Genomic DNA, 251841 nt, shown 5'->3' with positions numbered 1-251841 from the left:
TCTGGAGACTAGGCACCAGCGAGGTGATCTGATAGAGGTATATAAAGCCTTGAATGGTTTAAGCATGCTCAATGCTGATGGGATTCTTCCTCTAGCTCAGAAAAATCACCTGAGAGGGCATAAATTCAAATTGATGAAAGACAGATGTAGGATAGACGTGCGGAAATTTGCCTTTAGCCAGCGGGTGGTTGGCTGGTGGAACAGACTTCCATCCCTTGTGGTGGAGGTTGATAGCCTAAATAAGTTTAAGGCTCAGTTGGACAGGTATTTTGAACGAACAGAGGGGTGAAGTGGAAGTGGGTTTTTTTTTTTTTTTTTTTTGGCTGATGCTGCATAAGCTTGCTTTCTTGCATCAAATGCCTCTACTAATGCTAAAAAAAAAAAAAAAAAAGAATGCTAATGCTAAAAAGACACCGTCTGAGCTGCTCAGAAAACTTCATATCTAACTGCACAATTACCCGAAGCCGTTTTCATTCTCCACTGTCCTAAGTGTAGTATCACATTTTATATTTACTCTGGAGTTACTGCTGTCCATCTAGAGCACTTTACATTTCTCAATGTTAAACTTCAGTTGCCACCTTTCAGCCCATCTGCTCAAATCTTCTAGATCATGTTGCAGTAGCAAACTGTCATTAACAGCCCTGCCAACTTTCGTATTGTCTGCAAAGTTAAACATCAAGCCTGATATACCTTCATCAATATCATTAATAAATACAGAAAACAACAATGGATCCAACACTGAACCCTGGGGAACTCCATTAATAACATCAGTCCACGAAGAGCAGTGTCCATTGATTACCACTCTCTGTCTTCACCCACTCATCCATCCCTTTATCCATAGCAGCAATTTGCTTCCAATGCCACATGCTCCAATTTGTGCAGCAGTCTTCTATGTACAACAGTATTAAAAGCCTTTCTAAAATCCAAATTTATGACATCAAAATTATTTTTTGCATCCAGTTCCTTTGTGACCACGTCATAGTCTCCAATGAAATTGGTCAGACAAGACTTTCCGTTAACAAAACCATACTGTGTCCGAGCTATAACTGAAGTCTTGTCTAGATGATCCTGCAGTGCTTCTTACGGAGCAATATGGTCTTAGTTGCTAATGCTCCTAAAAACCAAATAACAAACAGTGCTTCTTTAACCAGTGCCTCCTTTAATTTTCCTGGAACCAGCAACTTGTGACTTTATTGAGCTGTTGATTTTTTTATGATTATTGATGACTTCTTGGTTTGTTTAATGTGAATTTGTTTCGGGGTTATTTCTGAATCGCTTTTCTGACACTTGCAGTACTTTCTGTTTTTGTATTTATTTTTTGAAGAGAAATTATGGATTTCGGTTAACGAAATGCAATTGTGATTCAGCTGTTATTATTTCTTATACTAGGATCTAAGCTGTGTCATCAACTTCCCTTGACAACAGAGTTAATTTCAGATAAATTTTGTATAATATTCTAATGTTTGTAGGTTTTTACCCCAGAAACTGTGGTTTTTCGTCCATCAGGCAAATCGACCAGAGAACACACGTAATTAATTTACAGGCACAAAACACATGGGTAGATGTAATAACTTACTGGGTGATCCTAATATAATGGTTTATAGTTTGGTTTATTCTAACTTTGTATTTAAACGAATTCTTATTTTTGTGTTAACTTATGGTTGTGTATGGTGATTTCATGTTGACAGCCATTGTGTGGTAATTTATAATGTTGCTTAGGTTTACGAATTTTAGTTTGCTTATTCACTCGTGAGTGGTATTTTTAGAGGGGGGAAATATATCTTTTTGCTGCATATCTTGTCATTGTTTTCCTTAATTAGTGTTTAAATTAGCTGAGTACTTTTGATTTGTACATTAATTACAATAGTTTTATTTCAATATGGATCTAAAATCTAGTAATATTAGTAAACCCTCTGCAGATTCAGAGGGAAAGGTAGAGTGAACCTCTCAGTAATGTGCCTTTATCTCAATCTAAATTAAGAAAGCTGCCTGAGGTGGTATGCTCGAGGGCCTGTTACAAGAGAGGCGACCAGGAGTGTTTCTGGTACGAATACAGTCACAACTGCTGTGAGATAATTTCCTTTGGATTCTTCTGTTGTTAATTTTAAATCAGATACTAACTGTAAAACAGGTAGTGATACTAATTCTAAGTCTGGTACTGATACAGGATTGCAATCGTTGTTAGTTGATAATGTACAGGATGTATCCTTAGTATATGAGACTGTTTCTCGTATGAGAAAGGACAGTAGGGGTTTTGTGTTCAGTGAAATCAATAAAGTGACTAAAGTTACGGGCAATTTAATAATGGAAAAATGGTCAAACCTTGAGATTGTTGCTACATTTCTATTAATTGAAAGTGAGAAGTTGAAAGCAATAAATACGTAAGTTAACAATAGAGGACAAATTACTGGACAGTGCGATGAAGTATTTCCTGGCTTTGTTACCTCTCAAGGTTCCCAATTCTCCGGCTCCTGATTTGGATGCCAAAAGATGAGAGAGTTAATGTTTCTGAGTTTCAAAGTGTTTCTGCCACAGTTGGGACACGGCCAGGTACAAGTCTGCAGGCAAAAATGAAAATGTTCTTATTTTTCGAGCTAATGACAATAGTGATTTAAAGACAAGTGAAGGTTGCTCTCGTGGGTAGCACAGCTGATAGGATCGGCGGAAAAGACTTGGATTCGAGTCCCATTGATGACGTGAGGAATTTTTATGGGCCTTTTTGACAACATGGCTTAATTAGTCTCAGGCAGAATGTTTTTTTCTGCCGGATACTCTGGTTCTAAGTCTATCACACAGAACATGCAATTTACAAACCATATACACGGAGTGATTAGGGGTGTATTCGGGCCAGAACGCGCTCGAACCGCGTTCCAGTACTTTTTCTAAAGGTCACGATAGAAAATCATTAAATTTATACACCTAATATTATGAAACAATGGCATGATCAAAGGGGAGGTAGAAATATTATTTTACCCATTGCTACTAAAATATATATTAATAGTAATCTTTAAAATTAATAGATTTCTTTAAAAATTTATTTAAAAACAAAAATATAAATTTTTTGAAACGAAACATGAACGTTTCATACTAAAGTACAATGTGTTAGATAAAGGGATCCAACGAATGAGATATACTGTGATGTGTGCGAACGCTGTATTTTGATTCTCCATGAGCTGAACTGGTTGTTCTATGAACCATGAGTCTGAAGTCTGATTCAGTTACTGTACAGTCGATGTGACGTTGTCAAAGTCTTCTGGAGAACGAGCGTTCCGGTACTATTTTTTTTTTAGCAATATACCTCTATGGCTTTAGTCACTAATGCTCCTAAAACTCTACCGCAACAACAAGTATAGAGTCATTATGGCAGCACAGTTGGTAGAATCGCCATTCCCACACCGGCTGGAAAACATCTGAGTCTGAGTCCAGTCGATGACGTGAAGAATTATTATGGGCCTCTTTCACAACGCAGCTAAGTTAGTCGGTCTCAGGGGAGGGTAGCATGGTTTTTTATCACAAAAAGTCCGGTCTTCGTCCAGAAAACAGAGAATCTACTACAGAACACGCATAATTTACAGAGAGTATATGCGGAGCAATATAGCCTTAGTGAATCGTCGGTAGCCAATTGGTCAAACCAAACTATTACATTAGGGTTACCAGGAAAGTTAATTCATAAAGCCATATGTATTTTATCTGTAAATTGTATGTGTTCTCTGATCGATTTGCCTGTTTTGCTGGATGAAAAACCCGTTCTGGGGTTAAAACCTTGTTATCTACGGCTGAGATTCACTAATTCAACCATGGAGTGAAAAACGCCCATTAAAGTTCCTCTCGTCATCGATGGGATTCAAACTCCGGTCTTTTCCACTCAGCGTGGAAAGGGCAGTGACGATATCACTGTGATACTCTCGCAGAAAACCAAGTAGTCAGGAGCGGGAGTGCTACAGCATGAAATAAGAAAACTGAAACTTCCCGTAGAAAAATCCATGCTACCCACTTATACAATAAATACCCAAAAAAGTTTCTCAGGAGAAACTTTTTTGGATATTTATTGTATCGAACCCCAAGCGGTGCCCCACTGGGAGAAAGAAGACTTAGCATTCTTCAACCCAAAGGATCAGTCAGACAGCTTAGTTGTATCTTTCATCTAGCCTAGGTATCATGACTACCTAACTGCCCACGTGCAGAATCGCAGTCGTCCCACGCCAAGTAAAAGAGCTGAGTTCGAGGCCGGTCGACGACGTGAGGAATTTTTATGGGCCTTTTTCACATGGCCAAGTTAGACGGCCAGAGACAGTATACGGAAAATCGACCATGGAACACACACAATTTATACAGTATATACAGAAAAAAATGGCCTTAGTCGCTGATGCTCCTAAAGCCTTACAACCTAATTCTGTTAACATGATCATCATATGAAAATGAAGCATCATGAGTAACTTTTGCTCAGCAACTGTCACTCAGTTATATAAATGGTCTTTTGCATTTGCATCGAATTTCACTATCTCGCTGTTGTTGTAGTGGGGTTTTAGGAGCATCAGCAACTAAGGCCACATTGCTCCGTGTATAAAGGCCACTGGTGTGGGGAGGATATCGATGCGTCTTAACCCTTCGAGCAGGGATATGCTTAACAAGAGACTTGCTTGAGAATTTCAATCGAGTTATCCCCAATTAAAAGTGCTAAATTTTATAAAATTGTTAAACATGGAACTTGTTTGAACAATTCGCCAAAAGTTTAACAAGTGGACCAATCATTCCATGCCAAATATATCAATGTGGAATGGGTACCCACATAACCGGTTTCTCACCTTATTTGGTGAATATTTCCAATCTGTTAAGCCTTGATTTTTTTCTCTAGGCCTGTCATAAAAAAATCCCATGTATATAGTAATCCTTTCCTTCACAATTGGTAATTACCTCAAAAGCTTCCATGCCTGTATGTTGTAAAATGTATTTATTTTTTTCCCTATATATCGGTGTAGATACACTATAGTTTACCCATAAATTTAAACTACATAATGTAGTATGAAATGCATTATTTTCTCATATTGTGGCTGCCTTCACAAGATATCAGGTATTGCACTATTCTCTAGTAGAGAAATCTACTGTTATTTATTTTCAATGGATACCACCACTCAGATGGCACCGTTTTAAAGCTGTTGGCCTATCATCGGCGCATGGGCAGATATTCTGGTAATGCAACATGCCATCACAGTTGCGAAGTGATTGATTCCACAATATGAGAGATGCCAAATGGTGTACAGATAATGTATTTAAAGATGAAATGCACAATTATTTATGGGTTTTTAAGTAATTAACTATATATCGGTGTAGATACACCATTGTGTATTTCAGCATCTCATATTGTGGACTCACTTCACAACTGGATGGCATTTTGCATTACCAGGTTACCTGCCCACCCACCGATGATAGGTCAACAGCTTTGAAATGGTGTCATCTGGGCAATGGTATCCACTGAGAATAAATAAGATTAAATAAATTAAAGCGTTACTTATTCAAAGTAGTGCAATACCTGGTATCCTGTGAAGGCAGTCACAATGAGATACAATTAAAACAATGCTTCATACTACACATGTAGTTCATATTTATGGATAAACTATGGTGTATCTACACCAATATTATAATTACTTAAAAACTCATATAATTATGCAATGTGCATTTTATTTTTCCCTATACAAACCTTCAAAATATACAGGATTTTTAGCTTATCTATATGCTCTCCATACCATAAAAACTCTGAATAGCATTGTCGTAAAGAGCTATTACTTAATATTTTTTGTATGACATGAAAGCCACGACTCAAAGGATGGTTGAGTGGGAAAAAACAGTGGTAATAATAGTGGCGTCCCCAGAATTCAGTGCTGGATCCATTGTTTTGTGCAATCATCAATGATATTGGTGAAGGTATATCAGGCTTAATGTCCAAGTTTGCAGATGATACAAAGGTTGGCAGGGTTGTTAATGACAGTAAAGACAGTATGCTACTGCAACTGGATCTAGATAAGTTGGACAAATGGGCTGAGAAGTGACAACTGAAATTTAACATTGACAAATGCAAAGTACTACATACGGGTAGCAGTAACCAAAGAGAAACGTACTAACTGTGTGGTACTACTCAGGGAAGTTCAGAGTGAAAAAGACCTGGGGTAATTGTGCAGTCAGATATGAAGCTCATTGACAGTGCAGGTCATGGAGTCTTGTCAATGATATATAGGAATTTTGCTACAAGGTTAGGGAGGTGATTATCCTGTTGTACAAGGCAATGGTCAGGCCACACTGAATACCGTGTGCAGGTCTGGAGGACTCATTTTAGGAAGAATGTAGAGTTGCTAGAATGAGTACAAAGAATGGCAAAATTGGTAAGGGGAACAAAGGGGGTGCTCTTACCAAGAAAGGCTTAAGTTCTGCAAATTGCAGTGCCTGGAGACTAGGCACACGCAAGGTATCTGATTGAGGTATATAAAGCCTTGAACGGGTTTAACAAGCTCAATGCTGATGTGATTCTTCCTCTTGCTTAGATTGAGGGAGCACAGATTCAAACTGAGGAAAGACAGTTGTAGAATAGATGTGCAGAAATTTGCCTTAAGCCAGTGGGTTGTTGATTGCTGGAACAGACTTCCATCTCTTGTTGTGGAAGTTGATAGCTTAATTAAATTTAAGGCTGAGCTGGGCAACAATTTGGAGTGAAATGGGTTTTTTTTGGCTGATGCTACATAAGCTTAGTTCTTGCATTGTATGCATTTGCTAATGCTACTTCTTTGTACAATTTCACTAACGATGCCTGTTTTTGTTCTTCCACAACTAATTTTACACACTTTTGTTTCACTATTAGGAAAAATTTCCAAACCTACCTATGTGATTAAAACCCAGATTATGTTATTATCAATGACAAACATTTTGCACCTGTGACAGTATCCTCATTATTGAAATGCTACACTTATTTTTTCATTTGTCTACACAGTGCACATTGTCCTTATCCTTGTTTGCAAACATCCCATTAGTTTTCACCACTTAAAATAATAAAAAAAAAAAAATCACATCTAAATCCAGTACACAAAGCAAACAAGCTACTTTTTCAGATTTTACATGGAAAATCTTGCACATCTTTTCTAAATTTAAATCTTATTTCTTGGCATCTTACTGGACACTTAATTACCTTCACACTATACATGCGATTTCAGCATTTCACTGTACATGTAACAGAGATACTCCCACATACTTTATGCAGCATAGATTAACACACCCGAAAGGCCAAAATGTTAATGAAAATAAGAAGTTTAAAAAAATTTCAAATCCAATATAGTGTTGCTATATATAAATTTTTTGTTTATTTACATTTGTATTAATTTGGACAACAAAGATACTTAGGGGACATGCAAATATTTCACTTTTCCAAAACTTGTTGCATGGTTGTATAGGGCACTGATATGAGAGACTGAGTTAACATCTACAGAAGAAAACATGTTATGTCCAATATGCATTTTATTCTGGATACCTATCCTTTTCAATTCTGAATGTTTAAGTTACTGTTTTCGAAGATTTCTGCACTGTAGTCCACATCTAGAAATGATTTGTAGAAGTGTTGTTCATCTCATAATGGAGATAATGTGTATTTTGATTAATTAATCATCAGCATTGATAATAAAATTAATTTACTGACAAAAGCACAATACACATATAGCAAATTGAATTAGACTATAAACACACAATACAAAATAAATGTACAGCGATCGTCTCATGCACTAGCTTCGACTTCTGGAGTACTTTCTGCAGCTGCTGTTTCTATGTCCTTTTCATTATCTTCAATCTTTGTCTTTTTCTTTTTAATTGATTCGTCTTTGGGAACCTCTTCTTCACCTGCTTTCCTCTTCTGTGGTTCAGTTTCTTCAGCTTCTCGGTTTTCCTCTAAAAGAAAATTTGAAAAAATATCCAGCACTATTCTTCAAACATATAATTCATTGCTACATTAAACATCTTAAAATAAAAATATATGTAATAAAGACTTGCCGAAGAATATACATCATGAAATTATGTTAATTGCAATTTATTATATTTTCTGTTATTAATTTATGCCACGTATCACTACTCGAGTAAGCAATGGTGTTGCCAAATGGTAAGCAAGCATAGCTCCTGGCAACCAGGAATAGACTTGCACACAGTCAGTAGTGGTTCCTGGACTCTGCTCTGCAGAATATGATTGCAGTGCAAGTGTATTGTGCATTTCAACAGCAATGTCAGTGAATAATCAACAAATCAGACACTTTATTTGGTTTGCCATTTAAAAAAAGTTGCCCACTCCTGGTCTAGAAGAAACAAATTTCAAACCTTTTCTTCAAGCTGCGAAGGCAACTACAAAAGTTTGTTGTTATGTTATTTTGGCTTTTAGGAACATTAGCAACTAAGGCCATATTGCTCTGGGATATGCGGTGGTCATTCCCTGACCTTTCCACATCCTCTGTATTTGGTGGTGACGGGCTCGAACCCCGGTCTAATCAAGAAGCGTGTGCTATGCACTGCTGCTCCTTCCCACCTGGCTACGGAGGCGGTTGCGAAAGTTTGTTTGTAGGTGTATTCAGTACAGTGGTGAATACCTGAAACAACTGCTTGTTGACTAGGAGACGTTCCCATGAAGCACATCCTTCAATCACAAGAAATAACCAAAAGTTGCCAGGGGCAAAGCCAGGTGAGTATGGAAGATGTGAGATAATCTCAATTTTGTTTTCTTAAAAAAAAAAAAAAAAAAAACGCACCATATCAACTAAATAGAGCGGAGCGAGCATCAATCAAAAAGAATCAAATGAGATTCAATCTGTGGACATGTCTTCTGAAACTCTGAACTTTTTCTTCAGAATCTCACATACAAGAGTTTTCTTCTGTCGATTTTGTGTTGGACACACAATCTGTAAGGATTATTTCATCAGTATCCCAGAAAACAACTATCATTTTCTTTACACTTACATTACAGCAATACAGAACTTTTTGGCAGCAGTGACTCGTCATGCTTCCATTGGGCAGACTCACCAGTTTGACCTTACACAGTGACTTTTGTTTATTTCCAACGAAGAATGCTCTTTGTAGCAGAACTTATCCTATCTGATATGCAGCTGCTTCAGCCATGGACTAAACATGAAACGTTCACAGCTTGGAAGAAAATGTGAAAAATTATGTTCCTTCTAGAAGTTTGTTGAAAAAAAATGCCATGTGTCATTTTCTGTGTATTTTATGAGAAATAAATTTGGAGACAAATGAAGACACCTAAGAGACATTAAAAACTGCTACCTCACTGGGAACATTTTATAACTGAAGTGAGAGCTGGCTTGTCAACCTTTACAAAAACTAGTTAAGTTTGATTATATTTCCATTTTTCTATGGGTGGAAGAAAGAAAAATGATGCTGCAGTATTTGCCAGAAATTTTGTATTGAATAAAAATCCAAAAAAAAAAGTAATGCAGTTTCTTGTTTACTTTTAATTTCAAGCAGGAAGTTATTTCAAAAACAAATTTAAAAAAAAAAAAGAAAAAAGTTGGATGTTTTGGGCTCCAATTTTTTTTTTTTTTTTTTTTTTTGCCTGTGAACCTAGCAAATATCTCAAGAACTTTCCTAACTTGTGTGCTCAATAACCCCACCCATCCCTTGTGGGAAAATTTTAAATTATCCAATAAATAATCAGGTTTAATTAGAAAATTTAATAAAACTGGCCACTTCTTCATTTTTGGTTAGTAAACTAAATCAGCTCAAACCCTACTCTATTAATGAGTTAAGACAGCTTTTGGAAAGGTGCCCTTCTATTAACATTTGATTTAAAACTGTTTACAAGTATTTTAAATAAAAGTATTACAAGTATTATAAAAAAAAAAAAAAAACCAACAAGACTGATTTAATAACCAAAAAGAAAATATACCCCTATTTTCCTTTGATTCTTCCTGATTACTTGATTCCTCATCTTCTGATGGATTTTCTTCAGTATTTAAGTTGTCCTCTTTTTCTTCCTTCTCTTCTTCATCCTCGTCATCTTCCTCTTCTTTTTCATCCTTTTCGTTAGATTCTTCTGAGTCGTTTTTTACTGTTTTTGCTTCTTCATCCTTCTTCTAATAAAGTTTAGAAAACCAATTTTTATATTAAAACAGTTAAAATTTAAAACTATTCAGCTTAAACTATCATTTTATTTTATTTAAGCTAAATAAAATTCTGAGTAAAAGCACAAAGCTTTTGCTCAGCATTTTACTTCGGTTTTTAACATTGAATTATTTAAATTCAATTATATAACTGCTCAGACTATAGACATGAGGGGAATAAATTTAGATTGAGGAAGGATGGCTGCAATATTTTTAAGTGCAGAAGTTTGCCTTCAGCCAGCAGGTAGAGTGTTGGAGCAAACTCCTATCTGGTGTTGTGGAAGTGGGTAGTTTGAATAAATTCAAAACTATTAGACAGGATGAACAGGTGATATGGGAATTTTTTTTTTTTTTCCCCTCTGATGCTGTATTAAGCTGGTTTTTTTGCATCATTTGCCACTGCTAATACTAACCTGAAATCACTGTTAGAATGAAAATGCAAATACTACTGTACACACAAATTAAGCAAATCCCAAAAACAAGAAATAATCTTTCCCTGAAGTAATAAAGGGAAGAATACAAATTTACATGTTTCCATCATGCAGATCTATTCCTAGAAACTTAGCAAGACTCATATCAGAAGTTAAAATACAAGTTTATTTATTACAACATACAGAAGTCTTGAAAAGGGCAGGAAGAAAATGTGGATTGTTGAGTTTAGTGAAGAGAAGGAAAACTGCCTACCTGGGACATCTTTAGAAATGAGAAATATAAATTGCTTCAAGTAATAATAGAGAGGAAAATAGAGGGAAAGAGAGGAGTGGGGAGGAGGAAACTTTCATGGCTGAAAAACATTTGCAACTGGAATGGAAGATCAGCTGAGGATCTTTTTCATCTTGCCCAAACAGAGCAGCGATTGCCAACCTCCGATAGGAGATGGCATCAAAAGAAGATTACTACATGTAAAGTTATATACAGTAATAAATATTAACATTTGTAATAGTTTATTTTATTTCTTGTAATTCGATGCTTTTAATCTAGTATTGTCTAACATTTGATTGTATTATTATATGAAAGTGGTGTGAACAGTAGTGTAATTTTATACCACAATAGCCTGAAAATGCACTAACATTTTGTGTATATCAACTGAAGTGCTCTGTTGAAGAGATATGTTTATGATATCAAGTGTCTTTATTGACACCGGTGTAGTGTTCTTGCAGAGAATGGAATGCATCACTGGTTTAATAATCACATGCCTCTGACTATTCCCCATATTTGCTATGAGATGAGAGATTAGTATGTATAAAACAGGAGACTGATTGCTCAGATTGGGGGGGGGGGGGTGAAGGAAAGTGCCATATGAAGGTGTGAGGGCTTTACAAACCCCGGTTTGTGCCTAGCTTTTCTGTAAAATTAAATTCAGTTTATTAGCCTTCGGTCATGAGTTCCTACAATGCAGAGAGGCAACAGCTCCAGACAAGCCAGTGGTTGCAGGTTTGTCCAAAAAGGTGTTCTGGACAAAGTGCCGGACCAGCGTGGCCACATAGAGAAGTACCATCTATACAATACAGAAAACAGTTATAGGGGCTTACAATAAAGCATAAAGACACACATTTAGAATAGAATATAATACAATATAATTAATAGGAAAGACAAAATTATTGACACCTGTAGTTTAAATTAAATACACATAACTGGCATGACTTGGCTATCACTAAATTCTCAAGATTAGCTAATGCATGAGAAACTAAAGTTCAATACATAAAGACGGAGGTACCTGATGAGGTATTGTTGTTTGTTGTTTGGTTTTTAGGAGCATTAGCAACTAAGGCCATATTGCTCCGGGGATATGCGGTAGTCATTCCCTAACCTCTCTGCATCCTCCATATTTGGTGGTCACGGGCTCGAACACCGGTCTAATCAAGAAGCGTGTGCTATGCACTGCTGCTCCTGCCCACCTGGCTATGGAGGCGCCCTTGATGAGGTATGTGCTCCCCTAGACATCTATACTGTAAACTCAGAAGAGAAAGGATGTAACGTTGTGGTTATATTTAGTTCGGTGGAGATTCATTAGTATGAGTTTAGTCGCTTGTGACAGGAGAGCTTTGTTATGGGCTATTAAGACTGGGTCTATATTCAAACCGTTGACAAAGAACAGAGTTTTGAATCGGAAATGCCTTTTAATTATATGGAGTAGAGTTAGTAAAGGGGCTAGTGTTGGTTTGGATCTTGCTGCTTTCCTGGGGATTCACCAAGCTATGAATTCCCAAATAGATTGCTTCAGAAAACCTGGATGTTGTTTGAACTCAAATGGCTCATTACACAACAAACAAACTGAGACATACAAACATAAGATTGAAATGAAAACTTCAGTGCAATTATTCAGAAACTTCAGTAACAATTTAGAAACTATATATATTGTTTTCCTGACAATTTAGCAAATTTTACTAACTAGACTTGTAAATATAATATGCTTGATAAACACATGGCACAGGTAAATAAAAAGAAAACGACTGGCAACTTTCCTACTATGCCACTCAGTAAAATGGGAATATGTACATTCAAGACAGCATCTGCATATTTCTCATACCCACCATGACAAATATGCAAACTCAGATAGAGAGAGAAATCATGCACTATCAGAAACTTAATTTTCAAAAAAAAAAAAAAAAAAAAGTGTTGATGATCAATAGTTGCCACAAGTGGCAACCTTAGCAACAACAAAACTGCTCATTCATAATGAATCTAAATATATTCTACTAAATGGCCACTTTGCAAATTTCCATCACCTTTCTTAATGTGTATATAGTACATTTATTAAATGGAAATAAAGCAATCCATTTTAAATGAATACGAAGTCCAAAACATTAAAATTTAAGAAAAATCCCAAGTACAAAAAGATGCCACGAGCATTGTAAGATGCAACAAGACCCATTTTTTCCGTGATTTATGAGACTCCAATTTCAAAGTTGTGAATAGATTTATTGGCCCTTTGAAATTAAACTTTCAAACAAGAATCAGAAATGCCTTGCAGCAAAGAATTGCTTTAACATTCTTAGAATCCCATCTAGCAGCTTGATAAAGAAAATAGATTTAAAAAAAAAATTTGATAACATGAGTGTTTAATATATTTTAAAATATTGGAACGTAACATACATTTTTCTGATACTACTGAAAGCTTGTCAATGCCAGCAAATCAACTGGATGAAGAAAGAAATTATAAAAATGGTATGAGATGCGCTGAATTTGTTTCACATATCGTTGAAATAAGGAAAGATCCAATTAGTGAGTTAAGATATTTTATATTAAGTTCAATATTTTATATTTAATGTTTGATAACTCAACACAAAGCAGTTAAACTGGTTCTTTAAGCAAAATACATTAAAGAACAACACAGAAGTGTCTTTGTTGTCCCTCTGTGCAAAATCTGCCAGTCCCAATGAAAACATTCACTGCTTTTTTACAATGTGCTAGTTCAGCTTCAATGTAGTACAAACAATATGTTGCTCACTCGTTGGCTAGCATATCTGCTCCAAAAATTACTGTTTTATGTTTATTGTACATAATGTGTTTGTGAATTTTTCTGCTCTTAAATAGCTTTCTGAACTGGGAAAATGGAAGTGACCATTAGTTTTGTGTTCTTATTTTGTTTCATCAAAAATTAATATCTGAAAAACACATTTAATAATTATTGCAATCCGTTAGTAAAAGAACAAGGATTGGTATACCCAGGGACAGTCCTAGGTGGTGCCAAACAGGTCCTGTGGTGCCCAGCTGCCAAATGAAATTTGGCACTTCCTTCATATGTGTACATATAAGTTTCAGGTTTTTAGGCACCCCCTTGAACATTGGTGCCTGGGTACAGTGCACCTCTTGCACCCTTGAGATGACTCACCCCTGGATATACTTCAAGCATAATTCAAAAAGCCAAAACCTTTCTCCAGAAATAAAAAACAAAAGTTTGGCACCTGTCAGGTGCTACACAATCTTATTTGTTATGCTCAGGAGCACAACCACTACCACTTTAAAGGAATAAACAGAATGACTGCCATCAAAAAGCTTATTCCCTTAACATACTTGCCATTTAAGAGAGAGTGCAATCAAAGTGCTGTAATTTTTAGAACATTGAGAAACAACATTCCGAAAATTTGTAAATACTTCAAAAATAAAACTTTGGAATTCATAACTAAAAGTAAACATTTAAATTTGGGCTGAGGTGTAAATCAGAACAAAACTCAAATTTTATCAAAAGTTTATTTCATGCACATCAACTAACCTGAACACAAGCAAAGAACAAATAAAACTAATTGAAGTCTAAAAAACAAAAACAAAGCATTGGTAAAAACAACTGAGTTCAATCAGTGGGCCAACGTTGCGCAGTTGTTAATTTTATATACCTTTACTTCCACAGCACTCATTTACCAGCTGCTTAAGAATGATCACTCATATGCATGATTTTTGAATGCTTATAGGTATAACAGCACCACTTACAGTGGTGTTAGAGATTTATATGTGCTAGATGCAGCAAATGTGTTAAAGGAGTAAGCAAAATGAGTGAGGGCTATATATTTGTGCACAGGTGAACCTACAAGGAGGTTCAAATATAAAGTTCTGGATGCACAAATTTCTGAAGTTCAATATGCTGTTGTTTCCCAAGGTGGTCAGACTTTAGTCTGACCAAGTTCAAGGCAGATGTGGATAATTACTTTGGATGAACTTTTTAGCAATAAGCAAATTATACTTTATTAAGGGCTTTTTTATTTTATTTTATTTTTATTAGCAGAGGCAGAATAAATCCACATACGTGAATCATTTGGCATGATTAATACTGACCTGTCTACCTTCTGTCAATCCATCTTAGGATGTTGCCATAATTTCAATATAGTCCTAACTTATGTGACTGTTCCTTTAAGTCAAATATTTTACTAAAATCATGTGTTCTGATAGAGAGCTATTAAGTGCTCAATAATTCCTATATTCTATTATATTATGAAACAACAGGAATTACCTTTATTTTAGATATAGGAAGCTTCTTTTCCAACCAACTCTCCTAGTCCAATGCACTAATAATTCTTTGGGAAAGCAATATCAATTTTACAAAACATGTGGGTCATCTTCCCCACTGTCAGAACCATAGTGTTCAGACCCCTCTGTCTCAACATTCAGTGCTGAAGACTTCTGTCTTCAAACACCATACCTCTGGCAGTAAGAAAACCATTATGTGGATTGACATAAAATTAAATTTTGAAGGTCTAAACCGCTTAATAAATATGGACCGATTATTTTCTTTGGTCCTGTAGCTTGACATTAGAGTTAAATTTAGGGGTCTAAAAAGTTTAATGGATATGGGGGGATTATTCTCTACATTCCTTAAGTCAGATTAGAACTTTTTGGGGAATCATTTTCACAGGAAAAGAGCAACTCACAATTAATCCGAAACTTTTGTATTATGTTGTAGTGTTTGTTCTTCACGCATGCATATAAGTGACCAATCGTCGGACAATAGGAATGGTCTACGGATATTGATTGAAGTTTCATGTAGTTTCATCTTTAAGGTTTCCGCAATAAGAAGTTTGTGGTAGTTGTGTTGAATATTTATAATTTTTGTTTCATTAAAGCCGAATGAATGTCGTTCATTTATTGCGTGGAACGAAAGTTCCGATGCATTTGAACGACCCGCCCACACAGAAGCTTTGTGTTGTTTTGCTCGAAGCTGTGCCACTCCCATGGTAGATCCTACACAAACAGCATCGCAATTTTTGCATGGGATGCTGTATACCAGGTCATGCTGTGATTGGAATGTGGTGTTTGAAGGTCGATTTCTGAAGAATGTGTATAATTTGTTCATGGGTTTTGCTATGATTTTCATGTCGGTTCCCTTGCATATTTGGTTAAGTTTATTGTACCAGTACTCAACATATGGAATGGTGATGAAATGTATTTTGGTCTTGTCGGATTTTTGTGCAATGTTTTTTGCGAGGTTGTTATTTATTTTTTCACGGGCTATTGTTTTAACTTTGTTTATATAGGTTAGCGGGTAACCCCTATTTGAGAATCTTCTAGTTAATTCATTTATTTCTGTTAGAGAAATCTGGGTGGAAGAATATTTAAAGGTGTTAAGAAATTGATTCAGCATGACCGATTTTTTGTATGGTTGGGGATGATAACTGTGGAAATGCAAAAGCCTCCCCTTATTAGTGGGTTTTCTATATTTGCTGAAATTTAGTTTTTGGTCTAATCTGTGTATGGTAAAATTAAGGAAATTTAAGGAGTGGGTTTCTGCTTCAATTTCTAATTCAAATTTTAATCTCTGATGGATGTTATTAAAAACCTGTAGAATATTGTTTATGGCCAAATGATCTGTGATAATTAGGATGTCATCCAGATATCTTCCGTATAGTTCAGCAATGAGTCCACTGATGTTTAGGCCCATTGGAAAGCCGAAAATCTGTCTGTATATTTTTTTCTTGAAAGAGAATGTAATTAGCATTTACTAATAGTTTTGTTAGTTCGAAGATTCTGTCTTTGGGGAGTCTGGTGTTATTAATTTTTATGTTATCATCATTTAAGTAGGCCCAAACTATGTCTAAGGCATAAGGTACATTTACGTTAGTGTATAGTGAAGTCACATCCAGTGAATATAACTTCATATCCTCCTTGATATGGAGATCTTTAAGGTTCATGAATAAAGCATCGTAGTTTTTTTATGTTATATGTTAGGAGTTCTTGAAGTGGTTTTAGAATTGGGTAGATGAACATGGCTAAGGAAGCAAAAGCTGAATTCTTATGACACGATTGGACGTATTGGGTATCCTCTTTTTGTGTAATTTTACTTGGCAAAATAAGGTTGGGATATTGTATGTGTAGGCTTTAATTTGTTTAAGTTGGGCCATAGTGATGTGGTCATCTTTCCTATAGGTGGTAAGCATTTTGTTATATTTGTTAACTAGGCTGTTGAACTCTGATTGGTGCAACCTCTTCGTATGTCGTTGTGTCTGAAATGATGGTGTATAATTTATTTATATAGTCTCCTTTATTGAGAAAAACTACTGTATCTCCTTTGTTGGTCTTTTGAATAATGATATCATGGTTTTGTCTAAATGTGTGTAAAGCTTTAGCTTCTTCTCTATGTCGTTTTGATATTGAGGGGATAGTTTGGTTTATGATTCGATTAGTCTGTTGGATTAATACATTTTCATTCATTCGGCTTTAATGAAACAAAAATTATAAATATTCAACACAACTACCACAAACTACTTATTGCGGAAACCTTAGAGATGAAACATGAAACTTCAATCAATATCCATAGACCATTCCTATTGTCCGACGATTAGTCACTTATATGCATGCGTGAAGACCAAACACTACAACATAAGACAAAAGTTTCAGATTAATTGCAAGTTGCTCTATTCCTGTGAACATGATGCCCCGAAAAATTCTAGTCCGACTTAAGGAATGTAGAGAATAATCCCCCCATATCCATTAAACTTTTTAGACCCCTAAATTTAACTCTAATGCCAAGCTACAGGACCGAAGAAAATAATCTGTCCATATTTATTAAGCGGTTTAGACCTTCAAAATTTAATTTTATGTCAATTAGCATATGCATCTGATGCAAGAAAGCATGCTTATGCAGCATCAGCCAAAAAAAAAAAAATAATAAATAAATAAATAAAAAATAACCACTTCCACTTCACCCCTCTGTTCGTTCGAAATACCTGTCCAGCTGAGCCTTAAACTTATTTAGGCTATCAACTTCCACGACAAGGGATGGAAGTCTGTTCCACCAACCAACCACCCGCTGGCTAAAGGCAAAGAATCCACGTAATGGTTTCCTTGCTGCCAGAGGTATGGTGTTTGAAGACAGAAGTCTTGAGTGCTCAATGTTGAGACCGAGGGGTCGGTTCTGACAGTGGGGAAGATGTCCCACATGTTTTGTAAAATTGATATCGCCTTCCCAAAGCATTATTAGCGCGTTGGACTAGGAGAGTTGGTTGGAAAAGAAGCTTCCTATATCTAAAATAAAGGTAATCCCTGTTGTTTCATAATAATAAAATCATGTGTATACACAAGGGTATTTCAATTAAAATGCACGGGATTTTGCCTAATCAACTACTTTTTTTCTCGATGGAAAAGTTGCTCCTCATCCACAGTTTAGCAGGTTCACTGCTTCCTCACCAGATATTTTTTGTCAAGCAACCCTAACAGTTTGACATGCCCATCCCAGCTGTCTATAAATATAATTACACCAAGGCCATGCATGTCATTTTGGAAAAAATTTTCACAATCACACCCCTATTTTATGAACTCAAAACAAAAATGTGAAAACACCAAACCACTTCTCCATAATAAAATATTTCATTCCCCCACAGCACAATACACAAGAATAAGTCATGATTATATCAGTGGTGAAAACAAAATATTTTACAAACATTTTGTTTAGAACTTCTGAACACTTAAGATTCCATAAGATAAAAATTACCTCTTTAGGCTCTTGCACATCTACACCTTCGGTTTCTTCTTTTGTCTGTTTCTTTAATTCTTCTACTGCTGCTTCGGTATGTTCAGAACTAGACATAATTTATAAAGTTAAGACAAGACAAATTTGTAATAAATGCATAAATATTCATAGCTGCAAGCTACAAGTTTTGTAACAATATTAATTCATTAGTATTATAGCCAATGCATCATACACTTTTCATAAACTCTCTTAAGAATTATCCTTTATATCAAATCATAAATTAAAGTAGCTACCAGTCCTCAAGGTTTTGGTTGAGACTGCAGATTTGTCATGCAACGTTTGGAGAACATTTTAGTTTATCCCATCAAGAGCTGAAACAATTTTGGCATTTCCCCTAACACAATATCTGAATAAAGGCAGTCCTGTTATGATATATTCCTTCATTGTTGGATAACAAAACTCATTTCACCCATAGGATAAAGGTTAGAAATTAATTTTAGGCTATTATCAGGTACCTATACCCAACCCAATTATGTGGATTATTTTCACCTAAATTATCCAGAAAGTTGTATTAAATGGATTATATCTTCAGCAAAGTACAATATCATATTTATCAATTCAAATCAGACCTTTAAAAAAAGGAAAATTAGTGTAAGTACAGTGCAACAGAAACTTCATTTAAAAAAATAAAATAAATAAAAAATACAGTACTGTATAAATAACATTCAAAAATGGTCATTCATTTTTCAAGCCTTGTTTTGCTTCTTCATGTGTTTCATCGGCCTAAAATTGAAGTAATTCAGACATGAGTGCAGACTTTCAGGATCTAGGTATAAGGCTTTTACTAGCAAATTACAGGACAACTTAAATTGTTCAAAAATGTTTCATCAGCTGTCCCTTCTGCCAACAGATTTTTCCGTAGCACCTGAAGCTAAATATGCCTCAAATGACTAAAGCTATGTTTGAGGTTATAATAATGCTTTTCCAAAGTTGCCACAGCCACTTCTAAACATTGGAAAGCCTCACTCAACTTTGACAGGAGAAATCTCACCTACAGTTTGGGAATACATAATCAGTTTTACACAATTCCAATTGTTTTTTTGGAACAACTTAGGTGGCATGATACATTGTCACTTCTCTCTCATTTGGAGATATGGGTTCAATTTACCTTGTTAACTGTAGGAAAGTCTTCTTCGCTGAAAAGGAGTGGTGGGACATCTGAGAGTTAATCTTGATTTTTCAGCCTTTAAAACATGCAAATCAGTCTGTAAACATGCTGCACAGATATGAGCAACAAGTTCATTTCTCATGCAGACTTTATTGGCAAGTTCTTTTGAACAAACTGCCAACAACTTACTGATATCTTCAGCTGTTGCTTTCAAGTTGAAATCCTTGCCCATCTCAACAGCACTCTTCAAATGGTAAGCACAAAGTCAGGACATCAACATGACCAGTTTCAAAATAAACACATGAAATGTTAAAAACTTTATGATGATGAAACATTAAGTTGTACTAGGTTGTATGAATGGTATAAGCAGTTCAAAGACACACAGAAGTTTCACAATGACACAAGAAGTGGTATCTGCCAACCTCTCGAAATGTGGTCAGTTGCAAAAGTTCGAGAAATTGTGGCAAGAGATTGTCGTTTCACCCTCAGAATGATGGCTGATGAATAAGAAGACAACAAAATTATGTATGAAGATTTAGGGAAAAGTAAAGTTTGCACAAAATTTGTACTGCACGGCCTCATGGACAAGCGGAAGCAGCGAAGAATGTCATCATGCAAAAACGTCACGTCACACCCAGACCTGTCAAGAAAAATCCTGATTTCCTCGACTGTATTGTCACTGGAGATGAGTGTTGTGTGTTTCAGCAACCCAGAGACAATGTGTCAAAACAGGCACTGCACTTCAAAATTATCATGAAGGCCCAAAATGCTTCATTTACAGAAGTCCAGGATCAAGACAATGCTGATCATCTTTTTCAACAAAGAGGGTTATTCACAGGGGAGATGTCAATGCTGCATTCTATATAAAGGTGCTTCTAAGACTACTGAAGAGCATTTCCCTGGGTGAGGCAGTAATTTCAGGCAAAAGGTGGCTGGTTCTTGTGTGTGTGAGATGGGGGTTTAATGGCACACGAGCTGCTGGGGCTATAGTGTGCCTATTCAACTGGTTCTTGTTGCAGGACAATACCCCCACCCATTCTGCACTTGTTTTGAAGATATTTCTGATGAAACATGGCATCATGCAGATCAACCATCCAGTCTACTCTCCTGATTAAGCACCAGCAGACTTCCACTTTTCCAAGGTGAAAACTAATCTCAAAGGAAAGAGATTTCAGGATGTAAAGAAAAACTTAACTGCCGAACTGAACATCTCTTTGCGATGCCTTTGCTAACTCTTTTAGAATAGTGTAATAAGTGCATTCAATCAGGTGGTGATTACTTTGAATAAAAATAAAACCATTTTTGAGCTCCTTCACTTTGTATTCTCTTTTTATTGCACTAATCTGGGAACTTTATTGCCACACACCATGTATTGTCTTATCACTACTATGGCCACATTAGTGTGAACCTTCAGTAACGCAACCAAGGTATAGCAAGTATGGTTTCTATTATAAGCATTTGGTGCCTATGGCAGGAACAATTCTGAGTTAATGATATTATTCAGAATAACTGAATTTATGATTTTAAAAATGATTATTTTTTATGACCTAAATCAATTATTATAAAAGTATGTAGCCAGTGAAGGAACATAATCACCCAACATTTATAAAAATTCCGGTTGAGAGTATGTCGCGAAGATTGAAGGCTGTCGTAAAAGCAAAAGGTTTTAGCACAAAATATTAAATGACAATAAAAACATCTGGATATTATTGGTAGGGTAGTGTATATTGTAAATATAAACTTACATGATGTAGCATGTAAATACAGTTTATACTGCATTGTGAGGAATCATGATAACTTATTAGATTTTTTTTTAAATTTTTACTTTCTACATAGTTATGTACATAATTATTTAATTCTGATGAGTCCCTGGCCTTTGGTCATGATGGGACAGTTGCTACTTTACTTATTTAGCTACATTGTATTCATCTAGTTGCAATAAAGATTTTTTTTTCTCTCTATATATACAGAGTTATTCAAAATGAAGTCTGGGGTTTCTTCCTATGTCTGCTCATGTGTGTACTGGAATTGTTTGAAACCCCGGACTTCATTTTAAATAACCCTGTATATATTCATAGCTAAATTAAATCAAATCTGTTTAGTTGCACTTGTTCTGGAACTTGGTGTAAAATTTATGAAAAATTTTAAGAGGATACAAGACAGAGTGGTTATCATTGGGCACTGCTCGTTGTAGACTAATGCTATTAGTGGAGTCCCCATGGTTGTGCTAGGCCCATTATTGCAGGGTGGTTAATGACAGTAATCAAGGTAAGCTACTACGACAAAGGGTAGAAAAATTAGGCAGATAGGCTGAGAAATGGCACTTGAATTTTAACATTAAGAGCTCATGGGGTTTTGCCAATGATTTACAGGAACTCTGCTAGCAGGAATAAGGAGGTGATTATCCCTTTGTACAAGGCCATGGTTAGGTTGCCATCTTGAGTACAGTATGCAGATTTGGAGGCCTCATTTTAGGAAGGACGTAGATCTGTTCGAATGAGTGCAGAGAAGGGAAACAAGATTAGTGAAGAGAACAAAAGGGCGCTCTTATGAAGAAAGAGCTTCAGTTCTGCAAATTCCAGTCTGAAGACTAGAAATCTACAAGGAGATCTGATTGAGGTGTTTAAGGCTTCAAACAGATTGAGTAATCTCAATGTTTATGGCATTCTTTTTTTTCTTCAAATAGGCCTCTGGGGTTGGGTATATTCATACTATGATTTTTTAGTGTTTCTCACCAACCATTGAAGGTTGGTGAGAAACACTAAAAAATCAATTTATGGCATTCTTCCTCTTGCTGAGACTACATACGAGGGTACATAAATTCAAATTCAGGAAGGATGGTTGCAGCATAGGTGTGCAGAAATTTACCTTCAGCCAGTGGGTGGTTGATTGTTGGAACAAACTTCCATCTGTTGCTGTGGAAGTGGATACTTTGAATAAATTTAAAGAACTGGACAAATTCTTGGAGGGGATGGAAGGGTGAGGTGGGTGGTTTCCTTTTTTTTGGCCAATGTTCTATAAGCTTGCATCATTTGTCACTACTAATACTATAAATGTTTGAGAACCCATGCACTATACTGTACAGTATTTCATTGATGTAGTGTCATTTTAACACACACTCTGGATAATCTATTTGAATTCCAATTAAGTTACTTTGGCATTGTAAAGTGCTTGACAACTAGATCTAGCACCTTATAAGCAAATCATATCACTAATTGTTTATTCTAATTATTAATAACTAATTATTAATTCTGTTTCTATTGCATACAGATTTGCATGTAGTAGAAACAGAAGCATCTTTGAGGCAGAGTGGAGAGATTTTGTTAGAAATGGGTCATTAATTATTCTAACTGTCCTTTTTTAATGGAGTCTAGAACATTTTGGGGGCACTGCCCCAATGTGGGAACAATAGTTAACACAGAGAGCAAAAGAGAAAACCCAGTTTTTTAGATGCAGAGGAAGAAACATTTGTGATGCACTTATGGCAAGAGAAATTAAAGTCAGGATAATCCCTAATAGAGATATGTTTGTTTGTTGTTTTGTTTTTAGGAGCATTAGCAACTAAGGCCATATTGCTCCGGGGATATGCGGTGGTCCTTCCCTGACCTTTCCACATCCTCTGTATTTGGTGGTCACGGGCTCGAACCCCGGCCTAATCAAGAAGCATGTGCAAGAGACATGTACACTGCTGCTCCTGCCCACCTGACTACGGAGGCACCTAGAGATATGTGATCTTGTCTAGAAATCTGAGTGTTGTTGAAGATAAGCATAGGAGCAGAAGAATCCTTTTTATGAGAGACAACTGAGTTTTAGAAGGACTGAAATCATCTAAGTTATTTTTGCCCTACTATAAGTGAAGTATCAACATTTAAGGAACCGGTAGTGGATATTTGAGAAGTTAAAGCCGTTTGAGCAGGGTAAGATTTCTCAAACTGGAAGGTGGAATACAATGTGATATCAGCAATAAAACTATGGATAGAATTTCTAATCAATGGAAGGTCATTAACATATAAGAAAAAAAGAGTGGGAGAAAGAACCGAACCTTGGGGAACACCAGCATTAGTGGAGAAGTTAAAGGGCCACCCAACATCACCCGTACTGAGTGGTGAGAGAGAAAACTGGATACCCAATTACAAGAAACAGCTGGAAATCCACAAAATGAAAACTTATTTAGAAGACCTTTAGGCCAAACACAACAAAAGCCTTTGAAACATCAAGAGCAACTGCTTGAGTTTCAGACTGCACCTGTCCAATTTTAACAAAAGCTAAAATTCTCTAGAATTTAAATCCAAATGATTATGAATTAAATTATATATAAACAGATGTAGAAGATAGTAACACAAAAAAAAAAAAAAAAAAAGTAACATTGAGTTCATGAATTTTTGTATGGTTTTCTTGAAAATTTTGATTTGATTTCACTCTAATATTGAGCAAGCAAAGTAAAATTAGAACAAATTAATATTCACAAATCATTTTATTTTCTCACTCCCCTGAGTTAGCCCCTAGCACAAAACTATTTAGTGACCCACACACTTTTAGCAACTTACTCTGGAAAAGCTTAAAGAAAGCAGCTCTTTTTAGCTGCTTTGTCAATTAGTTATGCAGTTTTGTTATTTTACTAGCCGTTTATAAACAGTACATACATTTTCTTTAATGATGAAGGACCCTGGACCAGAAACATCAATTTACAGTTTTGGCCTGTACTAAAATTTGCTTAGTTTTAGAACAGCCAAAACCCTTATTTTTCACATAGTATATCCTCCAAGAAAAATTGGAATATGAAAATATACTCAGATTTTTCACTTATCACACTCCATAATCATGGCGTAACGATCCCTTATCACACTCCATAAACATAGCAAGAAAAAGGTCATCCAGTTGACAATGAGAGAAGTAATGCCCAAGTTGGATAGACAATAAACAAGGAGAGATAAGATGAAGTTTCACAACTGGCTCACAGTAAGGCAAATTTAAAATTAGTAACATACATTGGTATTCAAAGAAAGTGCATACCAGATGGGTGAATTGGGAAGAGTTTTTTTTTTTTAGTTGATGCTGTATAAGCTTGCTTTCTTGCATCATATTCCTCAACTAATGCTAACCCGTTAAAATTGTAATTGTCGTCCGAATAACGCAAGCTCTGCAAGAGTTGCAGTCATTCCTTGACTGTGTCAGGATGGCGAGTTATGTGCAGTTGACGCCATGAAGAAAGAGTGTTATTGTTGCTTTACGTGAGGAAGGATGTTCTTCCCGTCATATTGCTTATAGTGTCTTGTAATCAGTCAACAGTGAGTAGATTTCTTTCCAAACTCAAGAATACAGTTTCTGCTGATAGGAAAAAAGGAACCAGACGCAAACGAGTCTCTACACCAAAATTGGGCAGTGTTTTGAAGTGCTTATGCCTTAAAAACCGCAAAGCTTCTTCGTCTGAGCTGAAAAGAGAAGGGAAGAACATACAGGAGTGGTAGCAAGTGCAGTAACAGTCAAAAGACTTTCTTCAAAAATGGACTTGTAGCCCATCCTCATGCAAAAAATGAAAAAGGCCTGATTAATTTGGTGTAAGGAGAATGTCAAATGGACCCCTGAGAGGTGGAAGTCAGTTATTTTCTCGAATTAGAGCTTTGACAGTAATGTGCTTACACTTGTTACAGGTGAAAAAAATGGTTGGAAGTACGGTCCACTACAACTCTTAGCTGGCCAGGAAACAACTCCGACCTGAATCCTATAGAGAACTGTTGGCATCATGTGGAATCTGCAGTTGCCAGAAAGAAACCAGACCCTTCGTGAACTTCAGGAAGCCATAATTCGTGTTTGGAACCACGAACTATCAGTTGATTATTTTCAGAAATTGATCTTGTCACTGCCTCGACGGTGTGCTGCTGTCATCAGGGCCAGAGGCAGTTCAACTAAATATTAGTTTGCATCTGGTGAACTTTTCATTTTGTTTTCCATTTAAAATAATAAACCAAAGCAAATTGAGGGTTTCTGATAACATTTCAGCCATAATTGTCATGTTTACCAAAACATGTTGTATAAATGTTGCAAATGCTCATTTTGGGATATTTTGAGAGCACCTGTCAAATATTACTCAGCTTTCTTAACTATTAATAAATATCTTTTGTTTATATTTCTATTTGTGATGCTAGGTTAATGTAAAAAACCATCGTGAAAAAGAGTTAGAAATTTGAAATTACTAGGTGATGCGCTTTCTTTGAACACCAGTGTACAATACCTGGTTCAATAAACCTGCCAATTTGAACTAGGTATTCTACATTACAATTAGTCATGAGCATAATTAATATAATAATTATTTCAATAATCAAAATAATTGATTACAAAAATCACTTCACCATGAAAACAAAAGGGGGAATGACATTGGAGGAATCTAAACTAAGTGCAAGTCCTGCACAGTTGTGTCACTTGGCCAACTGTGTGTATGCACATACCCATCCTACCCTGCATCAGTTCAATTTTTTGATTACAAATCCCTATTCAATTATGCCCATCACTGATTATAATAGCAACATACTATATCTTGCCAACACTGGCACATCTATTGCATTCAACAGGAACTATATGGAGAAATACTGTTAGTCACATCTAATACTGTCCTTTAAAAAATTCTACTTCTTGAGAAGCAAAACAGTAAGAATCACATTAATACTAACCATCAAAATTCACCAGAGAAAGATTGTATATACCTGCCACCAGAACCGGTATCACATACAGGATGATCCCAAAAGGTCTGGCCAAAGCTGGGAGTATATTCTATTCACCAAAATGATGAAAAAAACAAGAAAAAACTCAGCATTGTTATGGGCCTATATGAGAGCTTGAAGGACAGGGTGGATGCCCTCAAAGGATCTAAATTGAGGGGCCCATCAAGCTCTCGGCTGTCCATATCAACACCAGAGCTTGCACTTGGTCATCACGCAACACAGCGGCAACCCCCAAGGCAAAATGCGCTAGTCCCACAGGAACTAGTAGTTGTTGGTTACTCTATTGTCAGGGAAACGGGGAACATGCTTTGTAAAAAGGACAGGTGGAACAGGACCAGGGTATGTCTTCCAGGGGCAAAGGTTGATGACGTTGTAGAGCAGATATAATCTTTTAAGGGCACAAAAGGTGATACAGTTGTACACGTTGGCACTAATGATATTAAGAGTAGGAGACCAACAGAATTACTTAATAAGTACAAGTCACTGTTGAAAAAAAGCCGTGAATTAGGGTTGAATTTGAAAGTGTCTGCAATTCTGCCCAGACACGATAGGAGGGAGTATATGATGAAAGCCCTGTCAATCAATTCGGCCCTGAAAAGATTGTGCAAGGCTCAAGGGGTAGAATTTTTTTCAGCCTGGTCTGTACTTGCTAACAGAAGAGACTGCTTCTACAGGGATGGGATACTCTTAAATAGAAAGGGTGTAAGAATATTTGCTGATGCTATCGAGGCAGTGTTAGGTTGGTTGGAAAACTACTAGCTTGGGGGGATACAAGGACTAATAGATAAACAGTAGCCACTGGCAGAGGTGAAAGTGATTCTTGCACTGCTTCTATTGGAATGAGCAGCAGCCTGGAAAACAAGATGCAGGATATTTCAGAGACTGCTGGGAGTCACTGCGGTACAAGTAAACACATGGGTTGTGTTAGGATAGCTAAAAATGGGAACAGGTGCATGTATACTTGCGTTTACACCAATGCTAGGAGTTTGGTAAATAAATTTGATGAATTTGAGGTATTGCTCAAAACATCAAAGGCAGATGTTGGAATATCAGAGACGTGGTGTCACACAGATATGAGGAATGCAGAACTGGAATTTGGGGAGTACAATGTGTACAGAAAGGATAGACAGGGAGGAGGGGTTATGCTATTAGTTAAGAAACACATAAAATCCAAGGAAGTGAAGCCAGTCGACATCGCTGGACAGTGCAGTGTCGAGTCAGTTTGGTGTGACATAAGCATTGGGAGATCAAAATTGAGAGTAGGAGTGTGTTATACGCCTAATGACTCTGATGAGTATAATAAGGAACTGTACAGGGAAATAGAGTGGGCCAGTAAATCAGTCTTATAATGGGGGATTTTAATTTCCCAGATATTGACTGGAATTTGTGGGTTGGTCACTCACACAACAGCAAGGCTTTTGTGGATTTATTGGATGATTGTTTTCTACATCAGCATATTCAATAGGCAACTAGAGGGAGTAATACTCTTGATTTGATTATCAGTAGTGATTCTTCATGCATTAAGAATCTGCAGATAAAGGAACCACTAGCACAAAAGTCGTACCAAGACAGTAAAATGTTTGAAACTGCTGATATCTTAGATAAAATGGATGAGCACCTTAGTTAGAATGGGTTATGAACCACATAGAGGAGTATCTAGAACCAGCACAAGGTTAATGGCAAGTCAATGTTTTACAGACAACAATCAGACCCTTCACAAGCAAGATCTACATCCTTATCTAGCAAGGGCAGGTCCTCTCATAAAACCTCTAAGCTTGCCAGATTTAAATCCCATAGATTTTTATGCAGAATTACCTATGAGCTCTAATTCATTCAATTCCAGTTAACAAAGAAAATCTTTGTGAGCATATTGTTGCTGATTGTCCCGCGATTTGGAATTCTGCTGATTTTGTGAGTGTGGTACAATGTGAAAACGTGCCAATGACAGTATCACTTCTCATCGAGACCCTTTTGAACACCTGCTGTGACATGGATATCACTAAATGCCTTTTATAACTATATGACAGTGATTTTTGAGATCCAAGTTTAGCAGCATGTATTACTCAATGAAGCATTTTCTGACCATGTTCACATGAACTTTTTATCTCTAACTGCTCACTGTGAGTGACAGTAAATGGCTCTGTCTTCTAACTTCTCCACTAATGCAGGTGTTTCCCAATGTCCAGTTCTTTCTTCCACTCTTTTCCTCTTGTATATTAATGACCTCCTTCCACTGACTAGAAATGCTATTCATAGTTTTTCAGATGATAGCACATTACATTCCACCTTTCAATTTAGAAACCTTGTCCTGCTCAAACAGCTTAAACTTCTCGAATATTCACTTCCAATTCCTTAAATACTGATCTCTAGTTATTCTACAGTGGAGCAAAAATAACTTAATTGATTTCAATCCTTCTAAAGCTCAGTCCTTCCTTACATCTTGCAAAAAGGATTCTTCTGCTCCTATGCATCTTTGATGATAATCAGATTTCTAGACACTATTAGGGATTATCTTGACTTCTAATCTCTCTTGCCATAAGCACATCACAAATACCTCTTCCTCTGCATCTAAAATCTGAGTTTTCTCTTTTACTCTGTTTTTTCTTCCAAACAGCTGGGATATTGTTCCCACAGCAGGGCGGTGCCCCCAAAATCTGTCAGGCTTCCAGACTCCATTCAAAAGAGGGCAGTTAGGTTAATCAGTGATCCATCTCTAACAAAGTCTCTCCACTCTGTCTCAGACATTCTGTTGCATGCCTTTTTTATACATACTTCCACAGGCACTAATCATTTGAATTGGTTTTTATAATTCCTGCTCTCTCTCTCTTCCAAACTAATCTGGACATGTTCCGCAACCAGTCAGCATCCTTTTACTACTTCAAACTCGCAGAACCAACTTTTCTTCCTCCTCATTTATTCCTTCAACTTCTGTTTTCTTGAACAACCTCCCTCAATATATATTTCCTGACAATTACAATCTACAGAAAAGCAAGTCTAACATCAACAAGCATCTTCTTTCATCTTCTCAACCTTCAACCCATGCATGGTACTGAGTACTATAGTTTCTAATACCTCTTGTGCTTGCAATTTTCATTTAAAAAAATAAAATAAAAATTGCCCTTTGTAGGTGCACACAGTCACCAATTTAATTTTTACTTCACTCAAGAAACAGTTAAGTAGATGATTTTTACATGATACCAAGAAGAGTACACTACTATGAAAACCAAGAATAGTTTTTCAAGAACTTGGGGAAATAACTTTGGAACTTGGAGGTTAAACTAAAAACAGTATAGGAAGAAAGAGATTTGGGTTTACAATATGGCTGGACATGAAGTTCTCTGAGCAGTGCAGATGGGCCAGCAAGGACTCATGGTTTACCTTATCAGTGATTTATCAAATATTTGCTTGTAGAGAGGGCCATAATACTTCTGTACAAAAAAAGACCACACTTGAAAAACTGTGGCCAGGTATGGAGACAACATCTAAAAAATGTAAGCTTCTTTAAGGGGGGGCACAGGCAATGCATCTGGTGAGATCAGCAAAAGGGCACCACATGAGGAAAGACTAAATTATGTGGTCTGCAGAGCTTGGAAACTAGATCCCATTAGGAGAGATTTCGCAGGGTGTACAAGGTGCTGAAAGGTGAAAATAAAGTGAATGAGGGCATAATTTTCAATTATGATTCCAGAACTAGGGCCCATAAATTCAAGATATGCAGGGAGATGTTTAGACTGGATTGCAGGAAGTTCTTTTAGCTAGCAAGTTGTTAATTATTGGAATAAGTTGCTCCCATGGCGGTTGAAGCTGACAGCTTGGAGAGATTCAAAGCCCAGGTGAATAGATACTCACATGAGGAAGAAGTATATTTAAATAGGTGGCTTATTATTTTTTTTTGGCCAGTGCAGCAAAATTCAAGGGCTTCCTTTCAGCATATGACATATACTTAAGCATCATATACTTATACAGGTATCATCATAAGGAGGGGGGGCATGGCAACCAGACTTTTGAGGGTTTTTTTTAAGAATGCCTCCTACATTCCTTTTTCTTTAATTTCAAATTTTTGGTTAATATTTTTTGCATACAAAACCTAACTGTATGAATAGAAATTAATCATTCCATTAAAAAAAAAAAAAGATGCAAAGTAAACAAATAGTAATTATAACTACAAAAAGCAACTGGCACAAGAGATATAATCTCAGTAATGTAAGAGACATGAGTCAAGCACATTCAAACTTCTACTTAGTGGTTCATCTGATCCCACAAAGCAGAGCTGTGCCGAGGGTAAGGCGAACAAGGCTCTTGCCTCAGGTTAAACGCTGAAAGGGGCACCAAAAGAAAGGTTAAATAATTGCCAATGTTTTTGATTATTCCAATCTGTTTATCATCTTGAATTTGCAAAACAAAAATCTTTTGTCGTGCCACTGTACAAATACCAAGCTCTGCATGCCAGCACTATCTGGGTGCCACCATGGTTGTTGCCCCATTGGTTGTCATTTTTATAACTTCAATTTTAATTTTTTTTATTAAAACATATACCGGAAATGTATTTTTATTTTTTTTATTAAAACATATACCAGAAATGTAATTTAAATAAGCATATTTTTTTAATTCATTTTTTTTTAATATATTACGGAAGGGCAGTTTTTCATTCTTGCCTCGGGTACTAAAATGGCTCAGCACGGCCCTGCCACAAAGCACAAGAAGATACCACTTGTGGCCACGTACATATTTTTCACTGGGGGCCCCACTCTGGTATAACCTCACCTTTCTACCTTTAAGATTTTTTTACTCAAACTTTTATTCATTTTACTTTCGGGCTTAATGCTCCAAGGATCTAAATCATCTGAACATCCAAATGACTTGTAACAAAATCACAGGATCTTAAAAAAGATGTTGTGATTAGGACTGCTTTTAAGATGTAGGTCAAGTATCTCTCATATTATGGAGTTATACTTCATAACTGGGTTGCCAGTTATGAAGTATAACTGGCAACCCTGTTATGAAGGTGGGTGGGCAGGCACCCAGTTAACAGGGTGCCTGCCCACCCACTGATGAGTGCATCTCTCATATTGTGGAGTTATACTTCATAACTGGGTTGCCACTAATGCAACAAGAGGATACCTGCCCACCCACTGATGAGTAAGCCAACAAGCTTCGAAACAGTGCCATGTGGGTGGTGGTATCTGCCAAAAATAAGTAATAACCCCAGGGGCTCACATCTAGTGAGCATGCACTTGGCACATCCAGGTTCCTGAGCTGGATATCATCATTCTTCTCTTTCTTGGCGATTCCCTTCTACTTCTCTCTATTGGGTAATTCAGAAATTTTTTTTTTTTTTGCCTGGTGCAGCATAAGCTTCAGGCTTCCTTGCACCATACGGCTAATAATAATAACATTATCTTCTCCACTGGTGAAACGTTATTCATTCAAAAAAGTGCAATACCTCTGCCACTCGTTGTGAAGGTATTCACAATATGGTATAATTAAACAATGAATTCATACCACCTTGGTAGTAGACATGATGTCATGTATGTGCAGTAACCATGCATAAACCAACTACTTGAAAATCACAGCAGATAAAACGGGTGACAACGTAATGCCCAAGGTGTTAGGCAGAAGTTTATGTTGCTGCATATTCAAAAATCAAGGGGATGTACGAGTTTAGCAAATTAATTCAGTCATTAGGCCATATCGTTTTCTGGTATCGATGTTTTCGCGCATCTCCTCTCCCCTTTAAAATGCCAGTGCATGCCTATGTCACAAAGTCGACATAGGCATGCACTGGAGCGTTGGAACTTTATTCTATCGCCTTTAATCGGCCTTCTCTTACCTGAAAGCTGTGGTTGTGAGAAGAGCCAAGAAATAAGAAACGGCAAGCCACTTATTTCACAAGTGGTTACAAACATGCTGCAATCGCTTCTGTTGCTCACGAACAGTTACGACATGCTGCAGCCTGTCTTCGAAATGACACATTAGTAAAAATTTTAAAAAAATACTAAGATATACCTGTACGTCGATTTTTTTAAAACTAGCAGGGCACCGAGCAACATTCGGATTCCAACTTTCCTGTCCCGAAATTTATAATTACATGCGAACAAATCAACTTACAGTAAAAATAAACTGAAATTTATTCCTTTTACGAATTACATTTAATTAATAACGTTTCAGTCAACATTACCATCATTTCATTTTCCCCATGAGAGAAAAAGAATCCTTCAAGCTTTAATTAATTACTAAATATATTAAAGTAGCACCGCTTAATTAATTAAAAGGTGCTACTTTTTAAATTAATTAAGCGGTACTTTAATTTATTTAAAATTTTCTCTTGTCATATTTTATAACACGATTTTCAAATCTGCATGTACGTTCTTTTATATTCAGGTAATCAGATAACAAATGTTACACAATACTGGTCAACTAACAATAGCTAAAAACGAAAACATGCTTGTGGCAAATATTTAAATTTTCAAATATTGACGCTCCTTTTGTTTCAAAAAAAATCTTCCTTTCGTGAAGCGACCTCTTTCGGAAAAACAGCACACTCGACTGTTACAACAAAGCGCGGTACTGTAAGAATGAATTTATCAACTGAAAAACAAAACCAAATGAAGACAAAAGGTATATTATGCTCAAATAAAAAAGATGCTGTTTTAAAAGCAATACTGACCACAACCCTAGCAAAGTATTTTAGGAACTTTTTTTTTTTTGACACGTACCGTTTCCTATTACCTAACTAGAAGACTAAAATAGTAAAAAAAAATAAAATTTCTTATTTCCTTTAAAGTTTGTCCTCCACTTTGGATTTGGCGCATTTTTATCCATCACATCCATAATTTATTGACTCCAAACAAAAAAATATATATTAGGGGGGAAAAATCACTATTAGTTTTCAGCCAATTTGAAAATATACTTTATTTTCCCACACTTCGAAGTTGGGAAAATGAAAAGTACTAATTTATTTGGGATTTATTTCTAGGTAGCCAGTGGCTGGATAAACAAAGGAGAAAAAGCTTTCCGAATCTCTTTCTTCCCTCCAAACACAAAACATCACTGGCTTCGAGGGGATCTCTTGCAGGTGTTGTGCATTCACTCACGCGTTGAGCGAGTCAGAAGTTACCAAACAAGTTGGTTGAGAGTAAGCATCACAAAAACGTTTACAAATATCTACTTTGATTTGTTTGTTTTAATATACCGGTACATTATTTTTAAATAATAAAAACAAATGTCTTATTATAGTAACGGTTTTGCATGGTCTTTATCAAAACAATGCATTTTAGAAATAAGTGACTTGCTCAGTACAGTGTTCTGTGAACACGGCTTATTGAGGCCTACATAACTGAGGTCGTTTTAAAGAAAAGAAATATAGCGAAAATTTTTCCTTTGAAAATGTCAACTGACGGAAGGAAAAATGTCAATATTTGTTTACCAATTTGGAAATCAGAAAATGGTAGATTAGTATCACGGTTATCAAAAATTTTGTAAAGCCACACTACAATTTTTTTTACTATAAGGAGTAATGTCAACACAAACAAGCATATCTACACTTAATGGTCACATAAGGTCAACACGACTTCATTCAACCCCGGAGATTTTATCCCCAAGATTCATCCCCTCTCCTCCCCCTTTCTTTCAAACAAAAGTAAACAATGAGTCTACAAAACATGCTTGTTATGACGCGCACACACAATCAGAACTTACCTTGTTCTGGAGCGTGTGGCAGGCATCCTTAAATATAAAAAAAACTAAATTTTCGAAACTAAAAATAATCCTGTAATGTGTTTATCCAAGGGAGACTACTTGAACAGTATACACAAGAAACGCCAAATGGAGAACTCAAAAAGCGGGAAAGAAAATCAGCACAAAGCTTTTATATGAGATTGTCACGTGGTATGTACAAGCCAATGAAGACGTAGCGGAAGACAGATGGTTTGGATCCCTGTCCTCTATTCGCTTAACGAATCGCGCCAAGCAATGAATCAATGTAAAGAAATGACCTGAGCGTAATAAAGACGTGTTTTGACATCCAACCTTGGCTACATGCCATCGCCGGCGAAGTATTTCCGTTTTCGTTCATCGGTTAAGTAAATTCGTGCAAGCGCGTACACCGTTTATACAGCAACTGGTATAATTTTTGATACTAAACAAAAAAAGATAACGCTTCATTCAGGGGCGGATTAAGGTTGAAATAGGTCTCCGGCTATATTGAAATTTGAGGTCCCTTTAATATATATTACACACATACATATAAATGCAAATACTACATAGATTTTTTTTTTTTTTAATTTGTTTTTAGAGTTTTATTCATCCAGACACTGATAGGTATTTTTCCATCATCCGTAAAACCATTATTATTAGAAATTTTTATCACTATTTTAGAAAATATGTACACTGAAAATGGGGCCCCTCTACGTGTGAGGCCCCCAGATTGGCTGTAGTGTTAACGTGGCCCTGGCTTCATTTGAAGAGAACAGAAAACGAGATACACAATCCGGTACTACTGCCACAGTTATCATATAATTAAATATAAATCATATTACTTATAAGTAGGGTTAGAAAATAAATAAATGTACTATTACTTATTAGAAAAATTATAGATATACAGTTACGCGGTATACTGGGTTACATTTGCATTATTTAAAAAAAATAAAAAAAGAAATTATGCCTTCAAATTATGGGATTCGTTACTTGCCGTTTCTTCTTCGAACTACAGCGACATCCTTGTAGTTGTGTAAATAGAATTATTTCCAAATGTTTTCTGCATTTTCCGACTGTGTTTGCTCTGTCCTCTTAAATCCAGTTAGTCATAAATATGTCCCAAACTTTCCTTCAGCAACCTCCTCTCATGACAGGTAAGTAGTTGTTAAGGGATGAGAGTAACGTGCAAAAATTTGTACTCTCGTATTGTTTCTTCTGCAGCAGCATACACAAGAATAAATTATGTATGTGGTGGGGGAAAGGAAGGAAATTACGTGTAGACAGGTTTAGAAAGTTAAAGTTTAACTATTAATTATTAAAGATTTTTATTTAGAAGTTTGAACTGTAAATATTGAAGGCAGGTCTTGTATGCCTTTTTTACCCTCGCAAACCATGAACAGCAGTTTAGCGAATATTAGGCCCACAGAGTAAGATATCTTACTACTCTGTGAATAGGCCTATATATCGTTATTTGAATAATTATTACAAATTTCAATAATGTTAAAAGCATTATATAAATTACAATTATAATCCTACTCACATTTCTAGTATGCCCTTTTCTGTCCTCAAAATTTACCACCGCCTACTAATCACAATTTGTGTCTGTAAGTGTAAATCGACATCTACACTGAATTTGGGGGATGGGGGAGAGGAATCTGCTCAAATGTGTCTAAAAAGTACAGTATACAATTTTTAAATTTTTAGGAAGAGGCTATAAATTGAAATTGAGCTACAGCCAATTTGTCACGCAATGAGTTCCACGAAGGGAACAATACTTTCCCTATTCTGAGGAGGGCCGACCTTGATCACTAAAAAGTCTGCACGGATGGGTAAATCTGCGTTAAAATGGCTATGGTGGATGGATTTTTCTTATTCGATGGATAACGTAGCCAGAATTAACACAATACTTATAAATTTATAGAATAATTAACTAAATTACAAAATAGTAAAAAAAAAAAAACATAACCACTTAACTACCAGACCTTGTATTTCATCGCTCACTCTGCTATTTGTCATTGGCTGAGCTGCTTCGGGATGGAAAAGCTCCAAGAATCTGCAACTAAACCGGCAGGCGGGAGGAAATCCTACCTAATACTGCTCAGGAGCTGTGTTTTTAATACACGGGCCATCTCTAAATTATGAATCCATACACAATATATGTACTTTTAGGTAGGGAAACAGTATAGTTATAATTTTCTGAAAGGGAGGTGATACATGGTTAGTTGTTCTCAGGAGTTAAACGAAATAAATACAATTTTATACCACGTGAACGTGTTTTAAGGTATTTACTGAAATATTATCACATCAATCTGTACTTAATAATTTGGGCTACGTTTTAAGGTTCTGCTGAATCCTGTCTTCCGGCCTCAAAAAAAGATGAGCTGCTGGTACAGGACAAACTAAGCCCCCCCCCCCCTCCGAATTTTTAGAAAATTAGTTCGTCCTGTACCAACAGCCCTCTCTTTGGAGGCTTAAAGAGGGGGTTTAACCATGGTAAGTGGATAGTTGTTCTGCTTCTTAACGTCCATGAAAAATGAAATATGCAATACATTAGATAAAACAACACGATTGCTGTCCATTGTACGCTAGTTCACATAATCCTGTATTTGATGTGTCTAGTAAGGTTATGTTGATTTGCGGGATTGTACAGAGTGGGCTCGTTTACGAGGCGGGGTGCGCAAAGCGGACCAAAATGTAGAAGTGAGGAACAGGAAGAGCTACTGTACTGAAATTATTATTTCACCATAGAACTTAACAGTTATAATAAGGGCACTAACAAACAATGTTTGAAAAAGTGTATTTCACAATTCTAAAGCGATTAAACCATTATTAGGAGTCGTACCAAGGCTGATCCTGTGGAGAGTGTACCCGTGTCCCAGACTAAAAAGGATCTCAAGTCCAACTAGGGCGAAGAGTTAATCCAGGCAAGGATAACTTCTCCTTGTAACCTTTCTACCCCACACCCGAACCCCTGAAGTCTGAGACTAGACCTTAGTTTTTCACTTCCACAAATCACCTTGTTGCATACCTACAGTATTGTTCTCAGTGCTCACCTCGGTTTGTTTCCTTTCCCTTTCAAAGAAGTTTACGCCCTCGTGGGTAACACAATTGGCATAATCACCGTACCTTTCCAAGCCGGGTAGAAAAGACCTGAGTTCGAATCCCATTATGACGCTAGGAATTTTTATGGGCCTTTTTCACAATGTGGCTGAGTCAGTCGGTCTCAGACGAGGGTAGCATCGTTTTTATTCTAAAGCGGTTAAACCATTATTAGGAGTCGTACTGAGGCTAATCCTGGGGAGAGTGTACCCGTGTCCCGGAATCTCTGGTTTTCCGTCCAGCAAACAGCAAACCGACCACAAAACACACTCAAGTTACAGACATATTATAATGGCACAATCTGGCCCAAGTTGCTGATGCGCTTGAAACCTAACAACAAACAAACAAGTTTATACCAAACCTTCTACAGAATTCTTCAGCCATACCGAGTAATCCACCATAAAATTAAGTGTATAATTTTTATTTGGTGTCCGGAGATGGGAGCAATTTGGAGGCACTAGTTTGCCCGAATGCATAAAAAAAATAATAATAATATAAGCAAATTTTGGGTGCCCTATCGCACTAGGGTGACAGCCTCTACAGTCCCCCCTCTTAAATGGATCCTAGCTAAAATATTAAACATCTGCAACCAAAAATTAGTAGAAATTAATGCTATTGCAATTAACATGTATAAAACAAAAAACAGAGATACTGTATATGAATACTCTTATATCTTATATGCGCTCTCGTGGGTAGCACGGTTGGTGGATCGCTGCCCTCCCCACACCGGGTAGAAAAGACCTGAGTTCGAGTCCCGTCGCTTCCCATAAGAATTTTTATGAGTCTTTTTCACAATGTGATTGAGTTAACCGGTTTCAGACGAGGTTAACATGATTTTTTCTCCCGAAAACTCTGGTTTTTCGTCCAGCAAACAGAAAATTACTTTGTATTTTCAGTACGCCGACAGAGATTTCATTTCAGAGCTATAAAGGGTGTTTAACTGTACAGCTCCCAACATTTTGAAGTTAACAGTTATTTTATAACATGGCGAATTTATTTGGTGGTAATCGCATGGCTCATAAGCTTGGACCGGAATAGCAACCCACCTGTTGCTATTCCGGTTCAAGATAAATAACCAATTGACAAGCAGACTTTTCGTATATGCATGAAATTAATATTAAATTTAAATATACTTGGCGCAGGCCGTCATCCTTTCTTTTCCCAAAGTCTGTGAATTCTGATCCGCCCCTATTTCATAACTAAGAGTAACTTGTGAGCAAAGATGTAACAACCAATTTTGTAAATGCTCACGAGATTTTGAAACTGGTGCCCCTGCTTTTTAATAACCACACCATAAAGGCATTGCTTAAATTTTTTCGTACAATTAAGTTTTCATTTCGTTATTACAATGCACCGGTAGAGAAACCACCCTATCAAACCGGTAGAAAAGAGTTTTTTTGGTTTATAAAGACTAATAATTAAACCAAAAGTTGATAAATACCCTGCTGTCTCATCTATTTCTTTATGAGCTTTACTATAGGAGGTACAGAACGAAGTTACCATTACTAACCTTATACATTAAGACTACCATCAGCAATAAAATTTTATGTGATAACATAAATGGGAAAAAAAAACCCAAAAATGCGTTTTGCAGAACTGATTTGATAACCCTGAGTTACTCACCGATCTGAGAGTTATTTTTTAACAAAAATAAATATGTAATTTAGTTGGTTGAATAGAATCAAAAGCTAACTAATGTCATAGAAAACAGGGTAGACTTTAGCACTGACATTCCATCTTTGATAAACAGTTATAACAACTGATTTAAACAAGAGTAGGTGTGGCCACCTGACACCATAATGAATATTTTCAGCCTTTGCGAATAAGATTTGATTTGCAAGCTGAGACAAGAGAGAGCGGAATCAAAAAACAGATAAGAATTCTGAAAAGGAAACATGACAGTTTATAGAAAATTTGCTTTTATTTGAAAAGCAAAAAAAAAAAAAAAAGAGGCTACCACTATTTCGAATGGTATAGAGATTTTCAACATCCCCTCACTGGCAATAAATTGTAATCACTTTCCTAGTATTAGTACTGGAATGATGAAACGAAGTAAGCTTATATAGCATCAGCCAAAATAACGCTTCCCATATCAACTGTCCATCCACTCTAATAATTTTCCTAATTCCTCCTTAAATTTATTCAAAACTACCCATTCCTACAGCACCAGTGGAAGTGTGTTCTAACAATTAAGTACCTTTTGGCTGAAATCAAATTTCCTTGTATCTATCCTTCAATTCAAATGTATGCTCCCATAAGTGTAAGGTCCGAGTGAGAGAAAGGATGCCACCAACATTTATGCTTACAGAATCCAATCAAAGCCTTAAACACCCCCAATCATATCTCCTAGCAGGTACCCAGTTTCCAGATGCTGTAATTTGCGTAACCAATGTCTTTCTTGGGAAGAATACCCCTCCTTTTCTCATTGCTCTTCTGGTCGGACAGATGTATATCCTTTCTAAAATGAGGCTTCCCGACCGGTATGCAGTACTCAAGAAATCAAGATGCGGCCTAATCATTGCATTATACAGCGGAATAATTGCCTCCTACCCCCTGCTGCCAAAATTCCTGTATATCATTGGGTTTTTTCAATGCTCACAAAACTGACTGGACAATACCCTCAGGTATTTTTCATTCTTAATTGCCTTGAGCACCGCATAGTTATCTGGGATTACTGCTACCCACATGCAGTGCCTTGCATCTTCCAACTTTTAACTTAAAATTGCTATTTGTCAGTCCATTTGCTTAACTTTTCTATATCTTGTTGGGGTAGCATACCCTGAGTACTGTCATTAACCACCGTGCCAACCTTTGTATCATCTGCAAAGTTAGCCATTAAGCCTGGTATGCCTTCCTCAATATCATTAAAATTATTGAAAACAACAATGCGCCCAGCACTTAAACCTGAGAGACTCGACTAATAACATTAGTCCAAGAAGAGCATTGCCCATGGATAATCACTCTCTGCCTTCTACTATTCAATAATCCAGTTATCCATAGCAATAGCTTTCCTTAAGCTCCAATGCTCCAATTTGTACAACAGTCTTTCATGTGGAACGATATCAAAAGCTTTTCTGAAATCTAACGATGCCAAATTTATTTTTTTGCATCCAGTGCCTTTGTTACTTCATCATAGTATCCAATTCGATTTGCCAGAGAAGATCGCCCCTTAACAAATCTATTCTGCGATTATCATATAATTGCATTCCTGCCCGTGTTTTCCTCCGGTAAAACCCGAGTTACCGGAGGAAAACACCTTCGTCTGAGACCGACTAACTCAGCGACGTTGTGAAAAAGACCCAAAAAGAACTTAAACTTAGTTCTAAGTTTAAGACAAGCACACAATTCCTCGCATTATTCACGGGATTCGAACCCAGATCTTTTCCACTCGGTGTAGGAATGACGAGTGACAAATAGCAAACCCACTGTACTTTCAGGAAAGACGTATCCTTCATGAGCTCACTGGTAGATACAATTCCGGTCCTAAAATATCTACCAGAATATTTAAGAATAATAGGCTCGCGTAAAGCATAATGGCGAGAGTAGCATGGTTTTTCCTCCCAGAAACTCGGATTTTATGTCCATCAGACAGAAAATTGACCTCAGAACACACGCAATTTACAGCCAATACAGAGTAATATGGATGCACGAAGTGATATTGCCTTAGTTGCTGATGCTCCTAAAACCCTATTACAACAACCACCACTCTGTGGAATTAAAAACCATTATGCCATGATAAAAATAAAATTACTATTTTCTCTGTAATTACAGAACTCATTATCATTTGGATTATCAATCATTTGAAACCTTTTGTCTTTCTTGATAACGTGCATAACTGAAACAGAACTGCAAGGAAGAACAGTTCCGCTGGCCCAGTTTTCTCCGTATTCTGTTAGGTTGACGTTCCCTTTTCCAGGATTGAGATTAATTATTGTAAACACGTAATAGCAGTTGACCTACTCTCTAACTTGCATATCGGGATGGTTTTATATTTTTTTATGCTTTGATGGATTATGAACACTGAATCTTAAACAATAGATTCACTCACCGAAGCTTAAATACTGTACAGTAGTTGTAGTAGTAGGGGTTTAGGAGCATCGACGGCTAAGGCCATATTGATCCGTGTACATTGTCTGTAAATTGCGTATGTTCTGAGGTTGATTTTCTGTTTGCTGGACGAAATATCTGAATTTCCGGGGTTAAAAACCATGTTACCTTCAACCTGAGACCTACTAACTCAGCCACGTTGTGAAAAAGGCCCATAAAAATCCCTCCCGTCATCGACGGGATTCGAACTCGGGTCTTTTCCACCCGGTGTGGGGTGGAAAAGACCCGGGATTTTATTTATTCTCAAGATTTCCCTTGAGAATAAAATCCTTTATTCTCAAAGAAAATCTCGTCTTTTATCTAAACCTTGATTTTTCCAATAAGCGTGCAAAAACTGTTCAGGATAAGAATGCTGCATACTGCAATTCGCTTGCATCCGAATCTCCAGGTTCATTTTCTGCTTACGCCAAAGATCGTTACAATTGTAAATCACTTATTAATCCAGAAACAGGACGCTTTTTCCATTCCTACATTTACATTTACCATAATAATAAAAATGTACATATCAGAAAATATTAAACACACTGGATATTGGTATGGAAATTTATTTAATTCCTGGGATTCTGAAACTTGGCAACGAGTTACTTGGTATCACACTTCGTGGGTAAACCATTCAATAAATCATTTGGCTGCCATTACATGACCATCTTATAATGCTATTTTCTTTCTTCACAACGAGCTGCGTTTGTATTGTACTACTTCAATACAAAATTATCACTGATCAATCCGTCAGTTAACCTTTGATGATCTTTGTTACTGTGTTATCTTAAAGATTTTTAAGTTTTATGACATTTCTAATATTGCAGTATTTAACTAGTGATGTAAAGTTACTGTTTATTTCAATACGGAACGTTCTGCACCTTTACAACCAGTTGCCTCAATATTGCACTAGACAAAACATTTCTCTTTACATAGGGAAATGTTATTAAAGCGGGGCAAGAAATAATGGAGGGTTCCGAACCTCCTAATAGTCTGTTTGACCTCACCCCCACAGATATTCATAAAGTTTAACTCAGGTGAATTTGGGGGAATTGTAGGAGGAAAATGGTGAAATCGTCAAACTATTCAGCAAATCTTTCCAGCATGTATGGTCCAGTAGCATTTTCCTTTGGGAATTTACCATCACCGTCAGGGAAGAGCAGAACATGGACATGTGTACGTGTGGTTGGCAAATGATGATGTGATATGTGTTGTTGTTATTTGGTTTTTAGGAGCATTAGCAACTAAGGCCATATTGCTCCGGGGATATGCGGTGGTCATTCCCTGACCTTTCCGCATCCTCCGTATTTTGTGGTCACCGGCTCGAACTCCGGTCTAATCAAGAAGCGTGTGCTACGCACTGCTGCTCCTGCCCACCTGGCTACGGAGGCGCCATGTGATATGTGTCTCACGTTGGTACTACTCTGGTGTGATATGTGTCTCACTTTGGTATTATTATTTTTATTTTTGTATGGGCGGCTCCTAGAACACAAGTCCATCTCAGCCTCGTTGCTCTGTTCAGTTTTTACAGACACAGACAAGGTAAGGCCAGTGTGTGTCTGTAAAAAAAAAAAAAAATTCATTCCACATAGGAATATCCCATGCTGGATGAAGATAGATGAGAAGGAAGGCAAGAGAGAAAAAAGTTTAATAGTTTTTCATCCCCCACGGGAGAAAGTGATAGGAAAGAAAAACTCTGTTTGTAAGCATATGTGTGTGTTCTGGTCATCGCAAACTTCTGCAGTTGTCTGTAATTCTGTTTATCCACTATTGATTTTGTGCAGAATGGTTGTATTTCTTACATTGTCTGCTGTTCCTATCATCATCATCATCATCATCATCAGTCATTTTCAGTTCACTGCAGGATGAAGGCCTCTCCAGTAACTTTCCAGTTCCTTCTGTTTTGTGCAATGGCCATCCATTTACTACCCACAAACTCATGAATTTCATCTATCCATCTCCGCCGTTGTCTTCCAGGTTTTCTTCTAGCTCCTCTTGGGTACCATTCTGTTTTCTTAGTCCATCTGTCATCTTGTCTTTGTGCTATGTGTCCTGTCCAAGACCATTTTAGTTCTTTAGTTTTGATAAGAATGTCCTTTACTTGAGTTTGCTGCCTAATCCACGTGTTTCTCTTCTAATCTAACAGTCTGATTCCTAATATAATTCGTTCGTTTCTTCGCTGTGTAGTTCTCAGCTTCTCTTCCATTCTTTTGGTGAGTGCCCAAGTTTCACTTCCATAAGTCATGGTGGGGGGTATACATTGGTTTATTATTTTACGTTTCAGACAAACTGGGATATTGCTCGTCAGTATGTGACTATATTTTCTGAATGCTATCCATCCAAAATTTATTCTTCTCTTGACTTCCAGCCATTTATCATTATTACAGCTAATAACTTGTCCCAGATAAGTATATGACTCCACCTTTTCAATTACTGCTCCTTCAATCATTATGTCCCTTTCTGTGGTCTACTTGTTCATCATTACTTTTGTTTTAGCCATATTCATCTTTAGTCCAAAATCCTTACTAACTGTGCATAACTGATTAAGATTTTCCTCTAATTCTTTGGGATTGTGGCTTATGACCACAACGTAGCCTAGTGGTCAGGAGCGAGAGTGCATAGCACGTGTTCCTTGAGTGAACCGAGGTTCAAGCCCGTGACTACTAAATACGATAAATATTTGTATTGACGATTTATTGTAAACTCTACTGACTTGGTTGTCGTGCCGGAGTATAAACAGAAAATTTAATTTTTAATGTCAACTGCAAATCGTAAACGGTTTAGGTACTCTCCATTCACATTGACTCCTTTCTGCGACCAGTCTAATCTTCTGAAAGCTTCCGCATAGGTAAACAACTTCGTAGGCATTGTGTCTCCTTGTCGAACTCCTTTCTCAATTTTAAATTTGCTACTGTCTTTATCTAGTCTAGTCTATGTACGGTGGGGAAGTGTATTTCTCTCCAAGACCTACTATTGCGCAATTATCTGCAGCTGTTCCTGTAATTGCGCAATAGTAGGTCTTGGAGAGAAATACACTTCCCCACCTTACACCAATGATTTCTCCCTAGCTCGTCACTATAGCACTGCTGCCACTCAATGGCACATCATCATGATCTTCGGCTCTGTTGCAATGTAACTTATTTATATTTTTTATGAACCTTTCCTTTCGGGTTGTCCGGCGCAGGGGATGATGCACCACTGATATCAACTATACACGTACTTGTTCATGAAACTGTTGAGTTTGTTCACCCAGTCAACCATTTAATTTCATGGTGCAGTCCATTTGCTTCTATTAGAGGTAAATGATCGTATTTCAATGTCCATTTAGTCCTTTAAATATTCACAGGCTATGTAAACCCTAGTGCGCTACTTATGAAAAAAGGATGGTAAAATAAACTCTGGCATATTGGAAAAAAAAAAAAAACATTTTACAATTTGGAAATATTAAGAGAGCAGTCCGGCACTCCCATCAACTATCGCATTTGCATTTAAAAAATATATGCAAAAAAATTGTGTCGATATTCTTTTTACCAGAATGCTTGCAAGACTATCCTGTCCTTTAAGCTAATTTTGCGGCCAGAAGAATTTAAATTACATAGGTGATGCAATGGTCTTAAATTTCACAGCAGAACAAACTTGCCTTTACAACGATTTGTCATGATATAGAACTACTTTCAAACTTCGATTCAAAACTTTAAAGCAACTTTTTGCTTTGAAGTTTTGATTTGAATCGAAGATGTTTCTGATCGGATGTTGAAAGATTGGGTGGGGGGGGAGAAGCCGTCTTGCGGAAACCTTCCTCATACCTAATTCATTTGACAGAATGTTTTGCATCTTCGTATGCTGGTTTCACCATATTTAAATTCAGTCACCTAATATTTAACAGTTGCATGTGACGGGGCTCATTCTCCTAATGTCTTTACCATGTCTTCACGAATATAATAAAAAGATTTTATTACAGCTGGATGTCCATTCCCCCCCCCCCCCCCCAAATTTATACAGGCTGAAACTTCGATGATTTAAAAAACAAAAGTGCCTAAATAGCCCTTTTCACAATTTTGTTTTTTACTTTTCTTTCCAACGGTTGTACCACTAATCTAAGCAAACTTTTGTTTTTAAATTTTTCTTTCCCATATGTTTTGATTTTATTCGATATTAAAAACTTTTGCTTTTCATTTCAGAGGGGTATGTAAATTTTAAACTTCTAGTACATTTTTAACCCAGGGGCTCACATCTGGCGAGTATGGGCTTGGCACACCCAGGGTCTTGAGCTGGATATTATCATTCTTCTCTTTCTTGGTGATTCCTTTCTACTTCTGTCAGGGTAACCCGGGAATTTTTTTTTGGCTGGTGCAACATAAGCCTCAAGCTTCCTTGCACCATATAACTAATAATAATAATAATAACTTAAGTATTATAATATCCACATATCAAGTCGAAAATTTATGCTAAATTTCTAAAATTAAGAAATTACCTTCTAAATTTAAGAAATAAAAAACAGTTTAATATAAAAATAATTACATGACAGGAGCAACAATTTTTATTTTTTTTATTTACTAATTCATATGTGCAGAAGGCAGTGAATCACGTGAACAGCAGATTTAAACGATGCGATGACGTCATACTTAATATTATGAATACAGTAAACGCTGCAAAGCTTACTCTGGAATTTTTTACTTGTATTACATTTCTTTTGCTATAAAATGAAAATAAATCAATATAAATAAAAAATCAAATGTATAAGATTTTAAAAAAAATGGTAACTCATTAATTTCTAGGTTAAATTTTCTTTAAAAAGCTTTTAAACGAATCTCTTAGTATACTTGTATTTTATAAATTGACTGGCTCATCACGAAAGCTATGAAAGTGTCTTCTTTATTGCAATCTATGAGGTGTGCTTGCCTGACCTCCACTTGAGTGCGCGCACTCCCCGAACGCGATAACAAAGACGAAACAAAGTACTGCACCTGGACTATTTTGCATGGCTTCTCTCCAAGCGAGTTGTTTTGTTTCCGTAGTATTTATCTTTGGCTGGCAGGCCGTGGAATAATGAAATAGAAGGCTGGGAAATGCACTCGTTATGCCAATCCAAGAGTCGCAGTCACGTTCAGAGGGCCGCAATGGTTTTGAGCATAGTTAATCCATGTTGAAAACGGTTTTGAGCACGCTTGGCTTGCTTACATTTCGATAACCACAGATGGTGGCCCGGAAGTGACACAAATTTCAATGTTGACGGATTAGTATTAGCCAATACATTGCAACAAAACCACAGACTTTCTGCACCACGAAAAAAACATATATATAATAAAAAAATAATTAAAATAAATAATAAAAAATATATATATATAAAAATTAAAATAAAATAAAAACTTAGGAGGGAATTTGGAAATGTGAACGTGTTTTTGTAAGGGGCGGCTCCTCGTTGTCGGTTCAATTCCTCCAGGTATCTCTGTGAAGAACAATAACACTGCGAATGGCCAGATATGTAATTAGTGTAGGTTTGTGTGTGTTGTGTTGTTCTGGCCACTTGGCTATCCAGAAGCACTAGTCATCTGGAGAGATGATTCTGGGTACTCGTCCACATCGCAGGAAGGGGTCAGTTCCCATATAGTTCTGTCTGTCTTACTTCAGACTCTCTTCAACAACAGGAGGTAGTGCCAAACCAGTGGCGAAATTCTCCCCGGGGGGGCACTACAGGGGGAAAAACTCCCGTGGTGTGTGATTTAAAAAAACACAAAAAAAAAAAAGAGTAGCGAATCCAATCTGATCTCTAATCTTGACCAAGACAATAAATATAAATTTAATAAAGTCAAAACCATGACTTAATCAAGTTAACAAAGCCAATAAAATCAATATTTATATCATATTATACACTTTTATATACAATATATACAATTTTACAATTATATACACATTATATACAATTTTAACAACCGAACAATACCAAGTCAATAAAAGAACTTAGTCGTCAGTTGGAAGAAGAAAGACGTTGCAGTAGTTACATGTAAAGTCCCTTGTGCACTGGTGTGGTAAAGCCTTAGAGAACCCAGCTGATGTTGCGGAGGAACTGAACAGGTACTTTGCATACTGTCTTTACTGAAGAAAGATCCTTCATGCTGGGAAGAGACTGAGCCATATGAAATTAGTTGTCGTAATTACACATGATTTATCGAACATTATCCTGTAGAGATATGGAAGTCATAGTCCCACTGTATAAGGCAATTGTAAGACCACATTTTGAATACTGTGTTCAGGTATGGAGACCTCATTGAAAAAAAGATATTGAGCTTCTTGAAAGGTCCAAACACGGGCAACTGGCATGGTGAGATCGGCAAAAGTGCGACCATACGAGAAAAGACTCTGATTATGTGGGCTCCTTAGAGGTGACCTGATTGAAGTTTATAGGGCTCTGAGAGGGGTTAGTAAAATGAATGAAGGCGGAATTTTCACTGTTATGGAGAATTATAGAACTTAGGGGTATAAATTCCAATTACAGGGGAAGAGGTTTAGACTAGATTGCAGGAAGTTTTCTTTTAGCCAGCGATTCTGTTTCAGTTAACTGTTTTAACAGGTTGTTGAGGCTGAAAATTTGAATAAATTCAGAGGTCAACTGGATAGTGAGGGGGATTCAAATAATTTGTATTTTCTTATCTACTCGTTTTTTATTTATTTATTTCATTTTATTTTATTTTTTCTGCCACAGGCAGCATAAGCCTGTGGCTTCTTTGCACTACATGGCTATTACTATTAATAGAACAATTACGCAACCAAAAATAACTATTAATTAATTCTATTAGCTGTGCTCCCACGAGGGCAGGTAAGTCAGTAACTCAAAGAGAAACATTATGATAAATAAATAGCTTTGAAATATGCAAATGCAGTTGGTCGCAGACTATCGATAAAAATATTGTTAACAACCTTGTTGTCAAAGCAAATCACTGCTTGTCACTTTTATGAATTTTCCTGTAAAATATTAAGATGATACATTTATTAAAGTACTGAATAGTCTTGCGTTGGCATCACTTCCGTGGTTATTGGATGTAATCCAAGTGTGCTCAAAACCATTTTGCACAGAGACGAATTGCAAATCCTTGGCTCCAAATTCAGAGTTGTCCGTAGTCAGTTTTCATTATTTTTATGTCTTCATAAAGGTATAAAGTATTATTGATTCATAATAATTAGCTACATCGATAATTTCTCCAGTAAGATTCAGCGGATATATGTAAATAATATTCCATTACAAATAAAAATATATTCAACTGGAGTTTCTTTCCGGCAGCGATGTTCCTAAATTGAATAGCAAATCTCAGTCAAGGCAGTGCTACGATCAATCGTACTCTGTAATCAGAAGAAATTACGCCAACCACTATACGCTAATTATAGCTCTCCACCACCCCACTCTGAGCGATGACAAAGATCGGAAAGTAGACCGTTGGCGGGCATTCTTGCACTGTATTAATTCCAAGGTCAACCACACTACACGGAGCAAGCAAATTTCCAAGTTGATTACACTCACACGCGCACACGAAGTTGGTGAGGCATCCAACATTTAAAGACGTTACATCCTATACGTAACGAATTCGCAAGATGCCAAGTGGTGTTTGATTCGAATTCCATAACAAGTTAGGTAATGTACGCATTAAGTTACATTTCAGGCCCTGTATGATATTGCTAATGACATTTCGGACTGGTTCGATTATCCAATAATGTACCTCAAGGATTAAAAACTGCTTTACTGTACTCAAGAAGTGTTTACCAAAACCTCACTTGGTGTTCATATGAGTGATGGGTAAATCGTGAGGTTGCCAGATGTCCCTGTTTTCAGCCTCTTTTTGCGGCGTCTAGAAAGCCCTATCAAGATCATCGAACATCGCGGTTCAAGGGCTTAGCTATAATGGCATATGGGACGCAGAGTCTCTTGCTTTGGGAGCCCTTCCTTCGAGCTTGCGCCCCGGTTCCTGTGAGTCTTTGCTGCGCCGTTGCCCCCACTTTCTTGCACAAAACGATTGAAGTTAAAAATACGACGAATTTTGTGATGTTAAGTAAAAACTACTGAGAAACGTTGGAGACAAAAGAGTAATGAAGATTACCATATCCCCCAGAAATGTTCAGCGTATTATACTTTACTATACTGATATCGAAATAAGAATTTTGTTGTCTAGGTTTATCCGTCAAAAAAATATCTGGCAATCCAAAGTGAAGTGGTATTTTGTGTACTGGTTATACTATATAGGTGGGGTAGAGCGGGAGGGACAGAAACAGGAGAATAGGGTTTCCAAATTTAACTATCAACAGGAAATTAAGTGCAATGGTTCATAAGAATATTCGAAATAAGTCTCGAAATTTTGAAACTGATCGGAGCTGTTGTTCAAAATTTATCGAATTGTTTCTTTCGGGGAGGACATAGGGAGGGGGACTGTTGAATGGGAATTAAACATAAAACCTGTCGAAGGATCAACAAATCATACGCCGAAATTTTGGCGTCAATCCGATTTTTCCTTCTTGAGTAATGCCCAAAAAATATGGGAAATACGGAATCGTAATTGGACTTAAAAGCTTTACAGATACCACCGAACGTATGCTGAAAATTGTGTTCATCCGTTTTACTTTCTCGAGTAATGTCCAAACTCCAAAACTAATATCGATTTCTTTAAAGGGAGAAGAGACTGAAGGGTTGAAAGGTGGATCAGAATCGATTTTAAAACCTTCACAGGGGCTAATGGAGCATGCATTGAAAATCTGCTATCTGACTTTTCCTTACCGAATAATGCCCAGACATCTAAATCATACTGTCATTTATATATAATGAGATTACTCGAAGTTTTATTTAAAAAGGGGGAAGAATTCCGAATTTTAGTTGGTCTGATTTTAATAAAATTTGAAACATTTCGACAAATCTTTCTAAAAGATCCAACTATAAAATTTAATGAAAAACTGTTCACTAAGAGACGAGTTGTTTCAAGAGGCCGGACAGACCTGGAGAAGTCAGCAGGAGTTAAAAAATGTGAAAACGTACGTAAAAGAACTTAAAAAGCTACAAATCTGTGAATAAGTTGTAATATATACTAATAAGCACTAAGCTAATCATTATACTCAGCTATTGTGCAAATCAGAATTTGCAATGGAAAAGAACCTTTTTTTTTAGAAGTAAATTATCACTGGATTGTCAGGTGATATACTGATATGGGCCTGCCCTACCCTACCACAACGAAGTGGGGGAACCATTAACGTCCCACGAGAATGGCATCAAATTCTTTATTGATTTCGAAAATGTATCCTGAAGGAGTCCAGGGTCGAGGCAAATAAGACAAGTCCAGGGTCCACAATTTAGCAGAACCTGTGAAAACTCCTACCCCAGGTTCTATTTGCATTAAGTACATTATCTTTTGAAATTATGTGCATGAGTGGTTTGCCTTAGTCGGCGGTACATGCTAAAGTCATTATACCATTTTTTAAATTAAAATATAGTCTCAAGTGTTGAATTTTTTTCTTGAGTCTCGTTTGTGAGGGGGCCCCTAATTAAATATTCGAAGAGTTAAATAATTTGAACAAGAGCTAATATATATGAACAGATTACTATTTTCATAGACTAATTAACACAGTAATTTTGGTATTCAAATTGCATATATGATGGATTTTGATATTTGCATATAAAAACTGATTTTATCCCAGCAAACATGTACTCTCTACTTAAAATTCATGAGCTTGATCTTAAAAACCTAAATATGCATAGCATGTTTTGTAAATAAACATTTAAACAGAAAGAATAAATGAAACTCGTGAAGACCTCCTAACAGAGGAAATTAAGAAAAAGAAACAAAAAACCTGCGGAGTGAACAACGGAATATTCCATTAATTATATTGAATCTAGGACAAGGCTTATTTGTTTACAAAATTATAAATGCTTGTCTAAACGAATTCGTATTACACACACACACACAGAGACCAAGGGATGCACTCAGACTGCAATATTATTTTGTGATGCAGGTGCGTTCAGAGTTTACTCAGCCCTTGTGCGTTGGGGATCCAGGCACATCTTCCCCCCCCCCCCCCCCCCCTATTTGAATGGTCTTTTTTCCTGATAAAATATAATTAGGTCTAGTGAAGTGCTTTCTATAATAATCTTAAAGTTGAAGAGACGATTTCTCCATTAAAAATTCGCTGGTTTTTGATAATTGCAATGCAGTCTAATATTGGCATGGAATATTGGTTGCTAACGCTGCGTAATTCAGGCTAATCCCGATAAAAATTTTGAGGGCGGGAAGAATTACAATTTTAAAAAAAAATGTTTCAATTCGTCGAAGTTCAATTTTAATTAAAAATGTACGTAGTGATTTTTATACCATTTTAATTCATCTGAAGAATACAAAATGTTTAGAAACAGAAATTAACAATTAAACTATATTCATCAGTGTTGGGAAACTCATACCACAAAATGTTCAATGTGTCCTCCACTTTTATCAATAATATGTCCGGAGTATGAAGTTGCGGGTACCGTATGAATATGCGCTGGAAGGTACTCCTGAAATATAGCAGTTTTAAATGGTTTTGTAAAGATATTCAATGATGATTTTTCGTCTACCACGGATAAACTTACAAAGGATCTCTAGATCTGGACACGCCGCATCGAGTCGTTAGATTCATGTAATTTTTATTGTTGCTTCCACCTCTGACAAAGAGAGTCACTCTCGGCAGTTCTAGTTGTGGACAATGTCAGCGCAACACCCCCGCTGATTGTCTCCTGCTCCCTGCATGCTAGCCGCCCCAGGGCACACTTTCGAAGTGACCTTCTTACAGTTTACTCAGTTTAAGGTAAAAACGCTGAAGGTATTTTAATCTTTCACCGGCCTTGTTAAGCCCGTTTTGACATTGCATTTCAGTTTATTTCGGCATGGGTGAAAATTTGGTGTGCACCGGATGTCTCAAGCAAGCAGATTTCCTACTTGTATGCTCTTCCTGTAAACAGGTCTCTACAGTCCATATTCATATGTAAAAAAGGTTGCAAAGAAGATTAAACTTGTTTGGAAATGTGATGCCTGCAAAACGATTAATAATGACAGCGATAAAGTTGACAAAGCGCATCCCATCTTTTACAGAAAACATTCGGAACAGACTGATCCCATTGGTTGTGATAAGCTGAGAATCCATGTGAACCCAATTCAAGTCGTGGTTACGGAATTGGTATACGGACTAGATCATAAGATGCTCATATGCGTCTGAAAGAGAATGTATCGCAAAACTCGAACATCATAAAATGACAACGGAAAGTAATTCCACCGTCATGGATGCATTTGTCAACAGTTCCGAAATTGTGATGTCAAGGGTCAACTTCATTGAAAACGAGTTAAGGAACTCCAGGAGATCTCATCGGACATCATTTCGAAAATGGAATTCGGCTTCAGTATGATTATTATTATTATCTGCTTATTCACCTTAGGTTCACCCCTTAAACAGTCTGGGAAGGTGTATATATATAGCATACAATTTTATACAAATTTTCTGTATTGAAAATTATATTTAGCAGTAAAAAAAAAATAAAAAAATTAGCAGTAACGATTAACTTTAAATAAAATTGATATTAAATTAACATGGTAATTATATATACAGCTTGGCCTATATTTCATTTCATTTCTGTAATTTTCATTACAATTTGTTTAGTTTTTACAATATATTTCTACATTAAATTATTTACATTTCTGATATAAATAAAGCTCAGATTTTATAGTAGTTCTGGTGATTTGGTCCTGATTTCGTCCATAATTTGGCTTCTGTATGTTCTATTTTCTCCAAACTTATTTGGATATATGGAGAAGGTGGTGAAGTGTTGGATCATGTTACACGGGAGTCCAGCTTCATTCTAAATGGACGTTTCCCGCTCTGGTGGTTTCTATTGCTTGCTTTTGGGAGTGAGATAATATCCTCTATCGATGGGGCATCAATCTGACGGGTTAGCAGCTTAGAGAACGTGGACAGATTTTGAGAACAGTGAGTTTCCAGGGGGTCATGCCTAGATTGATTAGAAGATTAGATTTCGGGATGATGAATGGGTTCCTTCCCAGACGGTTCAGCCACCGCAGAATCCAGTATTCCATCGTCATGCATCTGTTACGCAGAGAGGCAGGTGCTGAGGACCAGATTTCAGATGCATATAAAGGTACAGGAGTGAGACACCTATCACTGTATTGAAAAATCAAATTGATGTTGTGGCAGCCTACGAGCTCCTGGCGGATAGCCCAGAATGCAGCACAGGTCTTCTTCGTTTTGAGGAAGTGATCTTTGAAATTTAAGTCTTCATCCCACATTAGGTCAAGGTCAATATGCGATGAAACTTTTGGAATTGTCTCGCCATTAACTATAACTCGGATGTCATTCCTGAACTTCCTCTTCATAATTATCATGTGGGCTGACTTCGCATTGTTTAGTTGGAGTCCAGCTAGCTGTAAATAATCTATTAATTGTTCAATTTGATTGGAGGTTTGATTATTAATTTCTTGAATCTGTTTGGGGTCTTTTGAAATTATAAAAAAATTTAAATCATCGGCAAGGGAGCAGAAATGTGGATGTGCTGTAAGGAATGGTTCAAGTAGAATTGCAAATAGAGTGTAAAGTATTTAGAGTCTATCGGCACCAGGGGTTTCCCCCATCTCTCAGTTGTATGCATTGTTTGTGAAACACAATACTCTGTAGAGGCGAGAGATTTAAAAAGCATATGGGTATTGTTCTGTAGCGTAATGTCGTGGTGCGTTGTATCTTCTGACCATTTAGCTATTGGGCCCCTAATGGGACCCACCGTCGCCCACACTTTGCCATGAGGAGGCAGGTCAGGTACCCAGTAAATTATGTTTCATAATCTGGCAGGCCCTGCCACATAGTTTCCGAAGATTTCAGTGACAAGGGCCTATTGTAAAAAAAAAAAAAGGAGGGGAGGGTAAGCGCTAGAGTTTGATTAGGCCGAAATGGTTTAAGAGTGAGGTTTGAATTTTAATGCTAGTAATTTGGCTGTGTTACTTTAGAAGGCGTTCGCTGTCGTTTTAGTTAGTGGGGGAGACAGACAGAAATATGGGGACTATAGAGAAGGCGACCCCAGACAGATCAGTGGGGACATTCCCCGCAGGGGCACACCCCACCAGAGGAAGAAGGGGGCGGCCGGGAGGAGATTTCATTCATTTTTTCATTTATTTACACACCCAAATATTATGTACAATTTCAAGAAACATAAACAATAATCTATATACAATTTTATGTACATTTTCATTCTCATATATATAATTACTCTAACATATATATATATATATATTTTGTTCACAATACAGTTGAGGAAACACAGTACAAAACACGTGTGTGTGTGTCCTGGTATCAAGGGTGGCCCCTAGGCATAGCCCATCTCCACCTAGTGGATCCGTATTGAATGTAGGACCTCTGCAAAGGAGCAGCCAACACCTGTGCAGCTGCTGTCTGGTGCCTGTCCCCAGGCGCGAGTAGCCAGGCCTGGTTTTTTTTTTTAAACCTTTTACATGCCAAAGTGCACGAAATCCCGCACCCACTGGAGGTAGTGCAATACCAGTGGGTGCCCGCTATCCCGCTCACAGGCTGCTCAGGCCTGGGAGCCCGCAAAAAAAAAAAAAAAAAAAAAAGGCTGGAGCTTCAAAAACCCATTGAAGTCACACAGCCAAGACAAACATTTTTAAAGAGACCTGCAGTTATCAGTAGCATTATGTATCAGTTATCCTATTAAGTTTAGCATTAACAAGGAAATAAACTGTTAACATTGATCACTATTTACATTACAGTGAGATTTACCAGTCTCTCTCTCTCTGATCAGTACTAGCAACAGAATTTGAAAATTATTTACGGTCGTTTTTACAGCAACATTAGTTGTTACTTACCAATAGTTACATGTATTTCTGTTTTATACAATTGTAAAGACTGTCCAGTAGTCTAACTGTTCGGGAAATATAGTCTAACTGTTCAGGAAATATATAATCTGATTTAATTTCTTCCCCGGTAGAATCTGAGCTTGTAGAGTATAGGGCAATAGAAGTTCCTCAAGGCGATTTCCATGTAGATAGTTCACATAGTACTCCTGAGCTTTAGGCAGGAGAGGAAGTTCCCAGCATGCATTAAAGCACTCGCAGTAACACTAGCGTTCTTGCAGAAGGTTTTTCTATACGTGTAGCTATAAATTTTCTATACGTTTAGCTATAAATTTTCTATACGTGTAGCTATAAATTTTCTATACGTGTAGCATTACATCAGTCAGAGAGCAGAAATTGGAGTTTTTTGTGTTCAATTGGCTTGATGGCATTTCAGATTATTGCAGGATTCATCCTATGGGGAGAAGATCTTATTTTATTTATTTATTTTTTCTTTTTAAATAAGATTTCATGAGAGAGAAGCGTGTTGGGGTGCGCAGAAGTATGGGTATTCTTAACTGTACGTTAAGCAATTATTTACAATTCTTCGAGGTTAGCTTCCTAATAATTTAGGCCCGTTTATACACAAAGCTTCTCAGTGAGCCGTCCAGCATCACTTAGAGGAGAAAGGGGTCTACCTGTTATTTCCTGTTGCGTTGATGGCTATCTTCCTATATGTTCTTCCCAAAAGTGAGTTAATCTGGATCATTATGACACCACAGTCGAGTTTCTAGCCGCAAGTCTTTTCTTGAAAACTGCCGCAGAGAACTGTTGAAATGTAGTGAAGACATCAGAATTTTCGATGAGCAAATGTACATTATTTTCTGAGAGATTATTTATTTTACTCAGCAGTACCTGTTTTTCATTCGAATAATCGTTACATTCAAAGAGAACGTGCTGCCATGTCTCAGATGCTCCGCAGTGACAGAAAGGATCAGGCTCAAGGCTCCTTTCGAAAAGTTTAGCCCTGAGCGATCCGTGGCCAGTCATTAAATATGATGTAGTCATGCTAGGCACAAACCATTTTGAGACTGTGGGTAATGATGCGAATTCAACATTTGAAATGTATCTTCGTGTAACTTCACCGTGTTCACTTTCAGCCCATCTTTGCTGCCAAACAGCAGTGAGTTCCTTCCAGAGTCTTCGTTTTTCCTCTTTTATTCTGTTCGTAGGGTCTGTTACAATGTTAAAAATATTTACAGAAATTCCTTTTTTGAGATTGTAGATCATACCCCTGTAGGAGATATAAAGGTCCAGAGGCAGGGTTCCTGCTAGAACTTGTAGGGCATTATTCGACACCGTCCGAGGAGCTTGTAGAAGTGTGAGCAACACCGAACGCTGTAATAAAAGAAGTTTAGTCCTGGTCTTAGTTTTTGAGACCCTCCAGAACCAAACACCTGCTGCGTACGCAGCAATTGGTAGGAAGATAGTCTTATAGTATAAAGACAACGTCTTTTTGCTGAGGCCCCATTCTTTTCTGGAAATCCTTGCAATTCCAGCCGTGAAGTTTTTAATTTTCTCAGAAATTTTGGATACGTGAGTATGAAAGTTTAGTTTGTCATCGATTGTAAGTCCCAAGTACTTGGTGCTGGATACGTAGGGGATTTGTGAGCCATTTAGGATAACTCTGGGAGGTCTGCCATAATTGAATTGCTTTCGAAAAACCATGAAATTAGTTTTTGTAGGGGAAATTTTGAGCTTGTTTAGATTGGCCCAGTTGGATAAATCATCCAATATTGTTTGGATCTTTTGTTCTAAGATTGTTCTCGACATTCCAGTAAAACGCCAACCGCCAAGTCGTCTGCATATGCAATTTTTTTGCAATCTCCATTTTTCTTTGTCAGCCATTGGTCTAATACTGCATTCCAGAGGAGAGGCCCCAGGACTGAACCCTGCGGGCACCCTCTGGAACCAGTTGTGCTGTAAGTCAGGTGTTGGGCACAAACCTTGATCTGTCTGTCTTGAAAGTATGATCTCATAATTTGGTAGATATGATTATCACACATGGCTGAACGTTGCGACCCGAGGGCGCTCTCCCACCAGAGGGAGTCGAATGCGCCCTCGAAGTCCACGAACACCACCAAGACATACTTGCTGTGAGAATCCTGGATGTATTTCAGAAGAGAAATTATAGCATCTTCGGTCGAGTGACCCTTTTTGAATCCGTGTTGATGATCTGAGCACAATTGCTGGTCCGATAACATGCTTGCAATTCTGGGAGAAATTAATCTCTCAAAAAGTTTCCCTAAGTTAGCCAGGAGGGATATTGGTCTGTACGCCCTTGGGTTTGTTTTGACTTTTCCAGGTTTATATAAAATTTTCAGTAGAGCTAGTTTCCTGGGTTTGGGAAAAAGTCCTTCGAGGAAGCATTTATTGTACATATTCAGTAGTATATTGGGAAACAGTTTAAAAAATTTCACAATTACCAAATTCTCTAGCAAGTCAATGCCAGGGCATTTTTTCTTATTGAGTTTAGCAGTAGCAGCTCCTAGTTCCACGAGAGTGAAAAGGCAAACATCGGTAGATCCCACATAATTCTGGTTTTTCCTCCTGATCTCTGCCTGTTCTGCAGTATCACAGTGAGGTAGATCCTTTGGAAACAAATTATCAACGATCGTTCCGACAGTAGAGTGCCAGTCTGTTGTTTCTAGGTTATTACTAATTACAGTCTGATAGATATCTCCACTTATCAGTTTATTCCTCATTATTTTATATATGATCCCCCAGGGGGTGGTATTCCCAACATCTTTGACCAAGTTTTGCCAGCAGGTCCTCTTACTTTCAGATATGGCTCGATGGAATAATTTTCTTTTCTCTCTATAACTGTTTTTCAGCCTTTCAACGTCCTGTGTTACTTTTGAAGGCGTTCGCTGTCGTTTTAGTTAGTGGGGGAGACAGACAGAAATATGGGGACTATAGAGAAGGCGACCCCAGACAGATCAGTGGGGACATTCCCCGCAGGGGCACACCCCACCAGAGGAAGAAGGGGGCGGCCGGGAGGAGACATGTGGACATGTGGACATGTGTTTTTGTAATGGGCGGCTCCTAGAACGTTAGTTCAACTCCGCCTCGTATCTCTGTGAAGAACAGTATCACTACAAATGGGCCAGATATGTGTGTGACGTCGGTTTGTGTGTATTATGTGTGTGTTCTGTTGTTCTGTTCTGGCCACTTGGCTACCCAGAAGCATCAGTCACCTGGACAGATGATTCTGGGTACTCGTCCACACCACGGGAAGGTGGGCCAGTCTCAGCTAACCACGTACTGTCTCAATATGAGACTCTGATCCACCTGATGTTGCCAAAAGGTGGGCCAGATTCCTCTAGGGGCCCACTCCAGAGGAGAGAAAAAAAAAAAAAAAAAAAAACATATATTTATTTAGATTTTCCCGTGGTGCAAAAGAAAAAAAAAAAAAATAATAAATAAAATAATAATAATAATAATAAAATAATAATATCACTGTAAAACGCAAAAAAAAAAAAAAAAAAAAAAAAAACCAACCATGTGACTGATTTAGAACGCGAAGAGAAGAAAAAAAAAAAAAAATAAAAAAATAAAAAATAAAAAAAAAATAAAAAATAAAAAAAAAATAAAATAAATAAATAAATAAATAAATAAAAAATAATAATGATAAAAGAAATAAAATAAATAAAATAATAATAATAATAATTAAAGAAATAAAATAAAAAAAAAAAAATAATAAAATAAATAAATAAATAAATAAATAAAAAATAATAATGATAAAAGAAATAAAATAAATAAAATAATAATAATAATAATTAAAGAAATAAAATAAATTAAAAAAAAAAAAAAAAAAAAAAACATATATATCTATAAAAAAAAAAAAAAAAAAAAGGGGGGGGGGAGAGAGAGAGAGATGTTTTCCTTCCTGAACACAGGCCGCAGAAACAAGCTCCACAGCCCATGCAGCAGGATGGGGGAAGGGGGGAAATACATGGTCGGTTTCAGTCCACTGCTGGGTCATCGATGTTTGCCACTGGTGGTCTGTTAATCCTTCTTCTGCGCCTAAAGACTTCAGCTGAGTAGGTTTGCAGTGCAGGGAGGTTGTTAGGGTTCTGTAGGAAGAGCTCTAGATGCTCGCCAGAGATCTGTGTACAGCTGACAAGGTTGTGTCTCAGATCAGCATACGCAATGCACTCGAATAGTACATGCCACCAGTTCTCTTTGGCTCCACAATGGCAGAGATCTGTTGGGTGGAGACCCAGATGGTGTAATTTTTCATTCATGGATCCGTGTCCGGTAATTAGGTATGATGTTTCTAGTGAAGGGGTGAACCAAGACTGTACAGATTTAGAAGCAGTGTAGGTTACATCAGGTAGGAATCTTTTTGTGACAATGCCCTTTGTTGAATTATGCCATCGAGTTTGCCAAATGTTGAAGAGCTCGCTGTAGCAACGTGTCATCTCAGCCTTGGGGTCAGCATCCAGATTAACCTCAATGTCAAGGATCCTTGTTGGGATATTTTTCGTAATTCGGAAGCACAACCCTCGGAAAGTGACATGTAGATCGAGCGGAAGTGCTCCCGCAATGACCTGAATGGCAGGAGTGGAGACCGTTCTACACACTCGGCAGATTGCCATTAACATTGACCTCTGGATGGTTCCAAGCTTGTCTCGCATCTTTACAAGAGTTACCCGATGGAACCAGGCTCCAGCTGCATAGGTCACAATTGGTAAAAATACTGCGTTGTAATACAACCGCAGAGACCTTTTGGAGAGTCCCCAATCATTCTTAGAGATGCGTATGATGGTTCCTGAGAATCTCTTAACTTTGTTTCTTAAATTAACAAGATGTGGAAGAAAGCTGAGTTTGTGGTCAATAATCACTCCAAGTACTTTGGTTTCGGTGACGATTGGCAGTTGAGCATTACATATCTTTACCTGCGGTGGGCGTCTGAGATCCAGTCTATTCTTGAATAGCATCATTTTAGTTTTTGTTGGGTTGATATGCAACTTATTAAGTGCGGCCCAAGTTGAGAGATCGTCGAGGACCTGGTTTGCATTTTCTTCAATGGCCTTCCGTGAATGCCCTGACACCACAACTGTGAGATCATCGGCAAAGGCCACAATTTTTGTATTCCTGAAGGTGCGGGAGAGCCAGTCTTGGAGGACTATGTTCCAAATGAGGGGTCCCAGGACTGACCCTTGGGGACAACCTCGATTTACTGATCTTGTGACTTGCTGGAATTTTGACTTGAGAATAACTGCTCGGTCGGAAAAATAGTTCTGGAAGAGGCTGTATAATTGCTGGGGGCAAGCGGCAGTTCGAAGGCGTGCCAAGGCACTATCCCACCAGACGGTATCGAAGGCTCCCTCGAAGTCTATGAAGATGGCCAATTCGAATTTTTCTTCAGAACTTTCAATATGTAAAACCAAATCGAACAGAGCTTCTTCACACGACCTTCCACGGGTGAAGCCATACTGGCATGGTGAGACCAAATCGTGCATTTGTAGCATGGAGACAACCCTGAGAGCCATGAGTCGCTCAAGGACCTTACCAAGGTTAGCCAGCAGGGCAATAGGCCGGAAGCTGCGGGGGTCTGTTGGTGGTTTGTGAGGCTTCTTGATGAGGCGAATGAGGGCAAACTTCCATTCTTTTGGGAAGCATCCTTCTTCCAAGCATTTATTGAAGAGAAGGAGTAGATGGTGCGGCCGCAGTGTGTGAAAGCGGATGATGAAGATGTATTCTATTAGGTCAAGGCCTGGACACTTTTTGGCATTAATGTTTTTAAGGACTGCTCCCAGTTCTTCTAGTGTGAATGGGTTGGCTTGCTCGTTTGCTATGTAATTGCTGTTGGCAGCTCTAATTGCTGAGTGTTCTGGATGATCCTCAGAGATGTCATCAGGTGGAAACAGTTTGTCTAGGATAAGGTTGGCAGAATCTTGCCAACACTTAGTTTCCTGAGCGTCTACTGAAACAGTGTTGAATATTTCTGGGGAGAAGGTTTTCTCTCTCAAAATCTTATATGCCAGGCCCCATGGATTTGTACGGTTGGTTTCTTTTACGAAATTTGCCCAAGTTTCTCTCTTTCTGGCTGCAATTGCCTTGGTATACTCATTCTTTTTGGCGATATAATCCCTATGAAGGCGTTCGACATCAGGAGCTGGCCAATCACGGTGTCGCTGGTAGTTCCTGCGCGCAGAGTGGACTGCCTTACGAAGGATGGTAAGTTCCCGGGTCCACCATGGGCAGATTGCTGGGCAGAACACCTTCTTCCTTGAGGACCTGTATGAGGCTCTGAGTATGGAGTGCTGGATAAAGGTGGTCAAGTCCTGTGCATTTAGCGAGTCCATCTGTGATGGGTCTGGATTTGGAAAGTCCAGTTCTATGGAGCTGTCATATGCTTCCCAATTGACGTTTCTCGAAGAGAATCTAATGAAGTCAGTTGGCCTTGCTCTGTTGTTGTTTCTCGGTGGAACCAAGTCAAGATGGAACAGTATGGCTCTATGGTCGCTAACAGTCAGATCCGGAGTTACCTTCCAGCAACTAACTGACTGACGTAGGTCTTTTGTAGAGAGGGTTAAATCAATATTAGATTCACCGGTGGAGCTAGAGTAAGTAGTGAACTGGCTAGGCTGGTTATGGATAGTAAGATTTTGGCTGAGGATGAAGTCCTCAAGAAGCTGGCCACGGCCATTGGCAACTGCACTGTGCCAGAAGGGGGATTTTGCGTTCAAGTCAGATGCAACCAGGAGTTGTTTGGAGCCAATAAAATTCAGGGCAAATTCCAAAAAGTTTAGTGCTTCATTGATGTTACTTGAGGGAGGGCTGTAGAGTGACATCAGGTAGAATGATTGATCTGTACATGTAATCTGGATACAGGTGGAGAACTGATTGCAGAGGCCCTGGACAACCAGGACATCGAGATCCCTATTTATAACTGCTATACATGTTTTTGGGTTCACTGAGACAGGTTGAATGACTCGCGTGTGTATGGAAAAGCCAGTAATTTTAGAGGTTGGATGGGGTTGTATTCTTGCAGCATACGGCTCTTGAATCAGAACAACATCAATTGAATGCTCCTCAGTGGCCTGGCGTATTTCATCCGCAACTGTGCGGGACCTTTGCCCATTTATTTGCATCATTCGCAAGTATTTAGTTTGAGATACAGGGGCTCCTCTTAGGCTCCCAGAAAGAGTGGGCAGGACTGGAGCAGGGACACAACTGGGATTTCTTGTTGGTTTAGGCATCAGCGGTCCTTAGTCTTACGAGTTCCAGAGCCCTTTGGTATTCTGGGCATAAAATATCCCGGAGGGAATGGTTATGTGCTCGCCTGTTCCTTTTACAATTCACACAAGAGGGCTCTTCGTCAATGTAGGGACATTCTGCTTGGATATGCCCACTCCTGGCACAATGCCCGCAGGATGGAGATTTGTGGGAGCAGCGTTGGGAGGTATGCCCATATCCCAGACATAGGAAACACCTTGTGACAATTGTAAACGGGCGAAATCGGTGTGCACTGCAACCAAGGAATAATCTATCTGTAGAGAGGACAGTTCTATAAATCCGTGGAGAGAAGCTGATTACTTTGTGTTCTGTAGAGTTGGATTTTGATTTTGTTGCAAACCTAAAACTGGTCTCAGCCTTAACTTCCTCCCAGGCGAATCCCCGGTCCTGTAGGTTTCTGTGGAACAGATCTTCAAGTAATTCGTCGTTGGAACTGTGCTTTGGAACATCGTACACTATGATTGACGGATTTGACTTTTTAGGAGGAGCTATGACCACTCCTGCATTTGTGAGAGTACCACATGTGGCAATACTTGTTAGGTCTTCTTTTGTTGCGGTCTCCAGTAGGACTCCTTTGTTCCTAATGGGTCTCAGGGATTTCACTTTTAGATTCTTATAATCAGCCCTTATAGTGCTTTGCACCAGATCTTTGACGTCATTGCTAGTCTTGAGCTCTGAGGTATCACTTGCTCTCAACAGTAGTAGATGCTGTGGCTTCTTCTCTGGGTGGTGCACATGGAGAGTTTGTATCATGCCACGGGCAAGGGGCTCCTGTCCCGACTTCACTGCATCAGCATAGGAAGTGACATCCGCAGCAGGCTCAGGGGGGCACGGAGTCTCAATATAGTCAGGGTCAGCATTAGTACAATTTTGGGGCCTGCCAATAGCATCAATGACCTTTTCCAGGACATCAGTTTTGGATCGAAGTTCTTCATTCACAGCTTTGAGCCTCTCATTGTCAATGAGGAGCTCAGTTGTAATTGACTCAAGGGTGGACCACAACTCCTGCACACGGTTACCTGCACTTCTGGTGAAGCGACTGGAGTCGTGGTTTAGGAATGCGATCAACTGCCTACGAAGTCGAGAGATTGTTTGTTGAAGGGTAGCTGGCTCTGGAGTGGGTTCACCTTCTGGGACACTAGATGGAGGAGGTATCCCCAGTCTAGGAGAGGGTTTTAACCCAACTGCGATAGCGTTGGCAAGGGCTGTCGGTGTGATAGTTTGGGAGACACTTTTAATCTCTGTATGGGTGGAGGCTATTGCCCCAGAAGGTGGAGCAGCATCAGTGGGTTCAGCAACAGGGCTTTGGTCAGGGGCCAATGCCAGTGGTTGCCCCTCATCTTGGGTCACAAATTCCGAGCAGAGGAGAGCAGCCCATGTCTCCATGGTCTCCTTAGTTTTCTTGTTGGCCTTCTTTTTCTTTTCTTTTTTCCTCGCGAGATATCCACTTTTGAGCTGGATCTTTGGCGGGGTACTAGTTGGAGGGGGATTCTCTGGAACTGTTTCAGGCTCCTCCTCACTAGCAGAACTGGAACTTTCCCTCCCGCTCATGTCAGGTGAAGTGCAGGATGAAAGGCAAAGCACAAGTGTAGCGATGTAGCATTGACAAAAACAAGCAGCTTGTTGGGCTGGAGGTTGGGCTGTCTGAGGAGATAATTTTTAATTTGCACTTGCTGCGAACTTGCTCCTCAAGTTGCTAGGGGGCACTGCGAATAGCGCGCTGTTACAATCTGAAGGTTTTGATCAAGTTTCCAAGCACTAATTAACTATACTGATTGTGGAGACAATTGAATTAATTCCACTCATTATACTGTATAACACATTATGAAATAAGGGGATTATAAATTTAAGAAAATAAGCAGCAGCATATTTAAAATATAGGTTCATGGCAGTTTTCAAATGCAAGAATTCCAGCAACCAATCACAGAAGAAAGCACTGTTCACGTGACTTGTTTCCGGAAGAAGCAATGGCCGACTATTTGCTAATTAATTTATCGCTAAATGTGGCAACAATACCAAGAACCCCATAGTCTTCTTGGTAGTGAGTATAAATGATATAGAAATAATAACAATTTCCCCAGTGTTCCAAAAGTACAGTTAATCAAACTAACAAGCAGCAGGAACAGTATTAACTGACACTATAGAAATTATTACAAGACATACCATAGGCAGAACTACAGTGGGAGCGGCCATTACATACAAACAACAACGAGGTAGCATGTCTGTACAATGCAAATTAGAAAAACATTAATATCTTCTCACTCACTTAAAATTTAGCCACAAAAATACATGCACCAACTCACCAACTAATATGGAGTCGACGACACTACTTTAAAATCGCTAATTCCAGAAGTAATCCATAATTTGAACGAACTTTTGAGGAGCTTCACAAACACAACATAACTATGGGCCGGGAGGAGAGGAGACAGAGGCCTGTCCTGTCTCCCCTTCCGCCCAGGAGAAGGAATAAAGGTACCGAGCAAGTGAGCGAGTCGGTACGGATCGCCAGAATGTCGCTGGCAGCAAAGCTGCAGATGCCATAGTCAAATCAAGTAGGTCAAGTCCGGTTGCAGTTCCTGGAGTTGTGTGGTCCCATCCAAGAGATGTCAGGTTGGTTTTTTTGTCGTACATGGAAACGTTGTCCCGTTCATGGAGTCCATTCTTGTGACATTGCTGAGTTTTCTAGGCCGTTGTGCTACCCCTACATTGGGTAGTGTAACGTTTGGAGTCTGAGTAGTCCAGTGTTGAGTCCCATTTGGTAAATCAACAGCGGGCGTAAACCGGGGGGTCGTTTTCGGCAGTTACGAGTTTGCCACTATGAGGGCTTTTCTTCGCGCGAATAGTGCTTGCGCAAACTCGTAAAGGCTTTATATTCATCTGCCGTGTCCAGTAGGTGCGATTCCATGTTTCTTGGCAGGTATGTTATTTTGTGATGAGAATGCATCTGATGTCTTTGTAGAGTTCGCAGTGTCAAACATCAGATGATGCCAACTCTCCACCTCTCCACAGATACATAGAGGGTCCTGGATGATCCCAAAGTAGGTGAGTTTGGCATTAAACGCACCGTGGCCAGTGAGGAAGAACATCCTGGGTGGTACCAGTCGGGGAGCTGGGGTAAAACCTGTCAGCAGTCGGGATGAACTTTTTAGTGATCTTCTCCTTCTTCGTCGAGGCCGTCCATCTGGTCTGCCATGCCTGCTGCAGGTGTCTCGAATCTTGCTTTTTCCAGTTTTCGGTTGTTGTCCGGATCAAGTGTGAAGCCCAGGAGGGTACGCGTGGATCCTTTAGATAGGTGGTGGTCTACATCACCCCAACCTGAGGCATCTCCCTCGTTGCATAGATAGGTTTTTGGTGAGATCCACTTTCTATAATTAACTCATTCCACTGTAGTAAACACTCCAGAATGCTTACTATTTGGTTTGATGTCTCGAAATATTCTTTTAGGATGTATAAAAGAGTAGGAATTGACAGTATCATATGCAGATTTAATATCGAAAAAGATAATGTCCAGTTGAGCTCTGTCATTCAGGGCTTTTTGTGCTCTGAAGAATACAAAGAGTCTTTCAGGTAGTGGACCTGTGGTGTAGGACTGTGTGGAGGTAAGATCGGTAAGGACGGTGAGAAAAGCAGTGTTTGGATAATTACTGGATGTATTAGTTTTTCAAAAATTTTTAATAAAGTACATCCTATGGCAATTGGATGGAAGTCTTTAGTAGTCTTGGGGTTTCCAATTTTAGGAACTGGTTTGATATAGTAAGATTTCCAGAGTTCAGGTATGAATTTAGAATTTTCCAGAAGATGTTGAATGATGAAAGCGAACCTCGCAGAACTGCATGATAACATCACATTTCTGCACCGATGTAACAAGGACATGAAGCTTATTCTTCTATACATTTACAATAAAATCAAAATGAATAAGTCTGAGGATTCTAGAGAGCTTTCCAACTTTCTCAACGCGCAGGACTTTATTAAGATTTATAAAAATTATGAAATGACCAATATCGTGCTGATTTGGCCTGAGTGAAAAAGGAAATCTAGTAACGTTCCTTCCCCCACAAATCCCAGAAGAAGCGATTCTGCTGAGGCTTCGATCGACATCGCTCATCAGGCCCAATCCACTTGTCTCCAACAGTCCTATTCAACAGGCAAGAATGAACAGGGTTCTTCCCAGGGAAAAAATCATTCTCTAACACAGGAAAAGACAACTGATGAATGTCATCCCTCACTCAGGAAAATTTAACTGCACCCCCACCCACTCCGGATCAATATCGAGCCATTCAAGGAACAAACATTGGGAGCGAATAAGAGTTTTCAATGCAATGATCGATTGCATTGAAAACTCTTAACCCCCCCCCCCTCTGGAGAACCATTGTCTGAAACTCCTAACCTCCTCTCACATAAATCACGGAAGGACTGCATCACCCATTCTCTCCCGTCTCAGGAACAAAATTATTCCATCCAAGACTTAGAATTAAGCCGATGTGCTACATTTGCAGATGTCCTAAAATCTAATCATTCAACCGCCCGGACACCTTGGAAGAATGCCCCTAGTCTATAGACCAGGCCGCACACACGGGAGAAAGAGGAGCAACCAATTCCCGGAATGTAAGGTCTACAATTTGAGGCACCGGAGGCTCTCTTTCAACTAAATCGTATCCCGAAATTTCCGCACCACAGCAAATCATCCCGAAATTATCCATCTTGCCGCCACATCGAAGAAACAACCAAACTAGGACATCCAAAATTTCCTAAGAAAATGACGCTTTTGAAAGGGAAGCAGAAATGCAAAAAAAAAAAAAAAAAAAAAACACTGTAACCGGTCCGCACCAGAAAAGCCAAACTACAACGGCCCAGAGTCGGGATCGCTAATTCAACGAAAATTCATATGATTCCGCTGAAAAATCAATTTTCGTCTCCAGGTTTCTCCACAGATAACTGTTGAACAGATGTGGTCTTATTTGAACGAAAACTTGGGTCTAAACACAGAAGTCACCAGGCTCACCACCAAACAACTATACTAACTACAAACTACTCAGCCTTGCATCATCTTGGCCTGCAGGGGCATCCATCTATCAGGATGCGGTATCCTGAACGGATTGAAACCACGAATAATGAAAGAAAAACCTGACTCAGACCCTCCATCAAGTCTAAGTTTGGGGAGGAACATTCAGGTTATACTGAACAGGACCTTCTTAAAGGTCCAAACAGTCTCAGAGAAGCATGCCAGCTAGACGACTGACCACCCTCCACTAACGCCTGAGGGAGGACGTGAAGATTGTGGTGAGGACTACCTCCAGAACGAATCATAGACGATTGGTGAAGGCCATCAGAGCTCCAACAAGGAGACACATCCAAACTTCTTTAATGTGCACAATTTTCTGTCAAAATGCTAGAAGCCTGAGAAATAAACTTCAGACGATGGAAATTCTTCTCCTGTCAAGGTTGTATGACATCATTTGTATTACAGAGGCTTGGCCGTCCCCCAATGAAGACAACCTCGTATTCTCTCAACCTGTTTGCTTCTCGGGCATTTTTGTCTCCAGGGAACGGACGACTGGTGGTGTAGGCATTCTCTTCAACACACAAAAATTCTCACTGACTAGCTCAGCCACTCTAAAAACAGAACTGTTTGAAGCTACAAGAGCCTCAATCAGCATCCAAGGCTACAGACTAGAAGTGTGCACAGTCTACATCCCCCTCCCACAGTTAAGAACACTTTACAAGAGGTCTCCAACTGGATCATTAATCAATGCCACCCCAAGCAACATTACTTCTGTGTGTGTGTGTGTGTGTGTGTGTGTGTGTGTGTGTGTGTGTGTGTGTGTGTGTGTGTGTGTGTGTGTGTGTGTGTGTGTGTGTGTGTGTGTGGAGGCTTTAATATTAGCTCAAGCCAACACAGTCTTTGCAGATTGTTATCTTCTAATCTGGCTGCAGTACGTCTGACCCTACAGAATTTTCCCCTGCCACAGGCACTAACCTGTTAATGCCTCTGGTAGGGGAATCACTTCCAGGACATCCTGGCAACGTCAGGCACCAGTTCCTCAATCCACAGAAATGCTGCTTCGCAGCATCCATTTTTCCTTGGGAAGCACTAAACCAATGTCACCCACAGCTCGGCTGCACTTTCTTACCTGCTGGCTGTAGTCTATTGCTCGAACGAACTGCGGCGTCAAAAACAGTTTCAATCTCTTTTTAGAGCAAAGCATGGTGGATTCAACAGTTCAGCCTCCAAGGCTACAGATTTCAGAATAAACAAAGGCTACATGAAAAATGTAAAGCAACATCAAACCCACTAGACAGAATTGCATACTCAAGAACTCGTGCCCAGTTCAATAGCAGCAAATGTAAAGCCATGAAAGCCTACATCGACAAAACAATCAAGATCGGGAAGGCACCGTTTAAGGCAAGGCATGATGAATTCCCTCAACAACGTAATCCGATTGAATGGCTAGATTACATCACATGATTTAAGCCAAAGTCAGCATCAGACCTTAAGAGCATTCACAACAGTTGTCAGCGAGACGTCCTTCGCTTCCATCATCATTACAAAAAGAGAGCTTATCCAGGTCATTAATGATATCCCACCAACGTCTTGCACCGGATATGATGGGGTCCCACAATTCATCCTCAAGGGCATTACTGTTTTCATCATTGATCACTCCTAGGAATCCTTAATGGAATCTTCACAACGCAAAGTTTCCCAACAGCCTAGAACCAATATAGTGTCCGACCAATCCCCAAAACACAAGTAGCGACCTCAGTTTCACAATTCAGGCCAATATTGAAAGCCTCATGTCTCCTCAAAGTCATGGAGAAGTGCCTTTTTCCCATTCTAACCAACCAGGTTCTGCCATGTGAATCACCATTTATCCACTATGCCTTGAAATGCAAGTCCACCGTTACCAACCTACTGGCAACCACCAACACCATTCTGGAGGCTCTACAAGATAGGGCTGAGATGGCAATTATTTATCTGGATATCCAGTCTGCATTCGACAGCATAGACATCCAGCCCCCTCCATCAACTTTGCGAGGAGGGATACAGATCAAAGGCAATATACTGGAATTCTTGAAGGCGCTATTTACAACCAGGGTCTGTCACTTGACTGTGAATAAAAAATCATTCACAAGGAAAGTTTGTGTAGGTGTTCTCCAGGGCAGAGTTCTTTCAGGGCTCCTCTTTACGGCTGCCATCCACCCATTCCTGTGCCAGCAAACAGAATTTATCAGTTATGCAGACGACTTGAAGCTCCTCTATTGGATACACGGGACCGCCCGACCTGATTCTGCTTCCAAAATCATCATTAACAGCCTTAAGAATCTGATTACATACTTAGCACAGTTTTCTCTTAAGATAAATCCAAACAAATCCGCATAAATGGTGTTTTCACTTAAATCAAACTTATTGCAACTAAACCTGGAAATCCATGGAACCCCCATCATCTCAGTAACCAAGCACAGAGATCTCGGCGTTATCTTCGACCTTAAACTCAGTTTCAAACACCATATTGCAGACATTCACAACAAGGTCTGCAGATCCAGCTGGCTTGCCAAACAACACCTCCTTCATATCACAGAGCTTGAGTATACGCTCCAATACATATGTACCGGTTTCTGCAGCCGGTCGTCACTTACGGATCGGAAATCTGGGCGGCGGCAACGAAAACCACGCCAATAATATGTTTATTTTAAAAATATGTATATGTTCTTGAAACGGGGTGGCTCCCAGGCATAAGCCCATCTCCACCTTGATAACCTGTGGTGGTGTAGAAAGAAACTCTACATAGCGGGCCTGGCCTGAAAAAGTACTGTATGTAAACGAAAAGTGAAGTTTTTAACACTGTGCAATACCGGTGGGTGCCTGCAATCCCGCTCTCAGGTGGCTCAAACCTGAGAGCCTGCCAAAAAAAAAAAAAAATAAATAAATAAATAAATAAAAAGGTAGAATCCCTTTAATTTAATCAAATTTAACCACTCAAACAAACCCTTCAAATGAAAAAAAAAAAAAAAAAAGCCTGTACGATTTACAATTTTGAATAGAATTATATCAAACATTAAAAATTTCCATAATACTGTACATACTAATTTTGAAAACCTGAAAGCGGTAGTTAAGATTAATAAAAGAACAGTGGAACCATGAAAATCTGGCTACGCAAGATATTATCACAGTTCACAACCAAGCCAAGCATTAAACTCAGCCCGTTTCAAACACCAACGAAAGCGCCACTATAATAATCTTCTTGGGAATACTTCGGAAGTTAGCATAGCATTCGTCAACTATCCAAGCAAGTCCAGTAAACATTTCACTAAAGTAGCTCACAAGCAGCAGAAGCATCAAAAGAATCTAGACTGTCGAGATCACAAATACCTTGACTACTATAAATTTGCCCGAATTTCCTTTCTTTTAGTAAAAACTGCCGAAGAGAAATTCTGGAAAGCATTGAAGTTATCAATACTAGCAGTAAGAAGACTGACATTTTCTTCTAAGTCAGGAACTTGGTTTAAGAGAATTTGTCTGTATGTCACATAATGACGGCAATAGAATAACACATGATTCCACATCTCTTCAGCTCCACAAGAACAGAATGGGTCCAATTCGAGTCCTCTTTCATACAACTTAGCTCTAAGGGATCCGTGATCAGTCAAAAGGTATGTAGTGTACATGGAAGAAGAAACAACGACGATAGTCTTTGATAAAACATACTCAACATTTGACAAATATCTTCAGGTAACAACAACAAACTCACTAGCATCCCAGCAAGTCTGCTACCATGCTCCAACGTTTTCGCTGACACAGAAAAAATTTCATCTTCCGTCGCTTTAGATATGGCATTAGAGGCCACGCCAGCCGTTTGCCATACACCTCAGGATAGCAGTCTGAAACCACACTGTTGTCAAATATTTCATCCAGGAACTCGAGGGCAACTCCTGTGGTATGGGCTTCGCATCGTCCTGTTGAAACCAGTTGTCATCCACGTCAATGCCATAGCCATACAAAAAAGGCACATAATTGTCCCTAATGCCGCTCAGGTAGACATTGATTAATCTTCCTTACTTGCTGTAAGACTTCCTCATCTGTTGTGAAAGTTTACACAAGCTCTTCCTTGGGCTTCGCAGCAAGATTTTTGAACTTCATCAACCCTCTCTGGAGTTCTTAATGACGGTTGGCCTGCAGGACCTCTCCTTTCGCCTAAAACACTACCTGTTCTCTCAAATTGATCCAATATTGTCAACACTGTTTAGCTTATCGGTCTATCACGCATGCTAAAGTGCTGTCGGTATCTTGTTTCAGCAGAAACAGTTGAATCCCTACTTCTGTAGTACAGTATTCCTTAACAATAAGCACTTTTTGCGCAATGCCACCATTTTCTTCTCGTCAGATAGAGAATTTTTAAAGGTGCCAACCAAATCTCCAAAACTTTCTTTACAGAGTAATGTTAAAAATTTCATACCAACTTTTTACATAGTTGGTATGAAAATTTGGAGCTCACGAAACTGCAAAGAAAACAAATATAGGGTGGCCACTGAAAGACTGAAGGGTTTGAAAAAGTCATAACTTGTTCATTTTTAATCTTTTTTATTTTCTTTTTTTACAGGTTATAGAGCATTCCTTGGAGATTAAAATATGGCCACTGAAAGACTGACCACCCTTTCAGAATCATGTGAAGCGATGTTCTGGCGATGCCTAGTTGAGCAGAGTGACGACGGGTAGAGGCAGATGGATCCTCAAGGACACTCTGCCGTACAGCTTCCACCGCTGCGTCAGTGCGCAGAGTGCGCTTAGGACCTCTTCCCGGAAGATCGCCGACTGATCCAGTTCTTTCAAACCGGGCGATTAGGTTCCGAATCATGTTATCGCTAGGAGGACTTTAAAATGTTGCTGGTATTTTCTCTGAGTTTCAATAATTGATCTTTCACTGGAATAGAAAATCCCAACGAGTTTTACTCGTTGCTGGACATCATACGTAGCCATTTTAATCTCCAAGGGATGCTCTATAACCTGTAAAAAAAGAAAATAAAAAAGATTAAAAATGAACAAGTTATGACTTTTTCAAACCCTTCAGTCTTTCAGTGGCCACATGTTATCAGAGAAACAAAACATACCCAAATAAGAATAATATAAAAAACAAAATAAAAAATTACAAAACAAACTATTCGTCATCTCACACTCTCCTAAAACTATATTTCTCAAAAAATCTAATGTGGTGACACATTAGTTTTTGATGTGATGATGATTATAAGAAACATTATAAAAACTTTCTTGAATAAGTTGATGGAGCCAGAACATTCCGGGAACTGCTCCGGAGCCTGTACTTCATAGGGCCCGCGAAGTGAGCCAAAATCGTGGGGGTGAGGAATAGAAAGAATCGCTATGCTGAAATTGTTATATTACCACATAGGTTAACATCATAACCTTCAGCTGGCAAGATTATGGCCACCATTTTTTGGAATTCTGAAGGAGTTTTGTACATTCACTACTTGGAACACAAGCAGACAGTCACTGGAGAGTCATATGCATCTCTGCTGTACAACCTAAGGGATGTCATAAAGGAAAAACGCTGTGGAAAACTTTCCACAGATGTGTTGCTTCTTCAAGACAACGGATTGTTGTCTCTATCTCATTTTCTTCATAGGCAGGTAAATAATTTATTGAACGCCCCTCGTATGCAGTCTGTTGATGTAAAGGAGGAAAAAACCTTATACTGATGTAAGGTTTCTTCCCTCATTTTTAAAATTCTTTTTCAATAAAAAAAAAAATGAAGTTAAGTGAAAATATTATGAACATAAATTTGAAAGCTTATAATCAGCACTGTATTGGTTCCAATGGTAAATTTTTTAAACGACAATTTTCAGTGGTTTAAATAAATCAAGATTCGTCTAAGATCTTGCATGTCCACTGATTTAAATAAATTAACCACTGAAAATGTAACTTTTTTTTAAAAGACGAAACATTGAAATTACATAAGACATTCCATTAATTTCACGACATCTATGGATTGAGTTTATTACGATTAACTAGACCTTCATCCTTCTCTAATAAAAACCAAGAAATATTGGAACAGGTTCTGTGTCTGCTTTGTATACAAAGTGGGAAGTCACGTGACACAAGAAGAATGTCTGATAATTCTCGTGCAACGCTTTTAATCCGAATATGCTATGCCTGCCGTTCATTAAAAATAGGCATAAATTATTCATTAGATTTGTGGATTTGTGAACGATGCTATAACATCGTGCTGAACAACGTGGCTGAGTTAGTCGGTCTCAGGCAAGCGTAGCATGATTTTTACTCCCGGAAACTTGGGTTTTCGTCCATCAAACAGAAAATGGACCGCAGAACACACGCAATGTATGTATACACCTAGCAATATGGCCTTAGTCGCTGATGCTCCTAAAACCCAACAACAACAGCGTTATGTACCATTCACGTGACTACTCGTACCACTTGTAACGCACCCTAACCTTTTATGGATCTCTCTGCTACCGGTAATTTATGAATGGTTCCTTAGTAAGAAAGTTATAATTATACATATTTTTTAATCCTTGGGCGCCCAATTTATCTTTGCTACACACACACAAAAAAAACCTGTTTAACAAAGTAGTCTTTTTGTAAGGAAGCAGATGAGACAGTGGTCCGAGCGATTTCTGTTTCATCACAGTATGGCACGTCTTGATAATCGCACTGGAACATGGGTGTGGTAAAAGAGTTTAGAGGTCATTCAGCACGTGCTCATACTATATTAAAAAAAAGTTCACTAGTGTAGCACCATACCTATTTATATACACTTCCAAGGCTTCGCTTGTTGTCTGCTTTATCCTTGAGTAGATATCACAAATACTACGATGAATATTTATGCACTAATTGGGTGGAGATAAGAAGTAAATATAGGTAATATATATTTTATAGTTGTTATATAAATTACAAAAGACACTAGTTGTACAAAGTGTGGCTAGAAAGTTCTGGGAATGATTTTATAAGTTAAAATTGAACTTAGCGATTATTTTCTTTTGGTCTCTTCAAAGTAATTTCGTTAGGAAGTTCTATATGAAGGTATTTTCTTCTGTCGCTCTTGGAAGCATTTCTGGAAATCGTTTACTGATGTCGAGTTTAGTGCCCTCGACTTATTGAATTTCCTCCAAAGACCCACAAGATGTTCTTTTCAGAGGTTATAATCGGCTGTTGGGTTGTTGTTGTTGTAGTAGGCTTTTAGGAGTATCAGCCACTAAGGTCATATTGCTCCGTGTGTATTGTCTGTAGATTGCATGTGTTCTATGGTCGATTTTCTGTTTGCTGGAAGAAAAACAAGAGTTTCTGGGAGAAAATACCATGCTACCCTCGCCTGAAACCGACTAACTCAGCTACTTTGTGAAAAAGGCCCATAAAAATTCCTCCCTTCATCGACGGGACTCGAACTCAGGTCTTTTCAGGGGAGGGCCTTTTCAGCAAAGATTTGATACTGGATGAATAGAGAAAAAAACAAAAACAAAAACCCCCCGTCAGATTTGCCTCGGTGATTTGTCGGTGTCGAAATTTCTGACGGAAAAACAAATCTTTCCAAAGCACATCCTCCCTACACTCTCAGTTTGGCTCCATCTGATAATTAGTAAATTCAATTTTAGGTTACTGATAAAGTCATTCCTTTATGGAACGTTCTGATCAAATAATCTTTGCCGATTCAAAGATTATATAACTACTTAAATGCATTTATATAATCCATTTGAATAGCTTACCAGCTGTTCAGATGGATTTCCTTTGAAGTAGTTGCTGTTATTGTTGTAAGATTTTAGGGGCATCAGCAACTTAGGCCATATTAGGCCATAAATTGCAGGTGTTCTGTGATCGAATTGTTCTTTGTTGGGCGAAAAACCATGCTACCTCGCCTCAGCCACGACGTGAAAAAGGCCCATAAAAATTTCTCGCGTCATTGACGGGATACGAACTCAGGTCTTTTCCACCCAGTGTTGGGAGGACGGTGATTATACCAACGAGGCCCTTCTAAGTCGTCTCCTTGATATTGTGTACACTGGTTCCAAAGCTTTTTGGGTTACATAAAGTTGTAAATTTACAGGGCGAACACTTCTAATACAAAGCTCTCCTGGGTAGCATAGTTGGTATAATCACCGTCCTTCCCACACCGGGTGGTAAAGACCTGAGTTAGAATCCCGTCAGTAACGCCAGGAATTTTTATGGCTCTTTTTCACAATGTGGTTGAATTAGTAGGCCCCAGGCGAGGTAGCATGTTCTTCCTTCTGTAAATTTGAGTTTTTCGTCCAGCAAACAGAAAATCGATCACAGAACACACGCAATTTACAGACATAATATATACAACGCAAAATGGCCTATGTTGTTGATGCGCCTAAAACCTTATAGCAACCAACCAATTTAATACAAATCATCTCCAACAACAAACTGAAAAATCTACAAATTCATTACAGCAGACTTCCCGCGGAGAATTCAAAACTACATACAGTTTGGAGTGCAAACATGTTTTGATACAAAGGGTGGACATGTAAAGTAAATTTTGTTAATTACTTTATAAATAAAGTATTTCTCATACGGTTCCATTAGTAACATCCTAAGAATTTAATAAGTGGTTTCAACAAAAACAGTAAACAACCATTATTTAACGCCCGTGGTAAGAGTTACAGGTATGCACCAATACGGCGTTTGGCCGCCCTTTGCCTTTGAAACATGTATTCTACGTGGAGTAGATTCAAATAAATCTTGAACTGTCTTAAGAGGAATATTGGACCATTCTTCATAGAGGAATATTTCAAGCTCCTTTTCACTCTCCTTTCCAACTATGTCCAAGCAGTGTAAACAGACATTTAGGAAAGCACGTGGTGTCTTGTTTGGGATATATAGGACCTTCTCAAGTAGTGAAAAGTATGTCATCATACCTTTGTATATGGCGATAATAAGACTGCATTTAGAATTTTGCGTTCAGGAGGGCAACCAGGTTGGTAACGGGTGCTCATTGATATCCATATATACAACAGCTTAAAAAGTGCAGACTGCAAAGCTTGGCAACTAGTCATCTAAGAAGGGGCACATGATAGAGATATATACAGTATAAGGACCTGAAGGAATCAGTGATATGAACAAGGGAGATATATTTTCATTGGTACAAGGGAGAAGGACACAAATGTAAAACTGGAGAGTAGAAGGTTGGATCTCAAACTGTACCGGTGATGAGTTTGTCATCATCCTGCAAAATATACAAACGGAGTTTTGAAACACGCAGTTTATAGGCGCAGTAGTACGCTGACACATGTTCTGAGTTGCATTAGGGCTAATTTAACACAAGTTATTCTCATACAAAGAGTGACCTGACTAGCAGTGGGTGCCACTTACCACTTGCCCTCCTTTGGACGACAAAACCTGATTCTCTGGGGTTTATGACCTGGCAGTTTGGCCATTCGCAGAGCATAAAGTGCTTTTCAGGTATGGCTAACCAACTAATTTACCGGGTTTAGTTCAGAGGGCATAGAGAATATGTGTGGTTATCTGATTTGTGCTATTATCCGTTTCCACTATATATCACCAAAAGCGAATAAAAAACATGAACAAGGAATAAAAAAACAATAGCTTGACTGAGAGCTAATACCACTACGGTTTCATCAAGTAGTTTTGATAGTTGTTTTTCAAAGGACGTAAACTAATAAATATGTGGGTAAACATCTATTGTCTGATGACCCAGACCTGGCGCCACGTCGGACCAATATCATGATGTAATACGTGCTCGATTCATTTATATATTGATATAAATATTTCCTTTTATATTTATGCTGTCCAATATGGTTTACTGAAAATCCATTATAGGTGTTATGCTGTATATACCACTTATTTAGATTTTTAATATGGAAATTGTTGGTAACCACTTGCAGTTCGATTCTTCTTCGACTTCTTTACTGAAAAATTGAAAAAAAAAAAAAAAAAAAAGAAAATGTGTTTCTCAATATAATTCCAAAGTTAGTACTGTATTGGTTTTATTGTTATTTTGTGTTTTAATGGGGATGACCAGTTTCTTTTCAAGATGCATAAATGTCCCAGTTTTCCGAAATTTTAAACGTAATGGTTTAGTTAGCAGTTTTTATCATGTCCATTTGCAGGAATTTTCAGGCTCAAAATGGATCTACCAAGTAAGACAGTCGATTATGTTCTTGTTTATACTCCGGCACAACCACCAGGTCAGTGGATTTTACAATAAATTATCTATACAAACATTAATCATATTTAGCAGTCACGGGTTGAACCCAGTCCACTCAAGGACCACTTGCTATTTAGAGAGAATTTCGTGTGACTCCGTTCATGATGGCAACGAGCGAGCTCATACGATCTAACCGATGCAGTGTTACTCCGTGTCATCTCCTTTACGTAGCAATAAAGATAATGAGATTGAGAACGAGAGACTCTTTGATGGTAGCTTTCAAATACATATGTAAAGATACACCCTGAGAGCTCACATCTGGTGAGTATGGGCTCTCTCTCTCTCTCTCTCTCTCTCTCTCCCTCTCAGTGTAACTCGGGATTTTTTTTTTTTTTTTTTTTTTTTTTGTTTGGCTGGTGCAGCATAAGCCTCAGGCTTCCTTGCAACATATAGCTAATAATAATAATAACAATAATAGTTACCCCCGGGCAAGTTCATTCCAAAAAATACATTAACAGCTATACTGAAAACAATTTGGCTTTCCTAAGGATAATTCCAAACTCGACCTACTACTTGGCTAACTCACTAACTTTGATTTTGTACATCATTTCCAAAAATAATGTCAAATGACATAATTTCTGCTGTACATATTGATTTGGTACGTCATATCCAAAAGGACGTCACACGTCATTTCCGTAAATAACGATGCCGACTGATCTCAACACTTCACTTCCACATTTGTAACTTTAGCTGTCCATGGAATACGTATTCTTCTTCTATACGTGTACATCTCGAATGCCTTCAATTTCTTGTTTGTTTCTTTCTTTAATGTCCAAGTCTCGCAAATAAAGTTCCTGAGACACGCATACAGACAATACAGCAGTCTGGACTAAGTGATCAATGTGCCTGTTTCAGTCAAAGTGTTTCGCAACCATAAAGTAGTGTGTACCAGACGTAGCACTCCATTACGCTTAGTCGAAGATGTATCCAATTGCAGATTACATAAAACGCCTTTCATTTTGCAAAAGGCTGATCTTGCTATTTCAACTCTTCTTGTAATTTCAGTTGAATCATTCCCTTTGTCATTAATTTATCTTCCTAAATAGACATAACTGTTAACTTTTTCAGTCAGTCTCCCATTGACCATAAGTGTGAGATTTGTGTAATTCTTGGGGCCAACTACCATCCAAATAGTCTTACAGTGATTTATCCGAAGACCCATCTTATTACTTTCTGCATTAACTACTGTATTTCCATGAGTGTTTGAAGATCAGAATCACTTCCTGCAATGATAACTGTATCATCGGCATAGCGAATATTATTGATGACCTTTGATTGATAGGCTTATTACACACACTAAATAATAAATAAAAATTAATAATAATAAATAAATAATATTACGCAATAAAATTAATTTATTTATAATATTATTTATTATATATATTATAAATTATAATATTATTTATTTATAATAAATAATATTACATATTAAATAATATTAATAATAAATAAATAATATTACATATTAAATAATATTAATAATAAATAAATAATATTACATATTAAATAATATTAATAATAAATAAATAATATTACCCTTACTGCGGAAATATTTTTCCTTGCGCATTAATACATTGGGAACTACTTGGTAAGTAGGATGCTTTCCTTAGACCCAACGTTGACTTAAGATGTTTTCGAGAAGTAGACGCTAATACAGGTAAGAAGTTAAATTTTGTCGTAAAAGAACGCGACGTAAATAAATTTCGAATGACGCCACGAAAACTTGACTTACGAGAAAACCCATACGCCTGTTCGTCTGCCAGAAGTCTCGTCGAAAATAAGTGCTTTTGATGGAGTGTCTCGATTTTATTTTCACCCAGCTAATGGAACCATAACTTTTCTTAGAGTAAGTGGTTTATAAACGTGCCGATATGTTCAGAAATAAAGAAGGAAATAAGTACACGAGAAAATACTTTCAAGGTTAGATAAGAAAGGTTGTTTGACTGAGACGACGATGAGTAAGCTTGCGCGTCTCACGCTGAACGTGACATATTCGAAAATAAATGTACAGTAATTCTGGAACTCCAGGTATTGTAACAGTACACTCTTACAGATAAAATTAATAATATTATTATTATTTGAATTAAATGCAGAAAAAGCAGTAGAATTTGTAAAATTGTAAAAAAAAATATTACTATCGAGTAATATATTTTTAAATAATATATATGTATAACAGTTATAATAAAAAGGTAAGCGTGGAATATACTGGGGAACCGAAGAAAATCCTACATGGGAAGTGAATGCTTTCCCACAGTTTCGCTGGTTGAAACAAAAGGAGTAGAAATATTTAAGCTGAAGTAAATAGTAAATACAATAGAGCTGAAAGGGGAGGGGGGGGCAAGATCACCAGGTGCGACCAACCCTGTATAGAAATGCATACACCGAAACATGGGATCAGACGAACATTGAGTCGAAAGTGACCGGAAATTAAGCTTACGCGTGAGTTAAGACAATAGAGGCGATCATCGTCTGATTTACCCTACCCTAGTTTAGGGTGTGGTCCCTTTTGTTGAAAAGGGGACAATGGACACGATTGCTAGGAGTAAATAAAACAATGAAATACATTACTATATACGCACAATGGTGAAAAAAATATGAGCCTTTGTATTAAGACACAGACAGAAGAAATGTCTTGTGACCTCCTCTGACCATGTGGTCGTCTCGGAGTATAAGCAGAAAATTAATTAATTTAATTAAAATGCAAATAGATGCAATGAAAACTGTGACATGGGGTGATGACATGTTGGCTCGTTGAGTACAGACTGAACACACTGTTCGATTACAGTAATCCGAAGCCAGAATGAGGGAAACACGTGATCTATCAGACTTTTAAAAAAGACCCTACCGGGAGTGCACGTTTAGCTGGAGCCACGGTTCAATAAACGAAAGACATAACTTGGTTCTCAAAGGCATACACCTCAAAAGTTTTTAATGATTGGAAAGCAAGCGGTTCTTCTGCATCTCAAAGGCGTAAATGTGGCAAAAAAACAATACTTCAAGACCGAAGTCGTCGTACTCTAAGGAAGCCTGTAAGGAAAAATTGGACATCCAGTGTGCAGCAAATATCTGAATTCAATCAAGCCCGGAACTGCCCTTTTTAAGACCCCTACCATGAAATGAAGAAATTGGGTATTGGCAGTCTCCTGTCTATTCGGACGCCATTTGTTTCAGAGATAAACAGAAAAATCCATTTGCAGTGGTGCCAAAATTTCGTGATTGGACAATGGAAAAAATTCATGTGGTCAGACAAATCACAATACATTTTGTTTTGCACTGATAGTAGGCAGAGAGCGTGGTGAGAACCTCACGAAGCGATGTACCCTGCTTGCCTTTTTAAGACAACCCAAGATTCTGGAGGTGGTATCATGGTATGGGAAATGCTTCGTTGGCACGGACTGGAATATCAACGGACTGGGTCCGTTGATACTCCAGTGGAAGGTCGAATATCATCCAGGGAGTACCTGAATTTTAATGTGGCACTCGGCTAGCGGCTGGTTTTGATCGGACCTCCAAGACAATATTACACGTTGCAGTTCATGTAGGAAACTGCGCTTGTAGTCTTAGGATTCGATCCTGCCTTGAGCAAGCCAAGTATCAACAATATACAGCTATAATAAGTTATAGAAATAGTTTCGAAGTATTGTAAATCAGAGCGTATTCAGGGGGGGGGTAGAGCATAATAGTAGTGGGAAATAAAACAATTTATAATTAAAGATAATCTGAATGAAGACCTTCGGGCCGACCGGGCTAGCCAGGTGGGTAAAGTGCCTGTTTAGCAACCCAAAGGTCGCGGGTTCGAATCCCGCCTCGGGCTTCGATCAGAGTAAAATGCAAAAACTTTGGGAGGTGCATTATGGCCACAGAAGCCGATGCGCCAACAACTAACAAAAAAAAAAAAAAAAAAAAAAAAAGACCTTCGAAATGAAGAAAGATTGGTGCTCAAGAAAGTAGTTGCAAAAACATTTTCGTCAATCAGAGAGGAAATAATCGAATCCAGCCAGCGTAAATGGAAACGCGTCATATCGCTCTCAAGCAAGGTTAAGGGCTAACGTAAGTTCCAAAATTTTTTCAAACAAGAAACACTTAATAAGCCAAGAGATGCAGAATATTAGAACAGGAGGGCAATAAATTTACATTACAATAATATGCGTATCTGTAAATTTGCATAAATTAGTATGATTGAGATTTATAAATGAGAGAAAGGGCAGTTGGTTAAGATGTGAGCCCCCCAGGGGCTCACATCTGCTGAGTATGGACTTGGCACACCCAGGATCCTGAGCTGAATATCATTATTCTTCTCTTTCTTGGTGATTCCCTTCTACTTCTCTCTCTCTCTCTCTCTCTTTCTCTCTCTCTCTCTCTCTCTCTCTCAGGGTAACTCGGAAATTTATTTTAGCTGGTGCAGCATAAGCCTCAGGCTTCCTTGCACTATATGGCTAATAATAATAATAATAATAATAATAATAATAAGCTGTACTTAATTATGGATGTTACAGTTTATGAATATGGTTGTTATCTGTAAAGGTACAGAATAGTAATCATTTTCTGAATAATTGTAAAAAAAATGAAAGAAATGCAATATAGTAGGAGTGTTCATCATTTATGTACGCATATAAATTGGTCACCCTGGGTATATTTTATTCAATAATATGTATATATGTTTTATTAAATTTGTTTGTTATTATTATTACTATTATTTGCCATATGATTCAAGGAAGCCTGAGGCTTATGCTGCACCAGCCAAAAAAAAAAAAATAATAATAATAAAATAAATAAATAAATTCCTGCGTTACCCTGAGAGAGAGAGAGAGTCAGAAGTAGAAGGGAATCACCAAGAAAGCAAGAAAGAGAAGAATGATCTAAACATGGTGTGGTTGATCTCTTATATTCTGCTAACTAGCCGTTTCACAGACAACCCCTAGAACTTGGAGTTCTAGTATATGAGTCGGAATTGTTATGTGTTGGCCTGTAGCTTCAGTAGGGTGGAAACCGTTTCACAAAGGACGGTTGAAATGTTGACTTTATCTTGAAATTACAAGTTTACAAAATTAATAAGGATCTTTGAAACACTTATAAAGGATAATCTCATTAATCTGTAATCACTGTTTTGTACATACACAGAAATCTGATTAATATCCTTTCTTTTTAATTTCAAAAATCATGGATATTAAGAAATGTTTTTATTGTATTTATTAATACACTTCAAATCGTCACCCTCGTGGGTAACACAGTTCGTAGAATCGCCGTCCTCTCCCACACCGGGTGGAAAAGATGTGAGTTAAAGCCCCGTCGATGACGTGAGGAATTTTTATGGGCCTTTTTCACAACGTGGCTGAGTTAGTCAGTCTCATGCGAGGGTACCATTGTTTATTTTCCGGAAACTCGGGTTTTTCGTTCTGCAAACAGAAAATCGACCACAGAACACACACAATTTACAAACATTATATGCGTGCAATATGGCCTAAGTTGCTGTTGCGCTTAAAACCCTACAACAACCGGCCAACCATTCATCAGCATAAATTTAAACGGACTTTTTCGTATATGAAGAAGAAGCACTGCTAGGAAACACTTATGCATGGCTGGTTGCCATGCATAAGACCTCTTTCATGAAGCCATCCATAGACGACATGCCTGGATACAAGCTCTCCTGTCGATCTAGCAACTCTGAAGCAAGTTTCCTGCTGTTGTCTCTATGATGACTAGCAGCTAGAGTAAAATAACGGTCTTCTTGCGTTGAGCTTACACGAGAATGACTTCGGACAGTCTTCGAGCGACGTGTGCATGTTTTAAACTGATTCCACGATCTGCTTGCAATACGGCGAGTTATATTCAGCAACCTGGCTGTTTCAACTTTACTTTGTCTTGCTTCCATTCTGTCTATTGCTCTGCATCTCAAAGAACCATCCAAATGGTGTATTTGAGATATATTCGCAATGATGGCTGTCGAGAACAACTGGATAATGTACCATATCATAAGGTCAGGATTGTACAGAACTGGTTCCAGGATGATGAGAGTAAATTCAGCTAGGTAGCCTTCCCAGCACTCGATCTCATTCGAATTGAGCACCCGAGGGATGAGGTGGAATGATCTCTTTGAAGCAGAAAATTTTCAAATCGGTACTACGAGGGATAATCACACAAATTACTGAAGCTCCAAAATCAGGACTATTTATCTGGTTACCCAGTTCGCATTGTTTACAGCGTATTTGGCTCAAATCCGAGTGGCCACTTCATTAAATAAGAACGCCCTTTTCATGAAATGGAGTGCTCCTTCAGTAACCGCACCACATGCTCGTACTATATGATAAAAAGCACGTGGGCAGATAGATACCTTGGGATGCTGTATATATGGAACTTAGACTATTATCGGAAAGACGAAACACTTAAGCAACTTTGAAAGTGGCAATGTAGTCGACGCCAGATGCGCCTATATGACTCTCTCGGAAACTGCAACCCTGATGGAGGGGAACGGGCAATATAACAATCTATGGAGATCAAGAAATTGTTTTTTTTGGGGGGCTTTTTTGCGTTCCACATTTGTGTGGAACGCACAAAATGTGGTTCACGGGGATGGGGATTTTATCCCTCTCCTACCCGCCCTGGGTGCGCTTATGACAACAGTAGTAACCAAACAGGCATTTCAAAAAAAACAACTCATCGTACCTTGTTACTGTTGGGACATCGTAACCGACTATCGAACCGGGTTCCATTCCTGTCTGCAAAAAGCACGTAGCTAAGTTATAGGAACTTCAAGAACACCAACACTGCGTAATGAAGGGTTAGAAAAACGTTGCACAGTCTGTCTGACGAATTCCAGTACCTGCTGTTTCAGGCAGATGGGAGGACCGTATTCGCCATATCTCATTCCAGATCGAACCAGGTATTAAAATGCAGGTCATTTGTTGTGGCGGTGTAATAGTGTAGCGAGTTTTTTGGTGATGTACATTGGGTCTTTTGATACCAGTGGGGCAACATTTGGATGCTACAGGTTATCTGAATATTGTTTTTGAGCAGGCACCTTCCTTCATGGCTGCAGTATATCCATCTACGAATGGGTTTGTCCAACTGGATAATGTACCATGTCATAAGGTCAGAATTGTACAGAACTGGTTCCAGGAAGATGAGAGTAAATTCAGCCAAGGTAGCCTTCCCAGCACTCGATCTCATTCCAATTCAGCATCCGAGGGATGAGGTGGAATGAGCTCTTTGAAGCAGAAGTCTACAACCATCCAATTTGTAACAATTGTTGGAAGCAGTTGAGTCGACATGGACCAGCATTTCTGTGACATGATTTTGACACCTCCTTCAGTCCATGCCATACTACGACGAATCCCTGCTGTTCTTAGGGTAAGAGGGAAGCAACTCGGTTGTGTACCTAATAAAGTGGCCACTCAGTCTGTTTTCATTTATATTTAATAGTATATTCTTATTTTTATGTTTGTTTCTTAGCTTTTGAGAACCAGTACGTATTATGTAAATTGTTATTTTAAATGATTTAATTAAATATTACTTAATTTTAAACTTCCCGTTATTTGTTTGATAACAAAATGGAAATTATTTTCCTCTCTTTAAAAATTTCTTATATAAATGTAACATATTTCATACTGCAATACAGTTATATTTCATACAATTATGAAGCCAATTTTAAAAAATATGAGACCAGAATACCGAATTTACTGGCTTGTATTATCATTAGTGGTTGAGAGCAGTGAATATGTACATCCGTTTACTCTAGCAGGAATAACAGTTCGCACGAAAGAAGGATTCTATAAATGGAAATGATTTGATTTCGTAAACAACATACAAGGACATGTTTACCCACTCCATCACCAAATAAAAACAAAAGCAATGAAAGGAACTGGATTGCTGTATGTTGCTGAACACATGGTCTGCTTCTTATAAATTCTAACGCCAAGTTATTTATAACATTAAACTTTTAACTTTTCAAAAAGCTAAATGTAATTTTTTTAAATTTATGACTTTTAACTATATTTTCTTTACTCCATCTTGACTTAAACAAACATCTGTTATCGAGTAAAGCACTCATTGGTTGCTAAATACTTTGCTTATTTTGTTTTGTAATAAAAATTGGAATACAGTCAGCACTTCTCGGATCCTCTGTGGTTTAATAAAATAAACAAATAGCAACACTTATCTTAGATCGTGATGTGAAGGCCATAGCCCCAGGGGCTCACATCTGGTGAGTATGGGCTTGGCACACCCAGGGTCCTGAGCTGGATATCTTTTCTCTTTCTTGGTGATTCTTTTCTACTTCTCTCTCTCTTAGGGTAACTCGGGAATTTTTTTTTTTTTTGGCTGGTGCAGTATAAGCTACTACTAATAATAATAATAATTATTATTAATAATAATTAATAATAATAATAATAATTATTATTATTATATATTTAGTAAATTGATAACAAAAAACGAGCTCCTCTGTTGGTTGGCTGGTCTAGGGTTTTAGGCGCATCAGCAGTAGGCTGTATTTATTTTATCTGTAAAATTCGTGTGTTTTGTGGTAGATTTGATGTTTGCTGGACGAAAAGCAATTTCCTAAAGGGAAAAAACCATGATACTCTCGTCTGAGACCGACTAAATCGGCCATGTTGTGAAAGAGACTGATAAAAATTCCACCAGGTCTTTTCCACTTGGTGGGGAGGAGAGGACGGTGGGTATACCAATGTGCTACTCACGAGGGCACGTTCTCCTCGAAAAGCAACGAGTTTAATTCCGCGAACTGAGAGCATTTCTTTTCTGCACATCGGTCATATTACCCATTCATTCCTCCAATGAGCGCATGGCAACAAACATATCCAGTGCTTCAGCTATAATAGACAGTATACTGTATATGCATACACTTGGCCGGACGTAGCCCAGTTAAATGCAGTCGTATGCATTATCAAAATGATTTTTTGTAAACTTCTCTGTATGAAAAAGTTACGATACTCGTAATAAGATAAATAATAAGTTCTGGATTGCTATTTGTCCGATTTTAATGAAAATTCTGTTCCTTTGGATGTCGAGTTGTTACATGCGGACGGACGGAAGGACAAACAAACAGACAAACATGCGGACAGGCATGGTGACGACAATAGGTGATTTATGCATATGAGAACGCACAAAAAAAAAAAAAAAACATTTCACACATCCATTCCCTCTCAAAGTTTGTCCAGTTCCTCCGTTAAATTTATTTTAACTATCAACTTCCACAATGACAGATGGAAGTTTGTTCCAGCAATCAACTAATGTATGTGAACTGCAACCAAATACATAATTTGGTGAGAGATTGGAATTTACCAAAATCTGCAGAGACCTTAAGATTAAGTCTCTAAGTGAAAATCTACTCTTTCCAGGAGCATCGTGTTCTCGATACATCATGAAAAGGAGTTCCTTTCATGCTTTTCAGGAAGATTCATTTGTGTATCGCACCAATATTTTAATGGCTACCTGAGCAGTTGCAGTACATGAATCAAGTGAGTGGAGACTAGCTATCGATCCTGAAAGGCATTCTCCTTCTTAGGAGGAACATATTTGTTTCTGTTTCAGTTGCATATATCACTGAACTTTAGTACTTTTTTTTTTTTTCTCTTTTCATTATAAGTGATGTCCTCATTAAATGTTTTGGAAGAGCCACACAGTATCAAAAGCCAAAGTCTAGTGGACCCGACAAATGTTTTATTCCCCTTCATATTAAATTAGGTTTATCGAAGCAATTTGTAAAAGTTTTAGCACGGCTATGAAAAAAGGGGTGCACTGGATGTGTTTCTTAGATGGTCATAATATAATTTAATAAAAAAGATAATTTCCAAAACTAGCCATGCACCCATTGTTATAAATATGTAATACGGTCCTGACTTTTAGACAAGGGTAAATTGGATGAAGTATCTTTGCAATCGTTTTTCAGCCCACGTGGGTAGCACTGTTGATAGACTCTCCGCCCTCCCCACACCGGGTGGAAAAGACTTGAGCTCGAGTCCCGTCGATGACGTGAGGAATTTTTATGGGCCTTTTTCACAACGTGGCTGAGTTAGTCGATCTCAGGCGAGGATAACATGGTTTTTTCTCCCGGAAACTCGGGATTTTCGTCCAGCAAAACAGAAAATCGACCACAGAACACGCAATTTACAGACAGTAAACACGGAGTAATATGGCCATAATCGCTGATGCTCCTAAAACCCTACTACAACAAGTAAATTTTAAAATTATCTGTTTGTAATGCTCACAAATGGCATTTTTGTTGGACACAGATAAGTGAGTTAATTTCAGAGGAGCAGTTTAAGAAACGATCATCACAGTTGAAAAAGAAGCGTGGATTAGCTTCAAAAATGTTTTTCACAACTTCTTAGGGAAGAAGAAAGATAGCAATTATGATAGTGTCATTGAAAATATGCTGAATAAATTTCAGAATTTGGATGTAAGATGAGCTTGATTCATTTTTTAAACTCCCACACAGACTATAAAGGATGTATGAAGAATATGCCAGAAAAAGTGGAATGTTAACATGACAGATTACTGCTGCTAGTTTAAGAAAAAGGATCTAAATTAATGCATTAAAAGAAAAACCAGGAAACATTCATCTGAGATCAAAAGACCCGGAATTTATTATAAGAAATCTCGTAGATCTCCATAAACTTTCGGTATTATTATCCTTCTATATTCCTTCATTTTAATTGAGTTTTGTTTTACATGGTTCAACTTGCAGACCTCTGCGACGTGTGACTAATAAGCAGCACAGCGCAAAGGGGAGGATGAAAATGGGAGTGATTTAATCCCTCCTTGGGAGATAAAAATTCAGTGTGTAGAAAGCAGCATATGTAGCATACTTTTTCTACATCAAATGTACAAGCTGATATTTACTCAAATATTCCAGGACTCTCTCTCTCTCTCTCTCTCTCTCTCTCTCTCTCTCTCTCTCTCTCTCTCTCTAGGAGTCTGAATCCCCACAGAGAACCTTCAAATAGTTCCTCTTGCATTCTTATTGTATCCCACCCCATCACAGTGTACTAGACGTCTCTTGCTTGAGTATTCCTGCATTTTTTAACAATGATTTCATCATAATTCGATGTAAATTAGCATATCCCTTCTTACTCCATCCGCAGCACACACAAATGTTTCTTTCATCAATTAATTTAAAGATTGTTTGTCCAAAGAATAAGATAATAAACTAACAAGAATTAGATTCAGTACGTATAAATGTATCTAATTCTCTGTTCCATTAAAATTGTGCTTTAACTTGCTTCGCATTCATATTTTCTCTTATAATTCGGAATTCAGTCCTCAACTGGGAATTTGAGGAATCAAAAGAGGAATTTGATTTTTTCCATTCATACTGAAGTTTTTTTGGGGTTCCCTACTTGCATAGCGCGATGTATATTAATCTAAAACAGAAAGGAGAAAATAATAATAATCAGGGCCGTGCAAAGGTACTTGGGGAACCAGGATGCAAAAGGTTTTAAGGGGCCTCGTTTCTTTATGTTGAGACTTTGATGGCTCCCTCTGTTGGGGCCTCTTAGATCGGGACCCTGGTGCGGCGCATCCAATGCACCCCACATTTGCACGGTCTTGAATATTAAGACTCTTGATAATAATTAAATATATAATAATTAGGAAATGCTATTAGCATATTCAAATATTTTGTTCCCCTAGTTAAACTGAATAAAATTATCTCTTTTTTTTTAACATATCGGTTCTTTCTGATGCTTCTTACTAAATGAAAGAGGCGAAAACAGTATTGCACAATGGTTTCTGAAGTGGATTTTTTACAACGTGTATCCAATTGGGTTCTCTGCTTTCGGTATTATAAAATATCCACCTCCACATTCACACTTGGATAGTAAGACAATACCAGATGACGTATTCGAAAATCCCCTGGCGTTGCGATCTTAAATTAGAAACGCAGCTGCATAGAGACGTATCACACGAATCTATTCCTAACCTTCTTGAGTATTATTTCATTACATCTCATATTTAGTGAGAAAAAACATGAATAAATTTGTTGACTATTTGTAGATAGCCTGCTAAATGTCTGGAAAGAAAATAAAAAAAAAAATTAAAGCCTCGTTCCAGATGTGTGCTGTTTACTTGAATTCTCTGAGCTGTGAGGGACATTTCTGTGTAGAAATCAACGGTTATTTTAGTCTTTTGGCTGTGGTTGTTACTGTGGAAAAGTTAAAAAGTGAAACGAAAATGCGAAAAATGAAAATCGTACTAAAACTGCCCTTGGTTACAGAAAAAAAAAAAAAAAAAATTAAGCCAAGCGATTTTTTTATATTTTTTTATTATGAATTTTTTTTTTTTTTTTTAATTTTGCGATTTATTTTAAAATCGCAAAATTTTGCAGCATTCTTGAAAATTCTTAAAGAGTGTGACAAAAATAATTTAGGACTTTCCAACTCTTGGTGTGAAAGGCAATAAAATGCTTGAATCAATATATGGTACTTAAGAAAGCATTTAATTGATTAAATATAATTTATATTATTCCTAATGTAATTTTTATAATTCAGTTTGTATTTAATTCGCCTTTTGTATGTAATTAAGTATCTTCTGCTTCCTGCAAATGATCTTATGTAAATATCGTTTGGATATTGTATCCAAACGACGAAGGCGCCACCGTAGCCAGGTGGGCAGGAGCAGCAGTGCGTAGCACACGCTTCTTGATTAGACCGGGGTTCGAGCCCGTGCCCACCAAATACGGAGGATGCGGAAAGGTCAAGGAATGACCACCCCATATCCCTGGAGCAATATGGCCTTAGTTGCTAGTGCTTCTAAAAACCAAATAACAAACAAACAAATCCAAACGACGAGGATTTGCCAAGTTCTTAACATCTGTTTCAGCAAAAATTTGGCTCGTTAGGGGGAGTACCAATGTTTACAGAGAATCAGAACTCCGTTTAGCCAAGCATAGCAGAAAATGCTTTTCGAGTGATCCAGTCATGTAAAGTAAGTAATGCCTTTTTCTTATCCTGAGACAAAATATTTCCTTCACATCAGTAGCAGTACGAGATTATAGATCTCGCTAGGAACTGTTTGAAAGTAGTTGTCCACAGATAATGATTAATAATACACTACTCGACAAAATTAACAGAACACGTAGAAACGTGTAACTCGTGCAGCTTGCAATGTAAAGTAAAAGTAAAGTGCAGCCATTATCAACCCACTGCAGGATGGAAGCCTCCTCAACAATTCATGCTGAGGGAAATGGACTATAATCTGCCACGCTGGTCCAGTGCGGGTTGGCAGATCGACCGTATTCAGCAGTCAGGGGCTTGAACCCCGGTCTACTCAAGGAGCGTGTGCTACTGCACTCCCGCTCCTGCCCACTCGGCTACTGAGGCCGAGCTTGCAATGAAGCAGACAAAATTGGATAAGTTCTGCTCATTGATGTCCCGTTTTAGCTGAAAAACAGATTCTATATGTTATTTCATCTGAACAACAACTAGGAATGTTGTATCGTCCCTCCAACGTCACAGAAAGGGACACTTACAGTGGAATCGGTGCTCGTGTTGGGCGGAATAATGATAAACGGCCTTACCCCTCTTCATGTTTTTGATAGGGGTAACGTAACTGCGTAGAGGTACAGTACCGAGAGCAGATCCTCAAACCCTAAGTGCGACTTTTTAGGGATGCAGTTGGCTCAGATTTTCTTTTCATTGACGACAACGTCATTGTGCATAGAGCTCACGTGGTGGAGGATCATCTTGAAACTAAAGATATCTAACGACTGACGTGGCCTACACGATCACCAGACTTAAATCCGATCGACGTTCAAGGATCCCACGAACATGTGTGGGATCCTTGGGCGTCGCATTGCACGCCGACAGCCAATTTCTTGGTCATTTGATGAGCTAAGGTCTACACTGGTGGAAGAATGGATTTGTTGTCGCAGAATCTTATAGACGCCCTTACATCGAGTTCGATTCACCACTTTCCGGCCTGTTTAGCCGTCAGAGGAATCATACGTCGTACTGACATCATGTGACCATATTTTCGAGAACTGAGTAGCCAAAAAACGAGAATGAAGTGATGTGGTTGCAACCTGTGTTTTTATAAGCATGAATTTGCATAATATGCAACTCTGTAAGGCGAGAGATCGATTTCTGTTGGATACTCGGAATTTCCATGCCAGGATGCCTATTTTATCCAATATTCCCCTACTGCGATACTGTTCGCAATATAATATTCATGAAAAACATTTTGTTCTGTTAATTTTGTCGAGTAGTGTAGTTCAGAAATAAAGGCGCCTGTCATAGAAAAGTCAGCGTAAAAAGATACTACATTTAACATTTTATGGCTTTTTGATTTGGAACTAGATAAAGTTTCTTTGAACCGTGAAATGTTTTAAGATGTCTGAAAGCGTTTCAAGAAAAATGCAATCATTGATCTAAATTTCCTCGAAGACTTATTCTTAGTAAGATTGCGCGGAGTCTGTCATATTGATAAAGATCATGATGGCCGTTCCAGTTTCATATTTTGCTCGGTAGAAAGCTTTTCCTGCACTTCAGTGGGTAAAAAGATCGAATGATGTGACATAAAGATTGAATTACATATGCATAAAGAATTAAGTATTATATGCGGTTAGACTTCAAATTGCTAACAACACACTTTTGTTCCAGCAGAGTCATAGGTCCATTACAGATCCTGTCTATATTCTTTTTTCCTGACAATACTTTAACTGTTATTCTTTATAATTTTTGATTTATTGGTGCTATTTATTTTACAGAATTTTATGGAATTGAACTATTTTGTTAGTAAGAGAATATAGGGGCGGATCCAGACAGTACAGGGAAAGCGATATCGCAATGATATATGTGACAGTAATTGAAAACTAGGCTGGAATTTTTAACCTCTGGAAAATGCCAGAAGAGCCGGTGCTCCTTTGGGCCAGTGAATCATTCTGGTGGAAAAAACAAACTAATGGCAAATCAGATATAAATTGAATTACGCTTTAATTTTTGTTTTTCCAATAGTTTATTAAAGTCCGTTTTAAAGGTTTAGGCCTGTTGCAGATGATCAAATTTTACCTCTGCGACTGTGGCTTCAATTTAAGCAAAGTCGCTTAGTTTCAGCTGCAGATGCAACCGGCTGAAATTCTATTGGTGAGCGTTCCGTCCCGCAATCTGCTCGGTTAGTTGAATATAATCGCCATCCTCCCTATACTGGGTGGAAGAGACAAGGGTTCGAATCTCGCCAATGACGCAATGAACTGTTATGGGCTTTTTCATTCTGTGCCTCAGTTACCCTGTCTCATACATGAATAGCAACTTTTCTCCCACGGAAACTCGAGTTATTCGTCCAGGCAAATGGACCAAGAAACACAATGCAATTTATGAAAATATTAAGCGAGGGCAAATGAGTTAGTTCTCTAATACGACAACTTTTTAATTAAAAAAATAATTCCACCCTGCACATTACCATTAAAGTTTAATGGTGCATTTTTAACTAAGCAGATATACAGAGTTAAGTTTCGAAAAAGCTTTGCTATATATTTTATTTCATTGTGTACATTGTTTGTTTAATTAAGTAATTTGTAATTACTAATACCCTGATACAAATTATTCATTTACTACAAGAATACCAGGCAATCCTAATCACACACCCAGCACACCTGATCTTTTTCTCACAAACAACCATTCTAAATACACGGTCGAGGTAAGTGTTCCTTGGCACCTCAGATCACAAATTGGTGATGGTCTTTTCTCCAATGCAGCCGTTCTCTCGTGGCTATTCCCAACATCATGTTGTTTGGCATTACAAGAATGTAAAATGGGATAATCTGCCAGATTTCTTTTCTTCTTTTCCTTGGTCGGATTACAGTTTCAAAAGTTATGATGTAAACGTTTGCTCTGATCATGTCAGTGAAATTATTATTGTAGGAATGGAATCCTTTACGCCACACTCCACCTTAAAATCTCGTCCTAAGCCTTGATTTTCCAATAAATATGCTAAGGCTGTTCAAGAGAAGAATGTTGCATATGCAATTGGCTTGTGTACAAATCACCAGGTTCGTTTTCTGCCTACACCAAAGTTCGCAACAATTGTAAAGCAATTATTAATCAGTACAAACATTCTGGCATTCTTGTTTCTTGCCAAAGCTATTGGCCGCAACTTTAACTCATCCCTATTCCCACTTCTGCCAGAACGGGAGGGTTCTATTGTCACTTCAGCCAAAGATCATGCTGATCTGTTAGCATCCAACTCTTCTTCTATCTCGTGTATTGATGATCTTGTTAAGCCACCTCCTACCATTCCCAATACACTCCATTCAATGCCTCCTGTGGTATTCTGTCAAAAGAATACAGAGGAATTTTGAACAGTCTTGATGCGAAGAAAGCGCCAGGTTCTGATAGTATTTCTCCACTTGTTCTGAAAACTTGTGCTCCTGAGCTTACTCCTGTTCAGTGTAGTCTTTTTTTCCATTTTCTTATTCCACGGGTGCTTGGAAATTTGCTCATATCCAGCCAGTTCCTAAAATCCCTCCCACATAATTATCGCCCCATTGCACTTCTACTCTTTCCAAAGCAATAGAGAATTCTATTAACAGCCAACTCCTTAACTATCTAGAACATTTCCATCTGATCAATGATCTCCAGTATAGATCCATCAGTATCGATCAACTGGTGATATACTACTTTATGTTACCCATCTATGGACAAATTCGATGGAAAGTTTGGTGAAATCAAGCAGTTTCAAAGGCTTTTAATCGTATTTGGCATATAGGTCTTCTAAATAAGCTTCCATCTTATGGCTTGCCAACTGTGTTTTGTAATTACTATCTAGTTTTCTCACTGACCGCTGACTGCGGGTGATGGTAGATGGCTCTCTGTCTTCTAACTTCTCCACTAATGCAGGTGTTCTCCAAGGTTCAGTTCTTTCTCCCACCCTTTTCCTCTTGTATATTAATGACCTTCTTCCATTGACTGGAAATCCTATCCATAGTTTTGCTGATGACAGCACATTGCATTCCACTTTCCAGCTTGAGAAACCTTACCCTGCTCAATCAGCTGCAACTTCTCGAATATCCACTGCCATTTCCTTAAATGTTGATATCCAGGTAATTTTACAGTAGGGCAAAGATAACTTAGTTGATTTCAATCCTTCTAAAACTCAGACTTGTCTTGTATCTAGCAAAAAGGATCCTTCTGCATCTATGCTTATCTTCGATGACACTCCGATTTCTAGGCGCAATCATATATCGCTATTCAGGATTATCCTAACTTCTAATCTCTCTTGGCATAAGCACATTACAAATATTGCTTCCGCTGCATCTAAAAGAACTGGGTTTTCTCTTTCACTCTCGCCGTTACTTTTCTTACAAACAGCTGTTCACTCTGTAGAAATTTAAAATCCACCCTACTATGAAATATTGTTCCCACGTCTGGAATGGTGCCCTCAAACCTCTCTCAGGCTTCTCGATTCCATTCAAAAGAGGGCAGTTAGGTTAATTAATAACTCACCTCTAACAGAGTCTCTCCGCTCTATGTTATTTGTTAGGTGAAGACACTTGTGGAAGCTTGGATTGGTATTGGTAATACGGTATGGTGTAGTGCTGGATTACCTAGAGTTTTGTGCAATTGTTCTGAATGCCTTTGCTTTGGTGGAGGCATGAGTTTGGTATATCCACTGCAACTCAACTCCTTGTGAAGTTCGTGATTCTTCGGAATTCAAGCTCCTTGCGCTGGCAGTTCTATCATTGGCAGCGCTTTAGACGCCTTAACTTGGACTTGAAAACCTCAACCTGGAACTTGAATTGTTTCTTATACAAAGGGTACTAGGAAAGTTTTGCAATATGACGCAACAATGAATCACAGGAAGCTGCTTGTTGCTGCATGTTGAGACATGTTCATACGTGCATAGTAGCCGCCGCGCCAAGTCGATGGGCTCAGTTATTCATTAGTAGTGAGAGTGTAAAGTGCTTGCGATGGCATCGTGGTCACCAAATGAGATAAGGACAGTTTTGCGGTATAATTTCGTGCGTGGTTTAACCATAGACCAGTGCTTAGAACCAATTACTCTTGCACTAGATGATGATTGTCCACATCGTACAACGATATTCAGGTGGCATAGAGAATTCCAAAGGGGAAATTTCACTCTGGAGAATTCTGAGAGGCCGGGAAGGCCACGAACGTCAGTTACGGAGGAAAACGTTACTGCTGTGAGGAAAATGCTTGACGAAAACAGGCGAGTGACCTACCAACAGATAGAGGATACTTTGGGCCTAAATGCACCAGCAATTCGTTCGATTCTGCAAGATCATTTGCACGTGAAGAAACTTTGTTCTCTCTGGGTGCCGCATCAACTGACTGAAGAGCAGATGACACGACGTGTGACTTGGTGCCGGGAGATGTTAAAAAAGTTTGATAAGGGACAATCTCGGTATGTGAACAACATCGTGACAGGTGACGAGACTTGGCTGTACTATTACGATCTGCCGACCAAGGCTCAAAACAAAGTTTGGGTCTTTGATGATGACGACACACCCGTAATTGTCAGAAAATCCCGATCTGTAAAGAAGAAAATGATAGCTGTATTTTTCAAATCGAGTGGAATTGTGGAACGTGTCGTTTTGGACACGCAGAAGACAGTCACAGCTAAGTGGTATACTGAACAATGCCTGCCTAAAGTCATTGGATCTATGAAGAACCTGCGGCCAAAGTCAAGAATGGACAACTGGTACCTCCATCACGATAATGCTCCAGCTCACCGCGCCAAAGCCTGCACCGAATATTTGACCACGACAGGACTGAAACTTCTGGAGCACCCTCCCTACAGTACAGTGAATTACAGACCTTGCTCCCTGCGACTTTGCACTGTTCCCGCATGTGAAAATGAAGCTAAAAGGGAGGCGGTTTTCCAGTGATGAGGACCTTCTACGGGTTTGGGACAACGAGTGTGCTTTACTCCCTAGTGAAACTTGGCAGAACTGAGGATGGAGAGGTGTATTGAATGTAGAGGAAATTACTTTGAAAAAATTAAATAAACAAAGCTGTATTGCAAAACTTTCCTAGTATCCTTTGTATGTATACATATTCTTCTTTTCTAGTTATTATTGGTATTACTTACTTTTTTGGGTCCTCCTTTTTAAGGTTTTTCCACCCTGAAAATTGGCAAACAGGGGGGGGGGGGGTTGGTCTGTAATTCACTAAATTGACTAGCGGTGTAGCAAAAGTTTTAGCAGGTACCGCTTTATACAATAAATGTAAAAATAAAATGTTTCCACACTACATAGACGTTCTGTTTCTGCTGCATGCCTTTTGTATAGATACTTCCATAGGCACTGTTCTTGTGAATTGGCTTCTATAATTCCCGCTCCCTCTCTCTTTTCCAAAGCAATCCGAATACGTGCCGCAATCAGTCAACATCCTTTTACTGTCCATCTTCAAACTCACAGTACCAACTTTTCTTCTTTCTCATTTTCCAATTCAGTTCTTCAATTTTTCGTTCTCATTCTTCAGTTTTCGTTTTGTGAAACAACCTCCCCTTCACACGCATTTCTTGAAAATTGCAATCTACAGAAATTCAAGTGTAATGTCAACAAGTATCTTTTTCATCTTCTCAACCTTCAATTCATGCACGGTACTAAGTATTATAGGTTCTAATACCTCTCTTGCTTGGGGTTTTCATTAAAAAAAAAGTAAGTAATAAAAAAACAAAATGTATTAATAGCATATAATGTATTACTAGAAATCAATAAATTCCTGAGTCATGATATTCGTATTATCGAAAGAATCATTCGAATATGCCCGCCATTAAATATAAATGCATTTAACTGTATTAAATTATAACGATGTGCAAAGCTATTATCAGTGATGCACAGTGTTGCCATTTTAGCGGTTTTCCCGCTAGATTTAGCGGAATTGCTTCAGGTTTAGCGGATTAAAATATGAAATAGCGGATAGCGGATTTTTTAGCGGGAAGAGTATAAATGTTTAGCATTTTATATATTTTGGCAATGTAACATTTAAATTAAGAAATATTTATTTAACAAATATTAAATTAATTGTTCAATTAATTATTTAATTAACAATAAAATATTTCATAATTGAAATGTTTTATTGATATACATCGTAAACATAGTAGGGATATCATATTTTCATAGGTTTTTTTTTGTTTTTTTTTATAAAGCGAAGAATCGGTTTTATATTATTCTGGAATTTCCCTGAGGTGAACCACAACAATTTTACGTAGTTACGCCCCGCGGTCAAACGACCTGGCCGTTGGGTCATAGCTTTAATTGTTGAATCAAATCTAAAAATGTGGGAAAAAATTCTAATGACGCCTTATTTTGAAACCGCGAAGAAATGGCATTGAATAATTTTTATTCTTCGTATTTGATTGCCTTCCAAGAAATGCGATCCGAATTACCGACATAACATTAAAAGTCATTTAAAAACTTTCAAACATATTAAGTCAGTAGAAGAACCATTTTCACCTAATAGATCAGGCAACCAATCTAAATTAAATTTTCCCACCAAGAATTTACAAACAGTGGAAGCTGAAGCAAAGTTAAGTTTGTTTGTTTGTGCTCACTCGTCAATACTGGCAATAGACCACCTTGGTGAATTTGAATTATGTAAGAATGCATTCCAAGATCAAACAGCCAAAACTTTAAAAATTCATCGAACAAAATGCAACGGCGTTATAAAATATATCCTACACCCCCACTTTCAGAAAGATTTATTATAGTCAGTGCCCAATGGCTTTTCAAATTATAGTTTGTTACTAGATGAATCAAACGATATTAGTGTAACGAAACTATTAGGTATTGCAATTGTGTATTATGATGAGCAATTCGATAAAAGAGTTTCTACATTCTTAGCTCTTGTAGAATTAGTATGTAACGCTGAAATGATCAATGTAACGCTGAAAATATTTCAAATTCAATTAAAATAACGCTGGAAAATTTTAAACTTACTTTAAATAAATAAATGAATTTTCTGTTTATACTCCGGGACGACCAAACGGTCAGAGGAGTTAACAAGATACACAGAATACAAGAAACAGTACCGTATTCAGCAGTCACGGGCTTGAACCCCGGTCACTCAAGGCACGTGTACTTATGCACCCGCGCGCCTGACCACTAGGCTACGGCATCAGAGCCAGTCTGTTTTCAGTATCATTTAGTCTACCTTCCATAATTACAATATACCAAAAATAATATGAAGAATTAGCTGAAACGATTTAAACCAGAATTTAAATAATTTGTGGGCATTGGGACAGATAATGCTAGCGTTATGATTGGAGTTAATAACAGCGTTTATACACATTCGAAGTCCGATGTACCGAAATTGATATTAATTAAATGCGTATGTCATTCTTTGCAATTAGCAGTATCTCATGCAACCTGCGAAACATTCCCTAGAAGTCGAGAATTCATGATCGCTGAAACTTATAATTGGTTTAGTAAATCCACTAGCTGACAAAATCAATTCAAATATTTATACAGTGCCATAAACGATGGTGCAGATCCGAAAAAGATAGTTCATTCGTGTCAAACAAGGTGATTATCCATTGAAGTTGCTATAACAAGAATTTTAGAACAGTATATTGAAATAAAAGCCCATTTTGAAATAACTCGTTTGACTGACAAACGTTATACTGCACAACTTCTTTATTCAATGTTCAAAGATGAAAGTAATTTAGCGTATATTTTATTTTTAAAACCTATCTTATCTGAAGTACAAAGAGTAAACAAATCTTTTGAATAAAATTGAAAAAAATGAGCAACAGTATATAAACATTACTCTTGTTAAATGGGAAAACATCAACAATACAATGAAGTTTTGGTCAGAAGTTTAGACATATCCAGATGCAAGCGGTGAAAATCCATTTAAAGAAATTAGCCAATTTGCATTGAGTATTTTAATTTTGCCATTATCCAATGCAGATGTGGAAAGAATATTCAGCAACTTAAATCTAGTAAAAAACAAAACACGCAACAGAATCAGTGTTGGCATGGTTAATGCAATCTTATCAGTACGATACGGGCTCAAAAGAGTTGAAAAGTGTTGTAAAAATTGTTTTGCCTGAAGAAGTACTTCGCAAAATAGGTACACAAGAAGCATATGATGAGGAGATATTGAATTTCGAAATTAATTTAGATTTTTAGATATTGATTTTATATTAAAAACAGAAAATAAATAACTATTTATATATACTATTTGTTTGTTTGTACAAAGTACAAACAAATGAAAATTTTAAAAATTTGGCGGGTTAAGTGTTAAAAATAGCGGATTTTGAGTATGCGGCTAGCGGGAAATATTATTAAGAGTTGGCAACACTGGTGATGCACAGTGCGAAATATTTTTCACAATTTTATTAACAAAATTGCGAGTTGTGACGTAACTAGACTATGGCGATTATGGCTCCACCATAGACGACGACGGGAATTTAAGAAACAACTGAGAACAACAAATTTATAAAAATTTTTAAAATATGACTAATATTATTTAAAAATAATTTAATATTTTTAATATTTTCACTTTATAATATTAATAAATTAACATTTAAAGTTATTATTTTTATAAATTTTAAAATATGAAAATATGGTAATCGTTATTATAAATCCAATTACAGTATTTAATTATTAAATTAATACTAATTAAATAAAGTAAATTTAATTAATTTTTATTATTTATATTTGATTTTCATTATTAAAAAAATGCTGTCAAAAATCTGATATTAATTAATTTCAAAACTAATTTTAATTTTAAATTAATTTATTTTATTTCATTTTACTTAAAAATTAATAAAAAATGAAAGGCAACCTTCTGATATGATAACTAATCCATTCATCACAATCCAAGCAGATTACGATTGTTTCGCAGGTAGCATGGTAGACATAATCACCATCCTCCCCTATACCAGGTTGCAAAGGCTTGGTTTTTTTGAATTTCATCAATGACATCAGGAATTTTTTCAAACTGTGGCTCAATTAGTCCTCAAGCGAGGTTGCAAGGTTTTAACTTACAATATCCTGACGGCTCATAGCCTTAGTCACTTTGGTACTTAACAAGGCTACCCTTAGTAGTCCCAAGAGCATGTAGACAGTTGAAACGAATAGCGAGAGGAAATCTCAAAGGCAACCCTTAATTAACTAGGATAAGAGTGGTAGAAACAATGATCAGGAAAATATTTCACAGAACGAGTTATCATAATCAACAAAGTAAGAGAGGACTGTCTTTTGATAGTGCATGCCCATTTTTGTTCCAAAAGATTAATTTTGAGATCTTTTGGAACAACGATGCAAAGCCACATTCTTATTCAAGCAGAGAACCAGCCATATCGTTACGGGAGGAGTGGAGCAAAATACCAGGCTCCACATATCAAAATTTGTAGAAAGTAGCCTCCGTGGTTATCATGGTAATTACCACAGTCCTTTTACATGACGCTTGGAAAAGGTCTTTGTTCCAGTTCTTCCTCAGTGGGAGGAACTTTTATCGGCCTTGTTCCACAACGTGGCTGAGTTGATCAGTATCGGGTTCCACGGAATCCAAAGTTCCTGATTTATCTCGGAAATTCAAGTTTTACAATCAGAAAACAGGCAAACTGACAAAAAAAAAAAAAAAAACCAAAAAAAAACCCCCAAATATTAGGCTACCCGAATATTTAAAATTCATATGCTGTGCTGTGTATGTCTTATGTCTGTTAATTGCGTGTGTTCTATAGTCGATTTGTCTATTTTACTGTACGGAAAGCCCCAGTTTCTGGGGGAAACTGGGGCTTTCCGTACCTTGCTATCACCCCTAAGACCGACTAACTCCAGCCACGGAGTGAAAAGAGCCCATTAAAGTTCCCTATGTCATCTACGGGATTCGAATCCAGGCCTTTTCCACCGGGTGTGGGAAGGACAGTGATGATACCACTGTGTTACCCGCGCAGACCAGCAAACTGACCAAAGAATATACTCTGAGACGATATACTGATGCCTCTGTTACTTGAACACCTAACACCCTTGTGGGTAGCACAGCTGGTAGAATCGCTGTTCTTCCCCAAACACCAGGTGGGAAAGATCTCAGTTCGAGTCCCGTTGATGACGTGAGGAATTTTTATTGGCCCTTTTCACAACATGACTGAGTTAGTCGGTCTTAGCCGAGGATAACATGGTTTTTTCCCCGGAAACTTTGAGTTTTTCGTCCAGTAAATAGAAAATCGACTATAGGACACATGCAATTCCAGACAGTATACGCAGAACAACATAGTAGTAATAGTACACTGGTGTGCAAAATTTAAGGACCAGTCAGGTTTTCACCTGTAGCTTCTCATAGGAGTGGCCTGGATATGGGAAAAGCATACCAAAGGAACCTGGTGAGGTACAGAAATGATGAAGGAAACAATAACGGAAACAAAACGGTGCCTCTGTACCGTTTAAAAATGGCAACATAGCACTGGCTGCCATGATACAGATGCATCACTGCCAAAGATGGAACAAAGGGAAGAGCTGGACCTCAGTAGGAAATATATATTTCCTACTGAGGAAATATATATTTCTTACTGAGAAAATATATATTTCAGTAGGAAATACCCCTAATGTCGATGCAGGGTTTGCACCACCTGTCCATACTTAGAACAATGTTGTTGATAAGTTCTTGAGGTAACATCGTCCATTCCTCTGTCAGAGCCATCTTCAGCGGGTGAACATTTTCTGGTGGATGTGGATGTGCCGCTAGGTGTCTCCCCAGAGCGTCCCATATGTGTTCGATGGGAATGAGATCGGCGCCTGGGACCTGGTGCCCACTAACTGTCCCACGCAGCCACTGGCCTACTGCTGCGCAGAAGTCCCGGTCGGGCGGCCTTTGGTCGGTTCGGGTAGCCAACAGGTTCCCAATCTTCGGCCCATCTCTGTGTGTTGGATTGGGATGTAAGAGAAAAAAATCAGAAATGAACCCTAGCTAATGGTCTCTGTATCATCTCAAGGAGGAAGATTTGTCATACTGGAGAGAGTTTGTGTGGGTGGAGAAACTTTTTCTATCCATCAGTTGGCATTGTTTATTTTCTGTTCTGCTAGGTGGCACTGTTGTGTTTTGTCGATCGACAGTGACTCATAGTTGTAGTGTGTATTGTTACTGGGAGGGTGGCATGAACAGATATGTTTTGTGAAAGTGTTAAAATGTTCAAATGAGCTTAAATGAACAGTCAATATTAATAATAAAAGAAATTGCCGTTTCTAACGATTCAGGTACGTATTTTGCCATGATCCGTCCAACTTGACCATGGTGGCAATTGCCTTTTAAAATCCGAAGCCAGAACCATTGGCTGGAGGATAATAACCACAGAATTCCATGGCAGGCTGGCGATTTATCATAAGGTGATTTCCGGACATGGTTATGGGCTAAAACAAATAACATCAATAGTATTTTTATTAAAGGGCTAGAAAAATAAAAATATTGAAAAACTTTACATCGCTGCCCCTTACAGATGTGACCGATCTGAACTGTTCGCCCATCAGAAAACTCGAATTTGATACGGTAGCGTGTCCTTTTCGTCACTCGAGTTATTACTGCGCAACCCAAATTTCACAATTGCTCTGGTTGTGCCTGAAGGAGTCATTTCATTCTCGGTTCTTGAGCGTATGCTCTCTAACCAAAATGGCAAGTACAGATTATGACTCATCCTGCTCGGGTGAGAAAAATGTTGTTTTCTATAGACGTTTGGGTGCACACTCAACACTCTGTGTGCTGTTTTTCTATTTCCATCCCGTTATTCTCATTGAAACGTCTAAATCTTTCATAAGGTTAGAAAGGAAAATCGTTTTCGCAATTTTTTTGTTAATTGCGTTAAATCGATTTTTAATTGTGTTAAATTGAGTTTTATTGTGTTAAATTGATTTTTAATTATTTTTTAAATTATTTGTTACTCTAATGTAAATTTTTCGATTTTTTCGTTTTAATTTCTGGAGAGTATCATACGGAAGTGTTCTACCTACTATATTGAGGTAAACTCCTCTTATTATTTTACAAATAGGTTGTTCAAAAACCAATGGACTGAGCTGAAAAGAAAACTTGATGAAATTTTACTTCTCATATGTGGAAGGGCTAAAAGGCCTTACATCTTCATAGGCTAACAATCGTAATAGGTAATGCCCATGCAGTTATAGAATGGCTCACTGACGTTGGTAAGGCTGAAGTGCAATTAACTCTTGACATTTCAGAGTTGGAGGTCTTATCTCTTGAAATCGCCTTCATTGATGATTTCTTACAGCAATTGGAATCAGAAAAACTATTATTCCATCTAATGGAGCTAAGCGTAATGGAAGACCTTGATCAGGTAAAGTGAGCGACTGAGATGTGAATATTTTTCTGGTTCGTTCGAAATACCATCTTTACCTGTTTATGAACACTATCTATGGACAACAATTACAGTGCAAGCATTTTTAGCTAAATGTAAGAGAGAAGAGATAGACATCCAAAATTCAACTGCTACGCAATCTACCAGGCTGTTGTATCAATGATGAGAGAACTATAAGACAAAATAAACCCAACACTCGCGTCTGTTTTTCCCAGTGTGAATAACAAGAGCAAAACTAACGGTGTTTGATGATTTTAGATTTTAAAAAACAGACAACGGGGAAAAAATATATGTATAGATTTCATTCCGAAGATGGGAAATAAATATCAGGTTATATTTTCGACCAATCATAAATCGTTATGTCTTTTTAAATAAGCGGATGCTACAGATAGTTTGCTTTACCTCAAGTAAAGATTTTGTGGGTGTAATCTTTAGAAATAGTGTTGGTCCTTAAGTTTTTCACACCAGTACAGTAGTAATGAAGGCATGTGATGCAAGGAAGCAAGCTTATATAGCATCAGCCAAAAAAAAAAAAAAAAAAACATTCACACATCCATTCCCTCTAAATGTTTGTCCAGTCCCTCCTAGAATTTATTTAAGCTATCAACTTCCTCAACAACAGATGAAAGTTTGTTGCAGCAATCAACTACCCGCTGACTAAAGGCAAATTTCCGTACAACTGTTCTATAACTGTCTTTCCTCAATTTGAATTTATGCCCCCTGAGGTTCGTAATCTGAGGAAGAGGAAGAATCCTATCAGAATTGAGCCTGCTCAACCCATTCAAGGCCCTATACACCTCAATCAGATCACCTCGCAGGTGCCTAGTCTCGAAACGCTGCAATTTGCAGAATTTAAGTCTTTCTTCGTAAGCCCACACTTTCGGTCCCCTCACCAATCTTGATCCTCTTCTCTGTACTTGCCCAAGCAGCTCTCTATCCTTCCTAACAGGCCTCCAGATCTCTGCACAGTACTTAAGGCATGGCCTGACCATTGCCTTATACAAAGGCAATGGTCTATATGGCCTTAGTCGCTGATGCTCCCAAAACCCTACAACAACAACAATAACATTAAAACATAACACACACCACCACTACTTACCAGCGCCATTGTAGAAAGTTTTTTCCAGTCGGTTATTCCGTTATTAAAGTCTATCTATTCATGCTGAATTATATTGCCCTACAAAATGTATCACTGCACAGTTTTACATTGACGCCTGTCACTGTTATTCTGTTGAATAGCGTGTTGTCCACCTTCGGATGCTATGATACACCCTACCCACCAGCGTAGGCTTTTCACCAAAGAATGATAGAATGCAGCTGGTGTGGTCTACCTCCTGCAGAACAACGACTACAGCTACCAACATGAGATCTGTTGGTGTGGCTCACCCAATTCCAGTTCATCTCATTAGTGTTCTGCAGAGTTCTGCTCCAGCCATTCCAACTTCTGTGCACTCAGATCGCCCTCATGAGTAGCACAGCTGGTGTAATAACACACTGGGTGGAAAAGACCTGAGTTCAAATCCCATCAATCGCCGGTGATAATGGAGTTCTCTAATTCATGCTTAAATGCCTAAGTCCGTACATTTTTCAGCCACTTTTAATTATCTTCAACCAGTTACTCTCGAACCAGATTTTTCCACAGTAGTGGAAAAACTATCTCATCAAACCTTTAGCTAAAGTTCAGTCGCAATGTAAACACTACTGACCCATCTCCAACTCCTCCAACCTGCTGAAGCTCCCGAAATAGGCCTTACTTCCCAGCCTCAATAAGCATATCTTTCCCAGCAACTCAGCCCAAATTCACTACTCCCTTCCAAACAGATCAACGATCATCAATCTGCTAGCGACTACGAGTACTATCTTGTCAGCATTTGAGAAAAGGCAAGAACTAGCTATTATTTATTTCGACATTGAGGCCGGATTGGATTCCATTTAAATTTTTTTTTTTTTTTTTTTGATTTGGTAGTTGTTGGCGCATCGGCTTCTGTGGCCATATTGCACCTCCCAAGGTTTTTGCAGTACTTTGATCCAAGCCCGAGGCGGGAATCGAACCCGCGACCTTTGGGTTGCCGGGCAGGTACTTTACCCACTCGGCTAACCCGGTCGGCTATCCATTTAAATAAACCAACCTCTCACTCTCCTGGAATGCCACTTCCAGATCACAGGGAACATACTATGCTTTCTCTCCTCTCTTCTGCATGACAGAGTTGTAAGCGTCATACAGGAGATCGCATCCTTACAAGAATCGTCACTGCAGGAGTCCCATAAGGAGGGGTCCTTTCTGGCTTTCTGTTTTCATCTATTATCTCTGCAGTAGACACATGGTCGGTGTCTACTGAGCTATGCGGATGATATCAAGATACTCCCATCATCCCCACTCAAGACCTAGATCAAATAAAAGTGGAAATTAACAACGCTCACCGCAGTCACATCTTACCTCTGCCAGTTAGGGCTCAAGATCAATCCCGCCATGTCCGAATTCATCGTGTATTCACTGAAGCAAACTACTTCATCTTTCCAGCCTTCAGTTGGCAACACCCTGATCCCAATTGTGTCCAACCATCATCATCTAGGCGTTGTGATCGACTCCAAACTTCGATTTAACGCTCACTTAGACCTGCTCCTCACACGTGCTTCAAGACTCGATGGATAGCAAAACAACATCTCCTACATATCACCGATAAAAAGACAACCGTGAAGTACATAAGAACAGTTATCTTTCCACCTTTACTCTATGCTGCTGAAATTTGGGCCTCAGCGGCACTGTCAATAAAGAAACCACTCTTTGCAGTTGAATTCTGGCTCCTAAAGTGGGCCAACAGGAAGCACAACCTTCCAACTCTGCTTCGCACCACGCAGCTTGCCGACTCTCTCAGGATTCCACGGCTTCCCACCTTAATCAACGACCAATGCCTCCTAGTAACAGACAGATGATAACAGACATAATTGCAACACCTTAATTCTGGGACACCAGTGGCTGCAGGATTCCCCCTGTTGCCCTAAGGGTTAATCCTAAGCTCTACACGCGTTCACTAAAACGAATTATGATATTAGGGTCCCCTATAAATGATTATATCTACCCATATATATATTTTGTCTCTAAATTGCGTGTGCTCTCTTCAGGCACTTGATGTCGACCCGAACCAATTCGCCGTTGACTGGACATACCGGAAAAAAATTATGACTAGTAGGACTAATCAGCAATAACTCATCTGTACCTTGTATTTGCTTCTATCTGATTGAGCTAGTGCTCTTATCTTGATGTTAAGCCAGCTCGATCAGACCTCACTCTTGTGAGGAGTTGTCTCCTTTGTATTGAAATATGCATAGTTACCTTTTTTCATTTTGTGAATAATTTTTCTAATATACTGGAAATATCGGAAAGCTGTAAACCCCTGGCCATATGGCCTTGAAGGGCAATATAGACTCTCTCTCTCTCTCTCTCTCTCTCTCTCTGTCTCTCTCTCTCTCTCTCTCTCTCTCTCTCTCTCTCTCTCTCTCTCTCTCTCTCTCTCTCTCTCTGTCTCTCTCTAAGGAATTATAATGGGACTTCTTCACACGGTGGTTGAGTCGATCTCACGTGAGGGTAGTATGGTTTTTCCTCCCAGAAACTCGGGTTTTTCATTCTGCAAACTCCAAATCAACCTAGGTACATACGCAGTTTATTGGTTTACTGTCATATTATATACAGCTCAATATATGGCCTAAGTTCCTGATATGCCTACAAACTGTCAGCCTCAACTACCAGCGAAAGTAACCTTTTCCAGCAATCAACGACTCACTGGCTGAAAGAATACTTCCTACAATATGCCCGGAGTTCTGGAATTCTCTATAACAGTGAAAATTCCACTTTAATTTTATTAATCCCTCTCAGAGCCTTATATACTTCTATCAGGTCATCTCTAAGGTGCCTGGTTGCCAAGGTCTGTAACCCCACATAATAGGAGTCTTTCCTTGTGTGGTCGTCTTTTTGCCAATCTCACCATGCAAATTGCCCATCTTTGGACCCTTTCAAGAAGCTTAATGTCTCTTTTTAGATGAGGTCTCTATACTTGATCTTAGTATTCCAAATGTGGTCTTACAATTGTCTTATATAGTGGGACTATTCCTCCATATCGCTACAGGATAATGTTCGATAAATCATCAACAGGACACCATAGGCTTTCCTGGCTGCCTGTTTACACTGCTCAGAAAACTTCATATCTGCCGGCATGATAAATCCCAATTTACTTTCTTCGTTTACCCTTTTTAATTCAACTCTGCCAAGTCTATAATTTATTTTGGAGTTGCTATTCTCCAAGAGTAAGAGCAACTGTTCTACCAATCTTTATGTTGTATGCATATTTTGACATCAAGCCTTCAATTCCATCGTCGATGTAGTAGTAGTAGGGTTTTAGGAGAATCGAATTTTTCCTCACGAAAAATCCGATTTCCGTGAGAAAAAAATCACGGCACTCTCGCCTGAGACCAACTAACCCAGCCTTGTCATGAAAAAGGCCCATATAAATTCATGTCATCACCAGGACTCGAATTTAAGTCTTTTCCACCAGTGTGGGGAGTACAGCGATTCCACCAACTGTGCTACCCACGAGGGCCATCCTCAATGTCGTTTCTGAAAATCAGAAACAACAGTGGTTAAAGAATCGATCCTTGGCGGACCCCACTTCTGACTTTACACCAATCTGAAATAAAACCATTAATCACGATCTTGTGCCTTCTGCCCTGCATCCGCCCAGCAATCCATCTTGGAATATTTCTTGTAATTCCAACTTGTTCCAGTTTGCACCGTTACCTCTCATGAGCGACAGCCGAATGTCTTGCTAAAATCTAAATAAACTATGTTGAAATTGTTCCCTACATTCAGCTCATGAGTAACTGTATCAAAATAGCCCACTAAGTTAGTTAAACGTGATTATCCCTTAAAAAAATCATGCTGTGTGTTATTCAGAATGCTATATCTATCTAAATGTTCCTAGATTGCACACTTAATCAATGCCTGTAAGATTTTCCCGATCACAGAAGCGAGACTAACTGGTTTGTGGATCATGGGGTTTTGTCAATGATATATAGGAATTTTGCTAGCAGGGAAAAGGAGGTAATTATCCCTCTGTATAAGGCAATGGTCAGGCCACGCCTTGAGTACTGCGTACAGGTCTGGAGGCCTCATTTTAGGAAGGATGTAGATTTGCTTGAACGTGTACAGAGAAGGGCAACAAGATTGGTGAGGGGAAGGAAGGGACCCTCTTACCAAGAGAGGCTTAAGTTCTGCAAATTGCAGTGGCTGTAGACTAGGCACCTGCGCGGTGATCTGATTCAGGTATATAAGGCCTTGAATGGGTTGAGCACGCTGAATTCTGATGGGATCCTTCCACTTGTTCATATTACGAACCTAAGGGGCATAAATTCAAATTAAGAAAAGACAGATGTAGAATAGATGTGCCGGAAATTTGCCTTTAGCCAGCGGGTGGTTAATTGCTGGAACAAACTTCCATCTGTCGTTGTGGAAGTTGATAGGTTGAATAAATTTAAGGAGGAACTGGACAGGCATTTGGAGGGAATGGTGTGATTTTTTTTTTTTTTTTTTTTTGTTGGCTGATGCTGCATAAGCTCATACACATGCTTTCTTGCATCACATGCCGCCACTACTACTACTAACTTTTTTGCTCAGCTTCTTTTTTCATGGCTTCTGTGATTTTTGCTTTAAAGGTAATACACAACTCAAGTTTATTCTTCCTTACTCTGCAATTCCCAACTTAGCAGATGCCATATATTCTTCTATCTTCTGAAATTAAAATCCGTGCCTTTACGTTTAACTATTGTAACACCTTTATCTTCCAACCGACAAGTGCGTGATCACCACCTGCTAATGATTCTTCTGTATTAAGCACTATGATGTCATCTAATTCGAGAATAATAATGAGGTTAAAAATATTCTCATCCATAGTATCATCTCTAACGTGCTGGTACAAATAATAATCATTTAGTTTATTTAGAAAAAAATTTTCTCCGAGGTGCGTTTCCCTCTCACTTATTACAATCAGTATGGGGCAGATGGCAGTCATCCATAATGAGACATTCGCGCTTGCTTGCCCCTACTATTTGCACGTAAAGACTGGTCAGACTCTTTCCCAATCTTCTGCTCTGTAGATTACCCCGACTCTCATTATACCTTTGTTCCAGCTAACTCACACTACACAGATTTTATGCTGGTACATGTATATTCAGACTGAGCAAAAGCTGGTTTCACTCTCAGGCTGCTTTTGATAAGAAGTACGACACCAATCTCTTTCAATCTTACTTCTCTTTCCTAAATGCATTATACATACCATAGTGGAACTCGTTAACCCCAATTCCCGGGCGGCACGACGTTTCTGTTAGCTCTATTATATCAGCATAATTGTCCTACCCAAGAGTTCAAATTCAACCATTTTATTGACAGCGTTGTTGTCGATGAAATGGTTGAAATTAGAGTAGTGTGGCATTAAGAACAAGTTGCCGCTATGGATAAAGAGATAGTTGAGTGTGGGAAGACAGGCAGAAGACAGTTTGGTGTTGGGCCTATTATTTTCTAGATTTATCAGTGATATTGATGAAGGCAATTAGACATAATGTCAAAGTTTGCAGATGATTCAAAGGTTCGCAGGATTGTTAATGACAGTATTGAAAGTATGCTACTGCAACAGGATCTAGAAAAGCTGGGCAGATGGGGGCTGAGAAGTGGCAACTGAAGTGTAACATTAACAAATGTAAAGTACTGCATATGGGTAGAAGTAACTCCAGACTAACGTACCACGTGTGTAGTAATAATCCTCAGGGTCGTGGAAGATGAAAGAGACCTGGTGTTAGTTGTTCAGTCGGATATGAAATTCTCTGAGAAATGTAGATAGGCTGCGAGGACAGCTAATGTGGTTTTGTCAATCATATACAGAAATTTTGGTAGCAGGGATAAGGAGGTGATTATCTCATTGTATAAGGCAATGGTCAGGCCATATCTTGAGTACTTGATACAGGTCTGGAAGCCTCATTTCACGACGTGTGTAGAGCTTCTCGAACGGATGTAGAGCAGAGCAACGAGATTGGTGTGTAGAACAAAGGGGTGTTCTTACCAGAAAAAGCTTGAGTCCTGCAAATTGCAGCGTCTGGAGACTAGGTAGCTGGGGTTGATGTGATTGAGTTGTTTAATGCTTTGAATGGATTGAGTAAGGTGAATGCTGATGGGGTTTGTTCCTCTTGCTTAGACTACATCCATTAGGGTGGCATCAATTGAAAATGAGGTAGGATGGTGGTAGAATCGATGGGCAGAAGTTTGCCTTTAGGGCAGCTGGTGGTGTTGATTACTGGAACAGCAGCATCGTATCCGGTAATTATTATAAGGGGGAATCGTGAACAGGTTTTTTGTTTTTTTTTTAGATAGACCTACGAATGGTTATACGCACATAAATAGTTTCCCTGATTATCTTTATTTGAATGCAGGAAAGCATGTAAATAATAAATAATATGTAGTAATCACAAAAACTGACAATAATATATTATTTTCAAATATTTGGCAATACAACACATGGAGCCTTTTCTTTTTCTTTAATTTCGAATTTTTGGTTTAGGGGGACATATCCCCTTTGTTCTCCCCCTTGAATACGCCCTTTCAGTGAACAAACTTCCATCTGTTGTTGTGAAGTGGATAGCTTGAATAAATTCAACGAAGTATACAAACTATTAAAGGGATATATAGGTGAAATGGGATTTTATTTGACTGATGCTGTATAAGCTTGCTTTCTTGCATAATTTGTCACTACTAATACTAATAAACCATGCTACTGTCGTCTGAAACCGACTAACTCAGCCATATTGTGAAATTCATTACATATTAATGGTATTCGAAATCTGATTTTTTCCACCCGATGTGTGGGCAATGGGTGATTCTATCGACTGTGTTATTCACGAGGCCAGGTAGCATTTGTAATTTTCCCATTATCAGTAAAGTACAACTTCCAGCAGAGAATATAACTAGCCATAAGCCTTACCGGGGAAACCCCGGTGGGCAGGAAGCCGATGGAAGCCGGTGTGATTTTGGCCATAAACACTAGTATGAGACCGCTACATGTTTTCTCCGGTAAGAATTTTTGACCCAGTCCACCTCTGACTCGCTTCAATAGAAGCGCGTTGGATTTTTGTATATTTATAAAGCGAAAAGGCGTTTTTGTAAATTTTTACTACATAAATTGTTTTTTTTTTATAAACAGTTTATGTGGTGAGAATTTACAAAAACGCTTGCATAACTCCAGGAGCGCACATCTGGTGAATATGAGCTTGGTAAACCCAGGGTCCTGAGCTTTCTCTTTCTTGGTGATTACTCTCTCTCTCTCTCATGGTAAGCAGGAAATTTTTTTGGCTGGTGCAGCATAAGCCTCAGGCTTCCTTGACTTATATGGCTAGTAATACTACTACTACTACTACTACTAATAATAATAATAATAATAATAAAGTCGGACTTGTCGCCTTGCGATTTGCATGTTTCTGGAAGGCTGAATAACGTTCTGGCAGCACTTTGATTCCCCTAACGTCGAAGTTATGGAAACTGTTAATGTTTAATGAGAGCTGTATTAAAAATCTGTTTTGCACGTTTGGTCGAATCTGAACTTAAGTTGTAATTTTTTAAAATAAGTTACTAATTATTGGCAAAATAATAATAATAATAATTTTAATTTTTACTCATGGTCGTACCAACTGTCAATTTTAGTTTTGCGCAGTTCTGTAACTATGACATCCTCATTAATTAATCGATAGTCAGCAGTCGTGTGGTAGCTACACGCCTCCTGTTATATTCGATGATTATATATGAATGAAGTGTTTTATTTGAAGTTGAAATTTTTTATTCTGTTGTTTTTTTTTTTTAATACAGATTTTTCTTTTTAAAAAAATCTAGGCTTAGATAATTTAAATGACAAGCACGGAGCAGACTGATTTTGAAGCTTTGAATTTGTTACTGAAGGTGAGTAGCAATTACTTATAACATAGGCAGAAAAGGCTTTTATTAATCCCACCAAAAATATATTAGTGAATCGGATATAATATATAGAAAATATTTCATAATATATCGGTATAAAATTGCACGATATATGTTTTATGTACTTTAAACTTTCATAGCAAACATTTCTAGATATCGCTTGTAAGGTGTCATGGTGTTTCTGTTTTGATTTTTCTGTGGGTTTCTGATTAGTAAGCTTCACCTTCTTGTTGTGAGAAAATAAAAATAAATCTGTTGTATACTAATTATCTAATTAGACAGGCGATTAAATTAATTATATAAAACATTAAAATTATATAAATTTATATAAAACAGAGTTTTCAGTTTTGGGAGTTAAAAAAGTACTTAAAACACTTTAAACATTTAATGCATCTTGTAGAATCGTTAACTTGTATGATATTAAAGAGGAGGGGAGAGAGAGAGAGATTATATGTAATAATACTGTAGGTAGGTTAGTAGGAATTTTTGTTGGAGTGGAGGAGATTAATAAAGTCATTTTGGTTGATTTCAGTACAGAACTTAGCTGGTAGAGTGTTACAAATATTTTATATGTTTTGACCATTCCTTGCAATATCTGCTTAGTGTTAATTCCATGGCACCCATTTTTATTTTGTATATATACTGTATAGGAAAAATGAATGTTGATCTTTTAGAATTAATGCATTAGCATTAGTAGAGGCATACAATTCAAGAAAGCAAGCTTATGCAGCATCAGCCAAAAAAAAAAAAAAAAAGCCTTCCAAATGCCTGTCCAGCTTAGCCTTAAATTTATTTAGGCTATGAACTTCCACAACAAAAGATGGAAGTCCGTTCCACCAATCAACCACCTGCTGGCTAAAGGCGAATTTCCACACATCTATTCTACAACTATCTTTCCTCATTTTGAATCTATGCCCCTTCAGGTTCTTAATCTGAGTAAGAGGAAGAATCTCATCAGCATTTTTTCTTTCTAAGTAATAAATGCTTTTTCTTTCTAAGTAATAAATTACAAACAAAAAACCTTACAAGGTAAGAGAATGAGCAGGATATTCACAGTGACCAATGTGGCATGAGGGTTAGGAATGTGTTCCCTCCTCATTTTCCTTCAACCTCCCCTTATCTCGAGACCTGGGAACTTTCAAGGGAACTGTGACCATCATTGTATTTTGGGGGGGGGATATATATAAGGTAATGAGACATTACTTTTATGGGGTGACTGATTGTGCTACCTAAATTGGAATAATCTACTGCTATATACTGGAGCGGAAAGTGATTGTGTGCATGCATACTCTTCTTTGTGTAATGGATATGATTGATCATTTTTATGACACAAAGAAAGTGTTCTCTGCCACATATAGAACTGTATTGTTTAGAACAAGAATTAATATATAATTTTATGTGGATATGGAAAACTCACTTATTTATATAAGCCACATGAAGTAAAAGAGGCCCAGATATCCTTGATGTTCTCACTAAGAATCCAAGTATTATCAGATTGGACAGTGCAGGAAATACTAGCAGTTAGTGACCAGTATGTTATAAAATGGTTAGTGTTAAAGAATATTTCAGTGGTCAAAGGCAGAGGAGAGCATTTCAATTTAAGAGGAGAACAATAGTGGGTGAAACAATAGGCTCCTTCAGTCGAGCTGGTAATTTCAGATGATTGGATAGATGTGCTCTATGGGAAATGCTTAAACAAATTATCCTGGAAGCTATAAACATATTTATTCTTGTGGTGAAGTATCAAAAAAGGAGACTTCCCAAATGGATGACAAGAGCGCTGATAGATCTTATACAGCTAAAAAAGGAAGCATGAGGTATATACTGACTATTGTGTGACACTGCCATATATAAGAACTATAAGTAGATGTGTAACAGTATTGTGGATCAGATAAGAAAAGAAAAAGCTCAGTAAAAAATGCTAATGATGAGGATAGGTGGTTTTCTTGTATGTTAATTCAAAAAAAGCAAGCGGTAAATCATAAAGGTCCACTTCAGATCCAAAATGGTGAAATCATAGACTATCCAGCCAGAATTTCAAATGAATTGAACAGGTATTTTGAATCTATTTTTCTTATTGGATGCGTGTTTGAATGGGGAGAAATGGAGACAGAGTGCTGTAATGATCTTTGTGAAGAACCTTCAAAAAAACTATTGAGGCTAAAAGAGAGTAAGCCTCCTGATGGAGATGGGAGCATTCAGCAAGGGAATGCATCATACTATTAGGACCTACTGAGATCATCACTAAACTCTAGAGCAGGGGTGGGCAACTTTTTTCGTCAGTGGGCCGAATGAAAATTTCGCATCATGATGCGGGCCGGAATAGATTGAAGGATTTAATAAAAAAAAATCAGAACCTAAAAAATGTTATATTACTTGAATTACCAAATTATTAATGTATTTTTAAAAAAAATATCTGAATGTCCAATTATCATTGAAAATGCGGCATTCAGCATCAATTTTTCTTTTTTTTTTTAATTGGCTCATTTTATGGGCTATAAATTATATTAAATTAAAAATTGTAATAATTAGAAAAGGCATAAAACATAAAATATCTCGCACCAATATTATTTTTTTCAATAAGAAGTCAAACCCAAAGGAACTTCGTTCGATCGATGCTACAATAATAATTAGGAAATAACTCTTTGACGCTGCGTAGAATCACTTGGTTACTGTTGTACTGGCCGCGATTCCCGATTGAACTGAATTAAGCCGAACGTTTACGGCAAGTGTAGTCAGGTATGGATTTTCTATATTTATGCATTTACCGAGGGGGCCGGATTCAACATCGTCGCGGGCCGGCTGTTGCCCACCCCTGCTCTAGAGGCACCTCCGTAGCCAGGTGGGCAGGAGCAGCAGTGGTGTGTAGCACACGCTTCTTCATTAGACCGGGGTTCGAGCCCGTGATCCACCAAATACGGAAAGGTCAGGGAATGACCACCGCATATCCCCGGAGCAATATGGCCTTAGTTGCTAATGCTCCTAAAAACCAAACAACAACAACAACTAAACTCTAGGGTGATTCATTTGAACTGGAGAAGTGCAAATGTGTCAACTTTATAAGGAAGGGGTTAGGTTTAAAATGAGTAACTGTAGTTTGGTAAGTTTGACTTCTGTAACAGGTAAGGTAATGCAATCAGTGATTAAGAATGCAATTTTGAAACACTTTAATAAGAATGAAGTCCAAAGAATATTATGGCACAGTTTTGTAATGGAAAGTTTTGCTCAACAAATCTGGTTAATTACTATGATGTAGTTATAAAGCATTTAGATGCTGGAAGCAATTTCTATGTTGTGTATTGAGATTTTAGTAAATCTTGATTTAGTTCCTATAGGTGGCTACTGTACAAATTTGCGTGTGTGTGTGTGGACTCACGCTGGGATTATTGGGAAGATCAAATGGATTAGGGAAAAGAATTCTGGGGATAACATACAGACTAGTAGATGTGGAATTAAAGGTGTGCTTCAGGATGAGAAAGATGAATGGGTTGTAACATACGAGGGGTGTGTGAAAAGTTCATGGCCAGAGTATGAAGAGTTTATTTGAGGCATCTGGTAATATCATCAAATAAACCCTTTGCAACACAGTCCCATTTGAAATCAGTACACTTTTTCCACCAATGGCACGATGCATTGATTCCAGTTGTGAAGAAAGTTTTCTCTTAGGAATGCATTCACTGCAGCAGTGATGTCACTTTCGGTGGGAAAGTGGATGCCAGCCAAATATTTTTTCAAAGGAAATAGGTGAAAGCCTGATGGTGCTAGAATGGTGAATATAGGGGATGGTCCAAGATTTCAAAGCCAAACAAGTAACACTCTATCAGTATCACAAAAAAACTGATGCCATCACCTTGCCAGAAAAACAAATAGACTATCTGCTTTCTTTGGAAGGAGAGAAGAGTTGGGTTCCTACTGTTTGGGCTGCCCTTTTGTCTCTGGCTTAAAGTAATGGACTCGCGTCTCATCTATAGTCACAAACCTTGAAAGGAAATTTACTGCATCTGTTTGAAAATGATGCAACTGTTTGCGTGACTTGATAACTCCTATGCATTTTTGATCTGCTATTAACAATTTTGGGACCCATTGATTGTGCCAACACCTTTTCATAGCAAGAAACTGTTATTATGTGGTACCCACATGTAGTCGAGTGGTCAGGAGCGGGAGTGCAGTAGCACACTCTCTTTGAGTAGACCGGGGTTCGAGCCCCGACTGCTAAATATGGTTGATCTGCCAACCCGCACTGGATCAGCGTAGCAGATTCTGGTCCATTTCCCTCAGCATGAATTGTTGATTAGGTTTCCATCCTGCAGTGGATTGATAATGGTTTACCTTTATCAGTCCACTGCAGGATGGAAGCCTCCTCCTATAACAGTTTACCTTTTTTACCTTTTACTCACACATTCAGATGCTGGTAGTGTACAAAACTGTCATTTGTTGATCACTCATCACCAGATCGTGCACACTGTCAATAATTTCTGGAGTGGTGGATGTTTCAAGTCTTCTACAGCATATTCCAGGCTCTTCCTCTGCTTAACTACTGCTGCACACTTCTTAACCATGGAGTAGGAAGGAATCCTCCCTCAGTGTTGTAACTGGATCCTCATGAATTTCCTTTTGCATTAGGCCCTTTTCTCAAATATTGGATGACTGCACATGATTGATTTTGTCCACCTTTCCTCATTCATAGAACTTTGTTGACTTCAGGACCTGTACTTAAAAAAAAAAAAAAAAAAAAAAAGACACTAATTGGAACTTGGTAGGTTACTATTTGAAGTGTTATTCATTAAGTACAGAAATTTTTAATACTGTATCACTACCTTCTCATACTCAAGCCACAAACTTTTCAAATTCCCCTTGTGTAAGCAGATACAAAGTTTTCCTTGCACTGTAAGCAGTCTCAGCAAAGTAAGCAGTGGGAAGGCTCAGGGTGTACTGTCAATGATCAGTAGAACTTTTGCCAGCAGGCAAAAAGGTTGATTTTATTCCTCTTTATAAAATGATGGTGAGACTTCATATGGAATGTTATTCAGGTAGAGGTCCCCATGTAAAAAAAAGATCATAGAACTTCTAAAGAGGATCCAAACAAGGACAAGTAGATTGCTTGGAAATTCTGAAGGGTGTCCCTATGAGGACCATTTGAGAAGATGGAGCCTGGAGAACAGACAACTCAGTGGTGACCTGATAGAGGAGTTTAAGGCCCTTAAAGGGATAAGCAGGATGAATGAGGGAGTATTTTCACATTAGCAATTGGAACAAGAACAATGGGGCATGAATATAAAATTTTTGGAAGCACTAATAGATTAGTTCTTGTGATGAAGTTCACCTTTGGGTAGCATATCGTTTATGATTAGCTCTCAAGACGCTTGAACTGAAAAGTCTGAGAAGGTTTGTTACTTTTTAAAAATAGGCAAATTGTGATTCACTCAGGAATTTTCTCCCCTCCTCTTCCTCATGTAGAATAAGCTTGCTTGCTTGCATCATTTGGCCTGACTAGTACTAATAATTACTCTACAAATAGAGAATTTAAAGTCAAACCAAGAGTTTGACATATGAGCAGATGAGTTTAGCATATGAGTAAGAAGTTGTCTGGTTTGAAAAGATTGAAAGAGTTTTTTACTTGGGTCTTTGAGGGTTTTGTTTTATTTATGCATTAAACTATTTTTATTTTTATTTTCTTTTACATGCAATCAAGCCAGGGCCATGGCATATCTGAGTAGGGCATGCATGAAAGCCATTTGGTCTCTTCCTCAAGCTTAAAAGGAGTCTCATAGATTTTTTCCCTTTGTAATTAGTCCATTTGCACATAAAATACTAGAAAAGCATTTGTTAAATAAAAAAAATACATTCAAATTAACTCTCACTTTTTTGTGTCCTGTTTTGTTTTCATATATGTTTAGTTTTTTATTATGGATGTAGACCTCAAAACCTGGAAGTGGCTAGGCTTTCGGGACTTATGTATATCTTGGTTATGATATTCAAGAACCTTTATGATTGTTAATCCCAACTTATAATGATCTTTTTAGATTCCTAAACTACAGTATATATTTAGGATATACTGAACTACTGTATATATATATAGGATAGGTTAATTTTAATCACAGTTGTAATCTATCTTGACTTTTAAAAATTAGCAAATGATCAAAAACCGAATTAAGTATTCAATCTCTTCTATAAAACTTGGGTGTAACATTTATTATACATCTTTAACTGCAGGATAGCTGCCACTTGTAAAAGGGACATAAGTGGTGGTATGAAATACAGAAGTATTTAGACTCCATTTTTGCTTTTATTCTAGAAATTAAACTTTAAGCTTTATTGTTGAATTGAAAATTGTCTTTTACTAATTATTATTTACATAATTTATCCCATTTTTTGTTGCATGAAATGTCTTATTCTATAAGTAGTTTTTTCATTTGTTTTCTATTAGTATACTAATACTTCGATTCCTCCATTTCTGATTTTTACTTCACCAACCCCACCACCACCACCACCACCAAAATGTAGGTTTTCAGAAAAATATGAGCCAAATTATAGAATACTGCTAGTGCAGATATACACCGATGAGCCTAAACATTATGACCAGTGAGTCGTTATGCAAATCGAAGCAGCTGCAGGTGAACTACGACACGTGCGTGGGTCTGGACATGGTATAAAAAACACCTGATACTGAGCTCTATTAATCAGTGTTACTCTTGTTCTTCAGATGGGAAAGGCAGCAGACTTAAGCGAGTTTGATAAAGGCCAAATTGTAATGGCCAGACGACTGGGTCAGAGCATATCCGAAACAGCACGGCTGGTGGGGTGCTCACAGTCAGCTGTGATTAGTACCTACCAAAAGTGGTCTGAGGAGGGGGAACCCATGAACCGCCGGCGAGGTGTTGGATAACCATGGCTCATCAGTGCTCAAGGTGAGCGAAGGCTCTCCCAGATGGTACGTGGCAACGGAAGGGCGACTGTAGTGCAACTCGCCAGTAATTGGAATGCTGGTGGTGGGAGTAATGTGTCACAACACACAGTACATCGAACCCTGCTGAAAATGGGACTGCGTAGCCGCAGGCCACTCTAAGTGCCCATGGTTCACTGGCGACAGCACCTACAATGGGCATGCGAGCATTGAAACTGTGGTCAGATGAATCACATTTCCTGTTGCACCATGTGGATGGGCGGGTATGTGTGCATCGTTTACCTGGGTAACTGATGGCGCCTGGATGCCCTGGCGGTGGTGTCATGCTTTGGGCAATGTTCTGCTGGGATACCCTGGGTCCAGTCATCCATGTGCCGGGCACTCTGATGTCTATCACCTACCTAAACATCATTGCTGACCAGGTACACCCTTTCACGGCAATGGTCTTCCCCTCTGGCAGTGCCTTCTTTCATCAGGATAATGCGCTATGGCACATTATCCTGATGGATTGACCTGCCCGGATTGTTCGAGACTGATTCGCAGAACATGAGGAAGACTTCCAGGTATTGCCCTGGCCTCCAAATTTCCCAGACATCAATCCCATCAAGCATCTGTGGTTTGTGTTTGAACAGCAACTCCGATCTGCGACATCTCAACAACGGATCTTAAGGGAAAGGATCTGCTGGTTACATATTGGTACCAAATACCACAAGACACATTCAGAAATCTTGTAGCATCCGTGTCTCACCTGGTATGAGCTGTTTTGGCTGCACGTGGCAGACCAACATCATATTAGGTAGGTGGTCATAATGTTTTGGCTCATCCGTGTATATTATTCTTATTCATCCATACACTCTACTCTTTTGATTTGGAATAGGTGTTGGTACAATCCAGGTAATTTAAAAAAGATAGATGTAGTCATTCCATTGACATTTGCTGTGTGCCAAAGAAACATTTAACTTCTTGTAACTGTAGTGTAAATTGAAAAAAAAACTACAACTTTACCGATGAAGGGTTTGAATTAATTGAGATTAATGTTGAATCCCCCCATAGTTTATCATAATGTGCATAATTTTATGGATTTTTTTTTTTTTTAGGCATCTGCAAAGCAGCAGGTTGTTGAACTTTGTAAGGATGCATTTGTACATAGACATAAATCTCCTCCTCCTGCACCTCTGGTAAAACAGACTGTAGACTCCTTGGGGATAGAGCAACAGGATGCAGTTAGGGTAAGTTATCCTAATTTTACAAAATTTGATAAAAATAAAATGGTAGTGTGTTCTTTCTAACAGTGCAATAAAAATTATCTGCATTTAATTGAAAAGGGAGAAAAGACATGTTTGATATCCTAGAGATTAAAGGCCAAATGGATAACTGGATTAACTGAATTAAAGGCTAAATTAATAACATTAGGATGTCCAAAAAATGATGAAAATGAAGCATTATGTTTAGCACTGGTAATTTGGTCCCTGTGACAGTGTATTAATTTTACAATCCATCAGTTGTTTGGCTAGGTCTGAGTTTTCCGAGTTTCTAAGTTTCTTCAAAGAGTTGAATTTTTGAAAAACTTTAAAGTTTTGAATTCTAAGTTTCTTCAACTGGAGCTCAGCTTTAGTTAGCTGATCTGGTGGGCAGAGTTTTCTCTACAAGTTATTCTGTGTTTTTTTTTCCACATACATAGCATTCTAATTAGCCTGTGAACATACACTTGTACAGACTAAATGCACTGGCTCAATATAAGTTAGGATGCTTTCATGACTGATATGCCATGAAACCAACTACAACAATCTGCATCAAATGAAAATAGTTCATGTCATATAATTCATATGGTAAAACAGAATAGACTTGGAGGAAATTAAATTATTTGTATTCTACTGCCTTTCTCTTTCACACTAGTGAAACTGCTGGTGATTGTCTTATTCAGAACTTCTTATGCAGTCTTAAGAAGAGAAACCTACTTCAAAGTTGAAATGTTCACCCGTGAACAGCATTGTACAGAGGAAGTGGAACTGGAGTAGTCTTGCCCACATGCAGTATATGACAGCTCTGTACCACCACTTCATACTTTAATTTTGCAACCCAGTTTGTAATACAAACAGTAATCAAATGTGTAGAATTTTATTTTGTTGTGTATATTTATTTTGTTGTACACAACATATCTTTGACAAAAATATTTAAGGAAGATATGCGATGAGTATATTGAGTATACCTTTACCCATATATTAATTTAAGAGATTTTATACTTGATAACCAGTGCCTCCATAGCCAGGTGGGCAGGAGCAGTAGTGCGTAGCACACGCTTCTTGGTTAGACCGGGGTTCGAGCCTGTAACCACCAAATACGGAGGATGCGGAAGGTCAGGGAATGACCACCGCATATTCCCAGCCCGGATAAAGGGTGAGGGTTGGCGTCAGGAAGGGCATCCGGCCGTAAAAATTGCATGTGAAAACAATAAAAATGCTGACCCCATATATAATGGGAAAAAGTGAGGACAAAAAAAAAAAAAAAAAAAAACTTGATAACCAGTTATCCACTATAAATATTTTTAACATTTGTTTTTAATTTGTATTTTTGTGTATTTGATTTGTTTTCTTTATATATTTCAGCTGGCCACTGCATTAAGCTCTCTTATTAAATCAGTGCTACTCCATGGTTGCTCTACTCATGAACTGGTAATTGCACTTTTTCCAGAAGGTTTTCACAAAAACCTCAAAGAACTGTTGGCAAAAATTTTAGTGGAGTGTTTCCCAGACTGGAGGACAGATACAATAAATAATTCAGGTTTTGATCTTTGTACTTATTACTAGTTTAATTTCATAACTATTGATGATATGTCTATACAATTAGGGGAAACAAAAAAAAGTTATGATAATGAACTTATTGCTGATTACACATGCATGTAATGACAAGGTCATTTATAGTTCTGTGAAGTGTTATTCTGTAATAGTTGTGATGCAACTAGCAATTCATGGATCAAAGTTTATACATTGAGCTATTACACAGTGCTCAAGTACAGCTTGTTATTATTATTATTAGAATTAGCCATATGGTGCAAGGAAGCCTGAGGCTTTTGCTGCCCCAGCCAAAAAAAAAAAAAAAAAATTCCGAGTTACTCTGAGAGGGAGAGAGAGAGAGAGAGAGAGAGAGAGAGAGAGAGAGAGAGAGAGAGAGAGAGAAAGAAAGATAGAAAGAGAGAGAGAGAGAGAGAGAGAGAAAAAGAAAGATAGAAAGAGAGAGAGAGAGAGAACAAGAGTCAGAAGTAGAAGGGAATCACCAAGAAAGAGAAGAATGATGATATCCAGCTCAGGACCCTGGGCTGGATTCTCCACTAATGCTGGTGTTCCCCAGGGTTTGTTTCTTTCTTGTTTGATGTACACATTGCAGTAGGAAGCATATAGTGCCATTGTGGTGTTAGTAAGTGAAATGTCAGTATTTGATTAGAAAGTTAATGTGAAATTTTACCAGAAATTAAGCATAATGCCAATGGCGATACTGCAATCACTGCTATAGGCATATTGTGACAAGGTGACTCAGGAAATGCATATTCATGTGACATAAAAGATGTACAAAAGTATTCATGCAACAAAATAGCATTCATTTGGTTCATGCCAGGCAACTTTTCTCACAGTGGAAGAAAGAATAATTACCAGTGGAGAATCTAATTGAAAAAGCAGATTTACTGACAATGACAAAACTTGTATTCTTTGGCAAAGGAAGATTAAGTTCTCATATTGTCCAAAGCAGTTTCGTATAGCCAGATGAAAGAGTAAAGCATTGCAAAAAGTCTTATGTTGGTGGTGGTGATAGTTCCACAGCACATCTGCATTTTAGACTATTGTGCCAAAGTCTTCCATGGTACAGAATGAATTATACTTGTGATTTCATTCTTGAATTGCTAATAAAATATCATATTTAGAGATCTTGCACTGTCTACACAAGATCTATCCAGTGAAAAAAATAAGTGTTCTGGACTAACCAGGATTAGCTTCTGCTTCATGACAAAATACCACCTCACAGGAGATATAATGGAAAAACTTGGTGGATGTATGTACTGCTAACATAATCCCTGGACCTCTTACAGCCAGACTTTTACCTCTTTTTATTTATTTTTATTTTATTTTATTTATTTTATGAAAAATCTAAACACAAAAGATTTTAGAACCTATAGTATGTGTGTGGGTTGAAGGTTAAGCACTTGAAATAAAGTAGCTGTTAACATTAGAGTTGAATTTCTGTAGATTGTAATTTTCAGAAAATACTTGTGATGTGTTGTTGTTCCAGAAAACAGAAATTGAGGGGATAAATGAGGAAGAAGAAAAGTTGGTTCTGTGAGTTTGAAGTTAGACAGTAAAAGGATGTTGACTGATTGTGGCATGTGTTTGGACTGGTCTGGAAGAGAGAGGGGAAATTATAGAAGCCAATTCAGAAGAACAGTGACCATGGAAGTATCCATAGAAAAGTCTGTGGCTATGAAACAGAGAGTGGATGGATTGTATAAGATATTTGTCATTAATTAACCTAACTGCACTCTTTTTAATGGAGTCTAGAAGCCTGAGAGAGCTTGTGGGTTACTGCCCCAGATGTGAGAACAGTATTCCATGGTAGGGAAGATTTGAGATTTTTACAGAGTAGCTGTTTAGAAGAAAAGTAATGTCAACAGCAAAAGAGAAAACCCAGTTTTTTAGATGTACAAGAAGCAGTATTTATGTTGTGCTTATTTCTTGTCTAGAAATCTAAGTGTCATCAAAGATAAGCACAGGAGCAGAAGAATCCTTTTTGCGAGATATAAGACAGGACTGAGTTTCAGAAGGATTAAAATTAACTAGTTGTCTTTGCCCTACTGGAGAATTTACTGGAGATCAGTATTTAAGGAATTGATAGTGGATATTTAAGAAATTGAAGCTGTTTGAGCAGGGCAGGGTTTCTCAAACTGGAAGATGGAATGCAACATGCTGTCATCAGCAAAACTATGGATAGGATTTCCAGTCAGTGGAAGAAGATCATTAATGTACAAGAAGAAAAGACTGGTAGAAGGAACAACTTAGGAATGCCAGCATTAGTGGAGAAGTTAGAAGACAGAGAGCTGTCTACCATCACCTACAGTGAGCAGCCAGAGAGAAAACTGGGTACACAATTACAAAAAACAGTTGGCAAACCATAAGATGGAAGCTTATTTAGAAGGCCTTTATGCCAAACACCATCAAAACACCATCACTGTCAAAAGAAACTGCTTGAGTTTCACCCAACTTTTTCATTGAATTTGTCCATAGATGGGTAGCATAAGTATATCACCAATGTATTGACCCCTGTTGGAACCCATACTGGCAATCTTTGATCAGCTGGAAAGCTTCTAGACAGTTTACGAGTTGGCAGTTAATGGATTTCTCCATTCCCTTTGAGAAGAGTAGAAGTAACTGCAGTGGAACAATATTTGGATGGGAAGGATTTATCACCCTTTTTAGGAACTGTCTGGATACGAGCAAAATTAATTCTGTAGAAGGATTAAGTCTGCCTATAGATGCAGAAAATCAAATTCACTGAATTTCAAGTTGTACTCTGTCTGTGTTGGAAAAAGTACATAGTAGAGGAATACACTTAACACTTGGTTAATGTATGCAATGTATTCTTGGAAAACTGTTTTTAACGAATTGTATGCTAACCAAACATTAAATCCCCTATAAACTCGTGTAACTTGCTATTATATTTTTCTGAAGAATTGTGAATAACTTTATTTTTTATAATGATATATGAATAAATACAATTACACTGTGTGATACCTGATAAACAAATCCTGTCTGAAAAATTCCTTCAAAGGAGGCTGATGAGTTGCTGTCTTCTTTTCATCATAAAGAATCTCATAGCAAATGGTAACATCGTGAAGACATTTGACATTACTGCTTCTTTCAACATCGTGATCAGAATCTTCTATAACTGTGCTGTCTCTTCCAGCTTTTCATGATCTCTTGACCTTTTGAGATTCAAACTTTTTGAAGGGGCTACTGGAGATTTCATCATCCCTTCAAGTTGCATTTGTGCTTGCATCTCAATCAAATTGTTGGTCATTAGATCTTATCTATGAGACTCTGACAACTGATTTACATCTTCAGCATCCACTTCCAGGTTAAGGTGTTTTGCCATGTTTAAAATTTCCTCTGACAGTTTTTTATGTTTCTTGAAAATTTTTATAGTTTTATAAACTGTGGGAAAAGTTTTCTATAACAACCCGTCATAGTGATTGCATGATACCTTTCCAGCTTGCAGCATTGTTTCTTATTGTTATAAGGATGTTGTATACCCCTTCCAAAACTGTGTGAGAATCGTTGCTTCCTTCTGGTTGGTAGTAGCAATAGCCTGAAACATGATTCTTCTTAACTAATACTGCTTAAAGGTGCAAATAGCTTCTTGATCTATTGGCTGAAGTAAGGAAGTGGTTTGGGGGAATGAAGACTAATTTGAGTATGAAAATCCACAATATGAGAAGATGGCCAGACTATTTGTCAATGATTAATAAAGCCGTAAGTTCCATGTCCTGTTCCAAAAAATATTTTTACCTTTCTGGTACAAAGTAGTGCATGAACCAGTCTGGGAAAAGCATTGCAATAACAGATGCTTTCTTATTACATTTCCAAATCAATAACAGTGAAGACTTTGAAGCATTTTTGAAAACTCCTAGCTTGACCTGAAGGTAAATATTGTGCTTTGCAGGTAGTGTTTGAAAATCTGTACTCTTGGATCTGAAGCCACAAAGAAAAACCACTCAATCATAACTCTCTGAGTTATTACTTAACATTGTTTGGCAGACTACCTATTAAGGTACCTCTGGAATTGTTCAACATGGCTTCATGCTGTATTGAATACCTCCAAAGGAGTCATCATTGAGTGGACTCTATAATATCTCAAGGTTCAAGGTTCAGGCCTAAATGGATATTGGATGAATTAATGAGGCTCGTGGCAGAGAAGAAAAATGCATGGGATGCATATAAATTATCAGGTGACACAGAAGCCTAAGGCAGATACAAGCTAGTCTGTAATCAAGTCACAAAGGAGGTTAGGCAGGCGAAGGCAGATTACAAGAAATCTTTGGCAAAGGATACAAAGAAAAATAGTAAAGAGTTCTTTACTTATGTAAACTCTAGAGGGAAGGGGATGAATCAGATTGGACCACTTAACATAGATGGTTTGACTATAGATGATCCTGCTGAAGTAGCTGAAAAACTGAAAGAATTTTGCATCTACATTCAAACATGAGGAGATATTCAAGGAGGAGAATGCCAGAAGTTTATCAAACTCTAAAAGGGAGCTAAATGATTTTGTAATAACTGAGACAAAGTGGAGGAGAAATTGTTGAAGTTAAACATAAAAAAGGCACCTGCAGTAGATGGAATCTATTCAGTTATAATGAAGGAGGCAGCAAGGGAAGTAAACAAAACCCTTAGCCATAATTATGAGAGCATCCTTAGAGTCAGTGGAGGTCCCCATGGACTAGGATGTGCAAATTGTATCTCCAATTCACAAAGGGGGGGGGGGGGTTCAAAGGGTGACACAAATAATTATAGACCTGTTAGTTTAACTTCTGTTCCAGGGAAAATAATGGAGTCACTGGTTAAAGAGGTGATACAGGATCACCTAGACAAGACAGCAGTAATAGCTCAGACACAGCATGGGTTTGTTAAGGGGAAGTCTTGTCTGACCAATTCTGATTGGATACTAGGATGTGGTCACAAAGGAACTGGATGCAAAAAATAATTTTGATATCATATACTTGGATTTCAGGAAAGCTTTTGATACTGTTGCACATGGAAGACTGCTATACAAATTGGAGCAGTATGGCATTAAGGGCAAGTTACTGCAATGGATAAAGGGATGGTTGAGTGAGAGATGGCAGAGAGTGGTAATAAATGGACACTGCTCTGTGTGGACTAATGTTATTAGTGGAGTCCCCCAGGGTTCGGTGCTGGGCCCATTGTTGTTTTGTGTATTTATCAATGATATCGATGAAGGTATATCAGGCTTAAGTCCAAGTTTGCAGATAATACAAAGGTTGGCAGGGTTGTTAATGTCAGTAAAGACAGTATGCTACTGCAACAGAATCTAGAAAAGTTAGGTAAATAGACTGAGAAGTGGCAACTAAAGTTTAACATTTACAAATGCAAAGTACTCTATATGGGTAGCAGTAACCCAAGAGAAACATACCAACTGTGTGGTACTAGACTCAGGGAGGTGGAGAATGAAAAAGGCCTGGGGGTAATTGTGCAGTCAGATATGAAGTTCTCTGAGCAGTGGAGACGGGCTGCCAGAGCAGGTGATGGAGTTTTGTCAATGATATATAGGAATTTTTCTAGCAGAAACAAGGTAGTGATTATCCCTTTGTATAAGGCAATGGTCAAGCCACACCTTGAGTACTGTATACAGGTCTGGAGGCCTCATTTTAAGAAGGATGTAGAGTTGGTAGAATGAGTACAGCTAGGCCTCGCATAACGCGAGTTCGATTAACGCGATATTCAGTTAACGCTATTTGAAAAATGATACCACTTTTCACTTTACATGATGCAAATTTCCAGTTAACGCGATCTTTTTTTTTATGCAATGGTTGAAAAAGATTTGAATCGTGCGTTAAGCTTACCGCGAGTCGTACGGTCAGTAAACAAACGTTTGCCTGCTGCCCACCTCAGTGTGTTCCATCAACTATCGGAAGAAGACATATTTGTCTCCTGCTAATGAAGACTTGCATTTAAAAATTCTAATTTTTAAATGAGCCAGATGAAAATGTTACCGCGAAGGAAGTAACGATAAAAGAATTAGATGAAATCTTTCGTATCGCATAGAACCTCAAACAAAAGCTTTGATGTTCTCTGCGATATTTATTTTGCCAGGGCCCAGAGAAGATTGTTGTCGGCTATCGGAAATTGATTGATGAAAAGTGAAAGTCAACACTGTTCAAATATTTCCGCAACAGTAATTTCTTCATTGTGTATTTTATGTCAGAGGTTCCCAAAGTTTCTAGGTTCACGGCACCTTTAATGTCTCAGTAATTTTTTCAAGGTGCACCCAGACCAAAAGAAATACCTAACAGTTTCGTTTAGTAGTAAGGTCCAAACAACTTAATAAGAAATGCTGAAACTGTGAACTACCTCAATCTAGTAGTTCGCGCGGTGTCCGACAGATGTCGAGTATCGCTGTGTTTCCCTCGAAAATTTAAAATATTCCGCGGCGCACAGTTTAAGAACCGCTGTTTTATGCAATAAACATTTAATTCCATAATTATTTTCATTATCTTTTACATTATATACAGTTAAAAAGTTATTTAAAAGGTATTTTTAAAATTCTTTATGGACATTCCAGAAGGTCAAGGACCAATTATAATTTTTCCTATTGGTTATGATATTTGATTAACGCATTTCTGTTTTGCGCGATGCGCTCGCGGGAAGAATTAATTGCGTTAATCGAGGCCCGCCTGTACAGAGAAGGGCAACAAGATTGGTGAGAGGAAAAAAGAGATGCGCTTACGAAGTAAGGCTTAAGTTCTGCAAGTTGCAGAATGTGGAGACTAGGCACCTGCAAGGTGATCTGATCGAGGTGTATAAGGATTTGAATGGTTTGAGCAGGCTCAATGCTGACAGGATACTTCTGCTTGCTCAGGTTATGAACCTGAGGTGGCATAGATTCAAATTGAGGAAAGGCAGTTGTAGAATAGACATGCAGAAGTTTGCCTTTAGCCAGTGGTTAGTTGATTGCTGGAACAGACTTCATCTGTTGTTGTGGAAGTTGATAGCTTAAATAAATTTAAGACTGAACTAGACAAACATTTGGAGTGACTGGATGGGTGAAATGGGAAGGTGTTTTTTTTTTTTTTTTTTTGGCTGATGCTGTATAAGCTTGCTTTCTTGCATCATATGCCTCAACTAATGCTAATAACATGTTTCAGAGAAGATGAAATGGGTGCAGGAATATTACAATCAAAATGTCATACAAGTAAATAAAATTCAGACATAAAAAGATGGGAAGCTTTCTCATCTTTTCACATTATCACTGCATGGGATCTGTAACATGTTGGATCATATAACAAGTGGGATCTATAACAAGGAGTCATCACTGAGTGGGACTGTAATAAGAAGTAATCACTGAGCAGGATCTATAGTACGTTGCACAGGATGAAATGGTCCAGAATTGTGTCAGTCAAAGTGTCATACAAGTAAAGAGAATCTTGACATGAAAAGAAGAGAAAATCTATCCCATATGCAAAATTATACCTACCTTCAATACTCCAAATCTATTGACCATGGTCATAGCTATGGTTGATACAGTTGCGGTATTGAAGCATTACTTAAACTTCCATATCCAGTCGTGTATTCTAAACACCATAAGGTGCTATGCGACGAAATTCAGGCGCACCCAGCACTATTGCCATATATGACCAGATTTCAGGTTTGTGCCACTACCAGTTTTTTTTTTTTAAATGAAAGTTGATATATAATTATGAATTATTTTAATTATTTGGTATTTTGCTGTATTCAGCTAGAAAGCAATATTTACTATCAAACACAAATAAACTTGCTAACAACCGCACAATTATTGATAGCAGCTTGATGAATATAGTTTAGTGTTTTTGAATTTAAGACCATTACACAAAATAACAATTATATATAATGACTTTTGAAACTAGAAAGTTTCAAAAGTCAAAATGCAAATTGCAATAACTACTTTCTTACACCACAAACCACCTCTGGCATATTCCCTAATTGTAGATCTGAGAAACATAATCAGTCAGACTGTACTGCAGTGTCCCGACTATGCCCAGAATGGAAGGGTCCTACCATTCTGGGCATAGTCGGGACACTGCTATCTACCTACTCTCAAAGTTTACAAATTGTGGAAAGTGGGAAAAAAATATATAAATATAAGGTAGAAAATAAAGTATCCATTCATGAGGCAAGGCAGCAAATAATGCAGAGTATGCCAAAACATGTACGTGTCACAGCCACCTCTAAATATTAGTTGGTAGCTACTCAATCTCGCCAGATATTTTGAATGTTGAATGGCACCTTGATCACTCCTAACAGATCAAGCTGATAGCATCAAACAAGCTAATAAATCACAACTAGACTCATTTAATATGGACACTGAAAACAAGACCAGTGATAACAAACCAGTACTAAAAATATATGTGGAAGATAATGGATGTTCCTTTCTTTCCAGAAATAGATTAACACAAGCAAACTTTTATAAAAATGAACCAACCAACCATCCTCTTATAAAACAAAATAATGCAGTAAATTCTTCAATGAAATTGCAAAGGATTACATAGAAATTTGGATGATTTATATGACCTTATCAATCTATGATCTGATATCCATATGTTCATGTGAAACTTATCTAACTCTACAAGTATAACATAAAATCAAAAATTGTGTTCTATACAGATGTGACTGAAATACAGCACCCTCTTCTTACAGAGGTATGACAGTTCTCATATGTTCTGCACCTCCATCTAAGCATACCCCTCAACAAACCACCTTAGAGGCCATTGCAGTGCATATTGTATGATGTGTGGAATTAGCACAAACCATTGAATTTGTATTCCCCCCCCTCCAAATCAGTCATATATCCTCGAAGAACTTGAACTTATACTACCATCTCTGCTTTGTTTGTTAGATGACTTTAACAAACATCAACTTCAATAAAAAACACTAGTTGATATGAAACTTTCCAAAGCAGACGTGATTACATGTTCAGTGTGCATTTTTTTTTTTTTTTTTTTTTAATGTAAACCTCAAACACAAGAGGTATTAGAACCTATAGTACTTAGTACCGTGCTTGGGTTGGAGGTTGAGAAGACGAAAGAAGATATTTGTTGACATTGGACTTGAACTTCTGTAGACTAATTTTCAGGAAATACGTATGAAGGAAGGTTGTTCCAGAAAACGGCAGTTGAATGAATAAACGAGGAAGATGAAAAGTTGGTTCTGTGAGTTTGAAGTTGGACAGTAAATGGATGTTGGCTGATGGCGGCACGTGTTCGGACCGTTTTGAAAGAGAGACCGGGAATTATAGAAGCCAATTCAGAAGAACAGTGCCCATGGAAGTATCTGTAGAAGAGGCATGCAGCAGAAACAGTACATCTATGAGACAGCGAGTGGAGAGACTCTGTTAGAGATGAATCATTAATTAATCTAACTGCCCTCTTCTGAATGGAATCAAGAAGCCTGAGAGAGGTTTTGGGGGCACCACCCCAGATGTGGGAACAATATTCCATGGCAGGGCGGATTTGTGATTTATACAGAGTGAGCAGCTGTTTGGAAGAAAAGTAACGCCGAGAGCGAAAGAGAAAACCAAGTTTTTTAGATGCAGAGGAAGCAATATTTGTAATGTGCTTGTGCCAAGAGAGATTAGAAGTCAGGGTAATCCCCAAAAGAGATATATCATTTTTTCTAGAAATCGGAATGTCACTAAAGATAAGCATAGGAGCAGAAGAATCCTTTTTGCGAGATATAAGACAAGACTGAGTTTTAGAAGGGTCGAAGTCAACTAAGTTGTCTTTGCCCCACTGGAGAATTACCTGAAGATCGGCATTTAAGGAATTGGTAGCAGATTTTCGAGAAATTGAAGCTGATTGAGCAGGACAAGGTTTCTCAAAATGGAAAGTGGAATGCAATGTGCTATCATCGGCAAAACTATGGATAGGATTTGCAGTCAATGGAAGAAGGTCATTAATATACAAGAGGAAAAGAGTGGGGGAAAGAACTGAACCTTGGGGGACACCGGCATTAGTGGAGAAGTTAGAAGACAGAGAGCCATCTACCATCACCCTCAGTGAGCGATCACAGAGAAAACTGGATAACCAATTACTAAAAACAGTTGGCAAACCATAAGATGGAAGCTTGTTTAGAAGACCTTTATGCCAAACACGATCGAAAACCTTTGAGATGATCACTTTGTCCAATCCACATATATAATGATGTTACTGAGCATATTATCAAAAACAAATCATTAATATTATTACTGCTGCAGTATTTAAATGCAGTTTTGGTCATTGTAAGCGTGCCAGTTGCTAATGGAAGGATGCTTGTGATACTGCTAAAAGAATTAAAAAAAAAAAAAAAAAAAAAATAGAGCTTGAAACCAGTTTTAGAGGTGGCTTATGCTGTTTATTTCATTAAAATGATTAGATGTAGTAATAGCTTTTAGTTAGAACTGATTTGGATGAAAGTTTAATTCTCTGAGAAGCATTATCTAGTAGAATTATATAGAAAAAATTTAAGATAGAGTTTGATGTTGAAACTCTAAACAAACATAGAAAGCTAAAGGGGGAGAATAAGAAGAAAGCAAAGGAGGACTTGAAATCAGTCAACACTCCCGTTGGAAATGTTTAATTGTTTGAAATTTATGTACAAAAAAACTTATTTTGCAGATCTCATTTTACAATTATCATGTAAAGAAACTTGTTTTGGAGGAGATTATATTTTACAACTCCTCTTGGCCCCGGGTGCCAAGCGTATTTCGAGGCCAAGCGATATTCTGGTGATATATAGAGCGCTCTTCTAAAGTGATTGAAGTTATTTCCTTTTAAGTTCCTACGTTTCTACCAAAAGCCTTTCTTTTATAACTAGTTCTATACTTGAAAACCACAAGTTAGAACACAGAAAGGAAACACACCTTTCTTTTTCCTATATTTCTTGTTCTATTAACCAACTAACACTTCAACCGCTTGGCCTCCGAGCGGCACTGCTCCTGCCTCCCCGTGGCGGGGCCGGTAATCTGGGGGAAAAGTTATCCCCCAGGGCTAAAAGGAGCAACGATGGATAAAAATGAATATCCACCTCTAGAGCCTTCAAACTCAAGGCTAGACAAACCTAATGATGAAGACGTGAACCAAGCAAAAAGGCTCCGAAGAGAAGTTCAGTGCAATGAAATGCCAAACTTTCTGGTGATACACTCTCTCTCCAACCAACCTGTAGGCAAATTATCACCATTCGTCATCCAAAGATTTCTGGAATCGATTGCTGGAACACCAAAAATGGTTAAACGACTGCAATCTGGAGACCTATTAATTGAAACAGCCAACTCCAAACATTCCGAGTGGCTGCTCAAAACAACTACATTCGGTGGCCTGCCAGTATCTATTACTCCACACAACACCTTAAATTCCTCGAAAGGCGTTATAACCGAATGGGACCTACTTACAATATCAGAAGAGGAATTAGTTAAAGAACTGAGTAATCAAAAAGTAACCAACGCCAAACGCATAATGACCAAAAAAGATGGAAATCTCGTCCCAACTAGGTCAATCATTTTAACCTTCAGTACCCCAGATTTGCCATCCTCAGTAAAAGCTGGCTATTTAAACTGCCGAATTCGGGCTTATATTCCTAACCCGATTCGTTGTTTTAAATGCCAAAAATATGGACATTCCCAACAAGCATGCAGAGGAGAAGCTATTTGTCCTATTTGTGGTTCCAAGGAACATACACAAGCAGACTGTTCAGCATCAAGTCCCATTTGCCCTAACTGCAAAGAAAGTCACCCAGCATTTTCAAAATCCTGTGAAATGTGGAAAACAGGGAAGAAAATTCAAAAGTATAAAATTGAACACAAAGTCACATACCCTGAGGCACGCAGACAGGTTATGTTGACCATGCCCAGTCGTTCATATGCGTCTCACACTCGAAGCTTTATTTCAACAGCAGTACAAACAGATGTATCAATACCCCCCAGCACATCTATGGCTAATTGGGTTAAAAATACACTATCTAATTCAGGAAAAGACACACATCAAACTAAAACCAGTGAATCGACCAACACTCCAATCAGCATCCCAACTGATAATCGGACAGTCTCGCATGATAAAGAAAAATTAAAAACTACCAAAGACAACAAGAAACCTGAATCATCCACCAATAGTATGGAAGTAGATGTACACTCAGATCTTGAGGAACCCATACTAGAACTTCATGCAAATGACACTATGGATACTGGGCGCCCCAGCTTCCCAAAAAAAGACCGGAAAAAGTGCTCAAACAAAAAACAGTCTGATGAATCATCCTCAACTAAACCTAAATGAACCACAGTATCTTACAATGGAATTGCAGAGGTTTTCGTTGCAACACTGACGATATTCAATACTTAATTAACCGATATTCTCCAGCTGCCTTCTGTCTACAGGAAACTTACCTGACCTCACAAATTTCTCCTTCGATAAAGAACTATTGCCTTTATCGAAGAGATCGAAATACCGCTAATGCTGCCCATGGTGGGGTAGCAATCCTAGTAAACTCGAAGATCCCAACTAGACATATCCCAATCCAAACTGAAATAGAAGCTGTTGCTGTTCGCATAACTCTCCATAGTGCAATAACACTTATCTCAATCTACCTACCACCAAACCGTTCTTACTCTTTAAGAGATCTTGAAGACCTGTTTATACAGATACCTCCACCTCTCTGTATATTAGGGGACTTTAACGGGCACCACCCATTATGGGGTTCTCCCAAATTGGATAGACGTGGCCGACTAATTGAAAGCTTTTTAGAGGCACTAAATTTCAGTATACTCAATACTGGTGCACCGACACACGTACAGCTCCCAGCAGGACACACATCAGCAATAGACCTCACAATTTGTTCACCAGTACTAGTCCCAACCATAGAGTGGAATGTAATAAATGATCCCATGGGCAGTGACCACTTTCCAATAGTATGCAACTTTCTGATAGCAAAGACTCCTTCAATTCAACCGTGCAGAAAGTGGAAATTTGTCCGAGCAGACTGGGCAAAATTTCAATCGTCAATCGACCTTGATGAGGAAAAAATCCGCCTCCAACATATTGATGATGCCACAGATTACATCACGTCGCATCTTCTAAATGTGGCTAAAAATACAATACCACTATCAAATCCCCCGGGCCGAAAGCATCATAATTACTGGTGGAATGACAAATGCACCACAGCAAAGAGAGCAAAAAATAAAGCTTGGAATTTGTTTCGGCGATGTCCGAGCACAGTCAATCTTATTAACTATAAGAAATTAAGGGCAAAAGCACGCTTCATACAAAAGCAAGCAAAGAAAGAATCCTGGATCCGTTTTGCCTCTAGTTTTCACAGAAATACTGATTCCAAAATAATATGGAAAAAAATTAGACAGCTGTCTGGTAAGTTTCCTACCATACCTTCTCCAATCCTCTCTTGGAATGGGAAAGATCTCTCTAATCCAGTAGATATAGCTAATGCTTTGGGAAATACTTTTGCCGAAATTTCAGCAGCAACAGCCTATCCTACCTCATTCCAAAGAATTAAAAACACTGAAGAAAAGCATGCTATTCATTTTCAAACTGCCCGTCTTCTCCCATATAACAAACCTCTGCAATATTCTGAACTTTTACATGTCATTAAAACTGCCCGCAATGGTGCTGCCGGGCCAGATGGGATTTATTATGTCATGCTACAACATCTTGATGACAAAGCTTTGCGCTGCCTCCTGGTCTTTTACAATCGCATATTTTTAGAAAATGTTTTTCCAGCTTCTTGGCATCACTGTACAGTTTTGGCATTCCTGAAACCTGGAAAAGATCCATCCAACCCGAATAGCTATAGACCCATATCTCTCTCAAGCTGCCTCAGCAAAATTCTTGAGAAAATTATCCACAGAAGACTCGTCTGGATCATAGAGTCGGAACAGCTAATGAGCCATAGTCAATATGGCTTTCGTCAAAACAGGTCATGCTTAGATCTTATGGTCAAGGCTGAATTTGCCATACGTAATGCTTTTGTCAAACGTGAACATCTAGTAATGGTTTCAATAGACATAGAGAAGGCTTTTGATACCACCTGGCGGTATGGTATACTTAGTGATCTTTACCTTCTCGGACTACGAGGCAACCTTCCTATATTTATTCAGAACTTCTTACATACTAGATCATTTCAAGTTCAATACCAACATGCCCTTTCCACAACTTTCATCCAGGAAGAAGGTGTTCCACAGGGATCAGTACTGAGTGCCACTCTTTTTGCTCTGAGAATAGATTCTATCACTAAGCAGCTTCCAAATACAGTTGAGACTTACCTTTATGCAGATGACCTTTCGATCTCCTGTCATTCTCAAAACATGAGGTCTATTGAAAGACAGCTTCAGATAGCACTTAATAAAATTCAACAATGGGCGAGCCTCAATGGTTATCGGCTCTCACAGCAGAAAACAGTTGCCATCCATTTCTGTAGACAACGCAAACTTCATCCAGATCCCGAACTTCAAATTTCCAACATCGTTGTCCCAGTCACCAGCAACATCAGATTTCTTGGATTAATCCTAGACAACAAGTTAAATTTCCTAGATCATATTAAAAATGTACGGACCTCATGTCTAAAGAAGTTAAACATACTCAGAGCTTTATCTGCCCAAACGTGGGGTGCAGATCGTACCTCGCTTCTTCGTTTATACCGGGCATTAATCAGATCCCGTCTCGATTATGGTGCTCCAATCTATGATTCTGCCAGAAAGAGCGCATTACGCTGGCTTGATCCAATTCAGCACAGTGCTTTGAGAATTGCAACTGGTGCATTCAGAACGTCGCCAGCACATAGTCTCTACATTGATGCTCATGAGCCCCCACTAACTTTACGCAGGAAAACACTGTTACTCAAATATGCTGTCAAGATACAAAGTTGTGCCTCTCATCCCGTTCAGTCATACCTTTTCAACCCCCCATTAGAAATCCTATACAGAAACAAACCTAGTATAGTAAAGCCAGCTGGTCTTCGCCTTCTTGAATTGGTGCAAGTTTGGAATATTTCCATCCATTCCGTAAAGCAAGTGGCAACTTATACTCAGCCACCATGGGCTCCTCCTCCTCTTCCAACCTGTGACACTTACCTCTGTCAATGGAGAAAGAATACTTTGCAAGCATCAAATGTCAACCAAATTCATGCAGTTCACACTCAAAGATATACTGATTTCTCCCCAATTTATACAGATGGCTCTAAATCTAATTCAAATGTTGGAGCAGCTGCAGTGTTTCCGAATACAACTGTATCAGTTTCCCTTCCATCAGAATTTAGTATATTTTCTGCTGAATTATATGCAATTAAACTAGCTTTAGAAAATCTCTATTCTGACAGTTCCTTAAAATCAGTTATTTACACTGATTCACTCAGCTCAATCATGTCATTATGTAATTCCTCAGATAAAGTTCACCCTGTTCTTGATGAAATCAGAAGCTTATTACTGCAAATTAAAGAACGCAACCAACTGGCCACTTTTTGCTGGATTCCAGCCCATTCCGGTATTTTAGGCAATGAACTGGCTGATAAAGCTGCAAAAAACCCAACTACATTTGATTTAACCAATATCCCTGTTCCAGCATCAGATTATGTACTAACCGTTCATGCTGCTTGCCTATCACAGTGGACAGCACTCTGGCACTCTCAGACTAATAATAAACTCTTTCAGTTTAAACATGATCCAAAAATTTGGCGCTCCAGTATCCGTACATCGAGACAAGAAGAAGTAGTCCTTTCAAGGGCAAGAATAGGACATACCCATCTGACCCACCTTCATTTACTCACAGGAGATGACCCACCACAATGTACACATTGTTCTAATAATTTGTCTGTAAAACATATTCTTATTGACTGCCCCTATTATAAACAAGCCAGAACTTCATCCTTGATATCATTGGTTAACCTTCATAAACCAGTAACTCTTGAAAATCTCATTGGTGATAAGGCAAACATTTCTGAATTTTTTGACTTTCTCCGGCAAACTGGGCTTTTCAATTATTTCTGATTTCAGATTTTCTTTTGATCTAGGGAAAACTTATGTTTTAATATAATAAGTGAATAGGCACATTATAGCCTTAGCAGCTTATGTGCCATTAAGCCTCCAGAACAACAACAACAACAACAACTCCTCTTTGTGGGTCTTCTTCAATGAAGTGGAGGAGGGGGATTTATCTAATAATAGTTAAGAAAAAAATTACTTAAATTTTTACTAGTTAAAAACAAATAATAAAATGCAGTGAAACTGGATTTGAGAGATGCAATCAGAAGGAAGAGACCTGATGTATGATGAAGGAAAAATTGAAAATTACTCTGTTGACAGTGCCATTAGTCATCTTGTAACAATAATTTCTTCATGCCTTTCCCAAACACTATCCTAACATCCTCCTTATTCATCTGACCTTGAACCATCCCCCCTCCCCCACAAAATACTAAAGACTTATTAAAAGAGTGATGATAGCCTAGTGAAGCAGAAGTTATGTTAGCTATGACACACACACACACACACACACACACACTTAGTCAAGATCATTATTTTTAAAAATTTGATGTGTAAGTAACTGATGTGTAACTTTCACTAGTATTGTATTTGTTAGTTTGCATTTGTATTTGTTAGTTTGGTCCTTCGACTTTTTTCTAATGGTAAAACTGCAGGATTACAATCACTGAGGAAGCAGAGGAGAAAAGATCCAAGGAATATGATTTTAAAGTTAATCATAAATAGATTTTAAACCTTACATGGGCAAAGTACTTTCTTTTCAAGTCATTTGATCAAGGTAAAATTTAATCAAATTGCAACGTGCCATTGAAACTTTATGTTGATACAAGTAACCCTCGTACAACACGGTAGTTTGGTTCCTACAAAATCTCGTGTAATGTGAAACCGTGTTATATGGGACTAAGAACCAGTACAAAAAGAGGGATTACATTCTAAAAGATAACAAAAATAGACCATTTTTTTTATAACTATCGGAAACTTAATTTTTTTAGTATTTAATATTTTTAATATTTATTATTTAATTTATAATTTAAATTATATTATAGTTTAATTATTGTAATTTAATTATTATAATTTAATTTATTATTTAATATTATAACATTTAATTTTTAATATTTTTATAATAGTAGTAACTTAAATAGTAATAACTGAACAAATGTCTTACCTTACAAACTGATACTTATGTCAGATAATGTACATTCATTTAATTTTCTTCCTCTTCATCGCTGCTAAGCACAATTTCTTCTGTAGCATCTAGATTTTGTGTACCTTCTGCTCTCATTAAAAGTCATGAACTGCACGCTTAAGTCACAATTTTTTATGGTCTTAAACAAGCACAAGTTCAATAGCACAGAACCTAACTCAGGGATCTCCCAACAAAATACAGTGGACCCCCACTTTAAAGATATAAAGCACAAATTTAACTTTATTACCTTACCAGTTAACAAAGTTAAATGATATGTGAAAATTGGAAATATATTTTCTAGTTAACAAAATAAATAAAATTATGCTTACGTACATAGTTTAATTAATACGTACTGTAATATGTACACACTAACTAATTGATATTTCTGTTCACTGATTTTTTTTCTTTTTTTTTTTTTGTTGTAAAATTTAAAACAGTAAAAATGATAAAGCAGTTAATAACATGGCACGCATAAGTGAGATATGGAGTAATCAGTTTCTGAAAATTTATTTATGTTTTTTTATATTACTGAATATTTCATGGAAGGGGAAACACATTTCATCATAATAACGTGAAAACCACAGAATTCCAGCTATCAGTACTATCACAAATGCAATAAGATTGAGTTTACTACATGTTTATAATTGATTGCACTAACAGAAAAGCCCAATAAACAGGAAACTGCATATCATTTTTATTGTTTTATGGTAGTGACCTCCAGAAATGTGCTTTAGAAAAATATCACAAAGGCAATAACGACTAGCGAGTCAACAGCGGAGATTCACACAAAGGAATGGAACCATCAAAAATTACATCTAACATAATAGCAGGGTTTTTCCAGCACAAAAGCTCAAAAATACCATGTTATGCCAGATTTCCAGCAATTTTCAAACCATGTTAGAGCGAAACTGTGTTATATAAGTACTGTGTTTTGTGAGGATTACTGCAGTTTATCAATCGTGTTTGAGTGAAACTGTGTTGTACAAGTACTGTGTTATATGGGGGTTGCCTATATTTTATTTTTTAAATGAAAATTCAGAAAGTTCACTGCTTTGAACACTGATCCTACCTTGTGTAATTGAATTTTTTTAATGTTTTACTAACAAACTGAAAAACAGTGAAGCATTGTTTTTGTGAAAGAAGCATGGCCATCGGTGAGTATGTTTTAAGGTATTGGGTTATTTAGTTAGATGAATAGCTTCAAATTACAGTGAATTGAAATGAAAACACGTAATCATTGTTTTTAATAGTGCCTTGATTATTAAATTATATTTCAATTTAATTTTCAGTGTCACTACCAAGGTTAATAGATTTTGATTGGAGAGTTGATTTAAAGATGGCTTCAAGTAAGGTGTCCAAAATGAGTACTCCCACGTGTATTCTTCAGTTAAAGGTAATTATGCAACTTCATCATTTATTTATACACCCATTCTTCATCTGATTTGCAAGAATATTAAGAAATTATAGTATAAAAATAATATAACTTAATATATTTTTTTATGCACACTCAAAATTATACTTTGAGAACAGAGAAAGGAACTGCCCATATTGCAGATATAGGTTTTTACCTGAATTTTACTTTAAAAATAAAATTGCATGTCATAATTTTTAATTTATAATAGAATCATAATGTTAATTCTTAATAGGTGAATGATTTAAAATTACGGTAAATTAAAACTGAAATGATGTAATAATTGTGTTTAAATAGTGGGTTGATTATTGTATTATTGGATTAAAATTAATTAAATGTATTTTATTTAAAGTGTAACAGCACAGCTGTCCCGCATTCAAAAACTTTGTCAAATATATTTCTGAGATTACATGTGTAATCTTGGAAGTTATTCTCACCCGTGCTAACCACATTTGGAAGAGTAATGTAAAAGAAAAGAGTTAAAGAAAAATAAGAGTTTTATTTGATTAGTATATTAGTGTTTGAATAGGAAAGGCTGGCTGATTAAAAGTGTTAGTGAATATTGATAGTCATCAAAAGAAAAAGATAATTATGGCACCACAATAGCAGTTATCACAGAAACCAAGATGATCAATATTGGGAAGTTACAGCTAAATAATAATTATAAATCAATTTATTAATTGATTAATAAAGGGTGCTTAAAGATTTTCTAATAACTGAGAGCAAAGTGGAAGAGAAATTGTTGAAGTTAAACATAAGAAAGGCACCTGGGGTGGACGGGATCTATCCAGTTATATTAAAGGAGTCTGCAAAGGTAGTAAGCAAATTCTTAGTCATAATTATGAAAGCTTCCTTGGTCTCAGGGGAAGTCCCCACAGACTGGAGATGTGCAAATGTATCCTCAATTCACAAAGGGGGGATCTAAGGGTGACACGAGTAATTACAGACCAGTTAGTTTAACTTCTGTTCTGGGGAAAATAATGGAATCACTGGTTAAAGATGCATTGCAGAATCATCTAGACAAGACTGCAGCAATAATTCAGACACAGCATGGGTTTGTTAAGGGAAATTTTTGTCTGACAAATATGATTGGATACTATGATGTGGTTACAAAGGAACTGGATGCAAAAAATAATTTTGATATCATATACTTAGATTTCAGGAAAGCTTTTGATGCTGTTGCATATAGAAGACTACTGTACAAATTGGAGCATTATGGTATTAAGGGCAAGTTGCTACAATGAATAAAAGGGTGGTTGAGTGGGTGAAGACAGAAAGTGGTAATCAATGGATGCTGCTCTTTGTGGACTAATGTTATTAGGGGATTCCACCAGGGTTCAATGTTGGGCCCACTGTTGTTTTGTATATTTATCAGTGATATTGATGAAGGTATATCAGGCTTAATGTCAAAGTTTTCAGATGATACAAATGGTTGGCAGGCTTGTTAATGACTGTAATGGCAGTGTGCTACTGCAACAGGATCTAGAAAAGTTGGGTAGCTGGGCTGAGAAGTGGCAACTCAAGTTTAACATTAACAAATGCAAAGTACTGGATATGTGTGGAAATAACTCCAGAGAAACGTACCAACTGTGTAGACTAGACTTAGGGTGGTAGAAAATTAAAAAGACCTGGGAGTAATTGTGCAATCAGAAATGAAGTTTTCTGAGCAGTGCAGACACGTTGCCAGAGCAGGTAATGGGATATTGTCAATGATATACAGGAATTTTGCTATTAGGGAAAATGAGGTGATTATTTCTTTTTATAAGGCAATGGTCAGGCCACGCCTTGAGTACTGTGTACAGGTCCGAAAGCCTCATTTTAGGAAGGATGTAGAGTTGCTTGATTGAGTATAGCAAAGGGCAACAAGATTGGTGAGGGGAACGAAGGGGTGCTGTTACGAAGAAAGGCTTAAGTTCTGCAAATTGCAGCACATGGAGAGTAGGCACCTGCAAGGTGATCTGATTGAGGTGTATAAGGCCTTGAATTTGAATGGGTTGAGCAAGCTGAATGCTGATGGGATTGCTTCCTCTTGCTCAGATTAAGAACCTGAGGGGGCACAGATTCAAATTGAGGAAAGACAGTTGTAGAATAGATGTGTGGAAATGTGCCTTAGTTGATTGGTGGAACAGACTTCCATCTTTTGTTGTGGAAGTTGATAGCCTAAATAAATTTAAGGCTGAGCTGGACAGGCATTTGGAACGAATTGAGGGGTGAAATGGGACTTTTTTTTTTTTGCTGATGCTGCATAAGCTTGCTTTCTTGCATCGTATGCCTCTACTAATACTAATGCTAAGAGGTTATAGTGTCCTGTTCATGATTTATTGAGAAATTGTTTGTGGAGATAGTGGAGGTTATCACTCCATTGTATAGGACAACTATAAGCCTGTACTTGAAATACCATGTCCAGCTATGGAAGCTACGGCCAAAAAAAGACACTAAACTTCTTGGAAAGGTCCAACAATGAGTAGCATGCTCAATGAAATTGGCAAAAGGGGCACCCATATGAGGAAAGACTTCAGAAGTGACACTGGAACCAAGGGACTTAAATTCATATTAAGGAAAAAGAATTATAGACTGGACTTGTGTGTTTTGACTGTGCAGCAAAAGCCTCTTTTGTCTTGTACTATATCACTAATTAATGCTAATTAGCCATTCAGATTAACTACTTAGTTAATAATCACCATTAAGGATGTTTAAATGTAATTGGATTTATTTATTAGTCATTATAAATGTATAATTTTATTTTTCAGCATATTTCTTCTCATCTGTGTTATTTCTGTTTTGCAGGTTCAAGAACCAAGACGTTCTACTGCTGAAGTTGATGGGATAAAAACAGTAAATGTAGAATTGAGTAAGGAATCATTAGATACAATGTTACAAGGATTAGGGAGAATCCGAGACCAGTTGTCTGCTGTAGCTCGAAAATAAATTTGTTTTGTTTCTATGTGTGATGCTGTAGAAAGATCATGATGTATTTTTTTTTTTTTTTTAAATCAAATGAGTGAATTTTAATGTTGTTGCTATTTAGCAAAGTTTCTTTGAAAAACTCACAGTATTTATCATTGTTTGTCAATATTTCAAATTATGAGAGCATCTCTATCCCAATTTGCTAGTTTAATAAATTGTATATAAGATAATAAAATAATGTTGTAATATAAATATTCCAACCAATCTATTTACTTATTATATGATCAGTTTTGCAGGGAAGCAAGGCATCTGGTCGCTTTTTGTTGCCTTCTTATAACTGCATGGCTATTTAATAACAAAAAGACATTGAGTTTAATTTAAATTTAAATAAAACAAGTCAGTTAATGCATACAGTGTGTTAAATTTCAGGCATTGGGAAATAGTAATAATACATGATTTATATATATAAAAAAAGCAATGACTTTCATATGAATCAAGAAAAATTTGTTTCTGCACTTCTGCCATATTGCCCATTTGTTCCTCCAACCAGCACATGGCAAATTGTTCCCTCCTATGTTGCGGATTCAGTATCTTATCAGGAGGGCTCTTGAGGGTATAATGCCTTGATCCAGTGGCTGCATAAAACTGGTGGTTTGGGAAGTAAACACAACAGCCATATGGTGGTGAGTATGGGCTTGACACACCCAGGGTCCTGAGCCGGATATCATTCTTTTTCTCGACGATTTCCCCCCACCCACCCCCATCTCTCTCTGTCTCTCTCTCTCTCTCAGGGTAATTCAGAATTTTTTTTTTTTTTTTTTTTTTTTTGCCTGGTGTAGCATAAGCCTCAGGCTTCCTTGCACAATACAGCTAATAATAACTTAAGTGTCCCAGCAAAATGTGCTGTACAATGATCTAGAATTATTAAAATGTTCCTTTATTCTGAAACCATTCTTCTGTCCACTTTTGATAACCAAGACTGAAAAATTTTGACCTCAAGCCAAGCACTTCTATTGGCCTCATAATCACAGAGAAGTTAGTTAACTTCTTTAGAACATCTTGGCTTGGAAAACTTACCAATCACAAGTGGACATAGCTTTGTACTGCTATCTGAATGCAGCATAACAGAACAGAGAGTCTGTGTTTACTTAATCTTCCACCATGACAAGATTCCACGAACAACAAATGTTTTGATTTGGCAGCAAATTATAATTACAAGAATGGACCTTGCAGAACAACCAGTCTGTAGCCTTTTCTTTGTCGACTAATCCAGATTCGCCGCAAACTTTTCACGAAACCAAGTTATTTCTGTTTTTAAATCTTTGGAGCCAGCCACTACTGCATTTGAAGTTGCTGATTCCATGTTGCTGAGCTAGATAATTTGTCTTTTCTGGCAAAATCGGACCTGATATTGGCAAATTGGATGCATGCACTTGTTGGTACCACTCGAAAAGTTTGTTTCAAGCTCCTCGTGTTTTGCCCCATGAATTCGTTTCCTGTTTTTTGTAGCTGCTCCATCACGCACTTCAAGTTTTTTTCAGTATTGTTGATAAAGTAGGTAAAGGGATGCTGCATTCCTCTGCAACGTCCATTTTATTTTGATCCATGCTATCAGCCTCTTCTATAATTTTCAGTTTAATTTCCAGGTTTAATTCCATCTGTTTATGTTTTGTTGCCATAACACTGCTAGATGAGATTTAAGATAAACTTTAAATTAATTTAAAGACAAGTTCCAAAAAATACATCAGCTAAAATAAAAACACAAAAAATAGATTACTGTATATTGTAGCAAGAGACTCTGAACTGGCCTTAATCCCTAACACGTTCCTTAATCTTGTTGGTAACCACTGAATGTGTGATATAGTAAGTTTTCTGTTATTCATCTACACCCTTGTTCCCAGCATGAGTAGATTGTAAAGTGCATATTGGTTAGAAGGAAGATCATTTTCCTTTGGAAACTTTAGAAAATGCACTAAATAAAAAAAAAAATTTTTAAAATAATTTTATTAGTAACAAAAAATTTATATTCCGGATTGCAAGTACAGAGGATTAATGATACATACGAGAGGGTGGTTCAATAAAGAATCGCCCTGACATAGTCGCAGAGGTGTTGATTCTTTCCACAGGTTTTAGTCCTCTACATAGCCACCGTGCAGATTTACACATTTTTCCCATCGATGGATGATGCTACGGATACAGTTTTTGTAGAAGTGAGGTTGGCCTTTGAACCATGACTCTGTTGCAGAAATGAGTGTCTCATTGTCAGGGAAGTTGGTCCCCTGAAGAAATTATTTGAGGGAAGGAAACAAGAAGTCCGATGGTGCAAGTTCGGGTGAGTAGCCTGGATGGGACAGTATTTCATATCCAAAAGTGGCCGCTTGTGTTGTTGCAATTTCAGAAGTGTGAACTGGGACATTGTCTTGACACATTCTCACATCTTTGGACAGCATTCCACGCCTACATGTTTTGATTTTCTCCTGTAATTTTGTAAGTTGGCATAATAGGCACCTGTAACTGTTATGCCGACTGGGCTAGCTGGGTGGGTAACGTGCCTGCCTGGCAACCCAAAGGTCGTGGGTTCATTGGATATTGCGATGGTGCTGTACTTTCTGGTTAGACCTCACGGCCACGATATACAAAGAAAGGAAAAAACTGGTTCCTTCGTGTATTGCTCACATCATACAATAAAAAAAAAAGTAACTTCTACCTTTTGGCAGGTAATCAGTCATTATTATGCCTTTCTTATCCCAAAACACTGTCAGCAAGACCTTTCCTGCTGCTGCTTGGACCCTTGCCTTCTTGGTGGGTGGGGAACCATGATGTAGCCATTCCATGGACTGCTTTTTACTTTCAGGGTTGAAATGGTGTATCCAACTTTCATCCTGAGTGATTAGACCAGAAAAAGTCTTCCTCATTTTTTTTGGCACAGGGCTAACAATTGTGATTTCTGTTGTTGATCAGCCTTCTGGAAACCAGTCAGTAATCGGAGAATCCATATTGCAGTCGATTTCCTTAAATGGAGCTGGTCATGGACTGTTTCAACAGAGTCAACACTAATCTTCACCTGCGACAATTCACGCAGAGATCGGGCGATCTTCCTGATTAATGACTCCACTTTTCTGATCGTGCTATCATCAATGGCCGAGTGGGGACAACCTGAAATGGGCTCTGATTCTACCGATGTCCTCCCCACACGGTGAAAAAGGCCCGTGTTCGAATCCCGTTGATGACACCAGGAACTTGTAATGGGCTTTTTTCACTTTGTGGCTGAGTTAGTTGGTCTCAGGCATAGATAGCAAGGTTTTTCATCCAGCAAGCAGACCAATCGACCATAGAACACGCAATTAACAGACATAAGACAGCACTGCAGATGAATTTAATTATTCGGGTGGCCTAAATATAATAGTTTTTTATTTCTACCGATGTCCGACCACACCTAAACTGTCTATGCCAGTGCTTCACTATGCCATAGGATGAGGCTTCATCCTTATATACAGCAGTCATCTCGTGAATTTATTTAGGATTCCCCTTCAAGAACAGGTATCGGATTACAGCCCTGGCTTCGCCTTTGTCCATGATATTACTTCATCACATGTTCAGCTCTGTAAGAGAAAAATAAATTAAGACACAGGGCTGGGCTGAAATTTTACACCTTTAGTACATAGATATGTATGATGCTACACAAAATATCATGACTCTGCAATATGTGGAAGTAGGTGAGGGCGATTCTTTATTGAACCACCCTCGTAAATGCTCAATAATACAATCAACAGCAATTGTACATCATTGGCCTCATTTCAGCATCACTTCAAGAGATTCTTGAGTTGTCAATCCCTGACAACTTCAAGCAAGCATCCTGGATGAAGCAGTGCTCATTCTAAACGTCTATTTGAAAATCCGTCAATCAGCTGTTGCCTAAAAGGAGAAAATCCGTAATTAGTAAACTGGATCCGTAGACAGGGTTGCCCATACAGAAGGACACCAGCACAAATAGATGAGTGCACCACGTACCTCCCCCTCCTAAAAAGTAAATGTCTGCCACACTGGTGACATACCCAACCGTAAGGATCCAGTTCTTCCTCTTGAATAAGCCCACACTCCACTCTGTTCTTACAATGCAACAGCTTTTCGGTTTTTCTCCTTAACTACCCTCCCAATGAGCTCATTTGATGGTCACGTTGGGTTTCCACTGTGCAGCACCCTGTGTGAGAACAATGACTGTGCCCTCCATCCTCATGGGCATCATCCGTACAGAGGTTTTTTTGTGAAAACACAGGCCTCCAGGCTAAGAGGCCAGATGAACAACACAACCCACACTAATAGCTCACAAACACTCACTAATCTACATAAATATGGCCTTTACAGAGTTTTGTATTCATCACATTGCCTGATAGGGAGTTGGGGGTACTGGCAAAACTAGGATGAGACATGTGGGGAATGTGCCCTGGGCGTCAAATTTGGAGGACGCCTTTTTATGGTTAAAAAATAAAAAAATTTCAAAAAAACAGTTTTCAAAGAGTGCCATTTTTCTATTTGCCCTGGGCTCCATCAACCCTATTTATACCACTAGTTGGGGGTATATTCCATAGCTGTGCTACAATTAACACTATATTTCTAAACAATTTCGGAATTAGGGTTCATAAATTCAAATTACAGCGCTTCCACGATTTTTAATAATATATATTTTTAATTCATTATGCTGTCATCGATACAATTCATTAATTTGAAATTTCCATTGCAGATTCGTCGTAAACTCAATTATTGCAACACTAAAGTAGTCTTCACTGTTTAGAACTTTCTGTCCGTTCTTATAAAATAGGAAACTTTTAACAATCCACTGATTATGACCCTTTTTGATGACTTCATGATAATAACAGATTGTTGATTGGACAAGTCCATTAAACTACTTCCTGCATCAGAAAAATTGGAGTACGTTTTAACAGGTTCGATTAGACATTCAAGTGCACCAAAGCAACTGCGGATCTTCAACTTTAAAGCGTCACCCCGTCTAGGAGATATCTCCAGTGAGGCGTCGTTTCTTATCCAAGAGGAACTGCATCGTGGTAAGGTGGATAAACAAATCAAATATCCTCAGATGGAAGTTACAACAGCTTTGATGTCGGTTTTTTCGGAAACAGCAAAGACTGCAACCATCCATCCATCCGAGGATATTTACTCAACTGGGAGATAATTGTATTATCTCTTCGATGAATAAAACTAATTTTAAAATAATATAAGTAAATTATTTATATTCATTAGTGTTAGTTAGATAGTTAGCTATTAACAAATACTTAAAAAATAGTAATTAAAATTAAAAATGGTTTAATATATAAAATTATATTTATCTATTATGATAGAACTTTTTCCTAATATAGTAATATTAGTTCGTAAGTGCTTTTTCTTTTTTTTTGTTTTTGTTTAGGAAGTGTAAATGTGGTGGGTGATGGATGGGTTGGATTCCAACTGAGCAACACACTGCTGTATGGATGATACCCGTTAGGAGGCTGGAGGTAACGTTCATTATTCTCACACGGGGTGCTGCGTAGAGGAAACCCAACGTTTCTATCAAAGGAGCTAATCGGGAGGGTAGTTAAGGCGAGAAACAGAAAAACTTGCGTTGTAAGAACAGGATGGGAGTGGGCTTATTCAAGACGGACGAACTAGATTCCGACGATGGGGTGGGGGCACCATTGCAGCACACGTTTGCCGATTAGATGGGGGAGGCACACGGTGCACTCATCTGTTTGTGCTGGTGTCTTTTTGTAAGGGCAATCCGGTCTACGGATCCAGTTCACTAATTATGGATTGTTTTCTCCCTTTAGGCATCAGCTGATTGACGGATTTCCAAACTAACTTTTTGAATGAGCACTGCTTCGTCCAGGATGCTTGCTTGAATCGGAGATGGAAAACTCAGGAATCTGTTGAAGTGATGCTAACAGGAGGCCAATGACATACAGTTGCTGTTGATTGACTGCAGAATAGATGTGTAGAAATTTGCTTTCAGTCAGAGAGTAGTTGATTGTTGGAAGAAACCTCTATCTGGTGTTTAAATTTACATGGATGAAGGATGTACAGCTGAGATCGGTAGGTTTGTTTTTCTCATGGTGTATAAGCTTACCTCCTTGCATCATTTAGCGCTATTAATACTAAATAGTTTATATCAATATTAGCCCAATCTGAAAAAATCTGTACCTGTAATTCATTCAGGTTTCTTAGATGCTGTGCATTTTCTCTTTCCCTTCAGAATAGTCCCATACTTCTCTAGGATTTAAATCTGGCAATTTGGCTATGCAGGCTAAATGGCCAAACATTCTCTCATGTTCTTTACGCTAGTTTTAAACTGTAAACTGGACAGTTGTCATCCTGGAATACAAGAGTACTAAAACCACTAATATTCTGCAAAAGGCACAACCTGATCATCCAGAATATTTGTACAGCTACATCGATTCATCATGACTGGTATTTTAAGTAGGGGACCCAGTTTATAATAGTTAAAGCATTTCAAAAGCATCACTGACCGACATAGATAACTCCACCTTGCATGCAGTTTGGATGAAATGTCTCTGCATCATGATGATATCGGAAAAATTTGGATTCATCAGGCCACCGTACTGCTTTACAATCAACAGCCCAATATTTGTGTTTTTTAATATTAATATTTGTAGATCAAGTAAGCAAGATTATACAGAATCAGCCAAAAACAAACAAACAAAAAAATCATCTGTCTATTCCCTTTAATTTCTCTAATTCTTTCTTAAATTTTTCCAAACTGTCCACTTCTGCAACACCAGATGCAAGTTTGTTTTAACAATCAACCCCCTCTGCATCTCTTTCCTGCAACCATTCTTCCTCAATTTAAATTTATTCCCATTTATGAGTGTCTGAGAAAGAGTAACAGTGCCATTGATGTTTAGCTTACCCAATTGATACAAAGCCTTAAACTTCTCACTGAGATATCCTTGCCGCTGTCTAATTTCCAGATGCTGCAGTTTGCAGAACTGAAGTCTTTCCTAGTAAGAGTACCATTTGTTCCTCTACTAATCCCATTGCTCTTCTCTGCACTTTCGAGTGCAGATCCACATTTTTCCTAAAATGAGGCTCCCAAACCTGTACACATTGCTCAAGATATGGTTTTACCGTTGCTTTATACGGTGGAATAATTATCCCTGCTATCAGTATTCCTGTATATCGTTACCAAAACGCACCGAGCTAACTCAGAGCTGATCCTAAAGGCCTATCCACACTGCTCAGAGAATTTCATATCTGAATTGCCCCAAGGGCTTTTTTTGTTTAACACTACTCTCGTGGGTAGTTGGTATAATCATCGTCCTTCCCACAACTTGTAGAAAAGACACAAGTTACAAGGAATGAAAGGAATTTTTATGGGTCTTTTTCACAATGTGATTGAGTTAGTCTCAGCTTCAAGTACCATTTTCAGTCTATCTGCGTGATTTTTCTAGCTCTTGTTGCAGTTGTATACCCTGATTACTGTAATTTACCACCCTACCGATCTTTCTGTCATCTGTAAGCTTAGACATTAAAGCCTGATGTGTCTTAGTAATAGTATTCACCATATAGTGCAAGGAAGCCACAGGCTTTTGCTGCACTGGAAAAAATAAAAAAAAAACTACGTAGATAAGAAAATGCAAATTATATGCTTCCCTCCTCACACTATCCATTTGACCGTTGAATTTATTCAAACTGTCAGCCTCAACTACTTGCAAGGGCAAATTGTTCCGACAATCAATAACTCACTGGCTAAAAGAACACTTCATACAATCTAATCTAAATCCCAACCCATGTAATTTGAATTTACGGCCCCTAGATGTGGAATTCTTTATAACTGAGAATTCCATCTTCATTCATTTTAATCTGCATCCTTCTCAGCCTTATAAACCTCAATCAGATCACCTCTGAGAGCCCGTTTTCCAGCTGTGTAGCCCACATAATTGGAGTCTGTTTCATATGGTCGTCCTACGATCTCACCATTCCAGTGCTCGTCTTTGGATCCTTTCAAGAAGCTTATTTTTTTTTTTTTTTTTTTCAGATGAGGTTTAAAAACGTGAGCGCAGTATTACGAATGTGGTCTTACAATTGCCTTATACAGTGGGATTACGACTTCTCTATTTCTACAGGATAGTGTTCCATAAATCATTGATAGGACATTATGGGCTTTCCTGGTTGCCTGTTTATACTTAAACTTCATATTTGCCTGATTGTCAGTCCCAGATCCCTTTCCTGCACCGTTTTTAATTCAATCTCACCAAGTGTTTAATTTATTCGGGGGTTGCTATCCCTTCTATCTGCCTTATCTTTCCCAAATACATTATATATACCGTAGTGGAACTCGTCATCACCAATTTCCGGGTGGCACCACGTTTCTGTTAGCCCTATTAAAACAGCATTAGCTGTTACTGTAGACACAATTGAGATTAAGTAACCTTCTATAGTTAACGGCCCTGATACATCTCCCCTTGAAGTTATTCAGGTTTGTATCCCAAGCTATATCTTCCCTCTCATTTGAAACATTGCAAATCTAAGAACACCTTATCAACATTGGCCGTTGTGGCAGCAAACAAAAATTCATGCGGTCAGTGCAAGCATTACTTTGACCCATATATTCAGATAAACGGGGATCTAAATTACCCTTCTCCATCCTAACTAGCAGTTTCCCTGAACCCTCAAGGTATCCTCAATGATACTGGCAAAAATCCATGCACCACCTTTGTTCAAATGAACACCATCTCTACAAAATAGCTTCCTATAATCCACAAAGGCAAGCCAAGCTGATAAAAATCCCTACCCCGGAGCCTTTCAGATTCCCTCAAGTCTCGAGTTAATCCACAAGATTTTTAGCATATATCACTCCTATCGTGTCTGGGCAGAATTGCAGACACCACAGAGAAGTAAGATATGTGACTACTCTGTGGCAGACACGTACACACTGACCTAACTCGTGGAATTTTTTCAGTATAGTCCTGTATTTCTCCAACAGATGGTCAAGTCGTGTACGTTTAATGTTGTTAGTCCTCGCATGAATAATAATTTTCTCTTTACCTCCCTTAATCTGATACTCAGTTGGTAACATCATCAATTGTTGCTCCTGGCAAGCACAGTGTTTGCCAGGAGCAACAATGTAACCACCACGATCTTTCTCTTTGGCCTTGGAATAGAATGTAGCACTGCTTTCAAAATCTAGGGTGATTTGGAAGGGAATGCTGGTAAGTTATAAACTTTCACCTTATAGTATGTGATAAGCTAAAAATGTTAAGTGATAAACTTTCACCTATTTTCTAATTTGAAAAAAAATATCTGGCGTGGTATCCATTTTCTCACCGACAGTGACATCATAGCTGCTGTGGTTGAATTCCTGGAAACAAAAGCGAGAACTTTCTTCGCAGCTGGAAGGAACGCATTGCAGCATCGACGGCAAAGGTCTATGGACTCCAAAGAGCGCTGTGTTGAAAAGTAACACGTTACCTGACTCCTCAAATAAACCCTTCGTACTCAGGCTACGAACTTTTCAAACGACTTTCCTATATTCACTGAAATGTTCTTCTCCAAACTGCCCAACCACTAGTTTTGCCTCTTTAAAATTCAGAATCCCTCAACCCCCGAGAGTGCTGCATTTTAAAGATGTATAATGATTTTATGAAATAACAGATTGTTTTCTGTGAAATCAAATTCACTCGTGGGTAGCTGTTGGTAGGTTTGCCGTCCTAACCAAAACCGCAGCAAAGACATGAGTTCAAGTCTCATCAATGATGGAAGGATTTTTTTTTTTTTTTTTGGGACCTTTTCATGTGGCTGAGTTGGTCTCAGGCGAGGGTAGCATGGCGAAGGTTTTCCTCCCGAGAAAAACGTCCTCGACAGGATTTGAATCTGCAATCTTCTGATCAGAAGTCAGACGCCTTATCCATTAGGCCACGCGGACGTTGGCGAAAACTTTTTTCTTCATTTATTTCATTACATTAAATGTTAACAAACTTGTGCTATTTACAGGATGTTAGAACCCTAAACTAATTTAAACTAATGTACATTAGGGATGTAATTAGTTTCGGGATCTAACATCCCTAAACTAATTTAAATAGCACAAGTTTGTTAATTTTTAATGTAATGAAATAAATGAAGAAAAGAAGTTTTCGCCAACGTCCGCGACAGGACTCGAACCTGCAATCTTCTGATCCGAAGTCAGACGCCTTATCCATTAGGCCACGCGGACAACATGACTTTCATTGATTAATTTTTATGTTTCATCATGGAGCATTCATTAACAATGGAGACTATTTGTGATTTTATAATGTATATTTAAAAATAAGCATATATGAGTTAATCAGGATATTGAATATGAAAAATATTGGATCATTTTCATTGAAATATCAGCAAAGACCAACAAGCAGACCGACCATCCATAAATTAACAAACTACAAGTATAACCCTGGGGGCTCACATCTGGTGAGTATGGGCTTGGCACACCCAGGGTCCTGAGCTGGATATTATCATTCTTCTCTTTCTTGGTGATTCCCTCCTACTTCTGACTTTCTCTCTCTCTCTCTCTCTCTCTCTGTCTCTCTCTGGGTAACTCAGGATTTTTTTTTTTTTTTTGGCTGGTGCAGCAAAAGCCTCAGGCTTTCTTGCACCATATAGCTAATAATAATAATAATAATAATAATAATAATAATAATAATAATACAGCCTATCAGCAGCACGTCTCCCAGGGAACACCTACAAGGAACTCCAGAAAGTCTAATCCCGAACACATGTAGGATAGTCAGGGAGTTCCTGACCAATAGTAACACCAGACATAACATCAACCACCGACGGTGGAACCCTCGCGAGGTGGAACCCCAATCAGGGAGAAAATAATAATAATAATAAAAAAACATCGCAAAAGTTAGCCCATTGGAATTACCTTCCCCAAGGTCGGAGTGACGACTGAGGTAGATAGTGGCACCATCTGGTGTTACTCGCGAGAACTAACCAAATAAATAAATAAATAAACCACTGGACATAAGCCGAAGCTAAAGAAGTCCACCTCCACAGATGGATGATGCTGCAGAGAAATATTATTCATACTGCATCGAGTGTGGCGCAGGATAAAGTCACTCGCGTTCAGGCCTTAGGCAGAGGGGTCGGTTCGAAAAGTTGGAGACAGTCTCCCGAGCAAGACAGAGGAGCAAATGGCGTTGTCCCCTGTAAGGCTACCACAAGAGAAGGGCAAGACCATCCAACCCCACCAACTGGAAGTGCTTCCTGAGCAACTGCGCTAGGGACCACCCAGGAAGGAAGAAAATTCCAACGCATGAAGTGGAGCATTGGAATGAATACATACATCATGCGAGCTACTATGAAATAACCAGGCTAGAGACCGATAGGACAATGTACAGGTCGCGACTACATACCAAGTGGTTGGAACGATACCCGGATATTCAGATCACCAAACAGCAATTAGCAGACCAGAGAAGGACCATCGTCACGAAGAACCTAATAGCTCCTGCCATCTTGGAAAAAATCAAGCAGGTTGTCAGCGATCAACTACAAAGCACAAAGAATATGAACAAAATACCATGTAACAAGAGGAGAAACAGCAAGAATTCATTTCATTCTCTACCACTGACAGTGGTAGAGAATGAAAAGGACCTGGGGGTAATTGTGCAGGCAGATATGAAGTTCTCTGAGCAGTGCAGACGGGCTGCAAGAGTAGCTCATGGTGTCTTGTCAATGATATACAGGAATTTTTCTAACAGGGACAAGGAGGTGATTATTCCCTTGTATAAGACAATGGTCAGGCCACACCTTGAGTACTGTATACAGGTCTGGAGGCCTCATTTCAAGAAGGATGTAGAGATGCTGGAACGAGTACAGACAAGGGCAACAAGATTAGTGAATGGAACAAATTGTTGCCCTTACGAAGAAAGGCTTAAGTTTTGCAAATTACAGTGTCTGGAGACTAGGCACCGGCGAGGTGATCTGATAGAGGTGTACAAATCCTTGAATGGTTTGAGCATGCTCAATGTCGATGGGATTCTTCCTCTTGCTCAGAATAATCACCTGAGATGGCATAAATTCAGATTGAGGAAAGACAAATGTAGGAGAGATGTGGAAATTTGCCTTTAGCCAGCGGGTAGTTGGTTGGTGGAACAGACTTTCATCCCTTGTTGTGGAGGTTGAGAGCCTAAATAAATTTAAGGCTCAGCTGGACAGGTATTTTGAACGAATGGGGGGGTGAAGTAGAAGTGTTTTTTTTTGGCTGATGCTGCATAAGCTTGCTTTCTTGCATCATATGCCTCTACTAATGCTAATGCTAATGTTGAAAGAAGGAATATAACCCAGAGTAGCTGAAGTGGAAAGAGACGAAGTCATGATATCCAGAATAGAAGACGAGTGGAAGAAGGCCTTAACAGAATTCAAAGGAATGGATCCCACAAGAACCCACGTGATACTTAAGCAGAGGCCAAATAAAATTCTGTGGAAAGTAACAGATCACCTGAATGGGCAAATAATGCCACATTACCTTGACGACAATGGTGCAACGCTGTGGAGGCTATCCACACAGCTGTATACTGTGCTACCATAGCAGCTACTAGGATTAATGGAAAAGAAACGAGAGACCAGCAGCAGCAGAAGAACCGAAAACAGAAGGAACCGCCAGCTTGGGAACGAAGACTTCAGCAGAAGCTAGAAGAATTAATAGTCAAGTTAGGTCAGTTGACCCAGTACCAACAGGGTAATAGAAGTAAGAAATTGATTGGAAAGGTGAAGAGTATCCTTAAGAGGACAGCATACACAACAAACATGAGACCAGAAATCAGAGAATAGGAGAATACTTGGACACACTGAAGCAGAACCTCCTCGCACTCAGAAAGAAACTACACCGATACAAAGAGAGCTCCCAGAGGAAAATAAACAACCGAATCTTCGATGAGGACCCAAGAGCCTTTGGTCCCTCGATGGAAACTGGGTGAAGATCACAAAGCAAGAAACCGACCACCCGAGAAGAAGACGATCGAGGAGTTCTGGGGAAATATCTGGAGCAGTGAAGTAAGACATAACAGCAGAGCACCCTGGATAGAAGTAGAAGGGAAGAAAACCAAGGATATACAAGAGATGAAAGAGTGAGAGATTCGAGAAGAAGTAAAACAGTCGATCAGGAACACCCTGAGAGAGCAACAGAAAGCAGCGATAGTTAATTTAAAGGATTACTTCGAAAACAACACGGCACCACTCCACCAAGTCATAAGGAAGATAGATAAGTAGTATATCCCACTCAGCCTAAGCGCGGAACCCCCTTCCGCCCAGACGGTACAAGAAACGAAGTTAGAAAGATGGGCAAAGAAGACACTCCATGGCAGACACTACAATAACCTCCATCAAGATCATATCGATAACATTGCTTCCAATGCATAGCTCACAAGCGGGACGCTCTTCCCCGAAACTGAAGGATTCATGCTGGCCATCCAAGAACAGGTAATCAACACCAGAAACTATAGAAAATACATCGCAAAGGAGCTGGGTATGTCAGATGACACATGTCGACGATGCCACCTAGCTTCAGAAATGATCCAACACATCACCGCGGGGTGCAAAGTGATCACCCAGTCTGAGTACACTCGTAGACACGACCAGATAGCCAATATAATACATCAGAAGCTAGCGAGGAAATGCCAGTTGACCAAAGAAAGTGTACCATACTACAGGTACGAACACTAGGCAGTATTAGAGACCCAAACACACAAGCTGTAATGGGATCGCGCCATAATAACGGATAAGACCATCACGCACAACAGACCGGACACAACCCTTGCGGACAAGATGGAAAAGGCTACCTATCTGATTGACATAGCGGTGCCCAACACTAGCAATGTCCAGAAACCCATGAGGAAAAAATTTGGAAGTACACGAACCTGAGACATGAGATCAAGGAAATGTGGCATATGCAAGAAGTATCGACCATTCCGATCACCGTGTCAACCACAGGTATGGTACGAAAGACTCTACATAGCAGCCTAGCAGCAATAGAACTCCCAGAGAACACATGCAAGGAACTCCAGAAAGTCGCAATCCTGAACACCTGTAGAATTGTCAGAGATTTCCTCTACCAGCAGTAACACCAGACTTTACAACCAACCTGTGTACTTGGTAGCAGTACCCATCACGGAATGGAATCCCCCAATCAGGGAGAAATAATATAAGAGCAACAACAATAATAATAATAATAATAATAATATACCATACTACAAGTACGAACCCCAGGCAGTACTAGATACCCCAAACCCACAAGCTGTACATAATCCAGTAAAAACCACTAACAGTTCCAAAGGCCCACTAACCATTCCTGCTAGAACCTATACCACAGATATTGATAAGGTTCTTCATACCCTCAGCATAATCAGAAGAATGGTTCCTATGGAACCATGGGGACCAATTGTAGTATATCAACATGGTTTTATGATATAAGCCCCAATCAGGTTGTGACGTTCTAAGCATTTCGGATGGCTGGTTGATGTTCCGCTTGGAACCAAACACCATCGTTTTAGTATTATGAGGACCGATCGTTAACTTATTTATTAACTACTTCACCATTTTTAACTCTAAATAACTATTTTAGTCTAATTTAAATCAATTACTCCTCTACGTCATGTCTACAGCACAAGTTCCATTTAATGTAAATGAAGAAAAAATTAAGAAACTCGTCCGCGACAGGACTCGAACCTGCAATCTTCTGATCCGAAGTCAGACGCCTTATCCATTAGGCCACGCGGACAACATGCTTGGTATTGATCAATTTTTATGTTTCATCATGAAGGATTCATTAATAATGGAGAAACTATTTGTGATTTCATAATCACTGAAATATAAGCAACGACCAACAAGCAGACCAACCGGACAATGGAAAACATAAAATCAGAAACCATATAACCATCAGTTCTTGGATGGGGGGTAGGATAGGTTAGAAAGGAAAGTTCAGGATACTGAACCAGTATCGTGCATGCAATTTTGAAGGACAGTAGGACTGGAACGAGTGCAGGAAATAACCAATCGCCAGAAATATATTTTTTTCTTTTCAGTAAAGTAAACATAAATTTAATTACAATTAGGGTTATAGTAGCGGCCTCTGGTGATTTTAGTTTTTTGTGCTAAGATAAAAGAAAAAGTTGTTAGAACGTTGCTTTTCCACAATACAGTAAACTTTAAAATCCAGCACCATCGGGGTTGAGAGATACAGGATTTAAAAAATTTCCTAATTTTAGAGAAGTGTGCCTAGTGTTTGAACAGTCTGGAAGAAGAATATTTAGTAACTGTATTTATTTACATCTGTAAACGATTACATTGATTAACAGTTAGCACCAGTGGCTAAAATCCAAACAGATAAATATGAACAAATGACAATTTGTTCATATTTAAACAGAGATGGTTAAATGCCCCATTAAACCATCTCTGTGTCCGAGTGGATTCGTTGTTGATGCTTAAATTAAAATTTCTTCTATCTTGCAACCACATAAGAACTGTCGGTCTGGGACTATGGCCGTCAGATTCAACGTTATAAGGTTGTTCTTACATTGTCAGTTTTTATATAATTACTGTATACTGCACAAAACTAATATTAGAATTGCACTTTTGGATTTTAGAACATAATAATGTAATCCTTGTGCAATACAAAATAACCTCTGCCTGAGACCGAATAACTAGGCCATGAAGTGAAAATAGTCCATAAAAGTTCCTCGCACCTTAATGAGATTCGACCCCAGGCCCTTTCCACCAGATGTAGAAAGAACGGTGACGATACTACTGTACTATACGCGCAGACTAGTGCAGTACTAGAGCAGCTCATTGAAAAATCAAGTTTTATTATTTTAATGAATTGATATACACTGCACTATTATATCACGTGGTTGATGAAGTAATTTATCATGGAAATGATACAATTTGAAGGATTTGAACCACCTCAATGCCAAACACTTAAACTATTTATAGCTACGTTTCGGGAACTCACTTTTTCCCATCTTCAGACCTATGGGGTTAGAACTATGGTTTTCAATTTGATAATGATATTTGATTATTTACAACACAATGTATTATAATTATAATATACTCCTTACATATACAATTGCAGTATAATTATTACACTATTATTAGACTATTAAAGAAGACTAAGTCAATGCCTCAGTTTTTAAAAGTGTAATTTTAATATAATAATTTTAAATTATTACTACGTAATAATAATAGCTAATTTCAAAGTGTCAGATTGTTTTGTTGTTTTATATTATATAATTGTACTGTCCCATGTTGGAACTTGTAAAACACTATCAATGTAGAAAGTACAAGCTCCCCCACTTGCCCCAAACAAAATTTCTCCGTGGCCCTACTGAATTAAATAACATTTAATCGGTTGTAAAATCAGTCATAAATGCAAAAATACAAAAAAGGGTGTTTACTTTTATTTTTTAAGTGCTACAATGGCAGTTTATAACCACCCACCACTGATTGTAAGGTACGTACTCAAGGCCAGATTCACAGGGGAGGCGCATTTGCTCCTAAATGCTATGCGGATTAGAGTGTGTTTAGTGTCAAACGGCACCAGGGGTGAAACAGAACACTGTCAATGCCAGAGGTGTGGATTTTGTATATGTGCAGTATCGTGTACCGTTGTTTCTCTGGTCATTTAGCCGCTGGGCCCAATGGGACCCAACGTTGTCCAAACTCCGTCCCATGGAGGCAGATCAGGTACACCAGTTTTATACTTATTTACTCTGGCAGGTCCTGCCACCTAATTTCCTGAGATTTCAGTGGCTAGGATCTGAAAAAAAGAAAAAAAAAAAAAAAAAAAAAACCGCTATAGATAGGGATCAGCCAAAAGGAGCACTGTTATGTGATTTGATGTTCTTAAGTTTTTGGGTGTAGGGCTCAAGCAATTTAGAGATGATTCGGACGCTAATTGTAAGTTAGAGAGGAGGGGAAAGACAGAGATATGGGGCCCATAGAGAAGATGGCCCCCAAATTAGTGGGACAGGCCCATGCCTCACCAGAGGGAAAACAGGGACAACCCGGCCCAACGGGATCGCTGTTGATTCCGATTCACTGTGGTCTTATTTTCAGCTCCTTTCCAGACTACCCAAATTTGCCATTCCCCGTACTGATTAAGGATCAACACTCTTTTTTTGAAAATAGTTGTTTCTGTTTTATTTTACATTCTTTATTTTAATTAGACCCAGAGGGTTTTAACCAAATGTATTTACATGGACAAGTATTTAATAAAATACTTCACGTTTGTATTCAATTTATTTTTTTATAATTTAATGGATTTAATTTTGGTGATATCGCAACGCAGATTTGGTATTTATATTTTTTATTTAACAATTTTATTTATTTAGTGTATTTTATTTATATTTGATAAATAAAATTTTCTATTTTATTAAATTTTATTTAGTTATTATAATTATTTAATTTTTATTGAGCAAAATTTTAAATAAAATGCAATATACTTCTTCGCCAGTGTAGGGCTTTTGTTTAGGAGTAGTTCAATACAAAGGCAACTTGGCGAATTGCCTTCTCAATGAGATCGATGCATTTGGCAGCAAGTTTGCTCACAACTATGTATCGAAAGAGGCATGTCTGGCACTCACAATGACTTTTTTTTATAATTTTCATAGCTTTAGACTTGCCCTAAACCTATCAGGTCTGGTGTCATAATTAACTTACGAAACCAGTTCTTTTACAGTCCCAAGCTGACCCTCCTTATTAACCCGAGAGCACTATAAAAAGAAAATATGTTTATGTTATGTAAGTTTTTTTATTTACTTTATCTTAAATATTATTATTTTTTAAAAGCAGGACAAAGAAAAAGATTAAAATATATAAAAAAAAGCAGTCCCCACAAACCATTTACAATTTGTAGATCAATTGAGTGAATTAAAAAACCTGTGAAACCTTGAAAACTAAAAATAACAAAATAAATAAATATTCTTTAGTGATGAGATATAAATAAACTTTGCAACAAACACCTATGTAATATCTCTAAAAAATTAAATATTTTGAATTGAATGTTTTAGAGTAGCAATATAGAATTTTATTATTATTATTATTTTAAACTAAAATCAGAAGTGACAAATAGTTTTTGTTTAAAAAACTAAACAAAAAAAAACAATAATAATACTGTACTGTATTTCCAAGTCACATGCATAGCTATTGCTTTATTTTCTCACTAGATGGCAATAGAGTACGGAAATCATTTATCTTTTGGATACAGTATTTTAGATTATCAAATGGGTCGTTTTTCAAAGTTCAGATTTCTAAAATTTACAGCCGTTATAATTTTTTAAATAAACTGTTTAAAAATAATCGTTTATAATTTATTTTTGTTGCCCAAATCAATTTAAACACAGAAATGCAATTTTGTATCCTTCACTTTAAAAGAAATGGAACGCAAAACCATGTGTTGTCCGCGTGGCCTAATGGATAAGGCGTCTGACTTCGGATCAGAAGATTGCAGGTTCGAGTCCTGTCGCGGACGACTTTGGAACATTTTAAATTTCCCTTTTTATGTAATTTATTTTTTAACAAATGCAATTTTTCTTACACATTTTTTTTCTCTTTAAACAATTTATTGTTTATGACATTTAGTTGATAATGTCTGATATATGCGATTGGCCACAAAATGTTTTGACTTTCATTCAAAGATTGCAAATTTTGAAGATTTAAATGTTATTCAATTTTTCTTCTTTTTATAATAATTAACACTTTGCAGTCCTGTTAAGACATCAAGTAAGGAATTATCATTTTGATATTATTTTACTTCGATTTCACGTATGCATAAACTATACATTTTTAAAAATAAATAAAAATAGAAAGTTATGGAGCTATTCACAAATTGCGTAACTCTAGGCAAAGGCGAAGGGATGTTAAGTAACAACATTTTTCATATAATAATAATAATAATGGGACTTTAACTATATTCGGTTCTCAAGATTACGTGTGATCTGATTACACTAATCTCTGATTAATGTGACTCCAATCGTATTCGAGCCACATTAATCAATTTTGCTATTACTTCTACTTTCGAAAATAACAAACAGATTATGAGAACTGCGCCCTCTTGTGGTGTTTTTTAACTCTGAATAATATTACACCAGATTAGTAATTTCGTTTTTAATAATTACCTGTTCAGCAAGAGAGCAACGTCATACAAATAATAAAAAAAATATTATTATTATTATTAGTCATATGGTGCAAGAAAGCCTGAGACTTATGCTGCACCAGCCAAAACCTGAGTTACCTTGAGTGAGAGAGAGAGAGAGAGAGAAGTAGAAAGGAATCACCAAGAAAGAGAAGAATGATGATATACAGCTGAGGACCCTGAGTGTGCCAAGCCCATACTCACGTGATGTGAGACCATATTTGAAAGTTAATATTTCTCCTGTACAGTTTTGCTTTTTAATCTGCATTACTATGTTTGAATTGAAGTACGAACTTAAGAGAAAATAAGAAAGCAGATCTTTCTATTGAACGTATAAAGTACAGCACGCCCACTCCCATGTAGTTTTTTGTTTTCTACACTTCAATATAAAATTTTTAAATAAAAAAGAATGTTTACTAAAGAATAACATTTTTTAGTTTTTCATTCCAAATTAAATTTTGAAATATTTTTTATTTAAAATTAAAAAATTAAATTAAATATTGAGAAGATAACTGGAGACACCTTGACAAAACCTTAGAAGAGGTGGGATGCGGAAATCAGCACTATAATTCAGGAATGCATATAAAAAACTAGAAGATGAAGTGGAATATAAATGAAAAAGAGCTACAGCCAAAAGAGAAACATAAAAAAAGACACAGAGATCAATGGAACAATTTTGTTACCAACTTAGAAAGAGACATTAATAAGGCACATACTACAGTATACAAAGTAATAAGACAAATGAACATTAACTTCAAGGGAACAGTCAAAATTAACACAATACAGAAGATTGGCTCAACTATTATAAAAAATCTATGGACTACATCCTCCCCTGGCTAAAACAGCATCTAACAATAGAATCATTCACTAACAAAGAAATGGAAACAGTACTTAAAAACAGTAAAAAGTAAAAATGTCCAAAGCGACGATGGAATTAATATAGAGTTCATCAAATACCCAGGAAAAAATTTTGAAATTACTACTTGAACTGATGAATATGATTTTTGCGTGCCACCCGCCACCAGATAGCTGGAAAAATGCTCTTGCAGTGCCAATTTTTAAAAAAAACAGGCAATATAAACGACTGCAATAACAACCGAGGAATCAGTCTCCTAAACTCAGGATATAAAATATACTCAAACCTCTTAAAACTGAAACTTAGTAAATACAGTACTAAGAAAACATTCTTGGAGAAGAACAAAACGAGTTCAGGAGGGGAAGATCATGGCTGACGCATACTTCACACTCAAGCTCTTGATAGAAAAAAAGATGAGAGTTTAATTTGGAAACCCATCTCTTATTCCTAGATTACAAAAAAGCTTTTGACAAGGCGAACTGAACAAAATTATTTGAAATCTTAAAAGAAGACAATATACCAAACCAGTTTATCGAGGCCATCCTCAATATTGATAAAAATAATAGAATAAAAATTAAGATTGAATCACAAACTGAATTGGAGACAATAAATACAGGGGTGCGACAGGGATGTGGACTGCCCCGCTTCTATTCGACATATATGTAAATCATATTATAAGAGAATGGAGGAAAATTTCCAAGACAGGCATCGAAATTAGCCGCAAAGCAAGAATGGACACACTGCTTTTTGCTGATGACTAGGTTTTAATAGAAAACAATGAGAACTCGTTGCAGAAAGTCATCTTCTCATTAAACAAAATAGCAAAATCATTTAATATGGAAATCTCATCTTCAAAGACAAAAGTGATGGCATTTAAAGGAAGAGATCCAATAAGAAGTAAGATGTGCATTGACAATAATATTATCGAACAAATTAAAGAGAAAGAAAAAAGATATTGAGCAAAAAATAAATAATTACATAGTTTTAGAACTATAAACCATATTTTGAAATCTAATTTGGTGCATAAGAAAAGAAGGACATGGATACAGCACACACTCGCCAGAGTGTGTGCTGTATCCTAACCAATGCCTCTGAGGCATGGACAATGAGCAAAGGGGATAGGAGAAGGTTGACTGGTGCAGAAAAGCGTTTCATGCACAGAACCGCAGGCTATACCAGACTTGACAGGAAAAGAAATCAAGACATTGATTTCAAAAATTGATTTGATTGAACCAAAAAATTCTACCCCTTGCAAGGCTCAAGGGGTAGAATTTTTTTCAGCCTGGACTGTACTTGTTAACAGGAGAGATTGCTTCTACAGGGATGGGATACACTTAAATAGAAAGGGTGCAAGAATATTTGCTGATGCTATCGAGGCAGTGTTAGGTGGGTCGGAAAACTGCTAGCTTGGGGGGATACAAAGACTAATAGTTTAACAGTAACCGCAGGCAGAGGTGAAGGTGATTCTTGCACAACTTCTATTAGAATAAGAAGCGACCTGGAGCGAGGGGTGTTGGGGGTTTCAGGGACGGATGGCAGTCATCCTGGAATAGTTGGGTATTGGGATGTGTTAGGGTAACAAGGAATAGGCATAGGAGCATGTATGCTTGCATGTATACCAATGCTAGAAGTATAGTAAATAAATTTGATGAATTTGAAGTGTTGGTCAAGACATCAAAGGCGGATATTGTTGGGATAGCAGAGACGTGGTGTCACAAAGATATAAGGAATGCAGAACTGGAATTTGGGGAGTACAATGTGTACAGAAAGGATAGACAGGACAGAAAGGGAGGAGGTGTTATGCTGTTAATTAAGAAAAACATAAAATCAAAAGAAGTGCATCCAGTTGATATAGATGGACAGTGCACTGTTGAGTCAGTTTGGTGTGACATAAGCACTGCAAAAGCAAAGATAAGAGTAGGAGTGTGTTATAGGCCTAATGACTCGAATGAGTACAATGAACAATTGTACAGAGAAATAGAGTGGGCCAGTAAATCGGAATGTCTTATAATGGGGGATTTTAACTTCCCAGATATTGACTGGAACTTGTGGGTTGGTCACTCACACACTAGTCAGACTTTTGTGGATTTATTGGATGATTGTTTTCTGCAGCAGCATGTTCGAGAGGCAACCAGAGAAAGTAATTCTCTTGATCTGGTTATCAGCAGTGATCATTCGTGTATTAAGAATTTGCAGATAAAGGAACCACTAGGTGGCAGTGATCACAGTGTGCTGAAGTGGGATTTACTCAAAGAGGTAACTACCGTCAGGGGTAAAGGAAAGGGTTTTTGCTTCCGTAAAGGGGAGTACAGTGGTCTCAGACAGTTTTTAAATTCTGTACAGTGGGATCGACTGACGATGTTACAAACAGTAAATTCTAAGTGGGAAGCATTCAAGGAATTAATCGTGGAAGCTACTAGACTTTTCATACCGATGAAGAAACATTGTTCAAGGTTTAGGCCTAAATGGTTATCAAATGAACTAATGAGACTCGTGACAGAGAAGAAAAATGCATGGGATGCATATAAATTATCAGGCGACGCAGAAGCCTGTAGCAGATATAAGCTAGTCTGTAATCAGGTCACAAAGGAGGTTCGGCAGGCAAAGGCGGATTACGAGAAATCTTTGGCAAAAGATGCTAAGAAAAACAGCAAGGATTTCTTTACTTATATAAACTCTAAAAGGAAGGGGCTGAATATGATTGGTCCACTTGACATCGATGGTTCGACTGTTGATGATCCTGCTCAGATAGCAAACAAACTGAATGAGTATTTTGCATCTACATTCACACGTGAGGAATCATTACAGTTTGAAAATGGAAGAAGGTTATCAAAATGTAGCAGTGTGCTTAATGATTTTGTAATAACTGAGAGCAAAGTGGAGGAGAAATTGTTGAAGTTAAACATAAGAAAGGCACCTGGGGCGGATGGGATCTATCCAGTTATATTAAAGGAGGCGGCAAAGCAACTAAGCAAACCCTTAGCCATAATTATGAGAGCATCCTTGGATTCAGGGGAGGTTCCCACGGACTGGAGATGTGCAAATGTATCCCCAATTCACAAAGGAGTTTCGAAGGGTGACACGAATAATTACAGACCAGTTAGTTTAACTTCTGTTCCGGGTAAAATAATGGAGTCACTGGTTAAAGATGCATTGCAGGATCATCTAGACAAGACTGCAGCAATAATTCAGACACAGCATGGGTTTGTTAAGGGAAAGTCTTGTCTGACAAATTTGATTGGTTATTATGATGTGGTCACAAAGGAACTGGATGCAAAAAATAATTTTGATATCATATACTTGGATTTCAGGAAAGCTTTTGACACTGTTGCGCATGGAAGACTACTGTACAAATTGGAGCAGAATGGTATTAAGGGTAAGTTGCTACAATGGATAAAAGGATGGTTAAGTGGGAGAAGACAGAGGGTGGTAATCAATGGGTGCTGCTCTTTGTGGACTAATGTTATTAGTGGAGTCCCACAGGGTTCGGTGTTGGGTCCACTGTTGTTTTGTATATTTATCAATGATATTGATGAAGGTATATCAGGCTTAATGTCGAAGTTTGCAGATGACACGAAGGTTGGCAAGGTTGTTAATGACAGTAATGGCAGTGTGCTACTGCAACAGGATCTAGATAATTTGGGCAGATGGGCTAAGAAGTGGCAACTGAAGTTTAACCTTGACAAATGCAAAGTACTGCATATGGGTAGAAGTAACCCCAGAGAAACGTACCAACTGTGTGATACTACACTTAAGGTGGTAGAAAATGAAAAAGACCTGGGAGTAATTGTGCAGTCAGATATGAAGTTTTCTGAGCAATGCAGACAGGCTGCCAGGGCAGGTCATGGGGTTTTGTCAATGATATATAGGAATTTTGCTAGCAGGGAAAAGGAGGTGATTGTCCCTCTGTATAAGGCAATGGTCAGGCCACGCCTTGAGTACTGCGTACAGGTCTGGAGGCCTCATTTTAGGAAGGATGTAGATTTGCTTGAGCGTGTACAGAGAAGAGCAACACGATTGGTGAGGGGAATGAAGGGATCCTCTTACCAAGAGAGGCTTAAGTTCTGCAAATTGCAGTGGCTGGAGACTAGGCACCTGCGCGGTGATCTGATTGAGGTCTATAAGGCCTTGAATGGGTTGAGCACGCTGAATTCTGATGGGATCCTCCCACTTGTTATGGGGACATAAGTTCAAATTAAGAAAGGATAGATGTAGAATAGATGTGCGGAAATTTGCCTTTAGCCAGCGGGTGGTTAATTGCTGGAACAAACTTCCATCTGTCGTTGTGGAAGTTGATAGGTTAAATAAATTTAAGGAGGAACTGGACAGGCAATTGGAGGGTATGGTGTGATTTTTTTTTTTTTGGCTGATGCTGCATAAGCTCCTACACTTGCTTTCTTGCATCAAGTGCCACTACTACTACTACTACTACTACTACTACTACTACTACATCCTGTCAGAACTGCAGACAACCTCAGTACTAAATTATATAGACTCATACAGAAACAGATGGATCCAGCATGTAGAGAGAATGGAGAATGGACGCTATCAGAAAGAGATACTAAACTATAAACCCCAGGGAAGGAGAGACAAAGGCATATCCCTGCAAAGATGGAGAGAGACTGTAAGGGCAGTCCCTGGCCTTCCCTTAACAATAAGTTGATAAGTAACATTAGTAGAAGCATGACTTATTCAAGGTAGTGCAATATCAGGGCAACTCGCTATGAAGGTGATGCTTAACACTAACTTGTTCGATTACCAAAATGTAAACATTTTGGTAATCGAACAAGTTAGTGTCAATATTTTTTAAATTTAAAAATAAAGAATTTCTATATTTAGAAAACGTATTAAGTGGGAAATTTTTACCCTGGAAACTTCTTACGCGGATAAATAATACATTACAATATATAGAGATGATAATGGGAATTAAGAAACTAAACCTAGTACAGGAGGAAAACTTCTTATGCGGGAATTTCTTATCCGGGTAATAATATGTCGAAAAGCCAGTATGTTTGATGATAATGATGAGCATTCTACCCAGAGGAAAGTTCCTTACCCGGGGATTTTAAACTTACACAGTCATTGCCTTCCTCGCCTGCGTGTCCTAGTCTGTATATCTGTTTCTGAATGTGTTCACGGTTGGTTTGTGCGTTTGCAGAATAAAAAAAATCCCAAGAATAAATCACGGGGGAGGTAAAAAAACCTTTTTATTATAAATTATTCGTTTCTTAAGATAAAGAAGAACTGTTTATTGCATACATAAAGCACGCAACATTCTTCAAGGATGTTAAAAATGAAGCCATCGTCCGCGGCAGGACTCGAACCTGCAATCTTCTGATCCGAAGTCAGACGCCTTATCCATTAGGCCACGCGGACAACTTGTTAGCTATTAATAGTTGAATGGTAAAATACAACTTTTATTTCGATTTTTATTAAAATCCAGAAAGAAATAAGTAAAGTACATTACAGAAATGTTGACTGCATACTACGATCTGTGGTAAGTGTTGCTATTTTTTCTGTGACTTTTACGAAATCACAGATGATCTCTGAAATAAGTTTTGCATTCAGTTTTAATTAAAAAAAACCACAGGAGGGAATAAGTAAAAACAATTACTAATTTTTTATTTATTTTATTTTATTTTATATTATTTTTGTTTTATTTTATTTTATTTTTGTTTGATGAGATTGTAGTAGCCACCGAAATGGTCGTCTTGGGGTACCCTCACAAAATACAGTCACAGAATTACTTCTGATCGTAGTAGAGAATTAAAAATAAGTTCAAATAGTTCTGAACTTTTAGCATCATATTAGATGAAATAAATGCCATTGCACTTCTCTAAAGTACTAGGTCTGTTCAATACAAATAACCATAATTTTTCATGAACAACCGTACTGCTTGCTATTTCTAGCTGAGCTGCGGAATTTTAAACCAAATCAAGCTGCATCACATAGCAATTGTGCAGCTTGGTGTGACCATGGCAACCGGTCAAGTTTATGCCTGTTCAGTTTTGCCTACGTAACAATGGACGTGACACGCGAAGAATAGTAGTATACAGCTCTCAAATTTTGTTTGAGAAATGTTTAAATATGGACGTGATTCAATCTTAAAAGTCGGTGGTCCTGGAGCTCCAACAACTGCTGTCACCACAGAAACCATAAACACTGCTTCTGTAATCATGAGAGAAAATCGTCGTATAACAGTAAGGCAACTGGCAGAGATGTCGAGAATATCAGTAGGAAGCACGCACGGCCATGACCTTTCCATGACCTTTTACAATATTTAAAATAACTAAATGCACAAGGCATAATACATTAAGAGTTTAATATCTATATAATATCGGTGTTTAGATACACCATAGACAACTCTCAAGAAACTACCAAGTAGTTGTTGTAGGCATCATTTGCTCTTTCTCATATTGTGCTCTGCCTTCACGACGAGTTGCCATGATATTGCACTACCTCGAATAAGTAACGCTTCACTAATAGAGAAGACTGTTACTTATTCTCGGTGAGTACCACCACCCAGACATGTTTCAAGGCTATTGTGAATTTAATGTGAAAAAAAAAACCCATTGGACCAGATCTATTAAATCAAACAAATTAATTATAAAATCCAAACCTAAATCATGAAAAATCTTAATTCAGACGATCATTTCAAAGCTATTTGTGAATTTAATGTGAAAAATAATCCATTGGACCAGGTCTATTAAACCAAACAAATGAGTTATAAAATTTAAACCTATATCATGGAACTGTTTTGATGAGAGCCTAAGAGATCTACATTTTTATCAAGAAAACTGAATTCTGTAATAAACGAAAAAAACTTATTAATTTTTGGAATTATTATTATTATTATTATCCGTTTATTTCCATAAGGAAACCACCCCGGGACGGCAAAGTGCCAGGAGGGTGTTAAGTACATATCAGGGTACGAGATACTACGTGCAGTGGGTTACATATACTGAACACGTAGTCTCGTCCCGAAATATTATATACACATTTTATGTTTAATATATACAGTATTTACACATTGATGATTCTGTACATACATTATACAACTCATATATTTACAATTCACTAATAATTCCATCTATAAATTACATATTAACATAACTGTTACAGAAGGTATATTTTTACAGTCAACAAATTATTATTGTTCTTAAAGCAGAAAGTTTCTCTTTTACTCTAAATTCTTTGGTACTTTGCAGCCGATTCATATTTTGGTAAGTCTATACGAATCCTGGAAGATCTCTTTCCGGTATGTTGCATCCTCACACAGTTTTTCGGCATCTATGTGTAGTGAGTTAAATATTTTCGCTGCATTTGATGGGAAGAATCTTTGCAGGCTACTAAGATTGTTCGGGGCTGAACGCAGTGGATTATTTACTTCTCCGCAACGTCTAGCAGTGGCACGCGGTTTGACTAGAATATTATCCAGGACTGGAGCATCCACTCTGCCTGTGAGCATTTGTGCGAGAGTGTGTATGTTCCTGTTAATTGTCCGCTGCATCCAGGGTGTGATGTTAAGGTTTGAGTAGAGAATGGCCCTTGAGATAGTAAAAGGGTGGCCAGCAACTCTGTTAAGCCATCGCAAGAACCAGTACTCGATCCCAAGGACGGACTTATAATGTGAATCTGGAGCTGAAGACCAGATTTGCGAGGCATACATTGCAATTGGCAGGACACACATTAAAATGTACTTGGTCGCTAGCTGAGGATCCCTAATTCCTACCAGTTCCTGTCTGGTAGCCCATAAAGCGGCGAATATTTTTGTCTTCATATGGGCGAAGTGTTGAGCAAAGGTGAGTCTGTCATTCCACTTAAGACCCAGGTCCAGGTGAGAGTGCACTTTTACCACATTAGACCCGTTCACAGAGATCGAGATGTCATTTTTATTCTGCTTGCAAGTTATGGTCATTTGGGCAGACTTCTGCGCATTAATACGGAGCCCGATGCAATCCAGGTAGCTCTCAAATTCTCTGATTGTGCTATTTGCCATCTGACAAATACCTTCTGCTGATTCATGGTCTTTGGAAGTGATGAAGAATTTTACATCGTCAGCATATGTTATAAAATTGTAGTACCGTGCAAGAAACGGCTCCCCATCTTCCCACGGTAAAAATAAAAATTTCTGCGCTATCTCTCGCCGTTTTCCTCCCCATAGAAACTGAAATGTTGGAACGTAAAATCTTCTCATTGTCCTAGCTGTGATTCCTGTTATAAACACCGTGTATAAGATCATAGGAAGAATTACGGTTCTGACAATAATGGATTTGTTCTCAAAAGAAAATTGTCCCACTTCCCACTCTTTTAAACTTTCCCGTATTTTAGTGGTGAGCCCTCCTACGGGTAGCATGGGACTCTCTCTAAACGGAACTCCCAATATTTGGATCGATTTATCCGACTCCACTTCTCGTTGTGGTAAAGGCCGATGTACCCATTCCCCTAGCAATTTGATCCTAGTCTTGTCTTCGTTTATGTTTAACCCCGACTTCTTACCAAAAGAAGCAACCAGTGACATAAATTCTTCCACAGCATAACTCGTAGTGAGAGTGGCAGTAACATCATCCGCATACACTATACATTTACACTATCAATTTTAATGTTTTTCGAAATTTCTCCATTTATCAAAAGTCGTGTGCTACTACGTGTATATAGATTTCTCAGGACTGTAAACAACTTAGATCCTATGTTCGTGTCCTAGTCTGCATATCTGTTTCTGAATGTGTTCACGGTTGGTTTGTGCGTTTGCAGAATAAAAAAAATCCCAAGAATAAATCACGGGGGAGGTAAAAAAACATTTTTATTATAAATTATTAGTTTCTTAAGATGAAGAAGAACTGTTTATTGCATACACAAAGCACGCAACATCCTTCAAGGATGTTAAAAATGAAATCATCGTCCGCGGCAGGACTCGAACCTGCAATCTTCTGATCCGAAGTCAGACGCCTTATCCATTAGGCCACGCGGACAACTTGGTAGCTACTTATAGTTGAATGGTAAAATACACTTTTATTTCAATTTTTATTAAAATCCAGAAAGAAATAAGTAAAGTACATTACAGAAATGTTGACTGCATACTACGATCTGTGGTAAGTGTTGCTATTTTTTCTGTGACTTTTACGAAATCACAGATGATCTCTGAAATAAGTTTTGCATTCAGTTTTAATTTAAAAAAAAACACAGGAGGGAATAAGTAAAAACAATTACTAATTTTTTATTTATTTTATTTTATTTTATATTATTTTTGTTTTATTTTATTTTATTTTTGTTTGATGAGATTGCAGTAGCCACCGAAATGGTCGTCTTGGAGTACCCTCACAAAATACAGTCACAGAATTACTTCTGATCGTAGTAGAGAATTAAAAATAAGTTCAAATAGTTCTGAACTTTAGTATCATATTAGATGAAATAAATGCCATTGCACTTCTGTGAAGTACTAGGTCTGTTCAATACAAATAACCATAATCTTTCATGAACAACCGTACTGCTTGCTATTTCTAGCTGAGCTGCGGAATTTTAAACCAAATCAAGCTGCATCACATAGAAATTGCGCAGCTTGGTGTGACCATGGCAACCGGTCAAGTTTATGCCTGTTCAGTTTTGCCTACGTAACAATGGACGTGACACGCGAAGAATAGTAGTATACAGCTCTCAAATTTTGTTTGAGAAATGTTTAAAAATGGACGTGATTCAATCTTAAAAATCGGTGGTCCTGGAGCTCCAACCACTGCTGTCACCACAGAAACCATAAACACTGCTTCTGTAATCATGAGAGAAAATCGTCGTATAACAGTAAGGCAACTGGCAGAGATGTCAAGAATATCAGTAGGAAGCACGCACGGCCATGACCTTTCCATGATCCTTTCCCACTCCCATGACCTTTTACATATAACACGTGATTGGGCACGCTGGGTTCCAAGACTATTCATACCTGAGCAACAGCAAGTTCGCATGGAGATTTGTCAGAGCTGCAACAGATGGTAACTGAAGATGGTGAAGTTCTCAAATTTTGTTTGAGAAATGTTTAAATATGGATATATGGCTTCATCGTTTTGACCTAACGCATAAGCAACAAGTCTATGTCATCGCCAACAACGTAAAATGCAAACGTTGTGGTTTCTGCAGGAAAGGTTTTGGTCATCTTTTTTTGACATTCAAGGAATGGCACGCCATGGTGGATGGAGGCTGCATCACTAAAATGTGAGACCTCACATTGCTCATACTGTCACCGAGTTTCCAATAATCAGAAGTTGTAAAAGACATTGGAGACGATTCTTAATCAAGAAATGGCTTCCACCATATTTTTGAAGAATGGCAGAAACGTTGGAGTAAGTGCATTTAATCAAATGGGGACATTTCAAGGATCATCAAATTATGGATGATTAATAAAGCTATGTTGAGAGAGAAAAAACAAAGAGCATTCTTTATTGAACAGCCCTCGTACTATTTATTTCTGATGCAACTGTCCAAATTTAAGTTTGCTCTAAATCTAAATATTATTTTATAGAAAAACGCACATATTATTGCTAATCCGCGTTTCCTCATATTTCTCTAAACTTTGCATCACCCTAGCAAACTTTTCTACTACCACCCAAGTACTCCCACCCACACAGACATTTTTATTTGATTTATAATTTAGTGCGTGTCAAACTTGCGTTCTTTCCAATCTTCTGATACGTTTTCCCCCTGAGGGTTCTCGTATTTTTTGAGAGTTTTCCGGCTTTTTCATCTACGCTCGGTGCATCTACAAACTATGTATCTTTCGGTCTAACGATGGGGCACCGTGGGTTCTGAGTCACCCCACTTGAAATGGAGGCATTAACGGATGTGGAGCGACAAAAGAATACGTGCTAACTTGATCAAGTTGTTCGCCAGGGACGGACACCTTACGAAAACATAATTCAAGAGGCGTACAAAACCAATTAAGATCCGTGAGTTAGTTAGGAATCTCTCTATCTGTCCCTCAATCGCCTCCCCCCTTGCCATCACTATTCCTAGAGAGAGAGAGAGAGAGAGAGAGAGAGAGAGAGAGAGAGAGAGAGAGAGAGAGAGGAGCGACCTTCTCACCATTTCGCAGATGCTAAATGACACTTAGATCGTTTGATGGGTGCGGTCGATTTTCGTCATGGTAATTTGGACGGCATTCACGAATTGCTTCTCATGCGGTGCCCACCTGCTGTGGTTGCCTGAAGCCGCCTCTCTCTCATCAGATAAAGCTGTTGAAAAGTTCCGGACGCCTAAGAAAGCCGCCCCCGCGGCTTCTCTCACAACCCAAATATTACAACTCACGGCACTTCAGCGGGAAATTCCCTTGATACTCATCGTTCCAATCTATTGTTCGTCCTTTCTGTTCCATCTCCTCCTGATGTGGCTAATATGCAAGCCGTCGCCTACTAAAAACGGTGGAATTCATTATCGAGATAGGTTTTCCCCTGTACATATTTATTAAGTATGTTGGATTTCCACAATGGAATGAATTCCATTTAAATAGATTTTCCTAAATGTTTACATTTGAAAATTTTCAGCATTAATGTGAATTCATTACGTAATTAGCTTATTTCACTTGGCAGCAGATTAAAAGCGACACTCAGCGTAGGTTAAAGGATAAGTATTTTTTAAATTTAATATTTTAAAAACATTTCAATGCAATATATTAATTATTATTAAATATTAATGATGATAATGATATTATGATAAATAAAAATATCATAATAATAATAATAAATGTAAAATGACACTTATAATAACACTTAATGATGCTTATAGTAACGGAAACTGTTAACTTTGCCAACAGACTAAAAGCAGTGATGCACAGTGTGATTGAGGGATAAGTATTTTTTTGTTTAATATTTTAAAAACATTTTAATGGAATAAATTAAATGATGATAATGATAGCATGATAAATAACGATATCATAATAATAAATGTTAAATGACGATATCATAATAATAAATGTTAAAAGAGCTTACAGTAATGGCAATTGTTACTCTTCTCTTGGCAGCAGATTAAAAGCGACACGCAGCGGCAGCGTACCTTGAAGGATAAGTATTCTCTATTTAACATTTTAAATGTTAATAATAATAATATTATTATTATTATTATTATTATTATTATTATTATTAAATGTTAATGATGATAATGATATTATGATAAATAACGATATCATAATAATAAATGTTAAATGACACAGCTTACAATAATGGAAATTGTTACTGTTCCCTTGGCAACAGCTTAAAAGGACACAGCTTACGTTGAAGGATAAGTATTTTTTATTTAATATTTTAAAAACATTTTAATGCAATATATTATTATTAAATATTAATGATGATATTATGATAAATGTTAAATGTCACTTATAATAACACGTAATGATGCTTACAGTAACAGAAATTGTTACTGTTCCCTTGGCAACGGATTAAAAGCGACACAGCGTATGTTGAGGGATCATAATTTTTTTATTTAATATTTTAAAAATATTTTAATGCAATATATTATTATTAAATGATGATAATGATAGTATGATAAATAACAATATCATAATAATAAATGTTATAATGATAATAATGGTATAATAACAATGCAATATTTAATAATAATAATAATATAAAGTTTTTCGTTCAATGCTTTGGTAACCTAGTAGGTGACTATAGTGGCTTTGTAGCAATTAAAAATTTACTTTTAAAATCTTGTTTTTGTTTTAATATTTTTCCCCTTTTATAGTTTTTATTATTAATAATGATGGCGTTTTTTTAAATGGTATATTTTATTACTTTTTTCATTCGGGCGTTAAATTCGATCACTATATTAAAAATAAAAATAGTGATCTTTCGATTTCGTTTTGTTGGACTACCTTGTTGAATAACAGGACTTTTTGTTAACAAATTCAAAAATGGTTTGATTAGAATTGCTTTATTCATACAGTGGTTCTTAACTAATGAATGGTAACTCTCTTTTTGTAATGGGGATTTGGAAAGATCCACTAGCTGTCACAGAACGCATAATAAATTATAAAAATTGTCTCGAACTATTACGATGCGAACTCAGATTGTTATAACCAGCACATGAGCTGTGAAAATAGTCTTGGATTTTGGTTCGCTTAAGGAGTCGTCGGAATCGAAGGCTAAGAAACGATCTAATTATTTTTTTAATTTTTTTTTCTACCAATAAACTGTTTCTTCCTCGTTATTTTTTAAATTAAATGGTTGGAGTAAAAGGAATGAAGTTTTACATGCCTTGACATCATTACTATCTGATCACGATTTCATAATTATTTCCCCTCGTTTTGGACCTTATCTTGGCAAGATGCCCGCAAGGGCTTTACTTTCTAAACCTTTCAAAGTCTCCGACGATGCTTTCAACTTCGTATTTCCATTGGCCGCTGAAAAGTTGCCCCGCACTAGAGAGCCAAGTATTGAAGGCACAGTCACCATACGTTCTCCATGATTGTGCCAGAAGCGCACGCGCATTTCATTCAAACCTACATGTGCTTGAGAAAGAACACGTTTCAAGTGGTTGGATGCTGTTGATGTGAAAATCTGCTACAATCAAAGGAAATTTCTTTTTTCTCGCTCTTTATTGTTGATGACGTCGAAACACTACAAAACTAAGAGGGTTGTACATGTGGCCTTGCTATTCAATGTTATTCAATGCGAAATGTAGCGGTGTTGCTACTTAGGCAAAAATATTCTAAAGAGTACCTATGAAACGGAGTTTACCAATAATTCTAACATCAGACAGACGCCATACACATGTGATCAGTTTTGTGTCTACTGGCGTTGCCCAGATACCAAACTGGACAGAAAGATGCGTATTCTGTTAGCAATATTTCTAGGAGTTCAGAGTATCATCCTTGTAATTCAAGTTATCACGCTATCCACCACTTACTGGACTTCCTGGGATCTTCGATTCAACTGGACCCAAACTCTTGGAGATGCACGAAGAAGACCCCGTTCTGACGGTAGGTGGAATTGTGCTGGAGAATGAATGATTAATTAAATGAATGAATGAATTAAATAATTTAACGGGAAGAGCAGCCTTGGTTAAAATTGATGCTACTGATTGAGAACAATCAGTCAGTTGAGAGGTAATGGAATACAATCCTACTTTTGCAATGCGATCTACATGGTTCTGCATAAAAAGCTTTTATATTTCGATGTATATTACTTAAAGATCGATTTAAATTAATATGCAATCTTTAAAGATTTTAATGATATGATGCGAGTGGAATATAAAAACTATACCAAGAACAGAGTCAAAGCAGAATCTAAAAGAGGTTTGGTACTGTTAATATTTGATAATAATACTGTCCGCCGGTCATTCACTTAGGTCATATAGACCCGAAAGGTCTTGACGGCCATCTTTAAATGAAGTGTTATTATTCTCATTTAACAAACGGTACAAAGTAGGGTCAGTATACAGGTTACACTGTGCATAGGCAAATTCTCGCCGACATTCTAATTAGAAGAAAGAGTGCGGATGTAAACCGGACAAAGGACTGCTACAAGATCGTGTTTGATAGTGGTAGAACGTTTCTGCCCCTGCATTTCGCTTCTCCTCATTATTATTTTGGTTTGGAGATGAACTGAGAACGGATGCCGTCTGGTTTATTCATCTAGCCAGAATCCATTCGGACTAGTTTGGACTGGCTTGGAAGAAAGTAGGATTACGAATGCCGGTTCAGAAGATCTGTTAAAAGTTATGAGGATTCATAGCTTTAATTTCTTTTTTTTAATTGGATGTGTTCTAAGGTTGGTTTGCCTGTTTATCTGGATAAAAAGCCAAGTTTTCAGGGGAAAGAAAAGAGAGAGAATTGTGTTAATCACATAGGAATTATTGATCAACTACCTGACTCCAATATTTTGGATAATCAATGTTTTTTTATGAGGATTTTAGTAGGTTTAACTTTTTTCCCGTTGAAATCGGAGGATAAAGTGATCTCAACTTAAAGAATATGGAAAATAGATTTATACTATTCAGTATTTCTGGACAGAATTAAATAATAATATTAATTAATTAATTAAATTCATATGAAAAAGGTCAATCTCGTCAGAGACCTTTTAGAGAGAGCTCCTTGATGTCATGTATAAAATATTCACCTTGAAAGAAAGTAATGTCAAGTGCATAATGATTTGCAATTCTTTGTGAGTCACGTGAGGGGACATATTCTGAAAATCACGGACATTCCGGGGACAAATAATTTCTGGGGGATAGGTGGTTAATTCCGGGGACTGTCTTCTGAAACTGTAGTCACTAGTAACCCTAATGGACTGAGGTGTGGGATCTGGTTGGCCATTTAATACGTGTTATACCTTCCCTCTGAGTGTACTGGTTAAAAATAAATAAATAAAATAAATATTCTGAGACGACCGGACTTTACATTATAAAGAAAATAAAAGAACAACTCTCCCCTTTATGTGAGTTAGAACCATGGCCACTGAAACGCATGTATTACTGTACCCTCGGGTTTGTCTCCTCGGTAGAACAGTGGCATCGTCACCGTCCTTCCCACACTGAGTTGAAAGGTCCGCGTTCGGATCCCGTCAATGACGCGAGGAACTTTAATGGGCTTTTTTTACTCCATGGCAGAGTTAGTCACTCTCAGGCGTAGATAGCAAGGTTCTCCCACGGAAACTTGGGTTTTTCGTCAGCAAACAGGCCAAATGACCATAGAGAACGCGCAATTCACGAACATTTGGGCAGATGAATGAATATTCCAGGTGGCCCTAGTGTGGCATTTCTTGTTCCCTCCCGTTTCGCCACTCAGCTATGGCGACCATTCACTAGGAGTCTCCGTGAGGACTTTTACAAAAGGGAGAAAAAAGGATCAAGGACCTCATCTCGATATTTTACATTTTACAACTCATCGGAACACATAGAGGTCCAAGCGGCCATTTATGATTCCAGTGCATTAAACCACACCATTAAACCATTCCGTTTTTGCTCTAGATGAAATTGCACTGCAAATCCGATAAAAACTGTACCTCGACTTATCAATGAAGAGTACGTGCCTATTCCCAAACAAACACAACACACACAGAATTTTTAGGGGACCCTTCCAGTAAATATAATTACCATCCTCCCCACACCGTGGGAGAGGGCTGGATTCGAATTAAGTAAATGACGCGAGGAATTTTTATGGGCTTTTTCACAAAGTGGCTGAGCTGGTCACAGCAGGAATTTGCATGGTTTTCTCTCCGGATATTCAGGTTTTTCCAACAGAGAAACCGGGTCGAAGAGTAGTTTTTTTAGGAATGAATTAGATCCCAATTCGTTCTAATGGACGAAAATGCATCCAGCCACAGAAAACCTCCACGGGTGACACAGTGGTTACGATTACCCTCTTTCCACAGCGCATGGGAGAGGCGAATCGTCAAGGATGAAAAGAATGGAAAGAAAGGCCTTTTCAAACTCTTTTAAAAGCTCTTTTTTTTTGTCTAAAGGCAGGTGTCCGAATATTAATGATAAGGGCATTGTATAAATTAGTCTGTAATCAAGTCACAATGGCAAGCTAAGGCATATTATGAGAAATCTCTGGAAAAGAAGGCAGCAAAGACTTCTATGCTTACATTAACAGTAGAAGGAAAGGGTTGAATCACATTGGGCCACTTGATGTTAATGAGTTAACTTTTGATGGCATTGCTCAGGTTGCTGATAAACCCCAGGGGCTCGCATCTGGTGAGTATGGGATTGGAAAACCCAGAGTCTTGAGCTGGATATCATCATTCTTCTCTTTCTTGGTGATTCCTTTCTGTCTTCTTCCTCATTTACACATTTCTTTGAAGTTGGACAGTAAGAGGATGTTGACAGGTTGCGACACGGGTTTTGTTTGATTGTTTGGAAGAGAGCGCGGGAATTACAGAAGACAATCCAGAACAGTGCTCACGGAAATATCCATAGAAAAAGCATGCAGCAGAAACAGAACGCCTATGAAACAGAGAGTGGATAAATTGTATAAGAAATTTTTCATTAATTAACCTAACTGCCCTCTTTAAAATGGAATCAAAAAGCTTGAGAGAAGTTTTGGAGGCACAACCCCAAATGTAGGAACAATATTCCACGGTAGGCTGGATTTGCGATTTGTACAGAGTGAACAACTGTTTGGAAGAAAAGTAACGCCGAGAGTGAAACAGAATAGCCAATATTTTAGATGCAGAATAAGCAATATTTGTAATGTGCTTAAGTGAAGAGAGTTCAGAAGTTAATCCCCAATAGAGATATAGGATCTTGACTAGAGATGAGGGCATCATCGAAGATAAGCACAGGAGCAGAAGAAATCTTATTGCGAAATATAAGACAGGACAAGTTGAGTTTTAGAAAAATTTAAATCAACTAAGTTATCTTTGCTCCACCGGAGAATTACCTGAAAATCAGCATTTAAGGAATTGGTAGTAGATAGTCAAGAAGTTGAAGCTGTTTGTGCTGGGAAAGGTTTCTCAAATGGGAAGGTGGAATGCAATGGGCTATCATAAGCAAAACTATGGTAGGATTTCCGGTCAATGGAAGAAGGTCATTATACAAGAGAAAAAGCATAGGAGAAAGAACTGAACCAGTATTAATTGAGAAGTTAGAAGACAGAGAGCCATCTACCATCACCCGTAGTGACCTGTCAGAGAGAAAACTGGATACCCAATTACAAAAAACGGTTGGAAAACCATAACATGGAAACTTATTTAGAAGACCAGGCAAAACACGATCAAATGCCTTTGAAATACCAAGAGCAACTGCTTGAGTTTCACCAAACATTTCCATTGAATTTGTCCATAAATGGGTAACAAAAACAAGAATACCACCAGTGGACCAACACTGACGGATTCCATAAACCATATCGACGATCATTGATCAGATGGAATTTTTATAGACAGTTTAAGAGTTCTCGGTTAATTGATTTCTCCATTAATTTAGAAAGAATAGAAGTGCAATGGGACGATAATTGGATGGAAAGGATTTTTCGCCCTTTTTAGGAACTGGCTGGATACATGCAAATTTCAAAGATGGGAAAACACCTTTGTAATAAAAAAGGGAAAACAAGCGCCACAGAACAGGAGTAAGCACAGGAACACAGGGTTTAAGAACAAGTGGAGAAATACCACCTAGACCTGGATTTTTCTTAACATCAAGACTGTTCGAAATCCTTTTGACGAAAGACCACCGGAAAACCATTGAATGAAGTGTACTGGGAATGGTAGGAGGCGGCTTATCAAGATCATCAATACACGAGATAGAAGAAGAGTAGGATGCTAACAGGTCAGCTTTATCTTTGGCTGAAGTGGCAACAGAACTCTTCCGTTTAGACAGAAGTGGGAATAGAGATAGTAAAAGTTGCGACCGATAGCTTTGGCAAGAGTTAAGAATGTCAGAGTACCATTTGGACAAGAAACAAATTTTATTTTCTAAGCTTGTTATTAATTACTTATTAATTACTGATTAATAACTGCTTTACAATTGTTGCGAGCTTTGGTGCAGGCAAAAATGATCCTGGAGATTTGGATATAAGCCAATTGCGATATGCAACGAATCAATAAAGTCTCAACGCAAACGTCTTCAATAAAGGACGAGATGTTAAAGTGGAGTGTGGAAAAAAGGATTTTATCTCTACAAGAATAATTTCGCTGACATGATCTCTGCAAACGTTGAGTCAGAAGATTTGAAACAGTTATCCGAGCAAGCAAAAGAAGAAAATAAATCTTGCAGATCATCCCATTTTGCATTCTTGTAATGCTAAACAACACGAGGTTGAGAATGGCCCCAAGAGAAAGGCTTCATTGGAGAATACACCATCACCAAGTTGTGATCTGAGGTGCCTAGAAGACCACTCACGTCGACCGTGTACTTAGAAGGGTTGTTTGTAAATAAAAGATCAAGCGCGTTGACTGTGTATTTAATGTTGTCTGATATTCCGGTAGGTAAACGAACAATAGTAGTAGTAGTAGTAGTAGTAGTAGTAATAGTGGCACTTGATGCAAGAAAGCAAGTGTAGGAGCTTATGCAGCATCAGCCAAAAAAAAAAAAAAAAAAATCACACCATACCCTCCAAATGCCTGTCCAGTTCCTCCTTAAATTTATTTAACCTATCAACTTCCACAACGACAGATGGAAGTTTGTTCCAGCAATTAACCACCCGCTGGCTAAAGGCAAATTTCCGCACATCTATTCTACATCTGTCCTTTCTTAATTTGAACTTATGTCCCCGTAGGTTCGTATTCTGAACAAGTGGGAGGATCCCATCAGAATTCAGCGTGCTCAACCCATTCAAGGCCTTATAGACCTCAATCAGATCACCGCGCAGGTGCCTAGTCTCCAGCCACTGCAATTTGCAGAACTTAAGCCTCTCTTGGTAAGAGGATCCCTTCATTCCCCTCACCAATCGTGTTGCTCTTCTCTGTACACGCTCAAGCAAATCTACATCCTTCCTAAAATGAGGCCTCCAGACCTGTACGCAGTATTCAAGGCGTGGCCTGACCATTGCCTTATACAGAGGGACAATCACCTCCTTTTCCCTGCTAGCAAAATTCCTATATATCATTGACAAAACCCCATGACCTGCCCTAGCAGCCTGTCTACATTGCTCAGAAAACTTCATATCTGACTGCAATCTTTGCAAGGTTAATAGTAATTGCAAAAGCCTCAGCATCTCGACGACCAGCTGTACCGTGTCACTAGAAAACGGAAGCCAGCTTGAGTTCTGAACATTAATTTCACCAAGGAAAATTACCTCACTGTTAGGAAAGTTGGACTGGAGAAAGTCAAGTTTGAAAGAGCGGAAGACATAGAGTTCCAAGTGATTAGTGGAGTTGGGAGAACGATAGAGACAATAGATGAATTTGAGAGAATGTGGTAGAGATATTTTAAGCGGGGAAGATCGAAAAGAGGAGATTCCAAATTACTAAGTTTCTGACATGGAATATCAGACATATGTACAAGTTCTACCTTTAAAGCGAAAGGAATCATACGGCGAATATTTTGGACAACTGAGATGGACAGTGTTTGAATCAACTGATAATTGGGATTCTGTCAGAAAGAATACATGGGGTTTGCCAGACTGTAAGTGGAAATGAAAATCATTGAGATTGGAACTAAGACCACGCATATTTGTGAAATGAACGGGGATGTGTTTAGGAGGTTTAGGTATTTTCTTAGATAAGTTTTTTTTCTATTAGTTTCACAATTCGGCACCCCATCATACCAAACCAGCTTCTTATTCCTCGAATATTGGATTTTAAAATGGCTGAATAAGATTGCAAGTCTATCCTACTAGTTCAAATTTTTTTCTGTTTATACTCCGGCACGACAACCAAATCTGTGGAGTTTACAATAAATCGTTAATACAAATATCAGTTATTTACAACAATCGTTAATACAAGTCAAGGGTTTGAACCCCGGTCCACTCAAGGAACGCGTATAATGCACTCTCGCTCCTGACCACTGGGCTACGTCAGGCCATGCTCTCCAATCTAAATTTGCTACCATTGAGGTCTCACATCATCTCTAGGAACCTCGTTATCTTTGCTCAGCTCCTGTCCTGGAAACTAAATTCGCCTGAAATCTGGAAGAGATCATTGCCAGACCGTCAGGTCGGAATAGAAAGCCTTACCAATGCACTCCCACACAGATCTAAGTTGCGTAACATGACCTCCTTGGACTATATGTTCCATTTAACTTCATTGAAATGTTTAACACGTTATCCATAGACATCCAGAAGCTGTGCAACGACAAAACTTACAGGTCTTCCACTCTCGCAGCTACACTGGTGTGCAAAAAATTTAAGGACCAGTCAGTTTTAAGGACCTGTAGCTTCTCATAGGAGTGGCCTGGATATGGGAAAAGCACACCAAAGAAACTTCGTGCGGTACAGAAATGATGAAGGAAACAACACCGACACAACAACGCAAACAAAACGGTACAGAGGGACTTTATTCAAAAATGGCAACATAGCACTGGCTGCCATGCATCGCTGCCAAAGATGGAACAAAGGGAAGAGGTGGTCCTCAGTAGGAGATATGGCCACCCCTAACGTCGATGCAGGCTTTGCACCGCCTGTCCATACTTAGAACAATGTTGTTGATAAATTCTTGCGGTAACATCGTCCGTTCCTCTGTCAGCGCCACCTTCAGCTGGTGAATATTTTCTGGTGGGTGTGGACGTGCCGCTAGGCGTCTCCCCAGAGCGCCCCATATGTGTTCGATGGGATTTAGATCGCCGGAACAGGCAGGCTAATCCATACGAACAATGTCCTCACTTCCAAAAGCATATCAACAGCTGCAGTGCAATGGGGTGTGATGTTATCATCCATAAACACGAACTCGGGGCCAATGGCACCTCGGAACAGACGCACATGGGGAAGAATTACCTCAGTACAATAGCGTGCATCGGTTACAGTACCGCCTTCCAGTATCTGGAGTTGTGTACGTCCATCTAAGATAACGCCTCCCCAGACAAGAACACCTCGACCGCCATATCGATCCCTTTCAGTGATGTTTGCGGGGTGATACCGTGTGCCAGATTAGCTAAAGTCCAGAATCGCTGCTGAGACAATCTACTCTCATCAGTAAAGAGTACCTTAAGTAAAGATTTTGTGGTTGTAACCTTTAGTAATAGTGTCGGTCCTTAAGTTTTGCACACCAGTGTACGTATGCCCTCGTTACGCCCTAGGTCGGATTATGTCTGTGAAGCTACGTTGCCCGCATTGATGTATTTATGTATATAAACCAGAGGCTGGTTTAAGGCATGTAATTCACTTAACCATGTTAATTCATGACGTCGCCGAGTGGTCAGGGGCGTGAGTGCAGTAGTACGAGTTCTTTCAGTGAACCAGGGTTCAAGCCAGTGGCTGCTAAATGCGAATGACATTTGTATTGATGATTTATTGTAAACTCCACTGACCTGGTGGTCGTGCCCGAGTATAAACAGTTAATTTTATTATCATGTAACCCGTGTCCTCTAGCTGCAGAGCTATAAAGGGACGCTCGTTTGGAAATAAAATTATATCAATAATAATAATAATAATTCATGATGTTTTCAGTAGTAAGAAAAGATGGGGGATATATCCTGCGTGAGGTAATTCTTGCATATAAGGTACACATGTCAAGAATGTACTCAGGTCCTTCACATAACGTGTCCTCGACAACGTCATGCCGCACACACACTACTCGGACTCCCTCTAGTCACTATCTGGCACAGCAGAGGCAGCGGGATTATACACTAGCTGATCCGGGAGCCTCCTAGAGAGTTACGAAAGAGTTAAGTCCAATGGACTTAACTCTTTCGTAATGAAATACATGCAAACACCGTTTGAGAGCTGTACTCTCGATATTTAAGCCAGATTGGTTCTCGCCAGGATGTCCATCTTAACCTCCAAAGACATCAATCATAATGCATGATGGAAGAGATGGGGGACAGCTGGAGCTTTACTCTGGAGTCTAAACATGGGTTCCACCACTTCAAGCCTCCAATAAGCAAAGTGGTGGTATTGCAGCGTTTGATGAAAGTATCTACCACCTAGTTTTGCCTGGTAACACAGAAGGGCAGCATTCCACCATGTAGTGTGGGCGCCACACCTTTACCCCTCCAGTGTACTAGGTGCCGTATTTCAGGACTTGCACTTTGGGGGTTTATACTCAGAGTTAATAACAATCTCACCATCGTGAAGGTGCAAGGAGAGAATTTGGCTCTCACAGACCGACCAGACTTTGCCAAAATTAGGTCCACTTGATTTATATGTCATCCGAATATCAGTTCCATCAGCTTTTTAGACTTCTAGGTAGCAAGCTCTGCTCGGTACCTAGAAGTCTAAATCCAGAAGAGTTTACATCTTCATTGTAACTATTTTATTGCAGATGATTTATCGGCGCAACAACTAACGTTTGGTTATGCAGGAGCTCGATTCCGATGAACCAAGCTCGACCTCGCAATATGCGGATTTATATTCCGGTACGTTATCCCAGGTTCAGAACATGCTAATAATTGTTTTTATGTAAATTAAACAATTACAACAACCTTGTAAACTCTTCTTTCCACCCCTCGAGTGTAGCACAGTTAGTATAACCACATCCTCCCCATACCGGCTGGAATAAGATCTGAGTTAGAGTCTCGTCAATGACGTGTCCTCACGACATTGACGAGACTCGAACTTTATGGGCCTTTTCCACACAACGTGGCCGAGTTAGTCGACATCAGACAATGGTACCTTAGTTTTTTTCTCCTGGCAGCTCCACTTTTTCGTCCAGCAAACAGCAAATCAACAACAGAACACACGCTACAAACAGGCTCAGAACGGGTTCAGAATATTTATCTAGTGTCAATTATTGTCAATAATTAGGATTACACACTATGGCCTAATTTGCTGATAAGCTTCTATCCACTTTTGGGCTGTATCTGAATACAAAAAGAAACATTTTATTTTTTAAGGGAGGTGGAGGGGGTATAGTATAACAATGCCCCGACCCTCGAATTAGCTTAATATAGCTTTGAAAATATATTTTCCAAACTGAGAAGGTTGACTGCCTATTTGTGATCAGTTAATTTCCTTATTAGTCAGCCATCTATGTGAAATTAAAAACTTAAAACTTGGAAGTCTTCTGAACTAATTGTAGAATCTTATGAAGTAAGCGAAAGAGAAACGTATTTTTAATTCTAAAAGAAAGAAGGAACGACTGATGGCTGCTATCCACTGGAATATTACTATTTCTGGACGTCTAAAGCCAGCCCGAGGGATAGGTTTATACTCCATTGGTCTGATGGTGCAGTGACTTTCTGAATATCAGAAAGCTCTTGTTACAGCTCTCAAAGTAGTCGGTTGAATTCCAGAACAGGTTGCCCATTATATCGGTTTTCTTTTATTCATTTTCAGCGGGAAGCTCGCGTCCACGTGCGATAGTGACACAGAAGATGAATGTCTCCCTTAATTACCCCTGTATGTTATCTGTTAAGGTAATCTTTAGCAATGATCAACGGTTGAACGTCGCATATAATGATGTATAGCGTCTTCCACTGTCCCACCTCACCAGATTGCACGAGCCACTTCGTTAATGGTCTCCATTTAATGTTTTTTCGGGTGGGTGGGTATCTGCAAGAGATGCCAGTTGTCGAGGGGATTTCGAAGAGAAGATTTGCGTTCAGATCTTGCGAAGGAAAAAAAAATAACCGTCTATATCCTAGAAGTACAAATTTAAGAGCGAGGAAGGGGACAATGGAGGGAAGAGGAGGATGTATACATGGGAAAAAATCGTAGAAGCGGCCACAAAACTGCATCCCTTTAATGAAAATTTTAAAGTTTGAATTTATAACTGGGATGTTGACTCGCTGGCCAAAAAATTGGAAACTTTTACTCAATATCTAGTAGAGCAACCTTTTGCCGGAATTAATTAGTCTACAAACGTCGCTGCATGGATTCCACTAAGTGTCTGAGGGAGTCTACCCCTCAAATTTGACCATTCTTCCATCGGGATATTTGTTAGCTGCTGTCCTTTGCAACATATCCCAGACATTCTCAATTGGATTCAGATCGTGAGAATTAGGCGACCAGAGTAGTTGTTGGAAATCTTGAGAATGTTCCTCAATCCAGGTAAAATTTTTGTACAGTGGATAATTGCGTTGTCGTCTTGAAACAATCTATCGCAATCCTGGTAAAAAGGCTGAAGTTGGTCTGAAAGAACAAAGATATTCACTGTATGTGACACAACCATCTAAAGGTATGAGTGGACACAGTTTGTACCAACAGAGCATAACCCATATCGTACTACCTTGAGCCGCTTGAGTGGTAGACACGAGACAGTCGGGATGTATGACTTCATGATTCGCTAACGGTTGCATCCTGTCGGCTGCAATGGGTACAGAAAGGTACATTCCAACACCCTGCCATGGCCCCGGTTGCATCAGAAATCGTCGGAAAAAGAGAATCGATGGTTTCACTGACTAGTGACAGGAAAGAGATTCGTCACAATCCGCCAGATTTCCAACATCGTAACGCCATCCCTGTCTGTGCGCTAAGTCGGATCATGATTAGCAGACGAGTGCAAGAAGTGGCTACACCCTTGTCGTTCGTTGCCTCTACCTGCATTTCATCATCGTCAGCGTCTGCAGTGGTGTAGGTAGAAACTACTTGGGGACAAAAATGGTATCTAGTCACCTTCAGTGACGAATCCCGTTTCTGTTTAGGATCGGACAACAGCATTGTGTGCATCTGGAGACCTGCCAGTTACAGAAGCTGATTTTGTTGTAGAGTTTTAGGCGCATCAGTGAATTAGGCCACATTGCTCAGTACATATTATGTCTGTATCCTGCGTGTGTTGTGTGGTCAATTTGCTGTTTGCTGGACGAAAACACGAGTTTCTGGGAGAAGAACCATGCAACTCTCTCCTGAGAACGACTAACTCAGCCACGTTGTGGAAAAGGCTCATAAAAATTCCTCACGCCATCGTCGGGACTCGAACTCAGGTCTTTTTCATCCGGTGTGGGGAAGACGCTGATTATACCAACTGTACTACCCACGAAGGATACAGAGGTAAAACAGTCTGCATCAGGGAGTAGCATGCTGTTTTTTATTTATTTATTTATTAGAAACGTTTCAGGAAACAAAAAACTATTTTCCAGCATGATCCTACCCCTTGCCACATCGCAGATAATATAAATATTACACAATCATATTATGCAGTGCAGCAGTTGGAAGAATCGCTGTCTTCCCCACACCGGGTGAAAAAGACCTGAGTTCGAATCCCGTCCATGAGGAGAAGAATTTGTATGGGACTTTCTCACAACGTGGCTGAGTTAGTCGGTCTCAGGCGAGGGTAGCATGATTTTTCTCCCGGAAACCCAATTTTTTGTCCAGCACACATCAACTCCAGAACACAAGCAATTTACAGATAATATATACGATATATAGATTTAGACTCCACTGAAACTGTTGGCACCTTTTGGGACAGAAGATTGTTTCAAAGACAATATGGATTTGATACACTTTGCCGACACAATGACACCTCATAGCCTTTGGTGCTTAACACCCACACACACACATAACCACTAAACCGAGGCCTTATTCGATGAACGCCTTTTAACCAAATGATTCAAAACATGTGCATAGACTGTTTATTCACAGTCTTACCTAGTGGAACAAATTCCTTGTAAATAAAAAAAGGTTCCAGTTAACACAGCAACGCTGGACCGCATTCTGAGCTGATCCTAAACATCAAATTGAGCCATTTCCTCTTGGGCCCAACTGGAACGTTCACGACGCCAGTTAAAACAAGTTCTTGTATTCGATGAGGTAGGAGGGAAACAATTCATTAGTCACCTTGCATGCAGACCCTTCTGCTGCTGCCTATACAACATGTATTAAGAACACATGCAATTTAACGAATATGGTACACGGAGTGGTCCCTTTATTAGGCACACTTACCCTTTTTGTGAAATGAAATGGCGATAGGAAAGCTTTAAGGGATTGAACATTGTATGGTAGTCATTGCCATAAGCGCCAGTATGAGTATCTCCGAAAATGCAACGCTGGTTTTCACTACTGTGTGTTATCGAGATTGGTCTGTTAGCCAAATAATATCCGACCAACAATGATTTGTGATTGGAACCAACCATTTGATGCCAGAGGCTAAAGAAGGCTGACAAAACTAATAACTAAAAGGTTACAGTCAGTCAAATAACAACTCAACACAACTCTGGTACCAAAGAGGCATTTCAGAATGCACAACTCAACACGTAGGCGACGATCGAACCGGGTTCCACTCCTGTCAGCAAAAATTATGAATGTGGGCCTATGAACACCAACGCACAGTGGAGGACTGAAAAAATATTACTTGGGCTGAAGAATCTGGGTTCCTGCTGCTTTATGTGTTGGATAATGCTCTAAGTCATAAGGTAAAAATTGTGCAGAACTGATTCCAGAAACATGAGACTGAATTCAGCCTACAGCGGTGGGTGTCACCAAATCTACAGATCTTTATTCATTGAGCACTCAATGAAATGGAACGAGCTGTTCGGAGTGGAGATTCGCAACAATCCAATTTGCAACAATTGTGGGAGGCAATTGAGTCAACAGGACTCAACGTGGCACGCCTTCGACATCTCGTTGAGTCTATGCCATAACGAAATGCTGTTCTGAGGGCTAAATGGGAAGACTCTATTTGCTATTAGGCAGGTGTACTTAATAAAGTGGTCACTCGATGCCTAATAGAGTGCCCTCGTGAGTAGCAGTTGGTAGGATCGCCATTCTCCCCACACCAGGTGGAAAAGACCTGAGTTCGAGTTCTGTCGATGAAGGGAGGAATTTTTATGGGCCTTTTTCACAACGTGACTGAGTTAGTTCATATTATAAACAACTGAATCCTAAAATACAGCAGGTGATTCGTGATATCCTTCCTTACAATGCCCCATAGTTGAAGATTCAAATAATATACAAGTGCTGAGCGAAAATTAAATTTAAGCTGAATGAACTTCTGTAACATTAAGCCATGGAAAAATGTAGCAGTGTTTCTAAAGATCTCAATTCCTATCTTTATTTTTATCAAGATTTTTATCTGCGCCTTTCGTTTTCTTTTCAGACATTGATAGTACCTCGAGGGCAAGGAATTTCGTGAATTCACCGCTGTAATTACGAAAGCATTTTTGCCGCTAGCATCACAAAAACCCTGTTGGAATGTTTCATGCTTACCACAGTAGGAGAACATGTCTGTATATTTCATCGAGTTCTCCTCGTGTCCCGTCCCTATTTGTTGTCGCTTTTCTAATCCCTTAAAATTCACTCCTTCCCCCAAACCTAACAGTCCCTAAATTTTAATAGTGCATTGAAGAAATGAATTTAAGCGATGGTTTTGGTTGTCCTTTTCATCAGATTAGTCTAGTGTTCACAGAACTGCTTTACACCTGGTCTTCTTCAAGGAGTTCCGAATTTCTTCAAATAAATCTGATAAATGATTTTAATCTTAAATTTATAATTTATGCAGGAGAAATATACTCAATGTTGTTGTAGTAGGGTTTTAGGAGCATCATCAACTAAGTCCATATTGTTTCGTGTGTATTGTCTGTAAATTGCATGTGTTCTGAGGTCAATTTTCTGTTTGTTGGATGAAAAACCCAAGTTTCCGGGAGAAAAACTATGCTACCCTTTCCAACTGTGACCAACTAACTCAGCCAAGTTGTGAAAAAGGCCCATAAAAATTCCTCCTGTCATCAGGCACAGTTGGTAGAATCGCTGTCCTCCCCACACTGGGTGGAAAAGCCCTGGGTTCGAGTCCCATCGATGGCCAGAGGAATTCTTATGGGCTTTTTCACAACGTGGCTGAGTCAGTCGGTCTTAGGCGAGGGTGGCATAGTTTTTCACCCGGAAACTGATGTTTTTCGTCCAACAAAACAGATTATTATGATTTGATAGTAAAATTAGTGTGTTCCTTAACTTTCAAGACAGTGTATATATTCTATGAGATAACTGAAGCAGCGAACTTTAATTATAAAAGTGGCAAAACTCAACAGCAAATTTCGCAGCTTTCGAACTTGTTTGCTATTTTACTGTCACGATCTACAGTGGTCACGTGACCCACGAGATTTTCGCATCCGAAAATAGCTTCCGAGCGGAAAGCCGTTGCCGAGCCCGGATTAACGACATTCCTAGATCTCTCAATGCCGTCTTGGGCTGACGAATTACAGAATGAAGTCGTGAGTACTCTTGACAGCGAGGCATCCCCGCTGTCTCTGAAGAAACGAAAGGCACGTCATTAGAAATTTGAACTTTGCATACGGAACGTCAACGTGCGCTTTCGGCTGACAGCTACGGAAATAAGTGCTCATAGTCACACAGGATTAAAGAGGAATTCTGGCGTCCCCTCTGTTTTCTTAAGCTACCCACATCGTTGGTATGCGAGTTATGGACATAAATGCATCCTCCGGATTACACTGCTGCTATATAATTTTGGACAGAATTTCCGCTGCCATTTTTTTTGTTAACTTATTATTTTGGAAAGTGCATTTTTGTTTTCTATAATTGTAACGATTTCCTCTGTCTGAAAGCACTGATGAAGTTTTCGTCTGCTTTATAAGCAAATAAAATAATGGTGAAATCGTCTGCTTTAGAAATAGTGGTGAAATCGTCTGCTTTAGAAATAGTGGTGAAATCGTCTGCTTTATAAGCAAATAAAATAGTGGTGAAATCGTCTGCTTTGCAAATAGTGGTGGAATCGTCTGCTTTGCAAATAGTGGTGGAATCGTCTGCTTGTGATGTTTTTCTGTCAGCGACCAAATGAAATCGTCTGCTTTATAAGCAAATAAAATAGATTTCATTTACTGTGGTCTAGTGAGGCGAGTTAGAATTATACAGATATTGTGAGTGTATTTTGTTGACGTCGGGAGGGGGATTTCTGACGTCAACCAAGTATCATCTGGTTGTTTCATAGACTAATTTAACAAGAAAATCGTTATTAACTTCTTTGAAGAGAGCCACAAAGTTTTGATTATTATTCAACTGTAAACGATTGATTTTGAAAAACGGGAAACCAATTTTACAATGAACAATTAATGTACGCTGATATGCCAAAATATTAGAAACCGAATCTTGATATCTTGTTGGACATCCACGTCTAAATTATAGCTTGAATTCTGCTCTGCTATTGATGAAGTGCGATGTGAATTCAGCCACTGCCTTACCATTAAATCCGTACACCTGTGCATCTACAAATAATCTTTATTTACAGGAATAATGTGTGACTTTATGACAGCCTCTTGTCTCCTCCGTGGAACGTTCTTCACTCGTTTTTTTTTGGGGGGGGGGGGGAAAGGACATCCCGATCCATAGAAATAGACGCAATAGATGCCAAATGGACCACGGGTCGTTGCTCTTTTCTATCGTTTCTTCAAATTGTTCTTACTCTTCCAAGGACACACTGGATGAAAGACGTGGTAGAGAAGCCGAGAAAGGAATACAGTAATGAACTTCTCGTAGATTATTCATTTTTTGGCACTTTTGTGTGGTTGTTAAGGCAGAACCTCGTGTGTTTACAGCTTTATATTATGCGGACGCTAATATGACATATTTAGTTTGGCAGAAAGTGTAACGGAAATGTAAGTGGATACGATGTTGACAAGGCGACATTTTTCTCACTGTTGTCAGTAAGGGTGTGAAAACATCGGACCTTTTTTCTCAGTTATTTTTAGAATGAGAATTTGTCGTATTTTACCTTATGTTAGAACTCTAACGTCTAGGTTGTAAACTTAGGAATTTATTTAAATTATAAGTAAGTTAAAAAAAAAAAAAAACACTCCTTTCTTCAGGCACAGTAGTACCCGTGCAAATAATTCAGGTGTTTAGAAAATAGAATATTTTAATATATTGTAAATTGTCTTCTACACGATTTGAAAGGAATTGCAGGATCTGAGGGACATTCAGAACTGTTGATATTTTAGAATGAGAATTCTAAATCAATTTCAACGTTAAAATTCTGTATTATGCTCGTGATACACGCCATCTGCTATGGTTAGAGGCATTCCATATAGCAACGGCGGTTCGACCATTAATCGTAATATTGGGACCCGCATTCATCCTGTTATGGATGCTACTGTTTCACACCACAATGGGAGGTAGCAAATTAACAATAGAGCTGCTAGGCATTACAACAGCAATACAGAGTATGATTGTCAACCTTCCCCTATATTTCCTTTCCTTTCCTTTTCTCCGCTACACTGATACACATGCATTGATTATTTGCGCATGCGTGGGATAACATTGCATAACGCTACAAATAAAATATAATTATCATTATACTTACATTTTAAGTATTATTATAATCAATAACAAAACAAAATTTCGTTGTTTCTGAATGAAAACAATATTTAATTATAACTTTCTCGTTTTTCACACATACCTGTTATTCAACACATTGATGTTTTTGAATATAAAATCAATATACAGTATAATTATAATTTTGCTTCTGTATATATTATTGCGTCATTATTTATACATAGTACGCATACGTGTTAGCCATCACACATTATGCGCCACCTTGCGGCTGGAAGTATTTAGAATGGCTGGAAATTAAAATATTAAAAAATACTCTTCGGAAAGGATTATATTAAAAAATATATATAAATAAAAAAAGCATTCCCGCGAATATAAAATGTCGGCGAACCGGTTGTTAAAATGGCACTTGCGATCAGGGTTCTTTCTAAGGTGGCGCCTGGTATTCAATCGCAGTTTCCAATCATAATAATATGGCACTGTTTAAATCATCGCCTCCATCTTGTTTTAGATGATTCGATAAAGGAAATAAAGCAAGTAAATCATTTTAAAATATTTATTGATAAGATATATACTATTTTTCATCAATCCAATAAGAACGAAATTGAACTTTCCAAAGAATCCGAACAACTTGGGATTGAAATTATAAAGATTGGTAGAGTTTTGGGACCAAGATGGGCTGCCTGTAGTTTAAGGTCAAATAAAAAGTACTTAGGTATGGCTGCCCGTCTTGAAAATATATATTTTATAACTGATTTGGCATTGATGATTGATATTTTAAACGAAATTTCTCTTCTTTCAAATGCACTGCAAGCAAGAAATAATAAAGGCTGAAAAACTCGTGATAAAATCTATTAAAGCACTTCAAATGCTTGGAAAGGAAAAGGGTCCATACGAAAAAAAAGTTGATGAATTAATTACTTCAGAAACCTTCAAAAATATAAAATTTGTAGAAAATCATCGATTTGTTGGGCTTCCTCGGGGAAGACTTTTAGAAAACATCGTAACGAATTTGAAAAAAAAAAAGACTAATGGATTGTGAACATTTAAGACTAATGGAATGTGAGCATTTAAGAGCATTTGTAGCCAATTTAAAGATAGGAATAAATTACAATTTCTCAATTTTTTGGAGCCAGATTACTGGAATATTGAAGAAGTACTAGTTCCATGGAAAGCAGCTGAAGAACAATTGATCGTATTTAATGACATTTTTAATTACCAAATTGATATTAATGATTATCGAGATTTCGTGGAAAACGCTTTAAAAAATTCCCAGAATTATGCAATTCCTGAAAGTGTTCAAAGAGCTAAAAATAATGTCAGAACAATTGCTGTAAGTTCATTAGAAGGGGAAAGAGGTTTTTCAAAGATGAACATAATATGTTCAGAGAAGAGAAGTCGCCTAACTATTTCTAATATATCAAACACAATGACTATTAGTCTAATCGGCCTACCTCTAAAGGAATGGGATCCTACTCCTACAGTGAAAAGATGGTTAAGGATATATCACTCAGCCGATGATGCTCGGATAAAAGCGAAGAAAATTGCAAGTGAGGACGCCAATCAAAAAGCAATATGGAAATATCTTAAATAACAGTTTTATTGTTTTTTGTCAGGTATTATTTAATATTTTTTCATTAATATTTTAAAACTCTTTCTTATAACATAATCTAGTTTTGTGGACCTCTTTTATTGTTCTTATTTAAGTATTAACTGCATGAAATAATAAACTACCTTTCGGTATATAGTTTTTTTATACTTAGAAAGGTCATTAGAGCAGCGAACCGGTTGTTAAATTATTTGAATCCCACCACTGCTGAAATATTATATACAGTATGATGATGACGATATTTTATAACAATAAAATAATAGTATGGTAATTTTTTTAATCAGCGCAGCCTAGTGTCAATTATTTAAAACACCTTACAAACCAAAAGACTAACCGGTAATTCAATTACATTTCATATTTAGTTAATAAGCGCACTCTAGTGCCTATGTCTGTAATTTATAAAATAAGCATAGTCAAGGAGTAATATGTATAGTATAGTACAATAACAATAATATAAATATAATATAATATATTATATATGTTCTTTGTAATATAACAATAAAGTAATACGTAGTAGCATAATGTTTTTTTTTTTTTTTTTTTTTAAATATGCGCAGTCTGGCGTCAGTTACCGAAAACACTGTAGAAACCAAAAGACAATATTAGTATTAATAATACTAATACTTACTATTTTTATATTAATACTGTCTAAGACTTAATTTATTTAAAACATCGTAGAAACCCAAAAACTTAATTTATTTACATTTAATATTTATTTAGTAAGCGCGCTCTAGTGTCAGTTATTGAGAGCATCATAAAAACGGAAAAGTTACAATTAAATTTTGTAATAATTGTTGAAACATTTAAGAGAATAATGCTTCACTTTAAATAAGATGTTTGATTAAATGGTGTGAATTCTAAAATAAATATAATTTTACAATTCACTGATACTCAATATACATCCATAGAGGGGAAATTATGACTGTAAGCCTGCAATAAAGAGTTGGGAATAATTCTCCACCAACTTGTTGATATAAAACATGAATTGCCTGGAATACTTCAACGTCATCAACAAGTGGTAGCACAGGAGGTTGTGTGTATGTGTGTGCGCGCGCACGCGGAAGGGTGGGGTGGTTAGAATTCTATGTAACTGAATACTACTGCTGCAATCTTGAGAAGTGGGAGACATAAAAGGAGAGAAGACACGTGTAACGGACGTCTCTCTTCGATACTTTTATATTTCTTTCTTTCTTTTGAGAACGAACGAGAGAAAGTGAATTGTCGCTAAAAGTGGACTGCCCGACAAATATATAACTCCCCGGAGTACAGAGAGAGGAAGGGGATAGAGTAGGAAAGACGGTTGTATTGAAAATACTTGAACCAAAAAATGTGTACTGCCTTTGGAAGTCACCGCTTAGCTTTCAAGATATCGTTTGCTATTTTGTTCTGTTGACAAAATAGCAAACGACATTGTGCTATTTTGCATTAAACAGGCTACGTTGGAGTAAATTCTGACGTAGCCGAGTGGTCAGGAGCGAGAGCGCATAGTACGCGTTCCTTGAGTGGACTGGGGTTCTAGCCCGTGATTACTAAATACGATAAATATTTGTATTGACGATTTATTGTAAACTCTACTGACTTGGTTGTTGTGCCGGAGTACAAACAGAAATTTTAAGCATCAAACTGTTGAGCCTTAACGATATATTTTCTTTCTTTCATTACTGAGTAAGCCAGTTGTTGTAATTGAGGATTTTTGGCCAAGGGCCATATTGTGCCTGTTCATGAATTTCTTATGACTGAAAATTGTATATTATGTCTTTCAGAGATGGTTATATAACTTTGTGCGTTTCAAGTATTGAAATAGTTCTTCAAAATTTGCATTTTTGCCAAGTATGTGTAATAAAGTTAAAGGTTCCTGCAAATTGGATAGAGAGTAAGCCAGAGCTTACAGTATCTTGTGTAGGACAGCACCTGAAAGTCAGTTCAACTTCGCCTTTGTACACTGTGATGATTACAGAACTCTCGAAATGTGTGTTGTTATGTTGTTAGCCTTACGATATAACTTGTATAATTTACTGATATGAATAACTTGATAAAAAATGAAATAAGTAAGTAAATATACAGTACATCCATTGTCAGTCCACGGCAGGATGGAAGCCTCCTCACTAAGAGGTTGAGGAAAATGGACCATCATCTGCCACACTGGTCCAGTGAGGCTTGACAGATCGATCGCATTTAGGCTACGGTCAGAAGCTTGAACCGTGATCTACTCAAAGAGCGTGTGCTACTGCAGTCCCGCTCCTGACCACTCGGCTACTGAGACCTAGTGAGGGGGAAAAAAACAGAAGGTAAAGAAAGGTAGAAAATAAAAAAGGGGTAAAAATGAATGGTAAAAAAAGAAAGAAAAAAAAAAAGAGACTGATAATATTAATTTAATAATATTAAATCGTAACCTATAATAATTATTACTTATAAGGGTTAGAAGTTATATATGCTTAAGAAAATTTACTTTAATTTAATTAAAAAATAAACATTGAACCACAATCGAACTTGGAGACAAACTCAGTTCGCTGCTAACGTAAGCAAATATGTATGTATCGTGGAGTAAAGCTATCATCACATGGATGATTTTAAGGTAGGAAAGGTTGTTAATGATTAGAATCAGACTATTTTGTTTCATAAATAACTTAGGTCGGTTGAACAAATGGTCTAAAAAGTGGGTACTGAACCGGATAATGGTCAGAAAAGTGAATACTGAACTTTAATGCTTGTAAAAAGTATTTCGTTGTCCGCGTGGCCTAATGGATAAGGCGTCTGACTTCGGATCAGAAGATTACAGGTTCGAGTCCTGTCGTGGACGATGTTTTTCCTTTTACTTCTGACTGATAAAGCCGAGGAGTCAGAGGGAGAGTGCAAAAGCATGCGAGCTTGAGTAGACCGTGTGTTACTACGTGACTGCTAAGTACTATTGACCATTATATTTATCGTCGAAATAATTTACTGTAAACTCTTCTTACCTAAAACAGAAATTCATGAGATACTTACAAGGTAGGAAGGGGTGGCGTTAAAAGTTCTTCAGGGCGAAAAAGATTTGTAGGTTACAATTCAGTTATACGAAATTTTCAATGCGATGTAAACAAGCGGCTAGGACAACCCATGGAGTCCTGGGCCTTCCTAGCTGTCTGTTTACACTCCCCCTTTCTCTTTTCATGTCTCCCCCCCATTTTTTTAATACTAATATTCATTGGTTAGTTGCTAAACAATGCAGTGGTACTTTGGCAACTAATCAATGAGAGTTTTACTTTATGACGTACATTTATTTACACTGAGTGAACACTGAATTAAGATCCCTTACATAATATCGTGTGGTGCCACTCTTGGCACAGATAACAGACGCTATCGCCTAGGCAAACTTGGAAAAAAATACCTGATTACTAACTGAAATATCGGTATAGTACGAAGAATAACAGTAGAACACTGTATGCTAAGGAGTGTTATTCCAGTTGAATGTGGTATAAAAGAGAGGTTTAAATATGTCATATGAATGTTTATTTGTTTCTATTTTAACTTATTCTTATGGCACATACAATGGTAACTAATGTGGGAATCAAAAATCATTTGTTATCGGCACAGACATTTACTCTCTAGGTATGACCAGAGCTTGTAAAATAGTTTCTATCAATGTTCTACAGGTGTTGGCCAGCTAAGATACCAGCTGACTTGCTCGCTATATCAACAAGATACATACTGTGTACCTTGCTAAATAAGGCATCCCCAAGTCTTGGGAGTCAGATCAGCCAGAATAAGAGGCGTTTAAATAATGAATTGATTCGTATAGTAAGAACACTGGCAAAATTCCGATAAGGGAAGAGGGACTTATTCCTAACCGCCGTTGATGACATCGGTTAATTATAACAGTCAATCCTAGTTGTAGTTTAGAAAGCATGGCTATTTCCTGGTGACCGGCCGTGGCCTGAAGTTCCATTTATGTAGGCTGGTCTTGGCAGTTGATGATGTATACTCACCACTCTGCACTTGTAACATCATGGAATTTAGAGATTTCTCGTTGGGTAGGAAAATGAAGCACGTCTTCATTTCCCTACCCAACAGTTAAACAGTTAAACTTCTAAACAGTTAAAAACTATTTACTTATCAGTTACAAGAAAACAAAGACAAGACAAGAACAATATTTTATGCTTATCTGTGTTCATAGCTCTTTTCCTGATTTCTAATAATGTAATGATATCTAAAAGGTATCTTTATCAATCAAAAATGATGGTACGCCTTCTGTGAAATATTTACTTTCTTTTTAAAGGTCAGCTGATATCTCAAGGTCATGCAGGACTGTGGTCTCGATGTGTCAAGGTGTATGGCGTCGGAAGATTAGCTAACGATACGCTCCTGAGTATGGACAAATGTCTCTCAAACTTCGATAATAATTTGGAAAAGGCTGAAAGGTATAGCTGTAAGTAAAAATTATCCTAGAAAACAGATCAAAGTGAAGTGGAAAACATTTTCTTTCTGTTTCTTTTCTAAGGATGTTAGCAGTCATGTAGTTTTTAAACATAATTTTAACGTGACGTTCTGGTATGATGTTCAAAGACCTCTTATGAAAGCAGTGTCATTAAATAAATTAAAAACAAAGCTGAATCATAAGAAAGACAAGTGATTTCAGATTTAATAACAATAAAGCGACATTCGGAAAGCGGCATTCAAACACAATGGTTGCCATGCTGTTGGTTGGCTGTAGTGTTTTAAATGTATCAACAACTTGGCCCATAATGCGCCATATATAATGTCTGCAAAATGCAGGTGTTCTGTGATCGATTTGCTGGACGAAAAACCGAGTTTCCGGGAGAAAAAACCATGTCTGAGACTGACTAACTGAGTCACGTTGTGAAAAAGACCCACAAAAATTTCTCGCGTCATCGACGGGATTCGAACTCAGGTCTTTTCCACTCGGTGTGGAGAGGACGGTGGTTATACAAGCTGCTACTCACAAGGGTCATGTTATCCTTCCATTTGTTAAAAAATGGGTTCGAATCCTCATGACGTTAGAGGGTCCGAAGGGAGGAGTGCACGATTTTCCCTCCCAGAAATTTTTCATCCAGCAAAACAGGTAAATTGATATACAGGGTGTCACAAAAATACACGGTATAACTTCAGGAATGAGTTCCTCATATGTAGACAATAAAAATATTTTATATTAACATAATTCGGGAAACGCTTGGTTTTCGAGTTTTGAAGGTCTGTCTATGACACTCAACTGTTCACATCACCTTATAGTAATTGTTCAAAATGTCCACCTTCTGCCTGAATACAGACCTCACATCGACGTCTCATGGACTCGCGTAGACGATGCCAAATTCCTCGCATGTTTCGTATTGTCTCACAACCTGCCACAATTCGATTGCGGAGAGTTTCCACATCAGCTACCCGAGTCGAATACACCAATGACTTTAAATGGCCCCACAATAAGAAATCTAGTCGGTTTAAATCAGTGAGCGTGGAGGCCAGGCAGTTGGTCTACTTCAGGAGTCTTAGATCTTAGTCGTCCTCTGTCGGCAGCATGAGGTGTAAAGGTCCCATGTTCGGACTAGTAGATAACAGTAGCCGCTGGCAGAGGTAAAAGTGATTCTTGCACTACTTCTAAGTCCTGGAAAGCAAGGCAATGGGAATTTTCAGAACTGTTGGGAGTCATAGTGGAACAAGTAAATACATAGGCTGTCTTAGGGTAACTAAGAGTAGAAACAGGTGCATGTATACTTGCATATACACCAATGCTAGGAGTATAATTAATAAATTCGATGAGCTTGAAGTGCTAGTCAAGACAACAAAAGTAGCTAGTGTTGGGATATCAGAGACATGGTGTCACACAGACAAAAGCAGTGCAGAACTGGAATTTGGGAGTACAATTTGTACAGAAAGGATAAACAGGACAGGAAGGGAGGAGGGGTTATGCTGTTAATTAAGTAACACATAAAATCTAAGGAAGTACAATCAATTGATGCTGGTGGACAATGCAATGTCGATTCTGTTTGGTGTGACATAAGCACTGGGAAAGGAAAAATGAGAGTAGGTGTGTGTTATAGGCCAAATGAATCTGAGGAGTATAATGAGCAATTGTGCAGAGAAATAGAGTGGGCCAGTAAATTAGAGTGTCTTATAATGGGGGATTTTAATTTCCCGGATATTGACCAACCCACAAATTCCAGTCAATATCCGGGAAATTAAAATCCCCCATTATAAGACACTCTAATTTACTGGCCCACTCTATTTCTCTGCACAATAGCAAGGCTTTTGTGGATTTATTCGATGATTGTTTTCTACATCACCATATTCGGGAGGCAACCAGAGGGAGTAATACTCTTGATCTGATTATCAGTAGTGATTCTTCATGCATTAAGAATCTGCAGGTAAAGGAACCACTAGTTGGAAGTGATCACAGTGTGCTGAAGTGAGATTTACTCAAAGAGGTAACCATCAAGGGTGAAGGGAAGGGTTTTTGCTTTCGTAAAGGTGACTACGGTGGTCTGAGACAGTATTTAAATTCTATACAGTGGGACCAACTGATGATGTTACCAACAGCAAATTCAAAATGGGAAGCATTCAAAGAATTAATCTTGGAAGCTACTAGGCTTTTCACACCAACAAAGAAATTTCGTTCAAGATTTAGGCCTAAATGGATGTCAGATGAACTAATTAGACATGTCATCACAGAGAAGAAAAAATAAAATGCATGGGATATTTATAAATTAACATGTGACACAGAAGCCTATGATAGATATAAGATGGTCTGTAACCAAGTTACAAAGGAGACAAGGCAGGCAACGGCAGATTATGAGAAATCTTTGGCAAAGGATGCAAAGAAAAACAGCAAAAAGTTCTTTACTTATGTAAACTCTAGAAGGAAGGGGATGAATCAGATTGGTCCACTTGATATCGATGGTTCAACTGTTGATGATCCTGCTCAGGTAGCTAACAAACTAAGTGGAGGAGAAATTGTTGAAGATAAACACAAGAAAGGCACCTGGGGTGGATGGAATCTATCCAGTTATATTAAAGGAGGCGGCAAAGGAAGCAAGCAAACCCTTAGCCATAATTATGAGAGCTTCCCTGGACTCAGGGGAGATACCCATGGACTGGAGATGTGCAAATGTGACCCCAATCCACAAAGGGAGACACAGGTAATTATATACCTGTTAGTTTAACTTCTGTTCCAGGGAACTTAATGGAGGCATCGGTTAAAGAAGCATTGCAGGATCATCTAGACAAGACTTCAGTTATAGCTCTGACACAGCATGGGTTTGTTAAGGGGAAGACTTGTCTGACTATTTTGATCAGATACTATTATGTAGTCACAAAGGAATTGGATGCAAAGAAAAACTTTGATATCATATATTTGGATCTTAAAAAAGCCTTTGATACTGTTGCACATGGAAGACTGCTGCACAAATTGGAGCAGTGTGGCGTTGGAGATAAATTGCTGCTAGGGATAAAGGGATGGTTGAGTGGGAGAAGACAGCGAGTGGTAATCAATGGACACTGCTCTTCATGGACTAATGTTATTAATGGAGTCCCTCAGGGTTCAGTGTTGGGTCAATTGTTGTTTTCTGTATTTATAAATGATATCGATGATGGTATATCAGGCTTAATGTCCAAGTTTGCAGACGATACGAAGGTTGGCAATGATAGTACGCTGCTGCATCAAGATCTAAAAAAGTTGAACAGATGGGCTGAGAGGTGGCAAATGAAGTTTAACATTGACAAATGTAAAGTACTACATATGGGAAGCAGTAATCCCAGAGTAACGTATCAACTCTGTGGTGTATGAAGCCTTGAATGGTTTGAACATGCTCAATGCTGATGGGATTCTTCCTCTTGCTCAGAATAATCGCCTGAGAGGGCATAAATTGAAATTGAGGAAAGACGGTTGTAGGACAGATGTGCGGAAGTTTACGTTTGGCCAGCAGGTGGCTGATTGCTGGAACAAACTTCCATCTGTCGTTGCAGAAGTTGATAGCTTAAATAGATTCAAGGCAAACATTTGGAACGAGTGGATGGGTGAAATAAGTTTTTTTTTTTTTCTTGGCTGATGCTATATACCGGTAAGCTTGCTTTCTTGCATCATGTGCCTTTGCTAATGCTAATGTTCATAAAGGCGGCGATGGAAACTTCAAATGTTTTCCAGTCTGGACATCTTCGTTTTGGGAACCTTTCGTGGTACAAACGACGAGCCTCCAGAGTATTGCCGTCCGCCAAATCGTACATAAAGTGCATATCCGCTTGCTCCTGATTTGAGTACATGGTCGGAATGGAAAACCAGATTCTGTCAGTACCTTGTGATGAAGGAAATCACCTGCGGGAGATAAGACATTCCGGTTAATAACTCGAGAACTAAGCATTTCCGGAACTATGTTGATTTAAAATATTTTTATTGTCTACACATGAGGAACTCATTCCTGAAGTTATGCCGTGTATTTTTGAGACACCCTGTATATTTACAGGCATAATATGATACACCTCACTTCTAGATCCAAAACATCCCACAGGTGTTCAATTGGATTGAGTCCAGGTGAATTTGGAGATCAATTGAGTGTGTTCTTGGAATTACGTTTTCACAGTGTGGGCCCCGATGATATGGCGCATTATCGTCTTGTAAGATCTTGTTTCTGTTCGGAAAAATGCAAAGTGGCAAGGTGCACATGGTCTAATAGCTACCGGTGGACATGTGTTATTGTTTTTCGTCCAAGAAATAGAAAATTGACCACAGAACACATTCAATTACTGCCATTTGTGTTTTGCAGTCATCAGACTTGTATTGTTGCAATCATACTATTCAACAAATGGCTACAATCAAATGGGTAATTAGGCTATTGGCTTGGATTTCGCTAACCTCTTCCTGAGGATATCAAACCGGTCGCGAAAAATGCGTCACGCATTCTAATCACACTACTAGTGAGTGCTCGGCACAGACTAGTGGTGGGAGGGTTAGAAGTTCCTGTGACGGAAGCTGAGGATGAAGTCACTTTCGTGACGCATTTTTCGTGACCGATCAGATTTACTCGTTGATTCCCCCAAGGACACATCACATCAAATCACATGACATCTTTCACATCAAAAATACTGTTGCTAGCCTAAGTTTCTTTTAATTAACAGCTTCTTAGAAAAAAAAAAGGGGGGGGAAGCAGTGTTCACCGCGTGGCAAGATAATCTTCGTGCATTCCATCTTGGGCATGCGTGCCATAGGTTCGCAGCCCCTGTCCAATTATATCATTCGAATGAAATAATCGAATGATTTTCCATAATCGAAGGAAATAATCGACTAATTAGATTTATCATTCGAATGAAATAATCAAATGATATAAAAGAATGAAATAATCCCATTATATCATTTGAATAATAATTCAATTTTCCATTATCGAATGAAACTAATTGATATAATCGAATGAAATAACTGATTGATATAATCGAATGATAATAAAAGAATGAAATAATCGAACGAATCATTCTAATGATATGAGTATAATCGAAATAATCGAACGATTTGCTGTAATCGAAATAACTGATTATTGACTTCTCGATTATACGCGTCACTACTTATGGAGCAGCGTTATTTCATAATGGAGCTTTTGCTTTCTACCTTCATAGAATCGAAGGAATGTCTTAAAATACTTTTGCATAAGATTCGTATTACACACACACACACAATTTGCATGAAAGTTCTCTAACACTTTCGACAATCTAAGAACGATCCATAAATAGATTTTCACTTCGCTTTTAAATTTGGAATGGACAATTATGGATTTTTTCCAATAAAAAATCTAGTATATAATGACAATTAATTACTTCAGTAATTATAAATAACTCAATTAATATAATTTATATTTTTGACGCAGTTAAATACAGTTTGACAGTGTCCCAAAAGTCACTGCGTATTTTGGTGAAACTGAGTGAATTTCAAATAAATTTCGATATATTTATTCTTTTTTTACATAAAACATAAGAATTTTTAATGTGTTAGAGATGTTATGATTTTTACTAATTTTTTAATTTTTTTTTTCAAACCCATAATTCATGATGAATGTTCAATTTTTTTTTTTTTTTGGTGTAACATTTCGCATCAAAGGAATGAAGTTTTGTGAAATTAGGTAAAGATTTTCAAGGAAATTTCATAGTCCCGGTCCTACAGACAATGCGATTTGTGCACTGGTGAAGAAGTTTAAAAGAACTGGGTCTGTGCGTGACGAGGAGAGATGTGGATGCCCAAGGAGAGCACGTGGAAGCATTGAATCAATTTGAGAAATGTTCGAAGAGGTCCCAAAATTATCAATTAAGGAAGAATCCCGAAGACTGAACATATGTCGACAAAATCAAAAATAATAGCTTAATGAACCACGTTTTGTTCAGTGATGCTTCCAAAAAACCAGCTGTGCTTGGGCGTCCACATCTTTCCTCGTCACGCACAGACCCAGGACCGGGACTATGAAATCTCCTTGAAAATCTTTTCCTTAATTTCACAAAACTTCATTCCTTTAATGCGGGACATTACAACAAAAATTCGCTTATTGAACATTCATCATGAATGTTCAAGGTCTGAAAAGAAAACATTAAAAAATTAATAAAAATTATAATAACATCTCTCATCTAACACATCACAAATACTTATGTTTTATATAAAAAATAATAAATATACTTGTCGTAGTAAAATTTATTTCAAAACCACTTTTGGGACATCCTGTATTTATAAATAACGCAATTAATACAATTTATATTTTTTAATTATATTTATAAATAACGAAATTAGTACAATTTATATTTTTAAATTACATTTATAAATAAATATAAACACAAGTATATATTTTTAGTTATATTTATAAGTATTTATAAATATAACTTTATAATTAATTTATAATTATAAATTAATTATAAACTTTATAATTATAATTTATAATTTATAAGTATTTATAAATATAACTTTATAATTAATTTATAATTATAAATTAATTATAAACTTTATAATTATAATTTATAATTTATAAGTATTTATAAATATAAATAATTAATACAATTTATATATATTGTAGATGGCAAGACTTGCAAAACGGCAACTGCTGGATTGTGCGTTGCAGAAGCTGCTATAACTGTTCTTCTGCTAAGTGTTGTCATGGTAACCAAGCTCTGTAAAAGAACTCCGAGACATTTTGCTGTATTGTGTCTGCCACTGCTCATATTGCAAGGTACCAATATGTTGATTTAAAAGAGCAATCGATGATAATAAATCTTTTTAAACACAATTAAATAACTGTGCTTAAAAAGATTAATAATCTAGAATTATTAATTTTATATTAATATTAATTATATTATTATTTATTATATTATAATTGTATATTATATTATTATTTATTTTAGATTATTTGTTATTAATATAATTAATAATTAATAATCTAAAATGATAATACCGATTATTCTTTAATGTTAATATAATATAATGGAATATGTTGTACACTGAGAAGCCACTTTATTAGGTGCATCTACCTAATAGCGAGTAGATCTCCATTCAGTTCACCTCAGAGCAGTCCGGATTCATCGATGCGTGAAGTCAATTAGTTCCATGCCTGCATAGTTGTTGCAAAGTGAGTGGTTGTGGATCTCTATCCCGAAGAGGTTGTAGTCTAATTCACAGGTTGAGGTTTCCATTTCATGAAATGGGTGAGTGTATCTAATAAATTGGTCATGAGTGTACTGTTAATAACAGGTTGATCTACTGTATATTATATTTACGTGTACGTGGGGATGGCAAAATGATTCAAGGAAGAAAACTAATAATTTGTCCAATCTTTCTTTAAATTCAAAGTCAGGGGAAAGAAAAAAAAAACATTTCCTTCACTTCCAGTTGCATTGGTGTAGCACTACCTTCACGTGGCACCAAAGAGGTTCCCACGTAGAGAGTTACTGTACACGAGAACCTCTTAATGACACAAAAAATTAAATAATTTTAAATCTGTTCAAGTAAAAGTTTGATATATATTTAAGAAGGTTCAGAAAATTATAGATTTTTATCTTCAACCGACTGTTAGCGTCCTTGATTTTCTTGTAGAACCTCATCGGTGCAGTCTACACCACAGGATCAACTGTAGTCGGTTAACTTGGAGGGGCATTTCATAGGCGAGTTAACAGTCCCTCGTTCACTTTTAATCAATGATTAAAATCTGAATTTTTTTTTTCCATCCTGAATACAGACACGTTTTTCACTTGGTATGGTTTTAAAAATAATTTTAAAGTTTCTTCACAGTAAGTGAGCGGGAGAACCTGTCAGATTTCCAACCACCTCCATTGCAACACCCTTTGAGAAGTCAAAGAGTGGAATCTGTTAGATTCCCAGCCACTTCCATTGCGACACCATTTGAAAAGTCAAAGAGTGGTAGGGCACTACCGATGCTACAAAATTCCGAATTCCACAATGTGTGCTTTGTTTTCACTTCAAGGTCATTTGCACTTCCTTTCTCACTATCTGCGGTTTCACTCAAGTTGGTTTTCAAACATTTCTATTGTTGTCCCAAAAAAGAAATCCAAGAAATCCAAAAAAAGAAATCCAACAAACAACGACATTGATTCAATATGTCTTTTGGTCATTGAGGCAGTCACAAACCTTCTCTCAGGTAAACCAAGCTGAGCTTACCCTGGGAGTCTAATGGAACTGATATTCGGGTAACACACAAATCAAATCAAGTGTACTTAATTTCGGCAAAGTCCGGTCACTTTGTGACAGCCAGATCCTCTGCTAGCACATCCACGATGGTGGGACTGTTAGCGACCCTGGTATTATTACCTCCATGTGTGCAAGCCCTGAAATACGGCACCTAGTATATTGGAGATGACCACCCAGGTAAGAACCAACGTAAGCATGGATCAAGGTGTGGTGCCCACACCACATGGAGGAATGCCACCCCTCTGTGTTATCAGGCAAAACTAGGTGATAGATACTCTCATCAAACGGTGCAATACCACCATTTTGCTTATTGGAGGCTAGAAGTGCTGGAACCCATGTTTAGTCTCCAGAGCAAAGCTCTGGCAAAGAGCAAACCCCCCCCCCCCACCTCTGCTATCATGCAGTATGATTGACGTCTTTTATGATGGTGAGATCCAATCTTCCTTACATTTCAAGGGTACAGCTTTAAAAACAATGTTCGCAGTCCAGCCACCGAACCTATTGATAAGTCTCTAGGAGGCTTTCCGGATCAGCTAGTTTATAATCTCGCTGCCTCTACTCTGCTAGACAGTGATTGGAGGGAGTCCGAGTAGTGTGTATGCGGGAGGACGCTAGTACTCCCCAAGGTTCAGTTCTTTCTCCCACTCTGTTTTTTTCTTGTATATTAATGACCTTTTTCCATCGACCAGAAGTCCTATCCACAGGCATTCCACCTTCCAGTTTAAGAAACCTTGCCCTGCACAAACAGGTTCAATTTCTCGAATACTCACTCCCAACTCCTTAAATGCTGATAATCTAGTAATTTTCCAGTAGAACAAAGATAACTTAGTTGATTTCAATCATTCTAAAACTCAGCCTTGTCTTATATCTCGCAAAAAGGATCCTTCTACTCCTTGCTTACCTTCGGTGACACTTAGATTTCTAAGGAATCTCAAAATTTCAAATCAATCTCAAAATGGAAGTACAGTACATGTAACGGTATAAAATACGTATACAGTAAATGCTTTTCAACCTTTTGGAGATGTTGAATATGAAAGTAGTGCAATACCAATGCAACTCGCTGTGAAAGCAGTTAGTTCTGTGAGCATGAAGATCATTGCAGTAACACTGTAAAGTGTGTTTAGAGTCTAACGGCACCAGGGGTTTCCTCCATCTCCGCGTAGTATACATTGTCGTGTGTTACAGTACACTGTAAAGGCTAGAGATTTAAAAGTGTATGGATATTGTGGGGTGTAGTGTCGTGTACCGTTGTTCATCTGGCCATTTAGCCGCTGGATCCCTGCTGAGACCCAACGTTGCCTTGCCCACACTAAACCCTGTGGATGGAGGCAGACCAGGTACACCAGTTATTTTTAGATAAGTACTCTGGCAGGTCCTGCCACCTAGTTTCCTCAGATTTCAGTGGCTAGGACCTATTTGTAAAAAAAAAAAAGAAAAAAGAAAAGCGATAAGACGATGGTAGGGTTGAGAGAGTTTGCGCATTAATTCGGATGCTTTAAATTTTGGTTCTGTGGGACATTCGCCGTTGATTTAGACAGAGCAGGGGGAGACTGAAGAATGGGGAATGAAAGTCAGAGTAGGAGGTCGATAGGGAAGGTGACCCCTGAGAAGATCAGTGGGACAGGCCCATGCCCCACGAGGAGGAAGAAAATAAGAGCGGCGAGAGGAGGTGACAGAGAGTCGATTCCCTCCCCCCAGGTGGTGGAAAGAAAGTACCATGCAAGGGAGTATTGGTATTGGGTCGCCAGTGGGAGCATAGCTTCAAGAGGAAATCATATCAGGTAGTCTTCTATCATCTTCTATCATCTACCATATCAGGAAGAATCTAGTCCAGATTGAACTAGATTCTTCTAGTCCAATCTGGTAGGTTAGAAGGTAGTCCAATAAAATGTAAGTCGGATCTGGTGAGTTGATTTTATCAGTCTAATCCAGTGTATCGCTTGACTGTACTGTTCTGGTGTTATACTTGAGGCACCCAGGTCCAGTCATTGTACGGTCATGCCTCTGTCTTGGTTTGATGGTCACGTTTCATGGTTTCAGTTCAGTGTTGTGTTGAAGACAGGGGTCCACTCCTTTGGGAGTCCTTGTTCTGTTAGGTTTGTTGGAGTCCATTGACAGTTCTAGTTTGCACGTCGATGTTCAGTTTGTTGAGTTTGCAGTTAGTGAGTGTCTGCTACGGGGGTCCAGACTGGCAATCAGGTGGAATGCTGCAGTTTCCTTGTTCAGTTCTGTTCGTGAGTCATGGGACAGAGTCTTCCAGGAGTTTTGAGTTTTAAATCCTTGGGCTTGCTGGACCATGGTTATCCATTCCTGATATTGTCTTAGTGGGCTGCTGTTGTCACATGACTGTGCAATTTCGTCTTCATTTAGTGTTGGGGTTGTCGGCTAGAATCGGGAGATCACTAGTTGTTATGGAGGTGGCAGGTATCTTTGTCATGAAAAGACGTCCTGAACAAATTGGGTGTAACTGCAGTAACATTGTGAAATTTGGAATTATGTTTGTTCAGGAACCTGAACTCCAATTTCGAAAGTTGTTATTTGGCAACCAAGCGCGTTGTATCCGTCCCCCAAGTACTACCTATTTAGAAACTAAGTGATTATGTCAATCACAGTTATGTAAATTACTTAGTTGACTTTGTTACGTGTTCACTGATGAGACTTGAAACAGACGAAACTTGTGTCTAGGCAATGGCAAACACTTTAAATAAAAGAACAGTATACTTCTCTAAGGGAACAGTGCGTTTTATTTAGAGCAGGGCAATACCAAGGCAACTTCAAGATCAGTGACTATTATAATAATTAAAATTTTAATATAAGGGCATAGTAAATAATCTTACTATAACAGTTGCTGAAATAGTAATGAACACTGAGTGATCACTGAATTATGACCACCCTTATGAAAAGTGAATGGGACCCGTTGACCAGGTGAGGTAAGAGAGTGCGCAGTTAGTCGACCTACGTAGCATAGATAAGGTGTCAGTGGTTCAGTAAGTAACAAAATTCAGGGTGATGGGTAAAAGGAAGGATTTATCGGACTTTGATAAAGGACAGATTGTGGGAGCTCAACGAGCTGGTGCCTCGATTTCCCAAACGGCTGAACTGGTGTGGTGTTCGAGAGCCGCCGTAGTTAAAGTGTACCAGCATTGGCGTCAAAATGGTCAAACAACGACCCGACGGCAAAACTGCAAAGGTTGATGTTAGAAGTGAGCGCCGGGTCCGACGACTCGTACAGGCGCAGCACTGTTGAAGAGTTGACTACCCAATATAACATGGGCCAACCCAGAACAATATCTGGCATGACCATGCGTCGCATGCTAGGGCTATACCAGCAGACGAACCCTACAGCATCCTCTTCTAACCAAGGTTCATCGGCGTAAAAGACTCGCCTGGTGCAGGGATCGTGCAAGTTGGACATTAGAAGACTGGAAGAAGGTGTGCTGGTCGGATGAGTCACGTTATTTACTCCACACTGTGGATGGTCGTGTACGGATTTGGCGTCAACGACATGAGGCTCTTCATCCATCATGCATGGTATCAACAGTGCAGGCCGTTGTATGGTATGGGGTATGTTTCACTGGCGGGAACTTTTCATAAAGGTGGTCATAATTCAGTGATCACTCAGTGTATATTGTTTTATTTGTATTAAATATGCGTGATTATATTGCGTCAAACTTTGCATTCAGTACTGTTTTGCGACGAATAAAAGAATTTTAAGTTTAAAAATAAATACATGTAACATATGACACGCCTTAGATTCTTTAATCATCAGTTTTAAGCTTAAATCAGCTATTTTATAACCTATGGGTCTCAAAAAGGCGAAATATAACTGCTGTAACATGATGAGTAAATAATACCATGTGATTTTTCGAATAAAAGCTTTTATTGTAAATTAAAGAAAAATCGTTTCTAATGAAAATAAAAAATAATTTATCTAATTTTGAAATGTTTCACTAATACTCTAAATTTAAACCCTTTTAAGTGTAAGTGATTTAGTTACTGATAATTTTATGGAACAGTTCACCGATAAGCGAAAATCACGATTTTAATCAGCTGTACCTAGTTAAAATGCCTAAGTCTGATTTTCATTTAATTTGTTTATTCCTGACAATAGAGGGCGTTTCACGTAAAAGTGATTTTGTCACTGATAATTTTATGAATCAGTGACAGTCATCACAGTCAAATTAATCACTATTTAGCCTGATTTTAATTTAATTTGTGGGTAGCAGATCTTTGTTATTACGTCCGCGCCCGTGCTAGTTAGAATGAAAAGAGATTACCATCTCGTACAAAGTATTCATTCCACCTTCAGATTTTCCTATTACTAATATGTTAACAAAATGTAGGTGTTCAATTGAAAATATTAATTATTAAGAAATATCTTGAATAATTAATAATATATATAGGTGAATAATAAAATTTTTAAAGGCAGTATAATAAAATTATATAAATTTTATAAATAAAAAGAAAATAACCCAGTGTTTTTTTAAAAATATTTGTTAGTTGAGTGGTTATGATTACAAAAAATCAAATGCACTTAGTTAAAATGCTAATCTTCCTTACATTTCGAGGGTTCAGCTCTAAAACGGTGTTCGCGGGCCGGCTGCTAGTTAGTACACCGAACCAAATCTATCGGTAACTCTCTAGGAGGCTTCCGGATCAGCTAGTGTATAATCTTGCTACCTCTACTCTGCCAGATAGTGACTGGAGGGAGTCCGAGTAGTGTGTATGCGGGGGGGGGGGAATTGTCGAAGCCACGTTATGTCAAGGGTCTGGGTACGTTCTTATGTGTACGCCGTATCCAAAATTCTCATTACTTCATACAGCATGTCCCCTCCACTTTTTCTTACTATTGAATACACCATGAATTGTCCAACTAATAGAGCAAGCTTATCTGCGAAAAGATCTAAACCTCCCAAGCACTTCCTAATTCATTTCACAAATATACGTGGTCTCAGTTCTAATCTCAACGATGTCCATTTCCACTTGCAGTCTGCCAAATCTCATGTACTTTTTCTGACAGAATCTCAGTTATCGGTTGACTCAACTACTGCTCATCTCATATGCCCAAATTATTCGCTGTATGATTCCTTTCACCTCAAATGTGGTACCCATATGCAGTACTTTGCATTTGTCAAGGTTAAACTTCAGTTGCCACTTCTTAGCCCATCTGCCCAAATTATCTAGATCCTGTTGCAGTAGCACACTGCCATTACTGTCATTAACAACCCTGCCAACCTTTGTATCATCTGCAAACTTCGACATTAAGCCTGATTACCTTCATCAATATCATGGATAAATATACAAAACAACGGTGGGCGCAACACCGAAACCTATGGGACTCCACGAATAACATTAGTCCACGAAGAGCAGCGTCTATTTATTACCACACTCTGTCTTGTCTCCTCAACAACCCTTTTATCTATTGTAGAAACTTACCCTTAATACCATTCTGCTCCAATTTGTACAGTGTTATGACGCAGAAAAGCTTTCCTGAAATCCAAATATATGATATCAAAATTATTTTTTGCATCCAGTTCCTTTGTAACCATATTATAGTATCCAATAAAATTTGTCAGACAAGACTTTCCCTTAACAAACAAACCTCTGATATGTCTGAATTGTTGCTGCAGTCTTGTCTAGATGATCCTGCAATGCATCTTTAACCAGTAACTCCATTATTTTATCCGGAACAGAAGCTTAACTAACTGGATTGCAATTATTCTTGTCACCCTTCGATCCCCCTTTGTGAATTGGGGATACATTTGCACATCTCCAGTCCGTGGGGACTTCCCCTGAGTCGAAGGATGCTCTCATAATTATGGTTAGGGGTTTTCTTAGTTTCTTTGCCGCCTCCTTTAATATAACTGGATAGATCCCATCCACCCCAAGTGCCTTTCTTATTTTTAACTTCAACAATTCTCCTCCACTTTGTTCTCAGTTATTGCAAAATCATTAACCACCCTGTTACAATTTGATAAACCTCTGGCATTTTCCTTCCTTAATAACTTCTCATGTGTAAATAAATACTCATTCAGTTTGTTTGCTTTCTGAGCAGAATCATCAATAGTCGAACCATCGATATCAAGTGGACCAATCTGATTCATCCCCTTCCTTTTAGAGTTTATATAAGTACAGAAATCCTTGCTGTTTTTCTCAGCATCCTTTGCCAAAGATGGGAAAAAAATCTCTATGGAATAGTTACAGCAGTTCTCAACCGGTCATTCCAGGGAAAATGCACCAAACATTCTGTAATGGCGTCATATTTACATAGGTATATTTTTGTAAACAAAAATAGTTTAATATTAATTTGCGCGGTTAATAAGAAAATTTTAAAAATAATAAATAATTAATAAAGAAAAGAAAATAGGCAACCTATGTGTTTCCTTCCTCCCATAGGTAATATCCAGCTGATCTTTAAATTTCTCCAAACTGTCAGCCTCTACCACCCATGTAATTACTTATTCATATAATTTATAATTCGCTGGCTAAAATAAAACTAAAATCATTTATAACGGTGAAAATTGGTCATCAATCATATGTATGGCACTGTTCGGCTGTGGTAAAAGGGTTATAAAAATTATAACTAACAATACACAAAGATAGAATAAAGTTAAATAAAATTAAAATAAAGTAAAGGATTGCAACAAAAGAAACCACATATCCTTCAATTCCTTATAATTAGTTTATCTTGCTAAATAATATGGTGTTAAATAAATGTTTTCCATATTAATTTTTTTCTTTCTCAAAGACCATCGTAATATATAGATATTAAATGATAATTATAGATTATTCGCAATATCGCTTATAAAAACGCAGTACAGTAATTAATTTATAATAAAAATTTAGAACTATTATACGATTTTAGGGAATATATAGGACGCCAGTCAAAAAAGGTTGGGAACTGATGAAATAGAAAAATAAACCAATAAAAAAATTTACAGTAAAATAAAAATATTTTAAACCGGGATATATACTAAACTTTCCGGGACAACATTTTAAAATCCGGGACGTATTGTACCCAGTAGTGTACAATAGATGGCGTTTTACTTAAAAGTGATTTTGTCACTGTTATAATTATATGGAACAGTGACAATTATCACCAGTGAAAATAAATCACTCCTTAGCCCGATTTTAAATTAATTTTTGGGTAGCAGATCCTTATTATTATGTCCGCGCCCGCACTAGTTAGAAAGAAAAGAGATTACCGTCTTGTACAAAGCATGCATTCCACCTTCACTTTTTCCTACTATCAATATGTTAACAAAACATAGGTGTTCCGTGAGAACATTAATTAAAAAATATCTCCAATTATTAATAATATACTGTATTTAATATATTTAGAAGAATAATAAATTTTTAAAGGTGGAATAATAAAGTTATATAAATTTTATAAATAAAGAGAAAATAATAGTGTTCTTTTTTTTTTAATATTTGTTAGTTGATTGGTAATCATTACAAACAATCAAGTGCATTTAGCTAAAATGCAAAATGAATTGGGTGAGAAATTGGGTTAAAATGCAATTAATTTTAACATTTAGATAAAATGAATTTAAATTGCAATTCATTTTAACTAAATGTTAAAATGAATTGCAATTTAACTTTAATATGTAATTCTAAAAGTTAAATGTAAAAAGTTTAAATGCATTTCAACTGTAATTCATTTTAATTGCATTTCGACTGAGATTGATATGGCTGAAAATAAAAATTATTTTATTAATGGAAGCAGTTTGTTTATGCATGAGTAATGCACACACGTCATTTCTGCTACCAAGGTAGTTTTAATGCATCGTTTTAATGATTAAAATAAGATAGGATTAAAACGATGCATTAAAACTACCTTGGTAGCAGAAATGATGTGTACATCACCCATACATAAACAAACTCCTTCACACCCTTAGGCATTTAGCCAGGAAATAACTTTTAGATTATTTTATAAATTATTATAGATAATTCATAGTTGATTATAATTAATTAATAAATTTGCAGACTGCCAGGTGCCCACAGGTTGCCGTACGGTTTTGGTTTCCAACCTTTTTTTAATAACGGCACCCCTAAGTAATTTATTTTATTTTGCGGCACCTCCACTCATTCTACTCAATTTCCTGCCTGTTAGATCCGACTCTCTCTCTGTATATATACATATATATATATATATATATATATATATATTATATTAAAATATATATGTTATATGATAGTTATTACAATAGTATAATTATCAAAATTACATTTCATAATACAAAAGATATATATATGTAATAATTTTATTTTTATATAGAGGTACTAAGTAAACATCAATTATAGATCACCATAAAATTAAAAAGATACTGTACACCGTTTTATAATGAAATAAACATATAAATTAAAAAAATAATAAGTTTAATTAAATCGAACCCAAATTACGTGGAACCCCTGGAATGTTGTTGCGGTCATTTATTCCATATTTATTTTTTGCTTAAGATTATTAAGTAACTTGGAAGCCATAAATTCCTTAGGAAGTTAGTGTTAGTTAAGAGTAGATGACTCTCATCAACCGGTGGAATACCACCACTTTGCTTAGTGGAAGTTTTATGTGGTGGAACCTATGTTTAGTCTTCAGAGCTACGTTCCGATCAACCCTACTCCATCTCTTCTATCCTGCAGTATGATTGATGTCTTTTGCGGTTATGACGGACACTATGGCGAGATCCAAACTTCCTTACATTTCGAGGGTACAGCTCTAAAACCGTGTTCGCAGGCCGACCGCTATTTATTACACCGGTCCTAACCTTTTGGTAACTCTCTAGGAGGCTTCCGGATCAGCTAGTGTATAATCTTCCTACCTCTACTCTGCCACACAGTGACTGGAGGGAGTCCGAGTAGTGTGTATGCGGGGGGGCATTGTCGAAGCCACGTTTGTCAAGGATCTGGGTATGTTCTTATCATGTGTACGCCATATCCAAAAATCTCATTACTTCATACAAAATGTCCCCCCCCCCACGTTTTCTTACTATTGAATACACCATGAATTTTTAAACTAATAGAGCAACGTTATCTGCGAAAATATCTAAACCTCGAAAACACTTCGTACTTTTTTAACAGAATATCAGTTACCGGTTGATCGGTTAATTACTGCTCATCTCAGATGCCCAAACTATTCGCTGTATGATTCCTTTCGCCTCAAAGGTGGTACTTGTGTATATGTCCGTTCTGATATTCCCTGTCAGAGACTTGGCAATTTGAATCTCCTCTCTTTGATCTTCTCTGGCTTAAAATCTCTCTACCTCATTGTGTAAAATTCATCTGTTGTCTCTACCGTTCTCCCAACTCCACTAATCACTTGGAGCTCTTTGACTTCCTCTCTTTTCAACTTGACTTTCTCCAGTCCAACTTTCCTAACAGTGAGGTAATTTTCCTTGGTGATTTTAATGTTCACAACTCCAGCTGGCTTCCGTTTTCTAGTCACACCGACCCAGCTGGTCGAGATGCTGAGGCTTTTGCAATTACTAATGACCTAGCACAGATTGTTCATTTACCTACAAGAATACCGGACAATCCGAATCATACAGCCAATACGCTTGATCTTTTTCTCACAAACAACCCTTCTAAGTACACGGTCGAAGTGAGAGGTCCTTTAGGCACTTCAGGTCACAACTTGGTGAATGTCTCTTCTCCAATGGAACCTTTATCTCATGGCTATTCCCAACCTCGTGTTGTTTGGCATTACAAGAATGCAAAATGGGATGACCTGCGAGATTTCTTTTCCTTGGTCGGATTACTGTTTCAAAATTTCTGATGTCAACGTTTGCTCAGATCGTGTCAGTGAAATTATTCTATAATTCCCGCTCTCTCTTTAAAAACAGCCCGAACCTGTGCTGCCACCAGTCAACATCCATTTACTGTCCAACGTCAAACTCATAGAACCAACTTTTCATCTTCCTCGTTTATTCATTCAATTGCCCTTTTCTGGAACAACCTTCCCTCATACGTATTTCCTGAAACTTACAGTCTATAGAAGTTCAAATCTAATGTCAATGAATAGTAATAGAGGCATGTTATGCAAAAATTAAGCGCATGAGCTTATGTAGAATCAGCCAAAAAAAAAAAAAAATTCACACAGTCATTCACTCCAAAAGTTTGTCCAGTTCCTTGTTCAATTTATCTAACCTATCAACTTCCACAACGACAGATGGAAGTTTGTTTCAGCAATTAACCACCCGATGGCTAAAGGCAAATTTCCGCACATCTATTCTACAACTGTCTTTCCTCAATTTGAATCTATGCCCCCTTAGGTTCGTAATCTGAGCAAGTCGAAGAATCCCATCAGAATTCAGCGTGCTCAACCCATTCAAGGCCTTATACACCTCGATCAGATCACCTCGCAGGTGCGCAGTCTACAGCCGCTGCAATTTGCAGAACTTAAACCTCTCTCTTGGTAAGAGGATTCCTTCATTCCCCTCACCAATCTTGTTGCCGTTCTCTGTACACGCTCAAGCCAATGTACAGGTCTGAAAGCCTAAAATGAGGCTTTCAGACCTGTACGCAGTATTCATGGCGTGGCCTGACCATTGCTTTCAGGCTTTTTACAAGGGGATAATTACCTCCTTTTCCCTGCTAGAAAACTTCCTGTATATCATTGACAAAACCCCATGACCTGCCCTTGCAGTCTGTCTTCATTGCTCAGAAAACTTCATATCTGACTGCAGAATTACCCCCAGGTCTTTTTCATTTTCTGCCACCCTAAGTGTAGTACTGCACAGTTGCTACGTTCCTCTACTCTTATTTCGACCCATATGCAGTACTTTGCAGTACTAAGTTGATCATTTGTCAATGTTCAACTTAGATTGTCACTTTTCAGCCCTTCTGCCCAAATTTTCTAGATCCTGTTGCAGTAGCACACTTCCATTACTGTCATTAACAACCCTGCCAACCTCTGTATCATCTGCAAATTTCGACACTAAGTCTGATTACCTTCATCAATATCATGGATACATATACAAAACAACGGTGGGCGCAACACCGAAACCTATGGGACTCCACGAATAACATTAGTCCACGAAGAGCAGCGTCTATTTATTACCACCCTCTGTCTTGTCTCCTCAACCGTTCTTTAATCCATTGTAGCAACTTACCCTTAATACCATTCTGCTCCAATTTGTACAGTGTTAGGAGGCAGAAAAGCTTTCCTGAAATCCAAGTATATGATATCAAAATTATTTTTTGCATCCAGTTCCTTTGTAACCACATTATAGTATCCAATCAAATTTCTCAGACAAGACTTCCCCTTAACAAACAAACCTCTGCTATGTCTGAATTATTGCTGCAGTCTTGTCTAGATGATCCTGCAATGCATCTTTAACCAGTAACTCCATTATTTTATCCGGAACAGCTTAACTAACTGAACTGCAATTATTCTTGTCACCCTTCGATCCCCCTTTGTGAATTGCGGATACATTTGCACATCTCCAGTCCGTGGGGACTTCCCCTGAGTCCAAGGATGCTCTCATAATTACGGCTAACGGTTTGCTTAGTTGCTTTGCCTCCTCCTTTAATATAACTGGATAGATCCCATCCACCCCAGGTGCCTTTCTTATGTTTAACTTCAACAATTCTCCTCCACTTTGTTCTCAGTTATTGCAAAATCATTAACCACCCTGTTACAATTTGACAAACCTCTGGCATTTTCCTTCCTTAATAACTTCTCATGTGTAAATAAATACTCATTCAGTTTGTTTGCTATCTGAGCAGGATCATCAACAGTCGAACCATGGTTATCAAGGGAACAATCTGATTCATCCCCTTCCTTTTAGAGTTTATATAAGTACAGAAATCCTTGCTGTTTTTCTCAGCATCCTTTGCCAAAGATGGGAAAAAAAATCTCTATGGAATAGTTACAGCGGTTCCCAACCGGTGATTCCAGGGAAAATGCACCAAACATTCTGTAATGGCGTCATATTTACATAGGTATATTTTTGTAAACAAAAATAATTTAATATTAATTTGCGCGGTTAAAAAGAAAATTTTAAAAATAATAAATAATTAATAAAGAAAAGAAAATAGACAACCTATGTGTTTCCTTCCTCCCGTAGGTAATATCCAGCTGATCTTTAAATTTCTCCAAACTCTCAGCCTCTACCACCCATGTAATTACTTATTCAAATAATTTATAACTCGCTGGCTAAAATAAAACTAAAATCATTTATAACGGTGAAAATTGGTCATCAATCATTTTACTTATGCCTCTCACAGCCTTAAACACCTCAATTAATGGGGAGATTGGGTGATAACGTGCCAATATTAAAGGGTTATAAAAATTGTGGTAAAAGGGTTATAAAAATTATAACTAATAATACACAAAGATAGAATTAAGTAAAATAAAATTAAACATAAAGTAAAGCATTGCCAAAGAAAGAAACCATATATCCTTCAAATCCTTATACTGTAATTAGTTTATGTTGCAGTATATGGTGTTAAATTAATGTTTTCCATATTATTTTTTTTCTTTCTCAAAGACCGTTGTAATATATAGATATTAAATAATAATTATAGATTATTACGCAATATAGCTTATATAAACGCAGTACTGTGATTAATTTATAATAAAAATTCAGAAGTATTATACGATTTTAGAGAATATATAGGACGCCAGTCAAAAAAAAGGTTGGAAACTGATGAAATAGAAAAATAAACCAATAAAAAAATTTACAGTAAAATAAAAATATTTTAAACCGGGACATATACTAAACTTTCCGGGACAACAGTTTAAAATCCGGGACGTAAGGAACCCTACTACTGTACAATAGATGGCGTTTTACTTAAAGGTGATTTTGTCACTGTAATAATTTTATGGAACAGTGACAATTAACACCAGTGAAAATAAATCACTCCTTAGCCTGATTTTAAATTAATTTTTGGGTAGCAGATCCTTATTATTATGTCCGCGCCCGCACTAGTTAGAAAGAAAAGAGATTACCGTCTTGTACAAAGCATGCATTCCACCTTCACTTTTTCCTACTATCAATATGTTAACAAAAAATAGGTGTTCTTTGAGAATATTAATTAATAAGAAATATCTCCAATTATTAATAATATACTGTATTTAATATATTTAGAAGAATAATAATTTCTTAAAGGCGGAATAATAAAGTTATATAAATTTTATAAATAAAAAGAAAATAATAGTGTTTTTTTTTTAATATTTAGTTGATTGGTAATCATTACAAACAATCTAGTGCACCTAGCTAAAATGCAAAATGAATTGGGTGAGAAATTGGGTTAAAATGCAATTAATTTTAACATTTCGATAAAATGAATTTAAATTGCAATTCATTTTAACTAAATGTTAAAATGAATTTAAATTGCAATTCATTTTAACTAAATGTTAAAATGAATTGCAATTTAACTTTAATATGTAATTCTAAAAGTTAAATGCAATTTTAAAAGTTTAAATGCATTTCAACTGTAATTCATTTTAATTGCATTTCAACTAAGATTGATATGGCTGAAAATAAAAATTATTTTATTAATTTAAGCAGTTTGTTTATGCACGAGTAATGCACCCACGTCATTTCTACTACCAAGGTAGTTTTAATGCATCGTTTGAATTATATCTCATATTTCGTTTTAATCATTAAAAAAATATTCTGATGATTCGAAAATAAAAGAACGTCAATAATATGAGGTGGGCCAATATATTTAAACATTTTGACACAAGGGACATACCATGACGGCATCTGAAATGAGTAATTGGGTTTGCATTTTGTTTTCCGGGAACCAATGGTGCAATGGAAATAATTTTTGGTGGCAAATAAGTTGTGGAGGGGGAAAAAAAAAAAAACGGCTGAAATGACCATATAAATGCTGAATGCTCTACAAGTTAAGTGCAATTTTGCTAAATCTTGTAGGAATTTTACGATGAAATAGCAAATAATGAAAAATTAAGCAAAATACACTCCATGGAAAAACATATTTAATTTCTATTGTTTTTATTGTTAAAAGAACTATGTATTATTATTATTATTATTTCACACAAATATAATACAGTATGTATATAATATTATATGTAAAGAAACACATATAGGCTATATATATATATATATATATTTTTTTTTTTTTTTAAAGTGTGATATTTTATAATTTTAGTTCAAAGAAATATATGTATTTAATTTATATTTTGGATGCGAATATTTTTTTATAAAAAACATTTAAAAAAATATATGTATATTGCTTTTTAGGGAATGGAAAATCGATGTCCCCCATTGGAATACTAAGATTCCGGACACTTTAGTATAGCATGATACTTTATTTATTCCATATTTATTGTTTGGATAACGTTTTACATTTGTGAATAATTCTATTATTATGTAATTAGGATGCCATCAATTCCTAGAGACGTTAGTGTTAGTTAATCTCTATGCAATACAAAAATAGACGAATAAAAAAATTGCTGTTGAAATAAAAAATTTTAACCGGGACGTATACTAAACTTGCCGGGACAAAAGTCTAAAATCTGAGATATATGGTCACCCTATTTTTTCCTGACTACTGTACAATACAGGGCGGTTTATATAAGAGTGATTTTGTCACCGATAATTTTATGGAACAGTGACAGTTATCACAGATAAGTGAAAATCACTGTTTAGCCTGATTTTAATTTAATTTTTGGGTAGCAGATCTTTGCTATTACGTCCGCGCCCGTGCTAGTTAGAATGAAAAGAGATTACCATCTCGTACAAAGCATGCCTTCCACCTTCACATTTTCCTATTACTAATATGTTAACAAAAAATAGGTATTCAATTGAGAATATTAATTATTAAGAAATATCTTGAATAATTAATAATATTTTAGGTGAATAATAAATGTTTTAAAGGCGGTATAATAAAATTATATAAATTTTATAAATGAAAAGAAAATAACTCAGCGTTTTGTTTTGTTTTAAATTTTTGTTAGATGAGTGGTAATCATTACAAAAAATCATGTGCGTGTAGTTAAAATGCAAAATGAATTTTGTTAACTTAGTTAACAAATGCATAACTTAGTTAAACTTAGTTAACTTAGTTAAAATGCAAAATGAATTTTGCATTTTAACTAAGTGTGCTTATGTGTGTATAATTAAGTGCACTTTTATTCTACACGCATATAATTTCAACTACCAAGGGGAGTTTTAATGCATCATTTAATAATTAAAGCGATGCATTAAAACTACCTTGGTAGTTGAAATTATGTTGTTATTATTATTATTATTATTATTATTGTGCAAGGAAGCCTGAGGCTTATGCTGCACCAGCCAAAAAAAAAAAAAAAAAAAAAAATCCCCAGTTACCCTGAGAGAGAAAGAGAGAGAGAGAAACGTAAAAGGGAATCACCAAGAAAGAGAAGAATGATGATATGTGTGCGTGCATTACCCATGTTAACAAACTCCTTCAAACTCTTACACGTTTAGCCAAAAAATATCTTTCAGATTATTTCATTAATTATTGTAGATAATTAATAGTTAATTATAATTAATTAATAAGTTCGCACCCTGCCAGTCGCCAACAGGTTGCTATATGGTTTAGCTGATTCACTGTCTGGTTGTGTAACAGAAAATACTGTTGTGTTTCAGAATTAGTATAGTATCATAATTTATTTATTCCATATTTATTGTTTGCGTAAGATTCTACATTTGTGAATAATTCTATTATTAAGTAACTCGGAAGCCATAAATTCGTTAGGAAGTTAGTGTTAGATAATTTCTATGGAATAGATTACAGTGGTTCCCAACCGGTGGTTCCAGGGGGTTTGCACTAAATATTCTGTAATGGCGTCTGCTTAAATTTACATAGGTATATTTTTATAAACTACAATCTAGTTTAATATCAATTTGTGCGGGGTGGCGTGCGACCACTTTCAACTTTGGAGCGACTTATGGCCCTCCGTATCACTAATCTATTTCTTTCTAATAATCTGATCTCTCCAGCTCAATATGGCTTTACCCAGGGCAGGTCGTGTGAAGATGCCCCCACTGACCTGATCCTGCACCTGGAAACTTCACAATCAAAGTATGAACTAGCCTTTTTCATCGACTTCGAGGGGGCCTTTGACAACGTTTCGTGGGAATGTGCCTTGGAACGCCTTCGAGCAGCGGAATGTCCACATAACCTCTACTGGCTCTTCAGGAGTTACTTTTCTGAACGATCTATACTAGTAAAATCAAAGCACCTCCAAATCCAAAGACCAATCCACCGGGGTTGCCCCCAGTGCTCGGTTTTGGGGCCTCTGATTTGGAATATGGTATTACAAAGCTGGCTTAACAACATCTTTGAAAAAACCAAGATCATCGCATTCGCTGACGATCTTAATATCGTCGTCGCTGGACACTCCAGAGCAGTGCTAGAATCAACAGTACAGCTGGTCCTCAATAATCTCACCTCCTGGACGGTGCTTAACAAACTTCAGATAAATCCTACCAAATCCTAAATGATGGTTTTTTAAAACCAGGCTTGATCTGCCCCCTCAGGTCAAAATCAACAGAATCCAAATATCTTTTGTTGACCAAACCAAAGTCCTTGGAGTGGTAATCGACCACCGGCTATCATTCCTCCCACATCTCCAGCATCTCAGTACAAAGACCAAGATGTTCACAGCCTCCATTGTAAAAATATCCAGGAGAGAGTGAGGACTAAGGTTACCCTGCTCCTCTACTACAAGGCCGTTTTTCTCCCAATTGTCTCCTTCGCAGCCAGGGCAATCAGTGAGAGAGAAAATGAGAAACAAAATGAGAGAGAAACTCAATTCAATTCAGAGAGGAATGCTTTTGGCAACCCATCGGATCTGCCATACAGTCTCCGCAGCTACAATCCAAGTAATAGCCGGCACCCTTCCATTACACTTATACATAATCTATAGAGGTCTTTGCTACCGACTCAGGAAAGGCATTCCTGCCTTTATCCTTGACATAGAACTCTCCTTAAATCCAGATGTTAAAAGAGAGAGAAAGCTCGATGCTTAAATGAGATTATTAACGTGTGGCAGACAAGATGGGACCCCTCAGCTGTGGGGGTGGTGACCAGAAATTTTCTACCAGATGCGACCTTCGTGAGATGCCCAAAAAGAATAGGATCTAGTTCTCCCTCAGTCTTGAATCCTCGTTCCTTATAACTGTGCATGGATCACTTAATGAAAAACTTCATCAATTTGGGCTTATAAATACTAATTTATGCTACTGTGGACAGAGGGAAAATTGGCACCACTTAATATTTGAATGTGTCCAGTATCAAGAATACAGAGACCATCTCAAGAGCAAGAACCCTGATTTCTCCCCAGACCAGGGGAGAGAGCAAGAACCCTGATTTCTCCCCAGACCAGGTCCACCAACTTATCAGCACCTCGACTAACCTCGCTGCCTTCCAAGCCTTCGCCGCAGGCGTCTTTGCCCGGCAGAAGTCACTGATTGCAAACCATCAACAAACTAACTCCAACTAAACCTCTCTTTCTTTCTTTCTTTCTTTTTTATATATATAAATGCAATACAAGAACGTTTTCCATTCTTATTGTCTTTTATTTATCTGCTATTATATTGATAAATTTTTCCCCCTCTCTTTTTTTTTTCTCATTTTTTTTTTATCTTCAAATTTTTATTTTATTTTTTTTTTCTTTCTTCCTCTTTTCTTCTTTTTTTTCCCTTCTTCCTCTTCCCTTTTTTTTCCCAAAATTTTTATTTTATTTATTTATTTTTTATTATAAATACACCACGGGAACTTTTATTTTATTTTATTTTTTTTTTTTTCTTACTTTGGAGTGGGCCACCGGAGGAATCTGGCCCACCTTTTGGCAAACATCAGGTGGGTCAGAGTCTCGAATTGAGACACTGTGAGCACAATTGGGACTGGCCCACTTTCCTGTGGTGTGGACGAGTACACAGAATATATTTTTTTATATATTTTTTTTCTCTTTATACTCCGGGACGACCAAATGATCAGAGGAGTTCACAAGATAGACAGAATACAAGAAACAGCACCGTATTCAGCAGTCACGGGCTTGAACCCCGGTCACTCAAGGCACGTGTACTTATGCACCCGCGCGCCTGACCACTAGGCTACGGCGGCCGCGGAGCTGAGCCAATGTGCTAGGAGCCACCCTATAAAAAAATAAATGTCCACAAACTGCTGGCACCACTTCACTGGACTGACATTGCATTTTCCCCATACACCGCTGTTATTTCACGATGAATCTCTGAACAATTCAGACGTTTCGCCCAAAAAATCGTACTGTTCCGCGTACCTCGAACTTGGAGTAACATTCTTGCTGACTTGTCATTATGAACGTTTGCTCCTACACAACTGTTACTGCTACGTTAACGAAACTCACATACGATGGGGCGCACAATATGAACTCCATTCCGCGCAGGCGCCACATTTGCTGGGCAATTATACCAAGAGATGGTGGCAGTTGAAACTTATTTTTTAAATGCCCTTTATTATTATTATTATTATTATTATTATTATTATCCATATGATGCAAGGAAGCCTGAGGCTTATGCTGCACCAGGAAAAAAAAAGTTCCCAAGTAACCCTGAGAGAGAGAGAGAGAGAGAGAGAGAGAGAGAGAGAGAGTCAAAAATAGAATGGAATCACCAAGAAAGAGAAGAATGATGATATCCAGCTCAGGACCCTGGGTGTGCCAAGCCCATACTCACCAGATTTGTGTCCCCATGGTTTTTCATAGTATTAGTATCAGCAATGGCCACATGATGCAAGGAAGCTTATGCTGCACCAGCCAAAAAAAAAAAAGAATCAAATTATAATAAGAAAACATTTAAAAATAAATAATTAATAAAGAAAAGGAAATAGACAACCTATGCATTTCCCTCCTCCCATAGGTAATTATCCAAATTACCTATGGGATTTCGTCATCATTCATTTTACTTATGCCTCTCAGAGACTTAAACACCTCAATTAGTGGGGGGGGGGATTAGGCGAGAACATTCCAATATGTATCGCACCATTCGGCTCTGCTAAAAGGGTTATAAAAATTATGACTAATAATAAACAAAGATAGAATAAAATAAAATTAAATTAAATATAAAGTAGGTAAACTGCAGCCATTATCAACCCACTGCAGGATGGAAGCCTCCTCAACAATTCATGCTAAGGGAAATGGACCATAATCTGCCACGCTGGTCCAGTGCAGGTTAGCAGATCGACCGTATTTAGCAGCCTGGTCAAATCCTGGTCAGCCAGCTTAAACCCTAGTCTAGTCTAGTCAAATAGCGTGCGCTACTGCACTCTGCTCTTGACCACTCGGACAGTCATCACCAATAAGCAAAAATCACTATTTAGCCTGATTTTAATTTAATTTTTGGGTAGCAGATCTTTGTTATTACGTCCGCGCCCGTGCTAGTTAGAAAGAAAAGAGATTACCGTCTTGTAGAATGCATTCCACCTTCAGGTTTTCCAATTACCAATATGTTAACAAAAAATAGGTGTTATTTGAGAATATTAATTATTAAGAAATATCTCCAATTATTAATAATATATTGTATTTAATATATTTAGAAGAATAACTATTTTTTAAAGGCGGAATAATAAAGTTATATATTTTATAAATAAAAAGAAAATAACAGTGTTCTTTTTTTTTTTTTTTTTAATTTTTGTTAGTTGATTGGTAATCATTAAAAAGAATCAAGTGCACTTAGCTAAAATGCAAAATGAATTGGGAGAGCAATTGGGTTAAAATGCAATTCGTTTTAATTGCAATTTAACTTTAATATGTAATTCTAAAAGTTAAATGCAATTTTAAAAGTTGAAATGTAATTAATTTTAACTGAAAGTTAAAATGAATTACATTTTAATAACATAAAAAAATAAATATGTGTATTGCTTTTTATGGGATAGAAAATCGATGTTCCCCATTGGAATACTAAGATTCCGGTCACTTTAGTATAACATGATACTTTCTTTATTCCATATTTATTGTTTGGATAAGGTTTTACATTTGTGAATAATTCTATTATTATGTAATTAGGAAGCCATCAATTCCTAAAGACGTTAGTGTTAGTTAATCTCTATGCAATAGAAAAAGAGACCAATAAAAAAATTACTGTTCAAATAAAAAAATTTTAACCGGGACGTATTTTAGACTGTTGTCCCGGGACTAAACTTGCCGGGACAACAGTCTAAAATCTGAGACGTATGGTCACCTTATTTTTGCTTGACTACTGTACAATACAGGGCGTTTTACTTAAAAGTGATTTTGTCACCGATAATTTTATGGAACAGTGACAGTTATCACAGATAAGTGAAAATCACTGTTTCGCCTGATTTTTATTTAATTTTTGGGTAGCAGATCTTTGCTATTACGTCCACGCCTCGAAGAAAGGGAAGAGATTATTAATTTATAATTAATAATAAATTTAATATATTTAGATGAATAATATTTTTTTTAAAGATGAGATAATAAAATTATATTAAAATCTGTTAACATAATGTGAACAGATTTTATAAATGAAAAGAAGAGAACTCGGTGGTTTCTTTTTTTTTTTTTAATCAAGTGCACTTAGTTAAAATGAACTTAGATTGTTAGAGATTGACAATGCTGAAAATAAAAATTATTTTATTAATTGAAGGAATTTGTTTATGCATGGGTAATGCATAAACAAATTCCTTCAATTAATAGAATGAACCCCATCATTTCTACTACTAGGTAGTTTTAATGCAACTCTCAGAAATGTTGTGCCTGAGCTTTATAGAGGAACAGAAACATTTTTTTGCTGTCAGATCTTGTACATTTTAATTTATTTTAAGATTTTGCTAGAAGAGTTTTTCAGAAAAGAAGTCAGCTGTTTTGGTATCTATTGCAAAGATTTATTTTAATAGCAGTAATGAATAGTTACAGTAAGTTCCTGCGCACATCCCCATCCACAGACTTGCTGCATCTTTTTTTTTTTTTTTTTTTTTGCTGGCATCAAAAGTAACCGATACGGGATTGTTTCTGTCAAGTCTAGGTGGGGAAATTAAATATATATATATATATATATAATTTCCCCACCTAGACTTGAAAGAAATAAACAGAAAAAAAAAAAAAAATATATATATATATATATATATTATTCATTTTATTTTTTTTCATTTTTTAATTTACGTTTATTTACTTTATCTTTTCCTCTACCCTTATTATCTGATGCCACAGAGACCATAACAAAACCTACTCCAAAAACTGCTGGAAAACCTGCAACTAGGTGGAAGGATGGGATCAGTGAACTTTTGGGCGTGACATTTTGCGATGCCGCTCCTATAGCATATGATCGATGCAGTTGGAGGATTTTGTTGGTGGCCACAACAGCTCTTCACGGAACTGTTTGACTGGAAGAAGAAGAAGAGATATTTTTGTAAACTACAAAATAGTTTAATATTAATTTATGCGGTTCGGTTCAAAATTTATATTTAGCTGTGGTTTGGGTCATGCTTCCTTACACAGCAAGCATGCGCGACAGGATGTGTTAATATTGGTATTAGCAATGGCCAAATGGTGCAAGGAAGTTAAAACTACCTTGGTAGTAGAAATGATGTGTGGGCATTACCCAGGCATAAACAACTCCTTCACACTCTTACGCATTTATCCAAGAAATATCTTTTACATTATTTTATTAATTATTATAGATAATTAATAGTTAATTATAATTAATAATTTCTACGACTACGAAGACGGACAGAAAACATTGAAGAAAGATTGGAAATGAGAAGACTCCGTAGGACTAATTGAATAATCAACAAGCTGTAATTAATGTGGAAGAGCAACAACAAAACGGCTTGAAAAACAATCAAACCAAGGGTGTATGGCCGAAGTAATACAATTGGAAGAGATGCTGCGACAAGTTAACCCATTTGCTGAGTCATATAAACAAATACATCAAATAACCCAGGCCAATCCAGCAATGAATGTGCGCATGTCACATTCATCGTTGGATATAATACACCTACATTCAAAACGGAGATTTCTGCAATATTTGTTGGAGAAGACGGGGAACCACCTGCAAATAGACACATACCTCTGTAGAACAACTCTATGGTGACATTAACTTCAACACTGTTACAGCTCAGCAACTCAATATTGCGTGTTACAAATGAGGATTCTTTGGAACTGAACAACAAAGTGTTAGACCGTATTTCTGGAGATGAGACTGTTTATAAAAGTGTGGATACTGTAGCAAGCGACGAACCAAGTGAACATCTGGCACACCCTGAAGAATTTCTCAACAGCTTAATACCAACAGGAAATGACTCCTCACCAGCTAAAACTGAAAGTAGGTGCTGTAATCAAGCCACTACGGAATCTTATGCCATCAAGAGGACTCTGCAATGGAACAAGATTGATAGTTACACGTCTATTTACAATGGGTTTCCTTATGCCTTTCAAATTCAAGAAGACGCATAGTTTCCTATAGGTTTAGCATTTTCAATGACCATCATAAGGATAGACGTTTCAAAGAATATAAGCTTTTACATTTGTGAATAATCCTATTATTAAGTAACTCGAAAGCCATAAATTACTTGTAATAACTAGTGTTAGTCAATCTCTATGGAATAGATTGCAATCGAGTCTAAACAACTCCCCCGTAACTCGAATTTATGGCTCCTAGTTCTAGAACCATTTATAACCGTGAAAATTTCGTCATCATTCATTTTACTTATGCTTCTCAGAGGCTTAAACACCTCAGTTATGGGGAGAAATTGGAGAGAATGTGTCAATATGTATCACACCGTTCGGCTGTGGTAAAAGGATTATAAAAATTAATAAACAGAATTCAGCATGCCGATAGCCTTTCTGTAATTCTCTTATTGATCTCTGCTTGGGATGATCCATCACTTTGTAAGATTGATTCCAAATATTTGAATTTATCGACTTGTTTTATTTTAAAACCTGCAATATTTAGAATGTGTCCTAATCCTGAAGATATTTCAGTCTTTCTAAAATTGATTTTTAGACCCCATTGTTTATATTCCTATATTACATGCATAGTTTGCATCTTCTAAGTATTATACTATCACCACCTGATCGTTCAATATAGCTGTATAAGAACGCCTATATCCACCTGATGTGAATATAGGTGTTCTTATTAATTGGCAATCTCATTTTATTGCATTTTTTGACCAGGATCTTAGGCAAATGTCGATATAAATTTTAAAAAGTGTTGGTGACATGCATTTTGAAGTGTGGAATTCAGGTGACAAAGCTGATCTCACTTTAATTCTGCATCTATTATTGCTGTAAATTGTCTTAATAATGTTAATCAGTTGTTCAGTATTTGCCTCTTTCAGTGCTTCCCATAAGAGTTTTCTTGGAACACTGTCATATGCCTTTTCAAGGTCAATGAAAATCATAAAGATTTCTTTTCCTTTCGATTGGCATTTTTCAAGGATCTGTCGTACTGTTGAGATATGGTGTATACATGACCTCCCGGCTGAAAAACCACTTTGTTCTTCTGATAACTCGATTCGGGCTTCTAAATGGTTCCTGACCCATTTTCCAAGAATCTTTATCAGCGGGTTCAGGACTCATATTCCTCTGTAATTTGAACAGCTTTTCCGATCGCCCTTCTTATAAATTGTTGTAATATATCCTGTTATCATTTCTTTTGGTATTTCTTCTCTTCTCAGTATACCATTTAACAGTTTTTGTATCAGAACAGCCACTCCTCTTCTTCCGTATTTCAGAAGTTCCATGTAAACTCCTCCAGGTCCAAGTGATTTGCCATTCCTTCCTTCCTTCCTTTAGCAAGAGTTCCACTTCCCTAACAGAAACTTTTAAGCCCGGGTCTTCTTCACCAAAATCCTCCACAGTCTTGAACTCTTCCCGGTCTTCTTTTAAAAGTCCTTCATAGTACTTCATCCAGTCTTTCAAAGGTATTAATTGCAAACAGCGTTGTTTATTTTGTTTTATCAAGTCTTTAAGGACTTTCCACGATTCCACTGATCGCTTGAAGCCCAATTTGCTATTAATAGACGCCCATTTCCTTTCCCATTCTTAATTTTTCGCTTCTACTACCAACTGATTGGCTATTTTCTTTTCAATTTAAATGTCCCTACATGCGGCCTCCGTAGCCGAGTGGTCAGGAGCGGGAGTGCAGTAGCACACGCTCTTTGAGTAGACCGGGGTTCAAGCCCCTGACTGCTGAATACGGTCGATCTGCCAACCCGCGCTGGACCAGCGTGGCAGATTATGGTCCATTTCCCTCAGCATGAATTGTTGAGGAGGCTTCCATCCTGCAGTGGGTTGATAATGGCTGCACTTTACCATTTTTTTTACATGCATCATTCCTATGACCCAGCCATTTTTGATATGCAAGTTTCTTTTCCTCTACAGCAGCTCTTACTTCCTCTGTAATCCAGGTCTTTTTGGTCCTTGGCTCTTCTTTTTGCCTAGGATTTCATGAGCGCTTATTTTCTTAATCTTTGTTTTCAGTGTTGTTTTCACAAGAAAATGGTTAGATCTGCATTCGACTCCTCTATAAACTCTGACATCTTTCAATACACATGTCCCTGAATGTTTTGAAATAATGTAATCTATAACTGATCTAATTTGTCTTGTCTCCTGTGACCAAGTATATTTATGTATATCCTTGGAAAACACGTGTTGTTTATTCCCAAGTTGAACTGTTCACAAAGATTGAATAGTCTATCTCCGTTGTCGTTCCTCTCTCTTTCTCTCCAAATATTCGCATACAAAATATAAATTAAAATGAATTTTGCATTTTAGCTGTTAAAATTAATTAAGGTTGACAGAGACATGGACAATGCTGAAAATAAAAATGATTTTATTTTATAAGTTTAGCTGGAAGAATTATATGTATTTAATTTATATTTTGTATGCGAATATTTTTTGAGGGAGAGATTGCGGAAAATGTTCTTCATGGAGAACAAGAGGACGATGACAAAGACGAAGAATCAGTTGCACCTCATCCTAAATTGTCTGTTATAAGACAACAAAATGATGACATCATACATTATATTGAATCATCATCAGACTCTGATGTGATTCCTTATTATGAACATTTTAGAGAATTTCGATCTACAGTAATAAGGAAGCAGCATCAATGTAAGTCAATTGAAGCTTGATGATTTCTTCAAGACCACTTCATCAACCGGACCTGTTTCACCAGAATCCTCTACCAGCAAGGAATTAACACCTCTCCCTCCATATGACAGTTGTTTCTGACACTGAAAATTGTGATTCTTTCAGTTAAGTTAATAATAATATTGGATATTATGTATCTTTTTTTAATGTTTTTTTATACGTTTTTTATTCAATTGAGTTTAAGAATTTAAAGTATTTTTTCCCTTTAAAATGGATTTAAATGAAAAAAAACTAATGTTCACATTAATAACAACTTTGTGGGAGCTTTAAGAAAAAAAAAATAAAAAAAGTGGTGGAAACACTCCATTGTATAGTTTTTTACGTGTTTAATTGAAATAAAGTTTGGTTCCTGTTGTAAATTTATTTTTATATTTTTAACATGTTTTAGTGGCGTGTATAAATTACTCAATGTACATTGTAATAATATTTTATTCATACTTATACATTATAATAACATTTTAATACATCCTGTACATTGTAAGCTCGTTATTAATACATGTTTTTAAAATACAATCGATTTAACGGATTTTCAGCAATAAATATTTGATACTGTGATGTCTTTACAAAGGCCCTGGATGCAAAAAATAATTTTGATATCATATACTTGGATTTTAGGAAAGCTTTTCTGCCTCCTAACACTACAAACTGGAGCAGAATGGTATTAAGGGTAAGTTGCTACAATGAATAAAAGGGTGCTTGAGAGGAAGAAGACAGAGAATGGTAATCAATGGACGCTGCTTTTCGTGGACTAATGTTATTAGTGGAGTCCCACAGGGTTCGGTGTTAGGTCCACTGTTGTCATTGACATTTATCAATGATATTGATGAAGGTATATCAGGCTTAATGTCGAAGTTTGCAGATGATACAAAGGTTGGCAGGGTTGTTAATGACAGTAATGGCAGTGTGCTACTGCAACAGGATCTGGATAATTTGGGCAGATGGGCTAAGAAGTGGCAACTGAAGTTTAACCTTGACAAATGCAAAGTACTGCATATGGGTAGAAGTAACCCCAGAGAAACGTACCAACTGTGTGGTACTACACTTAAGGTGGTAGAAAATGAAAAAGACCTGGGAGTAATTGTGCAGTCAGATATGAAGTTTTCTGAGCAATGCAGACAGGCTGCCAGAGCAGGTCGTGGGGTATTGTCGATGATATACAGGAATTTTGCTAATAGGGCAAAGGAGGTGATTATCCCTCTGTATAAAGCATTGGTCAGGCCATGCCTTGAGTATTGTATACAGGTCTGGAGGTCTAATTTTAGGAAGGATGTAGAGTTGCTTGAGTGTGTACAGAGAAGGACAACAAGATTGGTGAGGGGAATGAAGGGATCCTCTTACCAGGAGAGGCTTAAGTTCTGCAAATTGCAACAGCTGGAGACTAGGCACCTGCGAGGTGATATAAGGCCTTGATTGGGTTGAGTATGCTGAATTCTTCCTCAGATTACAAACCTAAGGGAACAAATTCAAATTGAGGAAAGATAATTGTAGAATAGATGTGCAGAAATTTGCCTTTAAACAGCGGGTGGTTAATTGCTGGAACAACCTTCCATCTGTCACTGTGGAAGTTGATAGCTTATGTATAAATATAGTGCAAAAGCATCAATAATACATAGCCAAATCTAAATTAACAGAATGTTAGCAAAACGGCATCGTTTTAAGTTATATCTCATATTGCGAATACCTTCACAACGAGTTGCCATGATATTGCACTACTTCGAATAAGTAACGCTTTCCCTGAAGAGAAGACTAACGTTACTTATTCTAAGATGGATACCACCACCCTGACGGCACCGTTTCAGTGCTATTTTGTGTGGGATAATAACTCGACTATCCACTTGTCCCTATTAAACTTAGAAAAGCAAAAAGGTAGAGAGAAAGTAATTGTAGGAGTGGAAAAGAAACGGTGTAGAAGAATGAAAGGGACAGTAACTCCTTCAAATCACACCAGTGAAACTCCTCGAATAGGCAACGCTTTCCCCAGTGGAGAAGGCTGTTGTTACCTATTCTTGGAAACTCCGGACATCATCAGCTCCCCCTGGTGCCGTTTAAGGGCTATTTGGCCCTTTTTCTGATGTATGGTGACCCTATACTTTACAATAAAGGGAATTTTACTTAAGTGATTTTGTCATCACTGATAATGGAACAGTGACAGTTAACAAAAGTGAAAATCACTATTTTCCTGACTGGTCTACAAGATGGCGTTTTATTTAAAGGTGATTTTATCACCCATAATTTTATGGAACAGTGACATGACGTCACCACCAGTGAAAATAATCACTGTTCAGCCTGATTTTAATTTAATTTTTGGGTAGCAGATCTTTGTTATTACGTCCGCGCCCGTGCTAGTTAGAAAGAAAAGAGATTACCATCTCGTACAAAGCATGCATTCCACCTTCACGTTTTCCTATTACTAATATGTTAACAAAAAATAGGTGTTATTTGGGAATCTTAATTATTAAGAAATATATTAAATATTTAAAACTATTTTTAATATACTTAGATTAATAATAACAGTTGCGAAAATAAAATATAAATATCTTCTCTATGCTTGGTAAAGTGACCTTTCTATTTATTGTAATCTTTGAAGTAGTAATACTTTTTTGGTTAAGAGCATGACTCTTCAATTAGAGGCAAATGCATGACGTCACAAACCGGTTCCCACTATGCAGTGGGAGTCCATAGGAGTAAAATATCTGAAGGCTAGCGTCCTAATGTTTTCTTCTTACAAGTAGGAAACTATCTTGCTAAATATGCAACCATATCTATAAAGAAAAGAAAAATTCAGTTTTTATGAACTGTAATCTTTTGTTGTGGAAGTTGATAACCTAAATAAATTTAAGGCTGAGCTGGACAGGCATTTAAGGCTGAGCTGGAGGGTTGAAATGGGAGGTTTTTTTTTTTGTTTTTTTTTTGGCTGATGCTGCATAAGTCTTGCATCGTATGTCTGTAATGCATTTCACATGAAAATAAAACAATATAAATAACTTAATAAATATATATTTATTTATTAATACGTTCTTGAGGAGACTAGACCATTATGGACTTTAAACGAGTCGTTTTTGATTGGGAGTTATACACCAAGATAAACTACGAACGTCTTAGATAAAACAAAATCTGAAGGGAGGAGAATTATTTTTCTCCTATGAAGTTTAATTTTTAGAATTCAGGAATTATTACAGTGACCATTTGTTTGTGTGTGATAAGGTAGCTACGTTGAACAAGTACAGATAATAGAATTGGCTCAATCGGCTAACATAGGAGGTAAGTACACCCAGAGGTGGCCCTGGATTTTCTAAAGAGAGGGGCTAAGAGCAGTTTTCAAGAGAATTATTAAGCTTTAATAAGGCTATTAATTCTTTAATCAATTACCTTATTCTTATGAGTACTCCATATAAGTATTACAATAACGTCGTATGAGAGGACGTGCTGTATTCTATAGTGTTGTTTCATGCAATAAACTAGCCACCTTCACAACGAGTTGCCATGGTATTACACTACCTCGAAACATACCATCAATATCTCAGCAGGGAAACAAAAATTATTTATAGCCGAAAGGTCAAGCACACGTGTTCTGCAAATTGCAGCGTCTGGAAATTAAGCACTTGCGAAGTGATCTGATTGAGGTGTTTAAGGCTTTGAATGGGTTGAGTAAGCTCACTGCTAATGTCATTCTTCCTCTTTCTTAGATTATACACACATCAGAGGGGATAAACTTAAATTGAGAAAGGATGGTGCAGGATAGATGTGCGGAAGTTTGCCTTCAGCCAACGTGTGGTTGACTATTGGAACAAACTTCCATCTGTTGTTGCGGAAGTAGGAATTTGAATAAATTCGAGGAAGAACTATACAAATTACTGCAAGGGGTGACAGGTAATGTGGGATTTTTATTTTATTTTATTTATTTATTTTTATTGGATTATGCTTTATAAGTTTGCTTTCTTGCATCATATGCCACTACTACCAGTAGTGGCATATGATGCCAGAAGAAGTACTTCCAAAAATTATAACGTAAGCTCAACCAGAAGACATCGTTTTATCTTGAACAATTTCGCTAGAAGGAGCAGAAGCATGCATCAAAGAATTCCTAAACCACCAACTACACAGAATTTCCAAGACCCATATAAATCAGTGACGTCATGGATATCGTAGATCCCTCTGTAAGTTGGTCTTGTTGTAGTAAGGTTTTAGGAGCATCAGCGACTAAGGCCATATTGCTCCTTGCATACTGTCTGTAAATTTGCTGAACAAAAACCATGCTATCCTCGCCTGAGACCGACTAACTCAGCCACGTGAAAAAGGTCCATAAAAATTCCTCACATCATCGACAAGACTCGGGTTTTTTCCACCCGGTGTGGGGGAGGACTTATATAGAAAGCCTATATAAGAGAGTATCATACCTGAAACTATTTTAAATAGAATATTCGTAAACACGTGATTTTCTCCTCTTATCACCATTCTTTGGATTATTTGTTCAGAAAAACGAGATAAGTGATCTTGTAAAATGTCATTGCAAATATTTTAAATTGAATCCATTTAGATTAGATTTATTTTGGAAGGAGTAATGCATTGACTAACGCGATTTAAACTATTTAATTAATACAATATTCTTATCTCTCACAGCAGAAAAGAAAAACTTTTCCTTCACAACGAGTTGCAATGGTATTGCACTATTTCTAAATAAATATAAATTATGTGTGATGACGTCACTTGATTACTTTTCACTAAATTTATGTTAATATATTATTATGTTAATATATTATACACCTTTACACGAAATTATAAACAGTTTTTATTATTTTTTTTTAATTTCAGGGGTAATCTCAATGATAATTCCTATTCTTTACATTTCTGGAAATATGGCGGAACTGGTTAAACAGTTGTCTGCTGCTTATGGACTTCTCTTAGTGGTTGACATGGAAGTGTGGTACGTGCACGATTGGACTTATTGGCTTCAGGTAAATTATTATTATTATTATTTTAGGGTTTCCCGTAATTAAATACATTAACCCGTATTTGTGTCTGTAAATTGCGTATGTTCTATGGTCGATTTGCCTGTTTTGCTGGACTAAAAATCCCCGGTTACTGGGGAGAAAAACCTTGCCATCTACGCCTGAGACCGACTAACTCAGCCACGGAGTGAATAGCTTCAGGTAAAGTTGGCTATTAGTACCATTTTATAGGTCAGCAAAATATTTCAATTGCAATGCCTGGCCACTTAATTAAGGACAGAGATGTCAAGCGCCAAAGCAACTATGGCTGTGAGGAGTCAGTATATTGTGTATGTAAACTGCGTGTATTGTACTGTTGTCTGGATGAAAAATTCGACTTTCCGGAAGGAAAAACAAAGCAATTCTTGTCTGAGAATAAGTTAGCCAAGTTGTGAAAAGAGTATAAAAATTCCTCGCGTCATTGACGGGGTTCAAACCAAGGCTTTTCCACCCAGTGTGAGTGATTACATCCACAATACTTAGTGCGTTTAATGTGCCAAAGGCTAATATCATTCGAGTTTTTAATAGATGGAAAAAAAAAAACGAAAAAAAAAAACTGAAAGTACAAGCCTTTGGAGCCAAGGACCTTACTACACCTTTGGCCAAGTGATGGAGTAAGGTCTTTGACTCCAGGAGCGGATTATTAGTCTAATCATCAACGACTAACGAGAAAATTAATGCATGCACTCAATGCGGGAATATCACAAGGTATCAGCACTCGTACCATGCAAAGAATCCTACAAAATGCGCTGTAGGAGAGCATAGAAGACTACGAAAGTAGTAGTTAGTAGGAATACACAAGTATTCCTACCACACTGGTAGAAAAGGTTCGAATCCCGTCAGTGACGTGAGGAATTTTAATGAACACTTTTTGCAACGCGGCGATTTATTTGATCTCCGCTGGATTAAAAACTCTAGTTCCTCATCCATCAAACAGACTGAAGAATGCATGCAATTACAGGCACAGTTGCTTTAGCGCTTAACACATATTTAACCTAACTGTTGGTGTCAGAAACCAACGAATGGATGCAGGAGGACTGGAAGCAAGTCATATGGTCCAGTGAGTCCCGATTTACGATATTCAGCACAACTGGAAGAGTGCCGATGTGGAGGAAACCACACGAGGGACTGCTGTTCTAGGGAAAGACTTCAAATTATTTTAATGACACTTGCAACTGTTGTCCAAATTCGTATATAGGGAAGTTTGTTAAAGTCTGTGTTCACAGACAGAGTTGCAAATCCTGCGGTTGGAAAAACTCGGAACAGCTCATGGATAATCCTACTTCATCCACCTGAGATTGGCTAAGTACAGCCTTGACTGAAGAGGACTTCAGAAATCGCTCCAGTCTCTAATGGAAATGGAACTTGAATGAATCTCTGCAAACAAATGGCGGACTGAGATGCATTGTGCGATTAAACTGCCACGGGGGATTTGTGTATGGACAATATAGACTACTGGAAAAGATATAATGGTGTAGGGCATATTTTTGTAGTTCCCTTTACTCATCAAGCATGCCTATAATTGTTGCATATTTAGTCCTGCGGATTGGGATATTTTCATGATGAGAGTGCACTGAGTGAGTGATTTGAGGAACACGAGAAAGTGTGGGGGGTGGAATTTGTGTTTTCTTATTGTATCTTTTTTTTTGTATTAATTTATATTTATTTATTTATTATATTTATATATCCCCTTATAAACCCCTCCCACTTTGACACCTGACTTGTTTTGATTACAGAAAATCCTAGACTCAAGGGGACCCCAAATATATTAGGTATTCTTTCACTGGACTGGCTGAGTTTCGGAATGACAGACACACACACATGAATGTAGAATGATACAATGTTTATTAACATATCATACATAAAAACTTGCAATAATATCTAACTGATTATAATATTTGGTTGGAAACTTGTTATCTTTCTAACTTTTAAATGTGTATATATCTTGATCTCAAACCAATTATTTCACCAACAATTATCCAATTCTAATACATATTCTTATACATTATATCATGGTGTCTCTTCATGTTTTTACATGGGCTTCGATAGGGCGTAGTATTCACCTCATACAATCCGTCTCACTCTACTCCTAAACAGTCTGTATAATGGAACAACAAACTACCAGTCAATGAACTGGCTAACAAAATCTTTAGAGTTCGTTTCTCAAACTTGTAAGGAAAGTACATTTATTCAATCAAACATTTTCTTGTAGCCAGGTTAAAAGTAAACATTAATCAACTCAATTAAATAGTACCCTTCTGATCAATTAGTCCACAACTCCTTAATAGTTCACCTGTTAATCAACTCCTACTCCAATCAGATATACTCACAATAATTCAACTTTCATAATAAATTAAAGTTCAACCTTTAACTTCACACTAGTTAGAAAACCTTTACTCAATCGTAACAATTCTTAGTTAATTATTACCTCTTTTCTTTCTATCAAACTTTAATATATAGGACTTCACTTCCAATTACAGATTACTTACGCCTTAATTATATTACACTTATATACATATATTCATCACTTAGACATCCCTCCTTAACTATATAGCATTCTCCTATAGTCCTTCCCTTATTAATATAGGTACATTTATTCTCAGTAAATTTCCTAACACTTACGTGATTGTCTGGACTTTTCTCCCTGCTCGGATTCCTTTCCTATCTGCCCTTCGTGTACTGGAATGCGGAAGGCGCCCATCCGGGATCACGGTAATCTTTCTGATGTTTTCCTACAGGGTACTGCGCGGCTGGATTTAAATCTGGATCCTATATTCCTTTCTAGTCGGCATTTTTTTCTTCCGTGGACTGAGGTGCTTTCCTAGTAGGCCAGTCGTTCGACTGCTCATTTCATTATTCTTTGCCTAAAGAATTCTCAGAGTGTGTTTCTCTTTTCTCCTTCCATACTGCTTCAATGTCTACAGGTGAACATTCCTTCCTATTGTAGTCGTACGCAGAGTTCTTATCACAACTTCCATCTACCCCAGGACTTAGACCACGACTCCAACTTAGACCACGACTTTCCTTCCTCAGAAAACTCCTCGAATCTCCCCAGTATCAATTTTTTTTCAGCCCTTCTCTACGTTCTCAAAAATCCCTCCGCTTTCTTCCTGGCCAATCGTTGACTTCCACATCCTTTCCTTCGTGATTCTTATTCGTCTCCTTTCATTTCCGTGGGCGTGTTTTTTTCATCCTTTTTGTGTCCGAACTTCCGTTGGTCTGGAAATTACGAGATCATTCTAGAAGGTAAAACGTAAGTTCCGGTCAACTAAGAAAGTTTCAGGCTTTCTTTGTGACCTCACATTCACATCCATTACTACCTCGCCCACACCTGCTAGAGTCGCACCGTGAAATCTTTAAGAGGGCCACTCCCGCACTCAGTGCCCTTTCTATAGAGTATATGCTCCTGTCTTAAGTGGGATTTGTTTCGGTCTATTATACTTTTACTTACTCGCTTAAGGAATCCTTTACAAACAAGATATAACTAGAGCTAGGCGTGGCTGGAATAAACTTCCAAATTCCAGTGGTTCCTAACACATATATTTGAGCAGAAAACTAACTATTTACACTACAATTAATTCTTCCAATATTTAACAAAACTTTATTAAATTATTGTAAGGATGGGTCCTTACAAAAGGCTAGAAGCATCTGCTGTGATCATCAGCCTAATCCTAAAAGACCTCTCAATCCCAATAATCATCTGTGGGATGAATTGGAGAGGTGTGTTCATTAGCACAATCATCTACGTACCACCACTGAAATTGAGCCACCAGCAAACAGCCTTGACTCCATGCTGGTACAAGGAGGTTAAGTGAACAACGATTAGGGCCAATAGTGGCACAACGCTATTAGCTCATGGTCCCAATAAAGTGGCCAGGCACTGTAGATTTCGTTGAAATAGCATACGTTGATTATTGTTGTTAATTCCACATTTGTTGTTGTTGGATTTTTTAGAAACATCAGCGACTAAAGTCATATTGCTCCGTGTATATTGTCTGTAAATTGCGTGTGTTCTGAAGTTGATTTTCTGTTTACTGGATGAAAAACCTGAGATTCCGGGAGAAAAACCATGCTCGACTGAGACCGACTACCTCAGCCACGTTTTGAAAATGCCCATAAAAATTCCTCCCGTCATTGACGGGATTCGAACTGAAGTCTTTTCCACCCGGTGTGGGGAGGACGGCAAGCCTACCAACTATGCTAGCCACAACGGCTCTCCACCTTTGTATCATCAGCAAAGCATGACATCCAAGTAGTAAATCTATTATTAATGTCACAAATGAACTTTAGGAAAAAAAAAAAAAAAAAAAGAATTGAGCAGTGTTCCCTTTTGGCCCAGCTATTCTTTTATCCGTATTGGCAATTATTCTCCAGCGTCACGTTGCTGTAATTCAGATAAAACAGGGGCAGCAGCACCATGTTCAGAGTGTACTATTTAAGAACATTACATTGTTCTACCAACATGTCACCACAACCTTCATAGATAGCACAGTGGATTGTGGTTCAAGCTCGCGTGACTACTAAATATGATTAACGATTGTATCGATGATTTATTGTAACCTCCTCTGACCTCGTGGTAGTGGCGGAGTATTCAAAAACTAGTTCGTCTTTGAAATTATTCACCTGCAAGCAGAATTATCTGAAAATTTGAATACACAACTGGTGTTTAGGGTAGTCTGCGCGTGTTGCACGGTGGTATCGTCACTGTCCTCCCCACAGTGGGTGTAAAAGGTCCAGGTTCGAATCTCGTTAATGACGCGAGGAATTTTTACGTCTGAGACTAAGTTAGTGAGGTTAGGATGGTTTTTCTTACAGCAAATCGACCACAGAACACATGCAATTTACAGACATATTATCTAGCAACGTTACCGGATTTCTATCTCCATATCTTAAAATGATATGGATAGAAATGGCAAAACGACAGAATGGCGGATCTAGTGACTAGAGTTTCCAACCTAACACCATCCATGTGTCGGATGAGTACGATCAGCAGACAACTTGAGCGAAATGGAGCTGAAAATTTGTCGTCTGTTTTTTGCCTGCCTCTGACGCCATTCCACTTTCGTCAGTGGTATAAAAAAAGGCTGCCTGAGAACAGGAATGGTATTGTGTAATCTTCAGTCACGAATTACTTTCCTGCTTGAAGTCTAGGAACAGTCTTACTTGCATCGAGATCTGTTAGTAAAGGATGTAATGAAGTCTGCATAATGGAGCAAAATACTAGGTCAATGCTTGAAATTATAGTATGAAGAGCCTTAAGTTACAACAGCTGTGGTTGCTATTGGTATATAGACTGCAAGGTGTTATGTTAAAACTATTTTAAAACCTGTGCTTCTGTCTTTTCTGTGGTCTGTCTTACGCCCTGCTTTCCAGCAGTGCATAGTGCACATTGTTTCTTGTCTAGCGGCACCGGGGGTTTCCTCCTAATTTCCAACAGGAATATCCACAAAAATGACTGTCGTAACAGAATAGTGCCCAGTTCATGTTTCCTCGTCCTGAGCTCATGGCGACTAAGGCCATGTTGCTCCGTGTATATTGTATGTAAATTGCATGTGTTCCAAGGTCGACTTTGTTTGGTGGAAGAAAAACCCGAGTTTCCAGGTTTTTCGTCCTCCCGCCTAAGACCGACTAACTCAGCCACGTTTCGAAAAAGATCCATAAAAATTCCTCCCGTCATCGACGAGATTCGAACTCGGGTCTTTTCCACCCGGTGTGGGGAGGAGAGTTATCCTACCAACTGTGCTACCCACGAAGGCACAACAGAAGTGTAGTAGTAGTTATTGTAGGTTTGCATCATGAAGGATCAAGTCAGCTTTCAAGTCAACAATTTCACGAGTATGAGAATGTGTTTTGTGATGATTATGTTTGTCCACGGCGTGACATTCAAGTTGGTGTATAAAATAGCTATTGAGATGGTAAATGGCTGCGTAATGATTCTGTTTAACCATCTCAGAACCCAGTACTCTAATCCTAAGAAAGCTTTGATAGTAGTATCCATAGCAGAGATCCAAATGCGAGATGCGTACAGAGGGACGGTTTAACGGATTTTAAAATGTATTTCTCAATTAAGGTCTGGGTTCCTAATATCCACCTGCTATCTGGAGGTCCATAATGCGGCTTATGTTTTCTTTACATTCCCGAAATGTGGTATGAAGTTCAGGTTTTTGTCCCATTTCGGACCAAGATACACATACTAAAATTTTTTGACCTCGCTTCCATTCCCGCGTATTGATATGTGGGTTTTAATTATCTTGTTGTTGAAAACTATTTGTGCTGTCTTCTGCCAACGTATTCTTCCAACTGGCCAATTTTGGAATTTGCTTCATTGCTGCACTGCAAGGCTGTCTGTTGATCGTTCTAGATGATGAAAAATTTCGAGTCGTCTGCATTATGGAGGCCATATTTCTTACCGATATGACACAGCATTTATACAAGTAAATCGTCCTAAACTCATGCACAAATTTAATTTCCTTTCTACACACACGGCCATAAAATTAGAAACCATTTGAAATTGGCGTCAACAGATAATTAAATGTACAGTATGGAAATGGAAGTTGTCACATGGTATGATCACGAGTTCCTTCGTATATTATGCGGTACGCTTGTCTGGGGTTTCTTAGTCTATCCTCATGCGGAAGACACGATCTTTCCGATTTTAAGTAAGGTGTAATTGTTGGAACACATTTAGCAGAAGCTGCAATTGAGACACAAAGGAAATCACTGGCATGTCGAAAGCAAATATCTTTATTGTTATTATCCATATGGTGCAAGGAAGCCTGAGGCATATGCTGCACCATCCAAAAGAAATTGCCGAGTTACTCTGGGAGAAAGACATAGAAGGGAATCACCAAGAAAGAGAATAATGATGATATCCAGCTCAGGACCCTGGGTGTGCCAAGCCCATACTCACCAGATGTGAGCCCCTGGGGTTGATATATATATATATATATGATGTTCTCTGGGTAGTGCAACGACCTAACACTGGACCTATTGTGCATCACAATAGGTCCAGTATACAGCTAATGACTGAAAATTCAATTTGGACAAAGAGGGATCTATTTCCAGCCGAAATATACGGAAAGATGGATTCTTCCAAGATAACTCAACTATCCACAGTGCAAAAACTGTATTTGAATGGTTCGAAGAGCATTCCCAAGGTTTGCAGCATCTACTTTGGCCAACTAACTTTCCAGATTTTAATTCAATTGAGAACATCTGGGGTCTGTTGAAAATTGCCGTTCTCTACAGACCATAATACATCAGCTGAAAATATTCTGATGGAGGAATTGTGAAACCTGAAGCTAGAATTCCTAAAGTGCCTAGTGGAATCCATGCCACGATGTGTGTGTATGGGCTATAATTTGGGAGAAAGGTGGCCCTACTAGATATTAAACAAAAGTTGAATGTCTGTAATTTTGGGATTTTTTTTTTCTTTTTTGCAAGTGAATGTAATTGAAATATGCAATATCTAGGTTATGAAAAGATGTGCACCGAAAGGATAGAAGACAGAAACGCCACGATATAAAACTACATAAGGTGATTATTTTGCACAAAGCATGGGATTAAGATTCATCTAATGAGCTGGTCAGTGCCTTTGCATCATGTTTTATTCATAGTGAACTGTGCAAAGGCACAGAGAAAAACAAAGGCCCTGACCCATTCAATAGTGAATATTAAGTGTAGTCCCAGGCTTCATGCAAAATCATCTCCTTAGTTTATTCTATTACACGCCATCAGGCATCTCTGATACTGTATTGTGGAATTGCACTTCATAACTGAGTTGCCACTATTGCAACACATGGGTACCTGCCCTACCCACCGATGAGAAGCCAATAAGCTTCGAACCGGTGAATCCCCCGAGAATAAGTAACATTCTCCACTAGCGAAGCGTTACTTATTCAAAGCAATGCAATACCTCGGCCACTCGTTGTGAAGGTACTCACAATATGAGATACAATTAAAACGATGCCACTTGGACAGTTTGCTACGAACAAAACATGGTGCAAAGGCACTGACCCCTTCAATAGCAAAACTGTATAAGGGAACATCTTAATTTGATTAACCAAAACTAATTGAGTTATATTTTGAAATTAATAAAATATATCTGAAGAATCAATGTGAATTAAAAAAAAATAATTATATAATCTTGGATTAACGTACTTATTTTTCGTGTTTTATTATTCAATATATTTCACTGATATGTATCAGAAATATAGTGCGACACTCGTATAATTTCATTATTTATATTTCGCACACAATTTTTTTAAGGCTAGTGTAGCTTATTTATGGACGTCTTCTGTATGCCTATTTATACTGAATAATTCTTCCCATTGCCGTGAGATGTCGCCACCCATCGAAAGAAGTTCCAGGTCAACCAGACAAGACGAGCAAGGAGAGCCACCGGAACTAGAATCATTGCAGTGTGTCAAATGACGTATGTCCGTGATGTGATTGTGTATGTGACGTTTCGAACGAATTGTCAACGACTGATTGATTGTACTTATGTGTAATGTAACAGGAATTATTCATATTATTTAGTATTTCAATTAAAAATAGATTACAGAACTTACACTTATACATAAAAAAAAAAATCTTTTGTGTTCACGTGATGAACGGAAGCGGAAGTGCTTAACAGTACGCAGTGAAATAAAATAAACAGATTTGAAAGAGTACTGCAAGGATTGATGCCTTTGTGAACTTCACCTATTTTCATCACTGATTTTTTCCCTTATTTTTATTTTGAAGTTATAAAATATGTAATGACACATTGCGAATAAGGGGGAAAAAAAGGTGAAATCTGTGTGTTCAGTAAATAATTATAAATATGAAAAACACTTCCAGATATTGTTATCTTTACTTACCTCAGGTTGATAATCAAATAAGTGAAATAACACTAATTAATTAATAACAGTACAAGCTCCATTACTTAAGAGTAAAAGCCAGCGGGTAGTTAATTGCTGGAACAAACTTCAATCTGTCGTTGTGGAAGTTGATAGCTTAAATAAATTCAAGGAGGAACTGGATAAACGTTTAGAGGGAATGGATGCGCGAAATGTTTTTCCCCCCACCCCCTTTTTTGGCTGATGCTACATAAGCTTGCTTTCTTGCATCACATGCCTCGATTACACTACTACTTCCCCCCCCCCCCCCAAATCTTTGAACGCTTACATAGAAAACTCTGGAGTACTTAAGGTCACTTGAGGGCTCCCAACGAGATCTCGCGATACCTTTTTTTAAAATTCCAAAAAGGTAGTTCAGTGGAGGGTGCATAACTACCTGCGTTTAAAGAATCCAATTGTCATGATAAAAATTTTTTGTCTAAAAACACGTGACTTTCAAACTATTTCTTTGCACGGCCATCTTTATATGACAGTGGGACGTCAGCAATGGGAAATCCCGTGGCTACCTTAGTAATAGTGTTATTGGTAACACAATGACAAATCGGCGAGAACAGGAAGAAGGCAGTGATTGACAGATAGAGACTCCTCCCACTCACTGCTTTCCCCTCTTCTCGCAGTTTGTTACAGGGAAAGGTCACGTGACGAACAAAAAAGGTAAAATCGGGAAATGAGTTTCCATCGGTCATTTCCTTCTCTTCTCACTGGAGCACGCACCCTGTTCCGAAGTTTTACCAACAAATCTACCATTTGAGGCCTTTTATTGTGAAGGGGGCACCAGATATGGGTCAGACGTTTCCAATTAGATTGGTTCTGGAAAGGTACTCCACAAGAAAAGCATTATCACGTAATTGAAACCAGTGGCAGCTGGCCACTATTGCTGAGGCCTTGGTCCAGTTAAAGATAAAGAAAAGATCAGAATAAGCGAATATATGATTGATTTTAAAAATATGATTTCGATTTTTTTTTTTAATATAAATCAACTACTATAAAAGTGTATAGCGGTTATACATGTATAACAAAACAACAAGCTTTTGGATAATAATTTAATAAGTTATTTTATAATTAATTAAACCTATTATTCTATAAATAAGGCAGAGCCTCATTTTCAACATTACAGTAAGCAAATTATATCTTACTGCATCGATCACACATTGTGGAAGAACTTCACCGGGATTGTACTACTCTGAATAAAAAGCAATGCTAGACGGGGGCATTGCTTTTCATTATTTAATTTTATTTTGTACTTTTATTTAAAGTTTATGCCATTACCTGGTTCATATAAAGCAGTATACTTCTTCATTGGAGCAGCGTCTTTATTTAGTAGTTCAATATTTTCTTTATTCAGTAGTTCAATACTGAGGCAACTCGCGATCGATGCACCTAGTACCAGCAAACTATTTTTGCTCAGAGTGTATAAAACGTCGGTATGCCAAGATTCGGAATGGATGCCGGAAAAAAATTGTCAATTTACCCCTAGAGAAAGCCAGATTTGTATATCCAAATATCACAAAAAGCACAGATTAACAAAAATTGCAAAAAAAAAAAAAAAAACCCTCATTATCTCAAAATACTCACAGTCAGTTATTGAGCATTTATGGCACAAATGGACCTTTAATCCATTCTTCATCGGCTTCTTGAATGCCATGGACAGTTTTCCTGTCCATGACATTCAAGAGGTTTGTAAGTACGCATCTGCTGACTGCGTGGCATTTTGTAAATTTTAACGTACAATTTTATATTAAGTTGATGTACGCGGTGCTTTACATTTTTATATTTCTTAAGTTAATAGAATTTCATATTTTATGTGATTAATATAAATGGTAAGTAAATACTCGTTACCAATTAATCATTAGTTGATTAATTAATAAAATATAAACGAAGGCGCATTTAGGGCTAGCGCCTCAAGCTGCGAACAAATTTAGACTATGTATATAAAGTGCTTAGCATCATAATACACAGCCATTTCTGTATAAACAGAAAATTTTTAAGGTGGCATCGTTTTAGGTTATATCTCATATTGTGAATACCTTCACAACGAGTTGCCATGATATTGCACTACTTCGAATAAGTAACGCTTCACCTAAGGAGAAGACTGATGTTACTTATTCTCAGATAGGTACCACCACCCAGACAGCACTGTTTCAGGACTATTTGGCCCTTCTTCAGTGAGTGGGTAGGTACCCAAGTGATGCAATGATGGCAAAAACAGTTATGAAGTATAACTCCACAATATGAGAGATGCCTGATGGTGTATGATGTATTTAGACTAAGGTGAAGCGTTACTTATTCGAAGTAGTGCAATATCATGGCAACTCGTTGTGAAGGTATTCACAATATGAGATATAACCTAAAACGATGCCACCTTAAAAATTTTCTGTTTATACAGAAATGGCTGTGTATTATGATGCTAAGCACTTTATATACATAGTCTAAATTTGTTCGCAGCTTGAGGCTCTAGCCCTAAATGCGCCTTAGTCTAAATACATCATACACCATCAGGCATCTCTCATATTGTGGAGTTATACTTCATAACTGTTTTTGCCATCATTGCATCACTTGGGTACCTACCCACTCACTGACGAAGGGCCAAATAGCCCTGAAACAGTGCTGTCTGGGTGGTGGTACCTATCTGAGAATAAGTAACACTAGTCTTCTCCTTAGGTGAAGCGTTACTTATTCGAAGTAGTGCAATATCATGGCAACTCGTTGTGAAGGTATTCACAATATGAGATATAACCTAAAACGATGCCACCTTAAAAAATTTTCTGTTTATACAGAAATGGCTGTGTATTATGATGCTAGGCACTTTATATACATAGTCTAAAATATAAACGTTAACTGTTTTCACTTCATTGCAATACCCCCAACGTAATATTCACCCCCGCTTTGCAAATTTTATAATTAGCAGCGCGTGAAATGCAACATGTATTTCAGGCTCCACGATTTAAAAAATTAAAAACAATCGTCGAATACTGTCAAAGCTTTCGTAATGCAGTTTACTTATTCCTTCGTTGGTTTCAACTATAACACGTTTTGTTTTTTTTTTATGAAAACCCCAAACACGAAAAGGTATCAAAACCTATAGTACTTAGTACTGTGCATGGGTTGAAGGAGAAGTATGGGGGGAGGGGTGCCAGAAACTTTGCTCTAGAGACTAAACATGGGTTTCACCACTTCAAGCCTCTAATAAGCAAAGTGGTGGTATTTCACCGGTTGATGAAAGTCATCTACCACGTATTTTACGTTTCTGCTGATTATTATTATAAGCAAATAGTAATAATTCACGATTTATGTATTTAGCAAATTGATAACAAAAAATGAACTGAGATTCATTCCTCTAATGAGCCCACGACAACAAACAATATTCAGTGTTTAAGCTACAATGATCGGTATATGGCTAACCTATGTGATATTAAAAAAAATATAATAAATAACTGTTGAATTTCTACTGGTCTATTTTTAATGAAATCGGGAAGAGCTCAACAAATCTTTCTAAAGGAGCCAAATAGAAAATTTCATAAAAATTCATTCACTGGAAGTATAGTTATTACATGTGGACAGGCAGACAAGACAGAAAATAGATTCTTTATGTATATGTGCTAACACACCTAAAAACTGTAGCATAGGATATTTTACAATATATCATTGTATTACAATCATAGGGTAATTTGATTGTTGGAATAAACTTTACCCACTGTTGTGAAAATGGGT

The 251841-nt window shown here is 37.6% G+C and overlaps 3 protein-coding genes and 7 non-coding genes across 12 annotated transcripts; 4 read left to right on the top strand and 6 right to left on the bottom strand.

Moving 5' to 3' along the window:
- Window positions 1-7653: 7653 nt before the first annotated feature.
- Window positions 7654-34248, bottom strand: LOC150079927 (uncharacterized). Its single transcript, XM_090382691.1, has 4 exons — window positions 34120-34248; window positions 18556-18643; window positions 9920-10106; window positions 7654-7923 (listed from the first exon to the last, which is right to left on the bottom strand). Exons 1-4 carry the CDS (start codon window positions 34143-34145, stop codon window positions 7754-7756), a joined length of 471 nt encoding a protein of 156 aa, XP_090238817.1. The 5' UTR covers window positions 34146-34248; the 3' UTR covers window positions 7654-7753.
- A 45003-nt stretch (window positions 34249-79251) lies between these two features.
- Window positions 79252-144186, top strand: LOC150079926 (COMM domain-containing protein 9-like). Of its 3 annotated transcripts, none has more exons than XM_090382760.1 (6): window positions 79252-79699; window positions 112878-112943; window positions 120960-121091; window positions 122469-122643; window positions 141103-141206; window positions 144012-144186. In XM_090382760.1, exons 2-6 carry the CDS (start codon window positions 112893-112895, stop codon window positions 144150-144152), a joined length of 603 nt encoding a protein of 200 aa, XP_090238886.1. In that variant the 5' UTR covers window positions 79252-79699; window positions 112878-112892; the 3' UTR covers window positions 144153-144186. The 3 variants fall into 3 exon arrangements, with proteins under 3 accessions (XP_090238886.1, XP_090238887.1, XP_090238885.1); XM_090382761.1 differs by lacking the exon at window positions 79252-79699 and adding an exon at window positions 90592-90610; XM_090382759.1 differs by lacking the exon at window positions 79252-79699 and having other exon boundaries at window positions 112710-112943.
- A 9806-nt stretch (window positions 144187-153992) lies between these two features.
- TRNAR-UCU (transfer RNA arginine (anticodon UCU)) lies at window positions 153993-154065 on the bottom strand. The gene has a single exon. It is a non-coding gene; the product is annotated as a tRNA-Arg (tRNA).
- Window positions 154066-154280: 215 nt separating this feature from the next.
- Window positions 154281-154353, bottom strand: TRNAR-UCG (transfer RNA arginine (anticodon UCG)). Its single transcript has one exon. It is a non-coding gene; the product is annotated as a tRNA-Arg (tRNA).
- Window positions 154354-158822: 4469 nt separating this feature from the next.
- Window positions 158823-158895, bottom strand: TRNAR-UCG (transfer RNA arginine (anticodon UCG)). The gene has a single exon. It is a non-coding gene; the product is annotated as a tRNA-Arg (tRNA).
- Window positions 158896-162569: 3674 nt separating this feature from the next.
- Window positions 162570-162642, top strand: TRNAR-UCG (transfer RNA arginine (anticodon UCG)). The gene has a single exon. It is a non-coding gene; the product is annotated as a tRNA-Arg (tRNA).
- A 6822-nt stretch (window positions 162643-169464) lies between these two features.
- Window positions 169465-169537, bottom strand: TRNAR-UCG (transfer RNA arginine (anticodon UCG)). The gene has a single exon. It is a non-coding gene; the product is annotated as a tRNA-Arg (tRNA).
- Window positions 169538-173060: 3523 nt separating this feature from the next.
- Window positions 173061-173133, bottom strand: TRNAR-UCG (transfer RNA arginine (anticodon UCG)). The gene has a single exon. It is a non-coding gene; the product is annotated as a tRNA-Arg (tRNA).
- Window positions 173134-177753: 4620 nt separating this feature from the next.
- Window positions 177754-247663, top strand: LOC150079918 (uncharacterized). The gene is made up of 5 exons (XM_090383276.1): window positions 177754-178121; window positions 200753-200902; window positions 207525-207677; window positions 239055-239197; window positions 247499-247663. Exons 1-5 carry the CDS (start codon window positions 177968-177970, stop codon window positions 247661-247663), a joined length of 765 nt encoding a protein of 254 aa, XP_090239402.1. The 5' UTR covers window positions 177754-177967.
- On the top strand, window positions 199225-199297 carry TRNAR-UCG (transfer RNA arginine (anticodon UCG)). The gene has a single exon. It is a non-coding gene; the product is annotated as a tRNA-Arg (tRNA).
- Window positions 247664-251841: the final 4178 nt, after the last annotated feature.

The sequence above is a fragment of the Mastigoproctus giganteus genome, chromosome 10 (assembly GCF_048544385.1).
Source record: "Mastigoproctus giganteus isolate SK-2022 chromosome 10, ASM4854438v1, whole genome shotgun sequence".
Taxonomy (NCBI): Eukaryota; Metazoa; Arthropoda; class Arachnida; order Uropygi; family Thelyphonidae; genus Mastigoproctus; species Mastigoproctus giganteus.
This window is presented reverse-complemented; position numbering and strand designations above follow the sequence as displayed.

Bases quoted from the DNA above. Each gene is read 5' to 3' on its own strand.
- LOC150079927 (XM_090382691.1), bottom strand. From the start codon at position 34,145: ATGCCTGCCACACGCTCCAGAACAAG. The intron at 10,107-18,555 runs GTAATTTTTATC...AAACTTTATTAG, and splicing joins ATGTGCAAGAGCCTAAAGAG to AAGAAGGATGAAGAAGCAAA. The intron at 7,924-9,919 runs GTATATTTTCTT...ATTTTCTTTTAG, and splicing joins AGAATCAAAGGAAAATAGGG to AGGAAAACCGAGAAGCTGAA.
- LOC150079926 (XM_090382760.1), top strand. From the start codon at position 112,893: ATGACAAGCACGGAGCAGACTGATTTTGAAGCTTTGAATTTGTTACTG. The intron at 112,944-120,959 runs GTGAGTAGCAAT...TTTTTTTTTTAG, and splicing joins CTTTGAATTTGTTACTGAAG to GCATCTGCAAAGCAGCAGGT. The intron at 122,644-141,102 runs GTTTTGATCTTT...TTTAATTTTCAG, and splicing joins AGATACAATAAATAATTCAG to TGTCACTACCAAGGTTAATA.
- LOC150079918 (XM_090383276.1), top strand. From the start codon at position 177,968: ATGCGTATTCTGTTAGCAATATTTCTAGGAGTTCAGAGTATCATCCTT. The intron at 207,678-239,054 runs GTACCAATATGT...TTTTAATTTCAG, and splicing joins GCCACTGCTCATATTGCAAG to GGGTAATCTCAATGATAATT. The intron at 239,198-247,498 runs GTAAATTATTAT...AATTTTTTTAAG, and splicing joins ATTGGACTTATTGGCTTCAG to GCTAGTGTAGCTTATTTATG.